The sequence below is a fragment of the Chlamydotis macqueenii genome, chromosome 18 (assembly GCF_036417535.1).
Source record: "Chlamydotis macqueenii isolate bChlMac1 chromosome 18, bChlMac1.mat, whole genome shotgun sequence".
Lineage (NCBI taxonomy): Eukaryota > Metazoa > Chordata > Aves > Otidiformes > Otididae > Chlamydotis > Chlamydotis macqueenii.
The window spans coordinates 1,056,843-1,334,908 of record NC_141573.1 but is presented as its reverse complement, the minus strand read 5'-3'; the positions used below and the strand labels follow the sequence as shown (position 1 = coordinate 1,334,908).

General features: G+C 56.0%; 8 protein-coding genes across 19 annotated transcripts in view; 4 read left to right on the top strand and 4 right to left on the bottom strand.

The window, feature by feature from the left end:
• Positions 1-18,242, top strand: part of SLC38A10 (solute carrier family 38 member 10) — a 37,037-nt gene extending 18,795 nt beyond the window's left edge. Inside the window, exons 11-16 of the mRNA XM_086762680.1 lie at positions 3,675-3,828; positions 9,950-10,120; positions 10,363-10,842; positions 11,409-11,516; positions 14,452-14,631; positions 14,948-18,242. Coding sequence (XP_086618806.1) covers positions 3,675-3,828; positions 9,950-10,120; positions 10,363-10,842; positions 11,409-11,516; positions 14,452-14,631; positions 14,948-16,131 — 2,277 coding nt within the window. The 3' untranslated portion in view covers positions 16,132-18,242. The remainder of the gene's footprint in view (positions 1-3,674; positions 3,829-9,949; positions 10,121-10,362; positions 10,843-11,408; positions 11,517-14,451; positions 14,632-14,947) is intronic.
• Positions 18,243-18,616: 374 nt separating this feature from the next.
• Positions 18,617-19,090, bottom strand: NDUFAF8 (NADH:ubiquinone oxidoreductase complex assembly factor 8). Its single transcript, XM_086762735.1, has 3 exons — positions 18,946-19,090; positions 18,752-18,862; positions 18,617-18,684 (listed from the first exon to the last, which is right to left on the bottom strand). Exons 1-3 carry the CDS (start codon positions 19,084-19,086, stop codon positions 18,664-18,666), a joined length of 273 nt encoding a protein of 90 aa, XP_086618861.1. The 5' UTR covers positions 19,087-19,090; the 3' UTR covers positions 18,617-18,663.
• Positions 19,091-19,470: 380 nt separating this feature from the next.
• On the top strand, positions 19,471-24,052 carry TEPSIN (TEPSIN adaptor related protein complex 4 accessory protein). Its single transcript, XM_086762703.1, has 13 exons — positions 19,471-19,595; positions 19,928-20,000; positions 20,169-20,260; positions 20,354-20,447; positions 20,667-20,734; positions 20,867-20,945; positions 21,331-21,402; positions 21,788-21,994; positions 22,115-22,289; positions 22,592-22,705; positions 22,904-22,982; positions 23,096-23,230; positions 23,519-24,052. Exons 1-13 carry the CDS (start codon positions 19,554-19,556, stop codon positions 23,975-23,977), a joined length of 1,689 nt encoding a protein of 562 aa, XP_086618829.1. The 5' UTR covers positions 19,471-19,553; the 3' UTR covers positions 23,978-24,052.
• Positions 24,053-26,711: 2,659 nt separating this feature from the next.
• On the top strand, positions 26,712-41,932 carry CEP131 (centrosomal protein 131). Of its 3 annotated transcripts, XM_086762687.1 has the most exons (27): positions 26,712-26,734; positions 27,186-27,386; positions 28,341-28,426; positions 29,140-29,254; positions 29,630-29,748; positions 30,202-30,315; positions 30,425-30,574; positions 30,910-31,027; positions 31,809-31,925; positions 32,923-33,091; positions 33,230-33,330; positions 33,456-33,638; positions 33,994-34,185; positions 34,299-34,436; positions 34,990-35,115; positions 35,205-35,321; positions 36,663-36,692; positions 37,711-37,813; positions 38,118-38,319; positions 38,628-38,735; positions 38,919-39,036; positions 39,217-39,291; positions 39,378-39,520; positions 39,781-39,958; positions 40,083-40,279; positions 41,650-41,710; positions 41,808-41,932. In XM_086762687.1, the coding sequence occupies exons 2-27, from the start codon at positions 27,207-27,209 to the stop codon at positions 41,880-41,882; spliced, it is 3,315 nt and encodes a 1,104-aa protein (XP_086618813.1). In that variant the 5' UTR covers positions 26,712-26,734; positions 27,186-27,206; the 3' UTR covers positions 41,883-41,932. The 3 variants fall into 3 exon arrangements, with proteins under 3 accessions (XP_086618813.1, XP_086618812.1, XP_086618811.1); XM_086762686.1 differs by lacking the exons at positions 26,712-26,734; positions 27,186-27,386; positions 36,663-36,692; XM_086762685.1 differs by lacking the exons at positions 26,712-26,734; positions 27,186-27,386; positions 36,663-36,692 and having other exon boundaries at positions 33,991-34,185.
• A 4,333-nt stretch (positions 41,933-46,265) lies between these two features.
• On the top strand, positions 46,266-70,175 carry LMTK1 (lemur tail kinase 1). 4 transcript variants are annotated; one of them, XM_086762675.1, is made up of 14 exons: positions 46,266-46,397; positions 59,059-59,192; positions 60,228-60,369; positions 61,088-61,167; positions 61,272-61,390; positions 61,823-61,910; positions 62,065-62,198; positions 62,887-62,971; positions 63,604-63,725; positions 63,920-64,069; positions 64,174-67,303; positions 67,446-67,593; positions 67,675-67,911; positions 68,088-70,175. In XM_086762675.1, the coding sequence occupies exons 1-14, from the start codon at positions 46,316-46,318 to the stop codon at positions 68,114-68,116; spliced, it is 4,680 nt and encodes a 1,559-aa protein (XP_086618801.1). In that variant the 5' UTR covers positions 46,266-46,315; the 3' UTR covers positions 68,117-70,175. The 4 variants fall into 4 exon arrangements, with proteins under 4 accessions (XP_086618801.1, XP_086618800.1, XP_086618802.1 ...); XM_086762674.1 differs by having other exon boundaries at positions 60,183-60,369; XM_086762676.1 differs by lacking the exons at positions 46,266-46,397; positions 59,059-59,192 and adding an exon at positions 59,957-59,972.
• A 1,473-nt stretch (positions 70,176-71,648) lies between these two features.
• BAIAP2 (BAR/IMD domain containing adaptor protein 2) lies at positions 71,649-114,271 on the bottom strand. 6 transcript variants are annotated; one of them, XM_086762709.1, is made up of 16 exons: positions 114,164-114,271; positions 105,201-105,276; positions 103,147-103,233; positions 92,855-92,916; positions 92,530-92,601; positions 92,124-92,261; positions 81,963-82,115; positions 80,261-80,488; positions 79,365-79,566; positions 78,776-78,977; positions 78,599-78,667; positions 78,172-78,334; positions 77,833-77,931; positions 76,473-76,507; positions 73,940-74,031; positions 71,649-71,936 (listed from the first exon to the last, which is right to left on the bottom strand). In XM_086762709.1, exons 1-16 carry the CDS (start codon positions 114,233-114,235, stop codon positions 71,911-71,913), a joined length of 1,776 nt encoding a protein of 591 aa, XP_086618835.1. In that variant the 5' UTR covers positions 114,236-114,271; the 3' UTR covers positions 71,649-71,910. The 6 variants fall into 6 exon arrangements, with proteins under 6 accessions (XP_086618835.1, XP_086618832.1, XP_086618830.1 ...); XM_086762706.1 differs by lacking the exon at positions 77,833-77,931 and having other exon boundaries at positions 73,940-73,987; XM_086762704.1 differs by lacking the exons at positions 73,940-74,031; positions 77,833-77,931.
• An 11,662-nt stretch (positions 114,272-125,933) lies between these two features.
• Positions 125,934-130,977, bottom strand: CHMP6 (charged multivesicular body protein 6). Its single transcript, XM_086762734.1, has 8 exons — positions 130,865-130,977; positions 130,344-130,453; positions 129,673-129,760; positions 128,973-129,059; positions 128,794-128,859; positions 128,443-128,523; positions 127,699-127,753; positions 125,934-126,255 (listed from the first exon to the last, which is right to left on the bottom strand). The coding sequence occupies exons 1-8, from the start codon at positions 130,925-130,927 to the stop codon at positions 126,203-126,205; spliced, it is 603 nt and encodes a 200-aa protein (XP_086618860.1). The 5' UTR covers positions 130,928-130,977; the 3' UTR covers positions 125,934-126,202.
• Positions 130,978-133,435: 2,458 nt separating this feature from the next.
• Positions 133,436-274,638, bottom strand: RPTOR (regulatory associated protein of MTOR complex 1). 2 transcript variants are annotated; one of them, XM_086762678.1, is made up of 36 exons: positions 273,984-274,638; positions 261,327-261,429; positions 258,043-258,125; positions 233,692-233,850; positions 229,550-229,696; positions 225,486-225,661; positions 218,699-218,758; positions 210,046-210,146; positions 208,955-209,099; positions 199,868-199,943; positions 196,739-196,840; positions 193,076-193,159; positions 191,534-191,644; positions 187,585-187,659; positions 186,882-186,947; positions 186,045-186,236; positions 184,653-184,793; positions 182,607-182,724; positions 181,054-181,194; positions 180,602-180,760; positions 173,996-174,114; positions 168,880-168,983; positions 167,681-167,864; positions 165,817-165,927; positions 158,994-159,099; positions 156,605-156,719; positions 155,990-156,114; positions 154,627-154,731; positions 150,575-150,622; positions 144,004-144,110; positions 140,918-141,045; positions 140,746-140,832; positions 137,993-138,109; positions 137,274-137,403; positions 134,592-135,996; positions 133,436-134,550 (listed from the first exon to the last, which is right to left on the bottom strand). In XM_086762678.1, exons 1-35 carry the CDS (start codon positions 274,143-274,145, stop codon positions 135,928-135,930), a joined length of 4,056 nt encoding a protein of 1,351 aa, XP_086618804.1. In that variant the 5' UTR covers positions 274,146-274,638; the 3' UTR covers positions 133,436-134,550; positions 134,592-135,927. The 2 variants fall into 2 exon arrangements, with proteins under 2 accessions (XP_086618804.1, XP_086618805.1); XM_086762679.1 differs by lacking the exon at positions 150,575-150,622.
• Between the last annotated feature and the right edge of the window lie 3,428 nt (positions 274,639-278,066).

Genomic DNA, 278,066 nt, shown 5'->3' with positions numbered 1-278,066 from the left:
GGCCCCTCCTAGGGAGGCTGGCGTTGCTCTTGTCCCAGTTGGGGAAGCTGCCGAGAGGCCGCTGGAGGTCAGGAAGTGACCCCTTGGTCTCGCTCCTGTGCGGATGGAAAAGAGATTCCCCTCTGCCCTCCCCTGGCAGCGCGGTGGCCAGCGCACCTTCACCGCAGGCGCTTTCGCTCAGCACGGCCCTTCAAACACAGCGTCTCTGCGGCAGCGCGGCGGAGGAACCCGGCGGTGACCGGGGCTCTGCATTCCTTCGCCGTGACTCTGTCCCTCCGAACGCTCGGTGTCCAAAACAGCAGGGTTTGGAGGATGTCGTCACTCCACACAAATGCAGTGTTTCTGCTTCCCGCTGGCGGCTCAGGCGTGGTCGGGGGAGATGGTCTGAGCTGATGGCACTGCTGTACAAAGTTCGAGTTATCTTCTGGGAGGAAGGCCGGCCGAGGGAAAGCGACCAGCAGAGGAAACGGCCGCGTAAACTTCCTGCCCTGGATTCCCGTCCGTGCTCAGAGCGCTCGTCTCGGGAGACAGGCCCTGGCCCTGCTGACCTGCCTGCTGGAGGAGGCTGCAGCTGGGGGGGTTTGCACATCCTCCTGCCCCGTCCGGGGTGAGAGCTGCTCTGGAGAAGGGGCTCTGCTCTCAGCGGGTTCGCTTTTCGGAGGGGTGGCAGAGATCCTGCCTGTGGGACCGGGCACTGGCCTGTAACCGCTCTGCAGCGTTGTCCCTCTCCTTGCTCCAGGTTCTCAGCGCTTCAGCTGGATGCTGTGGGGGGAGGTGGCTCCTCTACCTGTGCTTGGTTTCTTGAGCCACCGAGTCCTTGCACCCCACGTTCCTCTTCCCTCGGTTGCCAGATGAGCCTTGGTGGTCCCCTGAGTACAAACTCTGCCTGGATTTCCGTGTCATAAGTATCTCCGTGGAATTAGGACAAGTTGTGGACCTCTTTATTCTGGTCTTCGGTTGCTGACGGGGTAGATGAGGAGGAGGTGTGCTGACGGGGGGAGCTGAAGGCGAGGGATGGCCTCTGGCTCACGGACAGCCCAGCCTGTGGGCTGTTCATCGGCTGCCACGTGTGCCCGTACCCACTGCTCGGGGGAGCTCACAGATGAACTCCAAATGTTAAACAATCAAAGGGGTTTGAATCCAAGGCATTCGAGCCGGTGGTTCCCCACCAAGATAAGAAACAACAAAAATCCTTTTAAAACGTTTAATATTTTCAGCCATTTCCTACAGCTCCCGTCTCTCCCACGTTGCTCCTAGTTCCTGTGGCACCAGAATAGATCCTCTTTGTGGAAACTCTCTTCCTCTCTGCTGTTGTTTCTGGAAAACGCCAGAACAGCCTTCCAGTCGCAAAGAGCGTTTCTGCCAGGGCCGTAGATGGTGTGAGGGGAGGAAGTGGACGTGCTCCGCGCCGAGGGCAGCAGCGGCAGGGACCTGCTGACTCCGCTTTTGGCCCGAGCAGGATGGCAGGATGTCTGCTCTTTGTGCACCCGCGCAGCGAGGCAGGGAGCAGATTTTACTTCTGTTTCCTTTGCAGCGTCTCTAAGGCCCGGCCTCTGCTCCCTGGCCGCGCTGCTCGTCCCTTGCTGGAGCCGCTCCGCGTCCCGCCAGCCTGTTCCTTCTGGAGGCGTCTGTCTGTCTGCAGGGCTGTGCTGGGAGCGGGGTCTCCTGGGCCCCAGGCTCTGAGCACCCTGACCCACGTTTCGGGGTGATCTGCCGCAGCGCGAAGAAGGAGAGGAAAGCGTTAGCCTCTCCTCCCTCCCCTGGGCATGCCAGTGTTTGAACTTCTCCTTTCAATTTCACTTCTCCCCTTTATTTTCAATGTTCTGCCTCCAGCAGCTCCCGGTTGTAGCAGTGGTCCCCTGGAGCTGTTCATGGTTTTCGCACACGCAGTAGCATCCTTTTGTTTTGCTTTTTTGTGAAGTGAGATGCAAACGGAGCAGGGTAAGGATTCTGGAGGAAGAGGATGAGTCCCGCAGGATGTCCTCTGGTGAGCTGGTGTCACAGCCCGAGCCAGAATCATCCGTACTGGGTGTTGCAGCCCTCTGTACCGGGGCCGGGCGGTTGTGTGGCTGTACTGGACAGCAGCAGGATCGCCTACCAAAGCAGCAGGTTTCCTTTCGGATCGAGACTTTTACGGGATTGCCTCGCGCAGCACGCGTAGCAAGTTGTTCTTGTTCGACGTGTGGTGGAAAAAGCGGTGTCCTCCCCTCCGCGCGCACGTAGCAGGAGCGGGGATGGGAACTGGCGAAAGGTGGAGGAGAAGCGACGGTGTGCTGCCTGCAAGCTCCGAGTGCTGCGCAGGGCGGCTGCGAGGCGCAGAGAGGGCGCGGTTTGCAGCGTTGTCTTGGCTCCTCTGCTGCTGTGTGCAGAGCTGCAGAAATAAGCCAGATCTCTGGTGTTTCAGAGAGCGTACTGTACTTAAAAAAAAAAAAAAGAGGAGGGGAATTGCTGCATCATAAATACCAATTTGCTGAAAACTTTCAGCTTCCCAGCATTGCAGAGGCGTTTTCTGTTTTGCATGTGATGTTTCCTGTTGCTTCCATGGTCTGTGGTGAAAAGGAGTTTGTGGCAGACGCGGGTTTCTAGCCGAGTGCCGCTCCTTTGCCTGCTTCCTTCAGCACAGACTCTGGCAGCTTTCTCCTGCCAGTCAGTCAGCGCTGTCGACGCGTTGACACGCAGACCGGGTTCCAGGAGAAGCCCTTACGGTGACAACTGCAGTGATGAACTAGGTAAAAATAATACCTTTAGAGTTTAATTGAGTCTCCCCGTTGTCGGCCAGCAGCCCGTTGGCTCGGCCCTTTGAACTGGTTCCGCTCTCGTCTGGAGGAGCGGGCAGGGGTTCGGCAGCCCTGGCACCGAGCACGCAGACGCTCCCCTGCCCCTGCTGCTGCTGCCATCGTCTTGCTTGTCCTTCTCAAGTTACTCCCTGAATTGCTAGCGCTCCTAGAGATTTTTTTTTTTTTTTGTGCCATCAAAGGCAGAGAGTTTTTTTTATTCTTTCTCACAGCTCATGTGAAATTGGATCCATTTAGATCAATTTATCATCAGATAACAAGCTGTAGAAACGCTCTTTTTGTTGGTGGCCACTTTTTGAGTTAGGGAAATTCATGGAGCACTTCCCTCCACAGGATCCAGATTCTCTCTTTCTGTTTTTATTCTGTTTCGTCCCACATTTCTGACCACTGGCCACCAGGACCTGCGTGTGGACATCTTATTCTTGCTCTCAAAAAGAATTCTTGACCAGCTCCCTAGGCTGTAAGCAGGTCAGGCACCTTTGTTCTCCACCAGACCTGATTTCATGGTGTTCTACTGGAGCTGCTGGAATACCAGGGAATGAGGCTTTGCAGCTGGGCTCGTCTGCCACATGCATTTTTCTGTCCTGACATGCTGTCCACTTGCTTCTGAGCCCTTCTGACACAGGAGTTGCCTTTTCAACAGCTTCCAGCGTCTGAAACTCCCCTTGGTACGTCTCTACTTCCAAATACAAACCTCAGCCGAGAGCCACTGGTTTTTCTTCTTCGCCTCTTAAATCTCTCTCCTCTTCTCTCCCTCTTACTGACGCGTGTACCTGCACTGAGCTTTGAATTGTGTGGAGACACTGTTTGCCTGAGGAGCGCCGCAGAGCGGTCCCGTTTGTTTTGCTGTGCTAACTGACGCTCTGGCACCTTACGCAGATCATACTGTGGATCGGCCTGGGCATGCTGGTTATCAGCACCTATACCACCTTGTCTGCGACGGAGGACACCCCTGTGAAGACAGAGGTGGTGGGCTTGGAGCACCTGGATGGAGAGGAGAACAGGATTGAGCAGGATCCAGTCAAAATCCCAGGTATGTGTGTCTGCTTGAGTTGTGCTTCCCAGCCCTGCTCTCACCTCCCCCTCTTTGGAAAAAGAAAAATCTTTTTTTTTTTTTTTAAAGTGTAGTGGAAGCAGAGTCTTTTCCAGGCAGCTCTTCGCGGCATCCTGGGGACTTTTCCCAAGAACGGCTGCAGTTCTGCCTTCTGGAAAAGCCCAATGCAAGCTCTGGTGGTACCTTGTTGATCTTTTGGGAAGGGAAGGGAAAGGTAGAGTGCGGGGTTTGGGTCCCCCATAAGGACAAAGCACGGATCTTCCCATTTGGGGCAGTAAATGCGGCTCTGTGAGAACAGCTCCGCGCTGGCCACCTGTACGAGGGGCGCGAGTGGCCGAACAGGGCCGCTTTCACCACTGCTGCCAGCGCATTGTCCGCGGTTCCAATAACGAGCCATTCATTGCGCTCAAAGGTATGTAAATTTATGGGCACCGACTTTTTTTTGGTTGCGAGGATATAAATTTGGATTTGGTTTTAGCTCTGACAAAGCCTGTGATTATGCCTCAGCTTTGTTTACTGGTTCACATTATTTATTATTTGTTTACTGGGGCCGTTGATGGAATTACGGCCGATCCCTCCCTTCCCCAGCTGCAGGCCTGCCTTGCAAGGCCATCGCTAGCAGGTGTCGCGTGACCCTGCGCTGCCCCTCATCTGCGGCTGTGTCCTGTTTCTTTATTTTATTTTTCTTTGGTTCTGCTCCTGCTTTTTTTTTTTTTTTTTTGTTCTTCGTGGGGCCTTGAAATATCCTCGCAGAGATTGCGAACGGAAGCGAGAAAGGGGCTGTCTCTTCTGGAGATTATCCTCCCTCCTGGTTGTTGGCTGCGTTCCTGCCGAGCAGCTTTGAGTGTCTCCGAGACACCGGTGCTGCCGCCGATAACATTCACTCCTGGGTTGCTCCGTCCCTGGCAGCGGTGGGGTTTTACGCGTTTGTGCTCACGGTTCACCCGAGGCGCGTGTGCTTTCTGAAGCACTGAGATGCCTGTGAACGCTGAGCAGAAGATGCTCTCAATCCCTTAATTGTGCACACTCAGCAGGGCTGGGAGGAGGGATACGATTGAATTCTTCCGTCTTGGTTAATTTTGGAGCAGTAATGGCCAAAGAACAGCTGCTCGTTTCAGGAGGAGTCGCTAATGACACGTGTTCTTGTGACTGGGAAAATAAAAAAGTCCCATAAAAGGCGGTGTCCGCCGGAGTTTGCTAAATCTCTTCTCCACTTCTTCTCCGCATGAACCGGGGTGGCGGAGCAGGACGCCTGTGTCTAATCATCGCGGAGCGCAGCGGCTCGTCGGTCGCCCTGCCGTACTCGCCGCGTGTGCCCGGCGCTTGCCGGCGTTCGCCCTTATTGCGCGGTGCTTGCTGCTGGGTTAGATAAGCCAGCCTGGGAGGAAGGCGGTTCGCAAACTTCCCAGGAGGAGCTGTGCAGCTCCCAACGCGCTGATAAGCGTCTGCCCGGGGAAAGCCGAGCTGCCCTCCGAGTCCGGCGTGGTGCCTCTTGTCCCTTCCGTAGCGGGCTCTGCGCCGGGGAGCGGCGCCTGGCCTGGGCGCTCCGTCCCCTGGGAGGCGGAAGCGGGACGGTGCAGGGGGAGATGGAGCTGGGCAGGGGAAGGGGGACAAGGACCTCGCGGGGCGGTCGGTGCTGGGGGATGGCTGGACGCGGGGCTGCCTCGGGAGAGCCGCTGCTGCGAGCCGCCCGGTGCCTTGGACCCGTGCCTCCCTGTGCCTCCGCGGGATGTCGGCTTGACTAGCAATGAGAGGCGTTAAATGGTGCCCTTCTTCCCCTGCCGCCGCTCCCCCCTCATCCTCGCCCGCCTTGTTTTGCAGAGGCAGGAGCCCGCAGCTGCATCCTGCCATTCAAGGGGCGCGCAGGATGCGGGCTGCCCCCGTCACCTGGGTGCCCTCCTCGGCGCGCATCTGGTTCGTATTCCTCGCACGGGGCTTTAGCAGAAGCGCGCGGCCTCTCCCGGGGCACCAGCCCTGGGCGGAGGGACCTCCCTGCCCCTTCCCCGCGTCCCCCCGGCCGGGAGCTGCCCGGCCCGGGCAAACCTGGGGGCTGCGGGGGCCTTTTCCAGCCCTGCCTTCACCGTCTGACTTAGGCCTGTCAGCATGCGCGAGGAGTTTTATTGGCCTCTTTGATGTTGCGGAGACCAGAACTGTGCAGACTTTCATTAAAGCCCTGCCCTGCGGGCCCGGGGATTATGAATATTAGAACATTGCCCTTTTATGTGCACACGTATTGACCAGCAAACTCCGAGCAGCGTTTGTACTAACGACACCCGAGTGCCCATTACAGCCCCTGCCTGGAGTGCTTGAGGTTTACTGTCAGCAGCTCTTCGGGAAAGGTATAAAACCCCTTTCAGAAGCGTTCTGCCGCTCCGTGCGGCGTGTGCGCCTGTGGTAAAAGGTTGCTAAGCTGCCTGTGAAAGCTCATGAAGGCAATTATCCATTAAAAAAAAAAAAAAAAGCTAATTAGGCAATTTCTCTCTGTATTTGAAAGCACCCTAGAGGGTCTCATGGGGTGGATTAAGATTTTGTAATATTTTTCAGCTCCTTACTTGATCATTGCTGCTTCGTTTTCTCTCTCCGGCGTTGCGCAATAGCGGGTAACAAAGACCTGATTCATGCTCCTTATGCAAGAGCGCGCTTTCCCCGCTGCCCCGGGGAGCCCGCGCGCTGGGGACCCTTCTCCATCCACCCCCCGCGTCCTGCTGGGACGTGGTGGTCTGTGTTACGTGGACTGGGGCAGAACTGGGGGCTGCGTCTGCCTTCTCCGCTGGCGTGCAGCGGGGCGTGATGCCGAGGGCTGCTCCGTCCCTGCGCCGCGGCGCGCGTTTGCTCCTGAAGAAGAGACCTGCCCGGCGGCGGGCTGCGTCCCTGCCGGCGTTATTAGCCCGGGCGGCCCCGGACGCGTGCGAGCCGTGGATTACGCGCCGCTCCTAATAGCTGCAGGAACAGCTTGGCGCTGCCGCGGCTCTCCCTGGCGCTTTCTGCCAGCGAGCTTTTAATAGTGCCCGTGACACAGAAAAGGAGCTATCAGCCTCTGGTAATTTGGGTTCGCTGTGACTGCTGGTGCGTCAGGAGACAACTGTGAACTAATTTCAGTGATGCCATTCGATAACCTTGTGAAATCTGTAACTGTTTCAGGGGGAGGGGGGCTCCCCGAGGCGCTGGGGGGGCTGAAGGGGGCTCCCCGGGGAGGGCCGCTCCCTGCCCTGTGCGGGGCCGCGGGGCTGCTCGGTGCGTTGCAGGGCGGCCGTTGCCCGCGTCCCCCTGCTGCCGCCGCTGCTTCCTTTCCCTCAGCGCGAGGCTGTGGATCTTGCTTCATTTCACCGCGCTGAAGCGATGTGAGCCTGGAGCTGGCCCGGCACGAGCAGGTTCCGAACCCCACGTCCCACATCAGCCCTCGGCCGATGCTCTGGACGTCGCTCGGCAGCACGGAGAGGGTGGCGTCTCCCTGAGCTCCCCTGCTGTCCCTGGGGCCCGTCCCGCTGCCTCTGCCGCGAGCGGGGTGCGCGGATGCAGCTTCTGGCTCCGGTCGCTGCTGCGGTGGACGAGAGCGATAGGAAAGCGGTGCGAGAAAAGATTTAGTGCCTTTCTGGGACCATCGCTGCTCTCCGAACCGGGAGCAGGGGGAAGGGAAGCTTTTAGGTTGCTAATCATGAAATTTTATTGCAGCCTGGAGAGGCAGTTGGCAAACCACAACACACAGGCGCGCGCACGCACACACAAATCAGTTGCAGAACGCCCTGGCTTCCCCTCGCCGCCTTGCAGCGGGGAGAGGGGCCGCTGAGGAGCGCGGCGAGCTGGGGCGGCTCAGCAGGGCCCGCCGGCGGCAGCGGCTGTGCCGAGGCAGAGCAAGCCCTCCTGGTGCTGCCCGGGGCCCGTTGCTGGAAGCCGAAAAGCTTTTACGGCCTCTCAGCCCTTGCCTGTGAAGTCCAACGCCGCTCATAAAACATGAAGAGGCGCGGCGTTACTGAAACGCTCTCCAGAGGGACCTGGAGGGCGACTAGACAGAGCGATTATTACACATCCTGAGCAAAATTGTTCTCTGCAAACCACACAGAGCCCCTTACACATCTCCATGCAGCGTGAGAGGTCGTTAATTCACGCCCTGATGATGAACTTAATTTTGTTTCCTGCTGAGCAAATGACGGCTTAGAGGCAAGTTTGTCTTTACTATGGCGTGGAGGCTTTTATTTCTGTTTGTGTTTTGGTCTTTTCTTGCATTGTTTGCAGAATACAGAACGTGCGTCCGCCTCCTGATTTACAACTGATGCTTCCCGGCCGCGGGGCCTCCCCCAGCCCCTCGGTCGTGTCCCGGCCCCTTGGGGGGTTTCACCTGCTGCGGGGTCCTCTGGCCAAACCCTGCACGCACGCAGGGGTCGTTCTGGTTTTAACTCCTCCGTTTCCCACGTGCGTGGAAAGCTTCCCCCCTCCTTTCTTTTTATTTCCCCTCGTGAACATCATCTTGCTGCGTGGCCGCCTCGGGTCGTCGTGGGAACAGCTCTCCCCGCGGTGCGGTTCACTCGACCCTCCGGTTTCAGACGCGCTGCAGTCTTCTCCGAGCGCAGCCATCTCCCGGCTTCATGAACCAATTAACGAACGACTTTCCTCCAAGAGAGTACATAATTTTTTTGCTGCGAGGCCAGAATTTAGCTGGGAACATCCGCAGCCGTGCGGAGCGCTCCCCTCCCCGGCCTCAGCCTCCTGCTTCCCAGGGCCCCCGTCCAGCGCCGGGCACTGGTTCCTCCAGGCCGTTTTTTCCTGAAAGGAGGAGCGTCCCGCCGTGACTTGCTGAACCCTGGGAAGCCCCTCAACGGAGAGGGGCACCCTTGGGTACTGGAGTCTTAATTTCTCAGAAAATCCGAGGCGTCTTCCCCTCCCACCGCCGTTCCCCAACCAAAGCAGCTTTGAAAGCCGGCCAGCCCCAGCGCACGTCCCTTAACTGGGCGTGGAGCTCTGGCCGCAGCGTCCGGGTTTCTGGAGAGGCGCTGGGTCCTTCTGGCACGGCTCCCTCTGGGCCAGGATTCTGTACTTATTTTGTTGTTCCCCCCCCCTCCCAACTGGGGTAAGGCCCACGCAGCTGAAATTGTGGCAATCTCCTCTTTCCCATGAGTTCATCTTGTAATAAATCGCACCAGCCCCGCGGAGGGGGAGGAGAAAATTGAAAGATGTTTATAGAATTAATTCCCCAAAGGAAGTCGCATGGGGGAGGGCAAATGGGGGAAGAGTTGGGAATTTTTTTTTTGTTACAGAAGATAGGGGGTTTTTTTTTGTTTTTTTTTTCTCTCTAGAGTTTGTTGGATGGAAAAAAAAATCTGCAGAACAACTTCAGTGCTGGGAAACAATTAGATTTCCTCCTCCGCCGCTCTTCTAAGGAAGCGTTCACTCCCTGTTCGCGCTGTGTGGGTTGTCTTCTGCCACCCCGGGGTCGGGAGGGGCCGTTCCCTTCCCGTGGGACGTGCCCTGGATTCCACGTGGTTACTCCAGCGCTGAACCCAGTAACTGGTTTGACTGGGATGCGTCTCCTTCTCTTTGAAGGAGAGATGGGGAGAGTCCGTCTCCCTCGGGAGTTTCCCCCGTTGAATTGTGCTCCTCAAAACTTTGTGCCTTCTTGCGGCGTTTGAAGGGCTGGGAAAATGCTTGTGCACAAAAAGGAGAGGAGAAAAAAAAAAAAAAGAGGTTTTGAGCTGCTGTGTGGTGTGCGGTTGGCGCAGGTGGGAGTGGGAGGGCGATGGGGGGCTGCGGCCGGACCCCTCCTCGGTTTTTCCCGGTGCTCGGGGGTCCGGCGCGGGGGAGCCGGGAGGATGCTACCATCTGGCGGCACACGCTCGCAGCGGCAGTGGCTGCATCCCGGCCCTGCCTCGCTGCCCGGCCTGGCCTTCCTTCACCGGCCGCTCCAGAAAAAGCCTCTGTAGGGGAAACAAAGAGGCGAGCCCAGAACAAAAGCCCCGGCCCCCCCCCCCCCGTACCCACGCCGGAGGGGAAAGAGCTGCTCGGCTCGTGTTGTGTTGCGGCTGACGAAGCAGCTGCCTCGACCCTGCCGGTGACTGACAGTGCCGCTGCGCGTAACCTCCTGCCACTAACTGTCCTGCGCTTGCAGACCAGAACCCCGTGGCGGAGGAGGCGGAGGATGACCGCGATAAACCAAAGCTGCTGGACGAGAAGGAGGAGATGGAGCAGCCACAGATCAAGGTGCCCATGGAGGTACCCGAGAGAGAGGAGGAGAGAGGAAAGCCGGAGGAGAAGGTGCAGCTGGACCGTCCCGACCAAGGTAACGAGGTTCGCTGTGTCGCAGGGCTGTTTCAGACAGAGACCCTGGTCTCTGCTCGTTACCTCTTGGACTGACGGTGATTTAGTATGTGATGCTCTCGAGGCTCGTTGGGAACGTGGCCTCCTGATGAGGAAGGAGAGGCAGGGCTGGAAAAGGGCAGCGGGTAGTTGGGGGTGCTGGGAACCTGCTGTTACTTTCTCCCGTCAGTGCCGAGCCCCCTAACCCTGTCCCGCCCGCCCTAGGGATCGCCCTGCCCGTGGGGGAAGCGCATCGCCACGAGCCGCCCATCCCGCACGACGAAGTGGTCGTGGACATGGGGCGGGAGCGGGAAGAATCCGATGAGAACAAGCTTGTGCCCGGAGGAGCCAAGGACCGGCTGCTCAAGCCAGCGCTGGAGGAGCCAGCCGCGCTGAATCCCCAGAAAGAGGCACTTGGCCCGAAACAAGGGAAGGAAGCGATCGCTGAGAACCAACTGCGGGGAGGGACTGACAAACCCGTGAAGAATCTGAAGAACGTCCTGGAGGTGATGGTGCAGCAGGATGGCAGGCCGCCATACAAAGAGCTGGAGCCAGACAAACGAGCGCTGGAAGCCAAGGCGCAAGCTGCCGCCCCGGACGGCGAGAGGAAAGCTGAGGCTGCAGGTGACAGGGAGAAATCCAAGCTCCAGCTCCCCAGGAAAGCAGAGGAGGCTGTGAAGTCTGTGGAGAAGGAAGGCGACCCTGGTAAGCTCCCTGCACAGCGGCTGGTCTGAGCAAACGCTCCTCTTGGCCTGTCATCCGCTGCGGTGACCGGGCACTTTGGTTGTTCCTGCCTACATCCCAGGGTTTCCTTCAAATGCGCGAGACGAGCGGGTACGCGTGCGCAGCCCCTGCAGCAGCTGCTGGGGAGAAGGAGGAATCTGGTGGCTTTGACAGCGACTACAATATCTGTCAAACAGTTGTTTGCTAGCCTACTAAATGTCAGGTGCCATGCTGTTCCGGTGCGGCTCCCAACTCACCGGGGACGCGGAGCCGGGAGATCTTGACAGGTAACACATTGCCGAGTGCCCGTCTCAAAGCTGCTCGGAGCCGTCCTTGCGTTTTAATTGGCTGAGGTAGTTAGCGCTGGCTCGCTGCCACCAGTCTAGAAGATTGTTAAATATTTTTTTTTATTACTTCCCTTGCAGCCATCGGGTTGAATATAAACTGTGCCGGCTTAGGCAGGGAGGGACAACGCGGCGCGGAGTCGTTTAAGAGAACATCTGCTGCCAGAGCGTCCTTATTGACTGCAAAGCTCTGTCGGTCCGCAGGTGAGAAGCAGGAGCTGCCCCTCCCGGACAGAGTGGATCAGCTGGAGCAGAGGGAGGCCCGAAACGCGGAGGAGAAGCAACAGGAGAATGCGGAGAGCAAGTTGGAGGGTGAGCGTGCGTCCGCAGGGCGCGTGGGGAGGGGAAGGCGCTGGGCTCCCCCGGCAGCGCGGGATTGCTCTCTGCGGGAGCACCGTGCCGGCCAGCACCGTTCCTGGCTCCCGCCAGCGCGTAGCTGTGGGCCGTAGTCATCCGCGCCGCGCAGCAGTCGGTGCCTGTCTCCAGCGGGCTCACGCCTGCGGCGCGGCTGGCGGCTCCACGGCGCAGGGCCGCCCGAGGACGTGAGTCACGCTGGCACCCGCGCCCAGCTGCTCCCCGGCTTCGGCTGCGTGAGCGCAGGCGGCGCTGCCCTCGGCCAGAGCGCGACGGGAGCCAAACCCTTTGGTTTGGGTGAAACTGGGGGAGCCGGCAGCATGGCGGGGAGGTGGGTGGGCATCACCTTGCAGTCCCGGCGTGGGGCAGACGCGGAGACCTGGGCACGCAGCCTGCGCGTGCTGCGGTCCCGTGGCTCTTGTCTCCGTGCCGCCCCTTGGCGCTCCGCTCCGAGGTGATGGGCCTTTGCTCTGATGAGCGACGGCGGCGGGCAGGCTCTGCTCCCGGGGAGCCTGTCGCCCTCCTCTTTGTTCGGTAGTTACCTCTTGGTTTTCTAATTAATTTATTTCTGTTCTGCATTGCAACGGGACTTTAAAAACGGGGCGTAAAAAGCTCATGGTGGGTATGGACCATGCGGGCTCTTCACACTTCAAGGAGGAAGGAGAGCCCTGCGTTTCTGCGCGGTTTCCCATCTCCGTCCGTGCGGGACTTGCTGGGGATGCTCTCCCACGAGGATGTCACCAAAAGGTGCTCTGGGCTTGTCCTGTTCCTCTGCCCAGCGCCGAGCTTCGTACCCCGAGGCTGGGAGAGGGTGGGAAGGGCGAAAAGGCGTCACGGGGGCGAGGTGGAGGGCGCGCGGCTCCGCGGGTGCTCTCCGCAAACAGCCGCCTCGCGGGGGACCGGGGTTGAGTGCTGTGGCTGCAGCTGCCCGGGGCCGTGTGAACTCAAGTGCTTTCATTTTATAGTTGTTTAAGATGTTTTTCGTGACGAGTGCCTGTTAAAATCCAGCCGGAGCACCGGCTGCGGCCTGCTCTCCCCCGATCAAAGGAGGAGCCGGGAGATAGCGCTGCCTTTTGTTTGTGTGGAGGAGGTGCGCTGCACAAATACAGGAATCGCACGTGTTTGCAGAGCTCTCGGTGAGAAACGCTTTGATTTAGCGTTAAACCTTTCCCCGCTGGGTGCTCAGCCCAAACATTCCCATGCCGAGCTCTGAGAGCCACGTAGTAGAAATGACTTCTGGTTTCATTCTTTATTCTGAGCAAAGTGCGAAAAATAAACAGATCTCCAGAAGTCAATTGCTCTCTTGAAACGACCGAGTTTCCCTCGCAGCCCAGCTTTGTGTCAGCGGAGTGGAAGGGGAATGCCCGGGGCCCTCGGCTAACAGTGAACTGGAAATCTTTCTCTGTAATCACCCTGTGGGTGATCGGTGGGACGGGGAGGCAGTGCTGGGGAGGGATTTACCTGGACAGCATCCCTTTTTCCTTAAAACGGCATTTTGCAGGCTGTTAATTTTGGCGTCGTTTCCTGCGGGGCACGGTAGTCTAGAAACACCCGGCGTTTCGGGGGAAAGCTGGGTGCTGGGTGCTTTTGCACAGGAGGCAAGCGACTCGCAGGTACATCCCCTCCAGATACGACGCGGCACGTCCGGGCGGAGAACGGGCAGCAGCGCTTCGTCCGGACCTGGGACGCAGAGCTTGCGCCTGACGCATCGCTGGCGGGGAGTGAACCGACGCGAGTCAGTTCCGCTCGGCCCGAAGCGCACCGGTCTGTTCCGTGTGACTGCGGCTGCGAAGGCCGGCGCGCAGGGATTTCCTCCCGTCGGGCGGCGCGGGGAGCTCGGCTTTGTTGCGGTGACGGCGCGGCTCGGCTCCGCACCGCTGCGGTTTCGGCCTGCCTGACCGCCGGCGCTGCTGCGTGCCGGGGTACCCGGCCGTTAAACCCTTGGTTGCTGCTCGAGGTTCCGGCCCTTTTGCTGTGCTCAGAGCCAAAATCTTTGGCAGGATTGTTCGGTGGGTGTTTTCCTGCCGTGGGCCAGGCTAGACCTTCATTGGCGAGGCCGAGAGAAGGGGCAACGGCAGCCTCTCATCGCTCTGGCTGTAACCCAGGACTCGTCCCCTGCAAAGACCCAGCTCAGCGTACAGAAACATCGGCGTGTTGGGTCGATGTTTCCGTGCTGGTTTATCCCTCCGTGCGGGTCGTTTCCCTCTGGGGGCAGCTCCCGGTGCTGTGCCTTCTTCCAGTTCCTCCTGAGGTGGCAAAGTTGCCGTTTGTGGCCTTTCCAGGCTCGGTTTAGCTGGGATGAAGTCTTTGCGGTGGATTTGAAGAGGTGATCTAGAGAGCTGCTCTGCAGCAGCACTGGGGTTTCCCCAGGCCCCGCAGGCAGCGTTGAAAGCATCTTCTCTCGCTTGGGCAGCCGAGCCCCTCGCTCTCGACCAGCTTCTGCCGGTCCTGTCCTCTTCCAGCTCCCGTGCCAAGCAGCCGCCTCGTCCTCCCCTGCGCTGGGACCCCAGCAGACCTGCTCCCCTCTACCTCTTCTTCGTGGCTCTTCCCCCTGAGCAGTTAGCGAGAGCTTGGTTTTGATCCCTCCACCTGAATCTTCTTGGGAGGGCGGTGTCCTGCGCTGGCACACGCGGTGGTGAGCAGCCAGCCTGGGCTTTTGGCCGCCGCCCTCGGTGGAGGAACGCCGGAGCGGTGCCGCCGCGATCGCTGGCAGCGCTTGCAGCAGCGCTGTGCCGCGTGCTTCCCTCCCTCCCGGCGAATGGGCAGCGTGCAGGGCAGGACTTTCCAGCCCAGGAAAGCCCCTGCAGCCCCTCCGGCGCTGAGAGATGATCAGTGAGGGGTTTCGGTCATGGACTTATTTTTTTCTCTCTCTTTTTTTTTTCCCCTTTTCTAGAAGCGGAGCAGGCGAAACTGCTTGACAATGCTATGCTGCTGCAGGTCATCAAAGAACAGCAGGTACAGCACAAGCAGCTACTTGACCAGCAGGCAAAACTGCTGGCTGTAATTGAGGAGCAGCACAAGGAGATCCACCAGCAAAGGCAGGAGGAGGGAGGAGAGGAGAAGCCAAAGCAAGGTAAGGACATTGCCAAAAAGCGCGACCCCTCCAGGGGCCGGTCACTGCTCAGAGCGGCTGTGAAATCGGGCTGGGAGAGATCCGAGTCCCTTCGGCGTGCGGCAGGGCCCCACCGGGTGTCTGAGCCTGGCCGCCGAGCTGGGGAGCCCCGGCCCCTCATCGCGGGGGTAACGCTCTCCCCACGGCTCACCTTGCTTTCCCGCGTGGCTGTTGGTGGTGTGATCTCCTGTCCCCTGTTGTGCAGGACGTGGCGGCCAGGAGAAGGGAATCTCTCGCCGTAAGAAAAAGCTTTTACCTGTCGCTTTTTGTTCGGCAGCGGAACCGCAGCAGGAGCCCGCTGTGCCCCTCTCCAGGAGCAAGGAGGACGAGGAGCAAGGAGGAGCTAAGCAAGAAGCTGCCGCAAAGGCGCTCAGCAAGGAGCCGTTGGAGCCGGCAGCGCAGGGTGCGGGCAGGCAGGCCGCTGACTCCGCAGAGCAGCGCAGGGGGGCTGCAGGAAGGCCGGAGGAGGCCGGGCACAGGCGTGAGATTCCTGGGGTTCCTCCCAAGGAGCGGAAGGTGCTGCCACAGGAGAATGACAGAGCTGTTAAAAAGCCAGCGGAGAACTGGGATCCCTTTCACGGGGATGCCCAACGCCTCCCAGCAGCCAGAAACCACCTAGAAAAGAAGCCCGTGGCGGAGGAGTTAGGAGGAGATCGTGAAGCCAAAGCCGGAAGAGACGTCCATGAGAAGAAGAATTCCCTGAAAGCCGTGGAGGCAGCTACAGCTCCCATCCAAAGAGAACAGCTGGGGGCTGCCAAAGTTCAGGGAGCAGCAGGAAAGAGTCTGGAAAGAGCCGCAGAAATAGACCTTAAAGCCAAAGCACGGAGCCAGGTGGAGCCCAGAGACCTGGCAGTGGCGCTGGACTCCTCCAGTAACAGGAACGTGGCGGAGGGGGAGCAGCACCTACGGGAGCAGCGGAGAGGTGCAGATGCTGAGGGGGCCGAGGGCGCTGGCGGACGGCAGCAGGCCTCGCAGAGGGACCCCCCTGGCAAGGGGGGGCTGAGGGAGGAAGCTCCCCGGGAGAACGCGGTGGACGTGGCCCAGGACGCGCAGGGAGCTCTGCAGAGCAAGCAGAGGCGCGGGGACGGAGGGCTCTCTAACGACGCCGAGAAGAAACCCGGCCCCGAGAACGCTCCCGCCCAAAAGCCTGAGAAGGGAGCGGCTGCCCAGGGGGACCAGAAGCTGGACCACGACGTCAAACCCAACCGGGACCTGAAACTGCAGGCGGACCTGGACCTCCGCCGACGGAGACGGGACCTGCTGCCTCCTGAGGAGGAGGAGGAGGAGGCGGCTGCGCAGGGGGCGGGGGTCCTCATTGGCCTGAACCCCCTTCCAGATGTGAAAGTAAACGACCTCCGGAGCGCTCTAGAGACGCGGTTAAACCGAGTTGCGGAGGGGGCTCAGCAGGTGGTCCGCAGCCGGCAGATCAAGCAGATGACGCAGGCGGACGAGAGCGCGTGAGCGGGGTGGTCGTGCTCGGTGGGTGGCTGCGGGCGCTGGCCGCAGCACGAGGCCGAGGAGCTCCCCGGGGCGGGTTCACGTGAACCAGCTGGGTTTTTGGCCGCCGCCGCTCAGGCAGCGGTTGGTCCGAGCCCGCGGCACCGTGCTGGCGGCTGCGCTTGGACCCGCGGGATCTCCTCGCGCCTGGGAGCGCCGTCCAGGGCGCCGTGGGCTTCTCTACGACGGTGGCACCTCCCCGAGGAGACGGCAACCCCGAAAGCAGAGCTCCCGCTGCCCTCTGCCTTCCAGAGGTTGCCCTCCGCCTCGGTTCCCTGCCGGGCCGGCTTTCCAGGACCTCTCTCGACATCTCGCCTATATCGAATTGCCTTCTCCGTCCGGCTCTCGCCCCGCCTTTCAGAGCCGAGCCGGTTGTCCCCGAGGTTCCCCTGCCTGCCCGGGGAGGCGTCCCTGGCCCCTCCGTCGGGTGCCTTTGCCCAGGCTCTGCGGGGCTTCGGTCCGCGGCTGCGGGAGGAGGGGAACCGGGGATCGCGCGGCTCGGGAAAGGCTTTCTTCTGGGGAAGCATCAAGGTGTGGGTTGGGGACCAGCTGAGCCGGTTGCTTTGGTGTTTCTCCCGCAGTGGGAGCTGTTAGTCCTGCGTGTTTAGGAGATAGTTGTGGTTTAGGAACCCGGTTCAGTAGAAACGCTGCCTTAAACGGGCACAACGGCTGCGGCTGTGCTGCCTCTTCTCCCAGGGATTTAATTGGCACACGCTAGCAATAACGCGGGGCGCTGCTCTCGCCGCCCGCCCGGACGCTCGGCTCCCGCCTGTGCTTTCAGGCTTCACTTCTCCTGCCCAAAGTGCATTACGTGGCTAAACCCGGGGGCTGCCCACCGCCCCCCGCCCCCCAGCTTCATTTTTCTGCGAGAGGTGACTAATTTGGGAACAGAAGCCGTGGCTGGAAAGGGCGGACCCGGGGCTTGGCTCAAGCGTGCCTACCTCTTCTCTCCGTCACGCTGTGCAGCCTGTGTGTTTGTGTTCCTCTAGCCCCGCTCCGCGCAGTTTTACCCCCGCAGATGTCGGTACCCCGCCCCGGGAAACGCATTTTACGAGCGGGGAAGGGAAGAGCTTCTAGGCAAGCCCTCGTTCGTGTCAGGCTCCCAGACAGTGATTCATCCCTTTGGTTTTTTTTTTTTGGTTTTCACATCCTGACTTGTGAATGTAAGAAGTGAAATCCCAAAGCTCTTGCTAGAACGGCTGAGATTTCCCAGCCTGCAGCCTACAGACCTCATCACTGTGGCGGTTTTTATAGCCGTGTCTCAAAGTGTCTTTGGTAAAGCAGCCTCGCGGAGCTCGCGGCCGACGGGACCTCGCGGAGCCCGGGACGGGTCGTTTCCGCACGCGCCGGCTCTGCTCGCTCGGGAGCTCGAGGTTGCCGCCCGCCTGGGACGCGAGTCTGCCGCTTGAAGGATGTCGTCTTAATTTCTCATTAAAACGACGCAGAGCCGCGGGGCAGCGGCCACGGACTCGGGCCCGCTTCTTCGGGAGGACCACCCGCGCTCCCTCCCCGTGCCGTGGCCTTAGCGCTCCGGACCGCCCCGTCGCACGCGTGAGCTTCGCCATTCCGCTGTCCTAAAGCACAAGCGGCGCGGCCGGCACTCCAGAGCCGCGCTGGGATGGCCGCGGCAGGCTCCGGAGCGCGTCCCCTATGTCCGCAGCGGGGAGACGAGCCCAGGCGTCGTTCCCTGCGGCGCCAACCGGCCTTTCTGAGGCGAGGAGAGCCGGAGCAGGGGCCGGACCTGCCCCTTCTCGCCCCGTCCTGCCTGCCAGGGTCTGTCCCGGGCTGTTCCGGGCGGCCGGGGCGGGGTGCGGGCAGGCTCCCGTCCCGCGGGGTCAGACGTGCCGGTGTCTGTCGGCGCGGAGTTTGTCTGCGTGGACGCAAAGGACCAAAGATGCTCCTGGCATTCCTCGGCAGCGGGGAACGGCGCGATTCCGGGCCGTGGCCCCCCGAAACCGCGCTGGAGCACGAGCTGCGTGGCCTCCGCCTGCCGGGGAGCGCTGGCTCTGGGCTGCGTGGCGGGAGGGACCGAGGGGAGGCTGAGCTGATCAATAAAACAAGCTGAAGCATTTTGATCGGAATTCTCCTTTTTTTTTGTGAAATAAAGAGAGATCAGGGAGCCTTACCCCAGGCGGGCGGCGCCTGCTGTGCTCTGTGCCCGCAGGAGTTACGTTCCCCAAGGGAAATGAGGATTTTTGTGATTTTTTTTTTTTTTTTCCCCGAGATTTGCTCCTCGCTGCTGCAGGGCAGGCTGCCGCCCCCCCCCACGGGGCCCGGCTTGGGGCAGAACCCCCCCAGGTCCCCAATTTGCCGTTCGGGGGCCGGGGGGGGGGGGGGGGGTGCGGGGTCCGGCCGGGCCCTGCCCGAGCTCTTCATTCCGTAATTTAAGGACAATTAACCAACGGCCGGGGCTGAGCTTTTCTTTATTATTTTTTTATTATTATTTTTTTTTTATTTCCCCGCAGCGCCTCCGGGCCGGTGCGCGCGGCTCCGCGGTCACTTCGGCGTCGCCTTCGCCTGCAAAGAGTCGCGGTTCAGGCCGGGCCCGGGTCCCCCCACCCCCCCCCCACCCCCCGGCACCTACCGCCCGGGCGAAGCAGTCCCGCAGCGCCCGGAACTCCTCCAGGCACGCGTCCCGCCGCAGCTCCGCCGGCCCGGCCGCCGCCGCCGCCACGCACCGCCCGTAGGCAGCCGCCTGCGGGGAAACGACAGGGCAGCAGCGGGGCGCCGGGCTCGCCGGTACCGCCCCGCGCTGCCCCCCGCTCCCCCGGCCCGCACCTGCTCCCCGCAGCCCGACAGCACCGCGGGGAAGCGCCGCAGCCGCGCCCGCGCCCGCAGCCACACGCCCCGGCCCGACATCGCCGCCGCCGCCGCCGCCGCTTCACGGCACGGGCGCCGCCATGATGGGACAGCCGCCATTGGCCGTCCGCGCCGCTCATCAAAGCGCTGCGGTTTTCTATTGGGCGCCGCCGGACGCCCGCCTCTGCAGCTCGTCGATAGGTGAATCGGCGCGCCTATCAAAGAGAAGTGGTTCTCTAATTGGGTGGTGATGAAAGGTCGTCCCCTCGGCCTTCTCGGGTTGGCCGGATCGGCCTACCGAAAGCATGGATTGGTCACCCGCGGCACCCACCTCCCGTACCCCCACTGATTGGTCGCTCGCGGCGGACAGTTCTGATTGGCGGAGTTGCCGGTTGTTTACTTCCCATCTCCCGCCCCTTTGCCGCCGGCGTCAGCCTCGGGGGGCACTTCCGCCCGGAGCTCCGCCCTCCCTCGCCGATGACTGGCCGAGCGGCGGCTTCTCGCACTCTCATTGGCGAGCGGCGCTTTCCGGGGGGCGGAGCCGCGAGGCTGCTTTAGGGCCGGGCAGGGCCGGCGCCGGCAGTGTCATGGCGGCGCCGCTGCGAGACCGGTTGAGTTTCCTGAGCCGGGTACGGGCCGGGCGAAGGGTTGGGGGGGAGGGTGTTTGGGGGGGCTGCCTGGGGACGTGACGTCACTCTGCCACTCGTGATGTCATCGCTGCACCTTCCCAGCTCGCGCGCTGTCAGAGCCCGGGACCCCTCGGCCTTGCCGTGACCCCCCCGCCCCGCCCCGCCCTTCCCCTCTGATGTCACAGCTGTGATGTCATTTGTTCGAGGGCGGTGACGTCGGTGCAGCGCTGCGGTCTCGCTGGGGTGGGGGGGGGCGAGAGGGGGGAGCTTCCGCGGTGGCCGTGCCCGGCGCCACCCGGGCCTGGCCCCTCTCACGCCTCCCCCTCCCCCAGCTGCCGGTGCTGCTGAGGGGCACGGCGGACGACGCCGCCCCCTGCCCCGGGTACCTGCTCGAGGAGATCGCCCGTATCCTTCCGGGGAGCTGGGGCTGGGGCTGGGGGGGGTCCCCGGGGCGGCCGCGGGGCTGGGGCCGGAGGGCGAGAGCTGCTGGGAACCGGGGCGGGGGGCTGGGGGCACCCCCGAGCCAGGCCGCGGCGCCGTTTGCGGGGCGCAGGCTCCCTGACCCCGGCCCAGAGATCTCCCACGAGTCGCCCGGCAGCAGCCAGTGCCTGCTGGAATATCTCCTCGGCCGGCTGCAGAGCAGCTCCAGCCGCGTCAAGCTGAAGGTAGGGCGGGGGAGGCCGCTGCGGGGCCGCAGCGCGGGCACGGCCGGGGGGCCGCGACGTGGCCCGCTCACCCCGAGCCCCCCGCGTCCGCAGGTGCTGAAGATCCTGCTGCACACCTGCGCCCAGGGCTCCCCCCAGTTCGTCCTGCAGCTGAAGCGGAACGCCTGCTTCGTCCGGGAGGCGGCAGGTAACGGGGTGGGGAGGGGGGCGCCGGGGCAGGGGAGCGGGGGGCCGCCCTGCGTGGTGCTGGAGAGCCCGGCCTGGCTGCGGGGCAGAGCCCGGGGTGGCTCCTGCCTGCGGGGCTGCTCCAGAGGCCGGGCACTGGCCGGGGCCGGGGCCCTGCCCCATCCTGCCTCGTGCCTGGGAGCCGAGCGTCCCCCAGCCCTCCTGACCCCCTGCCCGGCAGCGTTCTCTGGGCCCCCAGACCCCCTGCACGGCAACAGCTTGAACCAGAAGGTGCGGGCGGCCGCGCAGGTGAGTGCCGGCCCCGTTCCCCTGTGCCGGGTGTGCTCGGGGCAGCTCTGCGTCCCGGACCGCTGCGTCGGGGCCCAGCCGGGCGGCCCGGTGCTCCCCAGCTCTCTGCCCACGCCCCGTCTCTCCCGGCAGGACCTGGCCAGCCTTCTCTTTTCGGATGCGCCGCTGCCCCAGCCCGCCGCGCTGCCTGCGCGTCCCCCGCCTCCCGCGGGTGAGTGCAGGCCCCTCGCGGCCCCGTCAGCCCCCGCGGGCCGGTCCCCCGGCTGGAGCTGTGGGCGTGCAGGGGTCCACTGGTTGGGGGCGAGGGCAGGGTGCTGCAGGCCCCGGTGACGGGTGTCTGGCTGTGCCCCTGCCCCTCTGCGGCCCCGGCTCCGCTCGCTGAGGACGTTCCGCAGCTCTGGGCAGAGCAGGTGTCAGAGGGAAAACGTGCCGGGGGAGCGGGGGGACGCTGCCCTTGGCTTCCCTCTCAGGCCTTCCCCTGTACGTGCCCTGCGCTGCCCCGGGCACGCCCCTGTGCTTGCAGGGGGGAGGAACGGCGGTGGAGGGCGACCCCCAACCCCTGTGCTGACCCTGAATGTGCCTTCTGCCTCCCCCAGGCATGGGCTCCCGGCCCAGCCCCCGCGGCTCCATGCAAGGATTCGGCTTCAGCAGCGAGAAGAGCGGCTCCGGTGAGTCCTGGCTGTGCGCCGTGCTGCCCCTCGCCCCGCGTGGGTGCCCTGCTCGGTGCTGCCCTGCCCGCGGGCGCGACGCCGCAGCCCCGGGTCCTGCCGGGGTCGCACCGGGCTCCCGGCGCTTTGAGACGCCTCACCTGGTTGCTCTCGGGGTGCGGGAGGCCGGCTCGTGTCCCCTGGCTGTCCCGGTCGCTCCCGCGTGTTCCTCGCGCCCGTTGTCCAGCCAGGAGTCCGGGCTGTGCCCGGAGCCCGGCTGCCAGGGCCGCTCCTCTCTGCTGGCGGGTCCCCGCCGTCGTCCCCCCCGTCACCCCGCGGGCTGGTGGGTGCCTGGGGGCTGGGCTGGGCTCCCTGGGACGCGCCTGATGCCTTGTCCTCTGCCCAGCTTCGCCGGGGGAGGCCCTCCTCAGCACCATCCAGCGAGCGGCCGAAGCGGTGGCCCACGCCGTGCTGCCCTCGCCGGAGGGGCCCCGGCCGTGCCGCAGGGAGCTGCACGAGGACGCCTACGAGCCCGTGAGAGCCCCCTCGCCCGCCAGGAGCCCGGCCGGCGCCGTGAAGCCTCCAGCAGCCGCCGCAGCGCACAGCACCCGAGGTAGGTTCCCCCCGCCACGGGGCTGGGGTGGCCGTGGGCTGCTGGGGGGCCTGGCGGGGGTCCCCACGAGGTCCTGGGGCTGGTCTGGGGGTCAGCGCCTCACCGCTGCCCTCCCTGCAGCGAGCCACCAGCCGGGGCTGGCCGGGGGCGGCTGGGAGGAGGCGGACAGCGGGCACAGCTCCCAGGACTCCTGGCAGGGGAACGGCGAGCTGAGCCGCGCCTCGGACTCCGGCAGCAAGTCGGGTAGCGACAGCCACTCCGGGGCCAGCCGGGAGCCGAGCCACGGCGCCGAGAGGTGAGAACGGGGCCCGGGGGGGCTCCCCTTCCCCCGGGACCTTCTGAGCCGCTCCCCTCGTCTACAGGAGCGGTGCCCTTGTTTCCCTCCCCGTTAACTGGAGTCTTCTGGTGCTGCTGGGCTGGATTCCTCCTGGGACGTTTGGCCTCCCAGCCCGGGCAGCCCACGGGCGGGCAGAGCCGCGGGCGAGGGAGCTGCGAGGGAGCGGCTCCCTGCCCGCAGGAGGGCAGCGGGGTCTGCGCTGGGCCCCCAGGAGGGAGCGGGGCCGGCCCCCGTCCCCACCGAGGCCTCTCCCCGCGCAGGGCGGACGCCGACAGCCTGGGCGACTGCGTGCGGGAGGTGAGCCTGGTGTCGGCGCTGACCCGCGGCGCCCGGGTCTTCCTCACCAGGGAGGAGTCGCAGCACTTGGTCAAGGAGTGAGTGCCCGAGGGGGACGCTCGCCGGGAGCAGGGGTGGCGGGGGGCCGGGCAGGGAACGCTGCGGGGGCTTCGGGGGGCGGCCTGAGCCCTTCTCACCCCCCCCGGCCTGCGCCTCCGGGGCCAAAATGCCGCCGGGCGGGAGGGCTGCGCGCTGCCGGGGCTCGGGGTGCGGCTGTAACCCCCTCGCCTGGGCAGGTGCGGGCTGCTGAACTGCGAGGTGGTGCTGGAGCTGCTCAGCCGGGCGCTGGAGGACCCCAGCGACAGCGTCCGCATGGTGAGCGCCGCGCCGAGCCGCCCGCTGCGGGCGCAGGGTGGGGGCCGGGGCGGGGGGCGAAGCGGCGCCGCGCCGGGGTGTTTCGGTGCTCAGCCGCGCTCTCCGCCCCGCAGAGATCCATGTGCGCCATCTCCTCCCTCGCGTGCTCCGACCTGCTCTCCCCGGACCAGATCTTCGCCGTCACGCGGCCGCACCTGCAGCAGCTGGGCCGGGGCAGCCCCGGCCCCGTCGCCAACCGGGCAACCAAGGTGACTCCTGGGACGCCCCTGTGCCCTCTCCGCGGGGCAGGGGGCTGCGGGGACCGGCCTGCCCGTCCTCGGGGACCCCCGGCTCTTGGGAACGGCTCCGTGCGTGTCCCAGAGGGGCGGGAATTGTCCGCCTCTCCCGGGAGCGGGGAGCCGGGGGCTGTGATGCGCCCTGCCCGGGGCGGGGGGCGCGCGGGGGCTGATCCCGGGACGGTCTCTCCGCCTGGGGAAAGGTGTTGGGGGCCGGGCCCCGTTGCCGACGCCGCTCTCACTCCCGCTCCTCTCGCGCAGCTCCTGCGGCAGTTCGAGGCTCTCTGCGGAGGCCAGCGCTCCCCAAAGAACGCGCGCCCGGACTCGCGCCCCGCCGGGGGCTCGGCCCCGTGCCCCGGGGACCTGCTGACGGACATCCCGCCCCTGCCAGGCGAGAGCATCCTCACCCCCCTGAGCGCGGCCCCGCTCCCCGTGCCCGCGCCGGCCCGCGGCCAGGAGCGAGGGACGGAAGCGGAGACCCGCGGGCGGCCCGGTGCCGTGGCGCCAGCCCGTCCCCTCGAGCCGGAGGCGTCGAGCGGGCCGGCGGGGCCCGTGGCAGCCTCCCGCAGCCTGGCCCTGTTCGCCGGCATGGAGCTGGTGGCGCGGCGCGGCGCGGTGCTCTGCCCGGACTCTCCGCCGGCGCCGTCCCAGCCCCGGGACGGGCAGATGGACGCGGGTGGCGGCCGGCAGCCCTCGGCCTTCGCCTTTCTCAACGCGTAGCTGCCGTCGGGCTCCCGGGGCGCTGCGGGGCTTTGCCCTCCCTCCCCGCGGGGCCTCCGGTGCCACCGCCCCTCGGTGGGGACGGGGACCCCGTGCCCCCAGCCTCCCCCGCGGGAAAACAAACGGGGCGAGGGAAGGGGGGCTGCCGGGGGCCACGGGGCGTGAGGTGGCCGCGGGGGCCGGGGCTGCGCTGAGGTTATAACGCCGCTTGCGCTGGTTTGGGGTTTTTTTTTGCCAAAATCCCCGCTTTCCCGGGGGCCGGTGGAAGGGCGCGGCTGCTGCCCCCCCTCGCGCGGCTGGGCTGCGCGGGGGAGCCGGGGCAGAGCTGGGGGGCGGTTTGGGGACCCGGCGTGGCCGTGGGGCGCTCCTGGGTGCCCCGTCGGCTCCCACGCGGGCGGCCGTGGGGCTGGGGCGGGACAAAGGCGCCATCCCAGTGGGGCCGGGACCCACCAATAAACCCCACGCTCGGGTCCGGGAACTTGTGACTCCTTCCTGCGCCAGCCTGCCCCACAGCTCCTCCTGCCCCACAGCTCCTCCTGCCCCACAGCTCCTCCTGCCCTAGAGCTGGGTCCACCCCACAGCTCCTCCTGCCCCACAGCTCCTCCTGCCCTAGAGCTGGGTCCACCCCACAGCTCCTCCTGCCCCACAGCTCCTCCTGCCCTAGAGCTGGATCCACCCCACAGCTCCTCCTGCCCCACAGCTCCTCCTGCCCTAGAGCTGGGTCCACCCCACAGCTCCTCCTGCCCCACAGCTCCTCCTGCCCCACAGCTGGGTCCACTCCACAGCTCCTCCTGCCCCACAGTTGGGTCCACCCCACAGCTCCTTCTGCCCCACAGCTCCTTCTGCCCCACAGCTCCTCCTGCCCTAGAGCTGGGTCCACCCCACAGCTCCTCCTGCCCCACAGCTCCTCCTGCCCTAGAGCTGGGTCCACCCCACAGCTCCTCCTGCCCCACAGCTCCTCCTGCCCTAGAGCTGGGTCCACCCCACAGCTCCTCCTGCCCCACAGCTCCTCCTGCCCTAGAGCTGGGTCCACCCCACAGCTCCTCCTGCCCCACAGCTCCTCCTGCCCTAGAGCTGGGTCCACCCCACAGCTCCTCCTGCCCCACAGCTCCTCCTGCCCCACAGCTCCTCCTGCCCCACAGCTGGGTCCACCCCACAGCTCCTCCTGCCCCACAGCTCCTCCTGCCCCACAGCTGGGTCCACTCCACAGCTCCTCCTGCCCCAGAGTTGGGTCCACCCCACAGCTCCTTCTGCCCCACAGCTCCTCCTGCCCTAGAGCTGGGTCCACCCCACAGCTCCTCCTGCCCCACAGCTCCTCCTGCCCTAGAGCTGGGTCCACCCCACAGCTCCTCCTGCCCCACATTTGGGCCTGCCCCATGGCTCCTCCTGCCCCGCAGCTCCCCCAGCCCCTATGGGGCAAGCCCCGCCCATCACCCCGCCCCCTTTCCCCCGACCCCGCCCCCTTTCCCCGACCCCGCCCCCTTTCCCCCGACCCCGCCCCCTTTCCCCGACCCCGCCCCCTTTCCCCGACCCCGCCCCCTTTCCCCGACCCCGACCCCTTTCCCCGACCCCGCCCCCTTTCCCCGACCCCGCCCCTCTCCCTTCCCTCCCTGCTCTTCCTCCTCGTCCCGCCCCCCCCCTCGTCCCTTCCCATTGGCTGCCGCCTCCCAGCTCCGCCCAATGGCCGAAGCGTGGGCGGGGCGAGAGCCGGCCGTAGGTGGACGCGGGGCGGCGGCGGCGGAACCGGCCTTGGGCCTTGTTCGACGGGGCGACCGGTACCAGGGGGTCGGGGTTTGGGCTCGGGGGGGCGGGGGGGAGAACGCCCGGGCCTCGGGCGGGGCCGGGGGCTGGGGCCGGGGCGGAAGCCCCGGCCCCAGCCCCCGGCCCCCCCCTCGGCGCTTCCCCGGGGTTGGGGGGGGGGGCGCAGGGGGGTGTAGGCCCCTTACCCGTGGGGCCTGGGGGTTTCTATCGAAAAGGGTTTTTTGGTTTGTTTTTTTTTTTTTTTTTTTGTGCGTTTCTGGAGCCAGAGGTGCAGCGAGGGGGGTGAAAGGAAGGGGGGGGACACATCAGAAGGATGTGGGGCTGGCGGGGAGGGTCCAGAGGATGATGAGGGTCCAGGCCGACGAAGATGATGGGAGGGCTGGAGCAGCTCTGCTGTGAGGCCGGGCTGGGAGAGCTGGGGAAGAGGAGGCTCCGGGGAGACCTGAGAGCGGCCTCCCGGTGCCCAAAGGGGGCCTGGAGAAAATTCGGGGAGAAACTCTTCAGCAGGGCCTGGTGCGATGGGACGAGGGGGAACGGGTTTAAACCAGAAGGAAACGGATTCAGATTCAACAAAAAGAAGAAATTTTTTACACTGAGCGTGGTAGAACACTGGCCCGGGTTGCCCAGAGAGGCGGTGGATGCCCCATCCCTGGAAACATTGCAGGCCAGGTTGGCCGGGGCTCTGAGCGACCTGATCTGGTTGGAGATGTCCCTGCTGCTGGCAGCGGGGTGGCACTGGGTGGGCTGTAACGCTCCCTCCCCACCCAAACCGCCCCGTGATTCTGTGAGATGGGGCTGGGGGGTTTGGGTGGCAGCACGTGAAGAAATACGCGACGTCCCGGCGGCGTTCGGCTGGGAACGCGGCTCGGCTCTCCCTGCGCCACGGCCGCTTCTGGACGGCTTCTCGGCAGAGGCTGGGAGCGAGCGGCGGGGGAAGGAGCCCTCGGGAGCTGCGCGGCTGCTTCTCCAGTGCCGCTGCGCGAGGCGGGGCGCGGGGTGAGCTGAACCCCCCGGCCTCGGCAGAAGGGGCCGTTCTGGGCTCGCGTCGTCCTCTGCCAGCCGCAGGCTGCGCGCGGCGCGGAGCCCGGCCTGGGGATCGGGGCTGTTCTCAGCTTGGGCGTCTGCTGGCCGTGAAGAGAGGGTCCACGGGCGTAAATGGGGCAGCGGGGCACGGGACGGCCGGGGCGCGAGGTCAGGGTGGCGAGGAGGCGGCTGCTGGTGTGGGGCGCTGTGAGGAGCTCGCCTGGGGCCTCCCCAGGCCTCGCGTGCAGGGTCATTTAGCGTGCAGCAATGCGGAGGAAGGTGTTTTGTCCCACTTGAGAACGGTTACGGCTCCGCGTGCCGGCGTCCGTAGGAGACGGCTGGGAGCGGAGCGCGCGGTTTCCCTGCCGGACGAGGCTGGGTTTGCTCTGGTGCCTTCATCTCTCGGTCTGTGCTCTGCTTCCAGGCCCCTCCTCTCTGCGCGAGGATGAAGAGCACCCGCAGCAGCTCCTCCGCCCCGGGCGCCGGTGCCGGCACCGTGGACCTGAGCCTGACGGGCCTCCCCGCCCCGGTCTTGCGGCGCCCCAGCAGCGCCTCTCCCGCCAAGCACGTGGCGCGCTCCGTCTCGGTCACCGCCGACGGCAAACCGAAGAGGAACGCCTCTGGGGTGAGTCCTGGGCAGGAGAGGTGCCGCATCCCCGCGTCCCTCCTGCTGCGCGGGGGCAGGGAGGCGCGCGGGGGGGTTACGGGGTGCCTGGTGCACGCCCGCTCTCCCGGCTGCCGGACGCGGGGCCGCGCTGAGCCCGCGGGATGAGGTTTGAAGAGGAGCCCGGGCGGGAGGTGGCACTGGGAGGGCCCTGGAGCGTGTGGCATGGCTGGGTGTTACGGGGAGCGGCCGCGCCGCCGTCGGGAGGGAGAGGGGGCTGGTCCAGGCGCTGGTAGAGCTGCAGCTCTGGGTGCTGCGGAGCCACGGTCCCCAAATCCGATTGTCCTCAGCGATCGGCTGCCCGTCAGGTCTCTTCTCAACCCGTTACCAGACGCAGAAGGGCAACGGGAGAGTGTCCGGCTTCGCTCTCTTGCCTCCCTTGCCCGTCACCTCCCTGTGCTGATTTCCTTCTGGAAGCTCCCCAGTTCCTGGTAGCTTCTGCCAGATGCGGTTTCGGGCCCAGCCTGTGCCCTGCCGAGCACCCTCCGCTCCTGCCGGGCTCCGCAGAGCTGGGGGCTCGGTGTCTCGCTGAGCGGGGGTTTCGGTCAGTGCTTTCTCAGCAGAAGGAACGAGCCCCGGGTGCTTGCTTGCCGGGTCCAGCCTTGGCAGGCTTCCTGCTCCTTCCCGGGGTGGGTAACGGGCACGGCGGGTAACGAGCCGGGAGCTCACGCAGACGGATGCGTTTCTGCTGGCTCAGCAGCAGCGCGGGAGCCTGAGAGGCAGCGCAGGCGCGGGGATGTCGGCGGCGCCGTGCCGGGGCTGTGCTGGAGGGGCGAAGCGCGGCACCACCGGTTGGGCTGTTTTAGGGTGCCTGGCTCACAGGGGGGAGGGAGCCTGTCCGGGCCAGGCGGCCCAGCTCCACCTGCCCGCCCCTCTCCGTAACACCGCTGCTGAATCCCGCGCTCTCCTCCACAGGACGATGCAGGGTCCCGGGCGATGAACAACCTCCGGCGCTCCAACAGCACCACGCAGGTCAACCCGCGGGTGAACGGCGCGCGCAGGTACGGCTCCAGCCACGCGCGGGTCCGGATGGGGCTGCGGGAAACCTCGCTGGTCTGTCCGACCTCTCCTGTCCTGAGAGGGAACCAGAACCCTTCGAAACTCTGCGTTAAGCTCTGTCCTACGCACCCAGGGTTACAACCTGCCCTTGGAGAGCCAAGGTCTGGGGTTTTGTTTGGGTTTTTCTTGGAGCGGAGGCCGCTTGATTAGGATTTGGGGAAGCAGAGTGTGTTTCTGTGGCTGGGAAGTGTCACAAGAGACGCTCAAATGAATTCCAAGAGGCGGGACCGTTCACGTACAGCGGCACCTCATGGACCCCCCGGGCCGCGCTGGGCCGTGTTAGGAGATGGAAGTTCTCCTTCTGTCTCCAGCGAGCTCCTGGGGCTGTCTGCGTGGTGACTTCCCCTTCCCTTGTAGCCCTGGGCCCATCCCTTTGATGGATTCTACCCCTGCAGATCGTGCTGAGGTCCAGAGCTCTGTGCAAGAGCGAGTCGTTGATAGGTTTTGTGGCGGTGGGGTGGTTCCCCAGCCCTTTCTGCCCCGTGTCATGGCAGCAGGCAGTAGGTGTCCCTCGCCTCGACGCTTCTCGCTGCGGCAGCCTGTGTGGGATGAGAACCCTGCTCTCGCTGTCTCGTTGCCGCGTGTCTGCGTGCGATATTAACTCCAGGACGCGTGTTTTCTCCTTGTCTCTGCCCTCCCTGGGTTTGGGCTAAAGCTCAGAGCAGACCGGAGACTTCCTGGCCTTCTTTGAGAGCGATTCTGGGGGAAGAAAGAAAATACCCAGCCTGAGCAAAACCTCCCCAGAAAAGAAAACCACCTGGAACATCTTGGTGAGGACGGTGGCCTCCTGGGGCGGGTGGGCTGTCGGCCCTGCCTGCCTGAGGGGTCGGTGGAGCAGTGGGAGGGTTTGGGGTGGTACGGCGCGGCCGGGGCGGCCGGGCTGGCCCTTCCTCGGCCAGCAGTCAGAGCTGGCGCGGCTCAGGTGGCCGGCGTGCTTGGCTGGTCCTCTGGCCTGCACTGGCCTTGCGTCTGACCCAGCGCTTCCGGCCCGTCACCTCCGTGCTCCTGGCTTCTCGGGGAGGCAGGCAGAGCTGCAGGCAAAGCCGCGAGGCACGAGGAAGAGTGGTGTTTGGGGACGTGGCTTTGGTGTTTGGGGACGTGGCTTTGGCCCTTGCCTGTGTTGGTAACTGCTGGCTCCTCGGCAGGACGATCAGCCGCGAGCGTTCCTGGGCCCCCCCGGCTCCCGCGGCGCTGAGCCACCCGCGGGCATGAGGAGGAAAGAAGCCACCGTGCTCCTGGCAGCCAACTTCACCGCCAACAATCGGTAGGAGGGGCGGCGCTGAGCCGGAGCCGGTCTGGCGCGGGGAGGAACTACGCGGAGAAAACGGCCGGGCAGAGGAGGGGGTGCCGGTGCTCTGCCGCTGACAGGGCACGAGGGTCGAGCACGGGGCAGACCGATGACGGTGTGCCAGGGTGGCTGGCCAGGACGCGGTTGGGAGAGACTGCTCTAGGAAAGGGAACGAGTAAAACCTGAGCTCTTCAGGGCCAGGAGAGACTTAAGCCAGGACTGTGTAGAATCACCTGGACGGCAGGCGGTTAGCTCTGCTCGGGCTGTGCCTCAGGTAACGGCTACCTGAGCCTCTCGTGAGGCCTCGCCTTGGGGCCGCTCCAGACGGTCACGGTTGGGTTGAGAGTTGCCACGCAGGGAGCGTCCGCGGCGCGTGCTGTCCCCTTTGGATCCAGCCGGTCCTAACGCCTCGCCTTCTCTCCACAAAAGGAGCAACAAGGGTGCGATGGGCAACTGCGTCACCACCATGGTGCACAACAACTACTCCACCACCGAGAAGGGCCCTGTGCCCAAGAGCTCCAACCAGGCGCCCAGCTCCCTCAAGTAAGCGTGGTGAGGTCCCGGCTCGGTGGCCGCGCTGCCCCCGTGTTCCTGTGCAGGCGTGGCACGGATGGTGCCAGGATGGTGCCAAGCAGCTTCACCTTTTCCTTAGCAACATTGTCAAAGCGACCTCAAACGAGGACGGCGAGAGCAGCAGCTTTGTGAAGTCTCAGAAGAATTTCTCCAGCAACAACATCACGCCCCGCAACAACAACAGCAGCCCGCCCCGAAGGAGGGAGGTGACGGAGGAGGAGGCGGAGAGGTGAGGCGGAGGACGGTGCCGGTGGCGGGGTGAGCTCCAGGGGAGCTGGTACAGGTTCGTCCCTGTCCTGTGGGGCTCCAGATTTGGGAAGAGCCCCTCTTAGCGCACCCGCAGCGCCTGCTTCACCCTCGCTGTGACTTGGCTCTGCGCTTTGAGTTCTCCTCGTCAAAGGCACGAGTTCCTCCCAGTGCCAGCCCGGGAGACGGCCTGGCTGAGTCGGGGCGCGAGGGGACAGAACGAGTCCCGCGTGCGCAGCCTGCGCTCTGCGGCAGCGGGCCGGGCCGGTGCGGCCGAGGAGGACGGCGTGGCCGCGCTGAGCCTCCCTCTCCCCGCAGGTTCATCCAGCAGGTCAACCTGGCCGCTGTCACCATCCAGCGCTGGTACCGGCGCCACTCGCAACGGCGCAGGGCGGGAGCTGCGGCTCTGAGGCGCTTGCTGGCTTCCCAAAGAGAGGTGGGTCCTGCCGCTGCCTCGTAGCACAGGCCCTCTGACACCCGTGTCCCGCTCGCCTCGCTGGGGGGAGAGTTTGGGTCCCTGTAGTCGCCAGACCCTCCGACTGAGCCCTGCGCTGTGGGAGATGAGGGGGCTTTGCCTTTCCATCTGGCCCGGCCCTTGCAGCCCCGAGAGCTGAGGAGGGTCCCGTCCCGCAGAGACGCAGCGGGGAAGCGTGGGTTTGGCTCCAGGAGGAGTTCGGGCCGGGAGCCCCCAGCCTCGGCGCTGCACGGCTCCGCTCTCCCAGCTCCCTTCAGCTGCGTGCCGGCGGGCGCTTGGCAGCGGCAGCACAAATCCCGCGGAATTCTCCTTGTCTCGGACGCGCTCGTGGCCAGAGGAGGGCTGCCCTGTCTCAGCTCATTGTAGCGAGTCAGTAACGAGCCGGCTCCTCGGAGAGCGACAAGTCATCTGCAGCTATTTGTGTTTCTTTGTGTTTAATTATTTATCCCAACAACAAAGAGCACCATGGCTCTTGCATGCGAGAGTCTATTTTTAAGCCCTGTCTCCTCGAAGGTTTCAGACCCAGATGACTAATAATTACACGTTGTAGCTGAAGAAAATCACCTTCTCTAAAGTGGGGCTTTTCTGAGGGCTCTTCACGCGCACGGAGGGGAGAGGAGGGGGGATGGAAGGGCCGGACAAGGGGTGACCTCGGGTGCACTGTGCCCTTTCCCTCTTCTCTGCTGTGGGTGGTGGGTGCTGGAGAGCTCTCGGTAACGTTTTTGACCCTCCTCTCTGGAAGGAAAGGCAGCAGCGGATGGAGGAAGGGAACATCCTGGATTTGCAGGAGAGGAAGGACGAGGAACGCCGGAAGATCCGAGAGGAGAAGGCGCGCCTGGCCCGACGCGCTGCCATCCAGGTAGGGACAAGGCAAGGCCCGCGTGAGGCAAGCTTGTTGGCATCTTCTTGAGAGGCAGCGCGTGGGCCGCTCCTCTGCATCTCCTGGGGCTTTGCTCAAAGCAGAGCTGGAGCCAGCCTTGGAAGTGGAGTGCTCCCTGCGGAGACGGAGGTGCCGGAGAGCGGTTTCCTGTTGTGCTCTGCCAAGCCCTGGCAGCTCATCCGGAGCTGGTTTCGATCTAGTTCTTGGGGAAAGGGCGACCGCGTTGGAACAGGGAGACTGGAACTGCAGCTCCTCGGAGAGTGCCCCGGCGCAGGGACCCTCCTCGGCAGCTGGGTCCCCCGGGGCGGGCTGAGCTCCGCGCTGTGCCCGCGGGCGGGAAGCACCTTGCCGTCTTCACCCCGCTCTCGCAGCTCCGGCTGCAGCAGGAAGGGGCCGGTGCTCCTGCGGCACGGATGAGGGGCTGGCACAGGCTACGGGGAGCTGCATGTTGGCTTGCGGAGTGGCCGAAGGTTGCTTTAACACCCTGGTTTCTCTTTGCCCTAAATGGAATCGTGTTTTCTCGGGGGAGTCAGGGGAGACGCAGCAGTGAGCAGCTGGAAGACGGCAGAACGCTGCCGCGGCCTTGCAAACACGTGCTCGTGCCTTAAGCGGCTTCCCCAGGCTCGGCTGCGGCAGCCCCCGGGCGCTGTGGCGTTGCCGCGCTGTGCGGTGCCTGGCCCTCGGGATCTGGAGCCCGTTACGGAGCAGCGGAGGATGCCGCGCAGGGGCGTGTGAGCAGCCCTTGTTCCACATGGAGCTGGCGAGACCCTGGCTGCCAGCTCCCCTCTGCTCGGAGCGGTGAAGACGGAGCTGTTGCTCCTTCCTCTCAGCAGAGCCGTCCTTGAGAACCCTTCAGCAGCAGGCGTGCGGGCCGTCGCTGTCTCTCGGGCCCTTGCGAGCACTCAAAGCAGCACAGGCGGGTGTCAGAGCACGCCCCGGGCCGGGCACGACGCTGACGGCTGGTCTGTTCCCGCAGGAGCTGCACCAGAAAAGGGCCCAAAAGGCTTCGGACGCAAAGCGCTTGGCAGAAGAAGAGCTGGCGCTGCTGAAGGAGAGCAGAAGGGTGGCAAAGAGGAAGGCTGCCAAACCCGCGTCTGCAAGGAACGTCAGCCCGGCCAGCAGCGTCACCAAGGCCAATAACGCCGGTGAGCCCCTTCCGCAGGTCTCCTGCACTCTGGGAGCCGTGCGTGACACGAGGGGGACGGAGGGGCGGCTCTCGCTCAGGGGAGCTGCTGCGGAGGGGCTGTTGCTGTAAGTACCTGAGAGCAGTCTGGTTCCTGCAGAGGCCAATTGCCACCCGGTGGCTGCGGAGCCAGAAGAAAGCGGTCTCGCAGAGCTTGGCTCCGCGCCCTCGCGGGACCCTGGAGCAGAGGACAAGCTGCAGGTGGGTCTGGCTGTGCCTTGGGGCACCAGCTGTTCTGCCGGGGCGACTTTGGAGCCGTCGCTGGCTTCTGGAGAGATCCGGGATCCAGCAAACTCTACGGCAAGCTGCACCTTCCTCCCCTCCAGGACGTGAGCTCCAGAGAGACGGGTGGCGAGGATGTGGAGACGGTGGTGACTGCTGTCAGCAGGGCTCAGTCCAGGGTCACCCTCAGTGAGCTGCTGGACACGCTCAGGCTGTTGGAGGAAGAGCCGGAGCTGCTGCCCCCGCCGAAGGGCTTCAGGAAGGACAGATACGCCTGGATGGAAGGGGTAGGCAGAGGGCCGAGGCCGCTCGCATCCGTCCCCAGACGGCGACGGCTGCCTGGTGAGAGCGGGTTCCGCCACGGGCTGCCTTCTCCCAGCGCTTGCTGCGGGGTGGAGGGCGAGAAACGCGGTTGGTTCACTGCTGGAGAGCAGCGGAGGAGTTTGGTGCAGCTGGGGCTTGGGCGTCAGCAAGGAGGAGCAAAACCGCGCGAGGGCTGTGGCGGGAGCGGGGTGAGCACAGAGGACAAGGCTGGTTACTGGGGTGCGGTGGGAGGACTGGGCTCCAGCGATGGAGAAGAGCCGGCACCTCTTCTCCCGAGCCTTCCCTGGGTGCTCACGTACAGCCGTGTCTGTCCAGCAGGAGCCCAGCTCCAATTCCCTGACTGCTGATAACCTGGAGAAGTTTGGGAAGCTGAACCACTCCCCGGGGGTCCCCGAGGACGGGGCCCTGCTCTCGGAGGCCAAGCTCCAAAGCATCATCAGTTTCCTGGATGAGATGGAGAAGTCGGAGCAGGAGAGGCCCAGGTCGGCCGCCTCGGCCACGCAGCGGGAGGTGAGCGCTGAGGCGAGAGCCACTCCGGATTGGAGAGGTGGGGCTCCCGTCTCCTTGTCCTGGTGCCAGGTGGTTCCCACCGCCTTTTCATTGCTTTTTTTCCCCTGTTGCAGGGTCTCCTGTCGGAAGAGGAGCTGGCTCACTTGGAGCAGGCGTCAGCTGTTGCCACGGAGGTGACGAGCTCCATCATGAGGCTGAAGCTGGAGGTGGAGGAGAAGAAGCGAGCCATCAGCCTGCTGCAGACCGCCCTGGTGCGTGAGCCAGATGCTCTTGCTTGCTGGGGAACGGAGAGGGGGAGCCCTCAGCAGATGTTTCCCAGGGCAGTGGCTTTGAAGCACAAAATCAGAGCTCTGCGAATAGCGATTCCCATCTGCGTCCCCAGCAAAGCACTGCAGCGTTCCCAGAGCCAGCGCCGAGGGGCTGGAGGCTGCCGGGCACGTGCGCTCCCTGTCACTCTTAGCGTGGGAAAGACATGCAAGGTCCTTCCCATTCTGGTGTGGGCTTCCCTCTGCTTTCTCCGTGCTGCCCGCCCGGCTTTGAAAGCCTTCCTCGCCCTGCCCTCCCTGGCAGCTGCCTGCCGGCTCCAGGCACCCTCGCTCGGGACCTGGCTGAGCTCTTCCTCTGTCCCGCGGGGGTTTGGGTGCTGTTGCTGGCTGGAGGTGTGTACCGGGGACTTAATTTGGCTCTGTTCCTCACCGTTCTGGCCCGGCAGTGCCTTCTGGGTTCTGCAGTTGTGCTGTGTACATGTGCTGGTGTAACTTTTCCCTCTAACGTCGCGTGGCTGTTTCTCCCTGCGCCCAAAAGGCTCAGCAGAGAGAGCTGACTGTCCGGCACGTCAAACAGACCGAGAAGGAGCTCGGCCACCAGCTCAAGCTGCAGAGGGAACAGTATGAGGCAGCTATCCAGAGGCACCTGACCTTCATCGACCAGGTGATCTCCCATCCCAGCTCCCGCTTCTTCCGCAGCCGGAGGTGGAGGTGGCTGTACCCCGCCTGACGCCTTTTCGTCGCCCTGCGCAGCTCATTGGTGATAAGAAGGCGCTGAGCGAGAGGTGTGAGGCTGTGGTGGCCGAGCTGAAACAGGTGGACCAGAAGTATGGCAAGAAGATCACGCAGATGCAGGAGCAGCACGAGCTGGTGAGACAACAGGGAGGGTGGAGGGGCGAGGAGGGGAGATGTGCCGCGGCCAGAGGGGCTCTGCTCGGAAAGCCACTTCCCACGCGTCCTGCTGTGGGCAGAGCTCTTCCCCAGCCCGGGGGGGCGGCCGGGGGACCCGGCTTTGGCAGGGGTGAAAGCAGGCGCTGGCACAAACCAGAGGAATTTGTTCCTGTGGCCGTATCCTCTTGAGCCGGGTGAATTCCCGCCGCCTTCGCAGGGGCAGGGGTGCTCTCAGCTAAACGAGGATAAGGTTATAGGGGAGCACGGGGCGGGTGAGCAACAGTAACAGGCCTCTGGGTTTTGCTGGGCTGTGGCCCTGCCCAGCACGCAGGCACACATGGGGCTATTTTCCCGGCGAGGACGTGCTGCCTGCTCCTGGGAGCTGGCTGGCAGCTTCCCTCGGGAGCGCGCAGGGAGCTCCTCTCCTGCATACGGCGACAGCTCGGCTCGCCCTGCGCCGGTTCTGGCAGGACGGCAGCACTGCCGGCTCGCGGCTCGGCCTGGCTCCGCTGCCCCGGTCCCTGCTCGCCCTCGGCCTTGCAGCCGAGCTCAGGGCACGCTCACGCACAAAGCGACGGCTTGCTTTGCCTTAATTTTTAAGCCTGGGTTTTGAGCCCAGCTGGGAGAAAGAAGGCAGCGCAGTATTGCTGTGCTTGGTGCGCGGAGGGGCCCCTTCCCGTGGAGGGATGGGGCTGGGTTTGCTGCTGCAGCCTGCGCGGGGCAGAGGAGGTGCCCCCGTTACCTCTCGCTCCCCGCTCGCAGCGGTGGGAGCAGACTGGGAACCGTCTCTGCTCCCTGGCCGCTTCATTGTCCCCGCTCCCGGTGAGCCGGGCTCCGGCCGTGCGGCACGCTCCCCGGCAGTGCTGCGGTCCCCGTGCCGGAGCTGCGGTCCCTGGCAGTGCTGCGGTCCCCGTGCCGGAGCTGCGGTCCCCAGCAGTGCTGCGGTCCCCGTGCCGGAGCTGCGGTCCCCAGCAGTGCTGCGGTCCCCGTGCCGGAGCTGCGGTCCCCGGCAGGGCTGCGGTCCCCGTGCCGGAGCTGCGGTCCCCAGCAGTGCTGCGGTCCCCGTGCCGGAGCTGCGGTCCCCGGCAGGGCTGCGGTCCCCGTGCCGGAGCTGTGGTTGCCGGCGGTGCTGCCGGGCCCTCGGTGCATCAGTAGAACCGCCGGTTTGGCAGCGCCTCCCTCGCTCCCTGGGACCCCCGCTCCCCGCGCCCGCCCTGCCCGTGGCTCTCCTGTGCACGCGGCTGTCTGGCCTGGCCTCTCTCCCCTCTCCCCCGTGACTGCCATTCCCCTTCTCTCTCCACCCCCTTTCTTTCTCCCCAGGTCTGGCGCACTTTGGGCCCCTTTTGCGAGGTAAATGTGGTCTTTGCTCTTTTTTTTTTTTTTTTTTTTTTTTTTGTGTGCCTTGCTCTTCTGCTCTCGCGCCCTGACCTGCTCCGGCTCCACGGGCACCTGCAGGTAGCGGGGCTGGGACGGGAGCTCCCTGTCGTCCCGTGCCATTTTCCTGCCCTTTTTCCCGAGCTGTGTGGCAGCCCCGTGCTATTCCCTGCTCGTCTCCGCACTGCGGCTGTTGGGTGTCCAGCCTCACGCTCGTCCTCCAGAGCTGTGACATGTCCCACGTCCCGCACGTGTTCATCATCTGCCCATGCCGAAACAGAGCCGTTTCTGGCCGCGCTGGGCCTTCCACCAGCCTGTGCCTTTCTCACCAGAGACCCCAGCACAGAAGTACGTGACCCCATGCTGGGGAAGAGCTCTGTGGGCAGCAGGGCCGAGTGTTTCTCCATTTTTTTGGCTGGAGAGGAGAGCCGGGGGTAAACGCAGGCAGAGGAGGAGGCGAGAGCAGCGGCTGTGCTGGAGCTGTGCGGCCTGCGGGTCTCTGAGGAGTTTTGGGGTGCCGCAGGAGCTTGGGCTGTGGTGGTTCCGCAGTGTTGGGAGGCCTGCCTGCCGTCCTGCCGGAGGGTTTTCCATGCCAGGGAGAGGGAAGGCTGGAGAAAGAAGCGTCTTCACGCACAACCCCGCGTTGCTGACAGATGGGCTGCCCTGTGCGCGGGGGCCGTCCGCAGCCCCGGTTCCCCTCTCTCCGCAGGCGCTCTCGTGTCCCAGCCAGCGCCCGCTTTCCCAAGGGTTTTGCTCTTTTCCCCCGCACTCAAAGTCTGCGGGGCAGCAGCAGCCCCATCCCGTGAGAGGGAGGAGAAGGCACTGGGAGAGCGTGTGGCTGCTTCTCTGGACTGGGAGAACGTGGCCGCAGCTGCGCGAGCGCACATCGGGCCGTCTGCTCTTGCCTGCAGCTTCCTCCTAACGGCCAGGCTCCCAGGCTAGCAGGTTTTCTCCTCTGCTTGTCTCTAAAGGTTCTCCATTTGCTTCCAAACAGGAGATTAAGAAACTGAAGGAACTGATGAGCACAACTGAGAAAATCAGGCGGGAGAAGTGGATTGATGAGAAAACCAAAAAGATCAAAGAGATCACTGTGAAAGGTACGGGCACGTTCCCCCGGCAGCGGCTGGGGCCAGGCTGGCGCAGGGGTCGCGTCCGTGCTGGGCCGGGAGAGGGGCTGCAGAAGCTGCTGGCAGCTCGGGGAAGGGCTGCTCAGCGTGGGCAGCCTCTGCTCCGTGTTTGAGATGCCAGAGGGCAAGGAAGTCCGTGCGTGCTCACCGTCCCGTTCTCACCAGCCCCTCTGTGCTAGTTGGTGTGTCCGCAGCCATCCAGGGCCAGGGGCACCGGCGTTGGGGTCCGGCCAGCCCCAGGGCCGCGCGGTGACTGTCCTCCCTGCTGCCCCAGGGCTGGAGCCGGAGATCCAGAAGCTCATCGCCAAGCACAGGCAGGACATCAGGAAGCTGAAGATGCTGCACGAAGCCGAGCTGCTGCAGTCGGATGAGCGGGCCGCCCAACGCTACGGCCGGCAGGCAGAGGAGCTGCGGGACCTGCTGGAGCGGGAGAAGGAGGAGCAGAGCCAGCGGGAGAGGGAGCTGGCCCGGCAGCGGTATGTTGTCACCGGAGGAGGCTTGAGGGCAGTTTGGGGCTCACAGCGTGGGGGTGGTGTCCAGCACCTGTGTGCCGGTGGGTTCTCAATATTTGCAGCAGTGAATATTCACGGGGAGCAGCCCCTTGCTCTCCGCCAGCCTGAGCTGGGAGATGGCAGTGAACCAGGGGCATCCTCCAGCAAAGGACCAGCCCCTGGGCGGCTGCAGACGGGACGGGACAGGATGGGATGGGACAGGACGGGATGGGGTGAAAAGGCAGACGAATGCCTGAAGCCAGGTGCGCCCCTGAGGCCGCTCTGCCCCGCAGGTGCGAGCAGCAGCTGGAGCAGGAGGAGCAGGCGCTGCAGCAGCAGCGACGCCGGCTCTACGCGGAGGTGGCCGAGGAGAAGGAGCGGCTCAGCCAGCAAGCGGCCAGGTGAGAGGGCTGGCAGCAGAGACCGCGTGGCGGCCAAGGGCTGGAGCTCGGGAACAGTGGGGCCGGTTTCCTCGGGTGGGAAGCGGGCTGGTGTTCGACAGGGGCCGTGGGGAAGCATCCCAAGGAGGGGGCGTGAGGCTGGGCCGGCGTGGACGTTGCGAGCTGCGGTCTGTGTGTGGGCAGGCAGCGAGCGGAGGCGGAGGAGCTGCGGCGGCAGCTGGAGGCGAGCAGCTCGGCCGTCACCAGGGCGCTGAAGGAGGAGTACGCGAAGGAGAAGGAGGAGCAGGAGAGGCGGCATCAGGTCTGGTTTTCCCCGCACCTCTGGGCCCCGGGTTATCCTTCCTGGGTGCAAGCAGTCCAGTCCCCAGTGCGTGGCTGCGGTGAGGCGTGCTGGCGCTGCTGAGCCCCGTGCCCTCACTGGGGCCATGCTGGGAGGCTGTGGCTGCCAGAACTGAGTGGTTGTTGTCTTGTTTCTCTGCAGACAGAAATGAATGTGCTGAAGGACCGGCTGGAGATGGAGAAGCAGGCCTGGGAGGCAAACTACATGAAGAAGGAGGTGACAGCAGGGGCTGCCCATCTCCAAAGGTGCCACCCTCGGGCTCCGAGAGGGACTGAGGCAGCGTTTGCCATCTCTGTCCCCAGGAAGCCTGGCTGCTCTCCCGGGAGCGGGAGCTGCGGGAGGAGATGAGGAAGGAGAGAGACAAAGAGATCGAGTTGGTGATCCAGCGCCTGGAGGCTGACATGTCCTCGGCCAAGGAGGAGTGCGAGAGGGCGGCAGAGAACAGGTAGCGGGAAAAGGGAGGAGGGAGCCCACGAGTCTCTGCTCCTCACAGCCTGGTCCCCTTCCCCAGAGCCCTGCGCGTCTCTGCAGCGAGCTCTGGGCACTGTAGCTTGTGGGTGTGAGCAGCGTTAGGGCAGGAAGGAGCAGCACGCAGGGACAAAGTCCTTGCTGCTGGGTCGCAGTCCCTCCTGCAGCACGGAGGTGGCGGGGATGGTCCCTGCCGTGCCGGGCTGAGCCAGGCTGCCTGTCCTCTCCTCCCGTCAGGATTAAGAGGATCCGAGACAAGTGCGAGGTAGAGCTCCAGGAGCTGGAGAGGTCCGAGCGGAAGCTGCAGGAGCGCTGCAATGAGCTGAAGGGGCGGCTGGCAGAGCTGGAAGGGGAGAGCATTCGTCTGCAGGGGCTGCTGAAGCACAAGGAGCAGGAGGTGGAGGAGATCCGGAAGGTGAGGGAGGAGCAGAGCCTGGGGCTTTGGCTCTTCTCGCTGCTCCATGCCCTGTCTGGCTCTGTCCCCTTGTGTCACCCTGTGCCTGTCAGTGCCTTGATGTCACCTCTCTGCCCTGCTGCAGGTGAAGGACCAGCTGGCCCAGGAGCGGAGCAGCCTGACGGAAGTGGTTCGGCAGGAGTTTGCCGACAGGCTGGTGGGGATGGAGGAGGAGAACAAACGGCTGAAGGCAGAGATGGTGGAGATGAGAGCCCGGCAGCGCCTGGAGCTGGACAGGGTTGTGCGGGAGAAGGAGAAAGAGCTGGAGGAGGTTCACAGGAGGTGAGGCTGCCGGGGCTTTGCTGCTGCGGGCTGGGCTCATACTGGGGGCTGCGAACGCGGAGCTGGCCTGGGGTGTGTCGCAGGAGCGTGTCTGCAGTGCTGCATCCTCAGGCATGGCGTACGGTGCTGTTGGGGCAAAACGGACAGCAGCCTCACCCCGCTGGCTGCCTGCTCAGCCACCATGGATCCTCTGGCCCACGTGGCTTCTAGCCTGCTCTGTGTCATCCTGTCCCCGGGGCCGCTCCTTTGCGTGCCTGGAGGACGCGAGTGTCGGGCGAGCAGCACAGCTCCGTCTGCGCTTCCTCCCTGGCAGGAGCTCTGCGAGCCGTCCGGGCTCACCCTCAGCTCTGTGATAGGTGTGATTGCAGCCATGGCATCTTGCTCTGCAGATCCGCTGCTCCAGAGCGGCCACGAAACCGATTTCCCACCCTGAAACGTAGGAGAGGGAGCAGTCGGCTGCTGGGTCTGGGCTCGGCAGGCCACTGCATGGCCAGGGAGGTTGAGGGCAGCTGTGACATCCCCAAAACGACATCCCCCAGGCGCTGGGCTGCACAGCACCCTGGGGACCTGCTTCACCGGGAGCAGGGGCTCGCGAGCGGGGCTGTGCCGTGGGGCAGTGCCGTGGGGCTGTGCTCCATCCTGCGCTCTCTGGGGAGACGGTGCTGGGAGCCAGGCTCAGCAGCAGTGTAAGGCTTCCCCTTCCCTCCAGTCTGCCTGCGGGGGAGGGATTTTGCGAGTGGAAGGAGAATCGGAAGGGGAAGCGCGTGGTCTCCTGCGGGAACTCTTTCTGCGTGGGGCAGAGCGCTGCGCTAAGGCTCCGGCGTGGTGCAGAGCCGTCGGTGTCTGTCAGAGCTGCTCACCGCCAGCAGCAGCGAGAGGCTGCTGTACGAGCAACGCAGAGCCTGTTGGCTTTCCCGGCTCCTGCCGAGTGATTCCCGCTCGCTCCGAGAGCCAAGGTCATCCGTTGCGTATGCGATAAGGAGGATCTCCTTTCCCCCCCGTCCCTCACATGCGGCTTGGGCTGTTGAAGCACAGAAGGTCTGGTGCTCCGAGCCGTGGGAGAGTCCAGCCGTGAGGCAGCAACCGTGGCCTTGAGAAATGGAAAGAAACTTAAAATCCCCTCGCTGCGGTTCTGTTCATTAATTAAGTCTCGTGTCACTAATGGCTCTTTCCTATGGATGACTCGATTCAAACTACGTAACGCTCAAAGGCGCTTCCAGTGTGTAATGGCTCCCCGCGCCCGGAGCCGCGGCTCTTTGGCTTGCTGCAGCGCGCCGGGTGCGGGGCGAGGGACTGCGCCTCCCCCAGTGCCAAAATCGCCCTCCTGGGTCCCCACGGGGTCCTCAGCCTCTCTGTGTCCGTCTGCTCAGGGTGAAGACGGCGGTCGCGAGGAAGGAGGAGAGCGTGAGCGGCCTTCGGAAGCAGTACGAAGTGAGTGAGGGGGCGGCCGGGCCCGGCCCCCTGCGCGTCCCGCCGCGGCTGTGCCGAGGGGCGCGGCGAGCTCTCCCTCTCGTGTGCTCTGTTGCAGGCGGCCGTGCAGAGAGCCGACCGCCTGGAAGCCCTCCTGGAGCAACAGCGGAAGCAGCTGCTGGCCGCCAAGTGACCACGGTGCCGTGCAGGGCTGCGGGCGCCCGCCGGACCCACGCTCGGGGGCAGCGCACAGCCGCGCGCGGGGGGCTGGGGTCGCGCTGTCCCTTCCCTCCCCTCCGCTCTTGTTGTTCGCAGCCCGGTCCCGGTGCCGCGGCCGCGAGCCTCGCCGGGGCGCTTGGCAGCCTTCGGGTGTTGGTGGGTGTGTTTTAACAGTAAATCCGCGCTGGTTTCTACAACCGTCCCTGCGCTCTGTGTCCCCTGCGGGAAGGGGGGGCCTCTGCCCCACTGCCGTCCGCGGCTTCTTTTTTTTCACCGGTGCGTTTGTCCCTCCCGGTGTGAGCGGGCGACAGACCCTCCCTACCCGTGTTCCTGCATCCCGAGAGCCTTCCCAGGGGTGGGATGCGTGGGACCTGCGCCTCGGGGCTGAGCCGGGGGGCCAGGAGCCTCCTCTTAGGAGCAGCTGGAGATTTGAAGGGCAGGACCGCTGTTCTGGGGGCCGGGCTGAGCCCCCCTGTTCCCGCTGGCTGGTGAGGGATGGGTGGACTGGGAGCTGCTGCCCAGCAGCCCGAGCGTGCGAGCGCTGGCTCCGACTGCGCCCAGCTCCCTGCTCTGGGCCTCGCGTCCCTCCTAAAATGAGATACCCGGACTGAGGGAGGGAGGTACGGCTGGGGCAGGACGTGGTCCTGCAGCCTCTGCCACCTGCAAATCTCTCAGCGCCCCGTGACAGCGCCGGGAAACGCCTGGGCTGAGCCGGCGGCATCTGTTTCCTCTCGGCGGGGAGCGTGCGAACGCTCCGCCGCAGCCTTTTCCCTCCAAGGAGGCCGGGGCTGGTGTGGAGGGCGAGCAGATGTCTGCTCATCCCCGTCCCAGGGTGTTTCTCATCCGGCCGGCCTGCGCTGGGTGGTGGGAGGTGGGAGGGGGGCTTCCCTCCGCCCCACGCAGCGCTGCCAGAGCCCCCTTCCTCCCGGGGAGACTGGGGCGCAGAGGGACCCTTGGTCACCCCTGGGAGCTGCGGAGGAGCTCGGCCGAGGGTGGCTGGGCCCTGCCTGGCTCCTTTCGGCTCGGGGCTGGGCTGGCTGAGCCGCGGCTGTGCCGCTCCCCGCTCGCCCCTCGCCCAGCTGCCCCTCTCAGCCCTCCGGACAAGCAGCGAGGCCGGGGAGGCGCACGCCGCCCTGTTCTGCCGGGAAAAGGCTGGGCACCGCGCTTGTTTTCACTGTTGTTGCTTTTTCTAACGACCGTTTCCTGAGCGCCGCTTCTGTCTTCCACCCCTTCGCAGCCTCCGCTCGGGCCAGCCGCAGCCTTTTGCCGGCGTCTCCCGCTCCATCCGAGCGCGGCCCCGGATGGCCAGTGCTGCGGTGAAATGATGTGAAATCTGGCGCGGGAGGAGAGGAGGGGATCGCTCCCCTCTCTGCCTGTCCCGGGGGCCTGTGTGCAGCTCTCCTGACGATGTGCAGGACGGCAGCACCCTCTGCCCCGTCCGGCATCCCCGGCTGTGGGGTGAGCACCTGCGCACGGTGCCCTGTGCGCCGGGCCCTGCGCCCGCAGCCTCCCCTGGGGCTCAGCCGTCCCCTGGGGCTCCGTCCCCCGGCACCTTCCCAGCCCTGCCCCTCCCCGGCATCGCCGAGGCCAATTTCTAGGCCAGTGCCCGGTTCAGGCATGAATAAATCAGCGGCATTGCATAACCGGGGATGCAGATTTTTGCCGGATGGCTGCCTGCGCCGTGCTGCTGCGCCAGCGCCCGACGTCCACCTCCCCGTGCCCCGGGGGTCCCCTGCGGCCCCAGCCCTGTCCCCGTCCCAGGGGCGTGGCGGGCGGTGAGCAAGGCCATCGGTGGCAGCGCGGCCATTGCGGGCTCTGCCGAAGATCCCCGATTCGGGACCCCCTCTCCCCTCGCCGGGATTCGGCAGGGTGAGCAGAGCCCCGCTGACTGCGGGGGGCCGGGAAGGAGGTCAGGAGCGCAGGGTGCTTTTGGCAGCCGCCGCGCAGAGATCGCGGCTCAAGCTGGTGTCTGCCCCGGAGCGGATTAGCCGCAGCTCCAGACAAGTCAGCCGGGAAGCCGGAGCGAGTTGGCAGGATCCGTGCGGGGTAATCTTCCCCTGCTAATTGGGGCGAGCGTGCTGCTCGCCTGCCCGAGACGCGGCAGTGGCGTGCCCGGCCGAGGAGGGGACGCCGCCAGCCGGTGCCACGCCGTGCCTTTGGCGGGACACAGGCCCCTGCCGGGGTGGGACCGTCCCTGCCACGGCCCTGAGCTCAGGGCTGCTCCCCGGGTGGTGCCTGGGGGCTCCTTGCCGGGGCTTTTGGCCCCGTTTCTTCTTTGGGATTTTCTCTTCACAGCCGCGTCAGAAAACTGCAAGGAGCCGGGGAGAGGGGCTCCCAGGGAGGGCAGGGCAAGCACACACACCATCCTGTCCTTGACCTTGTCCGCATCCCTCATCCTTATCCCATCCCTATCCCAGCTCCATCCCCAGCCCACCCCGTCCTTGTCCTTTTCCCATCCCGTCCCATCCCGCCCCAGACAGGCAGGATGGCAGGGACACTGGGTGTGGAGGCTGCCCTCCCTGGGGGGAGTCCTGCCACCCCCGACCACGCCAGCCGCGTGATTCCATCCCCTCCCACTCGCCGAAGCCACCGCGGCCCCTGCCCAGTGGTGGGAAGGCGTCGAGCTGATCCCCTCCCGCCCTGCGCTCCGCACCGGCCACACGTGCTTCAGGCGCCGAGGGTTCCTGGGACGGCTGGGTGCTGGCGGGGGCCGCGGGACGGGCTGGTGGGTGCTGCGACTCGGGCGACGCCAGCTCAGCCGCACGAGGAGCAGGGCTGGCCGTGTAAACCGCCCCAGCGTCCGGCCGCTCGCTCCCCACGCCGCCGCAGCCGCTCCGGCGGGCGCAGATGCCACCGCGGCGCCCAAATCCCCCTCCCCTCCTGGGTGCCAGGTGCCGTGCCGGGTTCGCTTGGCTGGTTTGAGGCCCGGGAAAGCGTACGGGGGAGCCAGGGGGGCTGACGCACGCGGGGACGCGGCCGTTTGCAGGGATGGGGAACCCAGGGGGCAGTGGATGCCAGTGGGCTGTGCCCCTACCAGGGTGCCCCGAAAGCAAAACGGGCGATGGAGGGCCCAGTGGTGCCGCGCTGCCCCTCGCAGAGCGACCTGGGGGCCGTGTGGGTCCCAGCTGCTCCGGAGCGGTGAAGCGCGGAGGCTCGGGAGAAGCGAGCTGGCTCCGGCTGACGGGAGCGTGTTTATTCTCCTGTAATTTTTCCAACCCTGTATCTATTTGCGGCGACGTGACATGTGCAAGCGTGGTGTTCTTTGCAAGCTTGAAGTCTTGTAAAAAATTAATTGCGTACGCAAAAATTTGGCTTTAAATATTAAAACCGACTGTGGGGAAGCGCGAGCCCCGTGCTGAGAGCCGAGCCCTGCGCGGGCTGGGCCGCTGTCCCGCAGCGGTGGCTCCTGGATGGGGCTCACAGGGCCGGGCTGGGACCATCCCGCTGTGGCCCCGAAGGAAAGTCCCACCCGGTCCCGGCTGCTCTCTGGGTGGGCTCGGTGACCGGCTGCACCCACGGCTTTGCCGGGGCGCTGGTCCCTGCCAGGGGGTTGGGACCGCTTGGTTTTCAGAGGATCCCGTGTTCGCAGGGCGCAGTCCCACGTGCCGGGGTTGCGGCATCGAGCACACGAGGCTGAGCGGTGTGGCCCCGCAGCAGGGCGGCCCCCCGGCCCGACGGGGACCCCACGCTGTGGTGCTGCCGCGCTGGGTCTGGGGGCTGCGCGGCTGAGGCTTTGCTGGTGCACGGGGCGGTGGGTGCAGGGGTGCCCAGCTGGGCTGCGGGGTTGGAGTGTGGGGTGTGCGGGACTGCGCGTGCGTCGGGGCGGCTGGGGGCGAGGGGCAGCCTGGGGGCAGAGCTGCCTGTCCCATCCCAAGTCTCATCCTGAGTCCCATCCTGGGACCCATCCCGGGTCCCCATCCCTGGTCCCCGTCCCGGGTCCCGTGCCGGGTCCCATCTTAGGTCACATCCCTCGTCCCCATCCCTGCTCTCATCCCAGGTCCCACCCGGGTCTCCATCCTGGGTCCCATCCCGGATCCCATCCCGGTCCCGGGAAGCTGGCGGTGCCCAGGCCGGGTCAGCACCGGCACAACTCCTCGGGGCCGGGTAGGGGACGGCTGCCCCCGGGGGGGGGTCCCGTCCGTCCCGGGCGGGGACGGTTCCCGGTGCGGGGGCTGGAGAGCGGCGGGTCCCGGGGCTGCGGCTCCTCCACCTGCCACCCCCGCACGCCCCCCCCCCCAATCCCGCTCCTCGGCGGCGGCGGCGCAGCCCCTCCCAGGGGCACGGGGCGCGGGGCCGCGGCGGCCGCCATGGAGGAGGAGCCGCCGCCGCTGCCGCCGCCGCCGCCGCCGCCGCCGAGCCCAGCGCGGGGCCAGCGGCAGCCGGCGGCCGTCAGGCTCCCGCCGCGCCATGGGCCGCCTCCCCGCCGCCGCTGCCATGTCGGCCGCGTTCCTCAGCCCCAGCCTCGCCTTCAGCTCCCACTTCGACCCCGGTGAGTGCCGCAGCCCCCGGCCCCCCCCGCGCCCCCGGGTGTCCGCCCCCCCCCCACCCCCCCCCGCCAAATGCCACTCGCCGCGCTCCCGGTTCTGCCAGCCCGGTCCCGCGGTTGGGGCGGTGGCCCCGCTGCCGCAGCCCCCGGCGTTGGGGTTCCCCCGGGCGGAGGAGCCCCGGGGGGGGGGGGCTGCGCTGCCGCCCAGGGCATCGCTGGGGTGGGATCGTAACGAGGCGAACAACGGCGGCGGCGAGGGGGAGGGCGACGGGGACCGAGCCCCCGGCCGCCGTGCGACGCCCGCTCGCCCGTCGGCGTTGGCCCGTGGGGCGGGGGGAGCCCGGCGAGGTGCGGGGAGCGGGCGTTTTGGGGCGCGGGCCGTTATGTAAGGCGCCGTGTGACGGCCGCGTCGCAGCCGCAGGAAGATGCTGCTGCAGACGCGGGAGCGGAGCGGGGGCTGGCTCTGGTGCGGGCGTGTTTTGGGGCTGCCGCAGCGGCAGCCTCCCCCCCCCCCCCTCCTCCTCCTCCTCCTCTCCGCGCTCCTCGGCCGCCGAAGGCCGCCGGCCGCTCTCGGTGCGGGGCGTCGGCCAGCCCCGGTGCGTGGAGCAGCCGCCCAGGTGGGGAGCCCCGTCGAGGCGCGGGGACGGCCGGCGGCGTGCTCGGCACCGGCCCTTTGTTTACCGAACCGGGGACAACGCGTGCGGGTGCCGCGGCTCTCGCCCCTCTCCCGTCACCGCGAAGGCGGCGAAGCGTCCCCCGTGCCGGACGCGGTGGCGGCGGAGGCTCCGGCTGCCGGTGCCGGGATCCCGCGCCCTCCTCCCTCCGCGGGACGCTGCTCCTGTGTCCCCCCCCCCGGCCCCGGGTCTGGCGGCCGCGGGCGATCCGCATCCGTGGCGGGGTGTAAAAACGACCCACGGCGGGACGCGCCGAGCCGCGTCCCCGCTGCTGGAGGCTCCGTGCCCAGCCCGGTGCGGGATTCTGTGCGGGAGGAATCCTCTTCGTCCGCGCGCACAGCGCGGTGGCGCTGCGAGGGAGCCGCGTTTGCTGCCCTCGGCCTCGGGTGGGATTTTCCTCCGGGTTTTCGGGAGGCGCGCCGCTCGCCGTGCTAATCCCGCCAACCTGGGGATTTGCAGGGCACGTTTGATTTAAAAATTCCTTCTGCAGGAAGGTTCCCATCGCCGCCCGCTGCCGTGCTGCCGCGCGCCCAGGCCCGGGGCTCGGCTGGCGCCCACGGCCGCTGGCGGGGCGAGGAATTAGAGGGGGGAACAAACCATGTCCTCTATTTCACAGCTTTGTTGGCTTTCTCCGTTTGGCAGCACCTCCTGCCTGCGCGGCATCGCCGGCTCCCCGGCCAGCCTGCTTTCCCTGGGCTTCGCTCGTGCCGGCGCGGAGGAGGAAGAAGTGCTTTGCGGGGCACGCGGGGCTCCGGCTGCGCGAGGGGAGCAGAGCCGCTCCCGGTCCCGTGTCCCCGGAGAGGGATGGTGGGAACCCGCAGCCTCCGGGGCCAGGCCATGGGCCGTGCCGGCAGTGGGGAGCGGTGACAGCGGTGTCGCCTGGGGCGGAGGTGCCAACGGGACGTGCCAACCGCAGCAGCCCAAGCTCCAACCTCCGCTCGTGTTTTTGGGGAGGCTGCTTGGCTCGGCCGTCAGATGCGCCCACGCTGGGCCGTGCCGGCTGCCCAGGCCGGTGTGCGCCGCTCGGTGGGGGGACGGATTCTCTCCCAGCACCAAGGGCTCTGGGTCCCACCCCGGCGCCTCGCGGGTCCCATCTCGCTGGGCCCACCCGGCGATGCTCCCATGTGGTGCGTGGAGCGCTGGAGCCACCGGCGGAGCACCGACTGCTGTGCCGCCCACCCGTCCCGACGTGGATCCCGGATCCCTTGGGCTTCCTGTGGGAATTGGGTGCCCGCTGTCTGCCCTGGAAGCGCTGTGAGCGAGCAGACGCCATTTGGAGGCACCGGGCAGAAGTGATGCGTCCCCTGCGTCACCCAGGTGGGCAGCGCTTTGCTTTGGGGTCGTGGCACCCCGTCCTCTTGCAGTGATGGCAGCTGCTTGGGGACACGAGGACGTCTCTGCTGGGGGAAGGGGCTGCTCCCCTGCTCGCCCTGCTGCACGCCCGCGCTTCCACGTCTCAGGCCCGGGAGCGTGTTTCGAATTGTGAGCGACCTCTGTTCTCCCCCATTTATTTCACCGGGGGCTGCGGTGTTGCCGCTCCCCGATCTGGCTGCGGGACCCTGCACCCACACGGGGGTCAGCTGGGGCTCGAGGCACCGGGGAGGGATGGGGGGTGAAGGCCAAGGAAGGGCGGGAGGTCCCGCCAGCCCTGAGTTTTCGGTCCTGGCGGGCACGTGCTGCCATCCTGTGCCCCAAGCCGCGTGGCGACAACAGCTCGGCGAGTGCTGGTGCTCCGCGTCTGGCATCGCCGTCTGCTCCAGGCACAAAGATGGGAAAGGACTCGGGGGACCGCGGTGGCAAAGGGGCCGTAGCACCCGGAAGGACCCCGGCAGCCGAAATGGGGGCCCGGCACCCGCTGTGCTCCCACCCTGGCACCAGCCGTGCCGGGGATGCCGGGGAGGACGGGGGAAGGTGCCACTGGGGCTGGGCGCAGAGCAGGGATTTGGGCAGGGAGGTGGGAGCTCCTCGGGCGGGAGATGAGGTGACGGCTGCGGGGAGGCGTAACGCCCCGCACGGCCGGGGCAGCACCGGACCCGGCGTCCCGTCGCGTGTTTTCCGTGAGGGGATGGTGCGTGGGAGATGGCAACGGCACGGGCCCTGATCCATCTGTCCGGACTGGGGGGTGAATCCCGGTGCCTGCGGGGGTGCCGGGGGTGGGCAGCGGCGGGGTGGCACGTGGCGAGCCCCCTGCCCCAGCGCAGCCCGGCAGCCGGGCTGCCGTGGGAAATGGCGTTGGCGCAGCTCTGCAGCGCAGCTGGGCCCCGCTCGGCACGGGGACAGATCCGGGCAGCCGGCAGCGCCGCTCTCCCGGGGGTCCCGCTTCGCTCCCCGCTTTCCCCTCCTTCCCTCCCTCTGCCTGCTGCTCCCTTCCCGCTCCCCCGCCCCGCGCGCACGGGCGGTTGCGTTCTGGATGGCGATACGGATCCCTGTCAAAGCCAATTAGGAGAAATTAATGCGCCGGGGTTGAAAGGGCTCGGCGCTCCCGGGCGGGGAGCGGGCTGTGACTCACGGGCTCCGTGCCCGGCGCTCCCGGCCCTCCGTGGGACAGCGTGCGCCGGAGCAGCCCGCGGGCTCCGGCGCCCACCTGGCCGTGCCACGCTGCCTGCCCCGGCCTGTCCTCGCCGCCCCGGTGGCACCGGGGACGTGGGGCAGAGCTGGCACTGCCAACGTGCTGCCACGGGGCTGCTCTGTGACCCCTGGCCGCATCCTTCCCGCGGGTGCAAGGGCTCCCAGGTTTTTGCCTTGTTCGTGTTGCGCTGGCCCCGCCATCCCGCTAATTCCCTGGGCTGGGAAGTCCCCTCCAGGTCAGGCGGTGCCGACGCTCGGGTCCAAGGGGCTGTCGGGCGCGCGCTGAGCCTGTTCCTGCCCCGTGCCGCACCAATTCTGTGCTCGGGACCCCCTGCCCGGGATGGGGGGGTTGCGGTCCCAGCCGTGCCCTGCGGCTGCTCCGGGGCTCTGCTCACCCCCGGCCGCTCCTGCCCCGGGGAATGCCCCGGGACGTCCCCAGTGGGACCGCGCGGGATGCGGCTCGGCGTGGGGCTGGAGGGTGACGGGGCTGAGCCGTGCTGAGTCAGCGTGCCCGGTGGCAGGAAAATAAATCTCTGGGCATTAATCCCCCCGCCAGCCCGGGGAGGCGTCGGCGCAGCCTTCTGCCTGGCTGTCTTAGGGCAATTACCGCCGTAACGTCGTTTGCCATCGGCCAGCTGCTCCGGCTTGGCCTACGGCCGGGGGCACGCGGCGCGTCCCGGGGGAGCAGGTGCTCGCGGCCGCCCGAGGGACAGAGAGGACGTGGGGCTGGTGGGAAAGGGAGGGCTCGGCACCGGAGGAAGGGGCAGAGGGTCCTGCAGAGCCGCTGTCCCCGGCCGGGGAGAAAGGCAGCGAGCGCGGGGGCCAACGCGGTGCTGCCAGGCTCCCGTCCCGGCTGTGCCAGGGTGCCCGCTGCCGGGCTGCCGCCTCGCTTTCGCGGCCGTTCGTCTTTCCGAAATACGTGTGGGGTCGGGTGCTGCTGCACCCCGGGCGTTGGGGTGGCCCGCGGCTACGGCACAGCAGGGTTTGGCCCGGCCGCCCCGGCCTGCGCGTTCCCCTGCGCGCGGTGACGGGGATTTGGGCGCCGCGGGCGTGGTGCAGAGGGGTGCCGGGGCTCGATGCACACGCACCCACCATTTTGTGAGGTTTTGGGGTTTTTGGTGAGGATCAGATCCGGTTGGAGCCACACAAGCTGCCTGAGCTGGCACGGCTCCCGGGCCGCGCACCCACGCCAGCGCCCAGCGCCGGGAAAGCGAAGGGCAGGGGCGGCTGCAGCCCCGCTGCTGCACAGGCAGCGCCCAGCCAGCGGGCAGCACCCCGGGATCCCCGCGCTCGCGCTGCGCAGTGAGCCTCCGCTTTTCCCCAGCCTCTACTTTTCATTCAGGCTCCGACCCCTGGTTGGACTCCCACCACTTTTTGGCCTCCATGTCTCTCCAGCCTCTACTGTGCGTTCAGCCTCCGACCCCTTTTCGGCCTCCCACACCTTTTCGGCCTCCACTTTTCTCCAGCCTCTACTGTGCATTTGGCCTGCCACCCCTTCTCAGCCTCCCACCCCTTTTCGGCCTCCCACACATTTCCGGCCTCCACTTTTCCTGAGCCTCTACTGTGCATTTGGCCTCCCACCCCTTTTCGGCCTCCCACCCCTTTTCGGCCTCCACTTTTCTCCGGCCTCTATTGTGCACTTGGCCTCCCACCCATTTTCGGCATCCGACCAGTTTTTGGACTCGCACAGCTTTTCGGCCTCCCACCCGTTTACAGCCTCCCACACCTTTTCGGCCTCCACTTTTCCCCAGCCTCTACTGTGCATTCGGCCTCCCACCCGTTTTTGGCCTCCCACACCTTTTCGGCCTCCACTTTTCTCCGGCCTCTACTGTGCATTTGGCCTCCCACACCTTTTCGGCCTCCCACACCTTTTTGGCCTCCAGTTTTCTCCAGCCTCTACTGTGCATTTGGCCTCCCACCCATTTTCGGCCTCCCACACCTTTTCGGCCTCCACTTTTCTCCAGCCTCTACTGTGCATTTGGCCTCCCACCCGTTTTCAGCCTCCCACACCTTTTCGGCCTCCCACACCTTTTCGGCCTCCACTTTTCTCCAGCCTCTACTGTGCATTTGGCCTCCCACCCCTTTTCGGCCTCCCACACCTTTTCGGCCTCCCACCCCTTTTCGGCCTCCCACCCCTTTTCGGCCTCCACTTTTCTCCAGCCTCTACTGTGCATTTGGCCTCCCACCCGTTTTCAGCCTCCCACTCCTTTTCGGCCTCCCACCCCTTTTCGGCCTCCACTTTTCCCCAGCCTCTACTGTGCATTTGGCCTCCCACTCCTTTTCGGCCTCCCACACCTTTTCGGCCTCCACTTTTCTCCAGCCTCTACTGTGCATTTGGCCTCCCACCCGTTTTCAGCCTCCCACACCTTTTCGGCCTCCCACACCTTTTCGGCCTCCACTTTTCTCCAGCCTCTACTGTGCATTTGGCCTCCCACCCCTTTTCGGCCTCCCACACCTTTTCGGCCTCCCATTCCTTTTCGGCCTCCCATTCCTTTTCGGCCTCCCACCCCTTTTCGGCCTCCACTTTTCTCCAGCCTCTACTGTGCATTTGGCCTCCCACCCCTTTTCGGCCTCCCACCCCTTTTCAGCCTCCACTTTTCTCCGGCCTCTATTGTGCATTTGGCCTCCCACCTGTTTTCGGCATCCGACCAGTTTTTGGACTCGCACACCTTTTCGGCCTCCCACCCCTTTTCGGCCTCCAACCCCTTTTCGGCCTCCCACACTTTTTCGGCCTCCCACCCGTTTTCGGCCTCCCACACCTTTTTGGCCTCCACGTTTCTCCAGCCTCTACTGTGCATTTGGCTTCCCACCCCTTTTAGGCCTCCCACTTGTTTGTGGCCTCCCACCCCTTTTTGGCCTCCACTTTTCCCCAGCCTCTACTGTGTATTTTGGCCTCCCACCCGTTTTCAGCCTCCCACTCCTTTTCGGCCTCCCACCCCTTTTCGGCCTCCACTTTTCCCCAGCCTCTACTGTGCATTTGGCCTCCCACTCCTTTTCGGCCTCCCACCCCTTTTCGGCCTCCACTTCTCTCCAGCCTCTACTGTGCATTTGGCCTCCCACCCCTTTTTGGCCTCCCACACCTTTTCGGCCTCCACTTCTCTCCAGCCTCTACTGTGCATTTGGCCTCCCACACCTTTTCGGCCTCCCACACCTTTTCGGCCTCCACACCTTTTCGGCCTCCCACACCTTTTTGGCCTCCCACACCTTTTTGGCCTCCACTTTTCTCCAGCCTCTACTGTGCATTTGGCCTCCCACCCGTTTTCAGCCTCCCACACCTTTTCGGCCTCCACTTCTCTCCAGCCTCTACTGTGCATTTTGCCTCCCACCCCTTTTCGGCCTCCACTTTTCTCCAGCCTCTACTGTTTTTGGCTTCCCATCCGTTTTTGGCCTCCCACACATTTTCGGCCTCCCCCCCCCTTTCTGGCCTCCCACTTGTTCTCAGCCTCCCACCCCTTTTCGGCCTCCACCCCTTTTCGGCCTCCCACCGGTTTGTGGCCTCCCACCCCTTTTCGGCCTCCACTTTTCTGCAGCCTCTACTGTGTATTTGGCCTCCCACCCATTTTCGGCCTCCGACCAGTTTTTGGACTCGCACACCTTTTCGGCCTCCCACCCCTTTTCAGCCTCCCACCCATTTTCGGCCTCCCACCCCTTTTCGGCCTCCCACCCATTTTCGGCCTCCACTTTTTCTAAGCCTCTACTTTTCTTCTGGCCTCCCACCCCGTGTTTAGCTTCCTCACCGCCGCAGCTCGAGGCGCCGTGGCCGGGAGCGAGCGTGGCGGTGGGGCAGACCCATGCCCAGGTTTCCGCTCGCCCCTTGACCTGGCCCTGCTCCGCCGCCGCTCTCTCTGCAGCCGAAGCTGCTCGCGTGGTGCCGCCGCCGCGCGTCTGGTAAAAGCAAGCTGCCCGCTGCGCGCTGCCGCTCTCTCGCTGGTACGCCAACGCTGCTCCGCCGGCTGCCAGGGCCTCGTCCCGCCGGTGCTGCCGTGCCAGCGGCACGACCGCGGTGCCATGCTCGCCGATGGTCCTGGCCGCCGGCACCGGTCCTGGCACCAATCCCGGCTCGGGGTCCCTGCCGGGTCCCCCTGCATCGCGCCCGGTTAAACACCACGGAAGAGAATTTGGTTTAAATCATCGAGCGAATGTTGCACCGCGTGCTTTGTGCTGTGTTATTATTTGCTCAGGAAATGGAGAAGGCTGCTCGCGGTGGGCTGCGCCGGGGACCCCCGCTCTGCAGCGGCGCAGGCTTCGTGGGGGAACTTGATTTTCCTCTCTAATCGTGCTGACGCGCTTGGTGTGCGCACAGCGACGCTGCGGCTCGGCCTCCGCATGTTACCGTCCTGGTTTTTATTTCATCCTGTTAGATGGATGGTCTTTTTTTTATTTCCCACCTAATTATCTTTTTTTTTTTTACTGCTAATTCATCCCAAGATGATAAAACCAGAATTAAGAGGCAAGAACCCATCCTTCTGAAATCCTTCTGCCCCGGTGAAACAAGCCCGCGCTAAAAGATGCGTAAGGAGAACAGATTACCAAGGCGTGCCTTGCGTTTAAAATTAACAGATCGATTAATCAGCGGAGAGGCTGCCGGAGTGGCTCTGGCTGTTTCTGGTGGGGGAAGCTCTCCAGGGCTGGGGGGTACAGGGCGCTGCTTCCTGGCGCCCCGGCTTCGGCCGTGCCCGCGGTGAGGATGCCGCGGGTACCGGCTGGCTCCGTGCCGGGCCGCGGGCTGGCACCGGTGGGCGGCAGGGATCGGGGCTCCGGGGTCCGCAGCCGGGGCTGTCCCGCTTCTTCCCGGCTCGCCGGTGCCTCAGTTTCCCTCCGGGGCTGCGAGGAGCAGCCGTGCCTGCGCGCTAAGGGGCAGCGGGTGGTTCCTCGCCGCCCGGACGCGCGCGGGTGAGCAGGGCGCTCGTCCGTGGGCTGTGAACTCGCTCTCCTGGAAGCTGCGCGTGCCGCGGGGTTACCGCGATGGCGGGGCTGCGGCTGCGCGGGGAGAGCGGCCGGGCTGCGGGGCGCCGAGGGGTGCCGGTGGGTCCTGCGCGCTCCCATCCAGCCCTGCCCCAATCCTGCCGCAGCACCCTGCCCAAATCCAGCACCCTGCCCAAACCCAGCCCAGCACCCTGCCCAAACCCTGCCCCCTGCCCAAACCCAGCCCAGCACCCTGCCCAAACCCAGCCCAGCACCCTGCCCAAACCCTGCCCCCTGCCCAAACCCAGCCCAGCACCCTGCCCAAATCCAGCCCAGCACCCTGCCCAAACCCTGCCCCCTGCCCAAACACAGCCCAGCACCCTGCCCAAATCCTGCCCCAGCACCCTGCCCAAACCCAGCCCAGCACCCTGCCCAAATCCAGCCCAGCACCCTGCCCAAACCCTGCCCCAGCACCCTGCCCAAACCCTGCCCAGCACCCTGCCCAAACCCTGCCCCCTGCCCAAACCCATCCCAGCACCCTGCCCAAATCCTGCCCCAGCACCCTGCCCAAACCCAGCCCAGCACCCTGCCCAAATCCAGCCCAGCACCCTGCCCAAACCCTGCCCCAGCACCCTGCCCAAACCCTGCCCAGCACCCTGCCCAAACCCTGCCCCCTGCCCAAACCCATCCCAGCACCCTGCCCAAACCCAGCCCCAGCACCCTGCCCAAACCCAGCCCAGCACCCTGCCCAAACCCTGCCCCAGCACCCTGCCCAAACCCTGCCCAGCACCCTGCCCAAACCCTGCCCCCTGCCCAAACCCATCCCAGCACCCTGCCCAAACCCAGCCCAGCACCCTGCCCAAACCCTGCCCCCTGCCCAAACCCATCCCAGCACCCTGCCCAAACCCTGCCCAGCACCCTGCCCAAACCCTGCCCCCTGCCCAAACCCATCCCAGCACCCTGCCCAAACCCAGCCCAGCATCCTGCCCAAACCCAGCCCAGCACCCTGCCCAAACCCTGCCCCCTGCCCAAACCCATCCCAGCACCCTGCCCAAACCCAGCCCAGCACCCTGCCCAAACCCAGCCCAGTACCCTGCCCAAACCCTGCCCCAGCACCCTGCCCAAACCCATCCCAGCACCCTGCCCAAACCCAGCCCAGCACCCTGCCCAAACCCTGCCCCAGCACCCTGCCCAAACCCAGCCCAGCACCCTGCCCAAACCCTGCCCCCTGCCCAAACCCATCCCAGCACCCTGCCCAAACCCAGCCCAGCACCCTGCCCAAACCCTGCCCCAGCACCCTGCCCAAACCCAGCCCAGCACCCTGCCCAAACCCTGCCCCCTGCCCAAACCCAGCCCAGCACCCTGCCCAAACCCTGCCCCAGCACTCTGCCCAAACCCAGCCCAGCACCCTGCCCAAACCCAGCCTCTCCCAGCTGGGCACCCGCTGCGGGGGAGGCTGCGCCCTGGGGTGCGGGGCCGGGCAGGTTCATGGGGTGCGGTGGGCGCTGTGGCGGGGCGGGGGGAGATGTGCAGGCCGAGCATCCGCCCCGTCCCGGGCGGCTCCGCGAGCCCTCGCCCCGCCGTGCAGCCCCTCGCCGCTCCCGGGGGGGGAAACTGAGGCACGGGGCTGTGGCTCGCGCCAGGTCCCGCAGCGAGAGGCCCGGCGGGAGCGGGGGGGGGGGTGTCGTGCCGTACTGCGCCCCGCAGCTTTCGGCCCCGCAGCTCTCGCGTATGCCCTGCCCGGGCGGGGAGGGCACCGGGCACCCGGCTGCGTGGGCAGGAGCGGGGTGCCGCCCGCACGCGGCTTGGCCCTGCGCTGGGAGCCCCCCGCCGCCGCCGGGCTCTGCGGGGAGCCCCTGGCTCGGCCCTTCCGCACACGTCAGCCGCCGCTCGCCGTGCCGGGCTCCGGGCTCCGCCGGGGAGAGGCGAGCGGCGGCCGCGGCGGCAGCGGGCCATGGCCGGCGAGGCGGCCGCGGGCGCCCCGCAAACGTGAGTCAGCAAAGGGACGGGCTGCGCGGCGCTGCGGGCGGGGGCCGGCGTCGCGGGCAGCGGCGTGGCGGTGCGGTGCGGTGCGGGGCCGAGACCCCCCCCCGCGCCCGGCTCCCCGCAGCCTTTTGCCGTCGTCCGGCGTCGGCGGCCGTGAGCTGGGCTGGGCTGGGTGGGCGCCGCGATAGGTTGGGGGGGCACGGGCAGCGCTGGGCAGGGCTCCGCCAGCTGCGGGGGTGCGGGGGGGGGGGTGCCCCGCTGCACCCCGCCGCACCCCGCAGGGCCCGGGGCTGGGGCAGGTGTCCGGAGCTCTCCTCGCTGCTGCCACCAAACCCCCGCCTGTCCCCACCCCGCAGGGCTGGGGGGTGAGGGGTCGGCGTGGCCCGGCTTGTGCGCAGCCCCCGGCCCCGCTGCCGGGCGGGTCGCTGGCCCTGGGTGCTGGGGGCTGCCGGGGTGATGCAGCAGTTCCTGCTGGGCCGGCTGGAGGATGCACCGAGCTGGCCGTTCTCAGCCTGACCCTCTGCGCTGAGGCTGGCTCTGCACGAGCAGTTTTGGGAGGGGAGTGCTGCAGAGCCGTGGCTGGAAGAGTCCCACGGGACCCCCACGGCTGGGGCAGGGGATTCGCAGTGGTGACCCCCCCCCTCCCCACCTACCCCAGCCTGGCACCTGTGCCGGCACAGCGTGGGGGCTCAGCCGTGGGGTATGGCGGGGGTCCGAGCCGGCTGCGGGGGAGCGGCCCAGGGTTGGCACCAAGCGCAGAGGCTGCAGGAGGGCATGGGGCCGGTGCTCGGGGGGGGGGAGCAGAGCCCTCAGGGTGGGGTGCAGGATGCGATGGGGCCCCCGGCTTCTTGTGAGAGCCCTGGGGTCCTTCACACCGCACGCAGCTGGCCCTGCTCCCCGCGCCCCGGTGCTCCCGCTGCCGCAGGTGCATTCCACCCGGTTTTGGGGAGCGTTTTGCTGGGCTGGCCAAGGCTCCCAGGCCACCGGTTGTGCGGGGAAACGGAGGCAGGACCAGCCGGACCTCACCGGCCCCTTGGTTTGGAGTGGTCCGTTCGCAAAGCTCCGGTTCCAGAGCCGCGGCCGGGGCGGCTCAGCTGAGGGTCCCGGTTGGAACGGCCGCTGTCGGCGCACTTTGCTCCCCATCGACACGCAAAGGCTCTGTGCAGTGAGTCATTTTCTCTCTTGCTGTCCCGCTATCCAGGGAAAATGGTGACATTCGCGGTACAAAGTGTGTTCACCATGGAAACGGCTGAAAGGAGGCGGAACGCCACCGCCCGCTCCTCCCAGGTTGGGCTTTGCATCCGCCAGCCTCAGAAGATGGCTCTTCAGCTCCTTCCCAAGCGCCGGCAAAGAATTTGGCGTGGCCCGGGCTGTGCCAAAGCACGCCAGGCCGCTGCGCCTGGGCACCGCCGTGCCGGGAGCCAAGGTGCTCTGTGCCTGTGCCGTGCGGTGCCGTGCGGTGCCTGGGAGCAGCTGAAATCTGCCGGCTCCTGCCGGGGCAGCAGGACCTTCCCCCCCGAGACCCCCTGTGCCCTTCGGATGCTGCTCTCAAGGACACGCACGGGAGCGGGGGCATGGCCTGGGCGCTGGCAGCGCGGCGTCGAGCCTCGGTTGTGGCATGGGGACGGTGATGGGGCGATGCCCAGTGGTCCGTGCGTCGGTGCCATGAACATCTCCGAGGGGCTCGGCACGGCGCTTGGTGGCCTGGGGAGGGATGCGGCGCTGGATGGGGCTTTGGCCTGGGAGGTACAGCTGCATGGTGCCGTGGGTTCGGGCAGGGCACCCATCCCAGCAGCGATGTCCTGTGGGGAAAGGCACCGCACTGGGCGCTGCGGGGCTGCGTGCGGGTCCCCGGCGAGGCTGGCTGCGCTGGCAGCACCGCGGCCTTCCGGCTTCCTCCCGCCACAATCGCGCCAGTTGTTCCGGCAGGCTCTGGGCAGAATAGTAATGCGGCAGCTGCAGCCGGCGGCGGGGGCCTGGGCAGCCGGGCCATGGCTGCCAGCACCGCCACCAGTGCCACCATGCTCCCTGCCACCCTGAGGGGACGTGGCACAGGCTGGAGTGGGGCAGGGGTGCTGGGATTTGGGGTGTGCTGGTGCCTGGAGGGTGCAGTTCCCAGCCGGCGCAGCTGTGTCCCCATCCCCGTGCGCGGTGGCCTGGGGTCCGGAGCCGGTGTGGGGCTTGGGGACAGGAGCTGTGGTTTGCCCAGCGGCGCTCACACGGGGGACGGTGCGAGGCAGAGCTGTCGGTGCCAGCGGTCTTGGTATCGTTGCCGCCCGTGCCCCTGTCCCCCTCCACGCAGGGTCCTGCCTCGGCTCTGGGGTCCCCCCTGGGCTCCCCACCCTTCCTGGCCGTGAGCTGAGCCAGCACAGCAGCACCGGGACCCCCGCTCCGCCCAGCTGCTCCCTGCCAAAGCCCCCGCGAGCCCCCATGTGCCCCCGCATCGCGTGACCCCCACCCGGGCAGGACCCTCTGGCACAGCCTCATCCCTCCCCAGCCCCCCCTGAGCCCACACCCCTCCTGTCCCGCAGACGGCACCCCCCTTAGCGAGCTCTCCTGGTCCTCCTCGCTGGCCGTCGTGGCCGTTTCCTTCTCGGGGCTCTTCACCTTCATCTTCCTCATGTTGGCCTGCCTGTGCTGCAAGAAGGGGGACATCGGCTTCAAGGTGAGGGGGGACGCGGGGGGCGGGGCGGCGGGGGTCTCCCCGGGCCAGGCTCACCCTGGGACCCCGGCAAGGTGCCCAGGGGATCGCGGTGCAGGGTGCTCCGCCGCTGCTGGCCCCAGCGCCGGTGCAGGATGTGTCCCAGCTCAGGGGGAGCTCAGCCCCCGCCCCGCCTGCCAGGGCTCAGCATCCCCGCGGGCCACATCCTGACCCAGCTGGGCTCCCTGCTCTGCAGAGCCTGGATCAGTGGGGCTCAGCATCCCTGTGGGCCACATCCTGACCCAGCCGGGCTCCCGGTTCAGTGCGGGGCCAGGCCACGCCATGGTTAAGGGCCACGGCGGTCCCACCCGCACGCCCCCGGGGGTGGGAGGCACCCTGACCTCACAGGCACAGAATGTGCCGAGAAACCGTTTTTTCCCTAATTGCTGGGATTTTTGTGGAGGCTTGTGGCGCCCGCGGCGGGAGGGGGTCAGGCGGAGGGGGGGACACGCCGGGCTGTTGTGTAACCGTCCCACACCGGCCGGGGCACCTCGCCGTGCCGGAGGGGAACAATGAGCCCCTTCGCGCCCCCGCGATGGCTATATAGGGGTGCTCGGCGGGGCCCAGCCGCCGCCCGTGTCCGGCGGGTCGCGGTGCGTGGAACGCCGCGGGGCAGCGCTGCCGGCGGGGTTGGCAGCGCCATGAGGCAGCGTGGGGCGGGAGCAGGGCGAGATGCTCACCATCGCCTACCTGCTCGCCCAGGCGGCTTTCGGCAGCCGGCGGCTGGCGGGGCGGCGCGGCCAGGTAACGGGGCAGTGGGGAGCGGGTGCCTGCCGCAGGGCCGTCCCCGTGGAGGGGCTCTGCCGGCGGGGTGCGGGCAGGGCTGTGCGCTGGGAGGGTGCGATTTCGGGGTCCCCGTTGCCGGGGCGGTCGGTTGTCGGGTGATCGCGTCGGGGCGGCGGGTGAAGGGGTGCGCGGGGCAGGCTGCCGGCAGCGGGGAACCCGCGGGGTCAGTTGTCTCTGCTCCGTGTGTGCCCCGCCGCGCGCCCCCCGGCCCAGGAGTTTGAGAACGCCGAGGGGGACGACTACGTGACGGAGCTCTCGGCCCAGGGCTCGCCTGCCCCCCAGCATGGCCCCGAGGTCTACGTCCTGCCCCTCACCAAGGTCTCCCTGCCCATGGCCAAGCAGCCGGGGCGCTCAGGTAAGCCGGGGCGCGCGATGGTCCTGAGAGCCCTGGGGTCCCAACCGGTGCGCTGCGGTTGGGGGGTCCCGCATCACTGAGCTGTGGGGAGGGGGTCACGGGGTGAGATAGGGATGGTGGGTCCCCCCTGCTAAGGAGGGACAGCCCCAGCGGACCCCTCTGTGCAAGGGTCCCGGTGGCAGCGCACACCCCGCCGGGGTGGGACGGGACATGGGCGCCCGAAACTGCGGCACCCACCAGCCCTGGTCCTGTGTAAACAAGCCCATGAGTGGGAGAGGAATGCGAGGGACAGCCAGGGTGGCTCTGGGGCCCGGAGAATGGCAGCAGTGTGGCGGGGCCAGCGCGGTGCAGGGCGGCACAGCCCAACAATGGCCCCATTGCTGCCCGCCCTTGGCACGGGTGCGTGAGGGGCAGGACCAGCGCCGGGGAGGGGGCTGGGATGGGGCAGGGAGCCAGCGCGCCGCCACCGCCCGGCCTGGGGACACTGATACCCTGCGTCCCCCCCGGCCGACGCAGCTGCGGGAGGATGCCCGGACGGGAGGATGCCCTGGCTGCAGGGTTCCTGGGGATGGCCACTGCGGGGGCTGCTCCGGAGCCCCCCGGGGCGGCGCAGGGCCTGGCGGCGGGTGGCACGGTGGGGATGCCAAGGGCTCGGCCGGGCCCGGCGGGTAACGGGGGCAGGCTGGGCGAGTGGGCAGCTGGATGTGCTCTGTTACAGTGCAGCTCCTCAAATCGGCGGACCTGGGGCGGCAGAGCCTGCTCTACCTGAAGGAGATCGGGCACGGCTGGTTCGGCAAGGTGAGCGCCACGGCCGGGGTCCCCTGGCGCCGGTGGGACGCCCGGGCTGTGCGAGACGGGGTTTGGGGTGAGGACGGAGGGGACGAGCCTGTCCCTCGCCCCAGGTGTTCCTGGGGGAGGTGAACTCGGGCATCAGCAGCACCCAGGTGGTGGTGAAGGAGCTGAAGGCGAGCGCCAGCGTGCAGGACCAGATGCAGTTCCTGGAGGAAGCGCAGCCCTACCGGTACGTCCGGGGTCACGCCGGGCCCGGCGGGAGCGGGGATGCTGTTGGATGGTGCGTGGCCCCCTCCGTGCCGCGTTCGGAGCCGTGGCCGCCTCGTGGAGGTGCCCGGCCCAGCTCTCTGGGCACCCCGGCTCTGTCCCGGCCCCATGGCTGGGGGCTCCCTGGGGCAGGACACGGGCTGCGCTGGGAGCGGGGGCAGCGGCCGGCGGTGAGGTCATGGGCAGAGCGGGGCCGGGGGGGGGGGCACAGAGCTGTTCCCTGCCCCGGCAGAGCTGAACAAACGTCCCTTTGTGGCGCGTCCCGGGGCGCTGGGACGCGCTGGTACCCGCTGCCGGCACTGCCCGTACTGGGCCCCAGGAGGACGGTTCCCGGGGCGCTGCCACCCTGGCCGGCGCGGTGCCGATGTCCCCCCCGTTGCTCTGCCTCGCACAGGGCCCTCCAGCACACCAACCTGCTGCAGTGCCTGGCCCAGTGCGCCGAGGTCACCCCGTACCTGCTGGTGATGGAGTTCTGCCCGCTGGTGAGTCCCCCGCGTCCCCCGCGCCCCGTCCCGCTCCCCAAGGCGCTGCCGTGGGGCTCCGGCTGCGGGGTGCCGCGGAGGGGGGTTGCGGGGCATGGTTAACCCCCCCGGTGAGCCGAGCGCCGTGGAGGGTGACAGCAGCGCCGCCCCGCAGGGTGACCTGAAGGGGTACCTGCGGAGCTGCCGGGGGGCCGAGACCATGACCCCGGACCCGCTGACCCTGCAGAGGATGGCGTGCGAGGTGGCCTGCGGCGTCCTGCACCTGCACAGGAACAACTACATCCACAGGTAGGCTTGGCCGGCCGCGGCGGGGCGGCCCGGAGGGGCAGCGGGGGCGGCGGCTGCGCGGGGCCCACAGGATGCCAGCCTTCCCGCCCCGCCACTGCTCCTGCTGCCCAACAATATCCTGGTGCTGAGTGAGTTGCAGACGGAGACTCCAGCATCAGTGATTTTGTTGAGGAGGGGGTGCACTGCCATCGGGGGCCGCCGGACCTTCCCCACCCGAGCCAGGCGCTGCGTGCGGGTGGGTCCCAGTGCTGTGGGTGGGGGGACTCGGGGTCCCCAGCTGTGCCGGAGAGGGGCTTTTCTACGGTGGGCCCTGCCGCACCGGGGGTCCTGTGCGTGTCCCGTCCGCGCGACCCCTCCAGGGCTGGAGCAGCCGCCCGGGAGCCCGGCCTGGTGCCAGGGCTCGCGTTGCCCGGGGACGCCCGCGTTCTGCTTGGCTCAGCGTGTGACGGATGGCTGGACGGACGGAGCGCGGAGGGCGCTGCGCGGGCATTCCTGCTGTGCATTTGGTGGCTGGTGATCGGCGCGCCCCGCGTTCGGCAGCACCCTGCTGCCGCACCGCCGTCCCGCTCCCACCGCCCGCCGTGGCACTGCCCGCGGGGGTCCCCGAGCACAGACCCCCCAGCCCCTGGGCGGTGGGTGCCCCCCAGCCCCCCGCAGCAGCGGTGACAGCGCTGGGTTTGCTTGGCAGTGACCTGGCCCTGCGGAACTGCCTGCTCACCGCCGACCTGACCGTCAAGATCGGGGACTATGGGCTCTCGCACTGCAAGTACAAAGTAAGGCTGGTTTTGGGGAGCAGGGGGCTGTGGGAGCGCTGCTGGGGGGGCTGCTGCTCGGGCTGGGCATGGCGGGGGGGCTCCGGGAGCTGCATCCCCCCCCCCCCACCTCACATCTCCCCTCCGCAGCGGTGCTGGGGCAGCCCCTGGGCTTTGCCGGGGCAGTGAGGAGGGGCCATCCCTCAGACCACCCTGTGAAGGACTCTGTGCCCCGGGACCAGGTTGTCCCCCCCAGGCTGGTCCCCCTGTGCCGGCAGCTCCCCCCAAGCACGAAGCAGGGGGTTTGCTCCCCCCAGCCAGCTGAGTGCAATGCAGCCGGGAGTCCCCGCTCCTGCCAGCACCTTGGCCTGGGGGGCATCTGTCCGTCTGGGGCTGGGTGGGAGGAGGCTGTGGGGCTGGAGGGGGCTCTCAATGGGGGAGACAGCGAGGGGGAGCAGGCGGAGGGGGCTGGGGGCTTGGACGGAGGGAGCAGAGCACAAGCCAGGGGAGACTGGGGACCTGGGGTGCAGCGATGGGGTGGCCGGGGAGGGCAGGGGGCGGCGGGGCTGGGGACGGGTCTTGCGGCGGCGTGGCCGGTCCCTTACGCGTAGGTTTGACGTTCTCTTCTCGTACTGACCCTGCATACTTGGCAGGACGACTACTTTGTGACGGCCGACCAGCTGTGGGTGCCACTGCGCTGGATCGCACCCGAGCTCATCGACGAGGTGCACGGCAACCTGCTCATCGTGGACCAGACCAAGTCCAGCAACGTCTGGTGAGCGGGGTCTGGGGGGGTACCGGGGGGCTGCGGCTGGGCACAGCGTGGGCTGGTGGCCGAGGGGTGCGGAGGGCAGTGGCCGGGAAGGGCTGCGGCCGTGGGATGCATCGGAGCGGATCGTTTTTTGGGGCTGCTGGCATGTAGCGGGGTGGGGGTCTCTCCATGCCCCCAGCACGCCGCCCTGCCCGCAGGTCGCTGGGCGTCACCATCTGGGAGCTGTTTGAGCTGGGCAGCCAGCCCTACGACCACTACTCGGACCGGCAAGTGCTCGCCTACGCCATCAAGGAGCAGCAGCTCAAGCTGCCCAAGCCCCAGCTGAAGCTGTCGCTGGCGGAGCGCTGGTGAGGACCCCGACCCGGGCCGCGGCCGCATCCTGCCCCCCTCCCTCTCCCCGTCCCCAGGCGGGCGGGGGGCCGGGGCTGACCCGCGCCCCTCGCCACGGCAGGTACGAGGTGATGCAGTTCTGCTGGCTGCAGCCCGAGCAGCGCCCGACGGCGGAGGAGGTGCACCTCCTGCTCTCCTACCTCTGCGCCAAAGGGGCGACGGAGGCAGAGGAGGAGTTCGAGAAGCGCTGGAACTCCATGAAGCCCAACAGCAGCACCAGCGCCAGCCACCACGGCGCTGAGCTCTCCTCCTTCCCGCTGCTGGAGCAGTTCTCGGCCGACGGCTTCCCCTCGGATGGGGACGACATCCTCACCGTCATGGAGACCAGCCACGGCCTCAATTTTGAGTACAAGTGGGAGCACACCAAGACCGAGCACTTCCAGGCGCCCCTGGGGTCGCTGAGCCCCAGCAGTGCCGCCCGCTACCACGACCTCTACTACCCGGCCACCTCCGCCGGGCACTTGAGCCTGGGGGTCTCGCCCTCCTGCTATGAGTGCAAGCCGCCGGGCTGCCCCGGCCTGCCCGCGCCTGGTGTGGTGCCCATCCTGGGCGCCCACAGCCCCTCACTCGGCAGCGAGTACTACATCCGCATCGAGGGGCCCGGGGAGGGCGGCGCCGAGCTGGACTACGCCATGTGCGCCTACAGCCCCGCGGGCGAGCGGGGGTCCCCAGGCCCCCCGTCCTCCTGGAGAGCCCAGGGTGCCGGCGGCAGCGGCGCCTACGACTCTGACAGCAGCCCCACCGTCTCCCTCAGCATGGAGCCGCTGCTGGGCCACGCGCCGGCCGGCGAGGGCTCCTGGGAGTGTGCCGAGTACTACCCCTACCCCTGCCCGGGGCAGGAGCCGCGGGGCTACGAGCCATCCCCCAGCCGCGGGGCTGAGGGGTACCTGCTGGAGGAGGAGCCCGCCCAGCCGGGTGGCCAGGACTGGCCGGTCTCCAGCTTCCAGCCCAGCATCTTCACTGACCCGTTGGGCGTCTCGCCGTCAGGGAACTGCGCCTACAGCCCCCGGGGGTACGGGGAGCCGCGGGCAGCCCTGTCGGGTGGGCGGCTGCCGGGACAGAGCGGGGCCCGTCCGGACTGCGTGGCTCTGGAGCTCGGGGAGGACAGCCCCCCCGGAGCCCCCCGCCCACGGGGTGTGAGCCCCCCGGCTCCGCGGCATCCCTGGGCCTCCAACAGCTCCTCCAACAACAACATCGGCGGCGGCAGCCCGGCGTCCCGCGAGCCCTCGGCCGGCGACAGCTGGTGCTACCGCCGCATGATCACCTTCCGGGGGCTGATGGCCAAGCCGTTGGGCACCGTGCCGCGCGGCCAGCCCCAGCTCGGGGGGTCTCCACCGGGCCGTGACTTCCACCGCCTGCGGCAGGACCAGCCCGCTGGCACTGCCAGCGGCTCCTCCTCTCCGTGCCGCTCGCCTTCCCCGCCGTGCCAGGCCTGGCACAGCCATGACTCATCAACCTCTGGCCGCGCGCAGGCGGCAGCGCTGGCTGGCAGCCCCGGCACGCCGTGGGGCCCCAGCATGGCCTCGCCAGCCGGAGCGGAGACCCAGCGCGATGCCCACCCGGACGAGAGCGCAGAGGGGAGCAGCCCTGCCCACAGCCCCTTGCCCCACGCCGCGGCCGCACCAGGGCTGGGGGAGGCCGCCCCCGTGGCTGGCACCGCTGCCCTAAACCCCGACCCCCCCGCAGAATCCGGCATAGACAGCACCCAGCCTGCGCCGGAGGCCTCCGAGGCACCCGCGCCGGTGCCTGGGGAGGCTGCCAGCGAGAGCGGGGTGTGTGCCGCCAGCGACGCAGACCGGACCCCGGACAAGACCTTCTCCAGCGCCAGCTTCCCCAGCACAGATGAGGGGAGCGATGAGGACACGACGGAGCTGACCTCCGGCGTCTTCACCGACTTCTCTGGGGACTACATGGAGCAAGTGGAGACGGCGCCGGCGTTCAAGTCCCTGCAGAAGCAGGTGGGGACACCGGATTCCCTGGAGTCGCTGGACATCCGCTCCACAGCCAGCTCCTGCGAGGTCTTCAGCCCCACTGCCTTCACGCCCGCCGGCCAGCCCAAGGCGCTTGACAGCGGCTACGACACCGAGAACAACGAGTCCCCTGAGTTCGTCCTCAAAGAGCCCCACGAGCCCCGAGAGCCAGAGGCCTTCAGCCAGCTGGGGAAGCCCCCCCCGGGGCTGCCGGGGGGCGAGGGTGAGGGTCTGGCCCCTGAAACGCTGCTCTCCACCGCCCTCGGGGCCGAGCTGCACAGCCTCGCTGAGAAGAACCCCTACCGCGACTCTGCCTACTTCTCCGACTACGACGCTGAGGCCGAGCGTGGCCCCAAGGATGAGGAGGACAGCGACGGCTCCCGGACCCCCGAGGCAGAGGAGGGTCCCTGGTCCCCCATGCAGGGAGAGGACCCTCTGCACCCCCCGGGGGCGCCCGGCAGCCCCCCGGCAGCGCCTGGCATTGCGGTGGCAGCGGACACGCCCATGGCGGGGGTTTTGCTGGGGGACTGGTTTGGGGCAGAGGCTGGGAGAGCACTGCTCAGCCCCACGGGGCAGGAGCCCGGCACCAAGCAGCGACCCCCTGGCACGGGGCCGGTACCGGGCAGCTCCCCGCGCCCCGACGGAGACGCCTGTCCCCCGGGCCGTGGCATCCCCACGCCGCCCAAGACTTTCCTCTTGACTCCGGTGCCGGCAAGCCCCGGGGAGCCGGCGTCCATCGGAGGGACCTGTGTGCCCGAGGCTGTCCCCGGACTTGCGGGAGCCGCTGTTGGGGATGAACAGACTGAGCCCCCCGCCCCGGGGCTGGGGGAAGCGGGGTTGCTCCCGGAGGGGACTGGGGTGGGCGATGCGCCGGGGGGTCCCAGCACACTGCTATCAGGGGACCAGTCGCCCCCGGGCCTCTCCCCGCTCCCGTCCACCCCTGAGCGCCGTGAGGAGCCGGAGGAGGAGGAGGAGGACACGGAGGACAGCGACGAGTCGGACGAGGAGTTGCGCTGCTACAACATCCAGGAGCAAAGCGAGGAGAGCGAGGAGGAGCCGGTGGCCGTGCCCATCGTGGTGGCCGAGAGCCAGAGCGGCAGGAACCTGCGCAGCCTCCTCAAGATGCCCAGCCTGCTCTCCGAGGCCTTCTGCGAGGACCTGGAGCGCAAGAAGAAGGCTGTCTCCTTCTACGATGACGTTACCATCTACCTCTTCGACCAGGTGGGCGGCCGCGGGGTGGGCAGAGCCAGGCGCTGGGCACGGCCCCGCCGCATTTTTGGGTGCCGTCCTCGAGCCCGGGGAGCGGTGGCGGGAGCCATCCCCAGGCATGCCTCCAGCGAGGGTCCCGTGTCCCCTTGCGCAGGAAAGCCCCACGCGGGAGCTGGCTGAGCAGAGCTTCCCGGAGCCCCCCCAGCCTTCGGGGCAGCCCCCTGCCAGCGGCAGCCCCCCCAGCCCGGCAGATCGGCTCGGCGCCTCGGATGACTCCTCGGATGGCAATGCCTCGGAAGAGAGTAAGGGGCCAGGGGGGTTATGGGGGGGTGGGCCAGGGTGACTCCCACATTGGGCTCAGCCCGCCTCGCTCTGTGTTGCAGGCGGTGGCTTCGAGTGGGACGACGACTTTCCGCTCATGCCGGTGAAGCCGTCCCTGATGGCCTCGCTGCCGGGGACGCTGGCGGAGCCCGACCCGGCTGTGCCCGCGCTGCCCACCCTGCTGCCGGCGCAGAAACAAGTGCTGCCCATCCAGTTCTCCCGGTTCACGGTCTCGCCTGCCCCGGTGTCCCGGTTCTCCATCACCCACGTCTCCGACTCGGACATGGACTCCATAGGAGGTGAGTCCCCCCCCCGGCACGCTGCTCTGCAGGCGGCCGAGACCCCCTGCCACCCCGGGGGTCCGGAGAGCGGCCGTGCCCTTGCGCCAGCCACAGGGACGGTCATCCCGGCCGAAGGGCCGGGTGTCCCGTGGGAGCACGGGGCCCTGCTCATGCCACATCTCCGCTCCTTGCAGGCAGCAGCGAAGACGGTGACCGGGAATGAGCCAGCCGGGACGCCGCCGGACGTGGCACCGGCACGGGGCGGCGCAGGATGGCGGGGCCGGGAGCGGGGTCCGGCCGTGGGCTCCCAGACCACGCTCTGGTTTTTTTAGGCAGATTTTTATCGGAAGGAGCTGGGTTGCTGCTACGCGTGGGAGCGGGGCCGGCACGGCCCGGGGCCAGGCGGTGGGTGACGGCCGTGCGTGTGCGTGTGCGGGTGGCTGTGTGTGCGTGTATAAATAGACACATACATATATATATATATATAGACATATATATATATAAAATTATAGCGTTTAAAGGGTAGTGCCCTGACCTTGCTAACATTTGCGGAGTGCCCCCCTCCCCAGTGACGTTCCCCCCTTGGCTTCTCGCCCCCATGCGCTCCCGAGCCGGTGTTTGTCCCTGCACCCTGTGCCGTCCCCTGTGCTTGGCCTTCCACCTCACGGCCCCACAGCCGCCCCACGGCGTCCCCGAGCGAAGGGCCGCCGGCTGCTGCCGCTGCTCGGTGCCGCCCCGAGAGCACCCGCTCCCCGTGCCGGGGCTGCCGCCAGCTCCCGTATCCCCGCACCCAGGGTTGGGGTGGGCAGCACGGCTTTGGGGGGCTCGGGGGGGGGGGCAAGGAGCATCCTCCTCCCTTACTTTTTGGGGAGTGAGGGACCTTCAGAGCTGATGGGACCCCCGCCTTGCTGCGGCAGGGAGCAGCAGGGGGAGGGCTGCTGGGGGTGGGGAGGGGGGTCCCCAACTGCCCCCGCGTGGGGTGGCCCCCCCCCGGGACCTGTTGACCTGACTATTTTTGTATTTAAAGAAAAGGATTAAAAAAAAAAAAAAGAAAACCAACCCACCCAACAGAAAAACCACTCTAAAAGCAAAACTGGCTGTTGAGTGACCCCACATTGATGCGATTTTAAGTTGTTGCTGCCAAAGAGCCTTCATGAGTTGGGGGTGGGGGGCATTCGTGGTTCTTCATTTTTTTTTTTTGGGGGGGGTTCAGGTTTTTTTTTTTTTAATTTTTAAATTTATTTGAGGCTTAGGATAATTGTGCAATTCCAGCTTCCAGAAGGAAATGGCAGTAAGCGGAGCTGAGCGAAACCTTGAAATCAGGGCTGGTTCCTTTGGGGTCTATAGACCAAACCCTGAGGTGAGAAATGCCCCCTGCCCCCAACCCCAGCCCCCCACCTCGCCCCTTGCTCTGTGTCCCCTTGTGCACGTGGAGCAAGGGCACACGTGCTCGTGCACGGACATACACATGCAGCCATGTGGGATGGGGCTGATGCGGGGGTCTTTGCTCCACGCCGGGGCACGGTGCTACGGGACGAGCCCGTCCCCATCCCTGTCCCCGTCCCATCCCAGCCCCGCGCGCCCCTCAAGGCCCAGCCTGGTGCCGGGCACATCCGGGGTGTCCTCGCCCACCCTTCTCGCACTCTCACGGCCAGCCCAGTTGTTGGAGGGGGCAAGGGGGCTGTGCCCCCCACCCTCCCCCCCCACCCCAGGGGACAGCAGGAGTCTGAGGGGACGCCCAGCTTCAGCCCCAAAATCCAGGGCGGCTGTGCCTGCCCCGTACCCCCACCCCACTGCGGGTTGTGTCTCCCAGTGGGCGAGTTGCCCGTGGCAATTCCTGCTTTATTTAAGTGTTTTATTTAAGCTCCAGCCTCGCCTGTAATGTGTCCCCCTCCCCGAAAACTCTTGCAAGTCCTTCACTCAGCATTGCGAAGCGGGGGGGTTTCTCGACGCCCCTCCCCAGGAGCCCCCTCCCCTCCCTTGCACCCAGGGATGCTGGCACTGGACCCCCACCCTTGTCCCCCCACCCTTGTCCCCCTCCCAGCAGCCCAGGGTTGGTCTATGGCGCCGCAGGTCCCTGCCTCTGGAGGGCAGCATGAGGACAGAGCTGTGTCTTGGATTTATTTTATTTTTTTTTTAATAGAAAGGCTATGATTACATTGTCTATTTTACCAATACGGGTCATAACTGCTGTATTTTTTATCAGTGCTGACTTCCATACAGCTCCCAGCATGTGTGTCAAACATCATCGGGCCAATAATAAAGTTTTTAAAATATCGTAAGCTGTTTCCTGCCCCGCTCATTGCCCGGCACGCAGGGGGCATCAGCCCAGGGCTGCTCGGGGTGGGGACCAGGGATGCTCCGGGCCCGGGCGGGTGCCTGCAGCCAAGGACAACCCTGGGGGTGGGAGGGCTGGGGTGGGGATTATTATTGCTCATAAATTACTTTTTCTCATTAAAAAATTATTTCAGGTTACATCTTGCAGGTGCCACCAAGCCAGGAGGTGCAGCGAAGCCCCAAGGGCAGGCTGGGGCCTGGGGTGGCTGCCCGGGGGTCCCGGGGGACAGCAGCCCCCCCACAACGGGGCTGGAAGAGGACGACAGTCCGGTGGCTGAGGGGACCCCCGGCTGTGAGCCCCCAGCCCCACTGGGGTGCCCCTCTCCGGCACAGCTGGGGACCCCACGCCCCAGCAGAGCCCTTCCCCTCGCCCCTGCCCCGCCTGGTCCCTGTCCCGTCCCCCCCTGCCATCTGCTCCAGCCCCCGAGGGGAAGAAGCGGCACCTCGACCCGAGACCCCGGCCCTTGTGCAGCCAGAGCCCGGCCGAACGCAGGACAAGCCGCTTTCCTGCGGCGGAGCGGCAAAAACCGTCGGAGGGGACACAGCAGCGATGAGCCATCACGAGCCACGGCGTGATTAAAAAGTGCAAAACACAACGGAAAAGGCAAAACCTCCAGGGGTGCTGATTGCTCCCCACAGGAGAGGCAATCCCTGCCTGGAAAAACCCCTTCTCCCTCATCCCGCAGCAGGGACGCGACCCCGCGCTGGCTCGGGGCGAGCAGCAGCCGGGAGCGGCAGGAACGGCCCAGGCGCAGCCGCGCTCGAGCGGCGCGCGCCCCAGAAATCAGCTTAGCAGTGCGTGTGTATATTTATATATTTATCTCTCTATGTCTATCTCTCTCTCTCTCATGCAGCCCTAGCAATAGATGAGGAGCAAACAGCCAAGCAAGAGAGCTGGACGGGACAGCCCGTGCGAGGGGCGCACCCCTTCAACCGCCGGCCCCCGGCACCCCAAGGCACGCTTAAACACAGCCCTCACCTCCAACAGTGGTTTTTGATTTTTTTTTTTCCCTAGCTTATATTTTACAGCAGTACCATAATACCCTACTATATACAGAGACCTGGCGCTGCAGGAGCTCTGGGAGCGGAGCCGGCCCCGTCCCAGTCCCTACGGACACCCCACCGCCGGCACCCCACCGCCTCCCAGCCTGGGATGGGCCAGCGGAGCACGGGGTGGGGGGGCCGGGGTCTCGCAGGAGCCTGGGAGTTGCCTACGGCTCCCGCCACCCCCTTGGCTCGCAGGGGGATCCCGGCTGTCCTGCCTCTCCCAGGGGTCCCTCCCAGCTGGGCAGGGGGGAGCGGAGGGGACCGTCTCCCCCTCGAGCCTGAAGCGCAGCTCGCCGCTGGAGAGCTGTTTTCCGGCTGAGGCCGTTCTCCCAGCCATGGCGAGCCGCTGCGGGACCTGCTGCCATCGCGCGCAAGGGACAGGCCGCACGCAGCGGTTTAACCCTCTGCCACCGAGGGGAACAAGCTGGGTCTAGAGGAGCGAGAACTAGGGCACTAGCTTTAGCCTTTGGCTTCGAAAGCAGCAGGATTAAATAAACGCCGCCTAAAAATGCCGTCCTGGGAAGTCGGACATACAGCAGCGAGGAGGCGGCGAGCGCCGCGTGGCGCGGCAGGCACCAGCGCTCCCGGATCAGCTGAGGAGCGGAGCCGAGCGGTCGTTCGTCACTGTTGGCTTCAGCTGGACGTTGGCGAAGGGGTTTCTGCAGAGAAAGAGGAAGGCAGAATTTAGCAGGAGGGATGGTGGCAGCGGGGCCTGTCGAGGACGGGGCACCGGCACAGCGAGCAGCACCCCGGCGAGACCCCAAAAAAGCTTTTGCTGCAGAGCAGAGGCGGTTCCGCTCGCTGCAGGGGCTGCACTTGGAGGCTGAGCCTGAGCAGAGCCGGCAGCGAGCCCGGAGCCACCAGCGCCATCCCCTCCACCGCCCGGGCTCAGCAATATTTGGGAAGGGTTTCAGCTGGAGCTGCTCTGCCCTGCACAGCCCTCAGGCCGAGCTGCGTCCCGCTCGGAGAAGCTGCTCCAGCCCCCCGGCTGGGCTTGAGCCGTCCCCACACATGGGAGCACCCCGCGGTCACCCTGCTCTGCGTCGTCCCACCACGGGAGACCGGGGGTTTGCGGCTCCCTGTCTGCCGTGGGATGCGTGGGGACCCCTGGCCAAGAGCAGAGCTTGCAGCTCAGCGCAGAGCGTTGAGGTGACGCCTCAGCCTTTGAAGAAGGTGAACATCCAAGAGGCAGAGCGCGGGGTGAGGAAGGGCGCAGGGACGCGCTGGCTGTGCAGGAGCTCGGCACAGGCACCAGACCGAGCATGGCCCAGCTCCCGGCCCTCCAGCCCAGTGACCGGCCAGGCTGGCCCGGGCTTTTACCTACCTGGGGTGTCCCCAGCGCCGGCTACGGCACGGGCTACGGCAGCACGTTCCACGGCCAGCCCACGGCCACACACCGCGTCGGCATGCACAGGACCTGCGGCCGGGACGGGGGCCGAGGGCTGCTGCGCGGGGTGCTGTGACACCGGGAGCCCCCTTACCGGCCCCGGGAGGTCCCCTCTGCCCCTGCCCGCAGCGCACGGCCACCCTGGGGCCATCGGGTCCAAACCTGCAGCCGTGCTCGGCCCCTGGCACAGCCACGGCCCCGCACGCCGGGTCCCACAGCCGGTCTCCCCCATGGGGCATGGCCCTGCCGTCGCCAGCCGGGTGCGGGTAAAGCCTTAGCCAGACAAAGCTGACCATGGAGTTGAGCCACGTTCGGAGCAGCCGTGGTTACTGGCGACCTCCGTCTGGACTGGAGCAGCTTTGGGACAGCCCCGGCCACCTCCCGTGGGGACGCAGGAAGATGCTCGGTCCCCTTGGCCCCACGGAAGGGCACTCGCTGCCTCCCCCGGCCCGTCTCCCCTGCCATCCCTCACCTCTCCAAGTGCGCTTTTGCTTTCCTCAAAAGATAAATGGCTTTTCTTTCAAAAAATAGGGTAATTAGTTTCCCACCTAATTAATGCAGATTCTTAGAGCGCTTTCCCCCCCAGGATGCCAAAATAGATTCTCAGGACTGGAGGGAGAGGAAAGGTTGCTTTGATGAGTCACCAGGGGTTATAATTTAACTGGTTTTGTTCTGGCAGAGAAGAGCCGCTGGGACGGGAGCCCGCAGCTCCAGCAGCCGCGGGAAAACCAGCACACAGATCAAAGAGAAACGGAGAAGGGGCTCTCCTGGGCCGCGCGGTGCCGGCGAGGGGGGAACGCGGCTCCGGGGAAGCTCCTCCATCCCTGCCCTAATTCGGGACGAGGAGGCTTCCGAGATGCTTCCCCAGCGCAGGCTGCAAGCAGAAGCTGCTCAAAAAAGGTGACGTTAGCGTGGATCGGCTCTCCGTCCCACGGGAGAGGGCTGGCGGCTGGCGGGGCCGCGAAGACCGGAGACCTACAACCAAAGAGGCCGGTTACGGGGAGCAGGGGAAGCGGCGGGAGCAGCTCGGCGTCCCCGGGGAAGCGTGGCCCAGCGAGCCGGCCGGCGGTGCGAGCAGCCGTGCAGATGCAGTGCGCTCAGAGACGGAGCCCCCGCCACCGGGACAGGGACAAGCGGTGACTGGGGGTGCGAAGGGTGCAGGGAGGGGGGGGGGGAAGCAGAGCGGTGGCACCGTCCCCGCGCAGCCCCGCGGCCGTCACCCGCTGCCCAGCACCAGCGCACCCAGCGCTCAGCCCCCCGAGACAGTCAACTTACTAACTACGGGCAGGGGCACCTCAAAACCTGGCCACTTCAACATCGGGGCTGCAAGGGAAAGAGAAGGCAGGTTGGAGGACGCCGGCCCGCGCCTCGACCCCTTGGCGGGAGCAGAAGGCGTCGGTTACGGAGAGGAACCGGGCTCCGGGCCGCCGGCCGCCCCGGTGTGAGAGCCCGCCGGCCGCACCGCACGCAGCGCCTCCGGGCAGAGGAAGCAGGAGGAAAAAAGAAGAAAAAGGAGGAAAAGTCATGTTTACGGAGTCGCTGGTGCTGCCCGCCGGCTCCCTGCGAGGAGGGGAAGGAAGGGCACGGGCGGCAGGAGCCACCTGCGGAGGAGAGAGGCCAGGCACGGCGGGGGCTGCGGAAGGGAGGGGGGTGGCTTCCTTCCCCCCATCCCAGCCATCGCTGCTTTCCCACCGCGCCGGGGCAGGGAAGCGCGGCCGCAGCGAGCAGCAGCATCCCCTCGAGATGCAGGCGGAGGAGGGACCCTTAAACAGTTTGAGCTGCTCCCACTCAGCAAAGCTGTTTAAAGCCCAGGCTGGCGGCACCCAGCGTCGCCCACGGCCGCCTAATGCCGAGGAGATGGAGAAGGGACAAAAAAAAAAATATGAAAAAATAAAAAAAAAGGCATGGCAATGTGCAATGGGCGATGCAGGCGGTGATGGGCAGCACGCAGGCATGGCAGCCAAAAGAGACACCGAGGCCCAGCTCAATGAAATAAATAAAACTTTTATTCAAACAATAACTCAGTACAGGGCACATTTCTCTCTGGCTTTTAAAAAAGGTTTTTCAGCACTTTACAATCTCCACGCAGGCTTTGCTAGGCTGAGTTTTCCTTCCCCCCCTCCACATTCAGTCACTCAGCATGAAATATCCTGGGTTAAAAATCCTTAGCAAAACCAGGACACGGGTGCCGGAGGGTGTTGTTACGAGAGGCCCACAGGCCGGAATACAAAACAAAAACTTGTCCGTGGGCGTGTCTGTATTGCCAGCAATGTCCTAGTAAACGGGCAGTGCGAGAGGTTCTAAAAATCACACCAGAAAAAGAAAGCGTGTACGGCTTTGCGGTGGAGACGGCCACGGGCGCTGGGCGGGCTGCGGCCGGGCTGGGCTGCGGGAGCGGGACCCCGAGCGCCGGCCCGGGGGGGTGGGAGCCCCCAGCCACTGCCAGGCCCGGCGTAGGGGTGCGAGCGCGTCCTGGGACGGCTGCGCGCCGGCCCCCAGCGCCAACGTGAGGTAACAATACCTTGCTACAAAAAATAGATATATTTATAAAACAACCAGGAGTAACCCTTGCAGGGGGCTGCCGGCTGCGCCCCACGGCCGGCGGGACCCCGGCCGAAAAGCAGCCCTTTCCCCAGGGCGGGAGCTCCGCGCTATCCGCTTCTCCCAAAGCCGCCATGGCGGGCGGTTGGATGGAAGCGGATCGAGGGGAACGGCATCCCGGGCTCGGGCACCCCGGATGCTCGGTAACAGTACGGACACCAGAGGCCATGCATATTTGTTCCGGTCTGGGAGGTTTTGTCCAGGCTCGTGCGAGGCGGCTGGCGCGCAGCCCCCGAGGAGGGATAGTGCATCGCTAACATCACACAGGAGTACAAAAACCGGGTCCCGCTAACGCGAAAGCTGCGCCCGGGCTGCTTCGAAGCGAGCGCAGCCTGGTCAGCAGTTTCTGCTCTGAAAAGGCTTCAGAAACAAGGGCACTGTGAACAGCAGGGAGGGGTGGAGAAGCACCATGGTTTCCTTGAAGATCACGAGAGTTTAAAATCCAAAAGAAGTAGAGAAAAGAGAAACAGGGGGGAAAGAAAAAAAAAAGGGAGGAAAGAAGCAGAAAGCTCTTCCAAGCAGCAAGGGGCCGCCGCTAGCCAAGGTGTCCTCACACCGTTGATACCAAACTGCTGCTGCCGCTGCGGAACAAAGCACAGGAGACTGCCAGCGTGGCCACCACCGCCCGCGCGTCGCGACGCAGCGCCACGCCCAGGAGCCCAGCTCCCCGGCACGGCACCGCAGGGCCCGGCAGCAGCACCCCCACCGCGGCGCGGGACGGCGAGCTCGGCCCCTGCCGTCACTGCTTGGCTCGCAGCTCACGCCCGTGGGTTTGGGGTTTGTCCCCAGGAGCGAGGCGGGGCAGCTCCGAGGCAGAGGGAAGGGGGATGGAGGAGCTGCCGGCTGGGAGAAGGTGTCGGGGAAAAACCCCGAGCGCGTGCGCTCTCCGTGGCCTCGCTATCCGGGCGCAAGCCCCAGAGAGGAGGCTGGGGAGACGCGACTCTGTCTGGAGGGGCACAAGGGGTGCGAGGTCCGGGACGGCGGGGCTGGCCCTGGGACCTGCCCTCCCCGGGAGACATTGGGCCCCGACCACACTCACGGACGAGACCTGCACAGCGTCCTCCACCACACGGCCCCGTCCCAGCCACTGCCTGTCCCACAGGGACCGTGTGCACGGACCCCCACCGGGATGTGGCCCCACGGCCGCACCCAGAGCCAACACCAACAGCTCCCTCTCAGGTAACGCGACAGGAAGGTGAAGGCTTACCTGCTGACGGACCGCGTCCCGTAGTCATCGAGGCCCTGCGGAGAGGAGGGGAGGAAGCACGGTGAGGGAGGGGGACGGGCTGTGCCCGTTCAGGTGCCACCGGCGGGTCGCACGAACAGACCAAAGTGCATCGAGACCAATGCATTTGGAGAACAAAGGGACGTATGGAGATGATTCCAATGGGATTTGGACAGCAGAGTTGCACCGCTCTCTTCAGAGCAGGACTTTATCTAGCAAGACGAGGGAAAGCAACAGCCGGGACAGCCCCGGTCTGCCCTGCCCGGCCCCGCCGGGGTACAGAGCTCCAGCCGCTTTGGGGACGAGAGACGCTCAGAGAGGGACCACACGAGTCAGAGACAGCAGTGAAACGTTCCGTGGGAAGAGGTGTTTGTCTGCATTAACTCCCACCAGAAACCCACAGGGGTTAGGACCATTTTCTCCTTCAGCCGGTAACTGAACTGCGTTGGCAGCGGGGAACGACCGCGCAGATGGGGTCCGGGCTTGGAGGCTGTCCCTCAAGGACATCGGTCCCCGGGCAAGGACCTGCCCTGGGATCGGCCACGGAGCAGTTCTGCTCTCCAGGACAAACACGGGACCGCTCCGGGAAGGGGTGGGAGCAGCTGGTCTCAGAGCTGACCATGCACGCGCGTCCCCGCCGTCCCAGGAATGCTCCCAATCACCAATCCCCAAATCCAGCAGCAAACCCTGCTGGGAAAACCCAGTAAACAGCAAGAAGTGGGGCTGTGCTTGTCCCATCCCATGTAGAGAGGGCCAGACCCCAGCTGGAGCTGCCACCAAAAGGTCGGGTGCTGCATGGCCGCCTCTCCCCCTCCTCATCCGCCAGCACGTACCGAGCGCTCCAGGGAAGCCAACGTGGCTCATCCCACCAAGCTCGTTCCGGGGGGAAGCTCCACTACACCAGTGGCTCCTGGGTTCAACTGATCTCCTCCACACATGCATCCTCCCTGACACGTTATCTGAGAAGCCCTGAGCTCGGTTTGGACAATCGCCGGAGCCCCGGCCGGGGTCTGCCCCAGCCCCGCACGCTCACCCCAGCGTCCCCAGGGAAGGTCACTGGCTGGAATGGGCATGGTCCAGAGAAAACGCTTCCAGCTGCCTGTGAACAGCTCGTTTCTGGTGGGAGGCTCCCATGGAGTTGCCAAGTGTTGTCCTTTGGGGGTTTACAGTGCCATTTTGTGCCCTTTGCTCCCCGTGCCTTGCCCGTTCCGCCCCGTCCCTTCTCCCCAGGGAGAGATGCTCAGCAGGAGACGGGGCCCTGGACAAGGCAGACGGGTCGCCAGGCAAAAACGGCCAACTGCCCGTAGATCCCCAGGACAACACTGTGTGCGTTTGGACTTACAGCCGTCGACCTAGCGTAAGGCTTGTAGTGAGCGGAGGGCGGTTGGCAGAGGCCACTGGCATAGTCTTTAATTGCACACCCATAGGGCAGTAGGTAGTCCTACAAACAACGAACACAGGTTGGAGAGCTTCCTTCACCTCCACGGGCTCTACACCACGCCGGGACCCAGAAGATGCTGTAACGCGTTTGCCCCAAAACCAGAGGGTGGACGGAGACACTGCAGACGCCCCGCTCACTGCGCGGCAGGCTCCAGCAGGGACCAACGCCCGGGGCTTTGCTCAAGCATCCCCCATTTATAAGAAGTCCCCCCCAAAGCGGGAGAAGCCGCTGTGGACTCACCTGGGAGAAGGCGGGCACGGCCACGCTGTACGGCCTCTGCTTGAAGGTGTTGACGCCTTGCGCCGGGAAGGCCTGGGAGGCCATGCCATAGTCGGGCGGCGGGATGGCGATGTCGTCTTTGTCCAGCAAGTTGCCGGTGCTGCTGCTCTTCCCTTGCTGCAGGCTGGGCGGGGGGGGATCCAAAGCAGAGGCGTCAGCATCAGCCCACCCCAGGCTGAGACCCCCAGGCTGCCTGTCCACCCGCGGCGGGGGACCCCATGGCCAAAATCCCCTGAGCCAGCCACCACCCGCCCGTGTTGGAAGTTATTCCTGATGCCATGCGTCGTGTCGAGGGGAAGCCGAGCATTCCCACCCCAAGCCCGGGAGCGGCGCAGGGATTCACCCTGCAGACCTGGCACCGAGGGCAGGGGGGTGGTGATGCTCCTACCTTGCGTGGACCCGCTCGCTGCCATCGCTGTCGAGGACCCGTGTGTAGGAGAAAGGAAACCAGCCCCTCCTGGAAGGCAAAGGCAGGGGATGAGGCCAAAGCCACGTTTATTTGTAGAGGATGCAGAAGAGGCTGCACCCGGGGTGCAGCGGTCCACGGGACGGCCAGAGCACTCACATTTTTGTTTTCTCGCTCTCCCCGTAATGCCAGCCGTCCCTGGCCTCCGGCACCAGCAGCGTGATGAGGTCACCCTCCTTGAAGCTCAGGAGGGTGCTGTTATCTCCGGCAGCGTGAGAGAAAATGGCCTGCACCCTCGTCCTGCCGTTCCTCTCGAGCCCTGCAGCCATGGAGCTGGAGCGCGGCAGCGTCTTGTTTTCGGCTGGTGGGAGACAGCGATCACCGAGCGCCCCAGGTCCCTGACCCCGTGGCCATACCCAGGCACCGCCTGGCACAACCAGGGGCGTGACAGCTCTGCCAGGACAGGCCCCTGACCTGGCTTATTTTACCCCAGGTGCCAATAAAACCCTCAGTGTGACTCACGCCTTCCCCCTTAACGAGCAGGATTGGGCCCCTGCTCTCGGCATCGCCTGCCAGCCACAGCAAAGGGAGCAACCTCCCTGCACGAGATTCCTCGGGATTTTCCTCCCGGAAACCCAACCCCTGGGCTGAAACCCCACCCGGTCGAAACCCCACGGCAGAGCCCAGCTCCGCTGGTTTCCTGACCCCAGCTCCAGAGGCACGAGCAGCTCTGACCCCGGAGGCTCACCTGACGCGTAGCTGTTTTTCGGTGGCACGTTTTTGCGAACTGGGAGTGTGTTGGAGTAAGAGTCACTCAGCTGCTTCTGAGGCTGGGGAGGAGATAAAGATTTGGGCTGTGCTGGCTTCATCTCAGACCAGTGGTTGTACCCATCGCTGTCTGGGCCTGAGACTCCGTTCATCACCGGCATGGCCTCCTGTGCCGACATGCGCTACGGAGAGAGGAGAGGAGGGGGGGGAAGACGGGGAACGTCTTCGTTAGGGTGTCCCACCACAGCCCCCGCAGCAGGACGCAGCTCCCGGGAAGGTGGATCACAGCAGACCGGAGCTTCAGCCTGTTGGTTTGGTTCCCCAGCGCAGACAAACTGCTCTGGGGGGAGCGGCGGGGTCAGCTCTACCTCCTTTTACTGCTCCAAGCTGCCTTGCACCTGATAAATCCCTCCCGAGCCCTACTGCTCAGCTCGTGCCCCCACAGCACGAGGAGACCCTTTTCTGAGGAGCCTTCCATCCCATGGATCACCCCAAGCACTTTCTCCCATGGTTACCGGGGTACCACAGCTCTGGGACCAGCCTGACCAGTCCACTCCAGCTCATGGGTTCCCCAAATCCCCGCTGGCAGCCCCTGCAGCCCCTGCCCGTCTGGAGCTCAGTGGCCCGGATGGGATGGGATGGGATGGGATGGGATGGGATGGGATGGGATGGGATGGGATGGGACAGGCTGCCCATCCCCACGGCAGGCTCCTTCCCGCATCCCAGGGCGGCGGGCGCAGGGAGCTGCCCATCCCTGCGTGCCAGTGACAGCCCACCAAAAGGCAACTTGCTGAGGACAACGGTGACACCGGCCCGGACTCGTCCCTCCGGCTTTGCTCAGAAGGGCACGACAACTTCCAGCACAGGGATACTTACTCCTACAAAAGGTGCCAGCTCCGGGGGGACAGGGAGAGGTTTGGCACCGGGGATGGGGTCAGAGATGATGAGGTTGGATTTGGATGTAGACAGAGGGCTGGGCATAATGGTGCCATTGCTGCTGGCAGCCATCTGCTGCATCAGCTGGATAGCGCGGTCCGGGATCTTGTTGGGATCCGAGCAGGACTGCTGCCACAGCGGCAGCTTCTGCGTCAGCATCTCCTTCCCCTGCAACCGAGAAAAACGAGGCGTGAGCGCAGGGGTGCGGGAAAACCAGCCAGCTCCGCACCCCTCCCCAACAGCACTGCGCGGATCCGGGCTGGCCTGGCCCCGGCCACAAGACTGACCGGCGACTCTGTGCCTGGCACGGACGAGATAAAACACAGGGGCTGAGCGCTTCCAGGCTCTGACGGCAGCTGAGCCAGGAAGGTATCATGAAAAACGGGAAGGAGGGAAGGGAGAGGTAATTTGTCTCCCCAGCTCGCTCTGAGACACCCTGCATGGGGCAGCTCTGGAGCCGAGGGGCCGCAGGAAGCCGGGCGGGCGCTGGGCTCCTCGGGGAACAGCACCGCTCGACCGAGCGGAGAAATGAAACCTGACCAAAGCCTTGCAGGGCACAGCCCGTGCTCTGTGCTGTCACCCAGGACCGGGGGACGAGCTCCTCGTTTAGGGAGGCTCAGCCCCCACAGCCTCTGGCCCCACTGCCCCGCAGCTGAACCCCACGGAGACAGCTCGGTCCCTACGCGTCAAACCCCACTAAAGCCCGCTTCAAATCCCAGCATGGTTCCCTGCTACCGGCCACCAGCTCCTGCCGAGGCACAGCCTCGCCACCAGACCCCAGCTGCTGCCAACACCTCCTTTTTTTGCTTTTTTAGCCGGCAGGGCCCACGTCAGCTGCCGGGCTGGACGCCCATGCCACGCGTACGCCCACAGTACACCGGACAAGCCACCTGCAAGGTCCCTCCCGCAAAACCGCCCTCCACGCGCTGCTGCAAGCAGTTTTCGGTTTCACCGTGCGGCAGCCTGCTGACCCCCGTGCCCCCGGGGGGGGGATTTTCCCCTCCCGCGCTACAGGAGGGGTTCTCATACGGCGAGCACCGACCCAGCCCCAGTGCAGCGTGAGGACAGCGCTGACTAATCCAAACTCCTTCCCCGCTCCCCGCTGCCGAGCGTGGTGGTGACAGATGGGTGCTGCGAGCGACGGGGGGCGGTGGTGGGGAACAATCGGAATGGGAGCACGAGGCTGCGGGAGCAGCACCGGCGTTCCCAGCCCTCGTCCAGATGGATTCTGCTCCAGACCAACGTGGGGGGCTGCCGCTCCCCAGGCCGGCCCCCAGCCTGGGAAATGTGGGCTGCCTAGGAAGGGGCAAGGGGTTTGAAGCAATTTAATCTCTGGTTTGACCCCCACCTTTACCAAGGCCGGGGTGCTGGGGGTCAGGTGCACAAGGAACCCGACCAACCTCTGCCAGGGCAGAGCCCCCAGACCTCGCTGACCACGATGCGCAGGAGAGGCGAACGTGGCCCCATCCACCCCAAACCACCCCCGGTCCCGTCTACCTCGCACAGCCAGGAGCCGCAGAGCAGCACCCGCGGGAGACGTGTCCCCTCGCCAGGGGACGGGCAGCCCGGGGTGCAGCAGGTCCCAGGACGGCCCTGCCTCTCCCAGCCCGGGAGCACGCGTGGCGCGGCAGGGCCAGCTCACCTTGGCGTGGTAGGTGATGGCGCTCTTTGCCACCGCGCACTGTTTCTCCACCAGGAAGCAGAACCGCCTCCTCTCTTCCGTGAGAGCCGTCTTATAGCCGTCGGACACGTAGTTTTCCAGCTCGCCTTGCTTGTTGCTGATGGCTTCGATGTACTGCAAGAGAAAGAGGAGTGGAGACATGGCTGCCTTCATCCCTTCGTCCGCCCCTCCGCGCACAGGGCGGGGGACGCCAGAGCACTGACCGGAGAGGGCTCAGCAGCACAACCGTGGGGCTGGCGAGGGGGCGGCCGGCAGGCAGGGTGCCCACGAAGGGCCCCCCCTGGCACAGGACACGCACACGTGTGCCTGCGCGGCCCCTCCAACCCGCCCTTACTCATCGGAGCCCCCACGCAGAGGTGCTGACTCAGCGCGTGGGCCGGCAGCCGCGCGGGCGGCGGGACAAGCTGTACGGCGTGCAGCCGCCCTCTCACCAAACGGGCGCCCGAGCAGTGCCGAGGCCCGCGCACCGGCGGTGGAGGCTGGGGAGGTCGCCCCGATGACGCAGGGCTGGCAACGGGCCCCGCAGCCCCTGCTCATCCCTGCCCCTGCCACGAACAGCAGCCCACGAACCCCCGCCAACCCCAGCCCGGGCTGAACGCCTCCGACATCCCCTCTGCTGCCGGCGTCTTTGCCGGATGGCTGCTTTGTGCCCGTCGCTGCCTGCGAGGACGGGCAGCGCCTCGCCACCAAGAGCCGCAGCAGGAACGCGTGAACCCCTCCACCGCACGCAGCCATCAGCAACGCCAAAACCACGGGGGGCAGGGCGCACGGGGACTGCCGGGGCGGCCGTTCTTCAACGGCGCAGCTCGGGGCTGTGCAGACGCCGGGGCCCCTGCCAGAGATGCCGCAGACGCAGCAGCGGGAGGCTCCTCTGCTGGCACCGGCTCCTGCCGTAGGCACGGGGCTCCTGCCAGCACAGCTGCGCCCAGCCCCAGCTCTGCCAGCGCCGCGCGGGACACGGAAACGGCACACGGGGCTGGGCTGGGGTAACCCGGCTGTTCAGGCTGACCCCTGCGAGGCAGATGTGGCACATGGAGGGCTTTGGAGGGATGCGGGGCTGCCGCTTGGCCGTGTCATCAGCATCCCGGAGCACGGAGGGCATGCGGTGGCCCCAGCTCCCCAAACCGGCCCCTTCCTCCTCCCTCAACGCCGGCGGGATGGCCCCAGATCCTCTGCGAGGAGCTTCCACCCCTGATGTGGCACTGGGACAGCAGCCACCAAGCCCCTATGAGGAGCACCTCTGCTGCCCATCGCCGTCCCAGGACAGCACACCGAAAAGCCACGAGCAGCCATACAGCCCAGGCATTGCTAAACCTGTTTCAGAAAGTCTGGGCTTCCCTGGGAAGGGAATTAAACTGGAAATCCAGGGCCCGAAGCAGCTTTACGTCTTCCTTCATGTTTGACAGTTATTTTCAGTACGCTACAATATTTATCAGCAGGCACAAACTGGAACAAACCTCAGCGAGGCAGGGAGACGACGTGACAGCCCAGGCTTCAAAGGGCTGAGAGCCCTTTATCCCAGAGCTGGAGCTCCGACGGCTCCCGCCCCGCTCGGAGCACCCTCCCTCCAGAGCAAACCCCGTAGGGAAGCTCGGGCTGGACCCAGCAGGTTTGGGGTCTCCCCCCAGGCACCCACATGGTTGGGGTCAGTGGGAAATTGGTTGCAAAGTGGGTTTTTACCCAGAGCTCAGTTTCAAGGGGAATCTTTTTTTTTTTCCCGAATGAGAAAATCCAGTGCAAGCGCCCGTATTTAGGAACAGAAATAAACGAAGGTAACGGAGCTGACGCTGCCGGGCGCAGCAGCAGAGGTAACGGAGGTATCCGCACCACCCCAAAACGAAGCTGTGGGGAGAGCCGAGCGGGACTGGGGCTGACGGGGACACAGCAGAGGGCAGGAGGTGTCAGCTGGGAGAGCATCACTCCCAGAGTGGGTTCGGGATGCCGCTGCCTCCCAGGTGTCGTTAGCCCCAGGAGGAGCACAGGGACAAGGCGCAGAGGCATTGGTCCGGCAGCGGTGATCGGGCTGGCGTTGGGGCATCCTTCCCTCCCAGCTCCCCAAAAGCCCCACTCCCCCGGGGTTCGGTGCCCCGACCCCTCCATCACAGCCCTGCTACACCCGGGACGGACCGAGCCCCGCTGTCCCCATATGACTGCACCACACCCTGCTCCCAAAAAACCTCCCTTCCCTCCTCTCCTGAGGGAACCGACAGGACGACGCTCCCCCTCCACACAACCACGACAGCACCCGAAATAGCAGGAGCGCAGGAACGAGCGCGGCCCCGACACCCTAAGCTCATCCCGCTGTAATTTACTAACTGGGCCAGGAGGAAGATGAAGGCGAGGAGTGGAACGAGTCCGGGGCAGGCTAGCGCAGCTCAGAAGCACCAGGGCCGTCCCGCGCCACCCGCATTTCCCCAGGTCAGACACAGCCGGGGCCCGGGGAGGGCAAAACGGCCCGAGCACACCGCGCACCGCGGCACAGGGGAAACTCTTCCTTACCTTCGCAATGTCAGATTTTCAGTTTTAATCATGATTTAAATACGCAAGTTGCAGCCTTATTTACATCCCTGATTCCAATCTGGTTTTGCAAGCATACTTTTAATTACTCCGCTAACGAAAGGCTTGTCTTAGCGGCTGCAGCCAGCTAGAACATGTCGATGTGCGAGCAGAGAGCCTGTGCTCTAAATTTAGTGTTCTCAGCGCTTTATATACTTTATGTAAATACGCCTGATGTGCCACTGATTTGTTCCGAGCCTTGATTTGTACACGCTATTACATTACAAAATGGCGAGCGATGCTTCTTGTTCACCAGACAGTTTTCCTTTTGGATTTGCTCAAAATGACAATGGGCTTTCAAATAACGCACAGAGAGATAATTTAAATAAAAACCTTGTTAAACACGCCAGGCGCACAGGAAAAAAAAAAAAAGCAACAGGCAGAGCACAATGTGAGATCTCAGTACTGTACGTCAAGGAGAAGCAGTGCCCTTCGCCAGCGAGCGGACCCCCGGCTGCCGCTCACACCTCCTTTCTTCGGGGCCGGGGGATCCTGCAGCCACCCTGCGTTCTGAACCCCAGCCAAGCGCGTTTCTTGGCTTGGCAGGACCCGACAACCGGTGCGAGGGCCGGGGGAAGGCGCTCCTGGCTCCGCAGCTCAGCAGCATCCTCTCACAGACCTCACGACAAGCACGTACCGCTCGAGCGCCACGTTTTAAATTCAGACCTTGATTTAGGTTGTCAGCTTCAAGTCTAGATTTTAAGCATCACCTAAATAAAATTCTCAATTTAAAGGAGGAAAAAAAATCCACCACAAAACATTTGTGACTTTAGCACCCGAGGGGGCAGGGACCAGGCTGGGGCGGCGCTCACGGCTGTGCCGAAAGCCAGAGCACGCGCCGGAGCCACCCAGCAGCTCCAGAAACCTTTTCTGGGTTTCTAGGTTGGAGAGGCCTCAAATAACTCCCCCGTTCCCCCCCTCCGCCTCCCCAACGCATCCACTTCCAATTCACCGGCAGCCGCTGACCTAATTAGCAATGTCAGCGCGGCGCTGGGCGCAGCCGGGGAAGGGTCTGGGGTAAGACGCTGCGGTGGCTCGGGGACGGAGCCGGTGGAGCACGGGCTCCTGCCTGGCCCAGGGAAGCGGGAATCCCGTGGTGGTGGCTCAGCTGCTGCCGGTTCAACCCCTCTTGGCCGCCCAGTGCACACAGGAGATGGGCGATGCCGCAAAGCTCGGCCGCAATGGGCGATCTCCATCCAGAAGTCAGACCACATCACCCCAACGAGTCAGACGTAAATTAGGAAGAAAACACGAAAGAGGAAACAAGATGCAGTGAAGTTCCCAGCTCAAACTGCCGCTGTCAGCCCTGGCACGGAAAAGCCTGGGCTGAGAGCCCTGCTGCTGACACCAACACACCTTCCCGTGCCGCTCCAGAGCGGATAGCCGGGGTGCGCGAGGATGAAAAAGCATCCGAAAAATGTCAGACCGTTCTTTTCAAGCGCACGCTGCCGCCACTGCAGTTAGCGCAGGTGAAACAGCATCGCGACTGAACACCAGTCAAGCCTTTAATGACTTACTGGAAAGAAAAAAATTAGTTCAAACCGTTCTACCCAAGCCAAGAGTGTGCAGACCAGTGGGGAACGCAAGCCAAGGGCTAATGCACGGAGCAGAAGTCAGCACTACGGCTCTGTATCGGGGAGCGGATGCTCTGCCGCCACCAAGCGAAGGACCCGCCGCAGGGCGAAGGGGGAACCAAGGGCAGGCAGCAGCCGGCACGGCTGCCTTTTGGGAGGCACCATAGCCAGGCCGGCCACGGCTGCGGCACCTTGTCACACCAGGGAGCCGGTAATGCCGCAGGGGAGTGTGCGGTGGGTGCCATTCTAACCGGCTTCAGGGGAGACACAGAGCAGCGAGGGGATCGGGCCTCCGCGCCGGCACCGAACACCGGGCTCTCATCCCAGGAGCAGCGGGGAAGAGGCAGGGGAAAGGGAGAGGACACTGCGAGCTGCACCGGACCGATGGGGCAGGCTGAAGTACCTGGAAGGAGGAAACATCCAGAGAAGGGAGGATTTATTTAGGGAATCACAGGGGAGAATATTTAGAAAGTGATGGGATAAATTAAGAAAGAAGTTAGGCTGATTAACAGAGGAAGAGCATCTAAGCTGCTGAACAGTCTCAAGGCAAAACAGCCGAAACCCTACCACGGCACACAGCCAAACCGAGGAAAATTAGAGCCTGGGGGTCCTCAGCCCCGCTGGCTCCGGGCAAGCAGACAGCTTGTCCCCATTCCCAGAATTTGCTCCTTTTGCAGAAGCTGGTGGGCCCTGGAGCAGCCTGGGGGAGACACCGTCCCCTCCCGGCTCCCTCCAGCCTCCATCATCACCAAGCGTCACAGACGGAGGGAGGTTGGTCGGGTTTAGCCAGACAGAGCGATGCTGTACTCAAGCCCTGGGATACCAGCGGCAATTCCCAGCGGAGCACAGCTGGGAAGGAGATCAGAAATAAGCCTGAGGTAGCCTAACCTCTCCTGTAATAAGGCAAATAGAGCACCAAACCAAACCCTCTCCTGCAGCAGAGGATGCCCATACACGGGTCACCAAGGGAGCCAAGACGCATTTCACCACCTTTTGCAAGGATGATGCACCCCCGCAGAGCCACGGGACCCCATGTCGCCGCAGCCACCCGCGCCCATCCGATGGTTTATCCATCTGATGCACGGGCACCTCGAAGGCCAGCGCCGTCCCTGCGGAGAAGATAAACCCCCCTGCCCTGCTCCGAGGACACCCGCCTCCCTCCACTCCCCCGAGAAGGGCTGTCTCCCCTCGTTACGCTGCCTGTCTCACACATCTGCTCTTCGGGGCATCAGCCTCATCCCTCTGCTGCTCCTGTGAAGTGCCATCCACGCACGCATGCGGCATTACATAAAATCTACAGAGAAAAAAAAAAAACCCAGCAGCCAAGCGCTTTCTCCAGCCAGCTGTGCGGGTGTTTCATCACCAGCGTTCCCTCCACACAGGGACACCCCATACCAATGGCTCGGTGCGCAAGGTTGGGTACCGAAACGCTCGGCAGACCCATGCCGGCACGGAGACCGAGAGACCAGCTGTCCAGGAGAGTTGTTTGAGGCATCTCCGCCCAGAGGAAAAGGAGTTTAAGACTTCATTTGGCATATTTGTAGCAGCTGCTACGGATTTGTGGAGCTGGTTTCAGGAAGCCACGCTTTGTGCCAGAGGCTGTAGCTCACCCGGGGTGGAAAAGTGGAGGGGCCAACAGCACCAGCACATGGGTTCACAGCTGGCTGTGAATAAACAGAGGCAAAAAAAAAAAAAAATACTCCAAGGGATGAGCTCTCCAACAAGGTCAGGTCCCAAGATGCGAGCAGGTAACATCACCGAGCTACGCAAGCGCTCAGGCTGGTGCTTCCCGCGTCGGGATCCCTCTGTCCTGACCCGGCCATGGCAAGGATGCTCGGACACCGCCCACGACTAGAGCAGCTCAGCCCCAGACCTGAAGCATCTCCCCCCGAGAGTTTCACAAGCAATTCCCCTCCCTGCACCCGTGACTGCGTCTGCTGGGTTTGGACACCCAGCCTAACTCAGCTTAACGCGAAATAAAGCCTGGACCGAGTCACCTGAGCCACCGAGCGTTTATATAATTCTTCCCTGTTTGACTTTTACATAAGCCCTTGTAACCTGGTTTGTGCAAACTCCTCATCAGTTAGAGCTTCTTGACCTACACCTAAAATTATTTCTCCTGATGGGAATATCAAATGAGGTTTCAATTACAACGGTTTATAAACCTCCCCCGGTTATCTGGCACGGTGGTATTTAATGCTTAAAACATCCCCGGAGGAGCAGGGGTAGGTGTGGACAGGCCAAACTCAGCCACTGCCCTGGCTCCACAAACCCCTGGTTTTGCCGGGTTTAGGAGGAGCAGGCGGCTCCCTCCCTCCGGAGTCACCGGCACGGCCACGCCGAAAGCCCTTCTGCCCAGGTCGGGCACAGCCGCTCACCGCAAACAGCCGGCTTCAGCCGCACTACTTAGGATGAATTACAGTCAGCTCGGTCCCAGCCCAATGGAGAAATCCAATTGCTCACTGCGCTAATAAGATTTGATAAATAGTTCGAACCCACATAACTTCGTTGTTGAGCTGCTGATTCAATCAAGGTCCCAAACTCATCATGCCCTTGATTTCATGGCTCGATCGCAACCAGCGTTTAATGAAATTACAGCAGTTCAGCTTCCTTGGTGATTGTTTAAACTTAATATTGTTTTCATTCTTCTTCATGAAAGACATGAAGTGAATGGAATTGGTTTGTTCTCCTGGTTTTCAACACAGGTAAAGTCTCAGTAAGTACATAACCAGGATGAGACACGTGAGGCAGTTCGCTGTCTCAGCTCTCATTCCTCACGTACAACAGCAGCTCCGGACTGATTCATATGGAATAAAGAGCCTGGCTTTGTTGCGGCACCCAGCAGCAACAACCCACAGCATCTCTTGACCATGACAGACAAAGCTCTGCAGATGGAAAGCCACTCCTGCAGCCTAATTGCACTCCGAGCTGCTTTTAATCGAGTCGTCTTTACTGCAAAGCACACGGTGTTTTAAACCCTCAACCATTTTAACCCCGCAACGCCCATCCTCATCTATTAAACACCACAAAACGAGCACAGGAGACAGCGGCCAGGTGATGTGGGACTTGCAGACAGCCCCGGATCTGTTCTCACCACACAGCAAGTGGCCGACAAAGCGCAGCAGGAGCCTCCTGCAAGCGCCCACGAACACCGTATCCCCAGCCGTATCCCCAGCCGCCCTCGTCAAACCCCCCGACAGCCCCAAATCTCCTCTCGCCTCGGCAGAGCGAGGCGGTGACGTTACAGCAGCCACATCCTGGGGCTCCCCGAAGGAAGACAGCACTGCCTTGCCCACCCATCTCACTGGCAAGCGATGACAAGACGGGGTCACTCAAGTGGTGGAAAGGCAGAAAGGAGCAGCTCCGCTTCCCGTGGCACTAAATATGAAGAGAGATGATGACAGAGCACCAGATTCCCGGCTGCCAGAGGAGCTTAAGTGGATGAGTCTTCACAAGAAGAGTAAGATGTTATTGCTTTATTGGAAGAGATGACTGATGTAGCTACCAGGACGTTTCCATCAATAGCAGCTTCTCCCATTATGAGACGAGCAATCAGCAGCAGCCCATTAGAAGCATCCAGTTGTATGATGGGCCTGCGGTCCCCAGGCACCCACCTGACGAAGCCCCCAGCCTCCCGCCAGCATCATGAGGTGCCCGCAGCAGCCTCCTCGGGGGCCGCCGGGGTGGCTTCGGCCAAATGAACTGAGCCGCACGCAGCAGCTGCCCAGGGCGAACTGTGCGGTTCCCTGTTTTAAGCCAGCTGAGAAAGATTTTTGCGGAGCACAGCCCCACGGTGTGACACCAGCAGCTCTGCAGATGCTCCTGGTCCACCCAGCCCCACACAAGGCTCCCTCCTCGGGCCGGTACCAACACCCAGGTAGCTCCAGGCTGGACCCCCACCCTGCTCTCCAACACCAGGCAAAGGTAAGAATGGCATCAAGGACAGCCCCAAATACCCTTTTTCTGTTGAAAGGGAACACCAGCATCGCAGGCAGCAGAGAAGGAAAACTGCCCTCTTGGCTGAATTCAGCAATTTAACTTTGTATTTTGATCTAGGGGGAAAAAAAAAAGCAGGGAGCAGTTGAGCAGTCTCATGGCTCTCTAAGCTCAAAAGCCATCATAAGGCTTTTTCAGAGATAAGCGCTTCCTAAATGCTTACTGCTGAAAGATTAGAGAATGAAAGCCTGATCCTGTTTCCCCGCCGAAAGCAGCCGCGCTAACAGGACTACCCCGTCCCCGCCACATCACAGCGGGAGGATCAGAGCTCTCCCAGCCGTACAAAGCCAATCCCTGGGATGGATTTTCTCCTCCTCTGACTCCGGGCGTGGGATGGGGATCCCTGCACGGCAGCAGCCCGGGGCGAGGGGTGGGCAGGAGAGGGGCGGCTCAAGCAGCAATTTCGCGCTGTGGTCCCCACCCGCAGCTTTCGCAGGCGGGTGATAAGAAAGGTTTGATCCCCGAGTTTCCCCATGCGGAGCCTCCTCGGCTTTTCTTGCTCAGGAGGAATTTCAGAGCGAGGGCTGGCGGAGACACCACAACTCCGGAGTGGTTTAAGCTGCCCGGCTCTTGAGAAGGCGCCAGCCCCCGCCTCGGCGGTGGGACAGGGGTGCATTGACGTCTTCCAGCCACTCCGGCCAGCCCTGCCTCCCGCAAGCGGCCCGCCGCAGCCTCAGCGGCTGGAAGCGAGGAGCTCGGTGCAACGCGCTCCGGCTCAGCACAGGAGCCATGCGCCGAGGCGAGGTGGATGACTGCGGGTGTGTTTTTCTCCTTCCGTGCCGGTTCTGATTCACGCCGCCAAGAGAATGACTGATCTTCCAAATTTTAGCGCAATTAAGAATGTCACTCCCCAGCACAACCTTCACGGTAATACCTGCGATCACTTTAAATGCCACCCTGCACACAGCCCCGGCGAGTGAAGTGCCGTCGACCTTCAGACCCCTTCAGCAGACACGGGCGATTCTGACACGTTACCGGCCCGCGGCACCCGCAGTCACAGCATCTGGGCCCAACGTAACGCATACGCTCAAAGCCTCAGAGACAATTCCTGGCTGCAGGGCTCATCTTCCCCTTCTCAACACGCTACTCGTGCTGCGATCGTTCAACGGCCTCGACTCAGGCAGCAGCACGAGGGCTTCCAGCAGGTTTGCAGGCAGGGGCCTCAGTCTCTGGTTAAAATTGGCCATGTCCAGCCACGCGCCGGGCGAAGCTCGAACCAAAGGTTGCAGATTTCAGAAGACGTGAACTCCTGCTGCAAACACACCAGTAACTGGGGTGCCGCAGTCCCTCGGCATGTCCCGCTCACAGCCCTGGCTCAGCCAGCACCGGCTGGGGATGCATCCCAGCCACTCGTCAGCGCGATGCTGGCCCCAGCCCCGAAACGTGCCCACCCTGCAGCACAAACCATCCAGGCAGGTGCCAGGAGGGACCCCGGCCCCACGCAGCCGGGATCGATCAGCACACGGCGCGTGGTTGGCGAGCGAGCCCACACCGCGATCACACCGTGGTGATTCACCGCAGCCGCCCGCGGCCCACGCCGCCACCGCCCCGGCGAGCTGGGGGAAGGGGCACCCCAGCAGCAGGCACAGAAAATATTTAAGCAAAACACCATCCAGAGGAAGATGGATCTGGCACAACAGCAATTAATGATCTTTTTGGGTTCATTCATTAAGCAAAAAAAAAAACTCACCAGGAGCAGCGAGTCGAGCAGGGTTAGTCACCACCGCGGCACCTGGCACATCTGCGGAGCTCGCAGCCTCCCCCTCGGCACCGTCCTCCCCCGGGGCGGCCACGAGACCAACCCGCTCCCCTCACGGGCTGCCACCCCCTCCCCATCCACGCTGCCCACGCCCCACCACGCTCCCCTAACTCCACTGCGCCCGCTCCTCTACGGAAAACAGCAAGCCCTCATCCGAACGCTTGCAAGAGCCAGGCCCCTCCAGCATCCGCTGCCCGGCCCGCGGAGATGCTCGTCCTGCCGCGCGCGGGGTCCTACCTGCAGCTCCTTGTCAGAGTACTTCTGGGGGTTTTTGCTGCCTTGGCTCTTCTTCCGAAGTTTTTTCAGCTCTGCCTGGCACTTGTCGAGCGAGTCCCCCTTGCTCCTTTGCTCCGTCTGGTATTTTTTCAGTGCAGCCTGGATGTGACAGGAGAAAGCTCTGAGCAGCCGAAGCCGAACCCCTGCTCCTGCTACTGAGGGTGGGCGGAAGCAAGCAGAACCCCCCGGACTTTGGGAGACGCAGGATCCCCGCAGCCCGGAGAGCAAACAGGGGCTGCAACAGCCCAACATCGGGGGACACGCAGCGCCCGGGCACAGCTGTCCCCCGAGCAGGGACCAAGCTGGCAGCAGGGACGGGAGGCACAGAGACACTCGCGCTGCCCGACTACGCGAAGCCGTAACTCACACTCAGGTACCGGGAGTCCAGCTCCACCTTCTGCTCCAGCTGCGTCAGGAGCTCGTTGTGGAAGGACTTGAGCTGCAGGTAGAGAGAACACACACAACTCTGGGTAAGGGCTGCCAAACCCGCCCAGGGAGCGCCGGCGCAGAGCGAGGGACGGACACGCAGGGTCCCATGGGACACCCAGCGGGACAGAAGCAGGTGCCCAAGCAGACCAGACCCTTGGCAGCTCAGCAAATTCACTTCAGAGGGGCTGGTGCCACCCGGAAACCCACTGTGCTCGGCTGCAGCGCTGGCAGAGAGCCCGGCATGCCCAGCCCAGGACACTCACCATCTCCTCCAGCTGGTTCTGGATCTGCCTGTGGACTTCTGCCATCTGGAAAAGCACGTCTCCTGCAAAGACAAGATGTGGGCAGGGGGCTTGAGGTGCCAAGCTTGGGGGGAACACCCTGGGGCTGGAGCAGGAAGACCCCACTAGCCAGGAGGGGTCCGCAGCCAGACCCACGGGAGCCCGTTGGGGAGCTGTAGAGGAGCAGATGAACATCTGAGACCCTTGGACAAACACACACGTCTCGTGTAGCATGAGGAGAAACAAGGACATCCAGGGGCAGCCCTGCCCGCGACCCACCGTGCCATCGGCCACCCCAGCTGCGGGACGGCTCTACCTGTGCCAGCCCTCGGCCTGGCTGCAGGGCTGTGGCACGGGAGCCGGAGGCGAGGGGACCAGGAAAGGTCCCTCATCTCGATCTGTGGTGCATGGCTGCTGCAAACGCTGCAGCTCGGTCCCACGAATGGCTGCCCGTGGCCGAGGAATCCCCGCTCTGCTTTGTCTCTTCCTTCAATTTTTCCTTTCAAAAGCAGAATTCCCCAAGTCCCACACCCACTGCGCCTTTCCTGGGCAGGAAGGGCAGCGTCCCCGCCTCAGCGAAAGCCCCACCGCGGCCGGAGCCAGACACGCACACGGGAGCTGCAGGAGCATCTTTTGGGAGAGGAGCCGGTGCTACTGCCCGACTAAAAGCGCGGTTTGGGTATCAGAGCAAGCTTTCGGGAGAAGCAGCTCCATCAGCTGCTTGCAAGGGCTGAGTTGGGACACTCTTCCTTCCAGCATGGCGGGTCGCAGCTGCCCAGGAGGCTCCCAGCCTACGGGGAGCTGTTTGGAAATCGAAAGCCACGATCTGTCTCTCTGAGCTGCTTCTGCCTTGGGGCTCAACCCCAGCAGGTCCCGCAGCTGCCGGCAGCGGGGAGCCCCCCGAAACCTCTGCAAAGGGAAGCAGAGTCCCTCACTCCACCCCACAAAAAGCAGAGCGGTGCGTGGGATAACTCAAAGCCCCAGAGGTACAGCCCAGAAAAACACAAGAGAACAGCAGTCCAGGGGTGGGACGCACAGCGGGAAGGCAACGCCAGCCCCGCCGCCCTGGGACAATGTGCGGGAGCCAGTTCAAAGCGGTGGTGGCAGCTCCCGGCAGGGACGAGCCTGGGAACCCTCTGGGACGCGGGGCCAAGCAGTCAAAGCTCTCACCCCACCTGACAGCGGGTTCCCCGTCCCCAGCAGCCGACACATAGAGCCTAGGTTTGCTCCCACGGGGGGCTGCTCGCTCCCGTCCCCCACAGCAAATGCTACAGTTTCGGCGTGTTTAGAGATGTCAGGAAACTGCGAGCCCTCGGCAGAGGACAGGTCCCCCCGGGGTCTGGGGCAGCTGCATCCCTGTACGTGGAGTCAGAGCTTGGCAACAGCGAGACTGCGATGAGCCAAACAAGCTTCTCCCCGGCACAAGGGAACCGCTGGGACCCCCACGCCACACAAAGCCAGGCGGCGTACGCGGGGCCAGCCCCGGTGCCAGCTCGGCCCCGGCACACCGTGTGCCCGGGCACGCGGGCCGCACGCCAGCCGAGCGGGAACAGCCTGACCCAACGGTTCTTTGCTCTCGCGGCTGAAGCAATTTGTACTTTGCACCGCACACCGTGTCTCAAAGCCTTCCGCAAACATTAAAATCTGATCTCTTTTTGTCCTTGGCAGGCACCGGCCCCCTCCGCCTCGGGTCGACACAGTAACGGAACCGGCCGCAGCCCCGGCAGGCACCAGGGCCACCGTCCCCCGCTCGGCACCTCGACAGAGCAGCAATGCGCAAACCATCCCGCAACGCGAGGAGGGGACCAGATGGCGCGGCTGCGGCTCCGCTCCTTCACCGGGAGGAAACCGCACGCCGAGATTCCCGCGGCCGCCGAGCCGGCTGTATCTTTTCCGGCCGCTCTGCAAGGTGCTGAGTGCAGCGGAGCAGCCCCCGGCGCGCAGGCTGAGCGCACGTCCGCGGTGAAGGGCTCCGCGTATGAACGGGGAGGCCCGGGCACGGGGTCACCACCGCGAGCGCGGCAGGAAATTGCTCTCCGGTCGGGCTGCGACGGCTCAATCGTGGGAAGTGCACGAATTCCCACTGCAAGGAGGCGATGACGCAACGCCGTTGGCTCGGCCGAGATTGCTTTTTCAGGAGTATCTCAACGCAAGGGTGGCTCGCTTATTATTTCCAAAGCTCGCACCACCCCCTCTGCCTTTCGCTTCCCGTTCAGCCGGGCTGGAAGCCCCGGCTGGGAAAGGCGGCGCAGGGCTGGCCCCGGGCTTTCTGGCCACGGCTGCCGAGCATCCAGCCCACCCCGAGAGCGGGGACCAGGCACTCAGAAACATCGCCCACATCCCCTGGAGTTAAACCCGCTCCCAGCCGCCGGGGAGGTGTGCGGTGCATCTCTCAACGCACCTTTTTGTTCAGACTTTCTCGGCTCCCACCGCCGCGAGAGCACAGACAATTTCAGCCCCACACCAAAGCGAGTGGTGACGCGGAGCCTTTCCCACCCGGCACAGCTGCAAGCTCCTCCGTGTCCCAGCGCGGGTGAGGGGACACTGCTGTCCCCCCGTGCCCGCCATGCCACGTGCTCCCCAGCCACAGCCCGTTTGCTGCCCCTTCGCCGGCCCGGCACCAAGAGCAGCTCAAGGTGAGCGCCGCGCTGCAGCCGGCGCGGGGCAGGAAGGCAGCTGGACGCCTGCCCAGCGCTGGGCTGCGCGGAGGAACGGGAGCTTCCTCCGGAGCCTCTTCCCAACCGGCCGCGAAGGAGTCGGCTCCAGGCTTCCCGTGCCCTTTGCCGTCGCTGGGAGCCCACGCGAGGCAGCAGCAGGATTTGAATTAAACCCTCAAGCAGCAGCCGCAGCGCCATGTGAATTCGTACACGGCGCATCTGACACCCCAAACTGCCGCGCGACGAGTTGCTCTGCCACCGCAAGAAAGCTACAGGCCTCGTTAGGCATTAACGGACATTTCACCCCAAAACCGCCCAGACTGACCCAGCGCGGCAGCAGGGAAGAAGTTAAACTGTGACTTAAGAGGTACCAACAGCAGTCAGAAAGTCTAAACATTTCAAACCGCAGCTCAGCAGAGGATCCGTGGCATCGCGCTGACGATACCGCGAGGCGTTGGCGGGGCTGGGACCGCGGCACACGCCCCATGGGGCGTTTTGCATCACCTACCAGCGGCGTTTGTAAATTAAACACTGTAATTACGGCTGCGCGGCGGGGCAGAGCGCAGGGAGAGGGGTTGGGCCGCAGTGTACATTGCATATGGAGCGCGAGGGCCACGTGAGCCTTGCTGCCAAAACGCACATCGTATGGGCCAAAACACACACGCCACGGGCCAAGAAACCCAAGGTGAGCTGCCTCCCCGACGCCCAAAGGCGAAAATGAGGATGAGGAAGGGCAGGACTGCAGAGCGAGCGTTCCACCTGCCCGCGCCGCGCTCACACACCTTCCCGCAAAGCACAAACAGGGAAGGAGGAGCTGCTATTTACGTCTCTCTGACTCACAGTATCGCTCTGGGAGAACTATAGGGGCTATTGTGAGCCCTTCCCTACCACACCCAGCCAGCAACAGGGAAACAGGTTGTTCCACATCCCTCCCATCGCTATCGGCGTGGCGCAGGAGCCAGCTGCCCCTCCAGAAGGCAGAGCAGTAGGAACCCAGCTCACAGGGTTTGGCTTTTTGATTTGATTTTTTTTTTCCTCCCCTCTCTTGAGCTAGTTACGAGCCGTTTTTCATAAAAATACCAAGCAACGCATCAACAAAGGAGCCAAAACTGAGCCAGAACACATTGACACTTGTCCAGGGCTGAAGCAGCCCAATCTGTCCTCCAAGGGCAGCGGGAGCCGGGGGCCGGTGGCCGCAGGACCGGCTCCCGCTGCCCCAGGCGTCATCCATGCTTTGCCAAGCCAACATCACTGCATCCATCGCCAGCATCGCTCCTCGCTCCCATCAGATGGGGGATGCAGCACCGTTGGCATCGCTCCCCATCCAGATCGCTTGCTCTGGGGATTCAGGTCCCAAATAAAAAGCATGAAAAGGATGAGAAACAAGGAGTCCAGAGGCTCAGCTCCTCCACAATTTGATGTTGTGCTGGGCTTTTCCCTGTTGCTTTTTGCGAAGGGAGGTCAGGAAAGATGACGGTGCCATCGAGGGAAGTAACCAGGCTGGCAGCAAAGGAATATTAGCTCATTAATGAGAAAAAGCCACAGACAGTAACAGGGCAAATTGTCTGAGCGGCTGCCTCCTGAAGCCAAGGGGGAAAAAAATAATCTGCTTTTCAACGGCTAGTTAAATGCTGTTAGCTGAATCCTTTGATGCCAAGCAAGCACCGGAACGCGAGGAGGGGAAACCCAGGGAGGGGGATGCGTCTGTGCCAGCACATTCCCAGGGCAGGCGGAGATGGCAGGGAAGAGGGGCCAGGCAGTCCCTGCGCCAGGCACCCGCTCCCCTCCTCCCAGACTTGGCTGGGAAAAGGTGCCTGCTCGACGGGAGAGCTCCATCGGTTTGGGTTTATTTTCTCTAGGGGAGAGCACCAGCCCTGTGCACATCATTACCAAAGCACTGCTCCGGGGTGAAACCCTGCTCCCCTGGACTCGGCAGAGCAGGGCTCTCAGCCCAGCAGTTACCGGTTCCCCTTCCAGCGCCACGTGCACCCCGTTTCACACCGTCCACTTCCCCCCAGCTGCAGCGCTGGCCACCAGCGGCACGCGTGGCCGCCCACCCCCTGCTCCTGCGGTCACAGCTCGGGCACGTCCCCACTGCCACTTCCCCCCGGCCCCGCACACGCGGCCCAGCAATAACTCTGTTCGCACATCACATGTGCTGAAGGTCGCAGCAAGCCAGGTCTAAGGCAGAAGCACGCTACTGAAAACTTCCGCAATCTTTTTTTCCCTCGTTCCTCATACGGATGTCTCTCGGTCCAGGCTCACAGACATGGCACGTGCCGCAGACAAGCCCCCAAGCCACCCAGAGAAGCACTTCACAGCCCAACACCTCGTCCAGACAAGAAGGCTCTGCCTTGATCAGTGACTTTCCATCACAAGACAACCTGGGGAAAGATCTGTGCTGATATCAGTGTGGGGAAACAATCAGCTTCTCCGGGCCGATTTATCCGTTTCCTCTTCAAAAAAGGTTTCACTTCTCACAGCCGATGTGGGCAGTACCCGGTTTGTGATGTTTTATCAGTGACTCAGCAGCACTGTAACGACCAGCTCTGTCTGTAGCCTCTGCTTCAACCCAGCTGGGCAAAGCCCAAGACATTTTTCATTTATTTATTGAGAGACAAGGTAAAGAAAATAGCAAAACCTTCCCAAGGCACCCAGACGCAGTCAAGTTCAGCGGCACGTTTCAGCGATCGGCTCCCTCAGGCCGAGCCGTTGCCATTGACACTTTTACCACCGACAGATCACAGACCTGGGTGACCCACGATGCCCCACACTTCCCAGCAGCCGCCCCGGATGCGTATGGATCACACATCCATATCAGGATGTATCACGACGTACAGAGCAGCGAGTCCCCAGTGCCCCACTGCTCCGGCAGCAGCTGTACTGGTGGCACAGGGTCAGTTAGCGCAGGAGGACACGGCTGCACAGACCTGACTGCACCGGCCTGGACCCACACGGACCGATCCGACCTGCATGCCGGCAGTCCCGGGAGGGGAAGCAAATCCCTCCAGGATCCGGGGCTGGCCACGCAACGAGCTGCGCCCCTTCCTGAAACCTGCCAAGCTCACAGCACCGACAGCAGACACCAGCCCGTGGACACACACTCGGCCCCTCCGTCCCTCCCGAAAGGCTGGAGCACCCCTGCAGAAGTGGGTCCCGGGCACGCAGCAGGTTAGCATCCCTGGAAGATGTCACCAGCAGAGGTGGAACCCCAACGTTACGCACAGCTGCTGCGCGTTAGGAGCCCCAGCCAGGCAGCACGCTCTTGGCAGATGCTCGCTGAACAGCCCTCCGTCACCTACCAAACACAGGTTGGTGAGAACAGCCTGCTGCTACGGCAGTCTGCTTTCACTCAGAGGGTCTGGAGGCAGTGAAAAGGCAACGCAGGCAGCACAACGTCCCTTTCTGAGGCAGGCAGCAGTTTTTAAGAGGTCTTTTCTTGTGGTTCTGCACCCTTAGCAAGCCCATTCCTACTGGTTCCTTCTCTAAGTGGAGGGAACACAGCTTGGAGGCGGAGTCCTGAATTTCTGGAACAATTTCTCTGGCTTTGGACAGAAGCACAGGTGGAAATGCAGGTCCAGAGCACCCACTCTTCCAGCAGCACAAAGTTGTTACCCACAAGCCATTAAGTGCATCGTTAAGGTCAATTTTAAAAGGATCAAGGACAAGATTACTGCTGCTGTCTCACCCAGGAGCTGGTCTCCACGGGCCAAGGGACCTCACTGCAGGGACACTGTCACCACCAAATATTTCCTGGTGTTCAGGTTCAGTTTTTCTGGGCGCTGCTCTGGCAGGTCCCTAGTGGGGATGGGCACCACGGCCACCGCGGGCTCGGGTGGTCCCTGATCGCGCCTCGACGACCTTTGACACTCACGGGATCTATATCTGCATCTCCGCTGCTGCAGGAAGCGCCTACCCAAAACAACTGCAAATCCAATTAACAGATTAATCCCTCTCCCCAGAGGGCTCAAAGCCTCTGAGCCACAGCGAGCCGGGCCAGACCGAGGAGCTGTGGGGAAGACGGGAGCCTGAAGTCTCCTGGGCAGCTGTGGATGTCCCACCAGCTTGGTCTGCTCCTCTCCAGGAGCTGCCACATCAGCTGTCCCACCACAGCACGGGCTGGTGGCACCCTGGCTCTACGGCAGCGTCGCGGGCAGGACCAGGCTCTGTGCCCAGCTCCGACCCACACAGCATGCCCGGTGGAGATGGCTCTACCCTGCATCCCTCCGCGATGCTCATCAACGGTTTAAAAGCTGTAAGGAGACTGTTTAACACTCCGGAAGCCCAGCATCCTCCACTGACACCAAACAGCTCCCCAGAAAACAACTGGACTGCAAAGGCACCACTGGTCCCCATTTTATTGTGCTAACAGTGTATCAGAAGAAAGCCATCATCTACCAGAGTCTCCCTCGGCCCAGCAACGGAAGGGTAATTATTGCATGCCTGGCACCGTGCCTCAGTCAGAGCAGCCTCACTAACTCAAGAGACCTGGGAGGAAAACCACCCGCTGCGCAACAGCCCCCTCCAGCCCGGAGGGGGTTTCTGCAGGTGCCGTTCAGCCCCAGCATCCCGGTGTGCTCCAGCCTGGTGGAAACTGCCGCCGGCTCCGCACGCTGGCAGGCACCTCTCTTGGGAAGAAAAAGCCCCTTCCCGTGACTTCGCCAAGTTTTAAAGGGGGGCAAAAGAAACACCATTTTGAGTAGCATCCCAGGGACATAAGCAGGAGCTGGACAAGGGCCAAAGTCACCCAAGCACTCGTGCATGTGAGAGTGGAGCTCCTCAGAAGTGTCTACAAAGCGTTCCTGGATCCAGCCCGGAGCAAGCCTTCACCAATCGGACACACGGCTCTTACACCCTTCATGCCAGCATCTCGGCTTCCCACCACAGCAAGCACTGAAGGAACCGCACGAGGAACCCCTCTCGAAGAGGAGCTGTGGGCACGTGTGTAATCCTCCAAGGACAGCAGCCCAGAGAGCAAAGAAGCTTCCCTGCCATCCCTCCCCGGTATCCAGCTCCCAGGAATGCCACGGCAGCAGGGTTCAGACAGAGGTACAGCCCTGCCAGACGCCTGCATCCGAAAACTCAAGCCACAGAGCCGATTACAGCTCAAGTGCTTTATTATCGCTAGGTTTTCCACCACCACCTGGGATTATCCTGTCTACACACAGTCGCTAAAATCTGATGGAGAATTCACAGAGAAATGTGAAGTGCTAAGCAGCTGGTGAGCGGGGACCCAAGCTCAGAGGGTCAGCAGGCTAGATGTTTTCGGCAAGACAAGCATGCAGCGTCACTGCCATCGGAGGAACGCAGCACCAAGCAGAACCAGCCACCCCAGCTCGCTGCGCCGGACAGCCGGCACGGCTGCACACAGCTGCGTCACCGCAGGGCAAACACAGCCCCCACCACCACCCCAGCACGGGCAGCACCGCCGCAGCGCAGACAGGACAGCTGGGACAGACGTGGCTGCCTTCATCACCTGTTAGACATGGGGTCTGCAGTGTTTTTATGCTCTTTTGACACCTCCTGTCCCAGAAAGGACATCAGAAGATCATCCAAGTTCAGAAAAGAAAGGGTTAAGGAGGGAAACAAATCTCAGATTTTCTTCTGTGGAGGCTGCAAACAGCTGTGAGCTGCAGCCCCACGCAGAGCATCCCCGGCTCGGAGCAGCTCTCCCTGTCCTGTTGCTGGAGGAGGGGGACAGCAGCAGGGGCACAACGCCAACGCAAGCGGCAATTCTGCACATCCCCGCTCGCCGCTGCCTCCGGGACAGCGTGAAATAACCCAGAGCCCAGCGCGCGCTTCCGGCACTATCGGCAATCACAGCGCAGGGACGATAAGGGAGAGGTGTTCCCAGGAAAAGCCCTGGCCCAGGCGAGCACAGCCCCCATCCGACACATTTTTCAGCCCCTGTTTACACATCCCGCTGGGAGGGGGTTGCGTCCCCGGCTGTTATCATCTCCAGTAAACTACAGCCAGAAATTTTATCTTCACTTTCTTCTGCACGGAGCAGCTGCCACAATAAATATCAGCAAGATCAACACAGCCAGAGGTCCGAGGAGCAGCCGGTCCTCACGGCGCCAGGCTGAGCGGGAGCCGCCGGGATCCTCCCTCGGAAGTGCTCGCACCAAGGTACGAAACAGCTTAAACCACCCCCAAAATACTCGAGCCGCACGCGGAACGCGCAGCAGGAGGGCACTAAGGATACCCGCTGCCAAGCCGTGCATCCTTCGGCAAGGAAGCAGGACCAGAAGACACCAAAGCCGGGTTGTGAGTGTGAGCAAAGCCGGGAGCTGCTCCGAAGGGGAGGCCGGGCTTGCGGTTCCCAAGCGGAGCCGCCTGACGAGGCTTTCCCAAGCTTCCAGGTCCAGGACAGAGCTGCTGTGTTTACACCCCCGAAGAGGCAGAAGAGGAGGAAGCCCTTAGACAGCGAGGTCTGCACTGCCGCCACCATCTCAGCCGCTGCTCGCACGGCGCACAAGGCTCTTCTGCTTTATTTAATAAACAGAAGCAGATTGCCACAGGCAGCTCTGATCCAAGTGACAAAATTGGTTTCCATAGACACTTGCTGCTTCCCCAGCAAAACTCAGACGCAGACAGCGAGCCGGAGCTGGGGGTAAGCGGCGCCTGACATGGAACACCGCGTGGCAAAACCGAAGCCTGGCCCCGCCAAGGGGCTGCTTACCCATGGCCCCGTCAGCCCTCAGACTCACTGCAGCTCCACCTCCCCTGTTAATTGACTGGCGCAGCGCGATCGCGTTAATGAGGGCAGCTTGCCATCTCCCAGCGCGGGGATCTGGGGAGCCAGGCTGCAGGAGGGGGGCTCACCTGGGGCTGCCAGGGCAGTGAGATCAAACCCCACCTCAGCCTCAGGAGAGGCCGCGGCGTCCCGGGGGAGAGCTGCCTCGAACCGCGTCTGCGCAGCGCAACGCTGCCAGGGGAGAACACGGGAGCCATGCCTGAGCGATGGGGAGAGCGGAAAAGCAGTTCCCGAAGGACTCACCAGAGGAAAAAGAGTAAGAAAGGGAAAGGAGGCACTGAGCATCACAGCTCGGACATCCATCACACCTCAGACCGACTGAGCAAAGACACGCCACCAGCTGCGTCGCACTGGGACGTGGCTGACAGCGCAGAGACGGCACAACAGCTCTGCCGGGTTGGGGTACGACCAGAGCCCCCAGCACGCGCAGCCCAGCTCCGGCCCGCTGGGACACCGCTCCAGCACCGCTGCCCTGCCCGCTCCCAAACCGCTCCCCGTCCCCTGCGGCAACCCCGGCTCCTTCAGAGCGGCGACCCCGGCAGTGCTGCCCCAGCTCCCCGGCCAGAACCCAGTGCATTTCCATCCTTTGCAAAGCAGGGCAAAAACGCCCGCAAAGCCGCTCCCTGCGAACACCACAGCCCACAGTGCCCCAAAATCCCGACGCGAAGAATAGCAGGCTGTTGGTTTTTTTTTCAGCTACAACAACAGCAAATACAGAAACACTTTCACCATTCACATGAGGCAGGATCAGCTCCACGTTGAGCTTGTTATCCCCACCAACAGCAAAAATCCGGCTCCATTCCCGTGCTCCGAGCCCACTCTGGGCTGCGACTCCAGTTAGCGGCAAACTGGTGACTTACCCAATTCTTTAGATCCTTGGCTTTCACTGGCCAGCTCTCCCATCTTAACCAGAGCATCGAAGTATCCTTTCGCTGCGTATGTCATACCTAAAAGCATCAGAGAGCGCAGGTCATATTCTCTTTAATGGCTGTTACGACTTCCAGGGCACTGAGTAGATGCTAGGCACGAAAACAGACAGTACTGCAAGGGGCTGAACCCCACGGGGAGGGAAAGGCACCAAACAGAAGAGAAACGAGTGAAGGAAGCGGGAGCAGCGAGGTTACAGGGCCATTTAGGAGAAAAAAAAGGTACAAGCAGGACCTCGGTGGTTTTCATCCCGGTGTAACCATCAGCCTGCTAACGCCACTCAGACGGATTGCTGTGGAATAGCCGAGTATCACAGACTCTTTACAGCTCAGCCCTGCTTGCTGACATTCCAGCCACACACTCGGCTTCCATCAGATAAGCGGGGGGTTTCCTCTCGTCACCAGAACACGTTGTACGGCTCCAGCTCCGCTCCGACACATTCCGCGCTGGAGCCTCTCCCAGCGTGATTCAGCGGTTGGGACGCTGCCTTCAGATGCCCCCCGTGAGCTCGGGGATCCGAAGTGAAGGACGACCAAAGACAACATTAAAAATTACAGGAAGATGTCGGGCTTCAAAGCGCATTCACAGCGGGGATGTGAGAAAGACAGAAAGCAAGCGACGGCACTGGTTATCCACAGAACGCTGCAGCGACGGCGTGCCCGGCTTCAGCTGCGACAGAACAGCGTGTTGTCAGCGCAGCCCGCCAGCCGGGCCACTGAAGCTGCGTTATCAGGGTGACATTTCAGAGGAACAAATCGGAACCGCAGTCCCGAGTGCAGCCCCTTCTCCCTCCCCAGCTGCGGACCCCAGCAGGCTGACAGCAGGCAGAGGCACACCCAAGTCACCAACCCCGCTTCGTTAGCATCGTTAGGAGGGGCTGGGAAACACCGCTTGTACGGGCACACGAGGTGCCCCATCCCCGGGGAGCAGAGTCCACAGCCCCTGAGCATTGAGCCGGGATGGACGGGCACTTCCCCCGTCACGGCCAGTTGATCCATTAAATCCCAATTGAAAACACGGCTGAGAACTGGCGAGAAAGCAGCGCGCAGGGCAGCGCCTGGCCCTGAGAAGGGCACGAGGTCTGGGTCTTAACAGATCCCCAAAACATCCAGGAGCCTCATCGGATTCGTGGGAAGTAAAATTGGCTCCAGGCTCAAAGCCAGAAGGCGCAGACCCTTCCCAAAGGCCGTGCTTCAAACACCGTCCTTTAGGACCATGAGACACCAAGATTTATTTTTTTCCACTGGCTTAAGATTATGACAGCCTCTTCCCTTACAGGCATTTCCACGGAGCCAATTAAAAGAATAAAATCCAGGAGATGTGCAGCGCTGCTCCGAAGGGAGCGGAGCCCTCCCCGAAGGACAGCAGTGCCGTGGGGTCGAGAGCAGCCCGCCTCCACCCTCCCCAAAACCCAGCCGAGGGGGGCCCGGCAGCGCAATGGCAAAGCCATTCTAAGTCAGAATAGTCCATTTTTGGGTTTCATCAATTCAGAGTTGGCTTTCGATCATTTCACTCTACACCTCTCTCACGGCTCCCAGTAGGGCCCTGAATTCCCAATCCAGAGCTGCCAACAATATTTTTAGTTTTTTTCCTTCTCTTCCAATGCATTCTTCTGGGAAATTTGGACGTTTAAACAACACATCTTTAAACACAACTTGAAATCGTAACTCTAAATATTTTAAAGCAACCTTTAAAGATGAACTGGTGGGAGGCGCATTTGTTATCCGGTTGCCACCCAACATTTTATCCCTCGGATCCTTTCCGCAGCCATGGCCCCGCAGCAAGCACACGCCTTGCACATCCCAACGATGCGAGCTCAAGGTCCAAGAACCATCTCCCCTGTCCCCTCCCCATGGGAACAAAGAGCATCCCAAGCTGGTTTTCCAGCTTTCCTCCCTTCCGAGGCCATGCCGTCCAGCCAGACCCTCAGCAGCCCCGCAGCCCCCAGTATTTCAGCAGTAAACATCAGCAACGCAGTCGCACTTACTTGCTAAGGCCTTTTCATAGGTCTTCCCCATAGAAATGAAATTCCTGAGGCTGGGATTGAACTGCTCCATGATCGTCTAAAGGAAAAAGAACATCATCATCAGGGATCAGCAGAGACGATGGGGAGCATGGGCAGAGCGGCTCCGTGCTCCCCCGGGGCAGCCAGGCTGAACTCTACGTTCATCAATGCAGTAACAGAACAAAATGAATCCTCCCACACCTCTCAGCAACTCAGCCCAAGCTTCCCGACGTCTGCAAGAGGACTACGGGTTTCACCGAGAAGCCTCCAGTATACCCACGTCGTGCAAACCACGGTCAAAAGGAAGGGCCCTGTTGGCCGGGAAGGGCAGATACTCTTCTCACTTGGGGTAAATCAAAAGTACCGGACCAGGAAGTGCCCAACACCAATCCAAACACGGCGATAAGAGCTGGTGGACATAGCCAGGACATCCACTGAACGCAACCCGCGCTGCGGCTTCAAGCCGTGCCTCCTCCGGCGAGCGCGGGCTGGAGGCACCGTCACCGCTCACCGAGGGCTTATCCCCACGCCAGCTCCACCACCGCCCCAACACCAGGCGAGAGCAGAGCCCAGGCACAGCAGCATGGGGGAAGATGACCCCGACATCCACCCTCCATCCCACAGCGTTACTGAGGAAGACCAAGCCTGGGCTTTGAACGCCGCGAGGCCGAGGGTCCGTAACAAAGTGGCTCCGCAGGGCTCCAGCGCGAGATGCCCTGTGCAGGTGCTTCACCAGAAGGGATAAGTGAATGCCCCACACCAGAAAATCGTCAGACACGGTGAATGTAACCATAATAACCAGAACTGGCAGTGGCCCTCAGACCAAGGTTGACCCGAGCTCTGGGAGTTGATGGCTGGGGATGTCCCACTCCCAGGACGGCCCAGCAGGGTCTGTCACGGACGAGCAGGAAGGGCTGCAGAGCCGCGTTAAGAAACACCACCGAGGAGCCACAGACAGAACAAAGCCACCGCCGTCCTCACCGAGCGGGCGCCAGCCGCGGCTGAAGCCACGCGCGAGGAATCGCACCTCGGTCTGCAAGCACGCGGTGCCACTTTCCACCTGCCTGTAAATGCACAAGCGAGGGTGTTGGTGAACACCAGAAGCGCTGTCTGACAGCTTTTCCTCCCTCGCTCCAGGTCCTTATTTAAACAGGGGGGAAGGAATAATCGGCTCGGGAAGAACAGTTTCTTTGTGCGCTTGGCACAGCGGCTGCTGGCCCTCCCCTGCCAGAGCTATTCAATCCCGGCACCGATAGCATCTCCAAAACCAGACACCGATTCCCAGCCCGGCCGGGGAAGAGTCAACAAAACCTCCATTCTCTCCTCACAAATCCGACCTCCAGACCAGGACCAAGCTGGTCCCCACCCCGAGGACAGCCCCTTGCTCTGCCCCGCCACGAAAATTAAGTTTGATGCCTAAATGTCCCCACACAGCCCGAGCAGGGACCCACGGGTGTTCCCCCCAGAAGCGAGGGCTCTGCAGCCCCCACGCCACGCGGCTGGCAGCGTCCCATCCCGGGAAGGGGAGGGAAGACAGCAGGCAGACACTTAGGGCAAATAAGCTGATTAAGCATCTGTCACCTCATCTGAAGCGGGCCAAACACTATAAAGCTCATTTTCTGCCTGAGGCATTTTTATCTCGAGTTCCTGCCGCCTGGCCTTTGGAGAGGGTGACAGTTTAATTTTCTTCCGCGGGTGCACACGCGCAAGGCTCAGCCCGCGCCTCCCCCCAGATGGAACCAGCCATTTTCTAATTTCACTGAGCAGGAACCCACGTGGGACGCCAGCTCGGGGGCCAGCGTCGAGGAGGGGCATCACCTAGGCGCTGGAATTTGTTGGCAGCAGAAATCCTTTTAATCCTCCAAGCATCGCCCCGCCGCAGCCCTGAGCCCAGGTCACCAAAGCAGCCCAAGCCACGATGCCCCAAAAGCCACCGCCCCAGCAGCTCCCGGTGCTTTGGGGTCCGTCCCACAGCACCACGCACAGCCCTGCAAAGGACAGGAGGTGACGGCAGAGCCCTGACGGGCACGCATGAGGCTAACGAGAAATCTCACTGCTAATGAAGGCTGCAGGTCAAGCCGCGCAGCAGCGCAGCGCACGCGGGAGCTGCTCTGGGGCAGCGCAGTTTAGTGAACACGCTCCGCTCCACAGGAGAACATTCACCTGTAGCAACCGAGCCACATACCGGGTTGTTTTTCCTAATTGCAGGAGACAAATGCACAGGAGTTAATTAACACTGACGAGGATTGCTCCATCCTTCCCACAGCACGTTTAACTTCGGTCAGAAATCTACCTGTGTTACCCTGCGAAGCAGCTGGAGGTGTGGGATCGCTGCCACAGCGGGGACACGGACACGTCCCCGCTGCCCGCGGAGGGGACACGGACACCTGTCCCTGCCACCAGCAGAGCCACGGCTGCAGCCTCCGCCACGCTCAGCCTGAGCAGTCTGAGGCTGAACAACATTTCTGCAGATGAAATATTGGCAGAATTTCTGTGGGGAAGGGATTTTTAAACAGTTTGCTAGGTTAAGTGCAGTGTTTATGTAGATGCACGTACGCGTGTACATACAAATACACGGATTTTTGCAGCAGTGCCTATGGAAACAAACCTTCCCAAAGCACAAAGCTCGGCAAACGAGTGATGGAACAGGATCTGCAGCCAAGCATCACCTGTGGAGCAGGAGCACCGGCGACCGCTGGCAAGCACCATCGCACGCGGATGGCAGCGATAGAGAGCAGCCCCCGGCCCTGCCCGAAGGCTGAAGCCGAGCTGTGGGTCTGGTGGGGACGGATGAGGTGGAACCAGATTCAAGGAAATCCCCTTCCAAAATTCAGCGCATCTTCCCCAAACTGGAGGGAACCAAAGCACAACTGGGCACTGTGCAGGGCAGGACCCCTCTCCCCACTGACTGACAACTGCCACTTTAAAGCAACATATAAAGAGAAGAGAGCCCCAGAAAGGATCCCCCTGCCCGGCTGAAGCAGGGGGAGGCAACGCTTTGCTGGCCAAAGAAAATCCACAAAGCCTCAGGAGGAAGCGTGCTGAAAGTGAGTGTTTTTAAGACATTGTCTGGAGACTCCAACAATAACAGCCCGGCAGGATGAGGGCATCGGAAAGGGCTCTTCACTACAGAGACAAAAATAGATATTTTCAAGCCTTCTTCTCACTCCCAGGGCGCGAAGGCGAGGTGACTCCAGAACTAACGCACCTTCACATCCCCCTCCAAGTGAGAGGCTGAAAAGCTACCGGCTGCTAAGGAGAAACCCTGACACAAACGTATTTGTGTCACGGGATACGCTCAACGAGCCATCGCTTCGCACACCCGCGTCGGCCAGCACGGCGCTGTCGCTGCTCCGGGGACGGATGCAGACCCCAGCCACCCCAACCTGCAGAGCCGGGGGGCAGAGGCGCGAAGCCAACGCTCAGCAACATTCTGGTAATGAGAGCAAATCTCCTCCCTCACATTTTGCTCCATCAGCACCACCCACAAGTTGTTTGCCTTCCACACGCCGCCTGGGCAGAGTTTAGAAAAACACCGGCAAAAAAAAAAAACCTGGCAGGCGAAGGCTGAAAGGGCTTTGCTTTGTTCCACTGCACTGAATTCCCTGGGTAATGCCACTCAGCTCTCTGGGATTGGCACGGCTTTATTCCGCTGCCAAAAATGAAACTAATGCAAAGCACGAGGTCTCCAGGACTCAGCCCCGCTGAACGAGGGGAGAAGGGGCAACGGAAAATCAGGTCCCTGTCTCGCCCCTCTGCCGCCGCCGTAGCCAGTCCATGCGTAAAAGTTGAAGCCCTTCCCAAGAACAAGCTGGAAACGGAGCTGGTTCAGCGTGTCTCAGATTTCTCCTGCGTAGGAAAGACCTGCACGACAGCTCCTTAAGGGCTTTTAAAAAAAAAAAAATAAATTAAAACCCAGGCTGCACAGCTCTCCCCGGGTCGATCCTCAAACCGAAGCGAAATAGAAGGCAGGCGCCCGTTTGCGCTGCTGGGGCTGGAGGGGGCCAGCGGCTGCGGTTTGCTGGGCGCCCAGGCCCTGCTCCACCGTCATCGAGAGGCACGGCGCCGGCTGCGGTGCATCACCGCACAGCTGGGACGGGACCTCGCCCCGCGCCGCTGCGTCAGCCCACCAGCAGCGTACGCGCTGCCCCGATTACAGCACCGCAATTACAGCCGGACTTCACGGCCAGCCTCTCCTCAAGACGGTGAAGGGCCAGGCAAGTGCGCACCAGCGCAAAGAGGCTCCCGGATCTGTCTGAGGGACGAGCATCACCCCAAAACGCCGTGCCCTGGGCTCCTCTCCCAGCTACCCCACTGCAGGGACAGCCCGTGCAGCGCTCACGGGGGACATCCTGGGCACCTCAGCCAACACAAGTAACGGACTTTGAGCCAAAAAACCCCAGCTTGGGTGTTTTCCCAGCACCATTCTTTGCCGCCCTACGCACCAGTAAGGCACGATGGCTCCTTGCAAGCCCGATGATGCACAGTGGCAGGGGTGGCCTGGCACCCACGGCTTTCCCGGGTGACTCACGGGTGACAGCAGGACACAATGTGACCATGACAAGCGCCCTTGGAGGGGGCAGCACCACGGGGCTCTCGGTTACACCGCAGCCACGCTGCAGAGCGGCTCAGCTCTAAGGAAGTTTTGTTTCTAAATGGGTCAGCCCAGCTCCAGGAATGCCTTCCATTATTTCTGCATCAATATTTAATGCCCAAGCCGGCCCCGGCGCTGCCTCCATCCCAGCTCAGACTGCCCCGCACCATCGGAAGACAGCCGCCTAGTTTCAGGAGCCGAGGTTCTGCTGGGAGGGGAGCCTCGCTGGACTCACTTCACCTCGCAGCTCTACCCCTGGGATCGTCCCCGTCCCGCCGACGTCTCTGGTACCTCGCTGCACCGTGACACAACGCAGCAGCCGCGTTCCACAACCCAGGCTGCTGACGGCTGCTGTGCCGCATCCCTCCCTGGCTGCCGGTGAGCCCACGTTGCTGAGCGCTCCCAAAGCTCGCTCCGAGCCCGTGGGAACGGCTGAGCCGTTGTCCTCCCGTTCGGGCTCTCACAAGGTCCTGCCCCAGAGCCAGGCGGCTCAGCACAACCTTTCCTGGGGACAGAGCTCAGAAAGAAGAGAATTGGGGAAAAATAATAAAATGAGTCCTCATCCAAACTCATTTAATTTCTTCTAGCTGTTGTGTCAGAGGATGAAGGGACCCAAGTCTCGGGGCTGGAGCTCTGAACATCTTTGTCATCAGGGTCTGGGCTTAAGGGGAACCAGCATGGAGAGCAGCATGGTGCGCAGAGCCCCCAGCACCCACGGGGGAACACCTCGCTGGTGCCCCCCAGCAGTCACCCTGCAAGGCAGACCCATCCCGCAGCCCCCCGGGGTGGGATCCACGCTGCTGAGCTGGGTCGGTCACCCAGCCCCTTCCCCACAGACCTCGCACGAGGGGCTCGACTCGGCCAAAGGCTTTGCCCCCGGGAGCTCGGCGCAGGAGGTGTTTGACATGCGCTGCCCTACGCCGTGCCCTGCCCTGCAACGCGAGCAGCACGGAGTGAAACCTTAGCCACGCGCAGACTCAACGCAACCAGGCACCCACGGCAAAGCCAGCGGCCGCCTCCATCCCAGGAGCATCTCCTCTGACGGGCACCCTGCTGCGTCCGGACCCGGCCGAGCAGCCGGACCAGCACGAAGCCTCGCTCCACGCTTGTCCACAGAGCAAGACGCCTACAAAGGCACAACTCTGGCAAAAGTGCATTCGCCCTACAAAAACCCCACAGCCCTGGGCCCTGCTCGCTGCGGGATGACGAGCCTGGCCTCCACTCTCCGCGGTTATTGCTGGGAAAGGAATTTTGAATTTTGCAGAGCTTGACCCGCCCCACTTCGACACAGGCACACGGTGCTGCCGTCGATCACAGCCGTGCCACCGACCGCCCCGGCCAAAAGGTTTCCGAGGCCTGGGGTGCGGGGACAGCAGGGAGCACCGTGCATGGAACTTGGGGGTTGGATACGCCGACTCCAGGGGCCGGGTTCTGCCTCCCCATCCCTCCGCTGCCAAACACACCACGCCACCCACAATTTCCCTTCTGAATCACTTCGGCAAGCATCGCTCCCCTTCCCTCTGGACTTGCAGATAATGAGGCAACGACACCCGTTACAGCCGGTGTGCAGCAAATGATTATCAAGAATCACGCCTGCTTTTGTGCAAGACAATTAGGCTTCGAGTTCAGGGTGTTTTTAAGCAAACTCCTTTCCAAACACAGAGTATTCACACACCACTGCAAAACGCTCTTCCACGCGAAGAAACAGCTTCAAAATGAAATGGAGTAGAGCCTGGAAACGGCGCTAATCTCATCGCTCAGAAATGAGACTGGTTTGTCTTCGGGGGAAGGAGGAACTCCCCATCCCTCCTTTCTGCAAACAGCCAAGGGACGAGGGGTGGCACGGGAGCACCCACAGCCGGAGGGGTTTGGCCCCCCGAGCCCGCAGCAGAGCCCAGCTCCGCAGCTGCGGCGGGGTCCGCACGGGTGAATCAGCAGCGGGAAAGGTGGGATTACGTTGGCGGAAGGTGCCAGCAGCCTCCGTCTCCCTCTGTAATTACTACACACGTGTAGGCAGCTGCCTGTAGTGGCAGCGCTGGCGAGGGGGCGGCTGACAGCTCCCCCACCATCTCATTACCGCCGGCACTCCGAGGGCGAGCGCTGGTTCTGGAAAATGATCACCATGGGCTTCTCAGGCAGGACGCCTCGGGAAAGCCTGACACAGGGAGAGCTGTCTGCTCCGGACCTCGCAGGGAGCTGGCTCGATCCTCCCGTCCGGCCGCTGCCAGAACCTCAGCAAGACGACGGCAGCAGCTGGAAGCCAAGCGTGGGGCTGTGGCTGTGAGGAGGCAATGGCCAAGCCTCCCCCGGCATTGAGCCCCTTCCTCGGGGTTGTCTCCTCCTGACCATGGCAGCATTTGGGCTACTGTACCGGCCAGAAAAGCATCAACCAAAAAAACTGACTTGGGCAACAAGGATGTGAAGCACCAGGGGTGGTTTTGGACTTGGAGACTCCAAAGCTCATGGAGCTCCTCAGAGTCCCCAGGCTGCAGGAGCCCTCAAAGAAACAGGCAAGCACCAGGTTCCTGCACACCCCCCACACCACACATCTCCACAGGACAAGAAAAGCATCATCAGCATCATCTTGAGAAGAAAAGGCTCCTCGTTCACTGCAGTGAACTAGAACGGGGTCAGGACCGTTCTCCTCCAGCTCCCAGCGCAGAGCTGCCAATGTTGGGCAAAACCACAAGATGTGTTCCAGCTCCACGTCCTCGCTCCCTGCGCCCCAGCTGCTCTGGCTAAAACACCAAGAAATTAAACCACTCGCTAACTGGTTGTCAGACCTTTGGACTCCCCTCGAGTCCATCTCTGGCTCTTGGGGCCAAAAAAACCCCCATGCACCCTCTGCACGTCAGTCAGATCAGCCAGGCTTCGACGGAGAGGGCGCTGCCGTGTGCAGCGGGCGCTCTGCCCCGTCTGACCCGCGGCTCGCGGGCGATGAAGCTGACGGTCAGAGGCGAGGGAAGAGCCAGCCCGCACTCACCCCTCGTCTCTCAGGGAACAAACATCGCCCAAGCATTGCTGTTGCGATGGCCCATGAGCTGCCCTGCACGCTGCTGACCCGGCTGCGCCCGGGGAAATTGCGACCTGCTCCGCAAACCTGCTATTAGCAGAGTTCTTCGAGGACAACACGCCTCAAACACCTGAGTCACCAGCTGAAACCGTTCCCAGCAACTCTCACCAGACCAACCACGCCATCGCCCAGTCCGGGGCACCAGCACAACTGGGTGATGAGCTCCAGCGGCTCCCCGGGCCGGTATGCAAACACCGGGCTCCCTGGGAGGGAAAGGCTCCCGCGCGGGACGTGACCGCATTGCCGAGCGGTGCCGGGCTCTGCCCGAGTCCGGGAGCACCCCAGCTGCGTTGGGGGGTGGAAGGGCGTCCCAGGCCGCTGAGCCCCAGCCGCGGTTGAACGCCGTAGCCAGAAAGCGCCATCCCCAGACCTCCCGAGTGGCCGAGATTTCGGGTGCCATTAGCTCCACCTGCATGGCTGTAATGCCCCAGGAGCCCAGACTCCAGACTTTAGAAATCCACCACCTTGATATTTTTTGTCCTAAGTTTTTTTTTATCAGATATTTCTTCCCTCCCCACTTAGCATTCCCAGGTAACTCCATCCAACCACTTAAAACGCAGGAAATCATGCAAGCTTTCCAGTTCAACAAACGACATCCTGCATTACACGTTCGGCTAGAAAGGTTTTATTAGACCTGGTCGCAGGATGCAGCAGAGCAGAAACCACTTCCTTCACGAGGAAAATTACGGCACATAAATTATTTCATTTTTTTTCTGATGACACCGGGAGCAAAGCAGAAAGAAAAAAAAAAATCCCCAACTAAAAAAACCCCAAACCCGAAGAGATTCACGAACGCCAGCGCCAAGCAGGAGCCAGAAAAGGCTCCGCTCGCGCCGGGGAAAAGCGGGAGCGGCCGCGCTCGGCCCGAGGGGACCCGGGGACAGCACCGCGCGTGGGCTGAGCCCCGCTCCCACCGACCCCCACGCAGCTCCCGGCCGCCCCCACTCCCCCACAGCGGCCGGGGGGGGCCGGGGTGTTGGGGGGGCTGCTCGCCCCCACAGCAGCCGGAGGGTGCCCGGAGATGCCCAGGGGGGTTGGGGGTACCCGGGGGCTGCTCCCCCCACAGCGGCCGGGGGGTGCCCGGGGGGATCACGGTGCCCCGGAGGAGGGGGGTTGGGATGCTCGGGGGGTGGTTGCTCCCCGCGGGGCCCCGGCAGCCGCCCCGGCCGCGGGCGCATCCCCGGGAGGGAGCGGGGGCGGCCCCGGTTCCCGGCGGAGGATAGGAAGGAGGGGGAAGAATTAAAATGAAGGGGACGATCCCCGGACGGGCCGGCTCACCTTGTAGACATTCTCGGTGAGGCGGTGCACCTCCTCGGAGCGGGACATGCCGGGCGGGCCGGGCAGCACCATGGGCGGGCGGCAGCGGAGCGGAGCGCAGCGGGTCCGGGCGGCGGGCGCGGGGCTACCGGCTGCTCCGCCTTTTATCAGCTCACGGCCGCCCGCCCCGCCCCGCCCCGCGGGGAGGGGCCGCACCGGGCCGGGCCCCGGGGGTGGTGGGGGGGCGGACCGAGCGTGGCGGGGGGCGGGAGGGGGCCGTGCCGGGCCCCGCCTGTAGCCCGGCCCCCGCGCCGCCGTGCCCCGTCCCGTGCCGCGCTCCCCATCCCATTCTCCATCCCGTACCCCTCCTATATCCCGTTCCCATTCCATATCCCATTCCCATCCCATACCCCGTCCCGTACCCCTTCTATATCCCATTTCCCATCCCATTCCCCTTTCCATACCCCATCCCATACCCCACTCCCTATCCCGCACCCTATCCAATACCCCATCCATACGCCTTATATTCCATTCCCCATCCTGTACCCCACCGTACACCCCATTCCCCATCCCATACCCTATTTCCATCCCATACCCCATCCCATACCCTATTTCCATCCCATATCCCATCCCATACCCCCCCCATTCTCCATCCCATACCCCCACTACACCCCATAGCCTCTCCTGCACCCCTCACTCTACCCCGTGCTGTACCCCTCCTGTACTCCACCCCGTACCTCTCGCTGTACCCCATGTTCCTGAGATCCCTCCTGCCACATCCCATGGCCTTGCTGCACGCCGCACCCTCGCTGCACCCCACGCGCCGGCTGCTGCGCCCCATTCCCTGGCTGCACAGTGTGGGGGGGCGGCTGAGGAGCAGCTGGAAGGGCAGAGCAGCCGGTGGTTTGCCGGGTGTTGGTTGTACGAGGGGAGGGATGGCAGCCGTGCTGTCCGGGCGCGCAGAGGTGGGATGAGTGGTCACCACGGTGCGTGGCCGGCCCTGGCGCAGCGCTTGGCTTGGGGAGACCATGGGTCCCCACGGGACAGCAAAGCGGAGTGTCCCCTGGCCTTCCCGTCCCTCGGGCCAGCGCCAGCAACTCTTGCACAGGTCCTGAGGGACGCGAGGAGCGGGGCTGTACCCCACGTCCTCTTGCCTTACAGCCCTCCCAGCCACGGCCGCGGCTCTCCACGGCTGAAAGGGAGCTGCGTGTGCCCAGGGCCACCCCTGCCACTGGCTGCCCCGTCCCGGCCCTGGGGCCAAGCCTCCCTCTCCTTCTTCTCCGCCGCAAGAAGCGGTGAAACAGTTAAGCAGCCGAGCGTGTTTTTCTCCCTGGTCTCCTCCATCAGTTCCGAGAACAAGGAGCCCAAGCAGACTGGTCGATACCTTGGCCCCAGCCCTCCCACTGCCATTCCCGGCGCTGCCTCCCGCTCTGCACCCCAGCCCCGGCGAGGAGCAGGGGAGGCACAGAAGGCAGCCGCTCACTCTGGCCTCATTTGGGTCCCATTTTGGCTTCTACCCCCTCAGAGATTTACACTCCAAAGGACTGGGAAGAGTTTACCACCCCTGAGAGGGGTTTTTCTCATTTTGCTGGAGCGGCCGGTTAACCCTTTCCCGCTGGGCTGAGAACGGGAAGCGGCGGTGGGACGGCACCGCGGGGAGGAGGGCTCCACGGGGCTGTTCCCAGGAGGGATGCCCAGCTGCCCGCACCGACGCAGGGCCCTCGCAGTGCCCCTTCCCTGCTCCAGCCCGCGCGGCCGGCTCGGCTCGGCAGGACGCCCGTCCCTCGGCCGGACACCGGCTCCTTGCTGGTTTTCCAGTGTCAGCGAAGGATTTCAGCTCCAGCGTCCGGGAAGAGAGTGCCTCTCATCGCCATCACCTTATTTTTAGTCACGTTATGTAAGCCCTTCGCTACGTCATGGATGTGGGGGGTTCTTGCATCTAATTCCAGTGTGACAGCCCAGCAACTCCACCAAGCTGCTCCTCTGCTGGAGAAGATGAAAGGATTTGTAATTTCTCGTAATAAAAGCGGCCTTTTGGGACGACCCTCTGCGAATCTCTCGCATCTAGGCCTGCTCTCAGGCAGCCGCTCCACTTTCTGCCCAGCCCCTGCTTCTCCTTCTCCCCAGGAAATCCGAGTGCCCACACCTTTCTCCCGCACCCGCCCCGCTCCCAGTGTGAGGCCTCGGCTGGAAGCAGCCGCTGGTTCCTCACCCTCGCGTTTGGACGCAGATTTACCAAATTATCGTTGCCCCGGGCTTTCCCCATGTCACGGACTTGTGACAGGCAACGGCTGCCCAGGGCTTCTGCATGCCGCCCTGGGAATTCGTGGCAGGAAAAACCTGCCTTTGCCTCCCCGATATTTGCTTTGATCCCTAACATTTGCTTTGGTTGCCTTTTTTTTTTTTTTTCCCCTGGTTGCTAGCGGTCTTTTGTCAGGGTGACTCACTGCGGGGCTCCGGCAGCTGGAGCGCGCCCAGGGTAACCATGGCGGCAGGGTCCCTCACAGGTTCCCTCGATCCCGGCCGCGCCTCCCGGCACTTCTCGCGCGCCCTCCGCGCTGGAGAAGCAACACCCGGTGGGTGCAGCGTGGGAAACCCATCACCCTGAACACCAGTGGGGCAAAGCAGCAGCAGCCCTGCCCGATGGCCTCGCCAGCGCTGGAGCGGGCATTGTCCCTGTCCCCAACCTCCCCGCCCTCTGCGACGGCGGGGTCTCTCCCCGGGGTGACGGCGCATCGGCACACGCGGCACCGGCCACCTCCAGCCCCGGGTGGAGCGAAGTTGCTGTGGCAACACCGACTTATGTAATCCACCCCGCTCGGCTGCAGGTGTGGGGAGGAAATTGTGCTATTTTTTTTCAAAGTTTTATTAGGTTCCTTCTTAATTACCAGTGTGGCGTCATGCCAGCTCTCCCAGCCGGGTCACGCGCCACAGGGTGGCGATGGCACGGGGTGGCCAGGGATGGCCAGCAGCCCCTCTGGGTTTCTAGCGAGGTGGGCACGCGCTCGCCGCTCGCCGAAACGGCTCTGCGGGACGGAGGCAGCGAGGTGGCTGCAGGGCGGCGTGGGAGAGTGGCGCTGCGTGGGGTCAGCAGGAGCCACTGCATCCTCCGCGCCGCAGGAAAGCCTCCTGTGGCACAGCAAAGGGGGGTCACGGCACCTCGTGGCTTTGCACGGGATGTGCCACCGGCCGACACAGTGAGGAGGAAGCAGAGGTACAGCCCCCCGCCCCCCCGTGTCCCTGCCGAGAGCCGCGGCGCGGGTGCAGGGGCGTGGGCAGGGGCAGGTGGGCCGCTGGCGGTCACCGCTCGCTCCTCGGTGCCCTGGAAGAAGAGCGGTCCTCTGCGGGCAGCTGCGCCCGCTCGAAGCAGCCGCCTCCGTCTCCAACTCAGCCGCTGGCCCAGGGTGGTCCCACAGCAGGGACGGGGGCTGCCCCGCTCCCTGCACGCCCGCGCCTCGCAGGGCAGCCCCGCGCCCTTCGTCCCCTTTTCCTCCTTTTCGATGCGTGCTGGAAGGGAGGGGAAAAAACCCACCCTTCAGCGACCCTGCGAGCAGCTGGGCTCGGGGCGGGTGCGTACCTGCAAGTGTCAGCTCGTTAATGAGATTACCAGGAAATTTCTGTCCTTTTTGGCTCAGGCAGTTGGCTTCCCCCTCCGAGTCCAACGCGCTGCTGCTCCGCGGTCGGCCGTGAGCCCTCTCCGTGCTGCGCCGGAGTTATTTATTTCTAAGCTAATTTAGATGTGATTATTTCTGACGTCGGGGGGTCAGTGGGGAATCAGCCCAATGGGTCTGACTAAAACCAACCCCGCCACAAGCACAGGCCGTGCTTTTTCCCGTCCGCCTTGCTCAGCTCGGGCTCCCGCCTCTGTGGCTCGCCGCCGGGGCCAACCCCACCCCAACACCCCAGTCCCGGAGCCACCCACCCACCCTTGGCTGAGGGTCACCGGGATGCCGGCAAGAGCAGCTGCGGTGCCTCACCGGTACCCGTCGCCGTTTGTACTGGTGAGCACTGGTCCCTCCACCACCACGGGCTCTGCATCCCTTGAGCGTGCGACGCCGAGCGCGTTGCACCCCGCGCCGCCTCGAGGCACGTGTGAGTTCACACCTGTTTCACAGCGTCAGGACTTACAAGTTGCCACAGAACTGGAGGTTCCTTGCCTGTGCCAGCAGCTCTGGGCCGGTTAAATCCCGCCGAGCACAAACAGCAAACGAAGGAAGCCCATTTGCTGAGGATCAGCGAAGGATGAACGGCTCGAGCTCTCACTTCACTGGGTGGGAGCTGCACTGAAATCCAGCGCCGAGCCCAAAGCAGCGGCGGCAGCGATGTTCTGCCCCTGCCTCACGCTCCGCCTCGGAGCACTCAGCGCCATTTGCAAAGCGGGCCAGGATTATTCCACAACGGAGGAAACTGAGGCACAGGGGAGAGGACTAACCGGCCCCCGGCCATCCTGAGCGGGTTCTCCCTAACCTGTACAAGGCTCCCAGCAGCGAAAGTTGCTGTTGCAGGTGCATTTGTATACCGGGAACTGGTCTGCTCGCTGATGTGACACAGCAGCTCTTTATCCACACTGCTCTCCGCGCCGGAGCACGCAGCCCTGCGTGCGGCGAGGGAGGCTGCGGGGCTGAGCTGGGCGTCGGAAAGCGGCTCTGCCATCCCCGGCCTCGCCGTCAGCCGCACGCAGCCCGGGCTGGGCGCCGCGGCTGGGGCCGGGTCTCATCGCCGGGGTCACTACTGGAGGTAAAACAGGTGGTGGCCCCAGGGCCGGACCCCAGACCCCCACGCTCCCGCATCCCCCGAGAGAGTGGGATGCGAAAGGCAGAGCTTTGCTGGTGGGTGGGTGGGACGCTCCTGCTGCCTCGGGTCCAAGCCGGAGCGTGCCTGCGTGGGCAGAACGAAGCCGGCAAAGGAGGCTCCCACCTCCTGCCTGGGGGGCACGGGGTCCTGCTCGCCTGTCTCCTGCGGCCCCCCGCACCCGTCCGACGCGGCTCTGGCAGGGGGGACGCCGGCCAGGCCGCAGCGCAGAGCGATGGAGCCGGCGTGGAGGAGCCCGGGCTCTCCCGGGAGGCTCCTGGGAAGAGCGAGCGCAGGGAGGAGCGCAAATGCCGGAGGAAATGGGGAGTGGGTGGGAGAACAAAGCGCTGCGGATGCGGAGAGCTGCGATGGGGACTGGGAAGATGGAGGGAGCGACGGCACCGAGTGGGACGGGGGAGGCAGGCGCTGCTGGAGCAAGGGAAGGGCAGCGGAAGGGGAGCGGGGCTGGCACCGGCCGTGGGGCAGCTGGGCAGGGCCCCGCCGCGCTGCGCTCCGTGGGGACGGCGAAGGCTTGGAAGGGGGAAATCTCAGCTCCGAAGCAGACGGCAAACCCAACGGCTGCTAAGCCACGCTGGGCTGGGAGCGGGCAGAGGAGCGGTGCTGTGTGCACCGGGGAGCCCCGAAACGCGTCGGGGCCGGCCAGTCCTTGCTCGTGGGCCGCTGAGCAGCCCCCAGCCCCTGTGACTCCTCGTCTGCCCCAGCCCCTGCTCTCGAGCGAGCAATGCCGAGTTACAGCGCGCTGAGGAGCTCTCTGGGGACAGTTCTGAGTAACAGGAATGGTTTATGCGCTTTGCATAATTGGCATGATGGGATTTTGCATCACGTTGCTGAGCGCGGGGTGTAGGGGGCAGTGCCTCCAGCCCACGCCTCGCGCCGGAGCACCGGGTGCTGCAGGGACCTTTGGGTGCTGCCTCCCGCCTGAGAGGGACCAGCCGGTTTTGGGGGGGGCAGCTCACAGAGAGGAGGCTGAAGGGACAGGATCAGGCCCCCTCCCATCGCCTGCACTGTCCCTGCCCAGTGTCACCTCTCCCTTCCCAGCACCACTCCAGACTGGCGCGAGACCCCTGCCCCGCAGCCCCCTCGGTCACGTTTGCCTGTTCCGGGGCCGCGTCCGAGGGGCTCCCTCAGGCTGTCCCACCCTGACAGCTCCCAGGCCGCAGCGCCAGCGCTGGTTCTCGGGGCCAAAGCACACGACAGCCAATTCCCACCGCTCCTGTCCCACCCCACGGCCGCCCCGCTCCCCGCACGGCATCTCCAGCCTTTGCACGGACGGGCTTGCGCGGGAGTGCGATCTCCTCCTCAGTCAAAGGCAGGGCACGGCCCTGGGACCCGTCTCCACTTGTTTCCTCCTCTTGCTAATTAATCGTGCGCTGTCGGGCTGCGACTCGTTCCAGCCCCGGGTGCAATCCGGCATCAGCCCCACCGCGCGGCCGGGCTCTCGGCTGGGTGCCCGCGCCCAGAGCAGCCGGTCCCACGGCCACGCCAGCCGGGTGATGGCCGAGGGCTGGGGACCGTCGGTCACGCTGCGGCGCTGGCTGTGCCGGGACACCCAGCGCGCACCCGCGGCTTCTCCTTCGACTTGAGGAGCCACATTCCACCGCGGGGCAGGGGAACCAGCCCCCGCATGGGGGAAACGGCAGAAGGGGGTGACGCGGGGGAACCGCCGTTTGCCAGGGCGCCTTCGCGTTGGGCTCGGCTCTGGCTCCCCCCCGAAGGTGGAATTCGGGCTCTCCTCCATCAGAGCAGGCCCTGCTGAAGCATTTCAGCCGCCGCCAAGCACCGCCGAACACCGAAAGCTCCCGGCCGGCGCTAAGAGCCAGCAAAGGTCACATTCCCGAACTCAGCCACGCAGCTCTCTAACAAATCCGCCTTGTTCCCATCACCGCTCTAATTAGGAAATTGTGCTGATTTTTTTTTTTTTTTTCCAGGCTTGTTCCCTGCCAAAGCCCCTTCCACCTCTCCACTGGTGACTCAGCGTGACACCAGGCCACGCAAAATATGCGACGAGGGAAAAGGAAGGAGCCAGCGGCTGAGTCCCCGTGGTTCTGGGTCTGGCGCTGCGAGGCTTCGCGTGCCGAACAAAACGCCGGCAGCGCACCCCGAGCGCGGGCAGCACCCAGCACCCAGCCCCTCGGCTCCTGCGCGGGGCACAGCGAGCTTGGGGGGAGCGACGAAGAGAAAGAGGAAAATGGAAGAACCCCTGCAAACCTCTCCAAAGCAGGGCTGGTGCTGGTGCGGTGTCTGCCAGGGTGGGCGAGGGACAAAGGACGTGGTGTGATTGTTCCCAGCGGGGTGGGAGCCGAGAGCCGCTGCTGGGGACACCGAGCGGGGCTGCAGCCCCCAGGGACAGTGCCCCCCCCCCCCCGTGCGCAGAGCCCCAGCCGCGGCTCTGGGTGCGCTGGTGCCGAAAAGTAACTGGACCCCACGGTTTGAGCCCCAGTGGAACCAGCGCCAAGCACGGCGTTCGGGTGGGCTCGGCGGTGCTAGAGTCACGGTCGGGCTCCCTCGTCTTAAAGGCCTTTTCCAGCCTGCGCGAGTCTGTGATTCCGTGAAAGGCTGGCAAATCTGCCGGGATTTTTTCATCTCACCGTGTTTTTTTCACATGGGTGCTTCGGAAACATTTGAGGCAGTGGAAAGTGCGGTCGTTTTGGGGGTGTGCAGCCATTTTGGGGGTGTGCAGCCGTGTCGGGGTGCGCAGCCGTGTCTCCCCACGCGGGCAGCCCCCCGCCTCCCCAGGCCGCCCCGCCATCCAGCTGTGTTGGCATAGAAACGACCACGGCTTTGCCACCGCGTCCCCGCGTTACACAATTCAATTACGCACCCGGTGAAAGAGCTGCTACCATTTAACGAAGGGGGAGGGAAGCTCGCCGGCCGTGGGGGCCGCACGGAGCCCTTTCCCCCACACCAGCTCCCAGACAAGTCCCGAGCGTGTCGGGTGGGCTGCGGGGCGAGAAACAAAGCCCCAGCGAGCCAACGGTGCGGATGTGCAGCGGCTCGGCTGCCCCCCGGACAACGTTGAATAAGCGTCTATTTAAAGGCAACGCCGCTTGCATAACGCTGGCAGTAATTCCCTCTCCCCCACAGCCGCACGCGTTATTTCCAGGGACGTTTGCGGGAGGAGGGTCCGTGCAGGCAGCGGCCGCCGGCCGGGCAGAGCCCGCGGGGCGAAGGCAGCGTCCCCCCGAGAGCGGGACCCTCTCTGTGGAGGGCAGCGGGGGAAAGGCAGCGCCGTCTCCCAGCGAAGCCTCTCCCTTCCCCCAGCCGCTGCCCCCCGCGCGGGGCCAAGCTCCTCCATTGCCGCGCGAGTCACGTCAAACGCCGTGGTGGCTGGATCCGGCACCGAGCGGTGCGTTGGAAATACCAGGGAGAGGCCGGCAGCTGCTCCGGGAGAGGTGACAGATCACCTGCTCCCGCAAACGTCAAACGGGCTGGAGTTCACCGTCACCTTCACACGCGCCGCGCCTGCTACGGGAGGTTTGCCGCGGTGTCCGGCCGGTGGCCTGGGCCGCACCGGTGCCTCCGGCATCGCCGGGCCAGGGCCAGGGGCACGGGGGGCTCCGGGCGCTGTGTGGGGGTGGCAGGGGAAGCGGCGTGAGGCTGCCTGTATTCTCCAGGGTTCAGTTAGCGAGGAGCCATGTTGACTCAATGACTTTCTCCGAGGGAGGACGCTCCTCTCTTCAGCAACGTGCGTGGCCAAGTCAAACACAGCTGGAAGGGCTCCACGCTCCGCTCCTCCGCGGGGTGCCGGCTCCCACCCCGCTGCCGCAGCTGAGCGGGCCCAGGCGGCGATAATTAAACTCCGTTACGCCCGGCGCAGCTACTTTCCCAGGGACACGGGGACCCCCGGCACCTCCTCGGGCGGGGACAGGACGGGGCGCGGAGCTCTGCCAAGGGTCCGGCTGGCCCGGGCGGGAGGGACCCACGGCTGCCCCACTGCTTCCCGGAGCAGAAGAGACGTAAATCCGAAATAACGAGGAATCAGCTGGTGACAAAGCACCAGGCAGTGGCTCAGAGACGTCCCAAGGGCCCCTCGTCCTGCACCCACGCTGTCGCCGCCGGGGACACAGCGTGTGGGTGCTGCTGCACCACGGCACGGCTCCTGCAAACCGTGCCCGCAAGACCCGTGGCGTTTGAAACGGGCAGCGGTCACAGGCCGGGGGGCTATGCTGGCTGCTTGGGGCGGCTGGACAACCCCACCTCGAGGGAAGCAGAAAATCCTGCGGAGCGAGGGGAAATCGGACCCCAGCCCAGCCAGGGACAGGACAACACGGCTGCTGCTGGGACCCGACAGAGCCACGCGCAATTCCAGAGTAATTGCTGGGAAAAACAAAACAAAACAAAACAAGCCCACAGCCCCCAAAACACCCAACCCAAAACCCCAAACCCAACAGCCCAGTTCAGCCTCACCGCACACCCAGGGCAGGAGGGCTGCCTTCCCAAACCCCCCCAGCCCGGGACCGGGACCCAGCCCGTCACTCCTGCCTCCCGGGAAGCTGTTTCTCCCGGGAGAGCTTCCAGGGAGCCCCGAGGGCGCCTGCCCCGCTCCCGGCGCTGGTGACAAGGAACCCGCGGGGCTGCTCCGCCCTCGCAGCGACGCCGTGCTGTACGGGCTCTCTCTGGAGCACCCCTCAGCGCCGCACGGCTGCCCTGGGGATGGGACCGGGCCATCCAGGCCAGCAGGACCGCGTCTCTGTACGCGCCGAGCCCGGTCTGAAATTTCCTGCCCGGCTCTGCCAGGGGCAAGGGGTGAGAAGCGGAGGGAGGAGGCAGGTGACGCGTGCTCACCCAAAACCCCGGCTGTCAAACCCCAGGGCTGGGAGAGGAAGGGGCGCGGGGTCTGTTGTCGCGGCGCGGGGCAGAGGTCTCGCCGCGCTCTTCCTCCCGAGGAGGCACGGTGCGATCGGCCGGGCGCGGGGGTCAGACGAGGAAGCCGCTGGCAACCTGCTCCCAGCTTTCCCGTCAGTTCTGTGCTCGGGTCTTTGCCGGATTAACAGACAGCGTTAACCCCCTCAGCGCCCGCCCCGAGCGCGCACACAGCACCGGGCGCGCACCCCCCCCGCCCGCAGCCGCCGGGACCCGGCCCGGCCCCGCCGCAGGCTCCCCGGGGCCGCCTGGCCCCTGCCCTCCCCCGCTGCCGGGACGTTCCGAAGAAGGAAACCGGAGCGGGGGGCCCGCGGGGCTGCGGCAGCCCCGTTTAACGGGGTCTGCAGAGCGCCGGCAGCCACCGCCGTGCTCCCGGGAACGGGGCCCGGCCCGGCCTCGCCGGGAGAGCCCCGCGCCCGCTCCCCCGGGTCACGAATCAAACGGGCGAAACCGAACAGCCAGCGCCGGGCCGGCGGCGCGCCGATGAGGACAAGGCTCCCTCTGGTGGAACCCGCGGGCACTGCAGGGCGGCCGGGACGGCAACGAGCAGCGCAGAGCCCTGCCCAGAGCGAAAACAAAGCGAAAATAAAATAAAAAAAAAATCCCAGGAGGGTAGAACAGGACACAGCCCTGCCCCGGCCGAGCCGCGGCTGTGCCAGCCGGGTGCAGGGTTTGCTGCTCCAGACGCCGGCGGGGCAACGGGCGCGTGCAGCATCCCAACCCGCTCCGCCGATTTCGGAGCGCCCGTTCGCCGAAGCTGCGCTGCGTGGCAAGCAGCTCCACGGCCTGCGGGACCCCGGCTTCGGCGTGGGACATGAATCAAGAGAGAGGCATCCCCAAAGCGCACGGAGGGTTCGGCCGCCGGCCCTGCTCCTCGCGGGAGGACGAGGACGGCCCGGCCGGTCTCTGGAACAGAAGAAAGGGAGATGACACGGAAAGCACGGCTCGAAACCAGAGCTCCTGCTGGCCCGTCACCACATGGAGAGCAGCAGAGGCTCCGGGATTACTTATTCTTGGCATTGTCTAGCACCAGATCACACAGCCCCAAAAGTCTCCAAGGACCCTGCGGTCCTTCTGCTGTCACAGAAACAGGGATTGAGGGCTGTGGCTTCAAGAACGTAATAAATAAAGATCCGCAGTGTCCTGAAGAGCATCTGCAAGCTGGCAAGGAAGCTTGCTTCCAAGAACAGCCGAATCTGCCCACCACCTGGCTGGCCAGGCAGCTTTCCAAACGCTCCATCATCCGCGCCCACCCGCGCGCACCGCTGCACCGTGCGAAGCACCAGACCGTCCCCCTCCAGCCGCTGACCGAGCGGTCTTTGGAGGGTTGGTTCAGGGAGCTTCACGCCTCACATTTAGCCCAGCCCGACCTTTCCTGTCTCTGACCCTCCAGGGAAATATCAAACACGAGCTGGCAACTGGCAGCAGAATCGATCTCAGCCCTGCAAAGGTGAACTCTGACGATGGTGCAGAGCCAAGAAGGGACGGCTCCTGGCTCGCGGCACACGCGGAAGACTCCTTGCTGTCATTTTAAGAGGCTCGTCAGATTTCTGTCAGCCCGGGTCCCGCTCAGCGCCATGGGTTACCAGAGGCGAGCAGGCGGAGCGGGATCTGAATGGGAATGGTTACAGACTGCCTCCCGCTCAGCCCGGTGAGAGGCCAGCTCTTCACCTCGCGCGGGAGGTCGGGCTTTTCCCTCCATCAGCACCTCTGCCAGCAAACGCAAAGCCAAGCGATCGCTCTGAACTGCTCGAAAGAAACACCTTCACACGTAGGCTGGTTTTACACAAGGCTGACGGAACCATTTTCAACCTGTAGCTCGAAGCGTGGCTGCCTGCGGAAGCTGCCTGTGCCCCCTCAGAGCCTCAGACACACCAGCCAGTCCCATTTCCATGAGGACAAGAGACACTGGCAGCCCTTCCACAAGCAGAACCAGAAAAGCAAAGGGACCAAGAGCAGCGTGGCCCGGACGGCTCCCGAGGGCAGCGGCTCTTCTCGCTCGCCCGATGCCAGGCCAGCCGTTCCAAACGTGCCGCTGCTCCGAGGGTGGGCCCTCCTGGGGTTCAGAGCAAAGGCAGATTTACCACTGGAACCAAATCTAAAAAAGGCATTTGGGTTTGGACGTTTTAGAGTTGTTGTTTAATCCCGAGACAGCGCAGCTGAGTGAGTTCAGAATTTAAGTTACAAAAAAAGAAAGCACTAGAAAATAATCTTGATACAAGAGCAATAATCAGCTGAGGTTCCCCACCCTGCACAGGGAATCCTGCTCCACAATCCGCCCAGCACAGCTGGGATGCTGCCGAGGCATTGCCTGCTCCCAGCACACGCTGGGATGGCAAACTGTCCTGGGTGAAAGTTACGTGGGGCAATCCCCAGAAGTGGGAGTTAGGATGCTGCCACCAGTTCTGGTTTTGGCCTGTTCTTGACGGGTGACGCTTCTGTGGAAGAGAAAGAAACTTGTTACAGAAACAGAGAAAGCGCATCATCTCCAGTCATCTCCTGGGGAAAAACTCAAGATCCCCTCCTCCGCAGAGCAACGAATGCTTGCACAACACCTGAACTAATAACAGCTCGCTACAAGTAACTCACACATCCTGCGCGCCCCTCTTTTTCACAGCTTCAGAACTCTCCCACCGCAGCACCAGCACAGCGACACAGACCTAGGGCAGCAGGCGACTTCTGGGAGGGCAGCGGGCAGGCAAGCTGTCCCCTCAGCCCTCTGACCTGACGCCACCAGTCTAAACGGGGCTCAGGCAGCTCGCGCAGCATGTGTTTCGTTTGGCCATCCTGCTGCCGACGCACAGAGATGACATCTGATCCGTGTTTACCAGTAAACGAGCACTGAACTGAGACCAGGTCCGTCTCCCACGTCCCAGATTTCTCCAGACTCCACACAGAGGAAACGGCTTTGTACAGCCCCTGGTTTCCACAAGCAGGACCTCCAGCTTCTGTGACCGACGGTCCAGTGTTCTGCTGTCCCAGCAGACTCTTTACCCGTTTGCCTTCTGGCACCCAGCTGAGTCCAGCTCTACCTCACTGTTTGTCCCCAAGGGCAGGCTCCACCTTCAGTTCTTCCGCACGGACAGACACCTGGTGACGCTCTGCGATGGCTCCTTCCCCACCGGGAAACGGGCCAACAGTGCCCATGTGGTCGCTCTCCTTCGTGAGCTCTCTCCCACTTCCCTCTCCACACCCAGCTGTGCAAACCCTGCCGCTGAGGTTTCGGATCGCTCAGGAGCAAACACACGTGTAGCATCAGTTGTGCGGAGCTCACGCTCCAACAAGCCCTGGAACTGTGGGACTCCAGCGACCCTCACCCAGCCGGTCCAAAGCGACCGTTGTTAGCTGAAGCACGGTCACAAGAGCTACGCAGCGTCAGGAGCCTCAGTGAAACCCAGTTCCGTGCAGTGTGGATGCCACTAGCTGTGGTCACAAAAAGTTGTTGCTGCGATGACAGGCAGGGGACTGGTTTGAGTGTCGCGTGAGAAAGCCTTGTCCGGGTCAAGCAGGGCGTCAAGGGTTCCTCACGGAGCTCCACACGGAACACGCGTGGGGGGTTTCAAGGCAGCTGGCACTCTCACAGCAGGTACAAAACGTGACTTAGGAACAGCAGGTGTAACAAAAAGGAACTTTTCAAGAAGAACGACCCGACGCTGACTGGACAAAGAGGCTAGAGCTTGGGGTCCTCCCGCGGTACAGGGCCAGCTGGGTCTGCCAGAGCTGTGCGAGGGAAGCTTGCTGAGCCCAGATCACCAGGGCTTCAAACCAGGAAGTTCATATTGCTAGGACCACACTGACAGCGGGAGAGGGTCTCGACTATTGCGCGGAACTGAGAAGAAGGATGAGAAACCAAAGCTGCAGAGCATACAGAGAGAGCGTACCTGGGACCTTTTCCGGGAGTGGCTCTGAAGGAACCTCTGGAAGCTCCATCTGTTCCTGCAAGAACATGAAAGACAACACGTGACACAGACCCCACACACCAGGCCACGGTCAGACTCTCACACCACGGCCTTGTGCAAAGACTGGGAACAGAATAGCAACATAAGAGATTTTGCGTACAGACTGACACTGCCCCAAGGACTGCAGGAAGGCCTCAGTACTGCCCAGTAAAGGAGAACGAGGATTTTTTAAAGTTATTAGATGAGACTTAACAGGACCCTGTACTATCTACGAGCCTCCTCCAACCAATGCCAGTTACAAATCCTCTCCTCAGTCCCCGCTGGCTGCACAGTTCCCACGGTGCAGCCAAGCCGAGGCAGTGTCTGTGAGAGCCACAGGCCCCAGAGATGGGTGGGGACGGCAACGTCCACCGACCTCTGCTACCTGAGCGGGGCCAGGACCTTCAAGGTCTCCATCTCAGTAAGAACAGAGATCAGCTGACTGCCACAGACAGCAAATAGAGTACAACCCTGAAAAGCATCCCACTTCCAAATCTCCTCAGTGCGCGGAGCGATTTGCTTGGTCTTTGACGACGCAGTAACTGGGCCTAACCAGGTACAACTGAGATCTCTGGCAGAATAAGATAAGCTATCGGGAGTGAGGGAAAAGACACTTTCTCCCCATCACAAAAAGCTTTCTGAAAACGTGGATTAAAAGTAATCACAAGAACATCAGGTTAGTCCTACCTGAGTAATAGCGTTTAATTCTTCTAGAATGGCATCTTCATCCTCCTCAGTCAGGCTGCCAGCCAGTATCTCATCTATTTGCTACGAAACAGAGGAAAAGACACATTTCAGCTAACAGCAGAGTGGCAGAAGCAGCTCCCTAGCTTGCAGATGCAAGCTTGTACACGCACACGGAACAGCAACACAAACACGGGTGAAGGGGTGCTCAGAAAACTAACAAAGCTAATTTTTCTGCAGGCAACTGAGATTTAAGTCCCAACCTGATTGCTTTTAAAATAAGGCTGCAAACACAGCGCACACCAGAGAAACGCTGTACAGCAGGCCGTCTCTGCTCACGCACACGGTACGTACCCTCTGGTACTCCACAGCATCCTGGGTTTCACCTATTATCCTTTCTACTTCTTCTATTGACATCACCTGAAGAAGAGAGACGAACATCCACACTGAGTGAGGCCTGCGAGGGGACGGCTACAAACCGGGGCTGCCGAGTCCAAGGCAAGCGTGCGCCCAGCTGACCCGGCCACGCGTACCTGGTGCATTTTGTTCAGACACTCGTTGCCTATTTTCAGGCCCTCGATGACCTTCATTTCGATCTGGGTGAACTCAATATCCTGGACCTGAAAGAGAAGGGAGAAGGGGAAACATCCCAGGCTGCCACACTCCCATCGCCAGCCACAAACTGCCAAGGCTCCCAGAGAAACTGCACGGGGAGGTCAGTGAAGAGCCCTTCCTCCACGGCACAAATGATTACATTGTGCCAGTAGCAAGACCCACGCACACAAAAAGCCTCAGCACAGGCAGCTGCCAGAGCACATCCAACAGCCCTGTAACCGATTTCCTCGCTGACGCTCTAAGCTGAGGCCACAGTTTCCATGGTCACCCCAGAACAAACACATCCCTTTCTGAAATCAGAGCACCGAGGCGAGCCCAAAGAAGTTTCTACTGCAGCTGTCCACACCACGACTAAAGCCGTAGTAATTTACAAAACACGTATGTAACGCGTAACCTGCGCTACAGACTCAAAACACAGGCATCACTTGGTTCTTTAAGGAAGAGCACCCCGCATACGATTTCAGAGACATCTGCCCTTCGCACAGAGGACTAAACCCCCCTAGGGCCTGACAGCTCCGATGCAATTCCACACGAGCAAACACCCACTCCTGAAAACATCCTTATGCCAAGCGTGCGCAGCAGGCCTCTCACAGCCTTCAGCAATCAATTCTCGCTTACCATCCGCTCCAAGTTGCTGATCTGGTTTTCTGTTTTATCTAGAAGTTGCTCTTGGTAACGCTTCTTCTTTAGCAAGAGCATGGCTTTTCTGAAGGGAAACAGGAGGAGGAAAACTCAGAGCAGAGGAAAACGAACAAGCCTAAAAGAATCACATCAAAGCCACGTTTGGGCTTTTTCCAAAAGAGAACAAAACCATGTGCAAATTAAATGACAACTCCGAGCTGCTCCCATGAAGAATCAGGATGAGCAAATTAACATTTGCTCTCTGGCACCTGAAAACGCGGGTGTATTTGTTCTGGATTAGGACTGCACCGGGCAGTTGTGCTGTAGCGACGCAGGGTGAGCTCCGTGCCACACAAGGCCTACGACACACACTCGAAACACCGTGTAAGGGGTGGCCACTGACGTGGCACCCGTACGCGCCCCTGACTCTCCCCGGTACAGAAGGAGAACCGCTTTTGAAAGAGCTGTTTTAGCACCAGCCACGGAACACGGACAGTCTCTCCTCGCTGTAAGTACAAAACTTTAAACCGAACCTCTTTTCTGAAAGAACAATCTGAGCTACCTCTGCAGCTCATCAGCGCCTACACTTCAGAAACCTCTCGCTCCCAGGAAAACGACCTTTATTTGGTGCTGGCCGGCGCCCGCCCCGCCGAGCGGCCCCCACTCACTCCTTCCTGCCCTCTCGCAGCAGCTGCCTGGCCAGCGCTCGCTCCCTCTCCAGGTTCAGGCTGATCCGCTTCTGGTACTGCCTCAGCTTGTCCCGCTGCTGCTTCAGTTGCTACGACAGGGACAGACAGACCGACCCCCGTCACGAGCCCAGCCCGGGCGGGGCCAGCACCCCCCGAAGGCCCCCACAGCCCCCCCCGCCCGCTCACGCGGGCCCGGTCCCCCCGTGTCACCGGCCGCACAGACACCGGGGCTGCATCAGCCGCCGCTGCGGGGACACGACCCACCCCCCCCGCCCCCCGACCTTTCCGAGCGTCCCCCGCAGCGCCGGGACCGCGCCCCGGAGCCGGGGCAGCTCGGGGGGCGGGCCGGGCCCGCCCGGGGACAGCGGCTCCGCCGTTGCCCGCGCAGGGAATCGCGGCGGCCCTGACCCAGCTGGGCCCGGCCTCCCCCGCTGCCCCGGCGCGGCCTGCAGCGGGGCGGGGGCTCCGCCGGGACGCCGGGCCGGGCCCGCCGCGCTCACCAGCACTGCCTTGTCCTGCTCGGTGACGCGGCTCCGCCGCTTCCGCCCGAAGAGGTTCCCCATGGCCCCGCCGCCGCCGCTCCTGCCCCGGGCGGCGCGGCCGCCCCGCCCCGGTCCCGTTCCTCCCGCCGACGGCGGCCGCGCAGGGCCCGGAGCCGCGAAACGCGAAAGCGAGCGCGGTGCAGGGGCGAGCACGCGCCGCTGGGGGGCGCTATGGGGGCGCGGAGCGAACGGGCGGGAAACGCGGGGGGCACGGGGGGCACGGGAGGGGCTGTAGGGGAGGGGGAGTAGAGGAGATTGGGGGCTATAGGGGATGGAAAGCATAGGGCATGAGGGAAAGCATAGGGATGGGGGTACAGGGGATGGGGGTACAGAGGATGGGGGCTATAGGAGATGGGGGGTACAGGGGATGGGGGTACAGGGGATGGGGGTACAGAGGATGGGGGCTATAGGAGATGGGGGATACAGGGGATGGGGGTACAGGGGATGGGGGTACAGAGGATGGGGGCTATAGGAGATGGGGGGTACAGGGGATGGGGGTGCAGGGGATGGGGTACAGGGGATGGGGGTACAGGGGATGGGGGCTATAGGAGATGGGGGGTACAGGGGATGGGGGTGCAGGGGATGGGGGTACAGGGGATGGGGTACAGGGGATGGGGGCTATAGGAGATGGGGGTACAGGGGATGGGGGTGCAGGGGATGGGGGCTATAGGAGATGGGGGTACAGGGGATGGGGGTGCAGGGGATGGGGGTACAGGGGATGGGGTACAGGGGATGGGGGCTATAGGAGATGGGGGTACAGGGGATGGGGGTGCAGGGGATGGGGGCTATAGGAGATGGGGGTACAGGGGATGGGGGTGCAGGGGATGGGGTACAGGGGATGGGGTACAGGGGATGGGGGCTATAGGAGGTGGGGGATACAGGGGATGGGGGTGCAGGGGATGGGGGTACAGGGGATGGGGGCTATAGGAGATGGGGGTACAGGGGATGGGGGTGCAGGGGATGGGGGTACAGGGGATGGGGTACACGGGATGGGGGCTATAGGAGATGGGGGTACAGGGGATGGGGGTACAGGGGATGGGGGTACAGGGGATGGGGGCTATAGGAGATGGGGGTACAGGGGATGGGGGTGCAGGGGATGGGGTACAGGGGATGGGGTACAGGGGATGGGGGGTACAGGGGATGGGGGTGCAGGGGATGGGGGGTACAGGGGCTGGGGGGCTGTAGGGCGGAGGCTGGGGCACTGAGGGCACTGCAGGAAATGGGGCAGGGCAGCTGCAGGGCTGTGGGGTGGGGATGGAGACCCCCTGCACGGACCTGGTCTGCGTCCCCATGTCCCCGCGCAGGAGAGGCCCTGGTGCTAACTGGGGTTTGGGGTCCCTGGGGGCGGTTGGGCAGGAGAAGCGAACGTGGCCCCACCACAAACGTCCCGATGGCGGGGAGAGGGGACGCAGCCGGGGGCCAGGCCACGGCAGCAGCCATCGCCGTCACCTCAGCTTTACAGGGCCCACGGGCCCGGCGGCTCGCACCGAGGGGAGCGCGGCAGCTCTGGGGGGTGCACGGGGCCTTCGCCCGTGGGGTGGGAATCCTGCCCCACGCCGCTCCCGCCTCCAGAGCAGTTCCCAGTTGCCCTTCCCGTCCCATGCCACAGCCCAGCCACAACCAGCTCCCAGGAAGAGCCAACGCAGCCGCCGTGCCCACGGCTGCCCTGCGCCTGCCGAGCCCAAACGCCACGATTTTTGGGTGCGCTGCGCCTGCAGCGCGGCACTGCTCGCCCCAAGGGATCAAAGCTCACTTAAACAATCCAGGTCTGCCAGGCGAGGCGCCAGAAAATGCCTCTCTTTCCCTGCTGCAGCTTCCCTCTGGATCACCCAACGCTCCTTTCGCGCTGCCCCGCACGCCCGATCACAGCTCCTTCTCTGAGGAGGGCGATTAGAGACTGGCCCCCGCTTCCACGCTGCCGCCGCAGACCCAGCGTCTCCCTGCAGCGCAGCAGCCGGGCGGAGGTGAAAAAGGACAGAAATAACACCGGGGGAACGTGGTTCCCTACGCCTTGGCCCCAGCGATGCCGAGCCCGTCGGATGCTCTGTGCCATTCAACCCCCACGGCCGTTGCCCCAAGGGACAGCGGGGACAGGACCCACCTCGGTGCCTTTGGCGGTCACCCCAACAGCTCCTCCCGCCAGCCGTTCCCCGCTCCTGAAGTCTCTGCTCTCTGGGTCTGACTGGGAGAGGGCCCCCGGCCCCCTGCGCGTTCACCGTTGGCACTGGAACAGGACCCCCACCCACTGTTCCAGTTGACGTGCCACAGCCGGTGCTGGAGAGCTGGAGCCGAGGCTCAGCCCCACGGGCGCGTTCCCGCAGAGCTGCGCGGCAGAAACGCTGTGGTTCTGCTCAGCCTCACAAGTCGCGACCTGCGCTTGTACAAGCGTCTTGTGCTGAGGGTCTCCACACGTAACCGGCCAGGGAAACGGCCCAGAGCTGTCACCCAAAATTTAACTTGGCTCCCTCTGGGGCCAGAGCTGCCCCCTCTCCCCACTCCCACACCAGGAAATGATCCTCAGACGGGGAAGTGTTTCCGCATTTATTTTTATTAACCATTTATTTGTTTGTAATTGTTTTACTCTCACATTACAATCCTGTGTTTTTTTAATATTTTTTTTTTATTTTTGTAAAATAAATAGAGATAAGTGAACTTTTAGGTAGGATGCTCTCCAGATCCTTGGTTAAACTCCATGATTGAATCTCTGCATCAGACCTGTGAAAATACAGCCCACACACGCACACGCTTAGATGAAAGCTAAACAGGCCGAGTTCGTTAAAAACCCATCTCCTGGCCGCAGGGGCTGGCGGGCACTGGGAGCACTGGCAAGGAGCAGCAGCAGCTTCCCACTACGCACCTTTGCGTTTTGCCAGGTATTTCTTGTTCCTTTAATGAATACACTGATACAAGTTAAAAATCTATCGTTTCTTAAGCTGTGTATGTTAATCGGTTACGCGCAGACCCCAGACTCCAGCTCCACGCTTCCGGCGCCCCATCGGCCCCGGCGCGGGCAGGGCGGCGCAGACGCGCACTGCTGGGACCGACGCCAGCGCAGCACGGGAGCGGGTCGGGAAGAGGCACAGCTCTGTTAGACCATAATTGAACTTTTGGTAACTCCAAAGTGGACTTCTAGGTAGTTTTCCTTACGTTTAAAGCCTTTGATTCATCATCCTGTGAAGCGGCCCCGGCCTCCCTGCTGCAGGGCGCACGGGGCGGTGCTGGGGGTAAGGACACAGTGCCCAGCGTTGGCATCTGCTCCATGGACCCTCACCAAAGCGAGTGTCCAGCCGTGCGTACAGCACTTTGCAGCGAGCCTTGGACAGCCACCGGGCCACCTCCAGCACCCCTGCACGGCCCAGCTGCCTCAGCACACAGAGGAAACGGGATTACCCGGGGTATAAGCAGAGACGCTCAGGCACACCCCGCAGGCGCCGTGGCAGAGGTGAAGCTGCCATCCGCACAGGGAGAGAACGTTTCTCGCTCCTTCCCTCACTGGTATTTCCTTCACCGTCAGCCTCACCACTGGCAGAGTTTACTGGGAGCCTGCAGACCCCGTGATACCAGCTGGAAGAAAAATTGAGGACTTGACTCAGCAGGTCAACCTTTGTCACTGCAGCGATTTCTGCACAGTGCAAGTTCTGTTCCTGGCCAGCTAAACGGTGCCTCGGCAGCATCTGAAAGAAACCTGCCCTTTGGCTTCGCCTAGCCCTTCCCCACACCCATCTCCAGACCCATCATGGGTTTCAAGGGACAGAAACATTCATTACTCGGACGTGGAAGGTGCGGAAGACGGATCGGGCTTTCCCCTAGATAGCTGGGACGAAGCCATTTTGCTCAAAGCAGGATGACTCGCTGTGTCCCCTCTCTTTAGTGACTCTCCTGTGCTCGGACCATGGGTGGTTACGTTCCCAGTTCTGAGGGGACAGACAAGCCACAGCCACGTCCGCACGATGTGCGCAGCTGCACACACACAGCAGCACGTGTGCAAATTCTCCTGACCACCATCTTGCTGAATATTAGCGTACTAGAGCGAGACGAAAGCCTGTAGCTTGAACCTGGAGCCTCCCACGCTGGCTGGGCAGAGCTCCCAGGCTCTCAGACGTGTTTGTGGAGTTCACTGTGGGCAGGAGGACAGTGACTGCAGAAGTAACGGTGACGGCGATACCCCAGACCTCCCCACCAGCACCGTGTGGAAAGCGGTTAATGAGTGACTTGCTCCAGGCTCGCTGGGATCCGTTCTCTTTCTTCCCTCTTCTTCCCATATGTGCAACATTACGGTACGGTGGCATCCTGCTCTACTCCTGTCATCTCCTCAAGCCCCTTTCCTCAGGATCCCTGCCGCCCCTTGCCCCAACACAGCCTCCTGTCTCTGCTTCCACTGGAGAGGACGCTGCAGATGACGAGGTCCGTGCAGAGGAGACACCTTCCCACCTCCCTCGCCCTCACATGGGCAGTGCAGGAGCTCGTATATTGTGCTGCAGATGGACAGCTCCGGTCTCGCTGTCCCATGGAGGAATCAGTGTTTGGCACAGGGCAGGCAGCAGCTGGAGGGGTCCCGCGGTCCGGGGGAGACCCAGAGAACGCAGAGCTGTAGGCGAGTCCTGGCTGCAGTCCTTAAAGAACCTACGCTCCAGCAAAACAACGAAACAAAGACTAGAACAGAAAGCCCTTCTCAAGGGTATTGCCTCGTGCAGTCCTTCCAAGCTCAGGAGCCGTGTTTCTAACAGAGAAGCCAACCACTGGAAACAAAAATAAACTGTTTCTGTTCTGTAGCTTTTAAAGGATATAGCTGGGAGGGTGGGGGGGGGGAAAAAAAAAAAAAAAAAAAAAAAAAAAAGGAGATTGTCTCTCTTCCCCTTGTCAAAATCATCAGTAGCTAAGTCAGAAAAAAAATGTTCAAGTTATGGGTTGCAGCAGCAGCCAACACTAAACATTCAAGTCGATAATTTCACTATGTACACCATGGGTGAGACACGGCCCTGCCCGCTGGGACTCCTCCTCCAGTGCCGCTGCCACAGCCGCTATCTGATCCGCTTCTCCACCGAGTACACCGAGATGTAGTAGTCATTGCTGCCGACGGCCAGGTGGGGCTGCGGGGAGAGCAAAGCAGCGGTAAACGCACAGGTGCCACGCAGCACATCACCGGCGAAACGGTCACGGTCGGCATTTGCAGCAGTAACGCCCAGATGCTCAAAAGCTCCTACGCGCATCTGCCAGCGCAGCTCTGATGACATTTCTGCCAGCACCCACTCGTCTCAGCGAGTTATGTGCCCACTGCAGCCAGAGGGGGAAATTACGGTGACTATTAGCTGCCAACCGCTAACATAATTTTTCTAAATGACTGCAAATCTGCTAGTTAGGAATCGCCCGGACGGAAAATGAGCGCTCCCTGCACGGAGAGGCCCAGGAACAGCCCCCGCCGTGACGACAGGGCTTTGTTCGCGTGCTTATTTCAAGAGCAGAACATTCCCAGTGACTAGCCACCTCTTCCTCCATCCCCCAGACTGCAGGACAGCAAAACCGCTGTTCAGCTCTGCCTAAATGCCTTCCTTAACCTCCTCCTGTTCTTCCCATCCATCCATGTTGTTTCCTTAAGCTTTCCATCTCCTCCGTTTACTCTCGTCTCGGGGTGAGCAGAAGTCCATAATGCAGATGGGCACCTGCCTCATAATTAAGCAGCAACCAGATTCTCTCCCTAATGACCACTGCAGAGCCACCTCAGCTGTGACAAATTTCCTTTTTACTCTGATTCAGTCCAGACTTTGTCAGCTTATGCCTTTGATTTTTGCAGCTCTCTCATTTTTCTGCTGCGTAGTTTTTCTGCTGCACAGCACCAGGTCCTCCTCACGCCTTACGTACGCGGGGTAAAAGCAGCCCCAGAGAACAAGGGTGAGCCCACCGCCCGCAAGACAAGAGGCGCGGAATAAACGGGCAGATAAAATTCTGCGTGCTGGAAGCGAGAGACTGCGCCTCTCCCGTCAGCTCCAGGCACACACGCCTCGGACGACTTCCGTGGCGCACACTGCGGAGCTAAGGGGGGCTGCAGCCCCCGAGCCACGGGGGGAAAAGGGAACGGCACATCCAGCCGATCCGCAAGGTGAAAGGGCTGGGGCAGCGGGAGCCCTGTTCCGGTCATAGGTGCACGCCGTCAGCCAGCAGCGCCGCGGTGCTGCCAGCGTGGTCGCCCGAACAGCCTGGAGGGCAGGCGCTGAGGACCTGAGCCGAGAGTCAGGCTGGAAGCGTCCTCAGGAGAGCGGGCTGGGGCAGCAGCGATCTGCGCTGGGGGAGTGTCTGCGCCCTTCCCTCTTCCAACACAGACATGAACTAAGAAATGCAATTTCAAAATCCGAAAAGAGAGAATACAGACCCAGTGAGGATGGAAAGCCAGGCAGCTGATGGCTCCAACTCTCTGTCCCATAAAACCATCGTAGTACTTGATATTGTTGATCAGCTCCCCATTTCCATTGTAGATTGCAGTGAACTGATTCATTGAGCCACTGGAAAGGAATCAAGAGAACACGGTGTCACCGAGAATGCGGTGGCAACGACAATATTGCTGTCTACGGCCCCTTTTTCAGCTGCGCTGACCCGAGCTGTTTATCACACCCGTGTGCAATGATTTCCTGTAAGCAGGAGACTGAATTCAACTGTACCATGGCAACCTCAGCGCAGAGATCTACAGAAACGCTGGAACCACAGTTACCTGTTACGCTGCAGGGCCGAGACAGAAAACCATGAGGAGCTGGTGCACACACGCACTGAGAGCAGATCCCCCAGGAACCCCCACTTTACGTGGCTGCGGAGCAGCTGCTAGTCCCCACTCAGAGCCCAAAAACACACACGCTGACTCTGAAGAGCGATCTGACATAGCAGCGTCACTTTAAGCCACCGGCGCAGAGGCTTCATTAATGCATGTGAGGGATAAAATTGTTTCATTAATGCATGTGAGCTGCAAATGCGGGGAAAAAAGCTCCACTGTTTGTGGTGAGGTTAAAACAAGCAACAAAACCCTGTGAATGACGTCTGCAGAGACAAACTGTCCTCTCTGTCCACTCCAGGGATGCTGGAGATGAAACTGGAACTTACCACGCAAAGAGGTTGGCTTGCGGGTGAATGTCGAGGGCCGTCAGCCCTTTGACTATCTGAAGGACCTTCATGGACTCTGGCATCCGAGGGTCAAAGAACCGCACGTCTCCGTTTACACTGCCAACACACGAGTTTCACAACATCAGGCTGTACCCACACCAGATCCTAACGCCCAAGAAATCGAGCTATATGCCTGTCCGTGAGCTAACGACCTCCATCAGAAAATTAGGATGGAGAAGACGCGCACCCTTGCCTTCTCCATCACCAGGTCTGGATCCCCAGTGACGTCCCTTACACGTGGTGCCATCCACAAAGCATCCAGTGCTGTGCAAACAGCTCGCCTCTGCCCTCAGGAGGATCCATTATGACTTTCACGGCTTACAGCTCATCCCTGAGTACAAGTGCCTTCACTGTCACGTCACACTCACTACGGCACGCTGCACGTCAGACCCAAATGCCTTCTCCTTCTCACGGCAGGAAATTGTATTAGAAAACTCCAAGCAGACGGGATCTGCCGGTGCCATCCATTACGCCAAACGTCTGCACACAGGTGTCCTTGCTGCCCAAAGTGCTCTGCAGGCCGCGCGTAACAAACCCTGCAACGTGCAGGCGACAGTCAGTCCTGGCACGACCTCAGCAGGGAGAGAGGGTGGGGAAAGCGACAGTGGTGGTGGCAAGATGCTGCACTTCAGAGATCAAGCACCTCTCAGACACAAATGATTTCCTGTTACGTGATTTCTCTGAAATACACCAGTAGGAACACATCTGTCAGATGTGAGGAGGACATCTCTTCCTACAGCCCTGGGACAGAGGACTGAGGATTTTGCCATGGGACATCTGCTCTTCTGAACTCACAAGAGACTGGTCAGCCGGTGTACAGAAAGACAAACAGAAAAGTCTCTTATGGAAATTAAATTCAAAAGCCCATCTGATCTTATCCTGCTGGTAGCAGAAACAGGGCTTTTGGCACCACAACTTCTAAATTGTTTTGTTTTTTTTTTTCCAAGCCACTGATGGCCATACAACTGTGAATCGCCCTACACAGCTAAGAACAACACAGGCACTAAGGAGCACAACGCCTTCGGTTCCTTTACCTCTGGAATACCTAACAGCGACCGCTACCTAACAGCGACCGCTACCTAACAGCGATCAAGAAGTTGTTATACGGCATTACTTATTATAAGAAACTGCAACTCCAGCTGTCACGTCATTAAATTCAAGGCAAATGAAACTTGAGGTTGATTTAGATCCTGAAGACTAGATGGAGTGAAACCAGACAAGACTATTGTTTGAGAGAGATCAAATACAGAGTAAATTCACTTAAAGCTTTGAACCTTAAGACTGGGAAATGGCTCCGAATGCAGTGGAAGACCATGCAAGAGCTTTACAGTGGAAGTGAAGTTCTGTGACGAGGAGCTACACAGGAAAACACACCCCAGTTGAACAGTAACGGGCAAGAAGTACTCAACAACAGCTAAGCTACTAAACCAGGATATTGAGAAGGTGTTTAAGGACCTTTTCTGATAAAAGCAGAGCTGATGGTTAATTAGAAACACTGTGGTGGCACTAGCACGTAGATCAAAGCAGCTGAACAGGGTGTCACATGGTGAACCGGTGCTGGGCCATGGAGAGCCGCAGGACCAGCTCCGTGTCACAAGTCCTGTATCACCAACTCCTGCCTCTGGTCCGGAGAAGTCTCCCTGGGGTTCAGAGACCTGCTCCACAAGCACCACGGTGCCTTCGAGTTCTTCAGGAAGTAGTCAGACCAAAACCTCGCTACGTCCTAACATTTGTTTTTCTTGGATCTTGCTGTCAACTGAAGAAGAAAGTGAACTGAGAGAAACCGAGAGCGAGGTGGCTTGTCTGAACAAGTTCCTCTGGGATGAGACCAGACCCGGCTTTCTCACACCTCTCCAGTCCCGAGAGAAAGCGCCACCCGCTGAGAAGGGCGCTGAGGAGCGGGGAAAAGGAGCCTTCAGACCCAGGCTGGCCAAGCGCGCAGGCCTGACCCCGGGGATTGCTGAAGGAGATTACAGAGAGGAAGATTAAAATCTCTAATATGGGAGCTCAACAAACCTGGCAGCTGCAGCGTATAATCCCCTTTCTGAAAATCTTAATACATTTTCACGGGGCCATCCCCCACCTCAGGAATGTTCTGAATCCCAGAAAATCATGTTTTGTTTTCATCTTGTAATCAAGAATAAGAGCCTCTTTGTGTGCAAGCAGTGGCTTTGTGACAATAAATTACATTCTGCTGTTCTTTAATGGCCACGTAAGTATACGCTGCTCTCTCCGCAGTGTTTACGAGGCAGCAGAAATGGATTTATGTGTAGAAAATTGCTAGACAAAGTAATCCTGCACAGCAATATGCCCAACAGATGCAACAACCACCTCCTCCTCGTGTTCTCTCTCCAACCACCCCACGGAGATGGTGGCAGTAAAACAACCACACGATATACTATATCTAGCTTGGGTTTCTGGTTCACTCAGTTCCTCCCTCGCACGTCTTGTGATAGTGATTTCAGCAGACGCCTTCTTGTTTACTCTCAAACCTCACTAAGAGGCTCCCAAGGAAAGCTTCACATTTCTTTTTGCCTCTCTCCCCCAAGTCTGGAGCAGGAGTTAATTACTGAAGCAAATATCAAACTAAAGAGCTTCACTCTCTTACCTCTTGAAACATCAGAGGCAGATTTTAAAGAGAAAAGCAAACGGTGTTTAAGAGAAAACAGCTCAAACAGCAACGCCTCTGTTACCTGACGCTCATAATGTTGCCTTCAGGATGCTTCTGCAAGTACGCTTTCACCACCCAGGCCGTGTGCTCCCGGTAGGTCATGACACGGCTGAGGAACAAGAAAAGAAACGTTTTGAAGGGGAGGAGGGAGAAACAGGGGGATCCCAGCGAGCCCGGGAGGGACGGATGGTTACCATTCGCTCAGAGCCATCCTCCTGTCAAAGACGCGGATGGAGCCGTCGCCCAACCCTGCCACAATTAACGAGCGATGAGAATCACAGGAGAGGCTGGTCACGCAGCTGTCCGCTCCGGTGGGGATATCCTAGGGAGAAAGCACACCAAAGCCAAGCTGAGACCACGATGTGTCCTCCAGTCGAGCCCCAGACAGACCCCGTGTCCTACTCTTCTTCCTTCCCCCATCCTGTAAATGAGTCCAAAACCAAACCAGAGCTTCCCCCTGCCACTAGCACTGCGACCCTGCCTCCGTGTGAAGCTTCCCTCAGGCTCCCCGGACACGAGCAGACCGCGGGGGCGGTGTCCCAGGGGTGACGGTCACTGCTGCTGCCGTGCGTTCAAGCCACAAGTGCCACGGTCGACCCAAAGAGCCTGGCCCAGAGGGGGAATTCCAGCAAAACCAGCTTTCGCAAATCATTTCGCTTTACAAACCAAAACAAAGGCCAGGTCTGCTTTAGGGAGAGGGGTTAATGTCATTCTCTGCTAGGAATATCTGGTTAGCTAAACCAAACTGCTACAGATGTTATTTCTCCATAAACCACCTTTGCTGTGTACAAGTTGTGAATGCCACTGGAATGGCAGGAGGCACGGAACACATCTGGAGGAGAGTCACACAGACCAACACACCTGTAGAGAGCAAAAACTTGTAATGACCCATACGAGCCACAGACAAACGCACCGCGCGCTACAGGTAACACCATCCACACAAAGGCACAACGCTGCAGGGTATCACCCTTTTCGCGCATCGAATCAACACCCAAATAAGTCCCAGGAAGTTATTTAAATGTCTCTTGTAAAATAAGTTGGTGGTTTGTTTTTTCTTTTTTTTTTTTTGGCTGTGCCAGATGAAAAGCTTATTAGGCCCCTGGAAACAATAACATTATTTTACCAGCTCCTTTTACCCAGAATGGCTCCAGTTATGAAGGCCCTTTCTTTCAGTTTCTTGTTGTTTTTTGTTCTGTTTTTAAAACACTGAGCTCTCTTCCTCTTCCATCACGAGGATCATGGCTACGCCTCTGCAGAGCCCGGGGGTCGCTGCAAAGGGGCCAAGCTGGGCAGATGATGGTTGGGCCTGCTGAGCACGACCTTCCTCCTCTCCCTGCCCGGCAGCCGCGGGCAGCAGGCACTGCGGGGCAGCGCTGGTGCTCCTGAGCAACGCCACAGCGACACGTCAGCCTTCCACACACCACGGGCTGACTACAGCACGGCACCAGAGAATCCCTCTGTGAGACGCAGCGAGCCAGCGCTGTGCCGTCTATCGTCCCTGCTGCAGGACGTGCGACAAGCAGATCCAGGTTACCTTGCCAGAAGCCAGACGCTGAGTGTATTAAATAAAAAGACACGGAAAAAGATGACTGGAGCGTGCAAGGACAGCTGTGCTGGGAACACAGTGCGCACTAACGGTGCTGCTTTCCCACTTCTTACTCGCTAGAAGCAAAAGAGTTACTTGGAAAATGTCTATGCCTGTTATAAGGAAAACCATTTTCAATTGAAACAGGTAAAAAAGCTAAGCAGCACTGAAAAAGCAGGGTAACAGTCAGGAGGCACGTTAGCATCAGCTAACTTCATGCTTCAACCCTGCTTTTGCCTCCGTGCGCATTCCCCTCTCCCAGGGCTGCTCATGGCCTCGGCCGGGCGAGGCGGCGGCCGGCGGGGCCACCAGCCCTCGGGGCTGCTCCCGGCTGCGCTTCCCGCTGCCAAACCCCAGCTCCCGGCTTTGAAGCGGGAACAACCAGCAGAAGTGAAAATGAAGTACTCGCTCCCTCAGTGCCGCCAGAGGTACGCCGTTTGTAGTTCAGAGAGCGGGAAGGCGCCGCTATCAGCCCGGATCACGCAGCGTCGCGGCTTTGTGCTGAATTTCCCTTCCCCAGTGTTACTGAGTCAGGAAGTTTCAATCACTTGAATTTCAACACAAGCAATCTTCCCAATTAGAAAAGAACCAACATGTTTTTAGATACTTTCAGTGCAATCATTAATCATCATAATCTAAAAGATTTTCACCTCCTGAATTTTGCCGTTCTTTAATTTACATAGAAAAAATAAAACATGAAAGTAATTAAGATTAACATAGGCTTAATTATCCTGCATTGCAGGGTCAAAGGGCCGTAATTAATGTTCATCCAAGGGTAATTAATTTCTAGAAGCTTTGAAAACCAGTCTTCCTTTTTTCTCCAGCACGGTGACTCCATTCTCACAGACCAGCTGCTTCTCCCTAGAATTTCTGAGAAACCTTCATTTGAACACAGCTGACAGCAACGCTTGCAGCATCTTTTCCCCGTCACACTGCACAGAGTTACGTACGCCCGAAATGCTGCTTCTGTGCAGAGGTGAGATGTGACCGTCCCAGCGTGTGGGTCTGCAGAGCTCCCCTGGGAGACGCGGCGACGCCGAGGGAGCTGCCAGCGGCCTCTCAGGCAGCTTCCCCCCCTTTGGTACCGGGCCAAACGGCATGGAGCAAACTCCTGACCTCAGCCAGGCTGGGCAGAGCCGGCAACAACCCCACTGGCTGCATGGGAGCAGCGCCTGGTTGGGAAACCCTCGTGGCTCTGCCCTGCTGAGCACCGGGTCCCGACTGGAAAGCGGACGGAGCAGACCTGGGGCTGGCAGGTACCAGAGCAGTGCGGCTCTGTAACCAGCTCTGCGTGCGTCCCAGCGCGGAGACGGCAGCGCTAGGTCCGAATGCTCCACCACCGACCCAGCCCACCGCTACATTTCCTCCAGAATTTTTACACTATTTCCATCACGTGCTAATAGGAAACCCTATCTGCAGCCCAGTGCCTGCCTCCGGATTTCCCAGCCTCACCTTTCCCAAACACTGCCCAGAATCTCAGCAGCAGCTTCCAGGGAAAACCCGACACGCCCACGAAGTAAGCGTGTATTTTTATTTCTCTTGTAACACGACCCTGAGGCGGGGAAGCAGGAGCTCCAGGACCCGTCAGCTCTTCACAGAGCAGTCTCAGACGCTTTGGCCGTGCACGGAGTAGCTCACCGCACGGGACGCGCTCTGGGAGGGAGAAGGCGAACAGGACAAACACGCAGACGGTACCTGCACTTTCATTTCCCGATCCGTGTCCCAGATCCGGATTATCCTCACGTCTCCCGACGTCATCAGGAGCCCGGTTTCCTGTTCCCAGTCGACCACCATTCCCGCTCCTAAGACAAAACACAGGCAGGGTGCACAAGTTACTCTCCACGTCAGCACAGGCAGAGCTGTGCTAATTAGAACAGCAGCTTTTGTGACCTCGTGTACAGAAGCTGTGGTTATCAGAGAAAACGTGAAATTGCACACAGACACATCCGTACATCCTGCAAACGGGACCACATCAGCTGGTCCTGGATTTGAGTCCAAAACACGTCCTTCACCCCTCTAGCTGAAGTGCTTCGCAAAGCCGAGGTGCAGACGGTCCCTGCAGGCCGGTGCATGAACCCTTCCAGGGACACTGCCACGCTCCCAGGGGTTTCCAAGGAGTCTTAATAAATTACCCACCACTTTACGAGAACTCAGATTAAGTGACGATTGGAGTAGACTAAACCGGTGACACCTCACACAGCAAGACTGAGTCTCTCTGGATTATCACAATTCCTCATTCTAATAGAAACATGTGGCCAAGGGGAGATGCTTCTAAACAAGGAAGAGCAAAGTCATTGCTGCAAGACATTTAATTAAACAGCTTGGCAGGAATAAAACCCAATTTGCTGCACAGACAGATAAGGAGGGGGCCATTCTGCAATTACACCAGTGAAATACATGCATGAGAGCTTTTGCTCCTCATCTTTGAGGGCATAAACTGAGTGCTAGGCGAAGGCTAGAACAACGTCCCATCCATGCTGTAGGAGAATTACAAGGGATTTCCTATCCCCAAAACACCCGGCACAGGCACCGGCTTACAGACAGGCTGGTGCGCTGCGTGGACTCATGAACTTCGCCGGTACAGCAATTTCCAGAGAAGAGCAAGTGTACGTCACTTCCCTTCCCAGCTGGGGGAAGTGAGATGTCCCAAAGCCATCGCGTGAGCTGCCTCTCCTAAGCCTCAGAACAATCCAGATGTTGGGACCTGGGAAACAGCTGGCAGCAAAAGCCCTGATTTGGCGAGGGAAATCTCCAGGGAACGATCCTGTATATTTCATTAGAAGGGACAACTTTGTACCTGTGTGCCGTCTCCACAGGACAGAAACGTTTTCCTTAGAGAGCTGTACACCAATTATCTTCTGCTCCTTACGCTGCAAAGGCTGACCAACCCCAAACCCACGGGTTTTCCTGGGAGAGTCTTCGTCACACGTTAAAAACACAAACAGAACGGCAGGAGCACTACACGGGGGAACCAGAGAGCTCCAGCTTCTGTGTCAGCTTTCAGCTCCTCGGGCAGGGCTCTCCCTTGGGCAGGGGCAGAGCAGCATCCCTGCCTCGCAGAGCGGCGTTTCACCCTCTCATCCGTGCCAAACCCAGCCTCCAGCGCTGAGAAGTATTTTATAACCAGGTGCAACTGGCGGCAGAAAGCACTCTGCAATGCATCAGGAGTGCAGGCTCTGGCTCCGCGCCGCTCGCAGTCACCTTCAGCGGGATTCCTCTATTTCCACGCAGGAGCTTGCCTGTTCAGAGGGCACAAACGTGAATCTGTGCTGACTTACTGCTAGGAAGTAGCCCCAGCAGGAAATTCAAACCTACCCCAGGATGCTCTTTGTCACCAAAGGGCCGTAAGCACATTCACCAGGCCAAACATCTTTGCAGCGCACAGAGGAAACAACAGAGGCATCCTATAAACACAGAATTTTCTTCCAAGAGTAGGATCTGACTTTGCTTTGCACAGATCCAGATAAACCATTCTGCCCATCTCCCCTTCCTAAGCATCACATCCACAGCGTTTCCTGATCTTGCTGCACACCACTGAGGAGATTGCTGACGTTTACTGACAGTCCATCATCTTACTGCAGGAAATTCGGGACTCTCAGCTAAGAGAGCCTGTACCTCTGTCCTGCGAGTCAAATTGACTGTTCCTTCACATCGCCTGGCGGCTCGGAGGGCTGCTAGGGATCCGAGGCAAGCAAGTAGACAGTGATTTAGATGATAAACATCACTGAAGTGTTTTCATTTGTCATCTCGTTTATGGCCCGCGTGACAAGATAAACCTGGCAGGCCGAGACAGATAGCGCCATTACCGCCGCCGATGGAGGTAAGCAGGCAATGTGCGCTTAGGCAATTTTAAGCTCCCAATTTTCCAGTTACGTTTCCCAGTTTGAAGACAATGTTTTTCTTCAGTCTGATCGGTAGCAAGTCCCCAGCCTCCTGTGGTTCCAGGTGACTTTTCCGTGGTGGCGGATACTGACGGTGAATTCGGAGCGATGACTGGCAGTTTCGGTGCCTCTCTGGGTGCCTCTGCCGGAAATTCAAGCACTGCAGATATTCAGTGATGCTATCTAGAAGGCTAGGGAGAGTTTCATGGAGGGAAGCAGCTCCAGAGGGGTTTAACTTGATGTAAAACAGCACAGAGTTCTCCCATGAGAGAGAACCAGGTAGAAAGGACAAGGGTTCACCCTGGAGCAGGGGCTGGCAGAGAGCCCACGGGTGGAAGGGAAGAGGGGAGAGGATGCTGCTGTGTGGTGCAGCTCATGGTCTTCCAAGCAGCCCACGCAGCTCTGTAACAGTCTGTGTACGTGATAACCTCGGCCTTCTGGGAGAGGCACGCGCAGCATTTTGATCACTCCATACGAGGGACGTTCCCTTTCTTTCACCAGCTGCCTTACTCTCTCAAGTAAACACAAAATGCCACGGGTGCACGGCCCTCGCGGCGGGCTAGGCAGTCCCCGAGAACAGGGCGCTCAGACTGCACCACACAACTCGGGCACCAGAAATAACACAATATTTGCAAAAGGCCGAGCACTCCTGGCACCTTCCCCCAGTAGATGGACTGGCTCCATGTGCAGCGGGAACGGTGGCGGGCCCCAGGTGCAGAGGTCCGGCCCCGGGCGGGGGTGCGCTCCCACTGCCGCCCAGGCGACGCCCTGAGAAAGAAATGCGTGGAGGAAAGGGGGAGCGGGGTCCCCGGGATGCGACTGGAAACGCTCAGCCAGAACTCAAATGTGTCTGAAAAGAAGAAAAGCCTTTGTACGCAAATTTAAGCCGTCTGCAAGCGTGTAACAGAAGGAAAGCCTCCTCCGACTGCGAGCGTTAAACTCAAAGACGGCGCTCGCAGTACGAGGTGAGACACAAATAGCTGAACCATTTCCACGTACGGGCAAAGGGCTTCGTGGTGGAACGATACCCTACTGGCTCATGGTTTATGTTAAATTCCTAGTATTTTGTGATGAGAAGCAAATGTGGGACTGAATACTAATGATCATTTCCTTTTTAATTAACAGAAGTCCTTCTCCAGGATGTTACAACGGAGATGGCAGCTCACCTGCTGGGGCCTGGCCTGCAGGCTTGGCACCCGAGATGCTTCTCGGCCTCATTTTGGCCAAAAGGCAACGCACCCCGCGGAGCCACGCGCTCGCAGCCCCTCGCCGGAGCCGCGCGGCCAGGTTTGGCATTACCTGCCACCCCGCTCCCGCGCTCTGACCTACTTACAGAAACGCAGCACGCAGGGGCGATGCCGCGACACCAATGTGGCCATCTGGGAAGGGCCAGGAGCGAAGCTGCGGCGCCCTCGGAAGCCGATGAGGGGCAGGAACACGCCGCTTTTAACGCATCATTAGTTGAGACGACAATTTTCCCATAAGCAATGTTATGTTCTCAGATAACGAGCAACAAATCTTCCCCAGCTCAGGAAAAGAAATTTTCAAAGCTCTGTGGGCCTCTTCTGTTTGGGGTGTTGTTTTTCATGAGGTTTTTTTTTGTCTTTTCACACAAGTACTTGCAGCTCTGTACGATGTGAGATCCTCTACAAGGCTGCACAGGCTCGTAGCCGTTCTTGAAGCTGTAACTTTCTACGGCTTTTCCCTCAGGATTCTCCCTGAGCACCAGATATTTGTCTGGATGGGGTAGTTCCTTGTATAAATTTCAACAAATAACACTGGTGTTGAAAGCAGCTGTGTTCGGAGTGCCTGCACTTATTTTTAATGCTACTGGAACCCGGCCAACCCGTCCTTGGCATTTCAGTGGAATCCGGGATACCTACACAAAACACAACATAAAAGCACCTCCGATTCCGATTGATGATTTTTTAATCACGGGCCCTCCGGTTGAGCAATGAGGTGCATCACTGTTTTAATTTCCAGGAAGCAGTGGGAGGGCTGGATGACCTCACTCATCATTAATTTCTTCCTTTCACAAAGTGTCACTCTTCCTATGCCAGGGACGATGCGCAGCAAGGGAGAAGAGTAGCTGTGATGCTGGGAATCCAATTAAAAGAACACAAACCCCTGGAGCCGCAGTTTCTCCAATTATTGTATTGCCATAAAAAAAAATAAGGTGCTTCTCCCAACCTTCTTATTCCTAAAGGAGGAGACACCAACCCCTGGGGAGATGCGGGAAGCCTCACTCTGCTTTTCCGTCTCCCTCTTGCCCTCCAGCCTAAGCTGTTTGAGTTCCATCATCCGATCAGCCCCCCGTGCGGGTCAGAGCCGTCCCTCTGCCGGGCTCCTCTCCGCCGCAGGCCCCACGAGCCCCAGAGCCCTGCGGCTCCCCGTGCACCTTTCCTTCCAGGAAGCCGCTGATGTTGATTTCTAAGAACGCTGGCGGCTGCCTCGCCGCCCTCTCCCACCTGGATCGCTGACTGACTGCCAGGAGAGCCGGCAGCACCCGCAGCAGAGCACTCTCCAGAGAGCGAGGCCCTGGCTTTCTGCAGAGCAGGTATTCGACGTCCTTCGCTTTGTTTCGGAAGCCCCAGGAGAGCAGGAAGGAAGCAGGGGACTGGCAAGTATGTGCTTGTTTTTTCTTGCTTGGCATCAGCACAAATTTTCTCGGGTTAAGACAGATTACAGCTGTTTCCACATCAGCGCCAACAACCCTCCGGAGGCAGCGGCGGATGGAGGCGGGCACAGGTCAGGCGTTTATTCTCCTGTTAACGCCGTCTCCTCCTTCACCTCGCGCGCCCAGTTACGCCGACAGGAGGTAATGCAGCAGCGTGCCGAGAGCCCCAGGAGGGCTCCGACGGAGCGGGAGGTGAAGCAGCCTGGGCAGAGGGTGACGCTAATGCACCTCCAGACCCCTGCCAGCTCAGTCGCCCTCCCGATGCTGCACGTGCCGGCTGCAGGCTTTGCTCCGTGCTCACAGGAACTCCAGGGATTCCTGGGCTGACTTACGCAGCGGCCTGGTATGACCTGGACCAGTAACTCACTGCTCTTCCTCTATTTTACCACTGATCCGCAGTACAGCGGTGCCCAGTGATTCCTGCCAAAAACCAGCACCCAGTGACGTGAGAACGGAGAGAGAGTCCCCTGTCCTTCCTTCGGTAGAAATTCCTCACAGCAGCCTAGGTAATGAGAACAGATTTTCCGTGCTTTAGGACAAAACTAGTCTATTTTATCTAAATACTGCTGATGTATTTTTCTGTCAGGCACGTAGCTAACCTCACACATTTTTAAGGCTTCTTCAGTGGGAGAAGGAATCCCTCTGCTGTGTTTCTCACTAGGAGAACACTTGGCCAGAAAACACTGGTGAACGTTTTTTATTGAGCCACAGTTGTTTGTGTGCGTGGGACAGAGCGCGACCGCTCGGCATCAGCAGGATCAATCCAGCAAGGGAGTGCTGGTAACTCCTCACACCGTTCGGACGCCCAGCTTACGGAGCAGGGAATCCCTGCAGCCAAGCCTTGCTAATTTTAGCCTTTCTGTTCGCCAGGGGATTTTTGAGTGAAATGCAGAGCCAGCTAACAGCAACACATCAGCTCTGCTCGTTTCTGCGCCAGCGATCCGTCTCTGAACGTACGAGAGATCTGCAAAGACCTCAAGCTACGGAGCTCTGGATCACACACCACTGCCATCGCCTTCGTCCTGTTAATCACTGCAGACACACTCAGCCCTTATCGGCCAGCAGATATTAATAACTGATGAGCAGCCCAAGATGACTACGCGAACACTCTCGCCCTCGGATGTGCCCTGACACCCCAGCCATCTGCTTCCCTGAAGACCTCGGCGGCCGAGGAGAGGCCAGGCTCTTTAAATTTGTAAAATTTAGGCATGTCCTTACCAAAAGCCCACTGTTCTAAGCCTCCTGAGAAAGATTCATCAGCGTCTCCTTTTCACACGATCTCACAATCGTGTTACCAGTAAGCCCCAGAAAAACCCACGTTAGCCTAATGGCGGTTCACCTTTGGAACCTGACATTCCAACCTTTTTGTCCAGGGATGCTTGGAAACCTTCCTGGAAAAGAGAGGCTTGTACATCCCACCCAAGCCTCCTCTCCCCGCAGCAGTTCCGAGCGGGACACGACGCTGCCCTTTTCCCAGTGCAGCTGTGTTTGCCCAGAGCACAGGCACCCTCGCTGCACTTCTCACGGCCGCTACGGACACAGACACAAGGCAAGGAACGGGAGAGCCAGCAGCAGCAAAGCTTTCCAGGAACCACAGGGACCCAGCAGTCACTCCAACAACGCCAAAAACCCAACATCAACCAACCCAAAGGCAGACGAGGTCCTTCCCACCCCGCTGATCGTAGGTAACAGGAAAGAAAGCACTCACCTCCCTGTTTACTTCTGTCAAGATAGATTGAAACCCTTCGGGCCAGACCTGTGAGAAGACAGGGATTAAGGGGTTGACGCCAAGGGTAAGCCAGAGAAAAAATAAATCTTAAAAAAGCAACTTAAATTAAAGAAAATGACATAAAAGAGAAGCAGAAGCACCAGGAGCAGCACATGCCTCCATCCAGAGAGCAGGCTCTAGCTCAGCCACAGCGTTCCCCGGGCAGCCATCGGCGGCAGCACCTGCCGTGTGTGCAGTGGGTGTTGTGGCTGGCTGACAGCAGCACAGATTTGACAGTTCTTCCTGCACAAGGAGACCATCCTTTGCACGATCTGCCTCCTGTTCTGAAGCAAAACGCATCCGGAAGCGACAGACAGAAATCCAAAAACTCACAGCACCTGCACAAACCAAACCAAGCGCAGAACACGAGGCTCTGCCGCGGCAGGTCTGGGCTCCTCGCAGCGAGTGCCGCCGTGCCGGGGGCTCCTCCGCTCCGTCCTTCAGGGCACAGACAGCTAAGAGCATGCAGCACGCGCAAACAGCTTACGGATGCTCCATTTAAACAACCCTGAAGCTAGCCACAGATCAGCTGCTGGCCACTGGGCAATAAGGGAGCACGGCAGCCAGCGGGGAAGGGAGAGGCTCCTTGGCACAACCCTGGAACATCTCGCACAGGGAGCTCCAGGTATGCAGGGAGAGAGCAGGTTGAGCCCTTCTGTCCTCCCCCAGCACCCTTCGGAAGTGATATACTGGTTCTCTTTGCTGAACTGGAGAAGGGAAAGCCACGCAGGCATTTGCGACAGCACACAGGGAGCTGGGGAGGGAACAGCTGAGCAGACGGCCTTGGTAATTGTGAGGCAGCTGGTTACACTTCTGTATTTTTCCAAATTCCAGAGCTGCGCTGCTTTAAAGGGCAAAGCCATTCTGGCTGGGGGATGGTGGCTTGTTTCCCTCTGTCACAAAGAAACACCACAAAACACAGCAGTTTTGTTCAGCAGCAGGAGCACGGCCACTCATCCCACGAGCCAGCCCGAGGCAGCGCGACCCAGCCTGCCCAGCAGCGCCAGTGCAGAGCGGCCCCAACCCGAGCCGTGGGACGCCAGGCGATGGGTCTGTGCCGCGCTGCAAGCGCACACCGCTCACACAACCCGCAGCCTTCCAACAGCCTTCTCTATGGAAACGGCCGGAACGCCAAAGCCTCCTGCTGGGGAACCACAGCTTCAGAGCACGTCAGGTCGATGCCCTTCCTACACTGCTCGCTAGAAAATGCTTCATTTTCCTCCCATCCTTTGAAACGTGAGGCTATTAGCAGCTGTTTTGCCTTCTCCTCAGCCCCCTCCACCTCTCACGCTGGGGATTCCCAGCCACTCCTTATGCCAGAGCACCTGCTGCCAACGCTGCTGTAAACACCCCGATTTGGATGGAAGGACATTCGCTTGGTGCATGGTGAGCACAGATCTAAACAAGGTCAAAATCAACAGATCTTGTACTGGGAAAAAAAAAAAAAAAAAAAAGAGAGTGCCCACACAGTAGTTTGCCAGGGTTTAAATTAGGACTCACCCACCCTGGGTCTCCAGTCAACTCTTAAGCGCAATGAACTGGGGCCCAGTTTAACACACCAGCCTCGCTGCATCAGCTCGCTTCTCCTCCCTCGGGCTGCACGCCACCACCAAGTCCTTTGCAGACCGTAAAAGTTCAAGTTCTGTGGCTCGCTCTGGTCTGCTCCCCGCTCTCAGGCTGCCCAGACCACGTTATTGTTGACCCCCCCTACTCAGACAACCCGGGGACGCTTTTCGAGCTTCCCAAGGATGTATGTGGGGACTGCACATTCCTCCCTCCTTTCAGAAGTGGGGAACTGCCCAGAGAAGGCAGCATTCTGGCTGCGGTCAAGAAAACGATTAAATTCAGAGATGAGTACGACACAGGGGAAAAAGGTGGGAGAAGAGAGAAGGAAATCAATAGCAGGAGCAAACAAGCTCCAGTAAAACTCCTGAGCTCTGCAGCTCCAAAGACGCATCTTCAGTTTTACAAGCCAGCGCTGGACCACAGCTATAGGCTCGGCAGCAAAAGAGAGTTCCAGAGCGTCTCATTCCGTGGGGACTCGATCCACGCAGCTCTTTCCAAGTGACTCCATTTATCTCTCTCTCCCCAAAGAAATCCGTCCTCCTCTTCTGAACCTAATTCTATCGCTCCAAGGTGCAAGAGGAGCCAGACCTCCCAAGATCATAAGGGAAAGAAAAGGGCAAAAGCCCACAACCTTAAAGGGAACAGACTTAAAAGTTTCAACGCTCCTGTTTCGGTGAGTGTCAGCGTTCAGCTCGTACGGTGGCCCCAGCTCTCGCCCCACGTGGCAATGCCCCTCATGCTCACAGTCCTCTCTCCGTATTGAGGGCTGGGGAGAGCAAGGTACAACCAGCAAACGCTGCGCCGTGACAAGGAGTGCGTGGAAAGCGAGGCAGGAAAACAGAATTAGCCCAAAGGAGTTCCATCGACAGCCATCGGCACCCTCGCTGAACAGGACTGACGATGCAGCAAGAAGCCAACGATCAGAGTAGTCCGGGGGGATTCCCAGGTCCTTGGGCCAGTCCGTTACCAGCACCGAGGGAGCAAGATTCCGAATCCAGGGATGGTAAACGTTAACCAGCAGCCTTCAGGAAAGCTGGTGCTGACAAGAAAGAGATACAGACCAACCGAAGGACGCTACGAAGGGCAACTTGAGATGACTGCTGGGCTTCTCTCCACCTAAGGAGATCCAGGCTGAACCCCTCGATGCACCACCGCTGCTTTCCTCCTGCTTTTACTGACATCTCTGCCAAGAGCAGGGTTTGACCACGGCAATTCTCACAGTATGCTGCAAACCTCCAGCAGCTTATAATCAGTTTTGTGCACATACTGCAGCGAGGCACAGAGCCTGAAGTTACCTCAAATACAGTTCCTCTCTCCCAAAACACCAGCGATGAACCATGAGGTGTTAAGGAAAACATAACCGATATGAGCTCAACAAGGCAGCGCTAGTGAAATCCAATGAATAGCTAAGAGAGCTGTGTCAGGCTCCTGTGATGAACCACATCAGCTCAGAAATGAGAACTGCCAGATTTTAAGGTCAGGATGAATGATGATGGTCATCTCATCTGACCTCCTGCACAGCACAAGCTGGGGAGCCTCACCCAGCAATTCCTGCATCAATCCCACAAGTGCTGATTGAACTCTTGCACACCTAGAGAAACTTGTGACCTTGATTAAAAATATTTAAGTGACAGAGAACCATCATTAATACATTGCCAAGTCTCAGAAGGATGACATTTCCACCTCCTTTCATGTCCTAAACCAGACCAGGGTTACTCAGACTGGGGTTCTGGTTTCACCCTGCGTATGGCTGGAGGCCAGCGCTCCTTTTTTGCAGTGTTTTCCATCCGACTTCCCTAACATTCCAAGCAGGTCAGTGCCCAACCGTGCTGTCCTTCTGCACACATCAGATTCAGATCGCATATTCTCTTTCCACAGTAAACAGCAAAGAGTAACTGCCAAAATTGGAGCTCAGGCTAGAGGAGGTCACAGGTGCAACATGCAAAGCTGTGCGAAGGCCGAGCAGCCCACCAGAGGGAAAGAGGCAATACGTGAGCTGCTGTCCCACCCCAAGGGGAAGAATAACCGGTACGAAGAACAACAAGCACAGAGTGGGGCAGCACCCAGTTCCACCGTTGTTCGACAGTTCTCTCCTTAGGAACACAGCTGAGAGGAACTCTTGGGCAAGACAGCTGCTGTGAAGGTTGTGAAGGACAAGGACTTTGTACCCTTCTGCTGCACAGCAAGAGGCTGCTCTGCTTGCTCTTAACTGTACCTGTGAGGTTGCTGTGCTGGGCTTTCCGTTTTGTTGGTTTGTTTTGTGAGAACTGGAAAAGTAAGTCCTCACCAAGGCAGAGACTGTTGAACAATGATGGTACCGATGGCTGAAGCTGAGAAACCCATTTTGCTCTCCTCATCCCTAGAGAAAACCCTACCATCACAAATTGTTTTTATCCACCCCCCAACAAACCTTAGAGGGAGCTCACCTCGTGTGGTGGGCAGCATGTCTGACAGCCCCTGCCAGGCAGTTACCATCTCCGGGTTCTTCTCCAAGTCTGCAAAGTTCTTCCACACTCTGATGGCACCATCATCTCGGGGAAGACAGAAAAAGTGAACACAATGCAGCGTCACTGCTGATACAACTCTCATCATTACTTGAGCACAACAAGGGAAGAGCAGAAGTGGAACTGTAGTCACACAAACTCCAAACCTGACAGCAGAGTTCACTTAAGCCTTTTTATTAGCGTTGTTTTTCCTCTCTAATCTTACATCCATGCAACCTAAAGCATTGCTCTACTGGGAACTGTTCTGGAAGAGCTTTTCTCCTTCCCTTGAATAACACCTGACATTAGATGTCGCTCCATTTCTTTCATTCATTTTCTCCACGATCCATCTCTGTCCTCCTTGCTATTGGTGCTGAGAACCACAAAAACCCTACTAAATACAAAATACAACCCCACAGAAGAGCTGAATCAAAGTCCAGCCCATCAGCAGCAAATCTTCCAAGAACATAATGTATTTTTTCAATTTGTTCCCCATCTGTGCAACTTTTGTGCTAAGAATCAATAAATTGAAAGGAAAATGTCCTGAAGGCCCTCTCAGCTCCTCTTCCACCTCTCGTAATTGCACCCAACCTGTCCATTTCAGCAGGAAGTTTGAAAAGCTATTGAAAACACTCAGACTGGCAGGTTCAGAATGGTTCCCTGGGAGAGAAGCAGATCTTACTCACGGCTTTACAGACCACGGAATGGGAAAGAGCTCTTCACGCTACCTTACGTCATGCCACAGGGCGTTCTAGAGAAGCGTTTCCCCCGGGTGAGATACACAGACTAGGGAAACACTCAGAACTATTTGAGAAGTTTAGTGCTTAAAATACACCCTGCCTGCTCTAGACTCAGAACAGCACAAGGAACAGGATTTCTCGTACTTTGTCTGCAGCACGATTTCCTTCTCAGCTCTGGACAGCAGCTTCTAACCAAGCGAAGTCGCGCTGCCCGAGGGACTGTACAGGGGGGGTTACCAGGAACTTGCAGTGAGAGGCAGAGACCCAGAACGATGTAACAAATACAGCTGTGACGGGAAACCGTTTCAGCAAGCGTTTGACTTGTTAGTCACTTGAAAATCTTTGCAGCACCCTCATAGCAGGTAAGAGACTTCAGTACTGCCAGAGACACTGTCCAGGTTTGATCCTGGGAACGCCTCGCAGCGGAGAGCAGCCAAGGGCAGAGGAGGCTCAGGTGGGCCAGGCTCATCGAGGGCAGAGAAGGAGGTCCAGAACAGCTCACCTGGACTTGGAGTCTGTAAGGGCCCCCAGTCCTGCCCTCACACGTGGGGACACACGTTATTTACCTGTGGCAGTCAGCAGCAAGGAGCAGTCCTGTCCGTTCAGGTACTCCATTGCCGTGATCCTGGTGTACCGTGGGTTCCCGTTGTGGAAATAGTCCAGTTTTTCCCCTTTCTCCCAGTCCCAAAAACTTGGGGAGGAAAAAATATCAGGTCAGTCCTTGGCTCTCTGTGCAAGCTGTAAAGAGATGTCCTCATCACAGCAAAACTAGAACTTATACACGCTGGATACCAGTTCAATTTGTTTTTCTCCCTTGGTATTCAGCATCGTTTTATTAACACTGCGTGTCAGCCTTCTGTGAGAGAAACTGGACAAAAGCCCCGCTGTAGGTAACTCTGGTAAGCCTGCCAGGATTCACCCGCAGCCCTCTGACCCAGCCCTCCTGTAGAAAAGGACTTGGCGCAATGCCTACCACCACGGCACTGGGCTCTGGCCATCTCCCCGCCCCGAGAGAGGGGAGGACGGCACGGAGGGGAGCAGGGAAAGGAACGGGAACAACGCATCGCGGTGCTACCCCGCGACAAGCCATCCGCGCCTTCAACATGCCGCTCTGAACGCGCCCGCACGCGGCCCACAGCGGCAGGGCAGCGAGCGCTTTGCAGACCCCACGGAACCCTTACCAGATGCTGTCTTTGTCGGCTACGGCGATGCAGGGCGTGAACGGGTGGAACTTCACCACGGAGGGGACCCCTGGGTTCCTGTTGAGGAAGATCTGATCATCCAGCCGGGAAATACCTGCGGGGCGAGAGCAGGCAGCCACGGCTCAGCGCCTGGAACATCCCGCCCGAGGGACGGAGCTCGGACATCCTCAGCCTCCCAGTGCCACCGCTCTCCTCCTCCCTCCCCAGTTCTCACCACCAGATCCCCCAACACCTTCCTCCTTGAAGAACCTTCTCAGACCCCAGTTATCTGACAGCCCCGACTCTAGGCCAATTGTCTCGCGTCTGCGGGTACAAACTAAACACTGTGGTGACAAATCTGGGTGTCCTTTACTTTGGTAACGGAGAGAACACAGCAAGCAAGCACAACCAAGCCCAGAGAGAAACCAGTTTGTGTTGACAGAAAAACTAACATTATTTTTTCAAAATAAAAAAACTGAAAATGTTTTTTCAACTTTAAATACACTATTTCATTTTGGCTTGTGGATTATTTATTTAACCTTCCATTTAAGGTCTTAAAAATTTTAGGTTAATTTGCAAATGAAAAATATATTTTCCACGGAGACATTAGAAGGATGGTTACAGACCTCTCCCACCTTCCCTTCAGAACAGTTTGCTGCTCACAAACAGTTCTGGTACCCCTGACACTGCCATTTTTTGGCACAGTATGAATTCATCGCACAAAGCCACAAGCCCAGGAGACACTCACTCAGTTCTAGTTTGGTTTAGAATGCATCCATTTAATCTAATTTTCATTAAAGGCTTGTAAGTCTATTTTAATTCTTTTTAATAATTCACTTTTTTTTAAAATGAGTACTGGCATTTCAGCGTCTGAGATCAAGCAACCAAATATGAAGACTGTTTAGAAAAAGATTTAACTTCTTCAGGCAAGCACGAAAAATCCCCTTCTTTGTATTCAGAAAGGCCTCCCAAGCCATCTCCTGGGCCCCAGTTTCGTTTCTGTGTTACTCTGGGCCATGATATTCCGCAGTTCCGTGACGTTAAGCTGCCCGTTGTACCGCCTTGAGCCCAGCAAACCTCCAGACGAGGCACACGCAGGAGGCTGAGCCCTGGGCAGGGCGTCATTCAGCAAATGACTATTTCCAACACCGCGTGCCTCGGCGAGCGGCCCAGGAGAGGAACAGCCCCCGTCGTACGGCCCTGCCCTGGGAACGCCGCCGGGAGGGACAAGAGCTCCCGCCAACGCCGCTCCCCGGCCTCTGCTGCTCAAGGCAGCAGGAACAAGTGTGCGGGCTCCTGAGGGTACTTCACTGGGCTCCACTGGATTCACATAAATTCTGTGCTAAAAGAATTCCAGCCCCACGTAGTCATAAATTAAAGCAGCATCAGCTTTCTGGAGATTACACACTAATGAAACACGAACATGAGGCACGTTAGAGGGAAACGTGTAAGCCCACAGCGCCATATGTACAAATATTTAAAATATGATGGGATATAAGGAGCAAGCAATCATTTACAGACTTCAGCAGAGTGGGGAACGTGAAAGACATCATCAACATGTCTTCTGAGCACCCGGAGGACACATCCAGCAGCTGAGCAAGGCTAGTTTGCCATGGCTGGCCATCCGAACGGCATCTGACGTGCATCAAACACCATCTGCACGCTCTCAGCCGGACCGCAGCTCTGCAGTTCACCCTACAGCATCCTGCCTGCTGTCCCTTTGGAAACGTGACCTGCGCTATCCACCCGAGCTTTACTGGCCAGGGAGGAAAAGCCCAAGCGGTAAATCGACAGCATCTGGTAGAGGCCTCTGAATCATCGATGTCATGCCGACTGCGCTGGCTCTCGCGGAGGTGCCGGCTGTGATCGAGGACGCGGCTGAGGAGCTCAGCTGCTGCCCATCAGCCAGAGGGCTCAGGAGCCAGCGCTGGCACCGAAAATCAGATGCTCTGTCAATTCTTATAAGTGGGGAAGCCTGCTTTCATGGCAAGCTCTTCCTCCTTCAGAGGAGTCCTCCGCTGCCGTGCCGACCAGACAGCTCAGCCAGCCTGGTGCCACGCTGCGGCTGAGCATGCCACCTGTGACTGACCTCGCCACTTCCTAACACGGCACGGTAGTGCAGCTCTCAAAGGGGAGGCAGACATTTGACACATTAAGGGGTCACTCCCCTGACCTGGCAGACAAAACCAGCAGCTGAGAAGGGAAAGGTGCGAGCATCAGCAGAACACCGTACAGCAGCATCGCCTCGCCCGCACACGGCAGAGCACGCAGGCACCTTTCCAGTCTGAGGGTCAGCACGTGGTCATCGTTAACTGGGGCTCTACAGACCAGCGTTCTGACTGAGCCCGAGGAAGCTGCCTGCAGCGCGGGCAGGAGGGAGATCACTCACCTTTCTGGATGATCTTCTGGGCCTGCTTCCTGACACGAGCGTTGCGCAGGAACCGCCACTCTCGCTCCTTGCGGATCTGGCTCTCCAAGTCATGCTCCTCTGGGATCTTTCAGGATATCAACATATTCACAACACAAAACAACGGTAACCATCACAACTCCGTGAATTACCTTTGCACCACACTCGCACACATGCACGTCAATGGAGGAGCTCACGGGACTTTATGTTCTTCAATACTTGAGCACCTTTCTGACCTAAACCTTCTCCATCATCTGTAATCTCTTCTCCTTTCCTTTTGCTGTCCTATGTTTTATTTTGTAAGTCCCAGGCATTCCCCAGAGCAATGACACAGGGTTTCTGAAGAGCTCTGCACCCGCGCCTGCACCACACGCAATGGGCTGGTAAGGAACCTCGTTCTGCGGGACACCCAGCCACCCTAACCCCCCTCCTCTCCGAACAATGTGAGCCCACTTCCAGTGCCATACAGATTACTCTGCTTAACCTTTTCCAGCTGAAAAGCACCACGTAGCAACCCCGAGATGACAGGGGGAGCACAGCTCTGACACAGACAGAAAGCTGAGAACACATGCAGGTCTTTCCTTCATTGCTGATAGATAACTGCAGGCCAAAAAAGGCATTACTTTATTTTCGAACCCCTGAGATGCTCACGTTACCAACACCGCATTTACCGGCATAACGGCAACCGTTCCATACTGGAATGGTTGCAGGAAAATGATGCCCCCACGTCACCTTGCTTTGATTACACACAAACCACAAACCTGAAATTGGAGAGAGCCCCGGAGCAGCGTACAGCCGCTCTGATCTATTTTATTGTATTTATTCACACCCCACAGCCCCGGGCTTCGGCACACTGCCACGGCTTTCCCGCACAGCCTGGCCTCCAGCCAGCAGGCCAGCGCTGCATTCTGCACCGTGCTGCCGGCAGCTCCTGCCAGGGATCTGAGAAGTCGGGGTGCTGCTCCCGACGACTGGCAGAGATCGGGGTATTCCCACCCCGAGCCAAAGCGCAGGACATAAAGGAAAAGACTCGTATGATCCCATCCCCAAACCTACTGCAGGACTTATTTATGATGTGTCTTTATTTAATGCTTTAAAAATTATCCATGGCTAGTAACACGCTGCTCTAGAAACACCCCTGGATCAATTAAACAGCTGAGCTACAAGACTCCAATTGAGCTTCTTTTGATGAAGGAAATGACAGCTGTTCCAAAAGGAATAACTCGTGGAGAAGGAAGATAGAAAAGAAAGTCCTTTCGCTCCTTCCCCATTCCCCACAAACACTTTGTTCCTGAATAAGAAAGTACTGAAATCACCTGTCACTACTACATACACTGTCTTCAAAATGCACTGTACCTTGGCAAACAACTATTCCTGAGCAGAATCTCTGCTTCTTTAAAAACAAATAAAAAATAAGAAACCCTCCTGCCACCTTTCCTCCTGGCAAAAAAAAGCACTGTTCCACTTTTTCAAGAATACAACATCCATTAGAAAGGCAATGACAAATGACCAATAATGAAACGCAATAAACAAAGCCAAGATAAAATACATCAAAGGGGATTTGAGAGAGAGAGATTACACCTACACCTTAATGAAAATCCAGCTTCGCTGGGAATAAATTAAAGTCAGAACTAAACGGCCAGGGGAAGAGAAGGAGCAGGAGCAGAATGGCAAATTCCCCTACAGCCCAGCGGCTCTCAGCGTTCGGGACTCAGAAACAGGCGGCTGTGCGGCTGAGCAGAGCACTCTTCACTCCAGCAGGTAAAGAATAGCAGAGTAAAGGAGCTGCTTGGGCTTCTCAGGTCTGAGGAAAGATAACTCTGCCAAGGAGGCTGAGCCGGCAGTCGTGTTTATCACCTGATACCAGCGACAAAGATTCCTCCCACATCGAGCTCTCTCAGGTGGGGTCCCCGGACGCTGCAGCATCGCACACGGCACACGGCCAGACGAGGCTCGGGCACGGCCGGAAGGGCGCTTGGTGGGAGCAATGGCGGCATGGAACGCTGCCGAGAGGGGGACAGCGCGCAGGCTCCCAGGAAACCGAACAGCGCTACAAAGAGGCACACACGCGGGCCAGGAGAGTCACAGCACCTCACCGAGACCAACAAACGCTCCGCCACCCCCACCCCCAGAGCTCACCGGGACAGCTCCCGCCTCTGCACTGCCCAACAGCAGTGAGGGGCTTTGGTGGCAGAAGTGGTCTTTCCATGCGGAACCCCGCTTGCCTGGCGTCCCCTGCATGCCATCTGCATGGAGGAGCAGACGGCAAAAAGGGACCGAGCAAGAAACCGAGAGAGAAGCATGGCCAGCACCGCCCATAGCTTGTCACTGATGGGGGGACAAATCTCTACGGAAGTTCTGGCAGGCCGGCTTGTGAGAGATCCCCAGTACCGCTCGTTATGTTGAAACTCTGGATACTAACTGCTTTGGAGACAATAAACCACCAAACGTCCAGCCACCCAAGGGCTAAGCACTGACCACCCAAACCCACCCCTCAGATCCTTTCAGAAACACAAGTGAAGACCTGCACGATGAACGCAGCAGGAGTTAAAGAGAGAAAGTAACGGGGCCTGAGCCCGCACAGAAAGAGACCTGGCCTGACCCACACTGTGGGAGGGCCGCGGAGCCTTGAGAGAAGAAAAACGGCAAGAATAACACAGAAAAATCCCTATGGGTTCCTCCAAAGTGCTATCAGAGAGCGAATGTACAATATCCATAAGAAAATAAACTGTTAAACTCAACTTGTCCTTAACAAGTGTTGCAAATAACTGTAACCTGGCAGAGACGCTCTGTAGCAGCTCAGCTAGGCGTGACACAGGCAGCCAGCGGGCCTTCGCTGAACAGGCGAGGTTTTGACTGACCGAGCAGAGGCAGAGCACGCAGGAAAGATCCCATTTCCTCCCAGGCCCACCTGCCTGCGGGACAGAGCTGCATGGATGATCCTGCCAGGAGGGAGCAATGATCTCTGAAAATGTGAACCCCACAGAACACTTGACGAGGGAGCTTCTGGTGACAAGCAAGCACGGAGTACATCAGGACGCGTGTGTAGCAGAGAGCCGTGACCTCTAGCCCAGCTGCTGCCGGCTGGAAAACCAAAAATGATTATTGAAAAGAACTATTTAGGCCCATCCTTCACGTCGTTGTCTCCCTCCCAGCCAGCTCCCATTTAAATTAAAGCATCAGAAATCATTTCAGCAAACAGCAGCCGGTTTGGCTGTGGCTCAGCCCTCCCCACGCAGAGCTCCCAGGCACGTGGGAGTCACAAGTGTGCCACACGACGGGATCCTGACATCCCGCCGATTCCTAACACCTCGGAGCTTCCTCGGACAGACACCAGTTACGACTCCGAAGCCTCCCACCAAGCAGTGTCACATGAAAGTCTGCAAAGCTTTCCCTCTTTCACACGTCATCTCTCCCTCAGCATGGAAGCCAGCGTTGCGAGGAGAGCAGGGAAGACTCGGCAGACTGCTCCGGCAGCAAACACAGCTCTCCCTGGCTAACGTCACTGCAGCAACCGCACGCAAGGCTCGTTTCCCCACCAGCACTCTGCACAATGGCCAAGGCACAGCGCTGAAGCTAAGGCAGGGATTTATCAGGAAGGGTTTCTTATGTAATTCCCACCTTCCCGGATCCTTACTAGCTCCTGCCTGCGTGTTCTGCCAGTGCTGGAAATAACAGATCCTGGCTCCCGCGCTCCTTGACTCAGGACTTCCTGACAGCTGGCACCAGGCTTTCCTGTGCCGCTCCATCCAAGACCGCCTGCGGTACCAGCACAGCCTTTTTCCACACGAGTTCTCAGGAAGAGGAAAGACTTGTATAGATCGGAGCTGGGGCAGGTGTCTGTTTTTCCTGGCACAGTGAGAACTCACAATGCAGTACTTTCTGTCTCCATGTATTTGATTAGATAATCAATAAATCAAATTTGGTATGATGGTGTGAAACCGAGCCAGTGATTTACACTGGAAATTAATCCCTCAGTCTTTCCAGTGAAAGCATTCCCAGAGCAAGGTCTGCGAAGCAAAACTAAACTCATAAATTAAATATGACTAAGATGCACTCACAGCCATTTTATGTTTATTCATTACAGGAACTGTTGTCTTGTCTCTCCCTGGTAGGCTGCATCTCCAAATGAAGTATCGGAATTAAACATTAGTGTCAGCTTCTTCAGTCAGCACACGGCAGACTTTGCTTTCTGCCTTCCTCCTGAGGCTGAAGTTCCCAGAGACAGCAGCTCCCAGCCAGGGCTGTTTGGCTCTTGCTGCTGCAGGACCAGCGATCCCAGGAAAGCAGCGCCCCGTGGAACTCAGCCAGCGCCCGAGTTACCGCACGGCCAGTCCTGCGCCCCAGCCTGATTACACAAGCGGCAATCGAGAAACCCAAAGAAAGCTCTTGTAGAGGGGCTTCTCCCCGGCCCCGGCACACAACCGCCCACCCATCACACAGGTACAGATTCCCCCGTAACGTGCCAGTGTTTCTGTGGAAAGCCTCTGCTTGGCCTTTTAAAGCTGCTTCACAGAAGTAATGGGGAAATCAATTCTCTTCCTTGTTTTCTTAGAAAACACAGTTTTGTTTTGCTCAAGCTTTACCAAAAACATTGCTGTTGAGGACAGTCCATGCTCAGAAAACCCAGCCCCAGTCAGCGAGCACTTCCACGTGGAAATGCTCAGGAAAGCTAAAAGAACCATCCCCACCACACGTCACCACTCCTGCTACCCCAGTACCAGCTGGAGACAGACCGCTGTCCCCGCGGTACGCATGCGGTGCGGTCTGCAGCACCTTCGTTCTCGTCCTGAGACACCGAACCCTCTGGGGCTCACTGGGGCGCAGGGAAGCCCTCAATTTCCATGACTCCCCCTCCCTTCTGTGAATTAGTACAGGGATGCTCCACATTTTGTATTTTCTCCCCCAAAGTAATTTGCTCTACGTTACGCACATGAATTACTAAATCCACACACACAGAGCTCCCCATCTACCCACCGAACCTGCCTCTGATTGGCTGTCCACCGTGATTTATTTTATTAATAAAGACATCCCTCTTCACTGGGAAAAGCTTTCCTTAAAAAGCAGACAAATGTTTTTAATAAGAACTAAGAGATGGAAAACCTCCTCCTCCTCTCGTGCCCTCTTCTGGACTGGAATCAAGGCACTGAAGCTCATCTTGACGAGGGAAAGCCCTGCTTTAAAGCTTGACCAAGCAACCAAGCCCCACAGGCCACACGTACGTCTTAATGAATTACTCTGTTATTGATGTCAGAGGAAAGTTAATTTCCCTAGCAGCTGAGGAGGTGTCAGGCAATCATTTTCCCATCTAGTCTTTCCTCCTGGTGATTCGCTAAAGAAATCAAAGCAGAAACTGGCTGCCAGGTAACTGGCGTTCTGCTGTCCTTAAACTTGGGGGCAATCACCTCACCCACCGCCAAACGATTTAACGCGCCTGAAGAACGGGAGGAGCCGTGATGGACGGCTCAGTGGCAATTCTGGGATGAGACAGCACATAACAGGCAGCATTGCCTCATTACAAAGGTGTAAATATCAGGGGCTGGATACAAACATCCGTTACGGAGTTGCTCGGTAATGGCATTAATACAGAGTGGTCGTGATTATTCACAGAAACTGCAACACCTCCAAGAAATTGAGCTGACTCGACTCCCAAGGCACCTGGGTGCTTGCCTTACGTGTTTGCTTATAATAAGGCGAGATTTACTGCTTGTTTGTATTTCATACTTAAAATTGAAACCTGATCTTTGGCTAAAAGATTCTGGGAATGTAACAGTTCCTGTTTCCAGTCACTGACAGGCTTCGCCCATCTCTTAAGAACTCTGGTTTGGTTTTCCTAGAAGAAGGCTTTAGTGTATCTCTGACTTCACACAAATCCAACTTCGCTACCAGAACACACTCACTTCTGAAGAGATCTCAACGGAGGTTTGTCATTGCCACCCTCGTTCCTTGCCATAATAGAACTTGGTTTATAAAAAACTTTAAAAACCAAGGATGCTTCCAAAGGTTCCCCCAGGCAGTCACGCCGATGTCCAGTCACTGCTATTTTCTCCTTTTTAACTCAAAGGCGTCTACACAGCGTGCCCGGAAGCCCAGTGCAGCTCTGAAGTCACACCAGGCTCCAGAGCCAAGCCTGACTTCAAGCAGAGGGTTTGTTCCGCTGCCAGTGGGATTCTCTGGTCTTCACCCAGAGCAGCAGCCTCCACCATTTCTCTGCCTGTGTCGGCATCATCACAGCCAGAAAATTCAGCTAGAGCGTCAAAGAGAACAGCCCCTCTCCTCCAGCCTCTCGCAGCCCTTTCTGGGATAAAGGGCCTTCCTTACGCTACTTATTTATATTTTAAGAATCAATTTATGTTTACTATAACGCAATTTTCAATATATAGGCACACGCAACATTGAAAATGAAACAACTCAGCAACGCAATCTGCAACTGTGCAAAACCGGCAGACGCTATGATCTGCACTAGCTACAGAACCTCCCCTCATTTTCACGTTCTTCCTTCAACGTGCTCCATGGGGCGCAGGGCTTCTGCTCTGGGCTTTCCCCAGTAACACCCTCCAGTCTGTCACTAACTGCTCTGCTCCCTTCGATGACTTCTTCCCTCTTACTCTACAAGCACAGTGGCCACAGAGCTCCTCAGAGCAGCACGATGCAAGTAACTCCATTCCTTTCCCTCCCCAGGCTGAAGGCAAAGGAGGGGAAAAAGAACAGGGAAGCCCACCAGCCTGCGCTCAGGACAGCAGCGCTTCGGAAGAGCCGCTGCGCCGTGGTTCAGAAAGCATGCACCGAGACAACGAAGTGTTACCTTCATGACTGGCTGGGCAAAATACTTCGCACTCCAGTCACAAAACCCCGTCTGCACTGTGGCCGAAATGAAGCTTTTGTGTCCAACGGTATCGTCGGCGTCGTCGGCAGTCTGTCCAGAGAGAGAAGTGGCTGTTAACCCACCTCCCTCCTATCCACGTGGGCAAGATGCATGCACAGCAACACCCAGATTCAACAGACTGCCAGGCAGAAAGAGCTCAAACACATTGCCAAGGACGTGACATTTGTACATCTGGCTTTAAGATCACTGTCATCACATTAACTCCTTGGAAATGCGCAGATTCCCTCATCTGCACAGCACAAGGCATAATCGGGCTACCGCACAAATCAGGGCTGAAGCGTTAGCGTAGCATCCTGAAGTCCCGGGATGAGCTTCCTCAGTCTCCCAGGCACCTGGCTTGAGAAACAGCGGAGCAGGAAGGATAACTTGGGATAAAGCACAGCCCGATACAACTTCACACCGAGGGCACATATGCACTGAGCATCTGTTACAAAGCACAAGACATCCAAAAAGAAAACGGAAAGACAACTTCATCTAACCAGGTTTCATCCATTCTTTCAGAAATACGATCCAGGCTAGCGCTGCCATCCACAGGGAAGGTGTTCCTGCTAAGGCTTCACACAGACAAACTGGCTCTCCACCTCCAGCGGCTTCTGCGAGACTCATTACAGAAAGCAGAAACACCAATGCAAGCGAGGAGCAACCGCTCCTCAGCAGTCAGAACACGCAAAAGCTGTGCCGTCCACTTGTCCCGTGGGCTGCGATGCACACGCTCCACTGCTTCAGATGGAAGAGTTCTTCCCTTTTCCAGGACCAGGAGAGAGAAAAGGAGGGTCAGGGTCCTCCCCCACCACTTGCTGCCTTTTCAGTCCTCCCATCTACAGAGCCAGCACCAGAAAAATCCTGGAAACGTGCTGAAGTAGAGGGAGAGGCAGACATGAAACCATTGCCAGATGGCTGAACCCTGAAGAACATTGACCATAAGTATGGGCTCTGTCTATGCTTGGTGGCCACAAGCATGTCCCAGCATGCTTAGACTCCACAGTATTCATCCAACGTGACTCATGTGAAGGTGACCTTCAGGATCTTCGGTGCATGCTGAAGTCTGACTGATTGCTCTACTTGGCTCCACATCAGTCCTTCAAGCTTCTGTACGTGGAAAAATGCCCAGGAACTGACTATTACCTTCAGATCACTAAAACGTATGCAAAACCCTTGCTGGCTGGCTTGCTTGCATGCCAAAAAGAGGAGTCACTGCCGTTCCTCCCAGAGCTCCTCCCAGCTCCTAACCGATCCGCTCTCTTCTAACAGTGTGACTGTAGTGAGCTTTGGTCTTCCCAGTAACAGCCTGGGCTCACATCCTCCCGTGTGCACAGCAAAGAGGGCTGCCAAGCCTGGAGTGGGGCAGAACCGCTGGAAAGGTGAGTATTCCGGCGCAGGAGCACCCATCAGTCTCGGGAGAGGAATGCCAGTCTGTACGCTAAAGGAAGAGGGATCTCCCCTTTTTCCTCCTCGGTCCCTGCTCTGCTGAGGTTGAGAAAAAGCATCTGAGGGTCACAGCCCTGACTCTGCGTTATCACCCAGGCAGACAAATGGTTATGAAAGAATAAGCAATCAACTCTGATTAAACACCTCTCAGCAGCAGAAGTGGAAGGCTGTAGAAAAAAATTTACCCTGAAGAAAGAAAACTAATCAATTTTTACTTTACTGGTTAGAGGAAGCCAACCTAGAGTTAGCAGCAGCTAGAAGCGAACAAGAGATGTGGAAACAGAACACACAACAGAATGTGTAACAAAACGCGGTCGAGGGGGAGCAATCAGCTCTGAAAGGAAAGGCTCTTTACCTGCTCCGGCCCCTTGTCAAACATTTTCCTCGTCCTGGGAAACTGGTGGGAGTGAGGAGTGTACTGAACTCCCATGTTGCCCACGTTGGCCGGTCTCACAGACGCGATGTCCCGACTGACTGGCTGCTTTGTCACATCATTCGTCAGGCTGGAGCTGCTGGTACTAGTGGCTGGAGGTGACCCTCTAAAGATCAAAACAGGGGAGAGGATTTAGATAGCACTGGACACGAGGCGTGTTCCCTGACAGCTGCCACATCCAGTCCTGATGTGCTCTCCACCGTTGACAAGTAACCTGGTTTTCTACAAACAGAAGACAGTTCAACGCTCCTGGTCACAGAGAAACACAGCACTGCTCCACCAAACACGAAGGGTAGACGACAACACGGCCACACCATCACCACCAGTTCAGCTGCCCTTACTCTTGCATGTGAATTACACTGCTCTTGTTTGGTTCTGCATTGTAAGATTTATACTTCGCTGCTGTGCTTGCTCTACAAAAACAAACACACACAATTCCCTCATCTCCTCCAAAAAACATAAGCCCCAAAACAAGAGTGAACCTTGACTGCGCCAACTCCAGACTCAGGACAAGAAAGCGAACATTTTGGGAACCGGCAGGTCCAACAGCCGCACGCCCGCTGGCCACGGTGTCTGAGCTAAGGCACGCCGACCAGCCCTGCATCTCAGCGGGGACGTTATGATTGTGGGGCTGCTGGATCTAAAGCCTGGTGGTTCCTCTTGGAGAGGATGTTTAGGGAAACAATGAAATTTTCGAATCCTAGCTTTGCCCATACCAGTAACCGATTTCACTGTAGTTTAGGCACGGCTTGTTGAGCAGACAACCCTGGCTTTTGTCAGCTGGAAGTGCAGAAAATGCAGATCGGACTTCAATGGGAAATTTGGATACCACACAGCCAGGTCAGAGTGCACCAGTAAAACCAGCGACAGTCTGCTATTCCTTCCAGTTCATCTTTCAGTAATTAGTGTGGCTTGTTAATCTTCATCCTAAAAATGAAACCAGGAAGAAACTCCCACCTTTTGCCAGATATCTTGTTTCTGAACACTTTACCAGTGCTAAAACCAGAAGCTACCCAGACCTCAACACGTTCCTGCTCTGGAGTGGTGAACTGGGGCGGCTGCCTGAGCGGTGCCTAAACCCACTACGGCAGAAGGTGCTAGAAAGCAACCCTGGCGCTTACCCCACTTGGTGGATGTGCATGCCCTTGTTGGTGGGGCTGGCAGGGGCAGACTGGGTCAGCGAGGAGGTGTCCAGGATGCGCTGGGGGCGAGCGTTTACTGTTGCCTAGAGAGAAAACACAGCAGAGTCCTGAACAGGCAGGGCTGCAAACCACCACCCGCAGCTGTTTATTATTTAATTCAATTGCACTTCTGGGGCCAAATGAAGTCAAGCTCTCTATCGGTGTGTGCGTAGGTGTTTAAAATGTACATGAAAAAAGCCCCTGTGCGGTTCCCAACGCATCGGATGACTTCACTACTTCCTCAGTCAGGGAACGCTTCCCAGGAAGAACCCCTCTGTACTCACAGGGAAACGGCTCGGACTAACACAGGCCTCTTCCCTAAAGCAGGCGCAGCCCACGGCCTGTCCCAGCGCCGCGAGCCAAGGCACCGTCGGGCACGCAGCCCGCCCGGGGCTGCCCTTCAGCCAGGCCTTCCCTCACCCCCGGCGACACAGCATTGCGGTTCCGACCGCGACCAGAGCTTGAGCACGCACTCTGACCCCGCTTTCACGCCTGAGTCAGAACTCGCATTGTGAACGTGGCAGCTGCCTGAAACTGCCTCCTGTTGTCGCTCCATCTCCCATAACGAGAGCCGAGCTTTTCCGGAGTTCGTTAGAGGACACCCTTCGCAGCAGCACCACGTCCACTCTTAGGGGGAAGGCAGGGGATTTACATGGTTGGGTTGCTCTGAGCTCTACAAAACACAGCCAGTCCTGCTGCAAAGCGGCACCCTGGCACCTGGCCACAGCCAGAAGAGATTCGGTTCTGCAAGAGCCTGAGAAGTTCCGTCCTTTCTCCTGGGGAAGGCCTCAAACGCGAGCCTGGGGAGAGGCAGCAAGAAGCACAGACAGCTACGTCACCGGCTCACGCTCCTCCGGGCCAAGCACGCTGCTCACACCGTGCAAACCAGCCTCCCCTTTGGAAACGGAGATCACTTCCACTGCTTCCGGACTCCCTTCCTCCTCTTCCACATCACTCTGCCTTCTGTGAAACATTTTACATTTCTCACAATTCGAAATAACTTTTAAATGAAGCCCTAGACGGGCATAAAAACCCAGAGGGACAAATACCGCTACCCCACAGGCCAGCTGCCTGTCAGCGTCTGTCCAAACACTACGGAAATCGATGTCTGGCAGCGCAGCAGCCGAGCGGGGTTCTCGGGGGACGACAGGGTTCGAGCCCTCCCAGCTGTCATTTGTTGGGCTCCAAAGGGCAGGAGCAGCGATGACCGTCACCGCACAGCACGCCCACGCCGCAGCAAGCGCCGGATTGCTACGGCTGGGAGGGCAAGCGCCACGACCTCCGGCTGGCCTGGCTGCCCCGCGCCAGCCTCCTCGCTCCAGACAGGCCGGTTTGTGCGCTGTCGTCCCCCGTTCCGTCCGGGGGTGGGAGGGGTCCTACAGGCCAGGAACGCAGCGGGGGCTCTGCCGAGCAGGTGAGGCTGCACGGGGCACGGACAGACGATCGCACCAGGGGAATGGAAAGAAAGTAGAAACAGTTTAGTAATTAGTGACATATTATTATTCATAACTAATTTTAATTAGTCACAGAAGGCTCAGTTTTAAGATTCCTGCAGTCAGGTCTCTGCCACCTGAAATGGGTCAGGTCACCTCATTCGCAGCAGAGGGACAAGGCCAGCTAACGATAATTTGCTGAAGGGCTACACAGAGATGAGTGTGGCAGACAGCCTTCCTTTTCCTGGGAAAAATGAAAAAGCAATTTCTTCTCTGAGGGCAGCGAGCAACGCGAGGGCTGCAGTGCAGTGACACCGCAGCGCATTTTGCCGGAGGCAGCAGCTCCCCGTTTCCTGGGGATTTGCTCCTCTGCCAGTCAAATCATCTCTTTTCAGGAGAGAAAACAGCAATTCATAATTTTGTAAATTAACTCCAGGTTACAAAATAAAGAGCAGAATCACTTGCTCACGCAGAGAAAAGCCCGGACCAAGGAGTGATGTCACGGAGGAATAACTCCTGGGATAATTTAGCCTCAAGCTTTCCCTCAAAAACAGCTGGACCAAGCAACCTGGGAGGAAGCAAACTTTCCTTAATTAATTGTGATTTCAAAGTCTTAGAAGGCCACCGCTGCTTACCGGATATCTTTTTTGTTTGTTTTGGTTCAGGCAAAAAGCGTGTTTTGGATTTTTTAAGAGATCAGGCCAGGAGTGAGTTGTACCACTCCATCTGCATCACAAACAGAACTGACACCTCAGCCGCAGTCTGGTGAGAGCGAGCGATGTCTGATCAGCCCGTGAAGTACAGCGGCGTATTTCATAGCCAGGAAGCAGGCACGTCTGTGCAACCTACTCACCAGCTGCTCGGGAAGACATCGCTCTATTTAAAGACCACTGGAGCTCTCCTGGAGACACAGAGCTGCATTCACGGCTCCACTAAAACACTGAACAGCACTGGGCTCATCCGAAAACAAAAATTCTGCTTTAAATCCACGCAGTGCCTTGGAAATAACTATTTTGCAAATGTAGAGTCAATCCGAACCTCTGCACAGTGACAAAACTGGCAGTTCTGGCCCCGAGTTTTACTGGGAGAGATTACGCAGCGCAGTGGGATTTGCTTCGGAGCTCTTAACCGCACCGGCCCAAACGCGCTGTCTGACCGCGCGTCAGGGTGACCCAGCCACAGACTAACACCCGCCTGGGACAAAATAGGTGTAAAAATCAGACAGACTGAAAGCACAGAGCTTGGGCGGCTGTACAGATCGCTGCGCCTTGTTCTGCCGTGTTAATGACAGAAAACTTCAGATGCCCAAGCTCCTGAACGGAACCCCTTGTTCCCTGCATTTTGTATTGACTGGAACAAAATGGCTAAGCTGCTAAATACTCAAGTACTTTACTTCACCTGAAGCAGTGTTTTTGTTTATGCAAGAAAATCAACTTTTGTTTTTATTCCATGACAAAATTAGAGCAACAAACAGGGAAACGCGCTGTTTGCATGTACTGTGGAGGGCCAAGGGGCCTGTGGGCAGCATCCAGGCCGCTCCCTTTTACGTCCAACAGAGCTTCCGTAGCACCAAGGAGAGATCTCAGGATACAGTTAGCAAAAATTTAACTGCTGCTAATTTGCATCCCTGTAATCCTGAGCTCACTCCAGCAGAGACGGCGTGCGAGCTGGAAACCCTGGCCACACTCCTCGCAGAGAGAGCTCTGCCCGTAACGAAGCGAATAAAAGCCAGATCACCACCCAGGATCTGAAGCCTTCACTTCCATTTTGGTGGGCTGTTAGTAGGATTTTATTTTTTTTAAATTAAGTTGTTTTAGAAGCTGCCTGGGCCAGGCGGTACTGGCAAAAGCAAAGCCCACAGCACCACGAGGTGCACAGCAGTCAGCCCACCACACAGGCAGCTGCCCAAGCTGCTGGACAAACTGCCTATTTAAGTAATTTCCTGACAGATCTTACGGGTAAGGCAAAGAACAAACCAGTTTTGTTCACTGGAGCATCCCCAGATAAAAGTCTTTGTAAATGGGAATGCTGCTTTGATTATTCGGCAAAACCATCTAAAAAGCCGTTGCCTCAGAAAGGCAGGGACGGGGCAGTGTTTGAGAAGCCGAGCACGAGACGCGCGACACCCATCCACTGGAGCTCCTGCACCCCAGTCAGCACCTTGACGTTTAGGTCCAAACTTGTCGGAAGCAAGACAGAATTTGCCAAAGCAGTCACAAGAGACATCACAGCATAACGATAAAAATTCCCGCTGGCTACGCAGCCCCTGGCAGGGCAGCGAAGGCACGCGCGGGGCACAACGGCACCTTCATCAACGTTTGTACATCTCTTTCCGCTAGCGAGGGAGTATGTCCTGAAAAAATACCTACGGCAGGAAAAGCACCTCTGAGTCCTCTCTCTATCTCTTTTAACCCCATACTAGAAGTACCATTTCATTTTGCAAAGAGCCTTCCAAAATACAAGGCTGAAATAGTTTCCTGCACCGAGAGCAGAGAGAGGGAAATCTTCCACCTTTCCCGTTCCTTGCTCGCTTCGTCTGGCGCTCCCCGCCTGGCAGTACTTTGCTGTACACCTGAACCACCACGGAACGGCTGACCTCCCTGCGCCCACAAAATAATTCTCTGTGCCAAACCCCAGACTTCACCACTCGCTGACACGTATGCTCAAAACAAGCAGAAGGGTTCAAATGAGTGACTGCTTTCTCAACAGAAAATCAGATTTAAAAGCAAGAAATCTCTAAGACGTTAAAATGACAGTGCACAATGCTGGTGTCTCTTACTGCAACGTCAGCTTAGAAGCCCACGTCTGAGGATTTAGGATTATGCACTGGAAATCACCAGTAAGAGACGTCACCTCGCATTGCGATGGCTCATGACCTTGATGCTAGAGCAACGAGAAAGCAGGTGGGCAGGACTGCGTTCAGACGGCTTTCCGACACCACCGACTGGGGCGGAGAAGGGGGAAGGCAGCTGGTGAGAAGATGTTCTGGGGTAGCCTGGTGCTTCGCTTCAGGCAGAAGGCGAGGGTGCATCTACAGCTCCCCAAGCCGGCAATTCTGAACCAACAGTGACGGCAGCCTCCAGGGACATCTTGTCACCCTCGGAGGATGAAATGCGATGAGGATGGTGGCTCAGGCGGGTGAGGCCTGGGCTGGAGAGGTGAGCAGTGGCAGGGGTGTCTGCATGCTGACTCACATGTACTAGTTCACCTGGGTTGGAGAGCCGTTGTGGCTTCAGTCTGCAGGCCAGTCCCACTTGCATAATCTAAATCAGTTTGCAAACGGATAATTGCATGAAGTATATTTAAGGTTTCTCCCAGGGACTGAGCTAGATAAGTAGACTTCTAAACAAGACCTACTGTCTAAGGTCTGTACCTAACTTGCATTCTAAAAGAATCCCAGGTCCTCCCCCATTTATTTATTTCACCTGATCAAGAGTTCACATGACTGTTTATAATTCTGAAACATTAAAAGCTCCTTCTGCCATCGATCCAGACTGAACCAGGACCACTTACCAGAGCCCTCCAATGGATCTGTTCAGTTTGGTCTACCTATGCTTTGCCTGAGCATGAATAAAATGAGCACACACAAGCCTCAGAGGACACACGAACACAGAAAGGCATACCTTGTAAGCAATGCTATTGAGAACTTTCATAGCCAAGTCGGAGACATCAGGATAGGGGTCGGCAGCTAGGTGTAGGAGCACTCTCCAAATTTGGGTATAAACACTGTTGAAACTCACACCTAAAATAACAAAAAACAAAACAAAAAACAAAGCCCCACAGCACATGACAATCCATCAACTCAGACTCTTTGATCTTATGTGAGAAAACTCATTAGAACTCCAAATATCACAATGACATCTAAGAAAACATCAAGAGAAGAGCACAAAAACACCCTACATGGGCATTTTGTCTCCATTTTGTCTGTCTTTGTGAACTCTGCAAGGGCTTGTAAAATGAAAGCGGGAGAAAGAAAAAACATAAGCTTCAGTCACTGCTAGTTTGCCGGGCTCCTGAAGCAAACAACGTGAACAGGCCAAGGGAAGACCAGCTAATGGCTTTGGAGCTCCTGAGCTAAAATACTGACCGGTATGAACCCACAGTCACTGGCTTCTGTTTTTATTGTTATTTTTACTGCTGCTTTAAGCGTTAATACTCAGCTTGAGTGTTCCGCGTTCTATATATTACGAGTTTACCAAACACCTGAAAGTTAAAACGGAAGCTGTAGGACCCGTACCACTGCGAAGCAGTAAGCCTAGCTCAGTAACTCCGTCCTTCCGATCGACATTTGTATCAATTGCGCAACTGCCAATTTGTGATTTAATGAGAATATCTGCCGTCTGGCATTTCAGCAGAAGGGACTGACAGATTCAGAGTACAAATCAAATTAATAAGCGTTTGCAACAACGGACAAAATTCTGTGAACCTTTTATTTTGCTGCTTTTAGGTGAATCTGATTTGTTATTCTTTCCTCTAACCCCTCCAACGGCTAATAGTTGTAACACCATGGTTTGAGGGTTAAGCCATGTGGACAATATTAAAGTAGTTGCACTAACAAAAAAGGACCTAAAATAGGGATTTTGGATGAGTCACAACCAATGGTAAATGACAGATCAAGCTGTTACTGCATTTCCTTTCGTCCTTCTGGAGGCATCTAAATATAAAGTGTTAAGTTCAGAAGAACGGGTTCCTTGGTCAACAAGCAGCTTCTGCCACTCCATAGCTGCCAAACCCGACACTCAAACCAACAGAAACCAGGCCTGGACAGACCAGTTCTGAACTCTGGCTGCAGAAGGCGAGTGATAACGGTACCAAGCTCCAGGAGTACGCGTGCTGCACTTCACGTGCTTCTCTGCGTCAGCCACGGGAGCCTGTCTTCTGCCAGCAAAACGCCCCAGCGTGTGACAGCATTCCGCAAATCGCAAAGGCAATAACCTGACTGCATCCTCTCACCTGCCCAGCAAGGAAAAAGGTCTCTCAGTGTCACCCAGAGGGTTTTCCAAGCAGCACCTGCTTACAGAGCTTCATGCAAAAATCTCACAAATACGTACGAGAGCACCAGTGGGCCAGCGCTGCTCATCGCCGGGGGCTACCCGTACAACGCTCCTACAGCTGATCCTACCCTTTCCAGCACAGGGCGGGCCCAGGGCCTGACAACGATACAGCAGTGTTAAAGCCACCCAGGAAAGACGGAGAAGTTGATAGCGCGAGGTCAGATTTGGTTTACGCCCGCTGAGGACAGAGCCCAGAGCGTACGGAACCGAGGGACGCCCGAGCACGGCGTGCAGAACTGAACGGTGCAGATGCAACCTCAGTTTTTGGCTTTGGTTGTAATAGGCAAAAGTCACTGTTTTTTTTCAGAAGCTCTTTATCCATGTTTAAATAAAGAAAATAAAGTAAGTCTCTGCTGGGAGCGATAAAGGACGGTGACACAACGCCTGTCTGCTCCAGGCTTCTGACCATGCAGGTTTTGTTTCTGCAGTTGCCATGTTCATCCTGGAACCTTCTATCCCCAGGAAAATAAAAGGAGGAGGGGGAAGGAGAAAGAGCAAGAGAGACAAAGTGCTAAAAGCTGCGAGAGGAAAAAAAGCCCCAGCTGCTGAAGGAGCGAGCCAGGTAGTGTCACCCGAGGTCTGCTCAGAGCTCCACCTCCCACACTGGGTCTGGTGCAGAAGTTGCATAAGGACCCACGGGAAATCGGAACGGCTTGATTTCTTTCAAAGCCCTTGAAAGGCAGTAGCAGGGAAGGGAGAGCGAGAGGGTACCCATCAGATTTTCCAGTGTCTGATAACCACCTCACTCGTGACGCAGCCACAACGAAAAAACCCAGTGACATTTTTTATACATCTAAGCGTCATGAAAAAACATATTTAAAAGCGAACCGCACCAGCGCAATTCCTCATTCACTCGGAAGCCTTTGAAAAGAACTGAGGGAATTTCTACAAAGACATCTCGGCCTCAGAGTTGGTGCTCGAAGGACCGGTCCTTTCTTCTGCCGTCCTCCCCCGGCCCGTGTCAGCAGTGCTCTCTGCACTGATCCAGCCGAGCGGCACATCCGACACCGCGCCTTGCGAGACCTGAGCACCGAGCCAGCGGGAGAACGGAAGGCAGCAGAGGTGGCAGCAGGAACAGCAGCTTCATTTTGTGTAATGGACTAAAATGCAAAAAATACCCATGAGATGCAAACAAAGAGCCAAGGAAGGGGGACGGGGTGTTAATCTAAGCAGACAGCTCGGTAATTAGTCAGACTGATTCAAAGGCAGTTAAATGGACCTTGCAGTATAGATTTACATTTACAAAATAACTCCTCTCTGCTAAGAATGTCAAAAATAAATTGCCTTTCTTCACTGACGGCTTGGATTTGGTTTGCACGTGCACAGCTCTCGGCTCCATCCACCAGCCAGCGCGCGGCCGCAGCCCCGCGGCGGGGCCTGGCTCAGCTCCTGCAGCCGGGTCACCGAGACCACGCAGGGCAGAGCCACGCCGGGTGCAAACGTGAATGCTCATGTTTTTATTCATTCTTTTTGTTCTGCCGAGCTTTGACAGGGTTTCTTTCCAATCCCCTGTAAAAATCACTGCAGTGGTGTTAAGCCTTGATCTCCAGAAGGTGCAGCCCGCTCCCCACCCAACACAGCGCCTTGCCCAGCAGCCGCGCGCCTCGGAGCAGAGACAGCTCCTGCGCCCGCACCGCCCGCCTCAGGGAAAGGCGAGCTTCGGCCCGGCACGCAAGGAAGCACAGCTGAAACGCTGCCGACCTAACCCAGGTATCCGCTCCCAACAGCGCTAACCCCACCGGCTCTGAAAACGCATGTCCCACAAGCCTCTCCTCTCCCCACGGCTGACAGACAGCCCTGTGAGAGCTGCCCAGACAAGGAGAACACCTGAAGTGCAAATCGCTCTCCGAACTCCACTTTGACGGACGCGGACGGCAGCCTGCTCCCCACAGGAACAGCAAAGCTGTGGTTCTCGCGCAGAGCTGACAGCCTGCGAGCTGGTCTCTGCAGGGGCCAAGCAAAGGCGCTCCTTCCTGCACACACCAGCCCCTGACAGCCATCCCAGCGGCAAAGCGCGAGACTCCGTGTGTCAACTGAAACCAGGAGCAGCTCATCAGGGAAAAGTTATGTTCCCTCAGAGCAGGTACCTCCCCTGGACCAAGGCTGTCATAGCCAATGTGAAAGCAGCCCACCCTGACCAGCCCCCACACCAAGCTTCCATTTCCAAAATCCACTCGGATCCCTGCATTTTGCTATGCAAGGTTCTGTTTATAAATACTGCTGGCTGACCAGCTTCCCATTATATCTGCACGTTTAAATATACTGCCTACTGACGGAGGCAGGCTCTGCCTGTCCCAGCACTCGCTCTCTCATTTGCTGTGGCTCACTGTCCACTGTCCACCCCTCCTGCTCTCCTCATCCTCACCGCAGTGACCTCTCGCTGCAGGTGGTACCTCAGGGCAGCTCTTCAGGATGGATCCCGTGATGTGGCAAATAGCTTTCTGTCCCCAGCTTCTCCTGCTGAAAAAGAGAACTATTCCCCTGCATTTCAACGCTCCAAGATTTATTTTGCTCCTCCTTTGATCACTCCTTAATATAATCTTTCCAGCGATGCTCTGTGTAGGACAAAGACTTCGATCATGCAATTGGGTGTGAATAATCTTCAAGGTATGCAAAACCCCCATCTTAGTTCCTTCCCTTTTCCCATCTTAAAACTAAACTAAAAATTTGCAGGACACCAAGATTAACGGCCAGTTGTATGGAAAAAGCAGCGAGGCTTAGCTTCCCATCCAAACTGATGTCTCTGTTGACTAACCCAAACCTGCCTCCTGCCAGCTCAAAAACGTGGGCCAGAAATAAACGTCTCTTCTGGTACCAGCACTGCCTGGCCAGGGAACGGCCTGCCAGCAGACAGCACACCCAGGCCGGGAGCACAGGTTGCGCTGCGGGAGCGCGATGTGAGGCACTGCCCTGTAGTTAGCCAAGCAGCTGTCTGTAAAATGGCACAAGAAGGAACGGAGACGTTTTCCTCAAATTGACGGAAGCAGTACATCATCTGATGTTACAGTGTCAGTGAAGTGGATAGACTGATCCAGAATAATCCCTCCAGCATATGTTCCTAAAATCACAAGAGAGGAAGAAAGCCCTGAATATCAGTGAATGAGCCCAGGGAACGCAGAACACAGAATTAGGCTGTGGCTGCAAATTTCTACTTTGGTTATCACAGACCAGGTTTCTGCTCTGCTTTGAGTCTACCCGTGTGCCCAAAGCATCTGCACGTCCTGCTCTGCCTGTCTCAGACACTTGGCAGAGTCACTACAGAGCCGAAGCACCATCACCTCTTCCAAAAAACAGAGAGCAGAGCAAAACCTTTCTCCAGTGAAGACGAGTCTGTCACCCCGGTGGACTCCTCTCCGAGCCACCCCCCTCTCGCTAACAGTATTACACTGTTGTGTGGCACACCAGAACTCTACAGAAAGGTTAATCCACGCCCAGCACTTTGAAACCCCTTCCTCGGGGAGCGGGAGAGCAGGCTGGGAGATGGCGATTCCGCCACAGAAATGAAAAAGCCTGGCTTTCAGCAGGCAAGCGCTGAAGGTAATCGGATTCCGTGTGAGTTATGAATTTTAAACACTTCTATAAGCTCTGTCATTTCCAGCTGGATGTGAGCTCTTCCGATTGAATAGGAATGAGAGAAGCTTCGGAGAACTGCTCTTTTTGTTTTCCTAGGTCTCCCTCACTCATCTCCAGCTCATCTCTGGACGCTTTCCAGCTGTGCTGTGAAGCCCTTGTGAGACACACACGAGCCATCCAGCAGCCACCGCTTTGCACCAGGGGAAATGAGGAAAACTCAAGTTCTAGCTTAACATGGAGAGGAACTTCCTAACATTCCTATCATGCTTTAGAAGATCCAATTTAATTGCCTACAATCAAAAGCAAATTAATTGATCAAGTTTCTAACAAACACATGATTTTAAACTGCCACAGGTGCTCATGGGCTCAGGAGTTACAACCCCAGAATCTTTCAACTCAGGAGAGCCAAGTCACTGTTACTTCTTCCAGCAAATACAGAGTAGAGTAGAACCTTTCTTCAGTTGAGGTAAATCTACCACCCAGGTGGACTCCTGAGTTACACCACCCTGTTTTCACTGGTTTTTGAAAACTAGAAAAATAAGGGCACGTTAGTGATTACAAAGAAACTACGCAGACCTCCCCCAGCGCTGCTGTGCCGCACGCTGCCGAAGGAGCCACGCGGGAAGCCAGGTCCCTCCGCGTGATCCCTAACCGCTTCAGATTGACCGAAAAACTACAGCGAGCGCAAAGCAATGCTATTGCAGCAACCAGACACAACTGAGAAAGTGACTTGAAAAACAGCTGAGTTGAAGTAGCTTAATATAAATATTCCAGTTTTGTTCTATAAAAGAAATGCAAATAATCCATTACTGCAGATCAGCCATGCGCTGCGTAAACACGAGTGGCATTTCCTTCCCCTCTGTGCTAGAGCACGCTGCTCTGCAGAGCCCTGTACGCTACCCAGCCAGACGCCGGGAGAGAACGGCACTGCTGAGCGGCGTAAAAAGTTCAGCGCTGTTAGGGATGCTAAAGCTGCTTATCCAGGAGGAAATAATGGAGAGGGGATTGGAGGCAGTGGGATCAGCCATGGAACTTTTTGCAGAAAAGCAGATTTCTTTCAAATACTCAGTCTTTTTGCTTTTAAGACACAGCCTGGGATTTCTTCTTTTCTAAGTCCTATTTTAACATTGTACACACAAACCCGTATAGAAAATCAGCTGGGTAAGGCTTCCTCGGAGGAGTAACACAAAAAAGTGGCTGCGCTGTATAGAAATAGAGCCCATGTGAAAAATAACCAGAGGAAGCAGTTAGTGCCAGTGTGCCCAGCTGCTCTCCACGGGACGGGGCGTCCTTGCTTTCCTTCTCTAGCCAGGGGAACTGCAATGGATATGCAATTCCTGTATACACCACTGTTTTGTGCTCAAATTTGTAGTGAAGCGTACAGCTGGAGCCAACAGCTCTCATTTCCAGTCCCTCCATCAGAGCAGGAGGAACTCTGCTCTGCACGTAGCCTAACCAAACACAAGAGTAACAATTCTACTGTTAACAAGAAATTTTGTTGGAGTAAGATCTAGCAGGAGCTAAGATCCAAACTCTCCTCCAAAGTTAGTGCAAGCACATGAAAAAAGGCAACACCAGAAGGGCAGGAGAGTCTCTACTCACCTATTAGTGAATTCAGAGAAGAGTAAGAGCTGACTCGTCGCATCTTGTCAATAGTCTCAAACGACAGGATGTACTCCTCGTTCTCAGGGCTGCCCAAGGTGCTGCTGGCGCTGCTGCTGGTGCTGAGATTCCCAGGAGAAAACGCAACAGAGCTGCCAGCTGCCAAAGGAAAAGAGGGCAGATGTTGAAACAAGAGCTGGCAAGAGAACAATTTTCACCCAGGCATAACAGTCCTTTTCTAAGTCGTACAACATTCAGGTAAGGCGTAGGCAAAGCTACAGCATTCGCTTTTAAACACCGAATGTTCAAACGCAGAGTAAGCATCCGTGGAGCTGGCAGTGGATAACCTAGGCTAAAGTGTTGGTTTCAGCTCATGTTGTCTTGCGCACAGTATTTCCTAGCTTGCAAGAGAGGGGTAAAGAAAAATCAAGGAACTGGGAAATCTCTCTTACATTCCTCGTTCAGGCTGAGGTTCTGCAAGGACTTGTTCAGGTTCCTCGCTGTGGTAACCGCTCGGATGTTCCCGTAAGAGCTGACGGACCGCAGCCTCGGTGTACACGGACCGTCTCGCACTGGGGTCAAACTCCCACCCTCTGTGGATGCAAAATTCAGCAATTATAGATGGAACCAAAGCGATCACAGCCTTTTGGTTATTTCCCAGCAAATATATAACTAAAATACTGCCAACATGAGCAGAATTTAGTGACTGGCTTCAGGCTAAACCAGAACGAGGTATGACAACGAATCTTCTGCGCACATAACCAGCAAGGACCAGGTGTCTCCGCATCCAGGCTGTCATTTTATTCCATCCAATAAAAGCAGGTGAGCTGAGCCTTGCCAGTGCCTGCAGATACCCAGAGAGGCACGATGCCTCTTCTCTCCGGTGTCTGGCCGCTGCCCAGGCATGGTGCTAGGACACGCTGCTGCAGCAGAGCCATTTAGCAGGCAGGATCTGCAGGCTTCTGTCTGCTTCTGCACATTAAAAATCCAGCAAATGTTCTCACTATAAAGAGTAATGAAAATCCTGGTTTCCTGACCAGATTTCAGGCCTGGTTTCAACTCATATTTCACCCACGACCTGGATACTTATGATTTCCCAGACTTTCTCTCTCCACTCCTGAATATGTACCCACTACCACAGCTCAGAACAGCTTATTTCACTGCAGAGCTGGCTGCATTACAGGGGTGGGGCCAATGCTTCCAGTGCATCCCACTTAAAAATACTGCAGGATTCTTTTGGATACAGAAAAGCACTATACAAACTGCATGTAATGTTTATTCCCTGCAGCAAAAAGGACAAATGCGGAGAAGCTTATTTTCCAACATGATTTAGTTACTCAAACAATGGGGAAATTAAACCACTCGTTGCAGAGACAGCACATACTACTTGTCTTCAAGTTTCTGTTAAAACGGCCCCACTATCCCTTCAAGACTTCCAATACTTAACATCTAAAGAAGATAGAGGTTAGCAACAATTTCACCAGGGCTTTTCATTCCTCACAAAGCATCAGACACAACAAAAGGGATCGGCCCAGAGGCACAGAGCACAGAGGTCCTCACTGCCTCTTGTCTGGTGCTTCACGGCAGCAAAGAGCGTGGCTGGCTCACTGTTCTGCGGCGAGGCTGCTCACTGGGTCAGCGTGACACTGAAGTTTCAGGTGTAATTTGAGGAGAAAAGAAAGTCTCATAAGCCTATGTAACAAATACATTTCAGCCTTGATCTGAAGGGAATCCCTCTGAACTTGTCAGGGTGTTGGGTCTCTACAGCTTGCTGGTGAGCTATAGCTGTGTTTGAGCTGAGACTCGGCGGAGGATGCACTTCTCTGGCACGATATATTACCGTGCTGAACAGATATGAGACACCCACCGTGTCACTCAGCTTTGCAGCAACAGTGCCGTTCAATAAATCACCACCAGCAAGAACTTCACTGTGTTGGGCAAACTCCTTAAATAATAGTTCCCAGGTGCCATACATTTCCTGCCTACACAAACACGGAACACCTACCTGTGGCAGCTGGAGAAGGGAGAGGGTAATTTTTCTCCTCTTCCATGAACTGCAAGGCAACAGTGCAGAAATTGCTCTCATACTGGACTACCAGGTGACTTAAAGCCACTACCAGCTCCTACGGAAAGAGCAGAAGAAAGCGGTATTTCATGGTTATGAGGCCAGAAACAATGGAAGGGAAACACAGAGCAGTATTACTGGTGGCCATCCAGAATAATTTTCCCTTCACTTCACAGGAATGAACTGAGGAAAGCCAGAGCGCTCTGTTTCCAATCTAATTCCTCACAAGTCTTTTATACCTGAACAGGCTCCCACTGCTCTCTGATTCTGCCCAGTACTGTCAGACTCGCATAGTGTCACCGAAAGCACCGAACCGGTGACTCGCACCCAGCTCCCTCTGCTCCGGCACGCGGCAGCCTCGCCCATGAAGTGCGTGTTTCCTGCAGAGCAGCAGTGAGCTGTGCCGAGGCTCGGTGTCCTCAGCTCTCCGTGGCACCGCCTGACCCTCTCCCTGTGCTGCACACGCGTGCACGGAGCGGTGCTCTCGTCCGACAGCCTGTCCTACCTCTGCTCTGAGCTAAGGAAACAGAATCTGACAAGAGCCCCCCGGGGAGATGGCTCAGCTCTTCCACAGAGAGCCCTGGTGTCCGAATCCTGTGCTGAGCCGCACAGCCTCACACCGACCTGCAGCGTCAGCGTGAGGATGGTGCCCCTGCCTGCAAGGGAGCATCAGCCCGTTCGTTCACAGGGCTGCGACCTGAGAGCCAAGATCACTGGGTTGGGGAGGGCAGAGAAGGTGAAGTTCGGACCCTCGGTGAGGTGCCGCCTGCAAGCACTTGGAAGCAGCAAACAGGAGAGGTGCAGAGCTGGCTTTGCTCGCCACTCTGCGCAGGGGACTGATCTCTAAAAGAGAGGTCTATGGATCTCACAGAGCACACAGTGTGCCATGCGGTTCTCTCCTGATTTAAACTCATTAAATGCTGGAATGAGACGACAGAAAATAATCCTCACAATGCTGGTGACAACTGTCAGGGTGCTGATGTTCCAGGTAACACAAGCACTGGGACACCAAAGTACACCCAATCAAGAACAACCCAGAATGTCAGAAGCTATTTAACGTACTACTGATGTGCAGTGGCACATCAGAAATTGTAATTCTCCAAAACCTGGTGCATTACTTTGAAACAGCCCGTCATCCATCCTTGTGGTTTCTAAAAGCAGCAAGATCTTTTTCCTGAATGGAGTTCTCATGTTCTCACCGCAGCGCTCTTACTGCCTCTCCTCTTCCTCCCCTAGGACTGCGACACACTCCACATTTCTAGCAACACACTACTATTTCACTTAAAACCTGAGATCCTGTAATGTAAAATATTGCAATCAAAACAGTCAGCAGCAGCAGAGCATTAGCAGAAGAGTAGCCCAGCAAGAGTTCTCAGTGTTTTATGCACTGAAAAAGACTTCCGTGTAATTACTGTCCTTCCTTATGCCTGTCTTCACATTCTCTTTAAATTAAAAAATAGGATACAGAAATTCCCACAAAACCCTGAGATCGTTACTCCTATTTCAGACATTTGCTCAGTGGAATCCAGGAGCTAAACCAGAGGTCCACCGTAAAACAGCAGAAACACTTTGATCTGAATAACAATCTTGTCAGCACCCGGGCACGACGACACACTACACGTCACTTCTGTTATCCCCGTCAGTGGGCTCCCTGTATCGCAGAGTAAGTGAAATGATGTGATACGTGCATGGAAAAGGGCGAGCGGGTAACGCAGCATCCCAGAACACTGCGGCACATGAGCACCCTGCACGCAGCGTAAGGCGCGGGGCCCAGCCCTCAGCCACAGCGGCAGGCTGACGCTGCTGTTTCCACTGGTGTCGCCACGCGTGCGCGGTGCTTCTCAGCAGGAACCGAAGTGAAAACACTTCACGATGAAACAGACCCTTGCAAATGAGTCAAATGCTTGGGAAGGTCTATTAAACAATGCTGATGAGCTCTGCAGTACAGCTAACCAGCATGAATCCGTACAGCCAGCCCTTCCGTACCTTCCTGACCATGGGGCTCCCGTCGTTGATGAGCTGGGCCAGCATCATGGCCACGTTGTGATCGATGGTGGTGGAGTGATCGGTCCGTTCAGCTGAGTTGCCCACAAACGTTCCCAGTGCAAAGACCGCAGCACAGCGAACCTGTGAGGCACAAACGTTCACTATGATTTTCCACTTGTTTCCAGTCCAAAGGTTGCCAGTGGGATTTTTTTTATCCCCACAACTGGCATCTCTGGAAACCTGGACTACTGCGTCAGGTAAACAGTGAGGGCTAAACGGGAGCCCGTGGAGAGTAAAAACCAGAACAGAATCAGCAAAGCTCTGAGTTTTAGGTATTCACAGATACAGGAGTATATTTAATTTCCCAGAACAGTCAGTGACCTTCCCATGGGTGATTTTTCCAGTTGACATTGCCCAGAATATTAATTAACAGGAATAAGTTACACAGGGAGTCACTGCTGCGATGCGAATCTGAAGAGATAATGGTAAGTGCTGAACCACAGCCTTCAGATAGGGCTCACAGAGCGGCAGAAGATAATGGAAAACAGAAAAGGAGAAAAGCCAGCAGCTCAGATCAGGGTAAGCTTTGCCAGGTCACACAAAGACCAGAGGGATGAGATGGTCTGGAAATCCTACAGCTTGCCCCAGCAGAGACCGCAAATGGTGGGGACAGGGTGCAATCAGCAACTGCAGGATGCGCTCGCTCCAGCGTCTCCAAGAGAGGCGCGGGACGCCGTGAGGACAGCCAGCCCGGCCTTCCCCCAAACACGGCCCAAAAAAGGGGGGAAGATAGGGCCGGAGAAAGGAGGCGGAGGATGCAGGACAGAAAGACTGAATGCAAAGGGGACTCTAATCTTTAATCACTGCACGTTGGCAGTGGTGTTTATCTCCAGGCTTACTTCCCCCACACGCGATGTGATTTCGCAGGGGTCTGACAGGCTCTGTCAATCAGCCAGGCTCTGCAGAAGAACTGCTGTCTCTTGGAGAGTTTGTCGCTAAGGTAAACCACATCCAATTAAAGACGTATTTTCACACGTACCGGGAGAACAGTTTCCACACCTGGCCAAGACGACTAGAGGGTTTTTTTGCGACACAGTGTATTTTGGAGCCACATTTTTAACAAGCTTCTGATATGCAAGTAAGCAAAACCCATGGCGTTCCCTAACTCTGGCACCAAGATCTGGCTTTCGGGCTGTATGAACTCCCCCCCTGCGTTTATCTGGTTACTTCTCTTGCAGGGCTGGGATGATTTGCACCACCTCGAAGAAACAAGATCTCTCTTTGAACCAGACACAAAGGCCTCAAAGGCCCTGGTTTGGTAAGGATTTCTGTAGCCCTCTGCCAGAATTCTGACAATTCAACTGGCATTTATTTTAAAAGTTGGATTCTTACCTCTGGGATTGGATCCGAGAGGAGGCTGTAGAGCTTTTCATGAGCGCTGTCTCTCACACCACACCACCTGGCTGAGTCAAAGTTCTGCCAGATACGTCCCAAACAAATGGCCACCCACTGACGCAGAAGAGGATGCGGATCATTTAACTGCTCCAGGCAAATAGCAATCAGGTTTCCTTGAAGGCAAGCTTCCTAAAACACAAATCAACGCCATTTATTTTGGATGACAGCTTCCTACTTCATCATCCAAAAAGAAGATTATTTCTGAAATAGACAGGAAATCAAGATTAAATAATTATTCACTAGTTATATACTGATTTTGTTACAAAACACCATTTGGAAGCAGCATGAAGAGAAGGTCAACTGCACACTGTTATAGCCAGTGAAACGGCTGAGCATTAGAAATATTTCCTGTAACACATAAAGCCTGTTTTTTCCTCACTGGAAATATTCCTCGCACCTGTCAGAGCCCCAGGGTTTATGGTCCATTCCACACACCCTTCCCAAGAACATTATCACAGCCATTAAGTTTCCACCTGACAGGAACCAGGCACTATGTCTCCACTGGCACAGCAGCGTGCTGCCTGCAGGGGCAGCTGCGGAGGGACTCGTGTCCTCAACCTCCACCCCCAGCTGCCAGGCACATAACGCGTCTGTCACGCCTCCAGGTCCATTTTTCTTTTAATCCACACAAAAATAAGGTAAAGCAATCTTCTGCTTCAGTTTTCCAGTTCAGGGTTGTGCTTTAACACAAGCCAGGTCACTTTTATCAAAGTGAAGGCAAAGCACAGAGAAGGGGTGGGAGCAAGTGAGAGGCAGGAGGATGCTGGCGCTCACCTGTCCAGTGTTGTAGTTGTTAACGATCACAGCCAGGATAAAAGCCGTCATGGTCCTGTGTTCAGCCTTAAAACAACATACAACTAATTGTTATCTAGGAAACAGGTCAGGGACAACTGCATTGCACGCTTTCTAAAAGACATTATTCTAAGGGCAGTTTGTATCACATTGAAAGAGAGGGGAGAGCAAGCCAGAATTCTCGTCGTGCAGTCCTGTCCCTAGTTACATCTGAGCCACTTGATCAGCCCGCGTCATCAGAGGCCGGGCCGATCCCCCCAGCCACCCCCTGTACCGCTCTGGGGGAGGCACACAAATACCCATTACGGAAAACGCCAAAAAGCTTTTGCAGAGGGAATTACGAAAGTTGCAGCGCAATTATGCTGCCTCTGCACCCAGCCCCCAGCAGCCGCCAGCTCCCGTCGGCACCGCTGAGCAATCTGCGCTTATGTAACCTCAGGTAAGCTGGCAGGCTCTGGTTCGGTTTGGCTGTCTCCGGCAGGCGACCTGGCAGGAGCCTTGTAAACACCCCTGGTCCCTGACCCACCGCCCAGCAACGCCTCTCCAGCAGAGCACTGGGCATCACTGGAGGTGCAGGCGGGAGACAGCCCCGCGTTAGCATCAGCCGCAGCACAACAGCAACAGGCAAGCTAGGACAAGCTGAGCAAATCCCAGAGGAGTCTGAATAAAGACGACTTGTCCTTACTGGCATATAAGGATCCGCCAAAACTGAAAGGAAGTACTTGTGACCATTGTCCTTCACGAGGTCAGCTTGGCACGACTGAAAAGTGAGACAGAGACAAATTAAAACACAATGAGTACAATAACATTAATATTTTTCCTCTGGTGATGTATGAATATTTTATGTCTTAATTTTTCTCAAACATTGTTTTCATTTGGAAGCAAAAGAAAGCCCAAGCCTGCCACGGGGGCCACAACCAAGCAGCCCCGCCGAGGCGAGTCGGCAGGGCAGAGCGGTGTCTAAGGCAAGGGTCCCGCTGCCAGCCTCTGCCACCCTCCAGCGCCACAGGAGCAGTGACCGAAATGCGACCTCCTGCTGAGGAGAGGTACTGCCACCTCCCTGTCCCACGTGAAACCTTCACCAGTATTTGAGAGACGCTAAAGGCAAAACCAAGGAGGAATGTCACTAATTTTTTTTTCTTTTTTTTTGACATTTATCAGAACAAAAATGATGTAAGATTAGATCATCTAAAAGACCCTGGTCTAATTCTCCACTTGATTTCCAATCCTACGTCAAGGTAATTAGTTTAACATGGATCAGGTTTGCTGACAATTGCTGCTCACTACCTTCTACCTCGGCTGCCCAGATGCTGCAGGTGCGCTCAGGGTCCGTCCTCCTCCCCCCAGCCGTCCACCCGCTCTTACCCAGGGAGGGTTTTGGGCGAGGCTGGTGTGTGACCTCTCTTTAAGAAAGGTAGCAGCCCCCTCCCCACGATTGTGGAAGGTGCAGTTTGACAGCACAGTCCTCCCTGGCTCTTTCCGTACCGCTGTAGCGGATTTCCAGCTCAGGCTGGCAGCCAGGATGCGAGGATGCTTTGTGAATGTTAAAGCACCATCTTCACGGGCAGGACCACTCCTGAAGGCTGCCTCACGCGATTCTCCTAGCACGTGTCTCCCCCGCAGCGACCCACCTCACCCCGCGATTACCAGTCTGTCTGTAAGGGCGGGGGTGGAGGAGGAATTATTAATTCTTTACATTCTGCCCAATCCCCTGCCGAGGCAGGACTAGATTTTGACAAGAAGATTTCAACTGATCTACACAAACGAGACCAATCACCGTATTATTTGGTCAAGCGCTAACGTGCATTGAATCGGTACAGCAGCAGCAGGCAGCAACGTGATCTCCTACCACACACCACCAAAAAGCGCAGAGCAACGCCCCTGTCCTTAAAACCCCGCAAGGAGAGGCGTGCCGGTGTTCCTGGGGCAGCATCAGCCGTGACGTACGCGGTGTGCACCATGGTTTTGCTAACGTACCAATTCAGGCTTCAGGCTGACACATTAGGGTCAAACCAAAAGAATACACACTAGGAGAGGGAGGAAACACTGACTTGGCAACACGTTCCCCCGCGACCGCGGCTCTATCGTATGCTTCATGCCAGAGACAGCATCCTGTATTTTTTATCAGGTGTAGAAGGTGAAGGATGGAACTAATTGCTGGAAGGAGAGGGGATGGCAAGAGAGAGATGCAAGAGAATATTTCATTGCTGAAGGGAGTAGAGATGCTGTCTGTGGCAGACCAAAGAGCAGAGGGGACGGAGCGATGCCAGGCTGCAGCTACGAGAGGCATTCCTGGCTTCTGTGCAACGCTGCACAACAACCAGGCTTCCTTTTTCCCCTCCCTCTTCGGTCTCAGTGTGAACACTGCCCGTTCCTTACAGAAACCCAAAACAATCTCCTCACCGTAATGCAGGCAGACAGACAGGGCTGCCCATCCTCACACTGCGTTTACTGTGCTGCCGCTGTGACCCAGACACTGGAGGCTGCGGGGAGGGAGGCAGCTTCTCCAACGGCAGCACAAACCCTCCCCGGGTCTGTGCTGTGATCCACGTGCAAACCAGCGCCAGCGACACCTCCTCCTCAGGGAACACGCAGCGACACTTGTGCATAATAACACAGCATGGCCAGACGGGCTGCAGGCTCGGCGTGCGAGTTCAGAACTTACAGCAAACGCAAAGCTCCTCGTGCTGGGGAGGGACCGGAGCACAGGTCTTCTCCTGAATACAACCTATGTGCTGGGTGACTTCTCCCTGAAAATCTCACTCGCTCCAGGAACACAGCCGCACCCACAGCCCGGGGCTGTCCTGGGCGACCCGACGGTCAGTCACCCTTCATCCCTGGGGGGGAACCTTTCCAAATTGTCCTTGGGGAACATGTAGCCTGTATATTTGTATTCACCATAAGATGAGAAATGGCAGGCACAACCTTGTTAACAGAGGACACATCTGGAAAGTGAGCATACTATTCATGTCACACAATTGCTTTTAAAAGTATGAGAAATGCTTGTTCTCTATCATTTTCAGCCAGTTCTTCAGAGTGGCAAGATCTCTTCTTCACTGTCCCACTTCAGCGGCATTCACACTTGCAGTGCTGTTTAGCGTGCAGGTTTTTTTGGTCTTGCTTCAACTCCTGATTATAGCTGGGGGAGGCAGCCAGCTCCAGTGGCAGCACAGCTCTGCTCCTGCAGCAGCCTACCCCTGCCCGGTACCCGCAGCCGGCAACCCGGAACCACCGCTGTGCAGCTCTGCTCCGATGGTGGCAGGAGAGGGTGAGGGGACGGAGCCCCTCAGAGTGGCTTTACCCCCAGAGAGAGAAGGGCGGCACGACACTCCGTGTGAATTATACAGGAGCCTGCTCTGGAACACACCTGAGGCGGAAGCGTCAGCCGTGGAGAGGCATGCATCAAAAATAAGCTTTTCAAGAGTAGCTTCAAGATGAACAGTTTTCATTTTCTTTGCTTTCCAAAATCCTCTTAGGATGTTAATGAAAATATATTTATAAAACTGAACCCGACAATGCTAGATCAACGGTGGGGAAAAATTCCAACTCATCCAATATTATTCTCCATACCGAAATGGAAGAGAGATGACAAAAATAAACCCCCAAACAGGCAAGATCCAACTTCTACAAGCAGTTCAGACAATTTCATATCAGCTTATAATTGTGTCCGCAATTAACTGTGCGCACCGCTCCCCATAATTTCACATTGCTCAGCTAATTGCACCCACAAACCACAGAGTCATACGTATGGCTGTACAAATTTATCTGCAATTACTTACCTGCTTAATTATTTATTGTAAATCCCACAAGCTAGAGCTCTAGTTAAGGCAATCTTTAAAAATAAGGGCACAGTTTTTTATCCTTATCCCTAAAGGTGCCAAAATATTGTAGAGATGATGAGAATCACGGGCCCATGCTAGGAACGCCCTCTCTTCTGTGGGGGTAGATACTCCAGTGCTCGCCACCTTCCACACCTCAGTGCACGTGTTAGACTTGAGCAGGACTTCTAAGTCACCAACATTTTCTTTTGCTTTATTTCTACAAAAATTTTGTACCTGCAGACCACCCACAGCCTGTTTTGACAACTGACAGGAACGGTCTTGAACAAAACAACTTTGGGAACAACCTAAAGTGAACACACTGAGGGAGAGGATGGGTGTGCACGCAGACCCTCACACGGGAACACGTGACAGAAGATAGCAGCGCACTTCAAGGTCCTTCAGCAAGCAAAGCAATATTCTCCCCAATAAAGATGCAATCAGTGAGATCCGATGGCTTTCACCCAGAGCACCTCCAGCCCAGAACCAAAGGGGAACCGGAACCGTGAGACGTTAACGTGGCGTTGCAGCACTAACACAGAGCAAACCCGCATTCGACCCGCGCAGGAATGAAGAGGTGGGCGCTTGTCAGCATCTTTATGGGGCTTCCCATTCACAAAGCTCCAGAAGCCAGCTTTTATACGAGTGGAATAAATTAATAAGACTAACACGCTGGTCTCCAGGCAGCACAGCCTCTTTTTGCAGTACCTCAGGAGAAAGCCGCAATTCCAAAGCAGCTGAGTAAAGCAAACTGGGGGAAACAAAAAGGCACACTGCTGAAAAGCCAAAGAAACAGCCAAGTTCCAAAGTACTCACGCTGTCCACTGCCAGGATTTTGGCCCAGATGAAGACAAGAAGTGGTCTCAGCTCACGGGCTGAACTTTGAAGCAGCTTCAGCACATACGGGAAGATGCCAACAGACAGGGCCTGTGGAGCCAGAGAAGAGCAAACCCTGAGGAAGAGCCCAGCTTCGCTGTGGAGGCTGCACCGTGCAGGGGCGGGACTGCGCGCCCTGTGAGGGTGCAGTGTATTTAACAACATAGATGAGAAATTCGGTAAAAAACAATTTCATCCATTTCCAGTAAAGAGGGGATCCCTGTGTATTTGTCTGTTGCTCATTTCAATCTTGGATGTCACCAGATACTTCCAGACTTGTTGGTCCGCAGAGACTGCGAGTTAATCTAGCGCTATCTGCCGCTCGTTACAGCCTGTGCTATTTTATGCTTCACGACACGCTGCGCTTTCTTCAGATGGGACCATTTGCTCTCACAAGTAAACACGCTGCAAAAGCTCCATAATTACAGGCTTCCCCCTGGAAATTAAATAGGCCTCTTGCCTGACACAGACTTTTACCAGGCCTTTTCCATGGGATTAGAGACCATTCTCCCAGGAGGACACGCGGCACGTGGAACCTCTGAGAACCCCACTGTGCCTGCCGACACCCTTCCCAAAGCACAACGCCAGGGAAACGGCGGGCGCGGGAGGCACTCAGCGCTGGGATGCCGGGGCGTTACCACCCAGGCACCCAGCAGCAGTTGGTCGTCCCCGAGTGAGAGGCCAGCGAGGTTCATAAAGCACAGAACAGCCACTGCGGCTGCCCTGCAGCTCTGTTTTGATCCACATACAAGTTTATAATGCAGAGGTGTTAAAAACCCCTTCCTACCTTCTTCCCACCACGGAGGGCCAAGCCATCTGCCAAGGCACGCAGAAGGGAGTCTTGGCTGAGGTGGAGGAGGAAGGTAAAGAAAGCCACTGAAACTCCCATCAAGGAGCTATTCCACAACCAGCTGGTGGTTCCTCTTCATCACTTTCATCAACAAATAGCTCCATTTACAAGAGTGTTTTAAACTGCTCCTCTGTTTAATTCTCATTATTATCCTCGCTGTGCTAGCCGCTTTCCAAAACGCAGAAGGCAGCTGCTGCCTCCTCAGAGGAGCTTATAAAATCCAGAGACCAAACAGATAAAGGAAGAGAAGAAAGACGCAGCCAGTAAGCTGAGAGAACAGACGACAAACATATGTGCTACTTTTTGTTATTCATTTTACATTATAAACCTCCTTGTTTGTCCCAGCTATTTCCTCCTGTTTTGCCCCTTACAATATTTTATACTGAACTATTCCCAAGGAACTCCTCTTGTTGTAAGGCAAACAAACAGCTATTCAGTCTGCTCAATTAATACAAACCCCTTTTCTTTTAGGGATGCTTGCACCATTTCACACACGAACACATGAAACACTGGTCATTCGTCAAATCTGTGCAATATCTTCCGTATCTTCCTTCCCTAAACCGCCATGTGCATTACTCGCCCGCACTGAGACAAACTAGACTCGTACAAGACGACACGCAGCACCCACGCACCAAGCTGACTGCCCAGGGGCCCAGGTCCAGAAATCTTCCCAGCAAGTCAAGAGCGCGCAGCCGGTGCACCTGGCTCAGCAGCACCTGCAGAGGAGAGGGATCACGGTTATTGCCAAGGAGAACAAAACCCTTGCGACTGCAGAGCAAACGTGAGGGGACCTCAGGGTCGTTATGTGACTTTGAACAAACTGAATGAAACAGCTGGCAGACAAACCCTGACCGCTGACAGCTTTCACCCCACGGAACAGTGTCGCCCGTAGGTTCCTGCCCCTCCTGGAAACGCTCTCCTCCAGGAGGTTTCTGCAGACACACGCCAACATTTTCCTCGAAATGCAGTTATCCCCATCTCCACGTCACGGCTCCCCTGGTTCTCTGCTATTTTTCTCTCAGGCGCAGCGGGTCCTATGCAGCACAGCCCTGCTAGAGGGAAGCAGCCCCCACGGATCCCAAACACTCTCATGGTAGCACATCTCCCCTCAGTCAGGCAGGAACACGACTGCGTCTGCAGGAGAATTCAAAGGGAGGAAAAGGCCCGGCCTCCCGCTCCTCAAAACGGCTCAGAAGCAGAAAAAGCAGCTTTGCTTTCCTTGGCAAATCGATGTAAGAGACTTAAGAGGGAAGCAAAAGGTCACATTAGTCATTAATAAAAATCTCATTAAAACGGAGTCTGACAACGATAATGAGGTGGTAGTTTACTGGCTTATACCTACCCTGGTGTGAAATATTAACAGTCAGACTTTCAGTTCTTAATCTCCTTACCAGATGTAAGATATTGGAATGCGGCGTTTAATCCTCAGTTTAAATTGAGTAACATCTCTCAGCATGGGTCTCGGGGAAAGCGACTCATTGATTTAGCTCCCCAATTCCATCCCCTTCTCAGTGTTTTTCCACACTGCATATTCAAATTAAATTATTTTTCATGTTCAATATTGAAGAATAACTAAATTACTTGGCTCATGTCTCATACTACGGACGGCTGAAACCAGATCCTGAAGCTGTGCAGAGAAAGTCCAGTAGCAAACGATGGTTCCAAGGGAGAGCGCGTTTCACCTCTGAGTGTCGGAGCTCAGATCCCAGGACAGGTCACAAGAGAAAGGATTTTGTTCATCCTGCCCTAGTTGGCACCAGCCTATTCCACAAACTTACTCCAGAACCTGGCACGATTACCAGTGCGCTTTAGAGGCCCAGCACAGGAGGAACAGGGGCAGCTGTGTGAGATTAAAGCGGTGACAGAAACCAGGGCACGGTGGAGGCTGGGCAGCCAAACCAACAGGCTGGGACACGCTAGGCGCAGGGCACTTATGCAGACACAGGAGCCATACCGATTTGACAGCCCTGTTATTATCTGACCTTCAGGAAAAAACAAGTAAATCCACAAACTCTGCTGTAGCTGGGCAAAAAAAAAGGATGTAATTGAAAGAGATTTCTAGGTGAGATACAAAACCACATCTCTACACTGCTAGCATCCCACGAGGACCTTGAACCAAATCAAATTGTGTCTTATTTTAAAAGCTCCGTTTCATTATTTCCACAAACAAAAAAAAGCCATCCGTCTCTGTCAGGTTTTTATACTCCCGCTTCCCAAGCTGATTTACACATCAACCCGAAGCCAGAACTGACACACATTCTAGAGATTTGGATGCAGATATGGGGACATAGGCACAATTTATGAACTTTTAGTGAAATTATGAAGTTGCTACGCTGTGCCACTACGTGCACACAGCACTGCATCACATCCTCCCTGCCACTGTCCATCGTTACTCCTGAACAGGAGGCAGGGAAGCCAACTATGTCCACATACACACGTTAGAGATCGATCAGGACACTAGAGGATAACTTAGAAGTAACAGTCCATGTTTTAGCAGGAATCTCCTAACAGATGCCAGATGGAAGAAGGTGGCTGCAGCAGCGGTCTCCCCAGGGCTTTCTGTGGAGCAAGCGCTGCTCTCGTCGCTGCGCGCTGGAGCTTGCATGGCAGGAGCTGCCTCCACAAGGATCGAGCATCTGCTGCTCAGGCTCGTTCGGGCTGCGCGTATGCTAGTTTCTCTTTGATGACTTCTCTCTCCTCCGCACCAGGAAGCCACCTGAGTCCAATCTGCCCCATGCACAGCAAGAATTCAAAATGGAAAGCAACTTCCTGAAGTCAACAAAAGTCCTTTGTAAATGGTCTGTCTCCCTGTCCTTGACAAATCCAAGCTTCGCATGGCTGGCATCACGCTCCTGGCACACAAAACCATGGAATGATTTATGGTGGAAGGGGCCTTTAAAGGTCATCTAGTCCAACCCCACTGCATGGAGCAGGGACATCTTCAACCAGATCAGGCTGCTTTAAAATGGGAAAACAGAATCAAGCTTCGTTAGGCTACAGCAGTGTAGTTTAAGCACTCTGAGCAAAAAGATGCTCAAAAGGGTCTAAAATGCACTTCCTTCCATCTCTTACTCAGCTAGCCTCTGAACCAAAAGTATCTCAAACCTATTAACAAGCAATCTTAATCCAATATACAATTAACATTTTAATTATAAGACTTATTACATTGTCCTAGCTCATTTTTGCTCCAGGAAGGAAAGCAGGCTCCTTTGCCAGGTGACCTCTCAATTCCACTGCAAGGTTAAGCTGCCTGCAGAGCCCTCTGGTGCCAAATAATTCACTGGAAAGCAGCAAAGTTGGTGCTGGAGTAGAAGCCTGCCTTCTCCCATCGCAGGGACAGGGATAAACCAGACATCTCTTCATCCAACTGATCTCCCAAGGCTTGGGAGGCTCAGGGAAATTAAGATTTGGTCTTACAGAGACTGATGGTGCTGTCAGTCACAAAACAAGCTGGTGGCTGACAGGGAAGGCATTCACATTTAGTGAAAGAAACCACAAACCCTGTACAAGTGCCTGGAATTGTATTCCTTTAAACAGAAAGACTTTTGCTGCCTGGTAGAAAAGAGACCACAGCAACCTTGGCCAGGGTTTACATTTCTGTCGATACAAACTCCTGGCCAGAGCAGATGACAACTGTAAAATCTGCCCTGCCATAAAACATCATTTGAAACGAAGTGTTATGTTTCTCCTAGATCCACTACTCCTTTACACATACGAGCTCGGTCTAGTCTGAGCAAATGCCTACCAGAACTCTACATTCCTTCCAGGCATGGTCTTCAGAGACTCGTTTCTATGTTCTTGCTGCAGAATTTCAGCCTCACATTAAAGGGAACACTGTCCAGGCTGTACCAGACGATAAAGAAGCATTTCCAAACTATTCACAGTGCAGTAACTTCCACTTGCTGAAAACAGAGGGAAGATAAAGCCTCTGCCTGACGGAACTGGGTGTACAAGAGGAGATGCTACGGGAGCAAACAACAAAGATGTGCTGCTCTGTGAGGAAGTCTTGCTACTTCAGAGCAAAAGAGGAGGCAGCAGAGCCTGACGCTGTTGAAGCCACAAACGGACTGTAGTGGAAAGGTTTGCCCAACGAAGAGCGAAGGTGTGGGGGAAGAAAAGCACTTTGTCTTCATCTGCACAGGTCTAGTAAACATGCAATTGGCTCTAATTAGTCCTGCAGGAGCCCACGCAATTTATGCGCCCGAACGCCATCTGGTTGCCAGCGCAGCACCCGGGCAGGGAGGGGCTGCACAAACACCGTGCCAGCGGCGCCGAGCCCCTGCGCCGACCCTCACCTGCAGGACGATGGGGAGCTGCTCCGGGGGGTTGCGGTTCTCCACGCCCATGGTCAGCCACACCTGGAAAGCTGTCAGCTGCTCCGCAAAGAAGGGACTGTGCTGTTGGAGCAAGAACAGGAAAGCAAGTTTGGTTAAAGAAAAAAAAGTAGTAAACCAACTAGTTTTGGCACCTATGAACTCACACAGTTTGTTTCCAAAACCAGTTCTTTTTAATTGGCAAATGTTTGTTTGGGGTTTTTTTAATGTATCTAAATTTTTCAAAGACTAACCAGATACAATTCCCTTTACATGCGCTAGCGTTCTCTAATGTAAGCATTTGAAAAAAGGAGAAGGGAAGAGCAGAGAACAAGAAAAGATATCACAAAAAGTCTCAGGGAAACCTGGTGAATCTTTTCCATGTGAGAAGCATATAGAGCAGCGGTGGATTTATCCGCTCTGCAGACTGGTTTAACTCCTGTAGCAGCACACAGTGCTGCCTCTGCCACGTCCACAGTGGATACAGCCCAACAACAACAAAAACCATGTCCATCCACGTATGGGACTTCCCTGGCTGCCATCAGCCTCTCCCAGACACAGGTGGCTGTTCAGATGGGCTGCTTTGGGCTGCAAGAAGGCTGCCTCCAATTTCTGTTTTTTAATTCAAGCCTTTTCTTTAGCTCTCCATCACTTCTGACACCTGCATGCAGTAAAAGGGCTTCATACAGGCAAACAAAACCCAGAAAATGTACTTAAGATACTGAACCGATTAATTTAATTAGAGAGATCCTGGTAGTACGGGTAAATGAGCATAAAAATACCATGCAGAGTGCTACAGCATTTAACAGATTTCACAGCAGTGCCCTGCTAAAGGGATGGGGGGGGTGAGCTCCCATCAGCTAGCACCGCTCAGCCGTACTCAGTCCTTCAGACAGCACAATCATACCTCGTTTCACCAAATGCGCCTGAATGGCAGCCACTAAACATGAATGATACTAGCTCGTATCGTCTCGAGACATGAACGAATCTGGTTTAGGGGACAGTAAACACCAGTTGAGAAAACACCGCACACTTCGAAAAACATACACCGTAACTACAGTCTTACTGTAACACGATGTCATCGTCTGGGGATGCACCGCACGGGCTGCTGAAATGGAAGTTTGCTTGGTGAGACCTGACACTGCAGCACACTTCCAGCCCCTGGAGCCTGCCCAAGCGTGCAGAGCATCTCTCCTCTCCTAACACCAACGGTGACTGGCCGGGAATGCGACACTTGTTCCCCAAGTGCTCCACTCCGCAGTGCGCACACGGACACCCCTTGGCACACCAGCATCCCCCGCCAGCACCGCGGCGCCTGAAGCAGCGTTCCCTTTGCTGTCTAGCACAGCAAGTGCGTGGTACCAGCCAGGCAGGAGAGGACTGACCAATGCACACAGCAAGTTCCAGTTCAAAATGTACAGGGATACAGAAGTCAAGGGGGAAGGGGGCAGGGAAGAGATGGGAAGAGGGAGAGTAAACCCACCCAAACCCACCAGAAGCCCAGTTGCTCCCCGTGTACAAGCACTGGGAGCCCGCATGCCCTGCTCCATCAGGATATCTTATTTTGCAGATCTGACTTGGGAAGAATACCTGGAGAATAAGCAGAAGTCAGGCGCGTGCAGTTTATTGTGTGCTGCTGAAAAAACAGCCCTGAAGGGATTACCAGTTGTTTCATTCAGGGCCAGACTGGACTCTCAACTTGCGGCGGCCAACGCGGCCAGTGCGTGGAAGGCAGCAGGTAATCCTGTGACTCACCGGGCGTTTGACATCCCATACGCTGACAGCCGCCTCCACCAGCCCGATTACGAAAGGGGCTGACTAACCTCGGCGACACGCCGCCCTGTCCCTGCCGCGTGCCAGCCACAACCGCTCCCGGGATTACGGCTGGCCAGCAGCGCTGACCTGCTCCGGTACACAGCGCTCTCGGCGGGCACAAAGCAGGAGGCGTGAGGGCAGAGCGCTGTCCGGAACACGCGGAACACACCGGAGACGTGCGGCTGTCTGCCTGCTCCAGCCGTTTATCAGCCCCTTCCACCCCCTCCCAGACCAACGGCCACGTTTCACCCTCCTCCTGTGGGCGAGGAGTCGTTAAACAGGTGAATACTCGTCCCCTCTCCGCAGAGCGGGCACAGACCTACGCGGTGTCAGTCACGCTGGATTTTAAATGAAAGCCCAAGGAATTGCTGAGAAGAGGACTGGAGCCTGCCGTTACGCCTTGCGCCCGGGCCAGCTCAGAAATGTGGCGTTCAGCTGCGACTGCACGTCGATAGCTCTATACACCCCAGTTCTGGTCAAAATGCGCAAGAAATTACATTTCTCAGGCTTCAAAACCTGCTCATAAATTGTTTCCACCCTAAACTGAATCAATCGCCGGTTGAGAATAACCACTCCTGGTTGCTGATCTCTTGTCTAGTCCCTACCAAGCCTGTGCCTCCTCTCAGCCCCAACACACACAAAATCTGCCGAATTTCAACTCACTTCACAGTGAGTACCCAGGTGAGGTCTGAGACTAATATAAAAGCACTCACCAATGCTGTCAGAGACCTGATATAAAAATGAACATAAGCTAGGAAAGGAGAAACCATAGTCATTTTTCTGCTCTCCGAGATGAACTAAATCAGAAAAAAGCCCTCAGTGGCTCACTCACATTCATGACTTTGTGCTTAAGAAAACTCTTTGGACATACTCACGCCTCTATTTTACGATTATTTGCAAATAATTCCACTAAGAGATAGTTTTTGCATTAAAGTTTTTCATTTTAAAAATGATGCTGGGACAGTAGGATTTTTCTTGTAACAGCATTGTTAGTCAGGACTGAGCGCTCTGAAATTTTAAGAGTCAGGTCTCAGGCTTCATTTCTACAGGCAGGAGTTCCCTCCTCACCAGCAGGCGCGGGCTGAATCAGACATCTCACACAACAGTGAAGATCTTAAATTTCATTTTAAATCCATCCCTCTAAATAAGGTGAGTAGACACTTACAATTTTCCGAAAACAGAAACCTGTAAACCGCAGCAATTCAAGATTCAACAAGCAAAAGTGATGCGCTGCACTGAGGTTTAGCCAATGGGTTAAACTGGGCACAGACCGTTCCACCACGCTATCTGACTTACCCTAAAGGCAGTTCCTTCCTCTATAATCGTAGGTAATTGGGAAAGGCAAATATCAACCGCAAGGTCCCATGCTTGCCTGGAGAAAGAGATGAAAGAGGAAAGAAGTCGTTACAAGTTGTCTGTAAGTCATATCAAGGTAAATTTAAATTCTGATCACACAAGTATCTGGACAAAGCAGTGTTATCCAACTGGCTTAGAAATGCTTCATGTTCCCTTTTTTAAAAAGGCAAGCGTAGCACATGGAAACTATGCAGAAAAGCAGTGAAAAGGTCTCATCCCGCATCGTATCAGGCTGCCCAACAAAACGTGAGCAAAGCAGAGATCCCCAGCTGAAGCGCACAGAAGCTGCTCCCCTCTGTAACACGGAAAGAAGCCAGAGTGAATTGGAGTCTTATTACATACCTGTCCTCATGCAAAAATGGATTTTTTTTTTTTTAAACTAGAAGAATGAACTGCATCCTGGATTAGCTCCAACCCGTAGTCCTTTGGCACACACCTCTACACGCACCCCAAACCTCCCTTCCTCTCCATTCAAGTCCTGCCAGCGCAGGAAGACGCGGTCCTGCCGACCAGCCCTCCAACTCCCAGTTCACGGGCACACCTACCCCACCATGCTTACTCCCCTTTTCCACGTCCTTGACGCCGACACCGTGTCACCGCACGCATCGCTGAGAAAAGCGACCTGGTGCCCACCCACCTAACTCCCCGTTGGGTTTTGTGCCGCCACCTTGCCTACGCAGGCTGGCTCTACGTGACTCACCCTGTGGACAGAGGGACATACGCTAAACTAGAAGAGAAAATATTTAAAGAATTCAGTTTTTACACTTACCTACTATGCTATTTTATGGCTAAAGTATTGTGACCACAACGTTTTAGCATTACAGTTATAATAGGATGTAAATCATGCACGGTGGCCAAGGAACCTGCTGTGGCTGACTCAGCGCAAACGTAACGCGCTAGCAGCCCGCTTCACAATGCTCACCACTGAAATAAATGCATTTGGTCTCCAGAGTTCTTAAAACACCTTCAAAAGAGTGAAACAGTTACTTTTACCCCAGAAACTATTATCCCAACCCTATCCATAGACGCTCCATGCACTTTTCGTTTCGACGTATGAATTTACGCTCCCTGAAAGGCCAGCGAGTTAAACCACCACGCGCTGGCTTTCTTACACAAAAACTCCTTGACTCTCCAGACACATTGCCTTGTCCGTGGCGCGTGGCCATCGCGTGCTAACGTCGACAGGCAAAGCAGCTTTTCTTCTCCCAGGAACGTTTGCAGACATCAGGCCACAGGTGATAATCAATACACTGTATTTCAGTTACCTGCTCTAATAAGTTCTTAAATCACCCTGCTTTGAGTCAGACAAAGCCTTCCATTAGAGCCACCGCCGAGCGAAATCCATCCCATTAGCCTAACTGGTGCCTGCTCTCAACGGAAAACACTCTCTCCAATCAGACAGCAAAATGAACCGTAAGGCACTTGCATTTTTCCGATGGATTCAAGAGACGCAGCTTGGTTCAGCGTCCCCGGCTCTCTGCTTCACAGCACTCACCTTCCACTCGACAATACGCTGGCAACGTAATTAAGAGATAATCAAGAGATAATCGAAGCACGGGCCACAAACGCTTCCCACGTGCTCAATAACGACCCATGCTGGAGACAAAGTGTCTACACAGAGCTGATGAGAGAGATTTACTCCTGGTTGAGGCAGAGGCAAAGTCCATTAATACAAATGCAAAGATAATTTTTCTTCGAGCAAAGAATGGCTATTTCTGACTTCCAGGTTTCCCAGAGGCATGGGCAGCACCACCTAAAGAAATTCTCTCCAGCATTAGAACATGTCAATGCGCAGTGCCTTTGAGAAGGACGTCTCAGAGCGATGAACCAAGGAGTCCCGTTTCGGCTGCCGGTAAACGGATCCTGCGCGGGTCCCATGCTGGGAGCCACAGGGCTAAGGTGCTGAGCTCCTCAGAGTCATTCCAGCTGAGAAGCACTAATATCACTATAAAAACAGCCACAGCAGCCCCGCAAGGTCACATCTCAAAGGTTTTAAGTCTTATCAGAAGGAACAAACAAAAATTTAAAGAGATATTTTAGTAGATTAAAATGAAATCTCTTTTTGTGCTTCCAGAAACAGTCCACTCAAAACCAGCGCAGCCTCACAGCCAGTGCTACCCAGTCCTTTAAGGGAAACCACCAAGGTGGGACCTTACCGTTACTGCTCGCCACAGCCTCCAGAGCTGCTGATCCGCACCAACTGTAACACACGCTAACAAATTCTGACACTTCAAACGACTCTCCAGCCTTTCCAGACGGGCCCAACACCCCGTTTCGGTTCTGTCTCCCCAGGAAATGGAAAACCTCCCCACCCAACGAGACACGCGAGGAAGAAAAGTTTGGCCTGCAGTAAACATCACCCAGCTGCATGTTACTGGTGAGGCTTCAGGTCGCCCAGCTCCAGAATGAGTAGTCAGACTGCTAACTCACTAAACAGATTGCATTAATCAGGTATTGCAGTAATTAAACAGTCAAAACAAGGCAGAAAGGAACAGTACAGGACTAACGCCATGGAGTACGTGAAGGGAAACAGAAGGGGAATAATACTTGTTACAGTCATGGGGAAAATAATGGCTGGGGAGGAGGAGCAGTGATTGACTGCTTTAATATGCCAAGGGAGCGAGGAAGTTGGGCCATTTGTAGATCTGCTCGCTGAACTAATATCACACTTTAGCACACAAACAAGAGATAAATTAGGGAGCAGCAGGGGAACAAGGATGGGTGGCGTCGCATCCTAGAAGTGATTTATGAAAGCCAACCCAAGAGATCACTATTTCCCTTCCTTCTTTGTGAAGATTGCTGTTTGCAAAGAGCTTTGGAAGATTTGTTTTCGCTACATCAAGTAGGTACAAGAGCAGTTGGGTAACACCTCCGCACTGGTCCTTCCTCATTGCGCCCTCCCAGTAATCCCCGCACTGCGACAAGACGACACCGGTGCATCCACTGGGTATTAACCTACTGAAATATCCCATGTTTCAACTTCACTACACTATGCTACTAAAGAGCGTCTTAATGAGGATTTTTTAAACTGTTGTCCTAATTGCTCCGCACGTACAGCAAACTGACAGAGCACTTGCGTGAGGAGAGAAGGCGCCTCCTTCTTGTACAGCCCCGTTAAGTCTGAAGCTGCCACACACTTAGCGTAAGGTTTTACACACGTTCCTGCTGTGTCTCCCCAAAAAGGGCAATAAAACAAGCAACCGCACCCAGCAGCTGCTCTGACCGTGTCCAGAGGATTTCCGTCACACACCGCCTACGAGGAGGTGGCCGTTTCTGCGCGGGCTAAGCCCCAGGCGTGCGAGGCAGTAACTGGAGAGACCCTGGGAAGAGGCACCGCAGGAGGGAAGCTCGAGTGACCCATCAGCGGGGCCACTGGCCCTCAAACCACAGGTTCAAAGGATTTTTTTACACAGTCAACCACACAGCATGGCTGTAGCTGCCCTCACGCGTGCTTGAGACCCAGCAGCTTTAATGGTATCACATCTCAAAAGGGGAAAGGCCTTTACGGTGCTCTCCGCTATTACAGACCTTCAACTGTGCTGGGGTGGGGGCTCCTCTGGTTCAGCCTCTGAGAACACGTACTCAGTCTCGCATCTCCCACGCATATTTTGGAGTAAGTGTATATTCAGTCCTCTCCTTGGAAGACTGACTCAGTTACAAAACAGGCAAGGAAGTGCCTTTGTTTATCCAAACAAGCAGAGCAATGCAGCATGCCAACAGAAACCGCCTGCAAAGACAAGCCAACACCGCCCTGCATCTGCCCGCGCGGATCCATCAGTTCAGCAAGGCACTCCACGCACGCCACCGTCCTGCCAAAGGACACTGCCTTTCAGAGCATACCAACACTCAGAACGAAAAGGCGTTGCTCCTCCGTAACTCTACAATTAAAATTAAACAAGGAAAGAGCTCCCCTGAATCCCAGCATTAACTCTCGTCTCTCACGAAGGACAGACTCATGTTTTTGTCTTTACATGCTAGTTTAAATTTTTCTCAGCCCTTCAGCCCTATCCACATGCCCCCCAGACTCCATCTGTCTCCCCCCTCAGTCCAGTGCTAGTTTCATTACAGTAGGCCTGTTTAACTTTTAATTATTTAACGGGAACTCATCCAGCTGCCTGTGCTTTGTTTCCTGCAGGTGCTGCAAAGTTTGGACTTTTACACAGAGAACAAAAGGCCGAGAGCTCCCGTTCTGCTCAACGGCTGTTGTACCACGCGAGCCCAGGAGATGTTCCAAAATGGAGGCCCACGGTAAGGCTCCCACGGCACACACCAAACAGGGCTGGAGACGCGCGTTAGCCTGCCTTCCCCCGCATGTCCCACATCGGCCGGCAGGCCATGAGGCAGGCTTGCTTACACGCAAATTTTCTGGGCTGAGCCAACGTCTAATGCTTTTAATTCTCACGTCACATTTTGTATAACATATTACTGATGTCTTTCAGCATTCTCTCTTTGTCTGGGAATAGTTTGTGTTACATTGCACCACACAATGTTACTGAAAATGAGCATTTCTTACTGGGACAGTCACGCGGAGGAGCAACCACAGAGAAGGTGAAGCCGCCTGTAGTCTTAGGGCTCAGGCACCATGGCATCCGCTTGTTTTGAATTGTATTTCTGGCACTGTTAAACATTTGAGACTTTTTCAAGGGTGCTGGACAAGATTTTTCATGTTTGTTTTTTCTGCAAGTACAATTCACAACAAACCCTGTTTGATTGAATTTTCAGATTCAGCCTGAATTCACCCGCTTCCCAGTGGCACCGGGAACTCGCTGAGCATGCTGTAGGGCACAGCTGGGCAGCTCAGACACAGCTATTTTAAAAAAATATTCATTGCTATGAACATTTGCTGCAACGATGAAATCCTCCTTCCTCCTACCCCTGCGTTCCCCGGCTCTAGCCCCAACTCAAAGCATGTGCTTTGCAGGTTTTGCCCTGCATTCCTCTCCATTAAACTACCTGTCGCCTGCTAACGGGTGCTGGAGGTGTTAAGACTAGCCTGTGGACACGCACAGAGATCTGGTTAAATCAGCAGCATTGTCTGAACTAATCCATATCCTCCAAACGTCAAGCAGCTCCAAACACCCTTTCAAACAATCCCCTTCTCCCTGCCGAGACGCTAAGTCCTTCTGTGGCGCTGAACGAGGCTCATTTCTCTGAGAAACCGGCAAGCAGGCCTGCATCCATCCCGCAACGCTCCCGCAACGCTCGGAGCCAGCTCCTTTCCCACCTGTAACGGGGTGGCTGTATTTCGGTTTTCCTTTCAGCCAGAGTTTCAAGCCTATTTTATTTGCAGTATGTTATGACTTTCTCTCAGCTAGACTTTCACAGCCGGTGTACGCACTGCTGCAGTATTTCTATTTTGGACAAATCACAGCTCTCCCAAAGCGTAATTAAGGTACTTCGTTTCTGATATACGCCCTGTGTCGGGAAATATTTCCAAACGCACTACTAGGCCTTTTCAAAGGCCATGAATATAACACGCTGCCAACAGCGGTAACGCACAAACCACACTCCATCACAACAGAGCTCAGGGTGCTGACGGAGCAACAGGCCTCCCGCTCTCACCGCGCCATGCGGGAGAGGGCTCTGGAAGCTGAGCAGCCCGGCCAGTCAATCCATAGATATTAATATTCATATTAATACTGGGATTACAGCAGCGCCCGCAGCAGCCAAGAACCTACCGCGCGAGGCACCACACAAACACGAAGGAAGAGCTCGTGCCTGGAAGGGTTTATGCCTGAGCGGGTAAACCAGAGCAAGCCGGTAAAAGTGAAACAGGCACGAAGGAAGGAAGCACGTCAGCCTACCAACCAGGGCAGGGTCACACAGATCAGCTCTCCCAATTCCTACACGTGGTGCTGCTCTCAGAGAAATAAAAGGATTGACAGCTTGTGGGTCAAATTTTCCCTCAAAAAAAAAAAAATTTCACTTTTCCTCAATTGTTCAGGTAACAAGGATAATTAACAGAACAAGAAACAGCAGTTCCGCCAAGTGACTTGACTAGAACAACAATTTAACAGGTCAAAATTTTAAAAAGTTATTTTCAAAAGGACTAAACCAAAAGGAACAGAAGCTCTTGTCTCCAGCAACCTCAGTGCTTCTCGTACAACCATGCAAGACCCTAAAATCCTGAGACATTTGAGTGTGACCTAGGGACAATTACCAAAAACGCAGAGACAAAGGCAAGCAAAAACGATAAGGAGCAAACAGTTCAGGTCTAACATCTGAAACGGGCCAGTCGTAATTACTCACGCGGTAAACTAACGGCTAAGCCGTGTGTAAGGAACACTCTGCAGCCTCTGCCCAGCCCGCCAGCAACGGGCAGCCAGCTGCACGCCCCCGGCCCCGCTCGGCCCCTCCGCAGCTGCACCAGAAGCGGCAGAGCTCGGCCGTCCAGCCACAGCAAAGGGGGAGCAGGAACATCGCGCCCCGACCCCAGCAGCCCGCCTGAAGCGAGGCAGGAGCGCCCTCCCCTCTCGCTGACCACGAGGTGATCCCGGTGAGAGGTGCGAGGCCGCTGCAGAGCACCACAAGCACAAATCCACGGCTGCTGCTGCGGTGAGGAGGGAGATCAGGGCAGCAGACGTCAAGTTCAGAAGAGAGGACGAGGGGTGGGAAGTCCTCTGCAGTCTGAAGATCCTTGAGGAGCACTGGCTGATACACGCCACAGCCACTGTTTGTGTTCATCACACGTTATAACGCTGCAGGAGAGAACCCCGGGGGTTCTCGCCCACCGCTTGCCGATCCAACATTGCCAACAACACAGCAACCAGGGCTCGCTCCCCAAAACTCTGTCTGCCATGCTGGATATGAAAAATCTGTGAAGTCTCAATAAAACAGCAATCAGGAAAAAACTGCTGTATCATCCACCACGGAACAACATAGACGTAGATGCAACGCAATCATCGAATCACCTTGTTTGAAGTTTCCACTCTTTTCAACGCTCCTCGGGCCCGCTCCCCTGCCCTCCGGTCACATTACCTAGCTTATTCTCAACAGTAAAATGGGTTTGGAGGTTTCAGACCAGGGATCCATAAGAAAATCCTTGAATGAAAAGTGACAGGTAAGTGCAGATGATTATTTTTAGAACATATTTAAGAGCTCTAAATTAGTTTCTAAATCTGTCCTTACCAGAAGTTTGTAATAACGAACTGAGCCACCTCTGACAAAAGTGGAATTTTCCACTTTGCCAGATTTACTTCAAACCACACGTGTTTTGGAGGACACTCAAAGTGTGTCAAGGCATTCTCTGCTCACTTGCTGTCTACTTTGCTACTACTTGGCACTCACAAGGATGAGAAGCCCTGCATGTGACTTTTCTTAAGGAAATTTCTTTGTCTGGTAAATCCTGAAAAGCAGGAGCAATGCCGTTACCCTGTGGTATGGTCTGAAGAGCTTTACAGAGGTATTCACAGTACCACTTCGCACCAGAACTACAAGACAAGCAAAGAAAATAACACGTTTCCAGAATCCATCCTGCTACCACGCAGGTCTACGAGACAGAGAACGGGAGCCGGCTCCTCCTGGTTTCATTGCCATGGTTCAGCACGTCGATGGCAACGCCAACTCCAAGTCAAGTCATACTCCCATAGGAAACTTTCCCGTTCGAAAGCACCAGTGCTTTTAACACACCGGCAATAAGAATAATTATATTCCCATAAGGAACAGGAAATACAGGTTTTTAATACGCTGGCAATAAGCAGGCTATGAATAACTCAAGAAATTTACTGTTTTAATTTCAAAGTTTCTGAAAAAAATGTGTTCTACTGCACGTGAAAACAGACAGTTTTGTGGCTCGAGCTCTGCCACGTCATCTGGAAGGCACCACGGCAACTCTGCTGTTTTCTTCTGCTCTTCACTTCCACACGTCCCAGTCCCTCGTGACACAACCATAGAACAACTCACCGTATTTACCAGCGACTGGAACAATTTTCCTCAAAAGCTGCTAATCCAAAGCCCCTAAGAACACCATTGCCACGTACAAACACAAGAGTACATTTAGCGAGGGTGCTCTATTGCAAATAACTCCATCCAAAGTCTCCCCCATCGCCTCCATGCTGTTCAATAATTAAATTAACTTTGTGTTCCCAAACACCTTCTCAAAGGCTGCCTGCACCTGCAGACGCTGCTGGGGCTCTCTGCTGTTTGCTTGCCTCTGTTTCTTTGGGAACCCACGCCACAGAATTCGAACTCAGTGATGCTGCCATCAGCTCTACACTGATCACCATTACTTCATGCCTCCTCTACACTTGTTTTCCTCCACAGTTTTATGGAGGAAGCTTATCAAAAGGACTTTGAAAATGCAGGCAAGTTAAGCCCACTCAGCTACATGTTCCTGTCATTTTATTAGCCCTTAGCAAGTTATCCAGCTATCATTTTCTCCTGCAGGAACTACGTTAGTTTGTCTGTACCAGTTTGTACTTAGCCAAATTTTGTACCGTTCTATTCTTAATCATACAGAATAAAAAAAAAAAAAATGAAAGCAAGTATTTTTGTTATTACTCTTATTATTATTGTTATTCACGGGACACTTGCTTGATACTCAAAACTGCATGTAAGAGCCTTTTGATGACTGTGTCACCTCCATTTTAAGCATCTTAAAAGCAACCGTAAAAGCAGATGGGCTCTGCAGCAAAAAAATGCCTTCTACTTCAGCAACGCAAGTTGAGAATTTTTCCCTGAGGCTCTCAGCTCTCCCCATCCTTCACAATCGCAGGTGACTGGCTTTACTCTGTGACAATAAAGACACCAGACGCCCATTTTCTTTTCCAGTTGGAGTGAGAGATTACGTGGCTGAACTGAAGCGTCTGTATTACGGATTCACACTATAACTATGTATGCCCAGAGAAACGCATCTGGGGACGGGAATTACGCTGCCACAAGCTGCTTCGGTTTGGATCCACTGGCTCCATCAGTAAGCACGGTGTAGATTTAAGCAGTAGCAATCTTTGGTGACTACTGTCCCAAAATCTCCTTAAGGCACCGGCACGCGGCCCATGCAGCACGGGCAGCCCCTCGGCTGGGACTTACCACATCGCGTGCATGTACGTAGGAGGTAGACGAGGGCTGCTGACAGGGGTGCAGTTGTAAGATCTCATAATTCTCTCTGCCAAGAGGAAGTTCCGAAATAAACTGGCCACAAGCAGGTCTTGCCTGAATAGCTTCTGGAAAAGATCTGGCAACAGAGTGCATGAATTACTAGAGAGATATCTCTAACTTGAGTACCTCAGGTAACATATAAAAATCATTTGAAACATAAAAACAGGTTAATATTTTATTCCACTAACAAGGAATCTACAACAGTTTTGCAGTGACACGGTATGACAACTGTTAAATGGAATCTGCCCTCTGAGCTCCCTTAAAACCTTGCAGTTACTCTCCATTAACAGAATTAAATGTTTTCTACCCAGTTTACTTTTGTCTTTTCTGGATAAAACGCTTCTTTTTTGGTGTTTCACTCAAACTTAGCCTCCCTAAGATTTTGGAAATCACTGAGGGAGAAAAGGACCTGTGTGTACTATTTAACTGGAACTACACACCTGTTAACTGGGAGTTTGATAAGCTTATGAGAAACCAAAATGAATCCTAAAAGATAGCAAATGCTCTGTCTTGTATAGAGAGAAAGAAGAATTTATGTTGTACTGAGCATCAGAAAGAGCACAGCTGGAAAACTGCTTACAGATTTGGCCACCCATGCTCCAGAAGAACAGATTCAGAGCAGAACAGAAATGGGATGAAGTTACTCATGGAAACAGACTGTCTTATCAGCAAAGAGAAAAAACCCTTTATTCACAATACTAACAAAGCCTGGAAGAAAACAGATTGCTCTTTACAAATACAGTAAGAAAGAAAATTATTCAAGCTAAAGCAATCATGTCAGCACTAGGAAAAAAACAAACCCTTCTGGTTTCTAATGATCAGGCTGCTGAAACGCATCTGGCAAACAGAATGAATTTCAAGAATCTACCTAGCTTTAAGATCCAGTCTGATCTGTTCTTTCAGTATCAGGCTTTAATTTTCTCCTTATTTCAGCATCTCATTTATCTTACTCTCCATCCTTCTACTTTAAATAAGCAACGCTCGCTTCTGATGAAAGCTTGGTTCACCTGCCCAAGCCTTACCTCTGGGCAAGACGTTCCACGCAATGGTGTCTGTGATAGCGGTGAAGATCCAATTCAGCTCTCCCAGGGGAGTTCTCCTGTCATTCAGTCTTCCAGGAATCCTGCAAGTGGGGAAAAAACCCAAGAACGTTTCCTATTAAAAAACGTTTTTGTTCGATACACACATCCATGCAGACCTCTCTGGCTCAGTCAAGGCTCATGACAGACCTATTTGCAGAACCTTCCTTCTGAGCCAAGAATGAATGCTGCTGGATAAACTTCCCTTACCCAAAATCTATTACATTTGAATTTGCTTGCAAGATGAAATGCCAGAGAAAGGATGATAAACACGGAATTGTTTATAGATAACTGAGCTAAAGGAGAACATCTGGGAAGCTATCACAGAGATGATGTTGATTTCTGAGATGCAATGGCAATGCCTTTTTCTTCAAAGTGCCACTCTGCTTTATTTTATCCATTATTCACTTCTTGCTGAAATATTTAGTAATAAATACAATTTATATTACAAACTGTACGCTCACAATGCACAACATTCCTGTGTAAGAACTTAGGAGTTCCTCCAGCTGGTCAGACTCATACCTACCCAGTCTGCAACTGGGAATGCAGTCTCAACCCTAAGAATACCAAAATCCTGTCAGCAATATGTACCAGGAGTCTATTTGTGGTGTGGTAAGGTAATAAAAATGCTGAGGAGTCCAATCGCTAATTTTATCAAATGTTTTAAAGCAGAAAAAAGTGGCGCTAATCAATATCAGGGATGACAGCTTTCCAAAGAGCGATCTGCTGTCCCTGCTCACAGAGGTGGGATGTGCAGTGACAGCGAGCCAAGGGTGATAGGTTAGGGTTGTTGGTTTTAAATTAGAATTTAGATAGAAGAAACTAACTTAAATCATGCAAAAAGATGAAATATTCAGACACACATGCCCTTCCTCAAACAAAGCAAAAGCGGAGGGCCAACAACAGATTCTGCTGGGACAGCCCAGCTGCGTGTCAGATGAGGATTTAACAAACACGCTGTTAAGTGCTCCCCCTAAAGCCAGGGGGTACCGCAGTCTGCACCAGCGCTGCGGGACTGCAGCAGCATTCCGGCCCTCACACGGATGGCCCTCCCGTGACTGGGGCTGTGCACACGCACGCGCGTGCGTGTACTTTGGCTGTAAGGTGACTTGCGTTCAGCAGACGGTGCTAGGAAAGCCTGAGCTGCCCCCCTCTCCTGGAGCACCGCCGGCAGCGGTGCGCGGGCCCCTGCAGCCCGGGATCCCAGACTGCTACAGCTTCCAACAGCGATGTCTATCAGAAAAAGGAATGCTTTGCTGCCAAATTTCCACATGGCACGAAGACTCATCAAGGAGCATAAACCAAACAAAACCCAGCACCCTCCGAAGAAACACCAGCTGGCCCAGGAGAGGCCCGGGCACGCAGGGACGGTAAGGGCCAGGGGACCGCGCGGCCGCACGCCTGCTAGAAGGGAGCGAGCTGCGATTTTGCCTTGTGCCACCCAGACCGACGCTAGAATGTTCTACCTAGCATTCACATTTTGACATTCACTCAAACTGCTTAAAACAGGATATAAAAAATACAGAAGGTGCAGAAAAAGTTTAAAAGAAAAAAAATAAAAAAAGAGAGCGAATGAATGTCATACAGCGAGATATTCTATTACCCTATCAGATAAGGAACAACTTGAACACTGTGGATAAACACCTACAAGAGAAAAATCTTGGTGCCAAATACTTTACACAAGTGGAGAAAGAAAGAAGAGCACTTGACCATTAAAAGAAAGGGAAGCAATTCAGTCTTCATCCTCCAGAGGTTCAGGGCACCACAGTTCAGAGGAGCACGAGTTATCTGGCCACGCCGAGGAGTAACCCAGGGACATTTTGCAGCCCGAGATACGCAGAAGGTCAGAGCAGCAAACCAACAGTCTCCTCACGGCTTAACATTTATTATTCTGAGCATCAGCACACCAGAGACAACAGCCTGACCAAAACACATTTGGCGAAGGTGGAAGCACAATGTTCCACCAGGAACCTGGCTGGTCCAGGGCCCAGGATCTTGCTGATCCAGGATCTTGCTTTTGTAGACTGCAAAAAGTCACTCAAATTTATTTTATCCAGCAGCTGAACCAAGATCTCATACTGTATTTGTTCAGCTGTAATACAACACGAGGTCCCAAGGAACTAGGGGACCAACACGCAATCATGTCTATGATTGCAGAGACCAAACGAGTCTGTTGCGACTCAGAATCAACACAGGCACAATGCTACTTAAAAGAACAGTGGCTGTAAACTGCGCTTCAGTATCTCTCAGCTTCTGTCTCCATCCTGGTCAGCTTCCTAAATATGCTTCCTAATACTTATCCCCCTCTCGTAAAAACAAAAACAAGAGAAAAAAAAAAAGAAAAAAAAACCCCCACAAGCACCCAAGGCCAGCAGCCTCGGTCCTGGGCTGCCCTACAGACACTCAGACCCAGCCGGGCACCCTCCAGCACAGCTGTTTCCCCTGCAGAAAGCACCAGGGAGCACGGGGGAGCACCCCAGCTGTAAGGCATCCTATGGATTTAATCTGAATGCACCCCAGCGTCCCTTCGGTATCAACTTTTCGAATATTAAAAGTATGAAGACAAACTACACTTTCTTTTCAGCGACTTACTCCTCTGATACGTACAGCAGCGTTATTTCCACGCAGGTTCAGACGACGTGTATTCCCTTGTACAAATACAGTTTCTAAACCAGCCAGAAATTAACATCTTATAAAAAATTCCTGTCTGTCTTGACAGTAGAAGGAAAATACACATCTCTGAAACCGTGTTTGCTAACTGATCCCCCAGAGCAAGCAGAGGGAACACAAGGCCACGCAACCGCTCTTGTGAGGATTTCGCATCAATATTTGCATTGCAGAACACCCTCTGCAGAGAAACAGCAGCGTTCCAGAAGTCAGAATTTTATTAATTAGAAACCAAAGCGATCCTTGATGAGATTCCCTAACAAGCCAAACGCTGAGTTAAACCATTCGATGGCCACTTCCAAGCCAGTTTTCAGTGGAAACAGAACTAGTGTTCCACAGTAGAGTTCGAATCTTCACCAACAGAGCTCCGTGCAGAGTTCATACCGAATTCTCTTTATTAAACGCAGACGGGAGCCGATTCGTATCTCCCTGACCATATTAAGCATGAATGACAAAAAGCTGCTGCCAGCAGCCCAACCTCAGATACTCCTTGCGACCTGAACAATCTCCTTTCCTGGGGAACAAGGTATGCTGCTTATTTTTTGTATTTGAAGACTTAAAATAACTACTCGTTAGTCTAGTATAGGTTTTATTTTGGATTTTAAAATGCATCTGGTATTTTTTCACATGACTGTCCTTTCTAGGACTGACTGCAAGACTCACAGAAAATACAGCTACCTACAGGGACCGCGGCCGGAAGCAGAAATGAAGAGGGTGCCATTCTTACCTCTTACGTAGCATCAGGGGAGTTCGTTTTCTTTCTGCCTTGACACACAGCCAGGAACACACCCATTCCGTACCTGGCTCCAGCACTGCGGAGATGAATGCTGCTCAGCGCTCTGACAGCCCACGCGTTGGGTGCTAACGGTGAGGGCAGAGCGTGGGGAACAGCATACGAATGAAAGGCAACACATTTCCAGAGCCACACAAACCCTACCAGAGCCCTCAGACTTTGCCCTGGCGCTGGAAAGCGGCCGTTAGAGGGAAACGGCAGCAGGGCTGTCCTGTGCCGCGCGCAGGCACCAGTTAAAGCTGGAACAGCCGGCGCTGTAAACGGGCAGAGGAGGATAAACACAATGTACTCGCTGTTCCTGGGTGGGACGACTCCAATTCTCATCCCAGAAACTGGAAGACAGTTTGGAATACTCAAATGACAAGCTGAGTGATCCGAGGAAGGAATTTTAACAAAATATTACTCAAGGACAGTAGATCTTAATCATCGTTGAGAATTAAGGTTTAAACTTCCAAAGGCAGCAGAAGAATGATTCTTGACGCTCAGATTGCATCCAAATACTCTCTGATGACAGGGGCGGTGAACCAGCAGACATCAGCTAAACCCATGGATGGATTCCATCTCCATGCTCTAGAACTCAGAGGTACCAACCTCCCAGCCCAGCGAGGAGAGCTGCACCACAGCCCTGCACCTAAGCAACCAACACCAGCATGGACCACAAAGTCCAAGAGAGACACAGCAACGTCCTATTTGCTTCCTCATACAGTTATAAAGATTCAGTTTAAATAATCAGTTGTGCTTTTTTAAAAACAAACAAACAAAAAACTTCATCTTTATCTCTCTTAAAGAAGTAGAGGTCACTTTCCTTTTGTTATTTTTGTAGAGTTCCACTACAGAAATTTAATTAATTTTTTCAGGTGAAATATTTTAGGGCGAGTGCACATTTCCCTCATACAACATGCTCTTCCAAATCCATCCTGTGGCTACAAAACTAAAGCTTCTTTCAACTTCTATTGGGGCATGCATCTACATAACAGGAATGTCGCAAGGCTCCAAAAAGTATTTTTCTCCGTGAGGAATATTGCTGTCGCCTCGGTACCACTTCTCCTGATGGCTCTGACGTTATGCTGTGACAATCAGCGGGAGCCTCCGACAGAAAGGACAAAGCAGACCTCATTTGTGAAAACTACCTTTGAGGGAGGGGAAGGAACGGCACAAAGGGCAGGCTGTCTCAGCTGCTCGCTGCAGTTTAATGTCTCTGGATTCTCAATTGCTTCTTCCATCAACTTTCTGACAGGCGCCTTCACAGAGACCTGAATCACGGCAGTCTATTGCGAAAAGTGAGGATTACAAAATGTCAGGGTCGCTAAAGAGCTCGTGCTAGGTGTAATCATCAACGTCCTTGTCAGAAATTCAGCAAGATCCCATGAATCGCTTTAATTACAGGGGAAGCATTAACTTCCAAGTATGCCAGGTTTTCCCTTTGGATGGGCTCCATCATTCCCTCTACTTTTGCAATGCAGTACGCCTGACACTGGGATATGCGATACCAGACTTAGGCTGCAGAAAACAAGACGCTTTGGTACTGGTGGGTACCTGTGAACATTTGCAATAATTTCAGTTCTGGGAGAGAAAATAAGTCTATTTCACTTTTCACTCTTTCAGGAAAAAAAGGGAGGGCACACACCAGAGAAAACAGCGTAACGGTAACGCAGGCAGGATATATGCTGTGGAGATGTCCCGAACTGGCCAGAGCTGCTTAGACAGGATGCGCACACTGAATGTGCTCAAAGACAACACGCCCTCATCACACAGAACACGGGTGATACAGCCATGCCTTGACTGGGCTCCTGAAACCTTGGCAAACTGCTTGAGAAAGACAAAACGTTTGAGGTTCTTAAATTATTTGAGAGTGCTTTGTACACTAGTGTTCAGTCCTGTCATCCCGCTGTATAAGGATACAAAAGAAGTGTTGCCATGAAAACCATCCTTTGAGTACGAGCTTCGCTTTGCAGTTACAATGGGCTTTGCCGACACGAGAGACTGATAGCCCGTAACAACGGGGACAAAATTAAATACTCCATTTCAATAAAACCAGATTTAATACAGAACAGAAACTTTTCAGAATAACATCTTCAAAGGCGAAGTTTTCCCTCAAGTACTCACGAGCCATATGTTATCAACAGGTAGCGTGGCAGAGCACCCCTGTTGCAGCGTGGCTAATAACACTTACCAAACACTTACCTTCCAAAATGCGCTCTAATTCCTTCTGCTGAATTTTCTAGAAGAAAATAAAGGGGCTGAAAGCTGCCTAACCCAAGATTTTATTGGGATTTTATTTTTCCTACTTCGCCTTTAAATTGGCTCCTGCTGAACTCTTACTCATCAATAATCAATAGACGTTACAGCATTAATAATTTCCAGTCTGTGACGTTCAACAACACAAAGTGGAAACAAAATGAATTTCAGTCTCCAGTTTGTTATTTCTAGCGATGTTTATAAATGGCTTTTGTGCTGGTGAAGGACAGCCTGGAGATGGGCGCTCTGCGCTCAGAACAGCAGCGGCGCAGGCTGCAGCACGGCACGTTTCCCCACACGGCTCCCGCCTCCGCGACTCAGCCGACACTCAGAGAAGGGCCCTTGTCACCAGCCCCGGCAGCAGGGGACCGGGCCCCATTCCAGCTGCGGCAGTGAATCCTGGTACCGTCTTCACGCGGGCATTTGGAAAGGCTGTCTGCCAAGGACCCAGCAGAAGCACGAACAGCTCGCGGGTCAGCAGGGCTCTTGTTTAGAGAATTCCCTCCCTCTGCAAAACAGACCCAGGGACAAAATTCCCAGGAAAGCAATACACCATCCTTGCTCTCCCGAGAATATGATTTCAGGAGAGGGAGCCCAGTGCAGCAACACAGATTAAAACACATTTGTAGGTCCCTGATTCTTGGCACCCAGCTTTGCATTCCCACCCTACACCAAGCTAAACCATTCCTTTGAATTTTTTTCCAATATTTTTAAAAGCAGAGCAAAACCCCAGTTACGTCACTGAGCAGCCACACAACAACCTGTGCCAGGAGAGACGACGGGACGGCTTGTGATCCAGCAGAAAGAGCAAGGCAGCAGGGACGCCTGACACCGATGCTGCCACTGAAGAGGCCATGAAGTGGCAGCCAGAGGTTTCTACTACCCCACCAACATAATTTTCCTTCCTTTTTTCTTTACATTTCACTATCTGGCTCCAGATCTTTATTTCTAAACTAGGGTTTATTTTGGCTCCATCTCAGAAGATGTGTAATGTAAGTGCACATCAGGATACACCACACATTTACTCATCAGGATGCTGGTTCAGCCTAGATAATGAGAAACCTGAGCCCTTCAAAGAAGGTGCAGTCTCATTTCATCTCAAAGTCTGCAGCTTAATTGCAATATCAACTCTTTCCCCAGTTTTAAAGACAACTAAATTTAAATATTAGATATCCACAGGAACCTACTTCTGGCAGGCTTCCCATGCAGACAGCCTTTAAAGAACGCACGTGAGGTGTGGTATTACCGAGAAGAATCAAGAACACTGAAGAAAATTCTTTTTTTGTCAGTGAACGATTATGTAAAGAGTACTTAACCCTCAGCAGCACATCCAAGCGTTCAGCGAAGCCAACTCTTGAGCTACCCGGCTCAGACCTTCACTGACCCTCACCATATGTTCTTTGATCAGACACACTCTTGTAACAGGACGTTAATTGCAATTAACATAATACAGTCACTGTTCTGGAACACGCTTAGCCAGTGGCCTGAGGCGATCTCCGTTCGCGCTGACGAGTCCATCGGTGCAGAAGAATTTCTGCGTGCCTTTGCTGTCCAACAGCCGGAGGCGGGGAAAGCAGCACGCCCTCCGCTCTGCCCGTTTAAACAACAGTCAGGAGCCACGCGCCTCTCGGTCACCAACCAGCCTTTACCATCTAACCTTCCCGCACCCAGGAACCGCTGTCAGTGCAGCTCTGAGGACGCAGGCAAAGCAAGGTTAACCTGGGCAGATTTCCGTCCTGCTTCTCACCTCCTCAGGACCAAAAGGAAAACAAAACCCGCCACATGTTCACAACGGCGTTCAGAGAAAACAACGCCCAGCGGTGGACCCTTCCTCAGGCTGGTGCATCTCTGACAACCGCTCTAACGCTTCCTCCGATAGCTGGGGTCTCGTCTCTGCTACTTCAGTTGTAAACTGATAAATTACTAGAGTCAAAATTTCTCAGAAATTGAATGAGTTCTCTTTAATGAAGCAGTGCCAGAGAGTCTGAGTGTGTATCAATGCTCCAAGAACAGGGCTTCAAAAACAGTCTGCAGGGAGCATTGAGCCCCTGCATCTGATGGCTGCAAGCATCTACTCTCCGGTCTGTAAGAATACACTTCAACTGAAAAACAAGCAAACAAAAAAAACCCACAAAACAAGCCCTTAAAAAACCCAGCAAAGAGTACAGTGGGCAATTATTATTTCAAAGTCTACGTTGTTGGTATAAACTGAAGTAGAATTTGAAGAACAGTTGCCTTGGTTAATCAGTGTGCCTCAGCTGCCTGACACCCAGTAATTACGCCCAAATATTGCTGAGATGAAAGGATTAGAACAGGTTTCACTGGTGGTACGTCTGAAACATGACCACACCACCAGACAAAGAACAGGAGGACAGCACAGTGACGAAGTGACAAACTATTTTTGGTTTTCCTGTCCATAGTTGGGTTTGGTGACACGGGGTGTACGAGCACATCTCCTCTGTCAACGCTTCCACGGTCAAAACCCACGCCGAAACCAGCCACGCACGCGGCTTTTCAACGCCGGACTCCCAGGAACACGGCCACAGTCTGCGTTTGCAGCTGCCATTTCTCTGGCTAGCCTGGGATGACAGCTCGAGCAGCGAGAGCTGCGGGGCTCTGAACGAGCCGAGCCCCACAGAGCCCCAGCGCAGCTGTAACTCCTCGCCGCAGCGCTGCTCCACGAGCAACTGCTCACTTTTATGGCCACTGCTTATTTCAGCAACACATGGCAAGGCAAGAAATGACAAATACTGTACGTACAGACTCTGCAAAAAGCTTTCCAAAGAAATTTCCTCGCAGACAAACAAGAGAAATGCTAGAAATAACGAGGAAATTAAGAGCAACAGGGGAAGGAAAAAAGAAAAAAAAAAAAAAAAAAAATCACAAAATTCAGCTTACTTCTCTATTAAATCCAGTGTGACTCCCGGCACCAGTCTGACACTCTTCTGCATACAGAACCTGTGGAGAAGAGAATAAAAATAAAACATACTAATTGAATATTTAATCACAAGGTTCTCTGGAAAGAATATGGGAGAAGGTTTCTTTATTACAGTGCTTCTACTTTTAAAATGGCATTTGGGCAGGAAACTTTGCCATGGCATAATAAGAATCAAACCAGGCTCTCAATATTTGTCACACTCATGATTATGCAGCGATTTCCATCGTCAGGTGTCAAAACCGGGGTATTGTAACTGTCACAGCGACAAGTTTTCCAACACACAGCGGGGGGAAAGCGCTCACAGCCATCCAGCACGGTCTCTCGGGAGGAGCAAGACGACACGAGAGCCGAGGAGGTTTCTGCTGCTGGAATAATGAGTAGCGCTGGCTGGGTTTCCCTGAGAGATTTGACACCGCAGGCAGGAGAGTGAAAGGGAGGGAATGAGAGGGATGTGTCAAGTTCAAACACCTCAGCTATTTAATTAAAAAAAAAATGCTGACTCCATTTCACCAGCATTACAAATACCATTACTTCAGGAACAGCGGTCCTGGAAAACGTGGAGCCCTGGTAGCACTACTATTCGCTGCGCCTAGAAAATCCCGCAAGTCGCTAAACCCAAGCAAGCGTGGGAAGGCAGCACGACTGCCGGCCCAGTTTCCAAGCGCTCGACTCCCTCCTCCAGAACTTTCGGGGATATGCTTTGTGCCCCGAGGGAAGAAGTCGGAAATAATAGATCTGGGACGAAAAACCAGCAAATTCAACTTGAGAAACTGCTTCCTCAGCGATATCACCACCTTCCCATTTCCCCAGAATTCCAGAAATCCACTCTCTGTTGCTGATGAGGAATTTACCCACCGGCGTAGCACAGGTTGCTGTCTAACCCCACACTTGGCCCCGCGCGCGCAGTGAGGGACCGGGAGGGCTCGCTCCCAGCAAACCCACCTCCCGCAGCCGGCGGCGGCTGCAGCTGCTGCAGCAGGAGCCCTCCTGTCACCAGAGCCACGACAGCCACATCCGCACGGCTCTTCCGCAGGTAAAGGAGGGAGCAATCACTTCTTTAAAGACAAGATGTGCAGAGCCCATTTTTGCAATCTGAGGATGCCCCGGTTTTCCTGCGGATCCCCTGCCTGCGGGACATCCGTTAGTGCCAAGAACAGGGATGGGCTCTGAGAAGCCGAGCGGTCTCCAGGCTGCTTTTCTGATGTGCGCGCCATCCGTCACAAAAATCGCAGTCACAAAGCTATCCGTGAACGCTACAGCGGGATCCCTACACAATGTGCTCAAACATAAAACCTTACAACACTGCTTTGCAGAACCGCGCAGGGAAATGCCCTTCCCAAAGCAATCGGCAGGCAGGGCTCGGCACAGAACTGGGTCGCTGAACCAGGCTGGGGGCTCCCTGCAGGTTACGGACGCCAAAAGACTAACTCCTCTGCTCAACACCTCTACGTTATGACACACCTGAGAGAGGACCAGAACAGAGCCAACGCAGCATTGTACTGTTGCGTATTTGCTTTCTGTAAAGCAAAGGGAGTCCCACCCATCAGCATGTTCGGAGTATTCTGGATTTCCTTCGGAAGCCCCTCATCCGAGCTATGATTTGACCGGGCCCCGCTCACTTAGCAATGTTTCACAGGCTCACAAACTAACAGGACAGCGCTGCGCACGGCTGCAGGACACGATGTAAAAGAGGGATGAGCATCCTGATCCCGCTCAGCACAGCCAGCCTCCGGGCCAGGCGGCACGGGCCTGAACTGACAGCGGGCTTCCGCCTGGCAGCGGAGCGCTCTGCCACGGGGCAAACACACACGCTGCCCTCCTTCTGCAAGGATTCCTCCCAGGCACCGGGCTTTTCATTACAGCATGTGGGATCAGAAGCGGAAGCTCACCCCGCAGTGCGGACATTCAGGAGGCACAGCAGGAGAAGTGCCAGCGCAGCAGGCACCCCCTGCAACGCAGGCCAGGCGCAGCTCTGAGGGTCGCTCAGATTTCAGTTATGTGATTTGAGGTTGTGGCTCCTCAAAGATGACAGAATAAAACCAGATTGTGTTTGCCCACTGGCAGCTCATCCCTTGGGCCCTTACCATGGATCTGCATGGCGTTCCCCACCGCGGGAGTACGGCAGCAGGCGCTCACTGCTTCTCCAGCTACTGGGCCTGTTACAGTGAAAGCCCCTGCCGCTGCCCTGATTATTGTGAGAGATCACTTCATTAAGCCCTCGTTTAACCAGTAGCAGACGATCTGCATTTCCTCTCTCACAACCACTGATTGCCAAGAAGATGTAGTCGTAAACAAAATGTTCCTCATCCTGTATCTGCAGCCCCCTCCATCACTCCACGGCTCTAAACGTGCGGTCTCAAGCGATGCTGGTGTCATCATTGCAAATATCAGGGCAAATATATTAGAGCTGCAGGCAAACATGCCAATAAATGCCAGGCAAGGAAGAAGAAAACCAGAAATACGCATAACAACACTCAATTGGGTTCTGCTCAGATACCACAGGAATATTTTGACACCCAGTTTACTTTTTCTAAATAAATTTGTCTCCGATAACCCCCTGAAATCTCAAGTAGAAATGCAAAATAAATACATTTGGGAAAAACAAAAACAAAACAAACTTTAAATGTTTATTTCAAACAACCCAACAGGAAATCAGCTGGCACAGGTCAAGTTCTCTTTTCCAGGCACTTACAAGCTTGCTATACTAGCATTCTGCTGTGCAAACTGCAAATCTGAAATTCCCAAGTCTGAGCTGTTCCCAAACTTTGTTTCTTTTTGGTTTGGGAGTTTTCCAGCACTTTTGAGGAGCCCTATTACTCTTTTGTGAGTGGGACTTCAGGGTTCAAACCACAGGGTCCTTAAGACCACTCAGACGAGCACAGACTTCTCCCTGATGTGTGAAACTGTGAAAACACAATTGCAGCTTCTTTAAGTCTTGAGGGACTGACGATAACACAAGCACACGATGCCCTGTTGATGACAGCTTCCAATACAGCTGCGCTTTGCGTTAGACAGTGTGAGAGACACAGACCTGCGCAGACCAGTACACCGCACCGACGCCGATTTCTGCCCGTTTCTGCAGTAGCTGCGCCTGCGTCCCGCCCGGTGCCCATCCGTCACGACGAGCGATCCGCACGGCTCAGCGCTCAGCCTGCCTCACCCACGGTCATACGGAGCCACAGCGTGCATTGGGCACACATCAGCTCCCAACAGCCGCTCCGCACGGAGGTAAGCAGTACCAGGGTGGCCAGGGTTCCCACACTGCATTCCTGAGCTGCCAGGCTGCCGCGAAGCGTTTCACGTGCCACACTGGGAAGGGCACAGCCGCCCTGGGTTTCTCTCACCAGCATCCACCTTCCCTGAAACTGGACTGAAGTGGCTGCAGCTGCAACCCCATTTGATGAGCGATCTTGTCCATCACTTGTTTACTTCAAATACAGAGCACAAAATGGGATGTACAGAAATTTATTCATCAAACTTATCTGCCCATAAATTCCGTATATGAAACACCATTAGCCTGTCCATCTGGAACTGCGAAGATGCTCTATTTCAAACGCAACTCTGCAGGGTTCTGGGTCAGCTTCAGTGAAAGCGCTAGACTGAAGTGAAAGCGAAGTTTTAACAACCAAGGTGCACAACGTCCTTTTGGTTAACCGCCTGCTTCAGGACACCAGCACACTTCAGCCAGCTGGAACCAGGAGGGTCTGGCTCCACATCTGTTTTGTTGAACAGCAGCGAACAACAATGCTCTGCCAGCAAGCACTTCTTATGTCCAGGACTTGCATGCATAAAAACACAACAGCAGTAATAGCAATCAACAAGGAATATAAAAAGACCAGAATTTTCATCAGAGAACAGAGCAGAAATATTTGTGTGCAGTGAGCACCACACCCCATCGCTGGAGCTGACGCAGGAGGAAATGCTCTGCCTTCCAGGAGCTCACACGGCTTCTACCAGCACCAACCCACGAACGGCTGAGGTGAAGAGTCTTACATCCTTCCCCTGAGCTGCATTTTTACAAACCTCTCTCCTGTCAAACACCGATGAGACAAGTCTGAGAACATTTCATGCTTATGCCAGGTGTAGCTCTGCTTGAGAGCCTGCCCTGATCACCTCTCAGCCGTGTTCCCATGGAGATGAGCAACAGAAAATTCCTGAACAGATCACAATATCAATAAACCCTTCTCAGTATATATAAACCGTGCATTAAACACTGTTGTGTAAGCAGTTGAGATGTTTGGACAGGACTTCCAAAACAAAAAAAAAAACAAACCAAAATGAAACAACAACAACAACAACCTGAAAAACAACCAACCAAACCCTCAAAGTGAAGATGCGGAGGCTCTGTAAGTACGGCACAAGCTGTGAAGCATGGTCTGGTAATCGCGAGGGAAGGAGAACCCGGAGTCCCAGTGCCCGTAGCTTTCACTTTAATCACAAAGCGCCAGTTTGCTACAAGTCAGATAATCTTCAACAGGCATCAAAGCCTATGCTAGGAATTCCCACAAAGATTTAATGAATTAGATGAATTAGTGAAAACAACAAGAATTAAGTGGTGTCACTGTGTCCACACAGCGTTGATTTAACAAGCGGAATGAGTTATTCAGAATACCTGCAAGCCTCAGCAACTCCATCCTGAAAAGCAGTTGTTCTCCACAGTAACCCAGTGTTTCGGTGAAAAGATTCCCTCTGGAACTCGAACTCAAACCCTCATTTGGTGGACGCGGCAGGGTTAGGTTTGCGACTGGACTCAATGATCTTAAAGGTCTTTTCCAACCTAAGGGACTCCGATTTGCTGAATCTTGTGTCACTTTTTGTTTTACTTATTGGTTGTGCACTCCATTCAACAAGTGATTTCTTAAAAAGCATAGTTGCATTCACTGTCATCTGCTGCCAGCCTTGAGCTCACCAGGTGGAACACCCAGTTAAATTTCAAGGTCTTTCCCCACAGACAAAACCAGCAGAAACCTAAACTTCTTCCCATTTGGGCAGCAGTGAACTGACAGCGGCCATATGATAAAAGTACTTCCCTGCAACCATATTTTCCTGGTCATAAAACAGAGCATTTCTCAAAGTTCCCCCAAAGGAATTTTGCCAGACAGTCATTTTCCACAGCTCTTACAGAGCAGGATTTACGCAGGCAGCTCGAGACCGTCCAAACAGCGGCGTCCAGAGCTAGCCTCCCACCACCACGGCAGCATCAGGCAGGGCAAGGCAGCAAAGCTCCGCGTCAAGACCGTCACTTCAGCACTGAAGAGCTGTCACAGCAGCAGCTATATTTGAAGTTAACCTCCCCTCTCCTTTCACCTGTCCCAGAAGGGAAGCACATCATTCTCTCAGGATTAGAGGAGATTACATCTCTCTGGCTAATCAGCAGGCTCAGCCCCGCTGCAGCGCTGCAAGCGCTCACTTGTGAGTTTTGGTGAGCGGTTAGTATAGTAACCAGATCGGTATCTTAGAAAAACAACGTAATCTTTTGTTTTCACAATAGAAGAAGGAAAAAGCAAAACAAAATTTTAAAGCTGTGAGAGGAGTGCACACTTGCTTAACATATTTAGAGGTTTGCACTCCTTGGCTAAAACTCCCGGCTAGTGTCCCGTTACTTCAGACTCCTCGTCCACGACACCTCGGTCAGAAAAATCATTTTCTCCCTAGCTCTCTCAAAACCTTCCCTTGAAAATACTCCTAATGTCACTGAAGCTCTTTGCCCTGCTTCTCAAAATCATCCACGACTTCTGCCTGCGTTCACAAGCTGTGACTCTCTTCTGTGTGAGAAACGACCCTGTGAGCTCCCAAAATCAAAAATGGAACAGAAAAATATCTTGTGCTGTCCCTCACAGGAGCAAAAGGTATCCATCAAGAGCACTGTGTCTCTAAATCTGAGCCTGGTCAAATTAACTCGCTTACTCTGTTGCTTATAGACGTTAGAACGAGTGTAAGACTTGCAAGTCACTGCGAGTATCTCCAAAGACAGCTAACAACTCTTGAGACTCTGGTGACTCAACTGCTCACCACTGTCTGCAAAGCCCACAGGCTCACACCCGTTTTCACCTAGTCTGGTGAATGGCCTGACGTTGTTCATTCCAGACTGCGCATAACCTTGAGAGGATGGAGGGAAACGTGCCGGCAGGAATGACCGGACCGAGCTACGTACCACGCTGCGCGCGCTGGGCTTCTGGCGCCACGTCCTCAGCCAGCACCACGATTGTTTGTGATCCCCTCCATTGCTGGGTTAAAACACTGCTCCTCAAAACCTCCTGCTCTCCGGAGCAGCCTTTTGTAACTTTCTGCCTAATTAACTTGGTATGTCATTCCAGAACATCTTTCTTCGGTTTATCGCTCAGTTTCTCTCACTACAGCATTATTTAATGCTACTGTATTACTGACAGCAACTGCAATATTTGGAATAGGATTTGTACAAAGAACAATTCACAAAAAGTTGTATTGCACGATGTACTATTTCTGCTCTGAAGAAGCAGATATTTAATTCCCAGAATAGTAAATCCCTTAATCTGAGCAAACCTAAATATTGAGCTGGAATCTAAAACATACTAAGTAGAAGATATCAATATTTCCACCTTTCTAGGTCTGATTAACAAAACGCCATCCCAAAAGCATAGTACAAACCCTGTAATTCAATACTGCAGAGAAATTCAGGTTAGATGAAGCATTTGGATTAAGAAATCTATCATTTCAACAGACAAGCTACACAAATCACATGCCTTCAGGAACGGGGAAGATACTCACCATCTCAGAGCAATTTTTATCGGCGTAGTAAGGCATGACGTGAAGAGGTCAGCGGGCAGATCGGGGATCATGGGGAGCAGCTCATTGGCCTCGCAGGCTGCCAGCTGAATGCAGTTCTTCATGGAGGGCGGCAGAGGCATTTGGGCAAGGGGATGGTTTGGGTTAATTGCAGCCACCTGCAGAGATCAAGGCAATTACTCAGTGGCTGAATTCAGTCAAGTTCACGTAAATTGTTCTGTAAGCAATTAGACACAGACCTTGCAGCAGTCCAGCACTGACTCGCAGCTTCTTTCCGCAGAAACAGTCTCAAGGCAAAGCCACCCACATTTTCCTGCCCCAGCTCTGTAAGCTACAATTCTTTACCACCACCAACACCCTCACTGTGTTACTTATTGCTATCCCAGGGCAACTGACAATCCACAGCCTTTCCCACTAAACAGTAGTGGTGATATTAATTTAGCAATCACACTGAAATGTGCTACCATCAGATGGTGGTAATTCATTTGTTCTGAAAACAAGTCATAGCTGCCCAAGCACTCAGGTTTGCTACTTGCAAGGGCCCTGTCTGTCCAGAGGAAGGGCTAACAAATTTGAAGTATCACTGCTTGTAATTAACAGAGAAGGAAATGACAGATGTATTTTAAACCACCGTTACTGACACATTTATGGACCTATATAATTAGACTGAGAAACAAGCACTCGGTAGAAAAATCAAGCCCTTTTGAATTAACAGACGCGTTCAAGATAAACTTAGGAGGAACTTGGCCCCAGGACCGGAACCAGGAGGTGCCGTCATTTCAAGCGTTGAGCAGATCTGCCAGCCCCGCACCGCTCCTGCCGGGAGACTCCTCTTCCCAGGTCAGACACGAAGGCAGCTACAGAACAGGAGACGGTCCTCTCCCAGCAGATGGTGGAGTAGAAAAATTCTCCCCCACACATGATGCTGATGCCAGATAACATTCTGCCATGCTGTTGCTAAGCTAATTTTTTGAGAATTAATGTTGAAGATGGAAAAATAAAAGCTGTGCGCTCCTCAGCTCCTGAATGCCCAGTCAGTCATGTACCGGGCTGGAGGGGAGAGCGAGCAGGCGCTCCCACTGCAGCACCGAATCCCTGCACCGGGAACACCACCAGGTGCTAGGCAGCTGTAAGGTGCACCGTTGAAAAATTCGAGCAATAAAGTTGAAAATCAAGAAGTCAGATTGTGCTTTGCTGCACAGCTCCAGGAGACACAATCAGCCCGTGCTCCCGTACGGCTCACACGTGGCCTTAGGACGGCAGAACTTTGCTGAGTGAAACAAGGGTGAGTCGGAGAAACACGTCAGCGACAAGCCTGCTGTTCTGTCACCGCCACACAGCACGCTCCAAGCGCCTGCTTAATTCTCCAGAATCACGGTGTATTGATACGCACTCACAGAACCATCAGAGCCCGCTAATGACATGATTAAGAGCATCCAGTGCTATCACTCCCGCTCCGGGTTCCCAGCGGAGCACAGAGCTCCAGGTGGGCGCAGCCGGGGCTTTTCCAGCCAGGCTACGCCCGCTGCGCAGCCAGCGCGTCCCCTGCCACCTCCGGACAGCCGCAGCACGCCACGCGCCGGGCGGGCGGCCTCCGCGCCCTCCTTCACCACCAGTATTCCCTTACTGAAACCAAGACACTACTACACAGCTCTTCACTCACACACATTACCCATATCTTATTTACTAACAAAAGGGAAAAAAAAAAAAGTATAAGTATTTCCTACTCAGGTGCTGTTTTGCTGGCAGCTCTCTGAAGGAGACATTGCACCACGCGGTGCTGCAACGTTTTCCCAGGTATCTCAGAGAAGCGTTAGCTGCTCTCCTGTCACTCCCCAGTCAGCATCTCTTCTTGCACCTGCTCTCTTTGGGCGCTGAACAGGATTTAGATTTTCCATCAAGAAAGAGGACCAGCCTCTACATTCCACGATCAACAAAGTCCAAATACAGTGGGGTTGCAGAGCTACCCGTACACATGCTGTAATTAACGTATGTGTTTCTGGTGGAACTATGTATAATCTGACGGCACCTGGCCAGTGCGCTGTGCTATCCAAAAAAAAGGGATCTCAAAAATAAACCAAACAGCCACGGCTTCCCTCAGCCTTCACTCTGTCCGATTCAGAGAACGGCAAGCTCCTCTAATCTCCTTTTGGTAAGCTGGGCTAACAATTATCTTGATCACTCCAGCAGCCCCTCTGGAGTGCCAGCTCCAGCTTTGCTTCACTCCTCACGAATCTGAACAATTGCCAGTTTCCCAAAGGAATTCTCATCCATGCTTTGCATGACACTGTAAGCACTTTTCTACCTCTGTTACCAAGTCTTTTCTTTATATTAATAACAAGCAGCTATCTCAGTAAGTCGCCAGCAGCTAGTGAAATCTAAAGATACAGAATTGACAGCCGGCATACAAGCCTGAAAGTATTTTCATAATCAAATTATCTGCTAGTCTTAACCTGCTGTGCAGGGAGGAGAAACACTAAAGCAGTTCTCCTATATAACCTCACATATTTTGCAAAATAAAATTTTAAAAAAGCCAGAGCAAATGGAATGTAATATTTTTGTTGTAATGAAGACTGAAATCGTTACTGGTGCCCATCTCTCTCTCTGCAACCAGCCGTCCTGGTCTGCAGCCTGGTCTGACTTGCAGAGAGGAGCTTTTCCTCCGGAAGTTCACCTGAGCACTTTATCTCTTGCACAGCAGAAACCGCCGGAGACGCCTGCATCTGCTCACACCAGAGCAACTTCACCAGCGTTCTAGAGCCCAGCAAGAGCCAAGGGAAAAACCAACAACATTCATGAAGAAAGCAGGGAAAGGGAAGGTGCAGTCAGGCCCGTTTTTAACCTGCTCAGGAGCAGAATGAGAAAACAAAGCCAAAGTCCAGAAGTGTGCACTGCATAAACAGAAGAGAAAGGCTCCAAAAATATCACAGTGAAAGTCACAGGCTGACAGAAAAACTTGAAAAAGGAGAACAAAATACGATCACCAGACCCTGACCTAGACCTTGAAAGATGGTAACCTTCAAAAGGCCTCTATTGCCAGTACTGTAGATGTGTGTCGCGCAGTTTCATCTCCTCCCAAGCCACAGACTTTGGGAAGTTTCTTATCTTTACAGAGTATGGCATTACCACTGGTTGAAGAAAAGGAATAATGAAACGATCGACGTATCTCAAGCTACGAGACTGGCTTCTTCCAGTAGAATGGAATTTCCACCTGCCAGAAGAGTCACCACAAAAGCATCTCCAAAACACGGAATTTAGAATGAAAGGAAATAGAGCCAGGGATACTCTTAATATCTGCTTGAAGGGTCTGCTTGTGACAGTCAGTTGCCTGATTAATTAATATTTCTCCCTTGAAGCTGTTTGGTTCTTTTGGGTTTTTTTTTAAATACAACATCTTAGAACTGTGAGAGTGTAAAAAATGTGCCTTCTACATAAGCTAAAGCTAGGAGGAATTTCTGGCCGTGGGGAATCTTGCCATCCCAAGCTGCTGCACCAAGAATCCTGACTTCTCACCTTCCACTTTGCATTTCAGATTCACTTCAATAAATTTATTAGTAATTACATTTGCAACGAAAGATAGCTTTTCATCAGAAACACACTGAACTTCAGCAGTCTGTGAAACTGAAGCCACCAGCGACAATCCCTCTGTGTATCAGGTTTATTTTGTTTCGGTTTTGCATTTTCACATTCCCTTCAACAGCACAAAACTCTAACTGCATCCAAACACACACCAGATACCAGACTTTGCATCCAAAATAAATATGTCTACTTCACCTCAGCATTTATCTCAGCAGAAAAGACCATTAGGGCACAAATTGATTCTATTAACATTACCATTTAATTAGTGCTAATATTAAAAATTATTCCAAGTTTAATAGGATAGCAAACTGAACCAGAAAGATTGGAGTGGCAAAATTACTTGCAAATTAATTTGCCTTCCAACACAGTTTTAAACACATTTTTTAGCTGCATATAGCAAAGCGAGCTGAAACCGAGCCCTGCGGCACAAACAGAAATGAAATCTTTGCAAGGGACTGCGATCTCACCTCCAGCTCCTGCTCCCTCTGTAGTGCAAATTGCTTGAAGGACTTGACGATAAGGCCAGCGTTAGAGCAATCGTAGACGAAAATGGAAGGGCTGCCCATCCAAGTCTGCAGGTCGTATATGGACAGAGGAATATACTGAGTATAGTTCTGTAAGAAGGAAAAAAGAAAACACAACACTTGAGTTACAAAGAGACAGAGAAGCAACAGAACTTTCACTGATGAGATAACAGAATACACACAAAAAATTCCCAATTCCGAAATCACAAAACTAGACTGACCCCTGGGCATATCAATGAATACAAATACCAACCAACATCTGATAATAACAAGGTCTATGAACCCAATGCCAACACAAACCACACAGATTTTGCTGTGGTATTGTCTGAAGCTCTAAACTCTAACCTAAAATTCTAAAACGCAGCTAACAACTCCAAGCAGCATCTAACAGGCCAATTTTATCTCAGATTTCTGCAACACTGATAAAGGATGTAAACCAGCTGTCTTTAATTTATTAAACTTCTTGCACTGAAAACTCCACCAATAAATCAAGATTGATAATTAAGACTCTATAGCCCATCAGTAGCTAGCCCATCTTATTTTAATGAGATGCTTCATAATTTTATTACAGTCTTTAACTTCTGTGCAACTTTCAGAATTATCCAATAAAACTAAAACCAAAGCCTGCCTTCAATAAGAGAAGTACTGACAATTCGGTTTCTGTACATATGAAATGTTTTGTTCCTTGGCTTCTACCTTAACCCCTCCAAATAAATGGAGACAAGAGATTCTTAAAGTACAAGGATCAAACATTTAAAATCCGCTACGAAGGGCCACACCCTGAACTACGTCGCAGAACTGAAAATACAAACCGCAGCAGATCTCTGCCGTTTGAGCCTGCAAAGAGTCCCCACCAAACACCCCGTGGCTGAGCGCACCATCCTGCCTGTTCCTACCGCACTGAACGCTGCCCAGACCCACAGCGAGACGGTGCTGTTCCTGTCAGCGTCAGCAAGCCATGGATGGGATCACAACTGCCATTCAAAGAGCTGCATTAAACCAGTAAACTTGTACAAAAATAAAATTTTCAAGGACACATCAGCGTGCACAAAGACAGGAGTGATCATAAACCATATGTTACATAAGGTAGGGAACAGTAAGTCATTTCAAACCCCAGTTTTGCTCATATATAGAAGTTTTCGTTGTTTCATTAAAATTAACAGGAAAAATTGTTTACAAAATACAAAGTTCTAGGAAGTTACAAGCTTTGCAAATTGTCGCAGGACAGAACGACAGATAAACAACTCGCCCTGGGCACAGACCTGTTCGAAGGGCATCGCTCAGTTTAAGCACATTCCAGTCACAGTAAGTTACACATGAAAACCTGCTCGCGCACACCTAACCGACGAGGGACACCTTCAAGAACACATCAGTCCATCCGCCAGGCCCTCTGTCAACCAATTCAGTCAGCTGTGTCAGCAGGCAGGTTTCCAGAAGGGTAGACAAGAAAACATGTGAGAGAAGCCTTCTCCTTACATCACCATTTTAAAACACCAGTTCAGACAGAGCACCAACTGTGCAAGAGCAGAGGTCTAAATTTATTTTAAAACCCTTGAGATATTAAGAAGATATTAATGAAGATCTAACAGTTTGTGAACTTTCTGCAGCATCATTACAAAGCCCTCCTACACCCCTACATCTGTTTGCTGTCTCTGACAGCCTGCTGGCACACGCCGAGAGATTCAAATGTGACACTAGAAAAAGGTGGAAAAGAAAAAAAAAAATTGAACAGGTATTGAGGTCATCTAAGCTTCCAGGCTCCCTGCCGGCAGCTGCCAACAGCGCTGCAACGCTGCTGTACTTCTACCCGCGCAGTAAACTGGCAGAAAAGAGGCGGCGCTGGATCTGCTTGTCCGTGCATCCCAGAAAGCTCCGGCAGCCGTAAGGCACGGGGTCGCTAACGCCACAGCTCTGCCAACGTCTGCGGGACGCAGGCTGGGCCGCAGGAGCGCAGGAAGGCAGCGCCGGCTGCTCAGGCGCAGCGCGGGAGGTCCTCTCTGTCACCACCTACGGCATCAGCCCCATAACGGCTGCACACCAATTTTATGAGAGGGAAAAAAAAAAAAAAAAAGGAAAAATGAGCATATACAGACTGAGAACAACAGCGTATTGAAGTGTTTGGTCAGATTCTTGAAGTTCATTGTCATCTCCTATCCCTGAACTAGAACAGACATCATCACAGCTCCTGTTTGCCCCGCTGCCCTCCGCTCTCCCGCAGCGCCTGCGCCGAAACCCTGCTAACAGCCAGCTGCTCCAGCCAGGGCCACAGGCTCCTGGGAACGGGAGAAAGATGCTCATCCTGGCCCCAGGGGAAGTCAGGGTAAACCCAGCACGTTTTGTTTGCTTTGACAAACACGGGGCAGCCTGCAACAGCCACAGCCACCAGCCAGGCCTGCTTCACCCCTTCCGGCCCCTCGCCTGGGTGATCCCAAGGTCTCAGCTCTGCCTCTGTGCTCATAACTGCGACTGCAAGGGCATGCATGAGCATTTTACATCAAATTTTAAAATGTCAGCACAGTCAGATTTCAGTACCTCTACTATTTCAAGAGGGCTATAATCCTGAGCATCATCAGGCCCTCTGCCTAGATCTGAGACCAAATTCCTTAGGACTGATATCTAAACATTACCGATTTCCTCCCCCCCAGTATTTTCTTAAATTTAATCTTTTGCTTAAAAAGAAGTTCCACTCCTGATCCTTTCTTTCCAAAAAAAGGCAATATTTGGTAACATGCAGCAAAAATTACTAAGTTTCAACTTTCCCCATCAACCTCCATGGCAATCACGATTTTTCTCACCACCTGTAAGACAAATCAGAGCTCCCTCAGCTCCTAATCACCAGCGGCGTCCACTCCACATTGCTCCAGCTGACATTGCAGGCAAACTGGCAAATCTTCAGTAAGCTCTTAATAAAGCATTTGGCACAACACACAACTTCATTGAGCAGTTAATTTCCTCTTCTTCCACGTGTAACACATTCTGCCCAGCGCTCTTTCTGGCTTATTTATTACCCACTGGCTGTTAAGTAAGAAGAAGGTCACTCCTATTTGTTCTTAAACACCAAATTCAGCTTCAGAACGATTCAGTGTTCAGAGCAATTGGTTATTGGTCTGAATACTAATCAAGTCTCCAATATAGCTGCACCAAAATAAAGTGATGCCCTCTTGCACTTTCTCCCCATCCCTTCTACCCTGCTTTTTCAAGCTACCAGTGAATGGCCATTCAATTATAGAATTAACACGTGAAGCACGAGAAAAGAAGCTCAGCCAGCTCCCAAAATAAAATAGGAGCATATCTATAATGACTGCAAGTCCTATGTCAGCTGAACGTACTTTTCAGCGACAAGCAGCATCTCTCAGTTTCCTAAGACACCGCTCTAAATCAGTTACCCTTAATAGACACTAAATAGCTTAACCAAAGGGAAAGCAAAGTACGCTTAGGTCACACTTGGGATCACTCGAAGGGTGTTGCATGTCATCTACACAGCTGTACACACCGTGCCTACAAACCATGGCTAAGCAGCCGTAACATAAGTCTTAAAAGAAATAATACCCATTATATTGCACTCAGAGGCTCCTCAGCAGGCTGTGCTCCGGGAGCAGAGCTCACCGTACCGTTTGTTATCCTCCTGCAGCATCTCTAGGCAATTTGAACAATGGCTGTTCAGAGTCGTAGACACTTTAAGCATAAACTTCGCGGTAAGAAATCAATAATCAGTCAGTGATGCAAGGCAGCAAAGCCGAGTCCATCGTGGAGCCTCGCTGTTTGCCCAGACACCTCAGAGCTGGGGTGCTGCCTCGGAAAGGCAGACGAAGGAAGTGGAAGTAGCTGGCTTTCCAGTGTTTTGCCATGAGTTTTAGTGCATCTGAGAGAAGACCCTCCTGCCCCGCTACAAGGTGAGGGGCAACCTACTTGGTCTCCCAGAACTTCCAGAACACAAAGAAAGCAAACAGCAGTTGGCAGGGAACAAAATGTCTGTGAGCACATTTAAACCCTGAAAATCCAGCAGTTCTCCAACAGAACACTTCAGTAACTTACATCACAGTGAAAAAGAGTCAACTGTTCACCACTGCTGCGCAGGAACGCACCTTATTGAAGACCCAGATCTCCCCATTCACTGTTGGCCTGGGGACGCCGTGTCCGTTGTAGTGGAAAAGTACCCGCTCTTCCTTGGCGTTCCGACGCAGAGACGTACACAGCTTCTTAACCTCATCCACCGTAGGATCGAGACTCTGCTTGTACCTGGCCTAGCAACATAAAATGTAAGATAATAATTTTAAGCATAAAACCAAATCTATTTAAGATGCAGGCACCTAGTTAAGATAGAAGCAAGTATATAAACTGGTTATGTTGGAAAAAGAACACACAAAACATTTATTGTAGAGCTGAATAAACAAAATATGTCTGTTATGGGTGTGTGGGATTGCACACACAGTAACAACACAGGTGTGACCGAGTTTATTGCATCTCTGAACTCCGATCCGTTTCACTTACATTTTTGACATTAGCCAGCCTCAAAAACAACCCTGCACAACTCTCTAATCCTCAAATTCATACCCTGCACCTCTCCAACTGAAAAAAAAAAATTCCCTCCTAGGTACAGAAAATAGTAGAAATCGGGTATTTTATAAACCTCCACTCTCATACTGAAATGTTCCTCCCCTCCCATCTGGAAAAGGGACACAGCTCTTGCTTCAGACCTTAAAAAGAACAAAAACACCAGACTGAGTAGAGGAGACGTTCAGATAGCTGTTCTTCATGGAACAACAACAGCAGCAGCCTCATCCTCCTCCCAAGCCCTGACTAGTTAGTTCCCCTTTTATTATTAATGGGTATAAAAGAAGCCTGGTCAACTCCTCTGCAAAGACATTAAACCTAGCTGGAGTCCTGCCTTTTCTAGAAGGACCCACAGCAAAGTTTGTCTTCAAAAGGAAAGATGGCCAACCTCTCGCAGCTTTGCTACGTATGCTGCGGACATGCGCACTTTCAGTAACGGGTTTACTTTGACCTTGCAGATCTCTCCACCCCAGCAACTCATCACCACTTCGTTCCACCAGGCCATGAACACGGCTACAGCTCAACAGTTCTCGTCTGCTCTCCGCAGGTAAGAAGCACAGAGAGACTGCTGACTAAGGGCACCGCAGCTGCAAAACAGACTGGTTACCGGCAGGCACGGAAAGCAACCACAGAAACCACACAATTACAGAAAAATGAATGAACGCGCAATCAGCAAGTACGTGACAATTTTGTTCAGCATTCAGTGACAGATAAAACAGGACAAAGACCAAAGCAATCTAGCATAACGCTTACATACTTTTAAATTAACTTTTTAAATTACCTATTAGCTCCTAACATCAGGCACCAAGTGGCTCCAGACTGCAGTGCACCCCCCGCCCCGCAGAGAAGGGTTATGGATATAACTGTCTCACAGCCTCCCCTCCAAACCAGCTTATGCTTTGAGACAACACCATTCTCAACACAAAAGCCCAGGAATCTGCTATTCACAGAGCTGGGTAAAAAGAGAGGAAAGTGATTGAGAGCCCCTGGCAACCGACCCTTACTTCTGGAAGTTTTACATCCTGTTACCATCACAGCGGCGGCTGTAGACGCTGCACCAGCATCCCCAGCTACCCAGCTCCGCAGGCACCTAAACCAGAGCAGCTGCTATGGCTGAGCAAGAAACCTGCTGCAAACCCCAGCACTTCAAACCATTTCCACTCAGCTGAGTTCAAGATGCCTATGTAATAGCTAGTTTGTCACACTCAAAAGTGCATTTTTTTGAAGCAAGGCCAAACAATAACAAAGTCTTTCAACTGTCCTTTGAAAGATAAAAGCCCGCTTCTTCCTCTCCTCTCGAGACCCGCAGAGAGGAACTCAGAATCATAATGGCTTAGGAAAATTAAAGCAGATGTAGTGAAATGAAGAACCAAGTTTAAGAGCAGGACAATCACATACATACCTCTACAAAAATCTGCTACTGAAAGCCTGTTTATAAACCAAACAAAGGTCTCAGAAGTTTGGGCTTTTTATGTTTTCTTCTATGACAGGCATAGATAAAGTCTTAGACTATCACAGTAAGAGAGGATAAGGCACTTAATATATAAAATGTTTGCTTCTCTGTGAAGCTTGAAAAACAGCCAACATGCTGCTCAATTAATGCTCAGCATCCCGAGCCAATAGGCAAGAGGGATACAGTGAACGGCATCGTTTGCGTGATCACAACAATGAAGAAAAGCAAGCAAAAGGGGAGAAAATATGAAGAACAAAGCAGTGAGCTGACACACTCATCCTTCTCGGGAATTTCCGCACTAAGTAAAGATAAGAGGCTATATTAATTTTAACGTGGGTCCCCCATCCCTCTTCCTCTCTCCCTTCAGCGCTGTTTTGAAGGCGCTGATTTGCAGAAATGTGCACCTTCAATCACGTTCTGCCTGCTGGCATCTTTACAAGACACTGCAACCAGAGGGGCTGGTAATTTTTCAGCTTCTTTTTTCCGAAGAACACGCTCGTTGGAACACTCCTCACGTCCTTTCAGCATAAATATTAAACACAGCTCACAACTAATGGAGGTGAATTCATACTCTAAAACTAAAGCTTGTAGATCTAAAGATCCAAACTGTAAAAATATCATTTGTGCATTGACAAACACAAGGCTGAGAAGAATGAAAAGGAGAGGAGGGAGCCGGTACATAAGCAGACAGCCTTAGTCCCACCTGTCCGCTCGGACAGGCGTGAGTTTACAACACATCATGCATCCACGTACAACAAGGAACAGGTATCTGAGTAACAAACTAGACCAGGTGGTCTTCCCCCCCCCCCCCCCCCCCCAAAAAAATATCTTCAACAGTTTTTCATTGATATGCAAAAAACACCAGGAGAATAAGTACAGTAATGACAAGAAACATTCAGCGCTCCTCCATGCGACTGGGGTACCGGGCATCAGTTGTGGCGGGTGAGGAGATACAGAAACTGAAGGTCTTGGGGAAGAACAGGAACAGCACAAAATCCGTGCTAACCTACGGGCTGCCACTGCTGCCCAGCACCAGAAAGCACGTTACCCATGAGCAGCTCTACATCACGTTTAGCACGGCTGACAACGACGAGCTGTGGTCCGGGAGGATCCACTGATTCAACAATTCTACCTTTCCATTCACAGTATGAAGCAGCATTTTTTAAAAATAGCTTTAGTTCCCAAAAGAACATCGTGCCTTTTAGCATCACTGCCCTTCTGATGAATAGCTGTCTTTTGTCACCTTCCTATATTTCCTTCCATCGTTATCCGTTTGTCCTCCCCGGCGATGTTGTGTGCATCCCTTCCCTTCCACCTCCAGACAGAGGCTTTCAAGCAGCAGTTGGTGCAAAAGGTAAGCGAGAGCCTAACCTAACCCTCAAAAGGTCCGTCGGGCTTTATCTCCGCAACTTCTGTTGAAATGACAGACACACAACAGGCTTTATGTTCTGTTTTCCCTTTGTTTTTATGAGCTATTGACCAGTTCCAGATTGTTACCATGTCTCAGGACCACGCTGACCTTCCCTGCCTCCTACTACATGTCGACGGCAGATATTTTCTGCTGTTTGGCAAGGAGGCTTTGCGTCCTGACGCAGTTATCAGACAAGACAGCCTAGAGCTCGATTTCTCTGCAGACGATGCCCAGCTGTATCCGCTGCTCCCAGCCGATGTTGCAATCGCAGCATTAGAGCTGTCAAAAAGCCCAACTGGAGCACCGTGATGGACAGGCATGAAACTGCCGACGGTGATGTCAGCTTGCGTTCTGGTGTGAATTTGATCTTCTGATCACCTCGGCGTCTCATTGAAGAACTCCTGTCAGAAGCAATAACCTTGTGGCAGCCTGATCCAGACTATCCTCACTATTCCGCTCCCACAGGCAAAATTAACATTTTTCCTTGTTTATGTAATATTGCCACACTTCTATGGAACACTCATTGGTTTATCCAACAATTTTCCTGTATACTTGTTTAAAAATAAAGTTATTATGTTCATTTTTAAGAAATTGCAAAACATTGCATTGACAAAGTTGCAGGAAATAGGAGGAGATTTACCAGAAAGGAGTTCTGGCACCCAGAACAGGAGAAGAAAACAGTCCGGGGCCAAATCCCAAGCGCATTGGCTAGTTGGTTTTGCTGCGGACACTAACATTAACCAGGCTTCGTGCTGAAATTCAAAGTGAGAAGGTCTTGCTCCGAAGCAGCTATGCTGATCACCTACCAACACACTCTCTCCAAATTGCTTTCCAAATTCTTTCCGAATTTCGTATCATGATAAAGTCATTCTCTAAAGATCTGACCTATCAAAACCACATCATGTCCTTACTCAAGACAGGAGTGACGTTCTGGCTGTATCTGGGTTGAAAACTGCCAGGATCGACACCAGCTCGGTGTCATTTCCATCAGGAGGAGTGCACGCGGTCCAAACGAGCCAGCAGCACAGGGCTGGCACCACCAGTGTAATTAGCAGGTCTGGGAAAAGGGCAGGGAAAACCGTCAGTGGCCAAAAAAGCAGAGCTACAACCGAACAGCCGCTCAGCTCCCAGCCCAGCCCGCTGAGGGCGGCACTGGGCACCAGGGCCCTAACACGGAACAAACAGCAGCAGCAATAGAGCACAAGCGTCATGAGGAGTTCAGTTCTTTCAAGGGATAAAAACCCACCCACGTGTTTACTGATCAGCAGGTGACAGCAGTACCCTCTCCAAGATGAGTCTGTCTGGAGGAGAAAAACCAATTCACCGTGTTCATCAACCTCCATCCCACTGGGAACCGTCAGTGCGTACTGGCTGCACAAAGCAATTCCCACAGTTCCGTGGATTTTGTGCTAAAATTAATGGCTCTGCTTTGGAAACTTCACCTAATTAGAGGCTTTTTCTTTCACTTTGAATGGGGCCAAAACACAAATCAAACAATGAGGCAAAGCCGACGTCACAGGCCCCTCTCCCAGGATACCTCCACGCTACGCTCAGAAGAGCGGGGGCTGCAGAAGCTCAGCAGTTCTGTGACAAAGTGTGTTTGCTGGCATCTGAGAACCAGAACCCGGCTCACTGTCCGTCGTGCAAGTCCGGTCTGCTCAACCCCGCCAGGCGCTGAGCCCAGGAAACACCTCAGGATTCGCTCCTATAAAAAGGCAGAAACGTGGAGTGCTAAAGGTGGCAATTTGAGAGTAAGCGATTTAAGTTCCCAATGTTGCTTAACCATTCGTGAGCAGCCTAAGACCTCAGTCTTGGTTCCAGAAGGACTCCACAACACTTAGACCCCAGCGTGCACGTGATTCAATGCCAAAATAGCAACAGCTAGCACAGCAGATTCCAACTATATGACAAATGTACCTGCTGGCATTCACAACCTTTGCTACTTACAAGTGATAGTACCGCCCTGTGTTCACTCCGCATGACAGAAGCCTAAAGTCACTCGCCTTTTATCCCCAAGATACCTTACTAACCCTGATGGGCACAACTCCCAGAAAAATAAATTCACACTTCATTTTTCACAACCTGTATTGCCACATGACCCCAAAGCCGCTTTCCCCAGTAACTTCCCGCTGCTGAGGTGTGATGCTCGTGGCAAGCCCAGGCTGCAGAGCGTAGCTATTCCATCGCCTTCCCCGGCTGCTACAAAGGGACACCAACTGGTGTGCGTGGCTGTAAAGAGGCAGAGCCGTGCTCACCTGAGCGGAGAAAAGGCACCATCTGCAGAAGGCCGGGGCCCACACTTACAAGTTCAGGAATGCTCAGGCACAACGTGGTTAAGCAGGACTTCAGCCCCGTACACAGCACTGCGCAGATCAAGCTCTACGAGACCATTTGGAGTGGGGTCACAGGGCACCGGCAAGAAGAAACTGGAGAGAGAAGCGGCTGGGGGCAAAATTCCGCTGGCAAACGGTGTGGAATGGCTTGAAATTCACTGCGTAGGGACTAATGCAGTTCTCCATGAAACCACAGCTCTGACTGTGCTCTTATCTGCCCTCCTCTCATCCCACTCCCCCCGAAGGGATCAAAATCACCCTGACACACTGTCAGGTAAAGGTTCCCCCAACAGGAATGGGTCTGGTGAGACAGCTCTGCGCTTCCCGAGACACCCACTGGCACCGCTGTGCCACTTATCGTCTGAAGACACACTCCTGATTTACCAACAGATGAAACTACTCCAGCATTCGATGTTGTACACTGAAACGGCCTTTTACACCTCCTCACAGGAGCAGCCACGTGCATGGTCCTACCCAGAATCCGTAATGAAGCATAAAAGCTGTCTTTTGCTGAAGATCTTCTTTCAAACAGCTATTGGGTGCCAAAAATCCCGCATGCGAAATAGGACACGCAAAGCAAGAAAAATAGTTTCAGAGTTACTGCTACAGGTAAAATAAATAAAATAGAATCAACGTAGTTGCAGTGTTGGAGTTTTTAAAGTTCACCACAGAGCTGTCCGTTGAGACGCAGGGCACGTACAACACACAAAGGTTTCCTGTTCCGCACCCTGCCTCGCGCTGCTTAGTCCTGTACAGTCTCGGGAAGCAAGGCTGGGCTGGGTGTTGGATTTCATGAAGTAATCCAGTCCCATCCCAGTTATCCTGGTGCAGGATCGGCTACATCCGTATCCCTCCTGGCAACTTCTCACCAAACCTGTGTTAAACAGAGCCTCCCTATGACAGACGCCCAAAAGCCCTGCAAGGCAGCCAGTGCTGCATTTCTCTTCTCGTTATAAACGGTTTTTTCCTACCATAGCCTAATTCTTCCTTCTAATGATTTATAATTTTTTCTGCCTTATTCTTCCATCCAACTCCACTGTTCAAGGTGAACCTCTGCGTAAGTGGGACATCACAGGATGCCAGGCAGCTGCTGCACTGTGGCTTGGATCAGATTTGAATCCCCGTTTCCAAACACAGAAAACACATTAAACCCGAGACTTTGCCATGCACACAGCTAGCCTACTTAACATGATTTAATTAAAAGGAATCAAAGCAATCTAATTATTCCAAGAGAGTGGTTTTTTGGAACAATGCCCAAATTTGAAAACCAGAAATAGAAAAAGCCTTACAAAGAAATAAGTCAGTAAAAAACAAGAGTAACGAAACCAGCAGCTCCAAGGGCCAAAGCCGTGCAGGTTTCACACCAGCTCTCCTGGCCGTGCGCGTACCGCGGCCTCCTGCCCCACACACATCCCCCTCGCTACTGCTCGACGGATGAAGGTCGCTGCTCAGAATCCGCTGTTGCTCCACAAGCCGGTGCAGCTAGCGCAGCCCGTGAGGACAGAGGCAGCAGAACGGCAGGGAAAAGAGGAAGAGAAGACCTGACAGCGTGTTCTGAAATGACAGGAGAATTGCCACAGAACTTCTGGAGTCGGTTTGATCCAACTGACTGTTAAAGGTTGAAGTTTTGCGAACACTTACTCGACAGCATGCCGATGGTGCTGTGTGAAGCCTGCCCTGGAAGGAAGCAATCCACCCTGCTTCATTCTGCTCCTTCTAACGAAGCAGCACAGTAACTTCAGACAGAGATTGTTTCTATGACAGACAAAGGAAGTCACCCAGCTCAGGGCAGGGTCCTCCGGACCCGTACACCCCTCTAATCTGCGTTCCCGAGTTCCTGACTGCCGCCGCTTCACTACACGGGAGAATCTCAGCCAGTGCCCAGGACTGCAACCGCACAAACCATCCTGAAGTTAAATCTGATGGCCACAGCCACTACCAGCAGCACCAGCACGCCGGAGGGCCGCTCTGCCATACGCGGCAGGGCAGAAGCTGTCACAAGTAAGAGCACATGAACCACCAGCGTCTCAGTAAGAGAACTCAGACCAATATCTCACACCCAAAGAACAAAAAAACCCCGCAGCCGCAGGTGTTTGAAGACTTATTAATGATGAACATTAAAAAACCTGGATTTAGTTTTCCTTAAAGTGCAAAAGATAAAATTGAATTAATTCAGATTGTGTCTTTTATGGGGCAACAGCCAGTTTGATGCAGCGTGTTCCTCCCAGTGTCTGGAACAAACTCTGGCTCAGACGAATACAACAGGCATACATACGTCAAACACGCTCACAGCCACATAACAGCATCGCTACTTGTGTCACCCAGCAAAGCAGCATCACTGACGTTTCACTTTTTAAAACTCTTCAACACACGGGAAGCACACCAGCAACGACAGGGAGCATGCCAGAACCACAGCGCCGGGCTTTGCAGCAAAACATCAGTCACTCAGAGGCTGGTGTTACAGTTATTTTTTTTTGCCTGAAGATATTTAAATAGAAGTTTTGAGCAACATAAGCATTCAGAAAACTAAAAGGCCCAAACCCAAGAATGAGTGCACGTGCAGGAAAGAATTATGGTGAAAGCTCTGGAGATTACTGGAGAAACTGAAGCCTACATCACCCCGCACGCCGTGCTCCTGGCTCGACTCTCGCCCTTGCGCCCAACCCTGCGGAGCAGCACCGCCGCCCCAAAAGCACCGCCGCCCCAAAAGCGCCGGAGTGGGGAGATGGGGGATGCCTGCTCTGCTTTCTGCTTTAGAGCTGCTCACCACAGAGACTACCGCAGCGTACCACTGTTACTCCAGATGCTACAATTTAACTTTGGAGGAAATCAAAACAGCTTCATCTGTGACCCATTGCTTTCTTTGCTATATTTTGATTAGATAATGATGATTAATTAAGGAGCGACAATGCACACTCACAGTGTTTTCGCACAATGCTCAGCGCTGAATGAGACGTATGCGAGTTAAGTTACATGGTGAAAATCTTTGTGCTTTCTTATTCTGTGACTTTCATAGGCTAGAATAAAACAGCTATGGTAGGAAAAACTGAAATAAGTGCTTTTTAATTGAGTGACCAGTGTATTAAAGTCCAATTCCAAACTACGGTACAGGTACAATTCTAATCCTTCAGCGCTGCTCTAGGCTTTACTCACCGCGTCAGCGGTACCACAGCGTGGTGGCTATCCCGTTGGTAATACAGGAGAGCAAGCTGGCGCAACAAAACCCCAAAAAAGCCGATGTGAACCCAGCTCTTACACAGCGCTGGATTTTTACCGTGGTCGGGTGGGAACACTTTGTAACCATCAGCCTTTCTGAGGGCTTATGAAAAGGCTTCCAACAAAAAAAACTCTGTATAAGGATGGCACAAACATATAGCAGATAAGCCAAAAGAAAAATTCCCCGCCGCAGCACTGACAGAAAGAGAGATAATAACTTGCATGTATATCTCAATCACGTGTCTCCCCCACGGCAGCGCGGAGGCGGCAGGGCCCGGCCAGCCAGGTCGCAGCCACCGCCGCGTCCCGATCCCCGACCTGCCGCGGCTCCCAGTCGCCTCTCACGCAGCTCGGAAAAACACACTCCGAGAGCGAAACCTGCGATCCGTTCGGATCTGCACGGTGAGAAATTCTCTTTCAGATCTGCGCTCACTGAGGCTACAAAGCCCTGGGAAAGCCTAGGCTAAGCGACTTCAAATGAGTTGTTTTAAATTGTTAAGAACAACACTTGTCTAACGTAGCTATTACTTATAATTACTTACAGTAGAGCACAATTAAGACAGGATATTTTAAGTATCCAGCTTCTTGTAAGCTTGTATTTTGTTTTAAACCATTCCTCAAACACTAATCCTCACTTAATAAAGCAGCAGCAGGGAAAGAGCAGCATCTATACTTGCGCATTAACAAATTAAAATACAAGAATAGCTTAGGTAAATTGGAAGACAATAGTTTTACCATAATTTTATTTATTTATTTTCAAAGCATTCTATGAAATCATCTTGCAATAACACGCAGGAAAATAAAAAATAGGGTAAAACAACTTCGGTAGCTTCTCAAAAGGTTTAGCTCATGTTCCAGCGCGGCAGAAAGGAAGCTCCATGCTTTGCACCACTGTTTTTGTCCTTAGAAGGACTGGAACTTCCACTTTATTGTTCTTCACTGCATGCTCAAATACACCCCTGATTCATTCCTCCGAAGGTCACATTAGATTTCTTCTCTGAATATTCAGAAATTCTTTGCAATCAGCTGCAGTGCTTTTCTTAGGGAACTTCGTGACGTTGAGGAGAAAGAAGAAAACAAACGTAAAGCTGCAAAACAAGTTGGAATGCGCAGACAGGCTGACACACGCACAGAACTCAGGTAGTCAGCCAGCGACCGGACACACACAAGCAATCTCTTCCAGAACAGCGTAAGTGTGCGCAAGGGCTGCGGGACCCGTCCCTGCCTTGCACCGGGTAACGCCTTGCACCAAGTAAGAAAACGGTGATGAATGCAGAGCACAAAAATATCTTTTTATATTTATGAATATTCATAAATTGTAAGTTAATTGCTATGAGGAAACTGTACACTGTACATCCAGCAAACACTGGAGTCAGTTTCCTAAACATCCTTCTGATTTTGTCTGTCTAACTGGAAAAAAAAATGCTTGAGGCCAGCCAAGCCTCAGCTAGAGGCTCACTCCGCTTGCTGCGACGCAGGCCTGAGGAACACAGAGCAGGCGCTGCACGCTCGCTGGGACCGCAGGGTATCGCTGTGCTTTGGAGGTTTTGGGCTGAGGAAGGGCGATGCTTCCGCAAGCCGAGAATTTTCTTCTGCTTAGGAAGGCTTTCAAACAAAAATTATTCTATCACAAAACGTAAGCAAGATTTAAGACTCACTGCCATTTTGATTTTTGGTATTAAAACCACTTTAGATTAATTAACATTCAGTTCAGTATTTAAACTACCAACAGAAACCTTCAGTGAAATCCATTAGCTGGGTACTAGCGGATTTCAGAAGTTACAAGATCGCCAGGGACCAGCACAAGAAGCTGAGGGAGCCAGCGCACGGCCTGGGTAGCTGCCCCACGCTCTGGAGCGCACGCGCCCCAGCTGCACTTGCTGGACGCAGCCGGCACGGCCCCCGAGCCGGCACGGCCACATCAGCCCCCACCTCTGACACGCGATGAGAGCGCCGGACCTTCCGCACCCATCGCGCCGCCAGAGTCAGGGACCAACCGCAAACCACAATAACTCAAGTGTTAAATTACTGCACTTTAACGGCAGAGGGTGACCTCAGTTTAAAGCTGCCTGGTATCAGGAAATGGGAAAGCGGTGAGCATAACATAATTTTTTACATTAATCCAGAGCAGTCTGACATCTGTGCTGAGCACATCGGCAGGAATAACAATAAACAAGCAGGCTGATGTAGAAACATCCGCCCACTAGCAGTCATTAAAGCAAGTACAGAGTTAGAAATGTTCAGGAAAGCAAGAAGCAAGCACCCAAAGCACTACGCCACTGTACAGATCCAGCAAGCACCTGTATCTTGAGGGTGGTCCGGGTTTTGGGTTGGTTGGGTTCTTTAAGTTTTTTTGTTTGGTTGGTTTTGGTTTGGTTTTTTTTCCTGTTTGTTTGGGGTTTTTTGTTGTTTTGGCTTGGTTTTGGTTTGGTGGTTTTTTTGTTTTGGTTTTTTTTTTCAGGAGAGACACATAGCTTCACTAAGCCCTGTAGAGACAAGCATGCCCTTGCCACAGGCACCATTCAATCACTTCTTTGAACCATTTAGAACTGTTCAGCATTCACCAACTCCTGGGAGAACAATATAAGAAAGCAAGACAGCAGCAAGACTCCAGCTCCAGCTCAGAAAGCCACCAGGCATCAAGATGCATCCTCGGGTTTGGGTGAAACATTTTTACACATCTACAGTTGGTCAGGGTACCAGCCAGCGTCCTGGATTAGAACCAGCACAGCTCCACTGCTCCTGCTCTCCAGCAGAGCCCAGCGGGTCCAGGTCAGTTTCCTACCCAGAGAGCTTTAATCGTTACCTCATCATTCATCACTGCTCCCTCACGCTGGTCTTGGCAGGGACAGTGCTAGAATTAATCTAAGGGATAAATGTCTCTCGGAGACCAAGCTTCCGCAAGGACCGCTGAGGGTCTACATCTCCAGCAATTCTCTCTGAGCCACTTCTTCCACAAGTCCTTCCAAAGCACACGAACAGTTCACGTTTCTAACAGGTTTCATTACTAGTTGCTTTACACCCACCAATTTCTTTTCAGTTAACGTCATTACTACGGACTCTTCACGATGCTGTTACACCCGTTCCTTTCTTCTCTTTCTATACACGACAGTAAGTGGGCCTATTTCCAAGTCTTCTGATGTTGAAGCCATTTTAGTGAAAAATTCCATCTTTCATTCATAACAAATACTTTGTCTTTGGTTCATTCAAAGCTGTTATTAATATCTCAATCCTGTGATTTACTGCTGTATTATTTCAATACTTACTAGAACACATCTTCTTTCTTGCATCAAAGAAAGATTTAGGATCCTGAACTTACACTGGCTTTGGAAACACATCAAAGAACAGAGAAATTTAGAACTCTAGAAGAGCACTTTCGTTTTTGCACAATTTCACAATAAATGAACAATGTACACAGAAAAAAAATACTTTCATGAGCAGTAGAATCAAGCCAAGTTTTCCCCAACTCTGCCACTCACTTCTGCATTTTCCATCACCTAATCGGATGCCACGGTGCGGGTGTCCGTGGTTTCCTCCTCCCTCCCCACGCGCAGCTGTCAACGCCCAGCGAGAGCCGGGCTCAGCCTGCAGCCTGCTCCCGGGCTGACCAGGAGAGGAACATCACAGCCCGGCCCCTGCCTCCACCCGGCTGTTTCACAAAACATTTAGGACAAATTTAAATTCTGAATTCCCAGCTCTTAAAGACCGCATGTGACGTGTTGAGTTGCTGGGATGTACAGTGGGTGCCAGACAACCACACACCGCAGGGCTATAAAAGCTTGGCTTCCTCAGGGAATCAGGCAAAAATACACTCAGTTTTTGGAACTTACTTAGCAACGTGTTCTGCGCTGCCCCATTACAGGTGTTTGTTTAAAATAACCCTTACGACATCAATAAAAAGTATGTCTTGTAATAAATCAGGGTCCTTTTCCCTAACAGAGATCTGACATTTTCTCCAGCAGCAACACACTCTGACTCGCACAGCTGTTTTACGCACCCACCCCACTCAAAGAGAACAGCAGCAAAATCTCCGTGAGACAAATCCTCTGCAGGCAACACATGACCTCGCAGTCGCTCCCGTTCACTGTGGAGCCTGGAAAGGACAGTGGGATGACAAGTGTGCCCCAAAGTACCTGGCAAACTCTGCCTGGCACAGAACCCGGCAGGAAGCCTGCAGGCTCACAGGTTTCTGCATTTCACGTTTGTGCCGATGCAACTTTGCTGCTCTTTTCCGTACGCCTGCAAACACAAGTGCCAGATCAGGATTGTGCTGCACCAGGACATCAGACTGCACGACATGGGCAGAGACGTAAACAGCTGCAAGAGCTGCAAGTTATGTTGTGTGATAACTTCAGAGATCAATTCCGTAATGCAAGAAGCTATCCAATTTATACCTACTCTCAATCAACCATAAACGCAATTGCCTGTAAGCCCAAGCCGATACGACCACAATAACTCTTGAGTTAGAGACATGCATGCAAATACAAATTATTCTGAACCATATCCACAGACTCCAGGCACTTTTTTTTTTTTAAACCCACCTTTTTGGTGGTTGGCTCTAGCAAGTATTAAGCAAGTCCTCTGGTAGATATTTGGCTGCATTTAAAAAATCCATCTGTCTCCTACATGCTAATGTATTCACAAGCAGCCCAAGACTTAAACAGCTTAATTTGCTAGATGTCCAGGACAAAATGCATTACTGGAGCTAAGCTGGAACATTTATTCGCCTGACTGTAGTCAGCAGTGTAGTGACTGTACCTTTCCTCTGCAGAGTCTTTGACCTTGCTTTCAAGTCCAATGTGAAAGGAATTCTAAAGTACCTAATCTTCATTGTGTGGATTCAGTATTCAATAACACTTCCAAAAAAATACCTTTGAGCAGTCTGTTCATGAGAACAGATGTTGACAGGGAAGACAAAAATCAAGACTACTAACCTTGAATATCTGCTAGCATAGATTCAGGAGACAGGTGTGTTTCTCAGCAATTACAAGCTGCTACACACTACAGCTTTGCTCCAAGATTTACAGAAATTATACCCACCAGCCTACCCCATACAGTAAGAGTCTGTCCCTACCTGTTCAAATAAAATCAAAGTTCTGAGATGGCTGCATCAATAACTATTTATTTTTTAACAGAGAGAACGGTAGAAGAAGTTAAATCTGCTGCTTATATGCCAGATCTCTATCCTCAGACCGATGACGGTTTGATGGCTTTGATGGGTCACATCACAAAACGCTCTAACAGGATTTTCAGTACACACCAGGACACATCTTTAAAACCTACTTAGTCAAATAACGTAGCTCCTAAGCAACAGAGTCATTTTAGTGCTATTCCCTCTTTCTAACCTCTGTTTTAAGAGTTCTAAGTTTTCAGGCTCTGCATCTTCTTGTTTCTTAAATATAAACTTAGATATTCCTCACAGCGCAGGTTAGGCTGCAGGACCACAACCTGGCGCGTAGGTGAATCCTGGTCAGAGTGCACAGTCCCACTATCCTCTATTCATGCTAGGAGAAGTTGTTCATCTTCTCAATACTAAATTATTAAGTAGTTTCAGGTTTTCCTTTATTGGAAAGGAATTGTTTAATGAAGCGATATTCAGATTAACAAAACAGCTTCATGAGTGAGGAGAAGGAAAAGCAATCATCTAGCGGTTTACGCTTTGCTAAGATCCCCATGAAAGGAGTTATCAAAGTGTTTCAGGCTTTTCTCATTCTGCCTTAAAGATGAGTAGGAATGTAATTAAAAATGTAAGTAGTTTTATCTGTTAATGCTCCAAGTTTTGCACAGAACTCTGATGTCTGCTCACAAAGAACCTTCAGCTGTCCTACACATCGTTTGCGTGTCCCAGTCTGCCACGAGCGGATCCCTGCCCGGTGGATACCTTGCGGTACCCCCTAGACAGAGAGCACCAGGGGTGATGAAGTGGATCTGCAGAAGGCTCCTCCCTGCCTCTAATGGCCAGTGATTCACTACTCTCACGAACACAAAGACAAGGTATTTTTAAATAGGTCACACAGAGGCTGGGTGGTAATTACAGAAAAACGTTAATCAGATTTGAGCTGGCAGAGCCGCTTATCTCTTTCAAGAAGCCTTTCTAATATCAAGTCTTTCTTCACATCTCGGGACATACTGACATTAAGAGTACAGTGATCATACAAAAATACCCTAGAATACACAAATCTCGCTTGTCTGCCAACTCCGGCATCATTTCAGTGACAAAATACAAACAAAACAGAAGGGAAGTATAAAACCTGTGAATGGATCTTATTGTCAGAAGACTACGTAAAGCAAAGCAAGAGAAAGCACAGCCACTGCATGATTGCATTCAAATAAACGATTTCAAAATTAATAGGAGTTCAGATGTTGGGGGATAAAGCAAAGGAAAAGCATTTCAGAGGAGTCTCAGGAAGGGGGCCCGTTGCTCCTGCAAATGACAGCGTGCGAGGGAGGGGAAGGCAGTGGGTAAAATAAGAACCTGGTTCTTGACGGCCTGATGCCCTTCATAGCTTCCTTGCCAAGCAGACCTTTCTGAATGTGCATCTGGGAGATTTTACCTTACATTTTCAATGGGAGTTGTTTAAAATACGCAGAAATAGGGGCAGGGTGCTCTGGAGCCTCTGTGCTGCAGCGATGCAGGTCTGCTTCCCAGAGAGCACAGCTGAGGCAGGCACCGTCGTCCAGCAGCTGCTTGAGCAGTTTGGTGATTTTGAAGACTGTCACTTCTCAGAGATATGCTATCCTAAGCAGCCACATTACTGCATCACTCTTCTAATAAAATGGAAAAAAATTTTGTTTGCTTACAAGTTAAATGTCCTTTTATTGTGGTTCAAGCTTACCTTCCTAGACTCTGGAATAGCTTCCCCTTTGCCCCATCTCCTCCACTCAAGGTCACTCCTGCCTGCAGTGTTCAAGGATTTCAGCAAGACTGCAAGACCCAGAGGATTTTCCCACTAAACTCATTTTGCAAGTTTGTTGATTTAGTTCCAGAATGCCAGATCACTGCTGATCTGCAATGCATGAGCAGCTCAGTCCACAACACAGCCTAATGCCACTTACTTGTCTCTACAGCTTCTGAACAAGCTTCTTCACATCAGGTCACTCCTGGAACTACTTTTTCCTTCTTGTGCTTTGTTTTTCCACAGGAATTTCAGAGAAATGTATTAAGTACATTACTGCTGCAATTTTGCAGTTTCCACTTTATTTTTCAGAGTGTGTTAAAGCTTTATCAGATTTTTTTCCTCACTATCAAAAGAATGAAAGCACGTATTCCACCCAAACTGAGCCCCAGAACTGCAGTAGGGAGCTTTCCACCTGTACAGCTCACGCCCACACCCTTTTGTTATCATTGCCATAGGAGACTTTTTTTTTTTATGCGCAGGTGGTACAGCTACTCCCATGCGAAGGCAGCCACATCAGCAGTGCCGACAGACACACTGCTGCAATTCAGGCTACAAAACTCCAGGGAGCCTCTGCGGTGGTTTGAGATGCTAAAATCTCCAGTCGTTCATCGTTACCTCCTCCCGACGCTTAGTGCCCCGACTGCAGAGGAAAATAGGTGGCCCAGTTCAGATTTTTCAGCACAAAAGAGAAGCTTCAACGCAATGCACCTCTGTTGATGGTTTAAACTGAGACGCTGGCCTTGCGTCCTCCCCTGCCAAGCCATGCTGCGGAGCAGGGGCTGGCTGGGCTGCACACCACTCACAGAACTACCAAAAGGAAACCTACAAGTCAGATACTGCTTAAACGGCCCTCATTTTCTCTGTATTCACAGAGGCTTTCATAGTTTACCATTCTCACAATTGGTGCTTTTCTAGCTGAACTACCAGCTCTTCTAGAGGGGTATTTTGCAAAAACAGCACAAGGCTACTGGTCAAACTCAGAATGGTACCATGACAGCATTTCAGACAGAATGAGGATGTAACTAACTGGTTTGGGCAGTCACACTTGTTTACCCCTCTTCTATGACAGACTTTCTTTTTATCCTAGGAAAAAAATGCTGGTTTATGCTGAAGACGGCTGATCTTTAACAAGACACTAAAGGACTGATACAGTGAAGTTTTGCAGAGCCCAAAATAGCTGCCAAATTCAAGGGGCTGTTGGGAAATCAAAACCAACAAACACGGTCCTCGTAGGAAAAGCTGGTTTTGTTAAACAAGGTCACAATGTCCTTTTTTTCTTCTTCTTCCTCTTCATTTTTTTTGTTACACATTCCTACACATGCACAGTAGGGAGATCAAGTACAAGTTTTTCCATTTTACATTTTCCCCTTTGGATTCTACAGTTTTTCTTTTGCAGGAGCAATTAGTATTTGCTGTTGTTTTAAAAGAAAAACCCTACAGAAATAAAGGAAAAGCATGACTCTCAGAGAGACCAATAATTAGGTCGTGTGTTCAATTAGTTTCCATGCTTAACTAGTTATTCTTTAGGAAATGCTCAACCTTTGATGTGCAGCAGGCAACTTACCAATTAATTAGGCAAAAGGAAGCAATGCAAGGAATGAAACCTCAGAAACCGTTTCAAAGCCCAGAGATATCTAATGAGGGAAACAACAGCATCGACAGCACAAAACATGCACAAAAAGGTACAGACTTTAAATCATCTGTTTCAAGTATCCTGTCTGTACTTCCTTTGAAATTAAGGGAAAACTGTTGGGAAACAGACTAGAAGAGAGAGAGAAGCAGCCTCGTTTGATCAGAAAAGCATCACTGTTTCCTTGAAGGCTTGCCACAGAAAAAAATGTAATCTATCCGTATTGTACGAGATGCCTCCTCAGAGACCGGCACTCGCTGGTGCACGCACGCTGCAAGAGGCGTCACACAACAATGACACCGAACTAGAAAAAACAGGAAAACCCTTTATTTAAAAGCCTGCATGGTTAAGCACAATGGGACACAACCATTGCTGGCACCAACAACTCGGGGAGAAATATAATACACAGCCACAGCTGAACTAACCAACACTTCTGTTAACGCCACAGATAAAAGGCTCAGGCATGCCTCTGTGGGACTGGTACCCAGTTTCTCATTCCCTTAGGCCCACTTCAATAAAAGATTGCTGCAGTTGTTCCTCCTTGATTACGCCACCTCTTTGAACTGAGTGAAAAAATGGGTACAACCATGTAAATTAAATGGGCTGGAAAGACCTAAAACATGCCCGGATCAGCCAGACTAATGAGTTCAGAAATGTTACTGCCTGTCTCTTCATACGCGACATTAATGTAAGTAATGGAGCATCAAAAAGAGAACTGCAGAAGGAACAGAAGGAAAACTGCTGAGTGTGTCCACACCACCACTAGCACCACCCTCAGTGACTAGGGATGCTCCAGATGCAGGCACTCTCAGGTATCAGTATTTGCTTTCAAGCCACCCTTCCCAAAGGCGTTTTAAGAGTTTAGATTTCTAGACTTCTCCAGTCCTTCCCCTGTCTGTGATTTTCACCGCCCTTCGTAGTTCCCCTTCGCTCCAGGGATGTCCATTCGGGTGGAGCTATAATGAAATACTCACAGCTAATTCTATTACACAACCAAAACAGGGAAGATTACTGTCTTAGCAAAAAAAAGGAGGAAGTGGAGACAAGAAACAGAGACAACAATGTAGCACTTGAATTAGAAAAATCAATACTGTAATTGACTTTGTTTTATTTAGGCACGTGGGTGTAAGGGGGAAAATATTCTTTGGGATGTAATGTTTCAAGCTCTCTGGCTTTGCTGGTGTTGGTTATTGCAAGGGGAAGTACAGAAGCCCTGGAGCTGCTGGCCTGAAAGGACAGGAGGGAGATGGGAAAGGGACACTGCACAGATGACAAATTACAGACTTTGCTGCGGTTAAATCTCAGAGAGATACAAACCTCTCACACTCCATTAGGTTACTTACCAGAGGATGGAAAAAATCCCGAATTCCACAGAAGAACTGACCTTCAACTTGAAGCAGAGGTCTGTATACAACAGCAAGATCCCACTAAAGCAGCTCAGAGTGCTCTGCGCCTCTGTGCCTTCGCTGGCTCATCTCCAAGTCTCCCAAAGCCCAGGGCCCAATGCCTGCTCCTTCAGCAGAGAGATGGCTCGTTTGAAGACACTGACACCTGAACACTGCGCCACGCACAACAGATATCCAAATTGCCACAAGGCTCTCCAGAGCTCTCTCCCCGTTCCCTGAAGCCTCCATACACATCAAAGTAAGACATCAGACCAAGATCCACCTGAAATATAGCAGAGCACACACCTTTCCTTTTCTTCTAACCCAGCCATGGTCCTCAGCTCCTGCATACCATAACTAAAGCTTTATTCTCTCCAACAGTCTAGCTTAAAAGGATGGCAGTTCCACCCCAGCCTAGGGCTTTGCTTGGCCGCAACGCTGCCAAGGCTCTTTGACAGATCTGGTGAATGTACCAGGTACATAGTGCTTCAGCTCGAAGAACATGCTGTTTGTATTTACTCTCCAGATACCCTTCCTCCAGCTCTACTACTGCTCATCCTCTTTGCACCCTCCAAACCTTACTTCTTTCAGTAATCTCACATGCAATCCAGATTTACCTACAACCCCATACTCCGGTCTGTTCCGGACCTATTTCTCTCAGTATGTTCTCTTCCACCCGGTGACTGCACTTTCAAAACTCCCTGTGATCACTTGCTTCTTATTTCGGAATTGCACAACACTAACAACTACCAGCACGTTTAGAGCTCAGCTTCTGTCACGCTAAGACCCCATCATGTTGATTGCCTTTGTTTTACTGTCTCTTTGTACTCATTTCATCTGCACAGCACCTGGCTCAACCAAACCCTCCTCCATGACCAGAGCTCCTGTGCGTTTCAAGAGCACAACTGGAAAAAAAAAAAATAAGCAAGAGAGGAAAAGAAAGAGGAAGCCTTACCAAACCACACCCAAGGGAGTCACAAACACCTGGTTTTCTTCAGTGGTCTCACAGCTAGCTGTGCAAAGACCACCCCATGGCACAAACTCTCAGGAAAAGGAAGACTTTAAGAAGCTTAAAACACTAATTTTCACTGAGACAAGATCCTGCTTCTCCAGCGTTATGAATGCACTTCATGAGCAATGGAGGAATGTAAGTGTCTGAGACAGCTTTCTTACCCTCACCTCTACTCAGGAAGAATTATGAACAGCAGTTTTTGACATTCCAGTGGCAGGACTGGGAAAGTTTCTGTCAGAGAAGAAAGAACAATACTGCAGAAAGCACCTGGTGTAGGAGTGCCAGTGGGATTCATTTGGACGAGCAGAAAACGCAACCGAAGCGGCAAAATTACTCAGTGAGATGAGACAAAGGAAGAAAGTCCTGTGAATTTTCTGGTCAGTTTAGAGTTAAGGAAAGAAACTGGTCAAAAGCTATAGCCAGCAGAAAGAAAAATTCTATAATTTCATGCAAATTTAATAAGCATATGCTCCAGATTGCTTCATATCGGATCCTGAATTATGCAGACTGTGCATTCAACCTGCAGCTCTGCCTGTGGCTACACAGCCCCATGCTCAAAGGCGTAATCACAGGAACGGAAACAAAGGGGGCTTTACTGTCTAGGGAAGGCCAGAAGCCAAGTAACGAGATGTCCATTATGAGAAAGGGGAGGGGTGGAAGAAAAAGTCCAGCACCCTTCTAAGAAGGAAGCCCGCAATCACACAGACCTCCTCTCGGGGCATTCTGTGCAATACCGTGCACAACGATCATTTCACGTGGGGTAACTGCTGCTTTTTCGTACTGTAGCTCAGTTCAGAGAGCTCCAACCAAGAGGATGGAGAAAAACCACACTCTCTCAAACCAGTGCACAGGAGAAGGAGCAGCATCCTGTGCGGAGGAGCAGCAGAAAGCTGAGTAACACCTCCATCCTCGCACTAACCCTCTGCTCCAGCTCTGCAGAATGTTACAGCAAAGAACACCAGTCCCAGGCGCTGCTGACAAATGGATGTAAACTGGTACTTAAGTAACAGTAACTTCTGCTCATAAAAATCCCCACTAGCTACTGCATCTCCATAAACCATCTCACTGCAGCAGCACTCAGAATTTGCAGTCTATTATTCCTATTTTCAAAGTCTGTTGACTTTTAAACTAAGGAAAATTCCTGCCTTTTGAATAGCATAACGTGATGCTCCCAAGAAAGTGAAATTTGCATCCAAACAACAGGGAAAATATTTGCTACTCACTGCCAGCACAGGCAAACTGTGCTCTCTCCGCTCACCTACTACAACGTCGCACCTCACACTGCCAAGGTTCTGCAAATGGGAATTAATGATCAGAAGCACAGAAATACCATTGCAATGGGATCAATTCCTTATCTAAATATTTTAAATGCAGAGCATGCGGAGAATCTCCAATAGAAGTTTAAACTATTTTATTCTGGGCAATTAAAGTGACATAACGTGCTGTCTCAGCTAAGGGCTCTCCACTTTCACGGTGCTCTCCGGACCCCACCTGCCAGGCTCTTTAACCCCGGCCCTGTACGGGGCAAGGCCCAGCCCCAGCAGCCCCCCCCGCCCCAGCAGCACCCCCCCTGCCCCAGGAACCAGCCCAGGGCCCAGCAGCCAGCCCAGGGAGGGGTGCTCCCTCCAGTCAGGCTGGGCTGTGGGGTCCCGCGCTGAACTTTCACTGCCTTTTCCTCCTCTCATTCTCAGCTGATTAGCCAACCCCTTTTATCCCTGTAATTGAGCCTGCTTTCCAGATTACCCTCGGGTTTAACCCCTTCCCTGCCCAGCGAAACTCAAAACCCATGACCCAGGGCAGTATTAGAGCAGAGCTGTCTTTTGCTTCTTCCCGCTTTTCCACTAGCGCCTAAATTACCTTTACACTGAATTGCAAGAACACTTACTTGTTCAGAAAATTCTTTATAAAGACAGATAAAGCCTACAGCTTTGTCATCTTCGGCTCTCTTCCCCAGTACAATCTTCATTTGAGATTGCAATGAAACGCCTGACTATTGTTTAACCACAGTATTTTGCAGATGAAACAATGGCTGAAGTGTTTTTTACTCCCACAGCACACAAATTTATGTAGCTACACAACAATAAAGCAAAGTCTTAAATTTAATCAGAACAAATACTTCAAGCAATGGCAAGCTGATCAATTATTTAGAAAGGGGCTCAATAAGACCTGGAAGGAAATACGCATCAGCTGTGAGTGGGGGAGATTCCAGAAACAAAGAATTTTCACACTCACCCTGTTTAAGGCTTTTTCACCTAAGCTATTCATATTTACCAGAAAGAGGCGTGTATCCGAACAGCGTCCTACGACTACACACGGACAAGGACTGCGCCGGCAGCGACGTCACAGGACCTGTGGCACAGCCTTTCTTACTGACAGGATCCATTCACCAGCAGCACGCACCACTTGTCGTTCAGTAAGACACCGACCACAGGCGCTCCCTTGCACAAGGGCCCGCGCTGCCAGCCCAGTCATACCGGCCATTTCAGAAGACTTTAATGATTTGGTCTTTTCTTCAGACTGTCTAGTTTCCCCCAAATTGTCTTCTTTCCATCAATTCTTCAGCCATTCCAAAACACTGAGAAATGGGCAAAACTGGATGTATTAGTATTTATATGAAAGGTGCAGGAAATTCAATAATGTTCCTATTGTTTTATTGCAGATGGCACATCAACTTCTCTTTATTACTGCAGAAAACTCAAGAGCCCTGTAGAGTGCAATAAAACGGTACGTGTGCAGCTTTGCAATGTTTCAAAGGGCTGTGATTTACTGTTTAGAACCAGGCACCTTGCACACAAACATCTGAGCGTGGTAATTGCCTCGTGTTTCGTGCAAACTCTACAAGGCAGTACGAGGTCGGGCCACGCAGGGTCCCTGCTGCTTCTGGGCGCCTGTCCCTCGCTCCTCAGAAATACAGACTCTGTTACTAAAGAGCAGAGAAAAAGCCTTGTTTCCACCTTTGCATCAGGATGTTTTACTCTCCTATTTGCTTTCAGACTCTATTTGAATTTCCTGCCAAATCCTTGTGCCGCTAGAGAGAGATTTTAAGAAATTGCCAATGTATCAAGAGGAGAAATGCAAAAGTAAATTCTCGTGTTTTAATGTATGTTTCAGGCCAAGTCCTTCGTAAACAAATATACTTACAGAACGCTTCAGAAAAAAGCCTGCCCACAAACAATTACCCACAGATTTCGTAATGTAAACATTTCACCACTAAAAACAGTAAGTCTCCTTCAAGTAATACATTCAGCTTTTACTTAATAATAAACTCAGTTCTAGTCAGTCAACCCTGAGTAAGGGGGCAGGGAAGTACCAAACAAAGGCAAGAGCGGTAAAGAACCGGTAGGAGCTCTATTTACGTTCAAATTGCTCTGAATATATTATTATTTCCATCAGGTTTCAGCAAGAAAGAGGAGGGACTCTGAACTCATACGTTAAACTACAATAAATATAGTCCCGCCCATTATTATTATTACTGAAGCCAATCTAGAAAGAAGAGGAGAAACACTATCTCCTTAAAAGATGAAGGCCAGCTTAGTATGCGCACCACAAGGGAAAAAAAAAATTTAAATTAAAAAATTTCACAGGTAGGTTCATTCAGTGAAGTTACTGTTTCTGTTTGGGTTATACGTTACATGCTTATAATTATAAACTTATGATTTAGCAGTCAATAATCCAGGGACTCTGAAGAGGAATATTTTGACCCAATCCTAGAGCACAGAGATAAGGACATGAAGATGCTGAGGAACACTAATGCTGACAATGATTCTACAGTTTGTTTTGTCTATCTATCTGGAAAACACTGCAGACTTAAAATTTCATTCTTTAGATCTTTCTGTAGTTTATTTAACGAGATACAGGAAACTATGGACATTGAAATCCCCAGAAGCAAAACACTTTCCCCATGTGAGAGAGTGAGATGTCAGAAAACAGGAAGACAGAAACATGCAAGCTACTGACTATTTCACTCCTGCTTGGTGTTACTACTGTCCAAAACGCTCATTTCCAAAAATGTATACATGCATTAGACTTCAGTTAGAATTAGCAGTTACCAAAGCTCTGAAATTATGTTTTACAACAAAACCGAAAGCCTTCCTCAGCTCCAAACAATACAATGTTCATTTGTTCCAGAGGACAGAAACAGTACTGGTGAGTGCTGGGACACACAGCTTGGAACTAGCTGAGGCCAAACGGATTTCTACAGCAGAAGAAACTATAAACTCAGAACGAAAAACTTCAGAACATCTCAAAAACACAATAAAGTCAGAGGAACCTCCATTTTAAGAAATCACTTTAGGACTCAGTACTTTAAACAAGCACCCCAGACACAACCAAAGAACATGCTAGCCAAGAGGGGAATCGGCTAGAAAGCCACCAATTTGCTAGCTTGCAAGAGTCTGACACTGATGGAGGAAGGAAGCAACAAATGCTGCAAGACCACCACGCCACATAACAGACACGTATCTTAGTTCTCAGCCTACGCTGAACGTTATCGCGAGGAGCATCACCTCCATAGCTGCAGAGGGGAAGCCCAAGCAATACTTACTCTTGGCTGCCAGTTTTCATACTGCTTCTGTAAATTTGCACCAATGGTTTCCAGAGCTTTTTGAGGACCCATGGACAGAGGATCTAGGAAATACAACACAAATGAGTATGTTTGACCACAGCTGGATCACTCAGCTTGACAACGGGCAGAAATTCTTTCCAATTCTATATGCATTTAAAGCTTTAGCTACACCGAATTACGTTTCTGTGAAATCCAGATCTACAACCTGGGAAACCAAAGTCTACATCAAAGCACGAACTCCACCCCTCTTTGCAGAAGAAAGAAGCCAAAAGCTTTCTGCACTTTCACTCTCCAGTCTTCTGCTTGCAAGAAAGATCGTTCAATGACATTTTAACACACGTTCCTTTCACGCATTCAATTTCAAATTCACAAACATTACATTGTTCGTGGAATTTACTTAGGTGCAATATTCAAAAATTATCTCCAAATTCTCCACTGTAGTGCAAATTAAACACCAGTAAAGACGGCCAAATTTGGAATAATTCTCTGGCTAAGGTAATAAATGCATTTTCATTTTGAAAGACAGGAAAGGCATAACATTTGATTCTTTTAATATTGAAAAAAAAAAGGTTTCTGTAGTAAATAACGACAAATTTAAATTGGCTACATATTTGTTGACAAACTTTTTTTTTCTTGATGAATGCAAAATCCTGCTTCATTTACTTCCATTGCTTACTGCTTCAGAGACTATGCACCGTTGGTAATTTTTAAGAACTTAATTTTATCACTAGATAATTACCACCATCCATCCATACCAATACAATTTCAGCTTATGGGCTTTATTCAAAAACCATGGCCATATAATTGACACTATTAACAAGTTCCAAAAAAACTAGAAAATAATATTTTGCAATTTAATATAAAATATTCTTAAGGCATTTAACCAAATCTTTACAAATATTCTACCTACTACTGTTAGAAATAAAATATAGGATGAAAGCAGGATTTTATGAGTTACTTTCTTAAATGAATAAAATATTAAAATTATTTACGTTTTAGTATGCTTTCGTAGAAAGCTTTACGGTAAAGCGAGTATGCTGTTTACATTCTTCCAAACCAAAGCAAACAGTAGCACACTGGCTGCGCAGACCTCAAGAAGCCTGTCTCCCTTCCTCGGCTCAGCCGCAGCTGCTGCTCCAGAAGCCTGACCAGAGCCGTCTCCAGGACGGAAGGAGCACCCAGGCCCCACCAGGGAGCCGGCAGTCCCAGCGCTCACCGACATGCCTTTGGGAAACGTCTCTATATACCGCAGCAGCCTTTGTGGCTCTGAACTGCAACAGTCCCCTTGCTATTTAACTAGTCCCCTAGTTTCGAGCAGATACCCTGGAGATGGTGAACAGTAATCCCCCAAAAGTATTCACGCTGCCTCGTAACATCTTCTGTTAGTCAATATGCCATTAGCTACTGCTCAAATTAAAAAAAAGGAAACAAAAAGTAGCATAAATGCTAATTTGTTTTCTTTGAGTCCTTCAAAAGGACCAAACTAAACTTCAGAAAAAGAAATTAAAAATACTTGACGTGCACTTCGACAGCAGAGGAATGTAGTCTGTGGACTCTGGGGCCCCATCAGAGTAATTTGCTTTATTAACAACACCTTTTATACAAAAACAAAGCACACTGGTGCCATTCCAGAGCCAAACAATGGAAATAAATTCTTTTCCTAGATACAGCTCGTGTCACCACAGCCACGACGTGTGCTTCCAGCCTCCCCTGCTGAGTGTGTATACAAGGCCAGCGAGGCCTCAGGAGACACAGGCTGAGACCCCTTCGGTATCCTCACAGCACGAAGCTCCGCGTGCCTCAGACCGGGCCAGGTTGACACTGTAGTACAGATGGCAGCTAAGGCTGAATTCTGGAGAAAAACAAAACACTTCAGATGTTCTAAGGTACATCTGGAAGGTGCAGTGAGAAGTGCAACCGGCTTTTCTCCGAGACAGCGATGGCCGTTCGTTACCAGAGGTGACAAGCTGGCGATCTCAGCTCAGTTGTAAATAGCAGCAATTGCAGCAATTGCCAGATTTACAAGAAAGTGAGGAAAAGACCTAATGTTTCCACAATCCATGCCATTAGCTTCTCTTGAGACTGTTGTATAGGAGAAGAAAAAACAGTGGATATTTTTGCAATTACCTTTTTCAGAAATTTAAAGTTCACTAGAAATGGAAATGAGTACTTGTGTATATGTACACATTAAGAATTTAATTTTAAAAAGCATTCAAAATTCTCTGTTGATGATAATCACTAATAACTTTATTTTAATGACTCTGCTATGCTCCTTGTTCTCTTTGCTGTACTCGTGTATCAATGAGAAGCAAGAGCTGTTCTCTCCATTGAACCGATGCATTTGTTAGTGCATCTTCACGGCTTTTTAACTGCTGTAAAGTCACCAGCATTTTTTAGGTTAAAAAAATGAGATGCCATGATTCATAAAGCAGGTAAGGCAAGGTTAGAAACGAGACGTTCTGCAAGGTTTTAAAGAAATCCAGTTTGTGCAATGATTAATTTGCTTCTGCAGCCTCTCATAAACCCCAGAGTTCAGGATTACAGTGGTCCGCGTGTTACTTGCTGAAGACTGAACATTCTCAATTCCCGGATAAAAACAAATCCCTTGGAAAGCTTTCTTACACAAGGTATTTCCTTCTAATATTACTTCAGATTTGTCTCATCGTGATAATCAGACATGATCTCCAAAACCAAGGGAACTTTTCATTTCTTCACAAAAACTAGGACTTTAGTCCAACGCTGCATCAAAGCAGCAAGCTCATGTGTTGGAACTGCTGGTAGCACATCCTTGGGAATAATTCCAGGTCTTCTGAATTCATGATCCCAATTAAAATAATCCCAGAGCAGTCACCTCAACGTGTAGTGAAGACCATGCATTTTACAGAAACTTATGTCTCTATTGTACGCTGCAGAGTAATTTTAAACTTTTGCAGATCACAGTACTCTGAAGATGTTACTGCTCAGAGATGTTCTTAGATATTTATAAAGCTACAACAATTAAAAGAAAGCTAAACAGCTAATTAACAGCTTTGTTCTTCTGCATGCAGTCTCATTTGAGAATAAAGCAGCAGAGTACCTATGGCAGCAGTTACTGCTGGACACTGAAGTAACTCATAAACAGAGTAAGTCAGAAGCCAGATTTCCTTTCGTTCACCCTAGTTTTAAGCCCAAGAAACACACAGCTCTGATTACTATCTATGCTATAATTCAGTATTTATAAGACTAATATCGTTAACTGAAGCTTGGAAGTTCTCAAAACTTACCAATCCAGCACTCCAGACGGGCACAGGGAGTTGTTTTCACCACATCAGGAGGGTCCACACCCACATTTAGGCACAAAACTAAGGCAACACTAACAGTCTTCATCTGCAAAGACAGGCAATAAAATGCTTTCTTAGTGCAGAAACAAAATCAGTTCTCATTTGTGTTGGAATTTTACCACGACTATAACTTTTGAAGGGTTTCGGCAAAGCTTTGTTATCTGCTCTTTAAGCAAGACATGACTGATTACTTTTTTCTTTTTTTTAAATAGAACAGTACTTAGATTTTACGTTACTATTTTTATTATGATTTCCAGAGCTCATTCTTCTCGTATAGGGCACAGAAACGGATATTGCTGGACTTCTGCTACTCAAATTAGTCACTGTCCAACTGAAATGCATTATTAAAACACAAGAATATGCTATTCAGGGTCCCTGATCAATATTAGAATACAGTATGTCCTCTCTAATATTAAAACTAAAAGCATTACAAGGGCAAAACCTCCCAAGTGACCAACCAAACCATAACAAAACATTTAGTCCATTTGTTTTGTTTTGTTTTCTTCACATGTTAAGTTATCCTGGATATCCTTATTTTAGGATAAATCATCACCTGGCTCCCCTTCCTGGCCCCGCCCGTAGCTGCAGAGCTGAGCAGACCATTCACACAGGATTCTGTAAATTGAGGAAAGGGCCTCAAATCGCACCAGGGCAGGTTCAGACTGGATATTAGGACAGATTTCTTCACCTAAAGGGTTATCAAGCACTGGAACAGGCTGCCCAGGGAAGCGTTGAGTCACTGTCCCCAGAAGTATTTAGAAGAGCAGCATCTGGGGCACAGTTTAGTGACGGACTTGGCGGCATTAGGTTTACCGTTGGACTCGATCTTAAGGGTCTTTTCCAACATAAAGGAAGAATAGTTACATTTTTTTTTAAATTCATCCAGTACAAAATGGGTATGTTACAAAAATGGCCCGATTTTTAAAGGTGACCAGAGATGACCCGGAAGCTCCATGCCCGCTCAGTTACCAGTACGCCCGTCGCTGGGCTCTGTGAACAGATCAGCTCGTACACGATGCAGGCTGCGGGACATAAACAGCAAAGGATGAAGATAGTTCCCTTTAGTCTTCAAACCCAAGGGACAGATTTTTAAATGCTTTCCACCCAGGAAAAAAACACGTCTGGCACCCGATACTTCAGTGCCTTATTTCTCCTCAGCAAGCGTACCTGGCTTTCCTCCTGCTCACCCATTTCACGTGCAGAACTGGCTGCTGCACCAACGAAAGCCTCGTGTTACCTCGGTACTGCAGTAAATACTCAGTACAACATGCAATCCGAAACCTTTCTCTGCCTTTTGAGAAGATAACAAAAGATAAGGAAAGAATTCCATTCAGAAAGCAGCACCTTGCAGCATTACTCTTTAGTGTTATCTTTTCCTGCCTTCCCTTTCCCAAAACCCACCGAACATGCTTAGACCAGCAAGGGGCACAGTTCCTGCTGAGACCTTTGGCTTGACCCACCCGTGCACTAGGCAAAGGTAAGAAATTAATCACATCCAACAACAGGTTTTAAGTAGATAATCCTTTACTATTCCAAGCAACAGGGAAGCATTAGGTACCAACTACGCACATTTGTTGAGAATACCAGTGCTCAGCAGTATGATCTCGGAGAAAGGAAAAAACAAAACCCAAACAAAAGAAACCCCCCCAAACACCTGACCATTACAGAACGACTTGCATTGACTGAGCTTTCACCCACGCGCAAGGACACCTTTTCAGTATTTGCACCCACGGCCAGCTCACACAGCCTCAGAAAGACCAGGGTACTGAAGAGCACCAGCATCCCCAGAAGGAACCCCGCGCTGGGAAACAGGCACTAAAACCCCAGAGGGAAACAAAGACAACTACAGGAAAAATAATTTATCAGAAATGAAAACATAAAAATCATTCTTTCGAGAGAACATATCTGGCCAAGCAGTCTTTTCTGTCTCATTTATTTATTGTTCCCCATTTCTGGTCTAACACCGACTTTTCCAGTATTTTACTCGTGATGTCTGATCTGTGACTTACGCTGAACAGGCTGCTGTTTGTTTTCTGTTCCCAGGTTCTGTGTTTTAAATAAGCATTTCTCCTTGAAAACAGACAGCAAAGCGGTAATGAAGAGTAGCAGTCCAACTGATCCCAGAGACAGAGGGGGTCATTTCCCCCGCCTGTCTCCCCACAAAGCTCGTAAAGCATCACCTCACCCCTGTTTGCTCTGCTAACGTAGAGCACATCTTCAGTAGAAATTACAGCTCTCTGCTCCCCTCTGACTCCTACTCAGCATCCATCCATGCTGTTGAATCATTGCAGATCAAAAGAAAACCTGAGGCCAAGAAACCTAACAAAGCTTTTCAAATTTCTGCGCTGTTTTGGGACATACTACCAGAAACTCTGTAGCATATTTAAAGCTTCTAACAAGAAGTACTAGGACATTCTCATCTGTCATTAAGACAGTGGAAATTTTCTTTTCTACATTTCAAGAATATATCCACTAGAATACATTTCAATGGATTTTTATTAGAATTAAAAAATGAAGCATAAGAATATTTGGCAAGCTTCTAGGAAAACCAATCTCCAAAATGCTTTCTCAGCGAAGGTTCAAGATCAAAACCGCAGAAGCTCTTATTCTGGGCTCTGCTCTCTATAGTGTAATTTCTATGAAAAAAACCCCAAATTGGATACCATTCACCACTTTGTATTACATTCAATTTAAAATGATTTAATAACTCTGGGTCAGAACCTGCAATACTCAATTTGCAAGATCCAGTCGGTCAAACAACTCTTCCTGAGAAGTAATGGGATTGAATTGAAACCCCAAATCCATCAGAAACGGGAGTAAGTGAACAGGGGTGGTTCCGGTTCGTAAGCATCTTCTTTTCCGAACAGACAGCATTTGATATTAAAATTTACATATTATAGTAAAGATCAGAGAACTCGTAAAATATTTTTAATTCACCCCTTATTTTCTTTTGAGAGAGAAGAGATTTGCAGGGGAGAGAGAGCAGCATCACCCACAGGTACCTCAACCCCAAATGAGTGCAATTTCTGCAGCTGGAAAAACCATTACATCATCTTCCTAAGAGTGGTTCTGAATGAAAACCTACAGTTTTACCACCACAGGGAGCCCAACTTATCCTACTGTGGCATACCTGAAAGTGGTTCCAGTCCAGACTGACACTGCGACACCTCATTTCATCAGCTGCTAAAGGTTTGCTACACGCTGAGTAAGGGCAGGTTGGCAGCTAAGAGAAGAGACCGATAACTGTTCTGTCTTCTAGGTCAACAATCCCAACAACAAGCCAGTCAATCAACTTATCACAAATTTCGCATTTTGTGGCAAGGCCCTCACCTAGCACTTCAGAATGGACCTTTTAAAACCCATAAATATTTTATTTCTACAGTGCAATTTTCAAGCTGAAAACTTTCTGTTTAAACATTACACTCAATCGTTATAAACCTGCCTGGTTTTATGCCAATAAATCACAATTGCTTCTGTGAGCTAATAGAAACACAAGATTAAGGCAGCATTAAACATAAAATATATGCTGCGACATTATTTTACAGAGCTGAGGGTGAACTGATCAGCATTAAACACAAATGCTGGGACGGATCTCCAGACTGATAAATCCTCATCTCCGGCCCATTTGGAAATCCTCACTGGCCAGCAGGCTCGGTTCCACCTCATTGTTCAGCAAGTTACTCCCTTCCTAAAAGCTTTCTTTGGACATTTTCTTTACACACATTTACACAGATGTAACACACGCCTCTCGACCAAAAGGCAGAATCAGCTCAGGTTCCACGGCCAGCTCTAAGATGGTAACTGTTTCGGTGACGCGCCACTGAATACCTCAAGGGGCTCTCCACACACCGAGCAGGACCAGCAATATTTCGCAACATGAAACATTGTTCTCCCTTTGGAGTTTCAGTTACAGTTCGCTCTGCCACACCAGATAACCATATTTTCTCTTTCTCAAGCCTCACGGAAGGTTTATCCATCGCACCCACACCCGGTGCAGGCTTTCTCACAAGGTGGCCCCTTGCAGCAAGCTGCGTGTGTAACTGGAGCGGGGTTCTTCTGGGAGCGACGGGACTCATGGCAGACCAGCCACAGGAGGAGGCGGGCATCCTGAACTCTCTGGCCATGTCCTATTTCAGGCTCCCAGCTAAGAGGTGACCAGTGGCACCACTTTGTCAGGGTGCTCTCCAACAGCACAGCCATCATTTCCGGGGCTTAGGCACACAACACACCACTGAGGAACGCCAGGTAGCAAATCAGCTAGTGAAAAGGCCAAAAATTCTGAACAGGCAGACAAAACCTTGACCTTCCTGGTCCCCTTGGCCACACAACTGCACACAAAAACAAAGAGAGGTTTCTGAAGGGAGCGACTGAGCACATATCCCACACAAACATGACTTATCCCTACCCCACGAACGGGCAGAGGAACACGGATCCTCGCTGCAGAAGTGTAGCCAGCCTGACGCGCTGCCCTTTGAGCAGTCACCTACACCATCCAGCACTAATGTGGTGCCCTTCTGCACACATTTGCACCACACTGGATAAGGTGATTGAGAATCAATGGTCATATGAGGTTTCTTTAATGGATCCTCCCTTTCGTGGGCCAAATACCAAAAGAAGAGAGACGCGACAGTCCTCTTCAGCTCACCTGTAACATTTGTTTTTTAACATAAAGTTTAAGAGAAACAAATTGTTATGAAAAACCATTCAGTGTGCTTCTCCACAGTGGCAAAAACAGTAGAACGCAAAGAAACACTTCAAGTTAACATTAATAATTCACCAGCTCTGCAGGCAGTCTTCAGCCATCTGTAACCCAAAAGGTCAGCTCTTGCTGCGACGGCGACGACAGCATGCACTAGATTCCTAGATCAACTCCCGCTTTGTGTCGGTGTGCCTCTTCTAACCTCTGTATTCCCCACTAATACTATGAGTTTTCTTCAGAGGTTTATTATGTCCTACATGTTCGTTTACCCACTGAATGCAGCTACTACACAAAGTTCAAGAGCAGTCAGCAACGCTAACACAGCTCTTCCTGAAAGAGACTTCTCACTGCTGGCTTCACCATTAACGTTATAAGCACTGCTCACGCCTGTAGCTGAATCGCTACTGCCAGTCAGTATCCCAGAGATACAAACACACTCTCTGTTCACTTGCTCTGAGAACAATCTGCATCTTCTCTGTCCAACAGGGAATAACATCAACCAGCGTGCCATGGCCCGGCGAGCCCACCTTCTGAAGATACCCTCAGAGATCAAAGGTAAACGTGCACAGCAGAACTGCTCTTAAGATTAAAAACTACAAAGGCAAGTAGACTGATTCAGTCTGTCATAGCAAAGCATCAAAATATTGCCTTCAAGCCACTGCTCAGATGCATAAAACCAAAACGGTGTTTTCTTGTCTCTGTCCATCATTTCTTAAAAACAACGAAAAGTAATAGGAAGCAAATATTTTACTGCTATGATCTTTGCCTTCTTTATATAACATGCAAAAAGAATCAACAAGACATTTTCTAGATGTTACTCCTCAATTGATCTGTGACAACGGCTTTCCTTCTCACCTCAGCACAACTCTATCTGCTTTACATTCTGTACAGGCTTCGTCATCTTTCCACCACGTTCCCGCTCCTGTCTAGCGCTGGCTTTAAATGCATCCATCTTCGCATGCATTGACTTACTTCATCCTCAGATCTTCCTTACAAACTGTTATTTCAAATTATTCCTAGACCACACTTTTAGAGCTTTAACAAGTCAGTAATACACGCTACACAATGCACGCTGGATCAGGAACCACACTGTCCCGTTTAAGTGGAATCTCTGAGCTGCAGCCCACTTCCCTGCACTAAAATAACTTTTTTTTGCACACTTCTGTTCTGCAGAGCACAGCGCTAGTTACACTGCCGCTCCCATCCCCTGCCCAGCAAAAGGCACTCCAGCTGTTGATCACCCTGCCACAACACAGCAAGAATAAATAAATAAATACAAATACACCAGTAAAAATACTGGTGAGGGTGTTACTGGTAGAACCCCTGGGACAAAAAGGTAAAACAGAACTCTCCAGGCCCTGAGCCCATCTGCCACCTATCGCACCCCACACCCCAGCTTTGTATTAAAGAATGCCATTAACACAAATCTGGTTTTGTTAAGTATTTAATTAGATAATTTATTCAGGGAGGCATCTACAGTACATTCTTTATAGAAGAATAGAAGAGCAAGATAAACATCTTGGGTTTATCAAATTTACTTGGAAGCGCCAGCCAAAGCTATGAGACACAGAACAATCAATCTCCCTCGGTTCTCCCCGGCCATACCATGCCAGCAGTCACCCTTGGAAATGTCCAGGGGTAGAAGATCAGCACAGCAGCAAGCCAACTAAAACACCACCTCAGAGAGAAAAAACACAACCCAACTCCCCAAACTCCCCAGCAAACCTACACAACCCATGGAGACGAACAGAAAGGGAGCTCCCAGGAAGCCTGCTGCCCTGGAATTTCTCCACCTACACTAAGGCAGGGAGAGGAAGTGTACGAACCAGAGAAGCGTTAAAAAAGCATTTCTACAACATTCACATAACCTTCAGTCCCTCAACGATCAAAACATACATGATGCCAAAATAAGGAAGCAGCAGCTGTCAGCAGGACAGATGTTTCACCGGTTTCCCCACAAGAGCTTCATGCGAAGCAGTCCGCTACCATCTGGCGATTCACCACTGCACTAGGGTTCTGCCAGTGTTTATTAACACCTGCCACACGTGAGAAGCCAGAGGAAAAGCCTTATAGTGATCTATACTTTTAATTGAAGTATGCAATTAGAAATAATAGTCCAGTGCTTCTGTGTAACTTTCAAAGTGCTTTTTTTTTTTTTTTTCATTGTCTGCTATTCACAGCCCTTTCAAATTTCTAGAAATACACTGTGGGGGCAGGAGGGTAATTAGCCACCACAACATATATGTTGATTTTAAGTAGCAATAATTGCCTAAATCCTCTCCAAATACCATATGCTCAGTAGCGCAGCAACACCAGCCTCCAAGACTGCCCGGGTCTCCAAGACAAAACATGAAGCACATTACATATAACTAAGTGTTCTCCCGGTGCATTTTTTGAAAAGATACAGATACAGTTCTTTTCTGCCATTCCGTTTGCTAATGGCGAAGTGTCTCCCCACTCTAAAGTTATCTTTACACGCGAGAATATTGTCAGCTCCTTTCCCACACGTTACACTGCACTTCTATCCCTTACAACTCATGCAAACGTAATTACAACAAAGCGCTCTCAGGGAGCTATTTAAGGGAATAAGACTCCTGGACATTTCTGTATATCAAGCTACTAAAATTTTAGATTTACAAAAACTAACTGGTAGAAGTAGAAATTTGCAAATGTACAAATTCACGAATGTGCAATTATGCACTTACTCCCTATGTTCAACCATCACAAAATAAAAGTTACTTATCATCTTGCAACAGGTCCTCACAACAATATTGTGAAAAATCAAATCCCGGATATGCTCAGTATAAGAAATTACATAAACTAATGGCGTTATGCTAACGCTCCACCTAAGCTAAGTACGTATACCACAGAAGTTCAAGCCTAATGCCCTCCATAGGAAAACACCGACTTACCACATCATTTCCTAGCAGCAGCGTGGTCTGATTAAAGTTGGCACAATAGCCGTGGTACGGGAGGAGATGAAGCAGAGCGTTCACGGGAACTACAGATTGCACTGCCAGTAACTACCAAATAATATTCATTTTACATCCCCTAGATCTCAGCTGAAGTGAGAAAATTCATAGGATGAGAAAGAGATTGACAGAGCTGAACATTTCAGTGTTTCCTACTCGTATATAAAGGTAAGATCTTTTTATTTCCAAATACGTGACCAGCAACACTCTTCAGGGCCGTTTATCAGAGTCCCCTCTCTGCTTCGACATGAAAACATTTGCAGACAGTGGCAGATACAGCACAAGCTTTCCAGCTGCCCAATCAATACACAACCATCTGAATTCAAGTTACCTCGGCTCTAGGTAAAAGAAGATATAAATCTATAGCTTACAGGACAGTGCTCATTACTTACAGCAGGGGGTTTGCTTTGCGGGGGTGAAGTTGGGAGTTTTTTTTGTTTTGTTTTGAAAGACATTTGTAAACCAGCAGGTGCCCTGTGCCACTACTCAATTCACACACCTCACTGGACAGCAATTGCCACCTCTAGTGCCTATTGAACTAAAATGGATTTCAGCCACTGCCCTGGGAGAGAGCGATTCACACCATTACCAGCTCTCAGGGCCACACTGCAGCATCAAAGCAAAGTGCTCCAGGCTGGTCTCCCTAAGAGTTTATCTTCATACTGGGGAAAAACGGGAACTACGCATCGCTTGGGTTAGATCCCAGCCTACTTCACGGGTTACACGTTTGCTAAACACGACCACAGCTGATAGTCCACTATAACAAACATTTAAGATGGGGTAAGTTAAACCAAAGCGAAGGCTGCTGCCCAAACACAAACTCCCAGCTCTCCCCCTCCACGATCCGTGCTGCCTCATTTCAACTCCTAACACGCTAAACATGGCGTGGAAGAGAGGGGGGAGAGGAGCCCCCAGCGCCCTCGGAGCACGCAGCGGCCAAGCCACCTCCGTCACCAGGGTGCCTGGACAGCTTCCTTCGACTGAAACAACTCCTTCACGCTGAAATGACGCGCACAAACTTCCAACGCTACTATCTTTCTCTGATTTCCTCTGACACATGAAACATTTACCATGCAGGCAGGTAAACCCTGCTTGTCTGAACTGAGCGCATTTGTATGCGGCCCTGCTTTAATCTGCATTTCCATAGAAACCTAATTGTGTATTCCTCTTCTCATAAAAACAGGATTTAATTCTCACTCAGCAAGTTATGAGGTAGCAGGAAAAAAATGTTAAAATAAAACTATTACAACCAGCTTTGTTGCTCTCTGCTTATTTTAGAAATCAATGTAAGTACAGCAAATCTTAATTTAAATATTCTGAATTTAGTAGCAACTCGTCAGTAAAACCCGGTGCCTTTGAAATCTTTTTATTTAAATCAAGTTTCAAGACTTGGTTGCTGCTGAGGCTGTGAGATTTAATTCAACACACAAAGCATAATTCCAACCCTCTTGTAATGAAAATATTCTTTAAATAAATAATAGATCAAAGCAGTGTCACTTTGATGGCATATGTAGTCCATGAAGGCAGGAGACAAAGGATTAAACTTTTTCAGAGCAGTCCTTCTGGATTGGGGGCGGGGAAAAGTGAATGTTCAGTGGTTTTATCTAGATCTACTACTCATCACTTTTCTTATTTGATTCTTCTCTCTTATCAGAGTCCTGCCTTCTAAACAACCTTCAAGTTCACATAAACTCTGGGATTTTTAGAGGAATGAAGCAAGATGAAAAAAAGAGTCACTTCATTCCCAAACCTGTGCATCATTTCCTATAGCTACCGTAAAGCTAGGATCACCGCCTAGGACTACTCAAGACGATGAATAAGGGCAAAATCTGCCGCTGCCTGTGCTTTTTCGTGATTCACAGGAGAAGAATGCCACAGATTTACCTGCAGCTCCGGCAAATAGGGACTTGTTTTGGTTAACCTTTGAGAATGTCTTGATTATAGATCTAGGCTGCTGTGTTTAAATACAGATAATGGCTCCCATCCTAAGCTTTGACAAGTTAATTTATCAAATTCAAAACAAGGGAATGCTTTCCACACTCAACTCACACCCAGAGGTATATCCCCTCCGGCCCTGAGAAAATCCCTCTCAATAGCATCTGGAAGATAAGAGCACACCTGAAGTCATTCAGACCCGGCTTGTGGAAAAAGGAGGCAAGAGCCAAGGGAAGGAAAGGGAACGGGGGAATCTAGCAGACCCCCCGTCAGATAGAGACTGAAGGGAAGGGACCAGGTGTCACTTTTAATTTGATTTGCAGCTATACACAGACATCGGAGGCCTTGAATGCTGACCAACAAGCACGGCTACAACACAAAGTTCTGATCACTGGACAGCAATGCTCCAAAGCAGGAAAAAAAGAGAGGAAGCTTTCTGAAGATGGCTAAAACAACAAGATGAGAGCAATAATTAATTTATAATGCCAGAGCACATGTTACAAAACAGCTAAGTGAAATCAGAAAAAGGAAAAAAAAAAAGAAAACAAAACCAAACAAACAAAACGAACAAAAGATCAGTATACTTCCTGTCAGTAAAGGCTGGCAGATCACTGCGGACCTCCCCTCACACTATTATCTGAAAATGCTTCGTAAGAAAACCCCACAAATCCAAGTTCCTGCGTTTTAAGGAAGGTGCTTGGTTTGCTGGACAAGCCCATTCCACTCAAACTGCCACTTTCCGTTGGTCTGCGTGAAAACAGCAGCAGCATGAACTAGCAAGCTAGCCTTTCCCCTTCTGCTCACGCAACACGAGGTCAAATCAGATTATATGACTTTATGAACCACTTTGCAGGATTAACCTAACCTGAGTTAGCTGGGGAAAATATTTAACAATCATCATTTTCCAGGCAGAATTCTAAACACCTCTTCCTTCACCATGTGAAGCTCTAGTAAGCTTGTTGTATCACATCAAGTGCTAAGCAGACATCCAACGACAGCTAAAAAGTTGAAGAAAATACAAGACTCATGAAAGATAACTGTTAATATTTAAAAGTAATGAGATTGAGCATTCCCAGATCAGCTTCTCGTCCTCTCTCAGATGTCTTCACGTGCTTTCTATAGACTCCTATGAACCTGCTCTTACGCAAAAAAGTAATCACACACAACTGCAAGTTTGTCCAAAGGATACCCGACTCAGCTGTCCAGATACCAATGACATACGAGCAGCATCACCGATTCTGATATAAAGGAAAGTTATTTGATTGAAGCCGATGGAGAAAACAGAAGGACTGAACAGAAGAATTCAGATTTGCTCTTATTTTCCTCATGTACAAAACCAAGACTCAATCTATTGGAAAACGACTCGGGGCCTGATTTCGCTACGCTCACTCCCAGCGAGCGGCGCGCTATTTCACGAAACGCGCACCGCCCGCAGCTCAGAGGACGCTTCGAAGAAGAAACTGTCGCTCCACAGGAGTAAGGACGGCGGGAGCTGGGCTGTGGTGATCACTGTAACCACTGCTCTCCTCGTCGCTGAAGCGATTCCCTTCAGCTGTAAGGTGCCTAGCAAACATTTAACAGCAAACACGAGAAGACAGCTGATCACTGCCGCTTTACTCACTGTTATGCTGTACAACCTATTGATTACCTTGATCGAGCCAATGTTATTCCCAATTTAGAAAAAGACAACTTTGCAGATCAGAGAAGAAGCGAACAGGAAGCTTCAGAGGAAGGCAGAAGGATCACTAAAATAGACAAGCACGCTCATCACACCTCCACAGTCTACTAGGGAAAAATCTCTTCTTTGCCAAAACCCTTTGAAGAACACGTGAACACGAAGTTCTGTGTTCTGTGGCTCATTTAAATTACATCCCAAAAAATCAACGCAGTCCGTTAATGATCTGCCAAGTCAAATGTTCAGTACGTTATTCTACTCAGTCAAACGATCCTGGTTCAGCCACAGCCTGCACCCAGAACTCCTGAGAACTACAACCGTTCAGGTGAACGCTCCTCTAGGAGGACTCAGACACGGGATAGCATCCTCACGCCTGGTTATAACGCCTCTGGAAAGAAATCGCAGGACGTGGTTTCAACAGCAGTTCCCAAGTTATTCCACAGCATTGCAAGAAGGATCGTAAACATAACAGAAATCCGGTCACAAAACCAACCTCAAACACGTTCATAAACACAAAGTTACGGGCAAAACAACTTTGAGACCCCGGGAATCCTGTAACCCCAAGCAGACTCCAAGAACAGGACGAGTGGCGCTGATTATCCACAGCATTTCTCAGGCGCTTTGTTTGTTTGCTTTTAACTTAAATATTCAAGCTGGGACATAGACGCAGCACAGGATTCAAGAGCCCTTGGCAGGGATCTCTCTGACACACACGGGTTTATCCGCTTAACATGCAACATGTACTTAAACACGAGAAGCCCCTTGCTTTAACACAGTAAGTGCTTCATCTAGCAACTCTTTTCTGCCTCCAAAAATCACATCGTCTCACTTTCCCCCCACAGAAGGAATGCCTTAATTTTATATTTCACATAACATGCTGGTGGCAAGCTCCAAAACCACAAAGCTTCCATGCATCTTCACCACTAGACAACTGTAACGACTACAGTTATTGCACCTTGTGCTTGCACCGTCAGCCTGCTGATCCAGAGAGCCCTGTAAGACCTCCTTAATTTGATTGTCTCTCCTGAAAAACACCAAGTACTCAAATTTCATTTAAGGAGCTTAAATGAGGGAGCTACTCACAGAGCATATTACCATGAACTTGGCATTAGTACTTTTGACCCACCTGCATGTTTGCTTCCCACGTGACAGGCACACAAACTAAAGGCAAGTTAGACTATCGGATAAAATACCCAGCGCTTCACCTGAAAACAAACCGCTGCTTGAAGCACAGCAGCTCTCTGAGCACTTATTCCACCTTTTTCACCACCTGTCCCTTCCATTCCTCCTCCAACACCCATCCTGCCCTTGAGCATTACCCGGTCCTTCATCCTCCAGCTCTGCGCCAAAGACTTGGAGCCTTCGATCTTCTCGCAATGCCTTTTCTTCATGAAGGCCAGAGGCAAGTTCCAGTCAGTCAGGTCAGACTCATCCTCCTCCCCGAGCCCCAGAAGAGGCGACTGCAGCATCTCAGACTCCATCACCAGGGAAGTGCCAGGCCAGAAGCGAGCGGCGATCTCCAGCCCCGCACGCAGCGGGGCCCGAGGGATCCCTCCGGCGGGCGGAGGCGCGGACGTGGGCTGGCGGGGCGGAGGACGGGGCAAGGGCAGAGGGCGGCTCCTCTCCCAGGGGTGCAGGTAAGGACGAGCCAGGGGGAAGCAGCGCCTTCCACCTGGAGACTCTCCTCCTCCGCCGCCCGCAGACCGCAGCCCCGTCCGGGCTCCGAGGAAGGCGGCGCCTCCCGGCCCCGCGGAGGGCCGAGGTGCCGGCGGGGACCGGGCCCCGGGCCTCCACTCGCGCCTCTAGCCCCGCGGGCCCTGCACTCTCTGTGGCGGGAGCCGCGCCCGGCCCATCGCGGCTCCCAGCTCCCTCGCACACCGGCGGGCCGCGAGCGGATCGGCGAGCTGCGGACCGGGAGCGGGCGGGAGGCGGCAGGAGAAGGGGAGACTCGTCCCGCGGCGCCGGCGAGCCCGACTCCTCTCACCACCACATCAAGGAGGCGGCCATCTTCCCCCCGGCCCACAATGCACCGCGCTACGGGCCGCCGCGTGGGACAAGCCGGGGCGCCGCGGTCCAGCAGCGGTTGCCATGGTTACAGCGCAGCCTGGCCCGGGCCTAGCCATCCCGGGAGCCTTCCCGGAGCCTCCTGAGAGCCCCCCGGGAGCCGCTGGGCTTAAAACAGGCCAGCCGCCTCCGGGCAGGCGGGCACCGCCCGGGTGAAGGGCCCCGGCTGGCGCGGCCCTTCCCCTGCCGCGGGCGGCCTCAAGATGTCGGCGATGCCCGGTGACGGCCCGGCCAGCGGGGCCGGCTGGGGTGGGCAGCGCAGGCTGGCCAGGTTTGAGGCTGCCTGTGGGGAAAAGGCGCTTCAAGGGCAGAACAGGCCCCCGCGGGGACCCCAGCCCGAGCGGCTGCTGCGGCGGGAGGGCGAGGGGCTGAGCCGCAGGGGTACCCGGGGGTGACGGGCTTGTCTGTCCCGAGCTGGGGGTGAAAGCCCTGCCCTGCTGCGCACAGGGACCGGAAGGGTGAGGTTTCGCCCATGCCGCCCGCGCCTCGTGTGAACTGCCCCGCCAAGCTGCATGGCCACCGCGGGCTTCTTCACTGGGAGCCATGGAGTGCAACGTCCTTGCTTATTCCAGGGATTTTCCCTCCTGCAGCGCTGAAGGGACAAGTTCATTGGTGACCTTTGGGGTGCTGAAAAATGAATACACAAAACAAACCAACATGGCTTAGGTTTCCATCACTTAAAGCGGCACATGACTGACTGCATGACGTACCGAGTCTCCTAGACCACCCTGCCCTGCAATTCTAGTTCTGATGATCCTCATCTTAAACAGAGATAAAAATACACCTGTGGTGTCGAGCTGCTGGCTCTGTGCAGCATGAGCGTTGCCCTGGTGCGTCCTGGTCTCCCCAAACACGCCCTGCTGCCGCACAGGCGCTTGTCCGATAGTGCCACTTCCTGGACCTTACTTCACTTCCAGTCGTGCGCTGGTTTATACTGGGGGAAAAGAGCAGGGGAGTGGCGAAACCGAGCAACAGACTCCAGCAGAATGATGTCTGGTTTACATTCTCCCTACATGTGAGGAAAAGCAAATGTATTATTTCAGGAACATACCCTCTTTGCTATCAAATAAACTGAAGGTTAATGAATATCAAATATTGTCCCTAATGAAGTTCCTCAGAGTGTTTGCTCTTAGCAGTAATCAAGTCCAACTGCATCCATATCTGTAATACTTTAAACGTGTAAAAATTATTTCAAAGTAGAAATCAAAGAATACATGTACAACTTAATTTATAGAATCATATTAATTTTCATTAATATTTTCAGTGTGGAATATTCATATAAAATATTCATGGAATATTTTAAATGCAAAGACCGTTCTCTACCATGGATGGAAAAATAATGTTTCTTGGAGGCTCTGGGGTGGCCAACGTTTGCTTTTGCTCCTTTGATTTACTGACTGAGCTGATTCATTGCTGTACGGGTGCTTTATGCTGATGGCTGATCATAACTACATGATTGTTACTGAAGTGAATTGCCGTGGCATAGAAAGCACTTATCGCTGTGTTTCTGCTAACCTTTAATGAGTTCCCCGTACCAACGGCAGCCACACAAAATGGGAGTAACAATCCCAGCACACCACCTGAACAAACTGCGGCCACTGCAGCGCCCGGGGCAGCTAATCCAGCGCGGCGGCTGCACAGATGGGCCCTCGTGCAGGTCGCTAATCCCGGCTCCCAGCAGCTTTAGGGAGCCTGTGCCGGAGCCGGCGCCTGCCCTGCCAGAACGTGCTGCTGTGCAGCCTCGGGAGCTGCCACCGAAAATACCTTTGAAGGACACAGCTGCCAGCGGGCAGAGAGCACAAATCTGCCTCGCTTCCCATGCGCACAGCTTTAAAACGGTGATTATTTCAGATAAGGGCTGTGCGTTTTCACAGTCGGCCAGGCAAAGTCCACAGCCTGTGCTGGAAGAGGCGTGCGCTCCCCTCTCCCCTGCGCACCCCTTTATTTCAGAGACTTCCCTGAAATGCTGCCCTGCTCCCCTGAGGCTCTCAGTGCCCCCAGTGCTTTTGTCCCATCCACACCAGCATGTCTGCTCGTTTCCACCTGACAGGGGGAAGGGGACGGGGAAAGTGGCAGGAGGAAGACTCCTCAGAGCAGAGCCAAAGTGATGGCTTGGCTGTTGGGATGAGAACCTGACAGCGAGAGCAGGCTCCCACACAGCTCTGAATGCATCAGCTCTGACCCGCGATGCTCCCATTATCCCAGACATGCTCTTCCCAGGAGGACCTCGGTCTAGACCTCTGGCTTTCCACTTCACTGTTCCCGTTGCTGATCCACCCTGCTTAATTGTGTCCTTTCTTGTCACTGCTGGATTCCCTGTGCTGCTGGCTTCTCCGTCCCAAAGGCAGCACGTGGTCATGCGTGCTGCTGCCATCAGGACCCCAGTTTCCTTGCAGGATCAGCCCTCTGGCCTCAGATTCTGTGCAGAGAAACAGATTAAATTGACAAATTACAATTATTCTTGCCTTAGAATAACAGGCTGATAGAAGGTTCCTGCACACAAGCGGTTCTTCATACCTGCAGGATAAAGAAGTGCGGAGCGCTGGCCTAGCAGCCCTTTGTGTTCATGCTGTACTGGATCAGGCTGCGCACAACTTCCCGCAGAAGAATAAAACCAGCCCTGCTTACGGGGGTGCCTGCGGACACAGATGCTCACAGGCACACACCTGCTGCGGGCTATGTGACCGGTCCCCGTCCTCTGCAGCAGAAAGCCCAGGGCCAGTTCCCACGCTGGTAACGGGGCTGCGCACACAGGCACCTCCCAGTTTTCCCAACAAATATTCCTCCAGTCTTCATGTGGCGATTCAAGATGGAGCCCTTGCTACCCCCAGGGATTTGGGTCGCATTGTTGGGGTACTGCAGAAGAGCCACAGGAGAGGAACAGCAGAAAGGCTGGCAGCCCGTGGGGGCTTAGCCCTGGTCACCACACAGTTTCTCGCTCCCCCTCCCCAGCGGGATGGGGGAGAGAACTGGGAAGAAATGGGTGGAGATGGAGACAGTTTACTAGAATAGCAAGGAAAATCACAATAATAACAGAATATATGGATACTGAAATATACAAAATGAACAGTGCACAGTTTCTCACCACCTGACATCCCAATGACCAATAGAGCCCGTCCCGAGCAGCGATCACAGAAACGAAACCGAGCAGCAAGCAAAGGAGCGGGAGGGGGAGAGCAAGGGATGCCAGAGATGCCCCCCCGCACCGGGGCAACCCCCATTTATGTACGGAACATGATGTTTCTGGCATGGAATACTCTCTTTGGCCAGTTGGGTCAATTGTTCTGTCTGTATCCCTCCCAGCTTCCCACACCTGCACATTAGCCAGGTCTGGAAAG

Coding starts and splice junctions, on each gene's coding strand:
- NDUFAF8 (XM_086762735.1), bottom strand. CDS start 19,086: ATGGCGGCTGTCCCATCATGGCGGCGCCCGTGCCGTGAAGCGGCGGCG. Junction 18,863..18,945: donor TGTCGGGCTGCGGGGAGCAG/GTGCGGGCCGGG, acceptor GTTTCCCCGCAG/GCGGCTGCCTACGGGCGGTG. Junction 18,685..18,751: donor GGGACTGCTTCGCCCGGGCG/GTAGGTGCCGGG, acceptor GACTCTTTGCAG/GCGAAGGCGACGCCGAAGTG.
- TEPSIN (XM_086762703.1), top strand. CDS start 19,554: ATGGCGGCGCCGCTGCGAGACCGGTTGAGTTTCCTGAGCCGG. Junction 22,290..22,591: donor CCGAGCCACGGCGCCGAGAG/GTGAGAACGGGG, acceptor CTCCCCGCGCAG/GGCGGACGCCGACAGCCTGG. Junction 22,983..23,095: donor CCAGCGACAGCGTCCGCATG/GTGAGCGCCGCG, acceptor TCCGCCCCGCAG/AGATCCATGTGCGCCATCTC.
- CEP131 (XM_086762687.1), top strand. CDS start 27,207: ATGAAGAGCACCCGCAGCAGCTCCTCCGCCCCGGGCGCCGGTGCCGGC. Junction 29,749..30,201: donor AACTTCACCGCCAACAATCG/GTAGGAGGGGCG, acceptor TCTCCACAAAAG/GAGCAACAAGGGTGCGATGG. Junction 33,092..33,229: donor CACCAAGGCCAATAACGCCG/GTGAGCCCCTTC, acceptor TGGTTCCTGCAG/AGGCCAATTGCCACCCGGTG.
- LMTK1 (XM_086762674.1), top strand. CDS start 46,316: ATGGGCCGCCTCCCCGCCGCCGCTGCCATGTCGGCCGCGTTCCTCAGC. Junction 62,972..63,603: donor TCTCGCACTGCAAGTACAAA/GTAAGGCTGGTT, acceptor CATACTTGGCAG/GACGACTACTTTGTGACGGC. Junction 63,726..63,919: donor ACCAAGTCCAGCAACGTCTG/GTGAGCGGGGTC, acceptor CCCTGCCCGCAG/GTCGCTGGGCGTCACCATCT.
- BAIAP2 (XM_086762709.1), bottom strand. CDS start 114,235: ATGGTGCTGCCCGGCCCGCCCGGCATGTCCCGCTCCGAGGAGGTGCAC. Junction 78,668..78,775: donor GAGAGCGAGAAAACAAAAAT/GTGAGTGCTCTG, acceptor TTTGCCTTCCAG/GAGGGGCTGGTTTCCTTTCT. Junction 71,937..73,939: donor GGTGCCCCTGCCCGTAGTTA/GTAAGTTGACTG, acceptor CTTTCTCTGCAG/AAACCCCTTCGCCAACGTCC.
- CHMP6 (XM_086762734.1), bottom strand. CDS start 130,927: ATGGGGAACCTCTTCGGGCGGAAGCGGCGGAGCCGCGTCACCGAGCAG. Junction 130,454..130,864: donor AGCAGGACAAGGCAGTGCTG/GTGAGCGCGGCG, acceptor TCCCTGTCGTAG/CAACTGAAGCAGCAGCGGGA. Junction 129,761..130,343: donor CTGCGAGAGGGCAGGAAGGA/GTGAGTGGGGGC, acceptor GTTTCCCTTCAG/AAAAGCCATGCTCTTGCTAA.
- RPTOR (XM_086762678.1), bottom strand. CDS start 274,145: ATGGAGTCTGAGATGCTGCAGTCGCCTCTTCTGGGGCTCGGGGAGGAG. Junction 181,195..182,606: donor CCCTTCTCCAGCTGCCACAG/GTAGGTGTTCCG, acceptor TTGCATCCACAG/AGGGTGGGAGTTTGACCCCA. Junction 159,100..165,816: donor TTGCCCAGCCAGTCATGAAG/GTAACACTTCGT, acceptor ATATCCTGAAAG/ATCCCAGAGGAGCATGACTT.